General features: G+C 43.7%; 2 protein-coding genes, 1 long non-coding RNA gene and 2 pseudogenes across 10 annotated transcripts; 1 reads left to right on the top strand and 4 right to left on the bottom strand.

The window, feature by feature from the left end:
- Positions 1-30,290: 30,290 nt before the first annotated feature.
- LOC134760911 (uncharacterized) lies at positions 30,291-33,970 on the bottom strand. Its single transcript, XR_010139020.1, has 3 exons — positions 33,889-33,970; positions 31,288-31,455; positions 30,291-30,443 (listed from the first exon to the last, which is right to left on the bottom strand). It is a non-coding gene; the product is annotated as an uncharacterized LOC134760911 (long non-coding RNA).
- Positions 33,971-48,934: 14,964 nt separating this feature from the next.
- LOC112131239 (small nucleolar RNA U3) lies at positions 48,935-49,048 on the bottom strand (annotated as a pseudogene).
- A 3,343-nt stretch (positions 49,049-52,391) lies between these two features.
- CD99L2 (CD99 molecule like 2) lies at positions 52,392-183,062 on the top strand. 6 transcript variants are annotated; one of them, XM_024240271.3, is made up of 10 exons: positions 52,395-52,696; positions 119,219-119,281; positions 133,332-133,403; positions 153,949-154,017; positions 154,146-154,229; positions 155,675-155,740; positions 171,897-171,935; positions 173,094-173,213; positions 179,012-179,077; positions 180,314-183,062. In XM_024240271.3, exons 1-10 carry the CDS (start codon positions 52,630-52,632, stop codon positions 180,376-180,378), a joined length of 711 nt encoding a protein of 236 aa, XP_024096039.1. In that variant the 5' UTR covers positions 52,395-52,629; the 3' UTR covers positions 180,379-183,062.
- Positions 138,033-138,143, bottom strand: LOC112131237 (small nucleolar RNA U3; annotated as a pseudogene).
- A 1,284-nt stretch (positions 183,063-184,346) lies between the features above and the next one.
- On the bottom strand, positions 184,347-257,907 carry MTMR1 (myotubularin related protein 1). Of its 3 annotated transcripts, none has more exons than XM_009235368.4 (16): positions 257,607-257,907; positions 251,904-252,009; positions 236,693-236,716; positions 230,382-230,457; positions 222,543-222,637; positions 222,061-222,168; positions 219,241-219,342; positions 218,843-218,926; positions 217,829-217,978; positions 216,717-216,905; positions 212,680-212,865; positions 211,896-212,102; positions 204,936-205,028; positions 198,518-198,631; positions 193,528-193,704; positions 184,347-186,843 (listed from the first exon to the last, which is right to left on the bottom strand). In XM_009235368.4, the coding sequence occupies exons 1-16, from the start codon at positions 257,759-257,761 to the stop codon at positions 186,679-186,681; spliced, it is 2,031 nt and encodes a 676-aa protein (XP_009233643.1). In that variant the 5' UTR covers positions 257,762-257,907; the 3' UTR covers positions 184,347-186,678. The 3 variants fall into 3 exon arrangements, with proteins under 3 accessions (XP_009233643.1, XP_054401171.1, XP_009233644.1); XM_054545196.2 differs by lacking the exon at positions 236,693-236,716 and adding an exon at positions 234,540-234,590; XM_009235369.4 differs by lacking the exon at positions 236,693-236,716 and having other exon boundaries at positions 257,607-257,906.
- Positions 257,908-273,666: the final 15,759 nt, after the last annotated feature.

The raw sequence follows: 273,666 nt of genomic DNA, 5'->3' as shown, positions 1-273,666 counted from the left end.
AGGCATGAGCCACTGCGCCCGGCCTTACAAAAACATTTTTAAAAATAATAAATATATAAAATTAGCTGGGCATCGTGGTATGTGCCTGTAGTCCCAGCTACTCTGGAGGCTGAGGTGGGAGGATCACTGTAGCCCAAGAGTTTGAGGCTGCAATGAGCTGTGATCATGCCACTGCACTCCAGCTTAGGCAACAGAGGGAGGCCCTGTCTCAACAAAAGAGCAGAAGAAGAAGAATGAAGTACCAACTCATGCTACAACATGGATAGGCCTTGAAAACATTACACTAAGTGAAAGAAGCCACACAAAAGGACAAATACGGTCTGATTCCATTTCTACGAAATGTACAGAATGGGAAATCCATAGAGATGGAAAGTAGATGAATGGGTGCCAGGGACTGGGATAGTGAGAATAGGAAGTGACTGCTTTATGGGTACAGGGTCTCTTTTTGGGATAATGGAAAAGTTCTGGAACTAGATAGAGGTGATGATTGCACAACATTGTAACTATACTAAATATCATTGAATTTTACACTTTGAAATGCTAAATTTCTTGTTATGTGTATCTTACCACTAAAAAAAAAAAAAAAAAAAAAAAAAAGCCAGCATTCGTTCCCTTTTGTCCTTGGTCATTCTACACTCTTACTCTGCCTTCACAGTCCAGCTCCAGTCTTAGTGCCGCTCCTGCAACCTTGTCTCCTGTCCCCACAAGGCCAGGCTTGGTTTCCTCTGCTCCCCTCTATCCTCTGCCCTTCCATCCTGCTCTTAGGGGCCCGAGGGCGTGGTCCAGTTTCTTTCTGCATCCCCAGTGCCTGAAATAGACCTGAAATACAGCAGGTGCTTAGTGCCCATTTGGCCCAAAAGTGAATGAACAAATAAGTCATGTCCTAACCCTTCGTGTTCAGATGGGGAAAGTGAGGGCCAGCGGAGGGGAAGTGACTTACCCAAGGTCGCAGGCTGGCCAGTGGTAGAGTGGAGACTAGAAGCCTTGGCCCCAGCCACTCCACAGGAGCCTTTTCTATCCTAACATATCCCTGCCTGCTCACCCTTCAGCATCTTTTCCAGCCTGCTTGCCCTCAGGGGTTCCCATCTCTTGTCCCTGGCTGCTTCTGGGGCCTTGAACCAAATGAGCTCTGGGGGCTTGGCACTCTGGAAACCCTGAAGTCAGTGCTCCCTCCTCACATCGACCCCACTTGCTTCTGGTGATTGCACACAAAGGAAATCTGCAGGACCCAAAGGCACCTGGGGAATAGCCCCTGGCACCAGTAAAGCCAAGCCATTCCTGAGACAGTGCTCCCTCCATGGGAAAACTGCCGGAAACAGGTGGAAAGGGAAGCCTGACAGTGTCTGCCATCCATTTGGCTCTTAAGGACTGAGTGACCTGTCTCTGCCCAATGCTTTTAGCATCACTCATGCTGCTGCAGGCATGCTCCATTCTGTCCCCAGTGGGAGGAGGCTAGCAGGCGAAACACTGCCTGATGTCTCTGAAGTTCACACAGCACAATTGTGCACCAGCACCACTGTGCTCTATTCTTCCCTGGTTTGCAGAAACCACACAGGTATTGAAACTCACAGAGAGGTCCCAGGAGCAGGCTGGAGGATGAGGACTTCTAAGGGCAAACAGGAACAGGTCCTGGCAGGGCCAGAAGCCAGAGCTCAACCCGAGGATAGGTAGAAGGCCAGCCTGGACTTCTCAGGCCATCTGGTTCTCCGTAGGAGACAGCAAGGTGGGAACAATAAAGAAAACAGGAATTCTGGGGCTGGGCGCAGTAGCTCATGCCTTTGATCCCGGGATTTTTGGAGGTTGAGGTGGAGGATTGCTTGAGCTCAGGAGACCAGCCTGGGCAACATGGGGAAACCCTGTTTCTACAAAAAAAGAAAAAGAAAAAGAAAAAGAAAAAAAAATTGCCGGACATGGTGATGCATGCCTGTAGTCGCAGCTACTCGGGAGGGTGAGGTGACAGGATCACCTGAGGCTAGGAGCTTGAGGCTGCGCTGAGCTGTGATCACGCCACTACACTCCACCCTGGGTGACAGAGGGAGACCCCATCTCAAAAAAAAAAAAGAAAAAGAAAAAGAAAAACCCAGGAATTCCAGGAGGTGCCAAAGAGCCAATCTCATGTCACTTTGCAAAACTATCTGACTTTACCGCTGCATTTCTTCTTCTCCAGGGCCACTGCGCCCCAGGTATGCTCAGTCCCTGAGGAAGGAGCCCTGGCCCAGGAGTCCGTGGGCAGCCCCTCCTCGTCTCTGTGCCAAGATGGAGTGGCATGGCTTTCTGTGCTTCGCCTCACATGTGGGGAAGCAGAGGGAAGGCCAGCAACAGGTCAGAGCTGTGGCTGTGTATCCAAGGAAGCCCCCCACTCTAGCCCCTCTACTCAGGGCGGCAGGAGAGCTCCGAAGGGCCATGCCTGAAGTGCTAGGGCCACTATACTGACAGCTAGAGGAGTTCACAGGGCTTGAAAGGCTCCTGCAGTTCTCCTACAAACCTAAATTCCACTATTACAGATGTGGTCCTTTGAGTTGAACGTTGCCCTCTTTCCTTTGGGTTTTGTTTTGTTTTTTGTTTGTTTGTGACAGGGTCTCACTCTGTCACACAAACTGGAGTGCAGAGACATGATCTAGGTTCACTGTAACCTCTGCCTCCTGAGCTCGAGAGATCCTCCCACCTCAGCCTCCCGAGTGGCTGGGACTACAGGTGCACACCACCGTGCCCAGCTGATTTTTATATCTTTTTTGGTAGAGATGGGGTATCACCATGTTGCCCAGGCTGGTCTCAAACTCCTGGGTTCAAGTAATCCACCCACCTTGGTCTCCCAAAGTGCCAGGATTACAGGCAGGAGCCACTGCACCTGGCCCCTTCCTCCTTTTAAGCTCTATAGTAATATTTCTAATAATGTTTGGCATTTGTGCAATATTAGACATCCTTCCTTCACGCTGTCATTGCTCTAGTATCTGGAGGCAGGCAGGGCAGGGATTATGAATCTGATTTTAGAGAAACTGAGGTCCAGGGAGGGCGATGGACTTGCACTAAGGGACCCAGCTAGCCCAGTACTCTTGACCTTGGACTTATCTGTCTCTACCCCTGCAGTCCACAACTGATCGTAACATCTTCTTTCCCCAATACAGGAACAAGTACACAACTAACTCCAAAACAAACCCTTTCTTGGTGGCCTAGAATCCACATGGAGGCTACTGGGTTTAGAGTTTAGAGTCCAAACTACAATTCATTCGGCTAGCCTACAAACATCTTCTGGAATACCTCTTGTGAGCTGGGTCCCAGGCTAGGTACTTGAGGGCTGTGGGGTGGCTAATAGTGGCTTCTAATCCCTGAATCCTGTGAATGCTAGTTTATGTAACAAAAAGGTCACTGTGGATGTGGTTAAAGACCTTGATATGGGGAGATTGTCTTGGATTATCTAAGTGGGCCCTAGATGCTATCATATGTATCCCCATAAACAGGGAGATTTGATGACACATACACACACAGAGGAGAGGAACATGTGAAGATGGAGGCAGAGATTGGAGTGATGTGGCCACAAGCCAAGGAATGCATGGAGCCACCAAAGCTGGGAGAGGCGGGAAGGAGTCACTACTAAAGGCTCCAGAGGAAATGAGGTCCTCCAACACCTTGATTTTGGACTTCTGCCCCCAGAACTAGGAGAGAATAAATTTCTGTCATTTTTCGGCACTAAGTTTGTGGTAATTTGTCACAGTAGCTACAAGAACAAGGACCAGACTCTGCCCTTGAGGAACACCTAGTGAGTTAATCTGATAAATGCCACATCAGGGGCATGAATGCCCGAACGTAGTCCCTCTTTCATGATCCAGGAATACTATCCTGGGACCAGGGGGCTTCTGAGAGGACAGCATCTGCTTTTAACACATGAGAAACCCAAAGCTGACTCTCCCTCGGGTGGAGATCTGGATTTCCTGTAACAGAGCTTCTAGCCCTGCCCCCTACCTCCCACGCAGGTTTCAAGATCACAGGTGAGTATAAAGAATGGATTAATTACCCTTCCCAGGGGCATTTGCCGGTTAATAGGTGCTAAAGTCTCAGGTCAGAGAACTGAGCCTAATGGAGAAAATTCAGGTCCCTGAAATTCTCTCATCATCAACGTAGCTGAGATGGACCATAGTCAAGAGCGATGAGGTAAGGGATTCACTCCCCACTCCATTCTTCCATGGGTTGTCCAGTGTTGCTTGGGATGGAGAGAGGCAGGCTGGATGTGGTGGTTCATGCCTGTAATATGAGCACTTTGTGAAGCCAAGGTGGCAGGATCACTTGAGCACAGGAGTTCCAAACCAGCCTGGGCTCCAGGTGTGCCAGCACCTCCCCACTGGCCAATTCCTGGTCACCCTGAACACACACACACACACACACACACACACACCCTGGCTTGTGTACCCCAGGGGCTCTTCCCTTTAGCTCCATGAAGCCTGCCACCTTTGAACTGGAGGAAGGGAAAGAAGGGAGCCTAGGTGAAAGCCAGACAGCTTTGGGGGTGATGGAGGTAAAAGTGGGGCCTTGAGCTCTTTTCTCAGTTCCCTTCCAGGAAAAAGGGGATTACTGTGGCAGGGTCCAAAGCTACGATAGCCAGAAGCTTCTAAGAGGTCTATGGAGCCAGCCTCCTGTGCAGCCTAGCAGCCGTGGCAGAGGCTACTGGTCGAGTAATAATCAGAACAATGGTTCCCAGTTACCTGTTCCTCACTATGTACCCATTAATGTACTGAGCAGTTAGCAAGTGTTTTGTTTTTTTTTTTTAATTTAATTTAATTTTTTTTTTTAAGACAAGGTCTCATTCATTGCCCAGGCTGGAGTGCAGTGGCGCGATCCTGGCTCATTGCAACCTCTGCCTCCCCAGTTCAAGCGATTCTCCTGCCTCAGCCTCCCCAGTAGCTGAGATTACAGGCATCTGCTACCATGCACCGTTAGTTTTTGTATTTTTAGTAGAGATGGGGTTTCAACAAGTTGGCCAGGCTGGTCTCGAACTCCTGACCTCAGATGATCCACCCACCTTGGCCTCGCAAAGTGTTGGGATTACAGGGGTGAGCCACCATGCCGGGCCTGCAGGTGTTATTTCTTTGGTGATTTCTATTATCATCCCCATTTTACAGATGCAGAACCTGAGGCACAGAGAAGCTAGGTAACATCTCCAAGGTCATACAGGGGTAGGAGGCAGGGGTAGGAGGCTGCCAGCTCCAACCAGAAAGCTCCTCGAATAAGAAAGCTCCTAAAACTCCTAAAGCTCCAACCAGAAAACCAACAGGCCGGTAGACTAGCTAACCATCCTTCCGCCATCAAGACGTCACCAGCTGGAGTTGACTGGGGAGGTGGAAGTGAAGCAGAAGTCCCCATCCTCACAACTCTGTCCCTTTCCCTGAAGTGAAAGAACAGGCACCAGTCTCTCAGGAGCCCTTGCTGGTTTCAGAGAGTCTTTTCTCCTTCCTGCTGAGGGATATCTGGAAGCTGGGCAGAGGGGAAGGCCTCTGGGCTACAAGAACTGAGGGCAATAAAAAGGTCAGTAGTGGGCCGCCTGGCAGAAAGGAGACTGAGGGGCAAGGAGCCAAGTGCCGCGTACAGAGTGGGGTCTGGACGAAGGCGGGGTGGGAAGTAGGGAGAGAAGAAAGCCCAGAAGGACTTGTCTTGAAGATTTAAGTTTCTTACCAACCTGAGCTGCACTACCGCAGCAGTAGAGTCCAGACCAATGGCCAAAAACATGGGCTCTGGGGCCAGAGAGACTGACCCAGCTCCATCACTTACTAGCAATATGACCTTGGGCACGGCACTTCAACTCTCTAAGTTTGGTTCCTTGGCCATAAAACTGGGGTGCCCCTAAGATCTACTACGGGGGCTACAGTGAAAATCAGGGAGGGTGGATGTGACACCCTCAGGGCAGCGCCTGCCCCGTGCTAGATGCACCATTGAGATTAGCTGCTATTACTCTTTGGTCCTAACCTCAGTTGCTGTGGACAGCTGAATACTGTCTCCTAAAAGATGTCCGTGTCCCAATCCCCAGAACCCATGAATATCTATGTGATCTTATATGACAAAAAGGTCTGTGCAGATGTGATTAAGTTAAGGATCTTGACAAGTGGAGAGTGTCCTGTATTATCCAGGTGGGACCACACTAATCACAACGGACTTAGATAGGGAAGAGGGAGGCAGGAGGGTCAGAGAGAAGATGTGATGACACCAGCCAAGCAGAGTTCAAAGTGATGCAGCCAGGAACCAAAGAATGCAAGTGGCCTCTACAAGCTGGAAAGGCAAAGGAATAGATTCTTCCCTGGAGCCTCCAGAAGAAACACAGCCCTGCTGACTAACGCCTTGACTTTAGCTCAGTGAAACCCATTCAGACTTCTGACCTCCAGAGCTATAAGGTAATGTATGTGTGTGGCTTAAAGCCACTAAGTTTGCAGCGGTTTGTTCAACCAGTGATAGGAAGCTAATACAGTTGCTTTTCTATAGGTGCAAGCCTTTCCCAGCTGAGCCCATTACTTCCCCAAGCCTGATGTCCCCCTTCCCCTTGGGGTGCTTCCCTTCCTGTGCAGATTTCTGTCCCAAGGCCTGACAGTGTGGGGAGCTGATGAGGTATGGTTCCCAGACCGGCAGCATCAGCATCACGTGAGGACTTGTAAGAAACATGAATGGTCTGGCCCCATCCCAGACCTATTGAATCAGAAACTCTGGTCTGACACCCAGGAATCTGCATTTGAACAAGCCCTCTGTGGGATGTTGATGCACACTCAAGTTTGCCAACCACTGAGCTCATTTATTTGCATGTTTGCCTCCCTCTTTATAGAGCAGGCAGGGATTACTGCTGCCCAGGGTCACCCTTGGCCAGGAGAGGGACCTCCTACTATATGCCCACTGAGTACCTCTGTCCCAGCAGCTCTTGGGCCACGTTGTCATTCTCTGCTTGTATATCTTTCCCACTAGACTGTGAGTTCTGCCAGGGCAGAAGCTGTTTTTTTGTTGTTGTTGTTTTGTTTTGTTTTTGTTTTTGTTTTTTTGAGATGGAGTCTCGCTCTGTCGCCAGGCTGGAGTGCAGTCGTGCAATCTCGGCTCACTGCAACCTCTGCCTCCTGGGTTCAAGTGGTTCTCCTGCCTCAGCCTCCTGAGCAGCTGGGATTACAGGCACCAGCCACTATGCCCGGCTAATTTTTGTGTTTTTAGTAAAGATGAGGTTTCACCATGTTGGTCAGGCTGGTCTCGAACTCCTGACCTCGTGATCTGCCCACCTTGGCCTCCTAAAGTGCTGGGATTACAGGCATGAGCCACTGCGCCCAGCCTGAGGCTGTGTTTTCTTGTTCAAGGTTGTATGTATTCTTGGCATCTGAGTGCTTAGTAAATGCTCAGTCAATACTTAAGAGTATCTGACTGACAATGAATGAATGAAAGGTGTTCCCCTGCTGCTAGAGAGACACATATGCCTAGCTCCTGTATTTCCTGTCACCTAGCAGTGAGATTTAAAGGCTTGGTCAAAGGAGTGTGTATTTTTGAAACACTCTCTAGGTGTTTTGTTTTAAAAAAACAAACAACAACAACAACAACAAAACGAACTCCATCCTGTTCCCCTTTTAACTCAGGGACCAAGCTTTCTTCCTCATGGCTTTGTGAACACCGTATTCTTCACCCAGACCACTGCGTCTGCCTGCTTCCCAGCTTATGAGGACAGCCAGGTGGTCCAGCAAGGACAGCCACAGTGACTGTGGAGAGAAGCATAACTGGAATAGTGATCATGCCTCCAGGTTTCATACAAGACCAGAGCAACCACAGCACACGAAGGTCAGGGCCAGAGCTGCTGCTTCACCTTGTATCCCCGTGGCACCTGTCCAGGGGCTCTCACTGGGGGCCTGCTGGGAAATGTGCGTTGAATCAAATTGACAATAATTACCACTGGCTTCAGGATGGGCGCAGTGAGAGTTGCCCCTGTCTGCTGGGCCCTCCCCTGCAGCTCGCCTCAGGGCCTGGGAACACCCTGAGCTCCAGCCCTACGCTGTACAGATCAATGAATAGACTGCCCAAGTAAGCTAAGTGGGTTATGACATGGCTTTCAAAGTCAGCAACAAATAATCACTGACTGCTAACGGTCTATAAAGCACACACTTATGAAGAAGCCAGCCAGATGAATCCAACAGGACCCGAGGCAGCCTGTTGCTTCCAAGCCTGGCCTGTGATCTGTGTTGTGCTGGGTCCCCTGCCTTACTCCAGATGTGCTAGGTTAAGAGGCCTATGGTGCTTTGGGTGCTTCTGATGAGGAGCCTGGAGGATAGTGCCACGCGGGAGCCAGAAAGAGGATCAGGCTCTCGGGGCCAGCCCTCTGCTCAGGCTCCAGCCATGGCTGTCATGAGCACTCCAAGCAGGCAAGCAGACCTCTACCAGAGTTCTGGGCCTTCACAGGATGGCGGAGGCAGAGCAGTTAGGGGCCAGCTCCAGGCTCTAGACAGAGGAGGGAACGGGGTGGGAAGAGTAGCCAAGACACCAAGGCATACCAGGCTGGGTCAGGGCCTGCCACAGAGTGTCACATATGCTCATGGGTGACATGACTATTCTTGTTGCTGTCGACATACACTGTTACATTGCTTCTAGGAATGGCCTCATCTTCTCTTCACTGCCTAGGTAGGAGTTAAGATAGAGCGGCGTCATCAATAACTGATTCTGGGCCACCGTAGGGTGCTTCCTTTAGGAAAATTGGGACACGCACCACTGGGGTCCAGTGATACGAAAGTGGGTAATCCTGTTGAAATTGTCAATGGTAGAAAGGAAAGTTTGAGATGGGAGTTACATGCAACCCTTCAGGAACATCTGAATCCTCAGAGCTTCCTGCAAATCATGGCTGCCTGCCTGGAGGAGAGGGTGTTTAAAGACTGTTAGAGAAATCCATAGGGTTGAATAGGGCCCATATGGATGAGCAGGTGACCAGCTCAGGCTTCCTTCAGGTAGGGGAGGTTGGAGATGCTGGATGATCTCCCAGGTGATTCCAGCATTTGCTGGAGCTTACAGACAACAGTCAATCCAGCAATCCCAGCAGGTCACTGGCCGGGACCAGCCGTGGATCCTACTCTGCCAGGGTGAGCCGCTGTTCAGGACGTGCTCTTGCTTGTCTCGCCTCCTTCCTTCCCCCTCTTCCCTTTGCCTTCTGCCCTGGCTCTTCTTTTTCTGCCCCACACTCCCACCACCCCAACTGTCTAATACCCAGGTCTCCGCCAGGGGCCCCACATTCTCTGCCACTTGGAGAGCTCCCCGCTTCTCACCTTGATGAGTTTTCCCCCGTACAGTGCCTCTTCTGAATTCTGGACCTTTATCTACCCGGTGCAGAGGCTTCTCTTTGAGATCCCACTGTCACCTCCACACAAAAAACCCCTCCCTTCAGCTCCCTCTGCCTTCCCCCTCTCCCAGCAGCTCTCTCCCAGTCTCTCTCAGTCTCTGCCTGACGCCTCTCCATCCTGACTTCAGACAGTTGGTCTCTAAGTGCCACCGCATGGAGAGGTGTTCCCTGACCTTGGCCATCCTGTGGCTTGTTTCCTCTTCTGCCCCTGCCATAGTTCCTACACCCATTCCCCCTCCCTGGCCTCCTGCAACAGCCTCCTCCTAACCAGTCTCTGCCTCCGGTCTTTTCCCTCCTCTGTCTGCTCCCACCTCCCCATTGAACACTCACTTGATCACTAGAGCCGCTAAATCAAATGCGAATTTGATCTGCTCACTCCAGTTCACAGTCTTCATAGCTCCAGTCCCCACAGGGCCCGGTACTGATCCAGATTCCTTACTTCTCCAGGATCTGCTCAAGCCTCCCCCGTAGTCAGCAGCAGCCTCTGGGTGTCTGTGAGCCACAGTCTAAGAAGCACTGACCCAGTCCAAACTCCTCACTCTCCCGGGGGCGGGGGGTAGGGTGGAAACAAAGCCCAGGGCTCTCTCCTCATCTCATGTCACTTGCGACCCTTTCCTGACGCTATGGCCACACACACAGTGCTCTGCTCATTGCTCAGAAAAGGCACAAATTTCTCCTTGCCACTCCCTTTGCCTGGGCTAGACAGAGGGAGCTGGCCAAGGTTATGGAGCAGGGTGGTGTCGGGTTCAGGCAAACTCAACTGGCACAGCCAGCCTTTGGCAGTGCCAGGACAGGGTGCTTCAGCAGGTACAGCTGGCAGGTCCAATAGGGCCATAGCTGAGATGGCCTTTGTGACAAGGAGATTAGTGGCCATATGGGGAAATTGAGCAAAAAAATAAATATGTTGAGGATTATAAGAACCAGATCTCTTGGCAGGGGTCGGGAGGGAAGTGTAAATATGGAAGAGTGGCATGCGAGAATCAGCTTTGATTGTTGGATTCAAATGGCAAGAATCGGTGTGAATTCCCGGTTTTAGATAGATAGCTGTTTTTTCCCTGTGTCCTCACATTACGGAAGGGGTAAGGGAGCTCTCTGAGGCCTCTTCTTTTTTTTTCTTTTTTCTTTTTTCTTTTTTTTTTTTTTTTTTTTTTGAGACGGAGTCTCGCTCTGTCACCCAGGCTGGAGTGCAGTGGCATGATCTTGGCTCACTGCAACCTCTGCCTCCCGGGTTCAAGCAATTCCCCTGTCTCAGCCTCCCGAGTAGCTGGGATTACAGGCGCACACCACCATGCCCGGCTAATTTTTGTATTTTTAGTGGAGATGGCGTTTCACCAAGTTTGCCAGGCTGGTCTCGAACTCCTAACCTCATGATCCACCCACCTCAGCCTCCCAAAGTGCTGGGATTACAGGTGTGAGCCATGACACCTGTCCGGGGGGCCTCTTCTTATGTAGGCATGAATCCCATTCATGAGGGCCCCATCCTCATGACCTAATCACCTCCCCGAGGCCCCACCTCATAATACCATCACCTTGTGTGTGGCAATTTCAGCACAGGAATTTGGGAAAGGGACATACAGATTCAATCTATAGTAGTGTGTGTGCATGTGCATGATTATACATCCATCTGTTTCCCGGTTCTGTCCACTGAGAGGGCCTAGAAGCAATGACACCCTGGTGGCAATGAGCATACCCAGCACCCAGATCTTAGTTTCTGAGTAATATTGTCCACTGAAAGGAACCAGGTTTCTTAGAGGAATGGTTGATTCCCTGGGACAGTGAAGTTACAAGATGAACCTGAAACATCCTGTGCTGCCAAGAAAGTAAGGATGTGTTCAAAGAATGATGGGACCATGACGAAAGGGGCTGCCACTGACCAAGTCTGGGACGATATGCGCATCAAAATAAATAACGAATTGTATATAAACCATGGAATAGGAGTTCATGAGCCCATGCTGGTATAAACAAATGGGAGAGAAGGGAAGGCCCTTCCTAGAGCAGAATGCCAGCTAATAAATGTAGAAGGAACGATAGCATGAGAAAATCATAATTTGGCAACCATAATGATGATAACTAATTCAGGCAGGAATTATCAATAGATGCTAAAACTAGTGGGTGAAAATTTAATGAGGAACAGGTATTTATACAATCCCAAGATACCGCCCCCTGATACTTATTAATTATTTATAAATTAATAAGTACAAAAGCCCTGCTAATTCACGTTACAGTGGAAAGATCTGACAAATAACACTTTAATCAAGTGATCGAAGTTAATTTTATCAGTAATGATAGCATTATCATTACTCCGTATCATTACTCCGTATCATTACTCCATATTACATTAATCCATATTATATGCCACCTGATAGGGTGTACTGAGAACACATCACTCCCAAGGCATTCCAGAGGGAATATCAAGCAAACCCAAACTGAGGGACATTCTATATAATACTTGGCCTGTACTCTTCAAAAATGTCAAGGTCATAAAGAACAAGGAAAGACTGAGTATCCCAGATTGCAGTAGACCAAAGAGACAAGACAACTACATGCAACATATGGTCTGGGATTGGATCCTGGACCAGAAAGAAAACCAGGAAAAATAAAGTTGTTGTTGATGATGATAATGATGGTGTTGATGATGATGGCAAAGACTTTTGTTTGTTTGTTTGTTGTTTTCACTACAAAGGGCATTAATTATTTGGACAATCAGGGAAATTTAAGTAAAATCTACGGATTAGGTAATGTTAAATGCTAACTTCCTGATTCTCATTGGTGTACTATGGTTTTGTAGGAGAGTGTCTTTAATTTTAGAAAACACACACTCAACTATTTAGGGGTAATGGAGCGTCAGGTCAGCAACTTACTTTCAAATGATTTGGTAAAAATAACAGTGAGAGAGACAGAGCAGGAGAGAGAGAGCCATAAGACACACATGGTAAAATGTTAACAATTGGGAATCTACAGGAAGGTTAAAGAGGTAAAGAGTCCTTTTTGTTTTGTTTTGTTTTGCTTTGTTTTGAGACAGTGTCTCACACTGCCGCAGGCTGGGATGCAGTGGCTCAATCATAACTCACTGCAGCCTCTAACTCCTGGGCTCAAGCCATCCTTCCCACCTCAGCCTCCTGAGTAGCTGGGACTACAGGCACATGGCACCACAGCTGGCTAATTTTTATTTTATTTTATTTTTAGTAGAGATGTGGTCTCATTATGTTGCCTAGGCTGGTCTCAAACTCCTGGCCTCAAGTGATCCTCACACCTCAGCCTGCCAAACTGCTGGAATGGCAGGCATAAGCTACCACACCCTGTCAATAATGAGTTCTTTGTACTATTCTCACAACTTTTCTATAAGTTTAAAATCATTTCAAAATTAAAACTCGTTTTTAAAAAGTATGAACTCAGGTCTCCTGTACCACTTCCTTTCTTTTCCTTTCTTGTAAAACATACAAGAAATAGACTTGTATGTTTTATTTATCTATTTATAATGTGGGTCACATATGTAATTATTATTATTATTATTATTATTGTTACTATTATTATTTTAGAGCTGAAGTCACACCTGGCTGTCCAGGCTGGAGTACACTGTCTATTCACAGGTGCCATCATAATATACTATAGCCTCAAACTCCTGGGTTCAAGCCATTCTCCTGCTTCAGCCTCCCAAGTGGCTGGGAATGCAGGTGTGCGCCAGCACAACCTCATGTTTAGGTAACATTTGCAAGGCTACTTTTGGCTTTAGATGAACGAACCCCAGGCACACTGACTTACGGTCATACTTTGGTTGTCCTTCTAACTGCATATTATCCTTGATCCCTTAACTTATTCCTCAAACTTTACTTTCTAGTAATGAGAGCCATCCTTAATGCCAAAGCTCCTTTATCGTGGAGGCTGTCACAAGGCCAGGCCCCACTGCCTGGAGTGTTCTCACCTGCCCCACTTGGGTGGCACCCACAGGGCTGCCCAACTCAGGCCTTACATGGTGAAGAGAATAATGGCCCCCAAAGATGTCCTAATTCCTGGAACCTGTGAGTGTGTTACCTTAAATGGCAAAAGAGACCTAGCAGATGTGATTAAGTTAAGGATTTTACGATAAGAGAATCATCCTGGATTATTTGAGCCAGCCCCCTGTAATCACAAATGGTCCTTATAAGAGGGAGGCAGGAAGGTGAGAATCAGAGAAGAAGATGTGATGATGGAAGCAGAGGGAGAAGTGATGTGGCCACAAGCCAAGGGATGTAGGCAGCCTCTAGAAGGCATAAAAGGCAAGAAAACACATTCTCTCCTAGAGCCTCCAAAAGGAATGCAGCCCTGTCTTAACTTTAGTCCAGTGAGACCCATCCGAAACTCCTGACTTCTAGAACTGTAAGATAATAAATTGGTGGCCGGGCACAGTGACTCACACCTGTAATCCCAAAACTTTGGAAGGCCGAGGTAGGAGGACTGCTTGAGCCCAGGAGTTTGAGACCAGCCTGGACAACATAGCAAGGCCCTGGCCCTACAAAAATAAAAAAATAATTAGCTAGGCGTGGTGGCATGCACCTAGGTATGGTCCCAGCTACTTGGGAGGCTGAGGTGGGAGGATTGCTTGAGCTTGGGAGGTCGAGGCTGCAGTGAGCTGTGATGGCTCCAGTGCACTTTAGCCTGAAAGACAGAATGAGACCCTGTCTCAAAAAACAAACCAAAGAAAGTAATAAATTTGCATTGTCTTGAAACCACTAAACTTGTAGCAATTCCTTACAGCAGTGGCAGGAAACTAATGCACCTTGTTTCTTCCACTCTGGAGAATGTGGAGCTCCCCAAGGCCTGAACCATGTCTTGTCATGTCCCCATCCCTTGCAGGGCCTCCTCACCTGAACCTTGATCCCTAGTTGGCACTCAGGAAAAGTTTGTTTGAATTCACTCAGCCGGGAGAGGCATTGAGGGCAGGGGGCCATGACAAATGTGCAAGGCCTCTCGCCCCCCTCTGAAGGAGTTGGGTTTCCTATGGATGTTCACATTCTGTTCTGTCTGCCCAAGACTGGTCTTGCTTGGCTGTGGTCACACCACCAGCTGCGGGGATGGTAAATGTGTCTGCCGGGGGTTGGGGTGAGGGGCATTTTAATGCCTGGGAAAGGAATCCCAGACCCAAAGACTCTGCCCAGGAAGCATCTGGAAGCCTCCTTACCCTAGCTCCCAGTTGTGCAGGGAGAGATGCTCTTACAACGCCAGGAGGGCAGGGCAAAAGCTGAGAGCTCTGCGACCTGCAAGTCTAGAGCCCAACAACTGGGTCCAGCTGGTGTCTACACAGATGGCAGGACCCCAGGTCACTGAGCTTTTCACTTTCCAGAACTGGGGAGGGGAAGAAAGGGGACATCTTACATCCCTGTGTGCATCAGAATATGGGGTAAGGCATAGTTTAAAAGACATGCTTAGGGATGGAAATGTTCTGAGCAGTGATTGTGGTGATGATTGCACAACTCTATAAATTTTCTAAACATTACTGAGTTATACACCCACAATTTATGGTATCTACATTATACCTCAATAAATCTGTTAAAAAAAAAAAAACATTATAACATCTCTTTAGAAAACCCATAAAGAGAGCTGTATTTTCCCAGCGCAAACCCCTGGACGCAAAGTTTGCATTCATATTTTTGTCTGGTGAGGTGTGAGTTTAAAAAGGTGGGGCCCCTTGGCAGCCCACCAGGGACTCGCTGGGGCAGACACTCATGGAATTCATAGCTCCCCTTTGTCTACAGATACCGCCTTCCTGCCCTCAGGGAGCTCCCAGTCGGGACAGAGAGAAAGTGCAAACAGAAATATCTGAATGCCCGGGATGCCCAGGAGTGACAAGGATCAGTGTGACCAGGGGAAGCAGACCAGGTACCGGGGACTCCAGAGTGGGGAGAGGAACTGGCAGGAGATGGAGTTCCCGGACTTCAGCCTCTGTGCCCCACCCCCAACCAGGTCCCCACACCAACCCCCTCCTGCCAGCTGTCTCCCCCTGTGCCTTCCCTCTAGCCCTGCTTCAGCTCAATCCATTACCTTCTGTTTACAGCCTCTTCAGACAGTTTTCCTTGGCTTGATGCCAAGCCAATTTGAATTAATTTTCCAAGCATGACCCTGTGAGTCACTATATTAAATGCCTTCCACATAGTTCTCATTGCTACACACACACGGTGCATTGGCCAACCATCTGCAATCACAATGAGGTGCCCAGCCCCACAGAGTGGCGCCCAGCACGAGCAACAACATTCCCAAGAGTGGCCCTGGTACAGGCCAGGTGCAGAAGGATCCACAGCACACGTTCTTCCAGGGCTCCTTGGATATAAAGCAAGGTGGGGCAGCTAAGGAAGGACTGTCCAACAATCAGCTTTCTTTCATTTAAACAGCTTTACTGAAATATAATTCACATAGCACAGAGTCACCCATTTGAGGTGTACAATTTAATGGTTTGTAGTGTATTAAAGGAGCTGTGCAACCATCACCAGCCAATTTTAGATATTCTTGTCACTCCCCAAAGGAACCTCATACCCTTTAAACTATTTTCCTCCTACATCCCTCTCCCCCTGACCCTAAGCAGCCAGTAACCTACTTTCTGTCTCTATAGATTTTCCTAGTCTGGACTTTCATTTGAATGGAAGTATATGGTATGTGGACTTTATTGGTCAGCTTTTCAAAAGGAAAATCGCCAAAGGACTGTAGAGCAGCATTTTGGGGGTAGGTGGGTTCCTCCATATTGAGAGGAAGGTGGACAGAAAAGGGAGAGGCTCTCACTCCATCTTTGCAGGAGCATTTCCAGGTGGGATGTGAAGGGGGTAGCCCTCCACTCGATGTGAGCCAGTCCCACCCAGCCACAGCCTACCCTTGCCCTCCCACCCCGGGAAAGCCTCAAGTTCTTGTGCCCACAGAGACCTACCCTTTCTTATGCCTTTAACATATCCCCCAGGCTGGTCTCTCGTGGAGCTGCCATCCCAAAAGGAGAGGGAGAGAAGGAGAGCTGCCTGTTCAATTTTCAGGAGGAGCTAGAGGGAGCCCTGTTTTCTTTCACACCCCAGGAGGAGAGGTGCACACGCACACAGCACATACACAGGTGCGCGCACATGCAGGCAGCCAGCCTGCCAAAGAGCGGCTCCCCCACCTGCTTACACAGTCCGTTTCCTAAAGGGTGCCTGCCATCACAGGAATTTACTGTCGGCCTCTTCCTTTCTCCTTGCTGAAGCAAATTGGCCTTTCTCCAGTTCACAAGAGCATCACAGAGAATGCTGGCAGCCTCCCTGCAGAGTCATCACCTGACTCGCTGTGTAATCCACAAAACCCAAGCTTCTCAAGGTTGGAGGCTTGGAGGCTGTCTGGCCCAGACTGCTACACGCAGCATGACAACACCAAGGGCTCGTCCAGGCTCTGCTTGGACACCTCTCCTCTCCTCACCACCTCTTGAGGCAGCCCCTTGCCTCCTGGTAAAGCCCTGTAGGAAATTCCCTGCTACCTTGAGCCGAAGCCTGTTTCCCTGTAACAACCTTCTTTTGTTCCCATTTTTACGGCTCAGACTTGGAGAGAAAGTTGAATTCCTTCTCTCTTTTATAGCCCTTAATGAATTTCAGACAGATACTAGCCCACCTCAAGAGTTTTCTCTTGCCCAGCTGAGAATAGAAACCACACCACAACCATACTTATATGAGCAGTCTATATTTATTAAGTGCAACACACACACACACACACACACACACACACACGCACACACATAATATGGAAGAATCAGCCAAGAATCTCCTTGAGCTGCTGTCTGTGCAGGCTAGAGAACCGGGAAAGTCAATGATGTAATTCAGTGTGAGTCTGAAGGGCCAGGAACGAGGAGCACTGATGTCTGAAGACAGGTGAAGATGGATGTCCCAGCTCAAGCAGGGAGAGCAAATTCACCTTTCTTCTGCCTTTTTGTTCTCTTAGGGCCCTCCACAGACTGGCTGATGCCTACGCACAGCGGGGAGGGAGGCTTTTCTTTACTGAGTCTACCAAATCATATGCTAATCTCTTCTGGAAACATTCTCATAGGTAGAAATAATGTTTGACCAGATATCTGGGCATTGTTTAGCCCAGTCAAGTTGACACATACAATTAACCATTACAGTCACTTGTGCTTTTGGTGTCATATCTAAAAAACCATTGCCTAATTCAAGGTCATGAAGATTGACACCTACATTTTCTTCTAAGAATTTTAGCGTTTTAGCTCTTACATTAAGGTCTGTGATCCATCTTGAGTTAATGTTTGTATATGATGTGAAGGAGGAGGTCCAAATTCATTCTTTTGCATGTGAATGTCCAATTTTCCCAATACCATTTGCTGAAAAGACTATTCCTTCTCCCATTGAATTGTTGTGGCACACTTGTGGAAAAGCAATTGACCATAGCTGTGAGGTTTTGTTTCTGGAATCTCAATTCTACTCCATTGAATAGACATCCATTGACCTATATGTCTATCCTTATGCCAGAACCCTGCACATGCAATTTTTTATTCAGGGTTACAAAGACAATATAACTGCAAGGAAGTATTCTCCACAAGACATATTCTTTGAAGCAGAAATGTTTTTAATTTAATTTTATTTTTTTGAGACAGAATCTTGCTCTGTCACCCAGGCTGGAGTGCAGTGGTGCAATCTCGGCTCCCTGCAGCCTCCGCCTCCTAGGTTCAAGTGATTCTCCTGCCTCAGCCACCCGAATAGCTGGGGTTACAGGTGTGCGCCATCACATCCGGCTAATTTTTGTACTTTTAGTAGAGACAGGGTTTCACCATAATGGCCAGGCTGGTCTTGAACTTCTGACCTCAAGTGATCTACTCCTCTCAGCCTCCCAAAATGCTGGGATTACAGGTGTGAGCCACCGCACCCAGCCAGAAATGTTTTTAATTTTGATGAAGTTCAATTTATTTATTTTTTTCTTTGGTTGTTCGTATTTTTGTTCCCATATGAAGGAAACCATTGCCAAGGTCACAAAGATTTACCCCTATGTTTTCTTCTAAGAATTTTATAGTTTTGAAAGTTGTAGCTCTCATACTTAAGTCTTGGATCCATTTTGAGTTAATGGCAAGGATGGCTTCTTTGATTTACATTCTGTTGGGCTCAATGTCTCAATTCCCCAAAGGTTTCTGAAGAGGAAGTTCAGTCAGAGCTCCTTTTGCTACAACTTCATCAAGAGATTTGGGAAAACAACATTTCATTAGCAGGTCCTGAGGAGCCTCCTGCCCCACTCCCACACCTTTGGAGGGAGAGACTGAGCATTGGCAATTTTTTTTTTTTTTTTTTGAGACAGTGTCTTGCTCTGTCACCTAGACTGTAGTGCAGTGACACAATTATGGCTCACTGCAGTTTCAAACTCCTGGGATCAAACACTCCTCCAACAACAGCCTCCCAAGTAGCTAGGACTACAGGCACACACCACCATGCCTGGCTGTTTTATGTTTTTGTAGAAGCAGCATCTCACTATGCTGCCCAGGCTCGTCCCAAAGTGATCCTCTGGCCTCAGCCTCCCAAAGTGCTGGGATTACAGGCATGAGCCATCATACTTGGCTGAGCATAGGGATTTTTTTTTTTTGAGACAGTCTCACTCTGTTGCCCAGGCTGGAGTGCAGTGGCATGATCTCAGCTCACTGCAACCTCTGCATCCCAGGTTCAAGCGATTTTCATGCCTCAGCCTCCGGAATAGCTGAGATTACAGGTGTGTGCCACCACACCCAGCTGAATTTTTCTGTTTTTTAGTAGAGATGGGGTTTCGCTGTGTTGGCCAGGCTAGTCTCGAACTCCTAGCCTCAAGTGATCCACCCACCTCGGCCTCCCAAAGTGCTGGGATTACAGGTGTGAACCACTGCACCCAGCCAACACAGGGATTTTTAACCACTTCTCCCCCTTTCAAATGAAGAAACCTAGGTTCTGGAGGGGAGGTGGCTGGCCAAAGATCACACAGCCAGCAGGTTCACAGCTGAATTCCAATCCATGTTTTCTGATTCCAAATTTCATGTTCCTTCTATTCTGCCGCAATGCCTGCCTACAATGAAACAAGCAAAAATCAGCCGGGGACAGAAAGCCAGACCAGTGGGGAAAGAAGGAAAGACGGTGAGTTCACAGCAGATCACCCAATGAGTATCTGTTAGCGGTGAAGGATTGGACATAGGAGGATTTCTGGGTCTTTTAGAAGAACAGGAGTAACATTTGCTGCAGTGTGGGTAGTTTCTGTGAAAGAAGGCCCTGTGAAGAAAAATAAAGGAATTGAGATGATTTCACCTACTCCAAAGGCCTCAGAGTAAATTAATGGTGCTTTTCCAGGATATGGACGTTCTGTTCAGAAGCTATTGTACATTTCTTGTTTGCACTGAGACGCAAACAAGAGCAAATGACATGGCCTTCCATCATGGTAGGAGAGATTTAAATTAGCCCCCAAGAAGAGTGGAATTGTTAATTAAAAAGATTCTTTAGTGATGGCCTTGAAACAGTCCATCCACTGGGACCCTTTTAGACTGCCCTTCATCCTCTCCTGAGGCAGGGACCCAGTCAGCCTTGGGCCCATGGTTACTAAGCATGTTGGTTGTGCAAAGCAGTGCCCTGGGACTGGAAGTGGTGGAGAGGCTACATCACACAGGAAAGCAGATTTTTCCTTGTGGTATCTCCAAATGGGAGGATCCTCTACAGAAGACATAGAATAACTAGATTGTGAAGTCTCTTCTTTCATTTTTTTATTTGTACTTTTTTGAGAGAGGATTTCATTTCCGTCGCCTAAGATGGAGTGCAGTGGCGCAATCATGGCTCACTGCAGTCTCAACCTCCCGGGTTCAAATGACCCTTCCACCTCAGCCTCCTGAGTAGTTAGGACTATAGGCGCGTGCCACCATGCCTGGTTAATTTTTGTATTTATTGTATAGATGGGGTTTCGCCATGCTGCCCAGTCTGGTTTCAAACTCCTGGACTCAAGCCATCCTCCCACCTTGGCCTCCCAAAGTGCTGAGATTATAGGTGCCCAGACCTCTTCCTTCTCTTTTAGCTCTCAGTGGTAGTCTTCTGCGAGACTCTGTATTAAATATTATCTCTCCAAAGGAACTGTGGCTGGGCGCGGTGGCTCACGTCTGTAATCCCAGCACTTTGGGAGGCCGAGATGGGTGGATCACCTGACGTCAGGAGTTCGAGACCATCCTGGCCAACGTGGTGAAACCCCGTCTCTACTAAAAATACAAAACATTAGCCAGGCGTGGTGGCGGGTGCCTGTAGTCCCAGCTACTCAGGAGGCTGAGGCAGGAGAATCGCTTGAACCCGCCAGGTGGAGGTTGCAGTGAACTGAGAATGTACCATTGCATTCTAGCCTGGGCAACAAGAGCGAAACTTGGTCTCAAAAAAATAAAAATAAAAATAAAATAAATAAATAAAAAGGAAGTGCACTGTGGTAGGCTGGATAACAGCCCCCCAAGATGGCCTTGTCCTTATCCCTGAAACCTGTGAATATGTGACCTTACATGCTAAAAGGGGTAGATGTGATTAAGTTAATGATCTCAAGATGAGATTATTTTGGACTTTCCAGGTGGGCCCAATGTCATCACAAGGGTCCTTTGAAGAGGTGGGCAGGGGGGTCAGAGTCAGAGATTTGAAAATGTTGTGCTAGGCCGGGTGCAGTGGCTCACACCTGCAATCCCAGCACTTTGGGAAGCCGAGGCGGGCAGATCACGAGGTCAGGAGATCGAGACCATCCTGGCTAACACAGTGAAACCTTGTCTGTACTAAAAATACAAAAAATTAGCCGGGTGTGGTGGTGGGCGCCTGTAGTCTCAGCTACTCGGGAGGCTGAGGCAGGAGAATGGCGTGATCCCGGGAGGTGGAGCTTGCAGTGAGCCGAGATCGCGCCACTGCACTCCAGCCTGGGCGACAGAGCAAGACTCCGTCTCAAAAAAAAAAAAAAAAGAAAAGAAAATGTGCTGCTGGCTTTGAAGATGGAAGAAAGAGCCTCGAGCCAAGGAAGGCAGGTGGCCTCTGAAAGCTACAAAAAGGCAAGGAAATAGATTGTCCCCTAGGCCTCCAGCAGGAATGCAGCCTTGCTGACACCCTCATTTTAAGTTTTCTGGGCCGGGCGTGGTGGCTCACGCCTGTAATCCCAGCACTTTGGGAGGCGAGGCTGGTGGATCACGAGGTCAGGAGTTCAAGACCAGCCTGGCCGAGATGGTGAAACCCCATCTCTACTAAAAATACAAAATTAGCTGGACATGGTGGCAGGCGCCTGCAATCCCAGCTGCTCGGGGAGGCTGAGGCGGGAGAATGGCGTGAACCTGGGAGGCGGAGGTTGCAGTGAGCCGGGATTGCACCACTGCACTCCAGCCTGGGAGACAGGCTGGAGTCTAAAAAGCAAAAAATCTGATAGCCAGAATTGTAGGGCAATACATTTGTGTTGTTTGAAGTCACTAAGTTTGTGGTAATTAGCTACAGCAACAATAGGAAACTGATACATCCCTTAAGCTAAAGGCCAGTCTTAGCATTATAGAACAAAACAGACTATGGGTAAATACCAATTATCCTAAAGAACAAAGTACAGGTTATTTAGGAAACTTAGGTTTACTTGGAGACTTAGGTTTACTTATTGCATGTCAGTTGAATTCCAGTGATCATTCAAAACTATGGGTGGAACTAACCCAACGTAATTAAACAAAACAACCATGTAATAACAAGATAGCTGAGTGTGAGGCCCTCATATAAGTTTAGTAGAATAAGAACTATATATTATATGAGTATATAAGTAAGAATAGCATGAATCCATGACATATTTTTGGACACCTTTATTGAGATATAATTCACATTCCATACCATTCACCAATTTAAAGTAAGTAATTCAATGGTTTTGAGTATATTCACAGAGTTGTGCAACCATTACCACAGCCAATTTGATTTCATTTTATTATTACCTTTTTTCTAAAGTTAGGATCTTGCTCTGTCACCCAGGCTGGAGTGTAGTGGCTCAGTCATAGCTCATGGCAGCCCCAAATTCCTGGGCTCAAGCAATCCTCCCACCTCAGCCTCCTGAGTAGCTGAGACTACAGGCACATGACGCCGTGCCTGGCTAATTCTCCAAAATTTTTTGTAGGCATAGGGTCTTACTATGTTGCCCAGGCTGGTCTTGAACTCCTGGGGCCAAGCCATCCTCCTGCCTCGGCCTCCCAAAGGGCTGGGATTACAGGTGCGAGCCACTGCACCCAGCCCTGAAGATGTCTGCTTCTCATCCTGATGTCCTAGCTAAGAGAAGGAAAAGAAATACAATTGACCCTGGATGGGAGGGACTGTCAGCTTTGCTCCAAAGCTGCAAGATATTGCGAAGACTGGAAGGTGTTCTGGGTTGACTCAAATCCCCTAAAAAGAGATGGTAATGTCCTAACCCCTGGTGCCTGTCAATGTGCCCTTATTTGGAAATAGAGTCTTTACAGATATAATCAGGTTAAGGTAAGGTCATACTGGAGTAGGGTAGGCCCTAAATCCAATGTCTGGTGTCCTTGTGAAAAAGCCATGTAGCCGAGTGGCTCATGCCTGTAATCCCAACGCTTTGGGAGGCCAAGGCAGGAGGATTGCTTGAGCCCAGGAATTCAAGATCAGCCTGGGCAACATAGCAAGACTGTCTCTACCAAAAAAGAAAACTTTAAAGCCATGTAAAGACACAAGTACAGAGACACATGAGGAGAAGGCCACGTGAAGACAAAGACAGAGATTGAAGTGATACATCTACAAGTTAACGAATGCCAGGAATTGCCAGAAGCCACCAGAAGCTAGGAGAGAGGCCTGGAACAGATCTTTCCCTAGAACCTTTAGAGGGAGTACGGCCCTTGGTGACTGTTTGGTAAACTCATAAGCAAATACAGTCAGCCCTTCATATCCTTGGATTCTGCGTCTGTGGATTCAACCAACCTCAGTTTGAAAATACTTGGGGAGGCTGGGAGCAGTGGCTCATGCCTGTAATCCCAGCACTTCGGGAGGCCGAGGCAGGTGGATCACATGAGGTCAGGAGTTCAAGACCAGCCTGGCTAACCTGGTGAAACCCCGTCTCTACTAAAAATACAAAACATTAGCCGGGTGTGGTGGCAGACACCTGTAATCCCAGCTCTTCAGGGGGCTGAGGCAAGAGAATCGCTTGAACCCGGGAGGTGGAGGTTGCAGTGAACTGAAATCAAGCCATTGCACTGCAGCCTAGGCAACAAGAACAAAACTCCACCTCAAAAAAAAAAGAAAAGAAACTATTAGGGGGAAAAAAACAATGAAAAATAACAACACAACAGTAAAAATACTACAAATTTAAAAAACAATACAGTCTGACAGCTTTTTGCATAGCATTTATATTGCATTAGTTATTATATTTAGACATAATTTAAAGTATAAAGGAGGATGTTCATTGGCTACACACAAATATTACACCGGGCTGGGGATGGTGGCTCACACCTATAATTCTAACACTTTGGGAGGCTGGGGTGGGCAGATTGTTTGAGCCCAGGAGTTTGAGACCAGCCTAGGCAACATGGTGAAACCTCGTCTCTACAGAAATCAGCCAGGTGTGGTGGCATGCGCCTGAAGTCCCAGCTACGCAGGAGGCTGAAGTGGGAGGATCACTTGAGCCCAGGAGGCAGAGCTTGTAGTGAGCCGAGATCACACCACGGCACTCCAGCCTGAACAACAGAGCAATACTTTGCAAAAAACAAAAACAAAAAAACCCCACCATTTTATATAAGGGAATTGAGTATCGTTGGGTGCTGGCATCTGCAGGGGGATCCCAGAACCAATCCCCCGTGGATACAGAAAGATGACTGTATAGCTCAGACTTTAAGCCAAGCACAGTTGAGGGCACAGAGAGAGAAACTCATAAAGGCCTGATGATTGCTGGGCAAGCCAAAAGCTACCTGGGGAAGAGCCAGCAAGGCCTCTGCCAAGGTGAGATCACAAAGCAGGATGGGAAAATGTGTGTCTTCCTGGCCACAAGGCAGAATACCTAAGGCCCATAGGCCTTTGTTTCTTCCCTCCTCACTTTCTGATCCACTAGTAGCTCTCAGAGCCTGTAGATGGTCCAGACATGAAAAAGGTGAGAGCTAAGGGGTTCCCCTGGAATTCTTTTTATTTCTTGTGATTCCACTTCCCTTGAGGTCTCACTTTAATTTTTCACCCAACACTCCAAGGTTCCTCTAAATTAGCGGGACTTGTTTGAAAATAACTGAAGAACAGATAAGTACTTGAATTAAATCACTAAATCAGGACGTTTCAATCATTTCTTGGAGTAGACCCTACAGAGTAGATTTGTTAAGATAATGAACATATACCCCTTTTAACCATGTTGTGCCCTTTCAGATGCCCAGGCAGAGGCAAGCTCTGCCCACAGCTCTAGGCTAAGGGAGCAGGATCCTCTATACTGGGCAAACTGGTATGCCAGGACTGAACAGTGTGGCCGTCTGCATGCCTCCTATTATTCCATGGAACATTCTAGCAAGTTCCAGAGAAGGCAGGGCATTGCACATAACAGAGCTTAGTCAGACCAGTGGAGACTGTCTTTAGCAAGGAGCAAATGTACACCAAATGCCCTGTTCATGAGTGCATACCTCTGATTGCAGTGCCTTTTTGAAGCCAATCACATCAGGAATGTTTTATTTGTTCCCTACAGTTGTTATAACAAATTACTAACAATTTGGTGGCTTAAAAAAACACATATTTATTCTCTTACATTTCTGGAAGTCAGAAATCCAAATCAGTTTCACTGGCTCCAAACCAAGGTGTATGCTGGGCTGCCCACCCTCAGGAGGCTCTAGAGTATAATCCATTTTCCTGGTTTTTTCAGCATCTACGGCTGCATTCTTGGCATTCCTTGGCTCACGGGCCCTTCCTCCATCTTCAAAGCCAGCAGCAGAGCATCATGCTTCAGTGGTCACATGGCCCTTCTCCTCTGTGTGCAATGTCCCTCTGTCTCTCTCTCTCTCCTTTTTTTTGGGGGGGGGGTGGGGGGACGGAGTCTCACTCTGTTGCCCAGGCTGGAGTGCAGTGGCACGATCTCAGCTCACTGCAACCTCCGCCTCCCGAATTCAAGCGATTTTCATGCCTCAGCCTCCTGAGTAGCTGGGATTACAGGCATGCACCACCAAGCCTGGCTAATTTTTGTATTTTTAATAGAGACGGGGTTTCACCATGTTGGCCAGGCTGGTCTGGAACTCCTGACCTTGTGATCCACCCACCTCTGCCTCCCAAAGTGCTGGGATTACAGGCATGAGCCACAGAGTCTGGCCCCCCCGTCTCTCTCTTATGAGAACACTTGTGATTTTATTTAGGGCCCATCCAGATAATCCAAGATAATCTCCCCATGTCAAGATCCTTAACTAAATCCCATCTGCAAAGTCTTTTTTGCCATATAAGATCGCATTCACAAGCTCTGAGAATCAGGATGTGGCCATCTTTGCAGGCCATTATTCAACTTCTCACAGGAATAGAGGCGAAACTGTCTGCCTGTGGGTTTGGAATCTACATTGACCAACCCAAACCTTCTGTCCCAAATGGCAATGAGAGAGGCTTCAGGATCCCTCAAGAGACTCTTTTACTGCTGGTCTGAATTACAATGACACCAGTTCCCATTGTGCCGAGGTAAACAGGGAGCACCACTGCTGAGATCAACAGCAGCCACCAACCACTGGTCTTGTGGACACCTGGACCTCAGGTCAGCACCATATTCCCTGATTACTGCTTCTTGTTAATAGGTCACCTGCTTTTGCTTGCTGATGTATCATGGCACTTTCCAGCCTTCATATGTATGGTAGAGCCCATTACAGACACAGTAGAGTGAACCACATCCACTACCCCAAGGAATGCCCTGTCTCAATGCCTAAATTTCTTCCAAGGGCATAGTGGCACGCCAGCCTGCCAACTGGTCCCCCTGACAACCCTCCTGACCCCTCACTGCCCCAGAATGAACTTCCCAATGCCCATGTCTCCCTACATCACACCCTGATAAGCCCTTCAGTGGCTCCCCATGGCTGACAGCAGGATCAAGTTCTGTGGTCCCCACTTGGTTTCAAGGCATTCCATGATCAGGCCCCGTAGATGGGTCAGCCCCATCTTCAACAATACCTCCTTTCTCTACCTACAGCTTTTACTCCCTCCTCTCTGGACTACTTTTGTCTCCTGAAACAAACCATGCTACCTTGGTGCCTTGTTTGTTTGTTTGTTTGTTTGTTTTAAATAGAGAATGTGGTCTTGCCATGTTGCCTAGGCTGGTCTCAAACTCCTGGGCTTAGGCAATCTTCCTGCCTTTGCCTCCCAAAGTGCTGGGATAACAAGCATGAGCCACTGCGCCCGGCCTTTTGTGCCTTCATTGATGATAGTCTCTCAGCCTGGAATGCCTACATTCTCTTCTGAAATCCTCCAAATGCACTCAGCTTTCAAGGCTTCACTTATTCAAGAGCAGTGAGGAGACAGTTTGTGCCTGCTGGGCGTCAGGCTGGCTAAAGCACATACAGTATCTCCTTTAGTCATCACAACAGCCCTACAAAGTAGGAAAGGCTAGTCCTGTTTTCCTCCAGATATGAAAACTAAAGCACTGAGATGGAAGGAGATTTGTTCACAGCCACCTAGTGAATAAGTGATCAAGTCTGTGGTCAGCTCAATACTGATCCCCAAAGATGTCCAAGTCCTAAGCCCCAGAACCTGTAAGTGTTACCTTATATGCCAAAAGTAACTGTCAGATGTGATTGAGTTAAGGGTCTTGAGATGGGGAGAGTATCTTGGATTATCCAGGTCAACTCTAAATGCAATCACAAGTGTCCCTTTTAAAAGTGGGGCATAGAGAGATTAGACACAAAAGAGAAGATGTGAGACTAGAAGCAAGAGCTTGGAGTGCTGCAAGGAAGGGGCCATGAGCTAAGGAATGCAGCCAACCTCTAGAAGTTGGAAAAGGCACAGAAACAGATTCTCTCCTAGAGTCTCTAGGCAGCCTGCAGCCCTGCCCGTGCATTGACTTTAGCCCAGTGAGACCAATTTCGGGCTTCTAACTTTCAGAACTGGAAGAGAATAAATGTATGCTATCTTAGGCCACTATGTTTGTAGCAGTTTGTTACAATGGCCAAAGGAAACTAGTACCAAGAAAGAATGTGAGTTTAAATATCTCTGACACCAGAACTCACGTTCATTCTTCTCTCTGTGCAGCTTCCCAAGGGCCACTTCCTCTAGGACAATTTCCCTCACCACCCCCTCCAAAAGCAATTCTCTCCTTCTCTGTCCTTGCACTTCTGTGTATCTGTTATTCACTTTGAAGGCCTGCCTGACCCATGCCATTCCCTCAGGGTTGGGACTGGGTGGTGCATGCATCTATGACCCCAGCAACTGCACAGAGGTTTCAAATGCATGCATGAAGGAATTCATGTATGTATGGCTACATACAGCCCAAGGGGGCCATGGGGGTTGTTTGGGCCCTATGCCCTGACACCAAGGTTATTTAAGAGGTGTCTGTTCCTAACACACAGGGAAACCTCACATCAGGGTGCAGTATATATATGTATTTTTGAGACAAGATCTTGCTTTGTTGCCAAGGCTGGAGTGCAGTGGTGCCATCATTACTCACTGCAGCTTCTACCTCCCAGGCTTAAGCAATCCTCCACCCTCAGTCTCCCGAGTAGCTGGGACTACAGGTGTGTGCCACCATGCCCAGCTAATTTTTTGTAGAAGTAGGGTCTCGCTACGTTGCCCAGGCTGGTGTTGAACTCCTGAGCTCAAGTGATCCTCTTGCCTGGGCCTCTCAAAGTTCTGGGATTACAGGCATAAGCCCAGCCTGGATGCAATATATATATATATGTATGTATATATACGTGTATGTGTATATATATATGTGTGTGTGTGTGTGTATATATGTATATATATATATTTTTTTTTTTGAGACAGGGTCTCACTCTGTCACCCAGGCTGGAGTACAGTGGCATCACCATGCCTGGCTAATTTTTGTATTTTTTTTTTGTTGTTGTAGAGATGAGGTCTAACTACATTCCCCAGGCTGGCCTTGAACTCCTGAGCTTAAGCAATCTGCCCACCTCAGCCTCTCAAAGTGCTGTGATTACAGGCGTGAGCCATTGTGTCCAGCCAATCATTTTAAAATTGAGATAAAACTCACATAATATAAAATTTAACATTTTAATCCATTCTACAACATGAATGAACTTTGTTTTTTGTTTTTGTTTTTATTTTATTTTGTTTTTAAGACAGGGTCTTGGGGTCAGGTGCGGTGGCTCATGCCTGTAATCCCAGCACTGTGGGAGGCTGAGGCGGGCAGGTCTCGAGGTCAAGAGATCGAGAGCATCCTGGCCAACATGGTGAAACCCCGTCTCTACTAAAAATACAAAAATTAGCTGGGTGTGGTGGTGTGCACTTGTAGTCCCAGCTACTCGGGAGGCTGAGGCAGGAGAATCGCTTGAATCCAGGAGGCGGAGGTTGCAGTGAGCCGAGATCATGCCACTGCACTCCAACCTGGCGGCAGAGTGAGACTCCCTCTTTAAAAAAAAAAAAAAAAAAAAAAAGACAGGGGTCTTGCTCTGTCACCCATGCTGGAGTACAGTGGTGCCATCTCTGCTCACTGTAGCCTTGACGTCCCAGGTTCAAGCAATCCCCCCATCTCAGCCTCCCAAGTAAGTTGGACCACAGGGGCATGCCATCATACCCGGGTAATTTTTTGTCTATTTGTTTGTTTTTGTAGAGATGAGTTTTCGCCATATTGCCCAGTCTGGTCTCAAACTCCTGAGCTCAAGCGATCCACTTGCCTCAGCCTCCTAAAGTGCTGGGATTACAGGCGTGACCCACCACACTTGGCCGACAAATGAACTTTGAAAACATTATGCTAAGTGAAATAAACCAGACACAAAAGGCCAAATATTGTTTGATTCCACTTATATAAAGTACCTACAATAGTCAAAATCATTGAGAGAGCAAATAGATTAGAAATCTCCAGCGGGGTCTCGGGGTGGTGACTCACGCCTGTAATCCCAGCACTTTGGGAGGCCAAGGCGGGTGGCTCGCCTGAGGTCAGGAGTTAGAGACCAGCCTGGCCAACATGGCAAAACCCCATCTCTACTAAAAATACAAAAATTAGCTGGGTGTGATGGCACATACCTGTAATCCCAGCTACTCGGGAGGCTGAGGCAGGAGAATTGCTTGAACCCTGGAGGCAGAGGTTGCAGTGAGCTGAGATTGCACCGCTGCGCGCCAACCTGGGTGACAGACTGAGACGCCATCTCAAAACAAAACAAAACAAAACAAAACAAAACCAAAAAAAAAAAAAATCTCCAGGGGCTGGGGGAAGGGAGGGAGTAATAGCAAATATTTAATTGGTATGGAGTTGCAGTTTAGGATGATGAGAAAGTTCTGGAGATGGATGGTGGTGACGGTTGCACAATATTGTAAATGTACTTAATGTCAATGAATTGTATACTTAAAAATGGTCAAAATAATAACTTTTATGATATATATAGTGATAATAAAATGTTTAAAAAAGACATTTACCACTTAACCATTTTAAAATGTACTACCTGTGGTTTTTAGTACATTCACAGAGTTGGGCAATCACCATTATAAAATCAATTTTAGAATATTTTCTTCACCCTACAAGAAACCCTGCACCCATTAAGGAGTCATTCTTCATCCCTCTCCCCCAGCCCCTGGCAACCATTCATCTGCCTTCTGTCTCTGTGGATTTGCCCATTCTGTACATTTCATATCAATAGAATCATACAACATGTGTCTGATTATGTGTCCTATCTTCTGTGTCTGGCATTTTCCATTTAGCCTAATGTTTTCAAGGTCCATCCATGTTTGAGCACAGATCAGTATTTCATTTCTTTTAATGGCTGAATAATATTCCATTGTATGACTGGACCACATTTTGTTTATCCATCCATTGCTTGATGGACATTTGGTTTGCTCCCACTTTGGCTATTATGAATGATGCTGCTCTGATCATTTGTGTACAAGTATTCCCGTGAACATGAGTTTTTATTTCTCTTGGGTATATATCTAGAAATGGAATTTGCTGGCTCACATAGTAACTATGTTTATCAAGATGCAACTTGCAGTAGAATCCAGCGCATCAACTCTGAGTCTCTGAGCTGTTGGAGGACATAGACAGCCTAGAAAACAGAAGGGCAAAGGCAATTGAAAGAATCTCCTTTTTAGCTCATAATTCCATTTTTCTCCCACCCCAAAGTGGGTCTGTTATTGAGTCACAAAATTGACAAGTTTGAGTTTGAGCTCCCCTCCTGAGATGTGAAATCAACCCAAGAGTAGGGTTTCAGTTGGCAGGGGTCAATTGGTACATCTGGAGTTGACTTTGTCTATTATCTTTCTAATCATCCCTTTAGCCTAGAAAGCCTTTGCCTTTAGACCTGTTGGGCCAAAATCTAAAATCAGTTTGTGAAAGTGCTATCTCGCAGCCTCCTGGTATGTGAGAATTTGTCCATACTTGATACACAAATAACTATTTTGCTATTGACTGTTCCTCAGTCTGATCTATTCAAGTGAATCTCTTTGAAGACATGCCACCTACAGATCATGGTATTTCAACAACATTTGAACTCTTTCCAAGTATAATCTGTAACAATTTCTTCATTTTCACAATATTTGCCCTTTGAAACAGGCCCTGAGCTTGTGTGTTTAAAGGGGGGAGTGGGATTTAGAGAATGTCAAGCAAGCGAAATGGTTTAGGTTGGTTCGTTCTGTTCTGTGCCCATGAATAGCGCTTGATTCATGGACCGCAAGTGGAATGTTGAACAGGACAGGCTCGTCATGGGGTACAGCAGAATTAGACTCAGCATACTCTCCAGACTTTCTCTCTCTGACCAGATGGGCAAGCCAAACCTCAAATAAGCACAAATCCTCTGATAACAGTTTATACTTCCAAACAGCCCACAGGAAATGGGACCCTTGATAAGAGAAGCAGCTTCACTTGTAAATTACAAGCATTCACTTACTAACATTTAAACTGACAATTATCACAGCTTCAAATGCTGGGCTCCATTGGAAAGCAAGTCAAGTTGTTCATCTGTTGGGTTGGTGGCTGATCCCTTCTGTGGTTTGCTTACAAGTGAAAACCCTGCTGCTAGTTGGAACCCATTCTGCTTGATTTGGACTTGACAAAAGTACCTGGTACAAACGAAAAGACCTTTTAGCAGGGAGAACAGGGTGGCAGGTGCGGCCCCCAGGGGGCCACTGAAAAGCCACAGCAGGGTAAGTCACACTGCCTGCAACGCTGCAATGGCACTGAGTCCATGTGAAGGCAGGAGGCCTGGTTTATGTTGCCACTGCCTTCCTGTGTGACCTCGGACAAGTTGTTCCCCGTTTCTGGGCCTCAGTCCCTTCCTCTTTAAACATGGGGGCTGAAGCAGATGACACTGAGGGAGGCCCCTGCTCTATTGTGCTGTGCTTGGAAAGCCTGTCATGTAGCTCTCAATGCAGATCTGATGAAGAACCTGCAAGGACATGGATTACATTTCATTTTCTTTTTCTTTTTTCTTTTCATTTTTCTTTCTTTTCTTTTTTTTTCTTTGAGACAGAGTCTCGCTCTGTTGCCCAGGCTTGAGTACAGTGGTGCTATCTCAGCTCACTGCAACCTCCGCCTCCTGGGTTCAAGTGATTCTCTTGCCTCAGCCTCTTGAGTAGCTGGAATTACAGGTGCCCGCCACCAAGCCCGGCTAATTTTGTTTTGTATTTTTAGCAGAGAAGGGGTTTCCCCATGTTCGTCAGCCTGGTCTCGAACTCCTGACCTCGTGATCCGCCCACCTCAGCCTCCCAAAGTGCTGGGATTACAGGTGTGAACCACCATGGCCGGCAGCATTTCATTTGCAAGAGATGAAGGGGTGTGTTGAGAAATGCACTTTAGAATTGTGTTGTCTGGAAAGGATAGGCTAGGCCCCAGTTCAGCAGCTAGACCCTGGCCTTGATCTATATAGAATCTTAGAAATTGTTTCAGTGTGTATGCTTTCCCCATTCATCCTGTTTCTAAAGACATGATGACTTCTTTTTTTGACAACTAAAAGCTCCTGGCATAAGCTCTCTCAGTCTCACTCTCTGAGCTCTGGATCACAGGGTGAGTGTAGAAACGTGGGCAGAAAAATCTGTGTATGATTCCTTTCATCCATAGGTGGGACGTGGCAGAGCCTCAAAGGTGTGTCTCCAATTTGGGCTAACGAAAGGACCTGCCAAACCTCTTTTTGCTTTTCTCTAGCAGTTTTGGAATCCAGACTTTCCATATTATCCTGGCTCAAACCTCATGCGGGAGGAGAGTCATGGGGCCTCTAGGTTGAAAACGACCTCAAAGGGAGACTAGGCTGGATATCTTGAAGAATGGGAACTCCCCTCCTACAGATGCAGCTCCTCCATCTTGAGGTTGTTCTGCCCCTTAGGAAGTTCCTGAATCCAGCCAGGCAGGCATGGTGGCTCATGCCTGTAATCCCAGCACTTTGGAAGGCCAAGGCGGGGAGGATCACTTGAGGCCAGCAGTTAGAGACCAGCCTGGGCAACATAGTAAGACTCAGCTCTAGAAAAATAAAATTTAAAAAAATTAGCTGGGTGGGGTGGCATGTATCTATCATTCTAGCTACTTGGGGGGCTAAGGCAGGAGGATTACTTGAGTCCAAAAGTTTGTGTCTACAGTGAGCTATGATCATACCACTACACTCCAGCCTGGGTGACAGGGTGAGACTCTGTCTCTTTTAAAACAAGAAAGTTCCAGAGTCCATCACCCTGTAGCTTTTCCCCTTTATCCTTATTCTCATAAGTTGAGGCCACAGAATACGGATCAAACCCCCCAGGAGCTCCCTCCAGGAGTCTCCCTCATCACTCCTTTCCTTTTTACCCCTTAAAGTCATCTATTTCTCCGGTCCAAACACTCACCAAGATTATTCATTGTATGAAAATTCCAGCTTCCATAGGTTAGGTGCAGTGGCTCACACCTGTAATCCTAGCACTTTGGGAGGCCGAGGCGGGCAGATCGCTAGAGGGCAGGAGTTCAAGACCAGCCTGGCCAACATGATGAAACCACATCTCTACTAAAAACACAAAAATTAACTGGGCGTGGTGGTGCACGCCTGTAGTCCCAGCTACTCGGGAGGCTGAGGCAGAAGAATCGCTTGAACCTGGGAGGCGGAGGTTGCAGTGAGCCGAGATCACACCACTGCAGTCCAGCCTGGGTGACAGAGTGAGACTCTATCTCAAAAAAAAAAAAGAAAAAAGAAAAAGAAAAAGAAAAGAAAAGACAAGAAAATTCTAACTTCCCTTTAACATCCTGATCACTGGTTCCTGAAGCAAATCCAGCCTGTTAATGTCTCTCAGAGAGGCCACTGGTACCCAGAACATGACATGCATCCAGGCACTGTGAGCTGACCAGGAGATAGTAGGATATCACCTCTGTCTGTCTGGAGCAGAATAAGCTCCTCAGAGGGTATAGGGATAAAAGATGTCCAGAACTTTCTGTTGTGATTCAGGAAGCATCTCTAACTCTCTTAGCCTGTTTTCTGTTGTTTATAACAGAATACCCCAAATTGGGTAATTTATAAGGAAAAGGAATTTATTTCTTACAGTTGTGGAGGCTGAAATGTCCAAGGTTGAGGGGCTGCATCTGGTCAGGGCCTTCTTGCTAGTGGGGATTCTGCAGAGTACTGAGGTGGCAAAGGACATCACATGTCGAGGGGGCTGAGCGTGCTCACTCAGGTCTCTCTTCCTTTTCTTATAAAGCCACCAGTTCCACTCCTGTAATAACCCATTAATCCATTAAACCATGAATGGATTAGTCCACTCATGAGGGCAGAGCCCTCATGACACAATCATCTCTTAAAGGCCCCACCTCTCAATGCTGCCACACTGGGGATTATATTTCAACATGAGTTTTGGAGAGTAAAAGTCCTGAAACCATAGTAATAACCCAGATGTCTCTTATTGTGCCTCCTTCTCTTCCCACCTACTTAGCCAACATAATAACAGTTCAAACAAAACAATAAGAAAGGCTATCGCTTGTTGAGAGCTTACTATGTGCCAGGCACTATTCTGTGCACTTTCCATGTGTATCAATGTGTTTCCTCTACACAAAAGCCTTAAGATGTAAGTGCCATTATTTTGCTCATTTTGTAGATCAGGACACTGAGGACCAGAGAGGCAAGGTGACTTGCCCAACTTTAAACAGCCTGGCTGGCTCCAGAGTCCATGCTCTCTACATCTATGGCTGGATGACACCTTCTATATACTGAATGAATGACTGTGTGCCTGTAGTCTGTCATTAGCAATAAGCAATACCAGGCCCCAATATTGGCTTCAGGAACCCCCTTCCCTATGCCTTGGGTCCACAAATGCAAGGTCCTGTAATACATAGAAGCAGAGGTCCTGCCCTGGCATCAGGAAAGCTAAAAGTCAGGGATACTCATCCTGGCTCTCTACTGGTCCTCTTGAATGGAGCCCCAGAACAATAAGCAGCCCTGTTGGGTTGGCTTGTTCTACCAGCCTTGACTTCAAGGCTAAGGCAGGGAGGAGGACGCAAAATCCCACCCTGTAAAGATCCTCTGGATGAAGGCAGAAGACCCCCTTCCCACTGACCTGGCCATTGTATAAAGGATCTGGGGAGCTTTGCCTATTTATAGATATGGTAGAGACCTGGCGAATAGCTCCTTAGACACATTCTGCCAGGGCTCCCAAGGACAACGCAGCTGTTGGGAGTTGGGGACTCCTTGAACCCTTTTTCTGAAGCAGAGTGAATGAGGAACCCATTCTCCCTTTTCTGACTGTAAGCCCCGTGGCACACATCTGTCTACCTGAGAGGCAGTTAAGAACAGGGGTATGTAAGCCAGGCTTCCTGGGTTCACATCCTGGTGCTGCCACTCACTGGCTGAGTGACCTTGAGCAAGTTACTTAACTGTGCCTCAGTTTCCCCAGCTGTAAAATAGATATTAAAATAGCACCTATCTGTCTTAGTCAGCTAAGGCTGCTATAATAAGATATCATAGATTGGGTTGCTTAAACAACAGCGATCTCACACAGTTTTGGAGGCCGGAAAGTCCTAGATCAGGGTGGTGGCAGATTCGGTTTCTGGTGAGAGGTCTCTTTCTGGCTTGCAGATGGCCACCTTCTTGCTGTATCCTGACATGTCAGCAAGAGAGAGAGAACACTAGTGTTTTTTATTCTTACAAGGGCACCAGTCCCATCATGGGAGCCCCGCCTTCATGAACTAATTTCCTCTCAGAGGCCCCACCTCCTGATACCATCACATTGGGAGTTAGGGGTTTTTTGTTTTGTTTTGTTTTTAGTTTTTTGGTTTTTTTGAGATGGAGTCTCACTCTGTTGCCCAGGTTGGAGTGCAGTGGTGCGATCTTGGCTCACTGCAACATCTGCCTCCCGGGTTCAAGTGATTCTCCTGCCTCAGCCTCCTGGGTAGCTGGGATTACAGGCTTGCGCCACCACGCCCAGTTAATTTTTGTATTTTTAGTAGAGACGGGGTTTCACCATGTTGGTCAGGCTGGTCTCAAACTCCTGACCTCGTGACCCGCCCGACTCAGCCTCCCAAAGTGCTCGGATTACAGATGTGAGCCACCACGCCTGGTGGGGGTTAGGGTTTCAACATAGGAATTTGGTGGGGGGACACAAGCATTCAGTCCATAACACTATCTCATAGGGTTTTATGAGAATTGAGGAGTTAATGCCTGTAAAATACTTGCTCAGTGTCTGGTACTGAGCTTTATTGAGATATAATTCACATATCATATAATTCATTCACATATATATATATATATATATTTTTTTTTTTTTTGAGACAGGATCTCACTCTGTTGCCCAGGGTGCACTGCAGTAGTGTAATTATGGCTCACTGTAGCCTCAAACTCCTGGGCTCAAGCAATCCTCCCACCTCAGCTTCCTGAGTAGCTGGGACTATAGGCATGAGCCACCATGCCTGGCGAACTTTTAATTGTGTCTTTTGTACAGATGGGGGTCTCACTATGTTGCCCAGGCTGGTCTTGAACTCCTTAGCCTCAAGCAGGTCTCCTGCCTTGGCCTCCCAAAGTACTGGGATTACAGGTGTGTGCCACCATACCCGGCCATTCACTCTTTTAAAATATACAATTCAGTGGTTTTCAGTATATTTACATGGTTGTACAACCATCACCATCTAATTCCAAAACATTTTCTTCACTCACCAAAGAAATCCTGCTTCTCTTTGCCATCAACTAGCAACCCTAGGCAACCAACTTATCTACTTTCTGTCTCTATGGATTTGTCTCTTCCGGACATTTCGTATAAACAGAATCATATAATATGTGGTCTTTTCTGTCTGGCTTCTTTCACTTAGCATCATGTTTTCAGTGTTAATTGATTTTATAGCATGTATCCATACTTTATTATTTTACGGTTGAATAATACTGCATTTTATGAGTAGACCACATTTTGATTATTCATCCATTGATGGACATTTGAGTTATTTCCGCTTTGGCTATTAGGAATAAAGTTGCTGTGAACATTCATGTACAAGTCATTGTGTGGATATGTGCTTGCTTTTTTCTTTCTTTCTTTCCTTTTTTTTTTTTTAGACAGGGTTTTACTTTGTCACCCCTCACTGTAGCCTCAACCTCCCAGGCTCAGGTGATCCTCCTACCTCAGCCTCCCAAGTAGCTAGGCCCACAGGCGCGCACCACCACACTCAGCTAATTTTTCATATTTTTTGTAGAGATGGGATGTTGCCATGTTACCCAGGCTGGTCTTGAACTCCTAGGCTCAAGCAATCTACCTGCCTTGGCCTCTCAAAGTGCTAGGATTAGGCCGAGTGTGGTGACTCACACCTGTAATCCCAGCAGTTTGGGAGGCCAAGGTGGGCAGACCACTTGAGGTCAGAAGTTCAAGACCAGTCTGGCCAAAATGGCAAAACCCCTTCTCTACTAAAAATACAAAAAATTAGCTGGGCGTTGTGGTGCACGCTGTAATCCCAGCTACTCAGGAGGCTGAGGCTGGAGAATAGCTTGAACCCCGGAGGCCGAGGTTGCAGTGAGTCGAGATGGTGCCACTGCACTCCAGCTTGGGCAACAGAGCAAGACTCTGTCTCAAAAAAAAAAAAAAAAAAAAATAGTGCTAGGATTACAGGCATGAGCCACTGCACCCAGCCTGAACATGTGCTTTCAATTCTCTTGGGTATATACTTAGGCGTGGAATTGCTGAGTCATATGGTAACTCTGTAGTTAACTTGTTGAAGAACTCCCAAATTGTTTTCCATGGTAGCTGCACCATTTTACACTCCTATCAGCACTGTATGATTCTCCACATCCTCACCAATGCTGGTTAGTATCTGCCTTTTTGATCACAGCCTCCCTGGTGGCTGTGAAGTGGGATCTCATTGTGAACTAATTGCTTCACTTTAGAGAGTATTTATTGGTTTCATACTGGGGCTAGGTCCAAAAATGATAGACAGCTGGGGAGACAAGGCTTTGGAGAGGAGATAAATCTTTCAGGATTTGTCATGAGTGGTCAGAGATAGAGGCGGGGGAGATGTCCAGGAGGGGAGAATTGCCCAGACTGAGTGTTAGAGACATCGATGCACCCACTGCATTTTGGAAATGAACAAGTTTGTACCATAAATGCAGTATCAGAGGTGTAGGAGGCATGCCAAAGGCTGAGACTTGGGGTGCCTGGATGCCAACCCTCAGTAGCTTGGTTTTATTTTGAAGATGAGTTGCCATTTATGAGCTGGGGCGTGAAAAGAAGAAATCTATTTTAGGATGACCACTCTGATTGCCATGTGGAGCCTGGGTTGGTGGGTGCAGCAATGAAGGCAGTGAGACCAGGGAGCAGCTGGACAAGGGTCCAGTAATTCCCATTTGAGATGGAGACAGCAGGAGCCAGGTGGAGGTGCTGGCGGCAATGAAGCGGGGAGGGTCCAAAAAGACACAGTAAGCAGACAGTGAGCAGATCCCCAAGTGGAATATTTTCACTTAGTTCTCTCCCAATCTTTCACTGCAGAAAGATAGTCTTGGAAAAATTGAAAAGTCAGAGTTTCTAAAGGAAAATCCCCACAGGTGATGAGGACAGGGTGTGGGGGACAGGGCACTGCTCACTCCCCCTTACTCTGGGCCCAGGGCCACCCGGCATGCTGGACTCTGATGGAAAGAGTGGAGGTGACAGAGGAAAGAGAGATCCCTGTGCCAGGAGCACCAAATATTCTCCTCTCCACGAAGCCAACTTGGACAATGTTCATTTTGCACCAATCACATGCATGGCTCCCAGAGAGAAACGCAAGGTACGATGTGTCCCTGACTTCCAGAATCTTCCTCTTGAGATAAAATCAACATCAAGGTATATTTGAAAAATAATAGAAAATAGAAACGCTCACACAAGGGGATCACAGATGATTCCTTGCTACATTTGTCCTCCAAAGGCTTCAAGAAAGAGGTGCATCTTGATCCAGGGCTCAGGGGACATTCGCATTTGGGTGCCAGGATGCAAAGGCTTAAGAGAGAGTACAACAGGCAATGGAAACCACATAGCAAAGGCAAGAAGGCAGAAAGGCATGAAGCCCACTCAGAAAACAGTGAGGTCACCTATTAGGCCAGATGTACTGAGGTAGGAAAAGCTTGGCATTGAATGACAGGCCAAGGCATGTTGCCTGATCCTGTAGGCAATGGGGAGATAGGGGATATTATATCAAAAAAGGAAATGATCAAGGTGATGGACACTCTAAAGGGCGAGGTACCACTCAGCCAGCAGGGGAAATCAATCTGCCTTCTGATGACAGACACGCAAGTGAGCAATTCTGGGGCTCTAATAGAGACCAGCCACAGAGTGCACGAAGGTACAAGATGGCAAATGTCACCCTCAAGGCCTTGTTATATCTGGACGGGGGCCAAAAAGAAGTGTCAGGAAGTGGAGACCTGAGATCAGAAATGGGCTGGATATAGAGGACGACAGAGCTAGAAGATCCAGGCGTGGTGGCGCACGCCTTAGTCCCAGCTACTCAGGAGGCTTAGACATAAGGATAGCTTGAGCCTAGGAGTTTGAGGCTGCAGTGAGCTATGATCATGCCACTGCACTCCAGCCTGGATGACAGAGCAAGACTCTGTCTCTAAAAATAATAATAATAATAATAATAATAATAATAATAATAATAAATAGGCTGTTCATGGTAGCTCATGCCTGTAATCCCAGCACTTGGGGATGGCGAGGCAGGAGGATCACTTGAGCCCAAAAAAGTTTGAGACCAGCCTGGGCAACATAGCTGGGCTTGGTGGCGTGTGCCTCTAGTCCCAGCTACCCTAGAGGCTGAGGTAGGAAAATCAATTGAGCCCAGGAGGTCAAGGCTGCAGTGAGCCACGACCACACCACTGCACTCCAGCCTGGACCACAGCAAGATCCTGTCTCAATAAATAAACAAATGTATGAGTGAATGAATGAGAAGAAATAAACGGAGATGGACAGGTGTGTGGGAATCTCTTTCTTTTTAGGACTCTGCCTATGCATAAAGGAAAGTGTGAAAGCCAGATTCAAGGGAGACTGTGAAGAGAGGTTTCAGGGAGCCTGTCACCAGTGAGGCTGGCCCCCAAAGTCCTTCCAGTGCATTCCAGAGGCATTCACCAGAGGCAGAGTGAGGCACAGGAGATGTGCTACGGGCCAAGCAAGTGGTGAAAACTAAGAGTCTACCCAACTGCCCTGAATCTGGGGAGGGCAGCCTTCCATCTTCTTTTCTAAAATGCATTCCTTAGGAGGTAACATTTTTTAACAGTTTTTTTTTTAATGTGGTAAAATATACATAACATAATATTTATCATTTTAATCATCCATAAGTATACAGTTCAGTGCCATTAATTAAATCCTCAATGTTGTATACTCATAACCACTATCTTTATCCAAAACTTTTATTATCATCCCCAACATAAACCTTACATTCATTAAATAATATGTTCTTCCCCCTTCCTCCCATCTCACAGTAACCTTTATTCTACTTTCTGTCTCTAAGAATTTGCCCATTCTGAGTATCTCGTATAAGTGGAATCATACGATACTTGTCCTTAAGTGTCTGGCTTATTTCACTAAGCATGTTTTCAGGGTTCATTTATGTTGTAGCATATATCAAAATTTCTTTCCTTTTCATGGCTGAATAATATTTCATTGTGTGTATATACCACATTTTCTTTATCCATTCACCTGTCAATGGATGCTGGAGTTGTTTCCACCTTTTGGCTATTGTAAATAATGCTGCCATGAACATGCCCTGCTTTCAATTATTTTGGATATATACACAGAAGAGGTATTGCTAGTAATTGTTTAATTCTTTGATAAACCACCATATTGTTTTCTATAGCAACTGTACCACTTTACATTCCCACCAGAAATGCATGAGGGTTCAAACTCCTCCACATTCTTGCCAACTCTTGTTATTTTCCATTTCTTTTAAAATTATAGCTATCCCAAGGCCGGGCATGGTGGCTCACGCCTGTAATCCCAGAACTTTGGGAGGCCAAGGGGGTTTGGATCCCCTGAGGTCAGGGGTTCGAGACCAGCCTGACCAACATGGTGAAACCCCATTTCTACTTAAAAAAAAAAAAAAAGCTGGGCGTGATGGTGGGCTCCTATAATCCCAGCTACTCGGGAGGCTGAGGCAGGAGAATCTCTTGAACCCGGGAGGCGGACGTTGCAGTGAGCTGAGATCGTGCCACTACACTCCAGCCTGGGTGAGAACAGCAAGACTCTGTCTCAAAAAAATAATAAAAGAAAAAAAAATCATAGCCATTCCAGTAGGTGTGAAGTAGTATCTGATTGTGGTTTTGATTTGCACTTCCCTCATGATTAGTTATGTTGACCATCTTTTCACGTGCTTGTTGGCCATTTATATGTCTTCTTGGGAGAAATGTCTATTCCAGTCCTTTGTCCCTTTTTAAATTTTTTTGTGGAGACAGGGTCTCACTATGTTGCCCAGGCTGGTCTTAAACTCCTGGCCTCAAGTAATCCTCCCACTTTGGCCTCCCAAAGTGCTGAGATTACAGGCATGAGCCACTGTGCCCAGCCTGTCCATTTTTTAATTGGAATTTTTCATTGTTGAGTTATAGAAGTTCTTCATATTAATCCCTTATCAAATATATGATTTGCAAATATTTTCTCCCATTCTGTAGTTTGTTGCCTTTTCATTCTGTTGATAACATCCTTGATAGCATCCTTTTAAATTTAATTTAATTTAATTTAATTTTTATTTTTTAGAGGTAAAAAATAAAAACAGGGTCTCGCTTTGTTGCCCAGGCTGGATTGCAGTGGTGCAATCATGGCTCACTACAGCCTTGAACTCCTGGGCTCAGGCTATCCTCCCATCTCAGCCTCCTGAGTAGCTAGGTGATATGCTTTAGATGTTTGTTCCTTCCAAATCTCGTGTTGAAATGTGATGCCCAATGTTGAAGGTGGGTCCCGGTGGGAGGTGATTTGATCATGGGGACAGATCCTCATAGATGACTTAGCACCATCCCCTTGGTGATAAGTGAGTTCTTGCTCAGTTCACACAAAATCTGGTTGTTTAAAAGTCTGGTACCTCCCCCTCACCTCCTTCTCATCCTGTGAGATGCCTGCTCCTGCTTTGCCTTACGCCACGACTGTAAGCTTCCTGAGGCCCTCAGAAGAAGCCAAGCAGATGTTGGTGCCATGCTTGTATAGCCTGCAGAGCCATGAACCAATTAAAGTTCTTGTCTTTATAAATTACCCAGTCTCAGGTATTCCTTTATAGTAATACAAGAACAGCATAATACACTGAGACTACAGGTGCACACTGCAACACTCAACTAACTTTTTAAATTATTTTTAGGAATGGAGTCTTGCCATGTTGTCCAGGCTCATCTTGAACTTCTGGCCTCAAGCAATCCTCCTGCCTCAGCCTCTTAAGTAGCTGGGATTATAGGTACAAGCCACCACACCTAACAATAGTATCTTTGATGTACAAAAATTTTCAATTTTGATGAAATCTAATTTATCTCTTTTTTTCTTTTCTTGCTTGTACTTTTTTAGTGTCATATCCACAAGCATGTTGTTAAATCCAATGTCATAAAGATTTTCCTCAATATTTTATTCTAAGAGTTTTATGGTTTTAGCTCTTAAGTTCAGGTCTTTGATCTATTTTGAATTCCATTTTGTATACAGTGTAAGATAAGGTTCATGTGGGTTTTTTGTACATCCTCTTTTTTTTTCTGTCTTATGAAAAGTAAGGGGTTGAAATGATCCAGTACTAGGCATTGGTTCCAAAGTCACTAAAGAACTAGTTAAGGGGGGCACTAGTCTCATGGCATGAGAGTGGGCCTCAGCTTTTTCATCTGTAGACTGGGAATAGTATTGCCCCCTGGAGTGGGTTGAATAGTGTCCCCTAAAATTCATGTCCATCAGGAACCTCAGAATGTGACCTTATTTGGAGACAGGATCTTTGCTGATGTAATTAAAAATCTTGAAATGAGATCATACTCGATTTAGCATGGGTCCTGGTGACTTTATAAGAAGGCCAAGTGAAGACAGAGGCAGAGATTAGAGTGATGCAGCTACAAGGGTAGACATGCCAAGGATTGCCTGACAGCAGAAGCTGGAGGAGGCAAGGAAGGATTCTACCCTAGAGGAAGCATGGTCCTGGTAACACTTTGATTTTGGACTTTCAGCCTCCAAAACTGTGAGAGAATAAATTTCTGTTGTTTTAAGCTTCCACATTTGTGGTAATTTGTTGCAGCAACCATAGGAAACTAATATACACCCTCATGAAATATTGAAATTATTATTATTATTAGTTTTGAGACAGAGTCTCACTCTGTCGCCCAGGCTGGAATGCAATGGTGCGATCTAGGCTCACTGCAACCTCCGCCTCCTGGGTTCAAGCAATTCTCCTGCCTCAGCCTCCCGAGTAATTGCGATTACAGGTGCCCACCACCATGCCTGGCTAATTTTTGTATTATTAGTAGAGACAGGGTTTCGCCATGTTGGTCAGGCTGGTCTCGAACTCCTGACCTCAGATGATCCACCCACCTCGGCCGCCCAAAATACTGGGATTACAGGCGTAAGCCACTATGCCTGGCCGAAGTATTGAAATTATTAAGTATGAGATTTGTCAAGTGTTTATCACAGTGTCGGGCACATTGCCCACCAGGGCTTCTCGGGTCTCACTCACTGCTGCCTACATCCATGACACAAAGCAGACCCAGCCATCACCTGCCAGTGTGCCCTCCCCAGCCCCACAAGTTCTCTGAGGTCTTGTCGGCTTAAACAGCAGGTGCCTGGCACATCTGTCTTTCTATTAGAGAGAGTGGGGTTGGCTGGACATTAGTTTGAGCCCAGGGTTGGCCGCTGACTTGCCAGGTGACCTGGCTAAAGTCAGTTTCCTCCTCTGAATATTACTGCATCTGTAAGATTGCAATAATGATAGAAATGGTGCCATCCTCCGTGGGTTGCCAGGAGGATTTGACAAGGTAATGCAGGTGACAGTGCTTGATACTGTGATCATCAGAGAGCTTGAAACCTTAGAGATAGTCTTATCCAACCAACTCAGTTTACACAATTTAAAAAAAAACAAGGCCCAGGGAAGAAGAGTGACTTGCCCACAGCCACGAAGTGATCTACTAATACTTCCCCTGCCCCACTGACATCCAAATGAGAGAGGGAAAGTGCCTTAGCTGCTGAACACGGGAACCCACAGATCCACCCCCAGTAGTACTTCCCCAAGCTCCAGAGAGGCAGCCCTAGAAAAGAGTGGGTTTCCAGTAGTCAAGTTGAAGAAAGTATTTCAGGCAGTAGAGAGTGATCAACCACGCCCACCATTGCTGAAAGATCTAGTAACAAGAGGACTGAGAGTGGACAAAGGTAGGGGCCAGCAAACTTTTTCTGTAAAGGACCAGATAGTCAATATTCAGCTTTGAGGGCCATACAATCTGTTGCCTCTCTTCGACTCTGACCTGGTAGCACACAAGCAGTTATAGACAGTATGTAAACGAGTGGGTGTGACTGTGTGCCAATAACACTCTATGGATACTGAAACTTTTTTGTTTTGTTTTGTTTTGTTTTGTTTTGTTTTTTGGATACAGGGTCTCACTCTGCTGTCCAGCCTGGAGTGTAGTGGCGTGATCATGGCTCACTGCAGTCTTGACCTCCGGGGCTCAAGTCATTCTCCTGCCTCAGCCTCCCAAGTAGCTGGGACTACAGGTGCACGCCACCATGCCTGGCTAACTTTTTATTTTTTGTAGAGATGAGATCTTGCTATGTTGCCTAGGCTGGTGTGGAATTCTTGGGCTCAAGTGATCCTCCCACTTTGGCCTCTCAACTTAAATACTAAAAAGTAAATATCACATCATTTTCATGTGTCACAAAATATTCATCGTTTTTATTTTTCTCAACCATTCTTTGTTTAGGGGTCACATGAAAACAGGCAGTGGGTGGGACTTGGCCCACTGGCCTTAGTTTGCCCAGCCACAGTCTCAGCTTTTAGATGGATAGGAATGCCTTATCCTACCCCAGGCCAAGTACATTGAAAACTTGGAGAGTAGAGCCCTGGCAAACGCAGTTTTCAAAGCTTGCCTGATACCCAGCAATTCATGTGTATACCCAAGAGAAATAAAAACACATGTCCACCAAAAAGCTTGTATGTACATCCATGTTCACAGCAGCATTACTCACAATAGCCCCAAATTGGAAACAACCCAAATATCTGTCTATTGATGAATGGATCAACAAAATGTGGTATTGTTATACAATTGAATAGTATTCAGCCATAAAAGACATGAAATTCTGATACACGGTAGAACATGAACGAGCCTCAAAAACGTTACGCTCAGCGAAAGAAGCCAGACACAAAAGGCCACATAGTGTATGGTTCCATTTATACAAAATGTCCACAATAGGCAAAATCCATAAAGACAGAAAGATTAGTGGTTGCCCGGGGCTAGGGGAGGGCTAATGGGGAGTGACTGCTTAATGCGTCTGGGATTTCCTTTTGGGGTGATGGGAATGTTCCAGAACTAGATGGAGGTGATAGTTGCACAATATTGCAAATGTAGTAAATGCCACTAAATTGTACACATTTAAAGGGTTAATTTTATGTTATATGAATTTTACCTCAATTTAAATGAAAAAAAAAAAACCTTCCTCAAAGATTCTGTCATGCTGCTAGGGTTGAGAAACAGGACCAGTGTGAGGAGACAGCAAATTGCAAAGCAAGTTGAACTCACGTCTGGATTCAAAGCTCAGTGTTAAGGTGGACTCAGCATAGGGTCTGTGAGGGTAGAAGGGATGGGTCCTGAGTCTTTCCTAGGCTGGGAACCGTATGTTCTTTTATGGCATGAGGAATAAAATGGGGCCGGCCAGGTGAAGGAAGGAAGGGAAGTTATTCCAGACAGGTGGAATGGTGGGGTCAGGGAGGTGACGGTTGGGGGGCGGGAGGCAGTGTAGAAGGGAAGCTGGAATGAGTTGAGGAATTAAATAGGGAGGCAGGGGCCTGATCAGATCATGTGGGGCTGTGTAGACCATGAACAGAAATTTGGATTTACTGTGAGTGAGATGGAAGGCCTGGGACATGACACTGGAGGGTTTTAAGCAAGGGAACAACATGATCTGATTTACTTTTTAAGAAGCTTCCTGTGGTTGCTGGGTAAAAAAATGGGCTGGAGGAGGCTGTTGTGCAGTTATTCAGGGCAGGGATGAGTATACACATTCAAGACTTTAGGAGACAGAGTTCTCAGGATTTGGTAATGGAGTGGGTGAGACCAGAGGAGGGGGGCAATTCTGCCTCCCAGGTTTGGGGCCTTAGCAACTGGGAGATTGGTGGTGCCATTTACTAAGATAGGAGAACACTTGTGGGAGGAGCAGAGCGGTTTGGGGGCCGGCAATGGGCAGTTCTGTTTTGGACATCGCAATATGTCTGCAAAAGTTATTTTTGAACAAAATGTTATTGCTGTTAATTGGATGCCCCATTCCACATTTGCGTTCTGAAACATTTTCTGGGAGGTTTCTTGGGCTGCTTCAATTATAGGAAAAGACTTAATTCAAACAGACCAAATGTTGGTTTCTGTGGTTTGAGTCCCCTGAGTGCTTAGGGGAGACTTCACTGGGTAAGTTAAATACAGCCCTACTCTGCATTTGGGAGGCAAATGTTAAGTCCTGTTCCTACAGAGGTCAGGGTTTGGAGGGGAAAATACTGCCTCGGAAATATTCCAGAGACATACGTTATTTCTTGCCAAATGCTTATGCAAATTCCATATTAACTCGACTGAGCACTAGAAAGAAATTTACAGAGCAGTCTCTCACATTAGGAAAACATGCAGGTATAAGGTTTTGCCCTGCCTGACTTGGCACGCACAGGCTTCCTGAAGATGGCTGGGTGTTCTGCATTTAGATTTCCAAGGAAGAGGACACCTTCCCATGATAATGAGCCTTGAAACGAAGTCGTGACCCACCGGCCTTCGGCATCGTCTTCTTTTCTTTTGGGATCACAGTCACCATGGCCGTAATTGCCAATATCATCACTATCGTGTGGTCGTTGGTGTGTTAAGAAAATTCCTCAAACCACCAATGGGAATCCTAACAGGAATCAAAAAAGATGAGATGAGTCCTATCTCATTGAAATTTGTTGCATTACATTACAGAGGGTCCCCTTTGGGAGTGAGCAACTCTGCTGCATGTAAGACAGGAGTGATTGGTGGTGGTGGTGGTGGTAGGGGGGTGCTGCTCTGCAGAAACACGGCAATGGAAGATGACCCTGCTGTCTGTGAAGCCGCTGCTCCTGACCCACCACACTGGGCTGTTTCTGGGACAAGCAGGCAGAGCAGGAGAGTCTCCATGCCACCTCGCCCTTCCTCCTGAGCCAAGCCAAAGCATTCCCGGGACTTCTGCACTGCCTCCTCCCTCTCCTCCCCCACCCCTGTCTCTTCTCCACTCTCCCCAGCTTTTCACTCTAATGGCTGCTGTCACCTAGAGCAGCATTTTCTGGGTTCTGTACAAGAGTCCTGAGACTCCACGGATAAATGAAATCATGGAATGTCAATCTGATCTTATCACCCGGCAGCACCACCCCATCCCCACTTATCACTCCTGGGGGTTCATGGTTGCCTTTGAGTACAGTCCAATCTTCACCCGGTCTGCAAGTCCTGTGTGACCTGGTTCCAGCCAATTCGATTCTACGTGTTGCACTTCCTCTCATTTCAGTGGTTCTCTCAGAACACCCTGCCGTCTGCAGGCCAAACCATTACTTCTTTGAGTCAGCTCTACGCTGACCATGCACTGGGAGAGGGGCTGCACCTCCGTGTTCCCATCACACTGTGTGCTCAACTCTTTAACCACCTACATCACACAGAGTAATAATTGCCTATCATCTGTCTCCACCCTCGGACTTCCTTTTCTTCCCAGCCCTGAGAATTGGGCCAGGCCTACACACCCAGCCCCTCTTTTCTATGGCAATTGCTACCTCCACCACGTCCACACCAGGAATCCAAACTCCTCTCTCCAGCCCCACAGTCCCCCGCCTCTCTCCCTACATGATGCCAGTAGCACTCCTGTAGACCAGTTCCCTGTCGCTGCTGTTTCATGCTTAAAAGCCTTCAGTGGCTCCTCCTCTGTTTTCAGACCCAAATCTCTGCTCATTAGCATGGCATTCAAAGCCCTGCCTGTCCTTGCCATACTGTAAAATCCAAGAGAGGAGAGAATAAGAAGGCTGTGGAGAGGCGGAGGAGACTAATGGATAATGTGCTTACAACTCAAAAAATATCAGAGGAAACATTGTTTTAGAATGCATTTTCAGGGCTTCTGTTTACATATGGGGTGTGTTCCAAAAATTCCTATGTATCTGGGCCTGGGTGGGCTGAATATTGTTGGGATAGCCAGTGGTTCCCAGACTTGTGAACTTCACCAATGAGTAGATTCCTTTTCTTTTTTTTTTCTTTTTTCAGTTTGGGGACGGGTAGGGTTGCCAACTTCTTATTTTGCAAAGTAAGCATATTAAACAAAACACTACCATCTTTTCATAAAATAAAAGGACTTTTGTATACCGAAACAAGTTCACGATTTCAAGATAAAGGTCAATACTCTAGCTTTATGGGGGGAAACTTGCCACGACAACCTCATTTTTTTGTATTTCTCCTGGGACTGGTGAAACTTGACTGTGAAGTCAGGCATTTGGGAAAATTGCTGTAGAGCCCGGTGCGCCCCTCCCCCCAGCCAGCCAGGGCTGTTTGCAGGCCCATTGAGATGCAAGTGAGTCTTTGTCTCTTAATTGCCCTGCACGGTGGGGAGTGAGGTGGGAAGGGAGGGTGTGCTGTCCCTTTGTACCCAGCCAGGGCCCTCCAACAGGTTTGGTTAGAGGGATTAAGGTCCAAGGCTGTGGGAGGGTAGAGGAAGCCCTGAGCACCAGCGGAGCTGCTTTGGGTCCCAGGGCACAGAGAGTGACCTTGAGTTGGGGCAAAGCCTTTGTCCCTGCCCTCATTCCCATGCGTACTCCCTCTCGGCTCTGGTCCCTAAGGATCAGTGGCGGGGTGGGTATTCAGGAAGGGGTGCTGTCAGCATGGACGGTAATGCTCTCCTGATGGGCATCTTCAGCAGCGGTGGGGGTGGTGGCAAGGCCCTTCCACAGCTGATTTTGATCATGGGTGAGGGAGGCCACCCAGGGACTCAGATAGCTGATTTGGAATTTATTATTATTTTGTATTTTTCTGTGCTCTACACATTCAGAGAACATTCTGTAGTAATGTACTACAGAAACAATTCCTGAAAGTATAGTCTTTGTCCCCAAAGTATATACGATGTGTGGGGGCGGGGAGCACGGATAATGGCTTTGAAAAAATTTTTTTTAATAAAAATATTTTTTTTCTCCTGGGAAATACACTTCCAAACTAAGTTGGGGAGGTGCTCCCAGATCATGGTTTTTAAGTGTCCAATTTCCTGTATGTAAACCCATGACCCATGGATACCTAGCTGGCCCACATAATCCTATTTACCTGAGATTGGTGTAAACCCACCCAGCCCTATATGTGTGCCTCTCCTGTTCTCCCAGGCCACCCTGTGGCTGTTTATCCACACCACACTGGCCACGGCTGGGGAAAGGTGGACACTTTTAGGAGAGAATCTTGTCAGGCCAAATGGTTTTCCAATTGGTGGCAGTTTTCAGGGTATGAGAAGTTCAGGGAGGAACTAGGTGTAGCAAGAGGGTGGGAACAAGGGAGTGGTGTGTAGATGAGGCAGGCTTGGGCAAGAGTGGGTCCCCGAACCCATGTGCATTGGCAGTGGCGAGTATATACGAAGTGCGGGGGCGGGGAGCACAGAAAATGGCTTTGAAAAAATTTTTTTTAATCATAATTTTTTTTTCTCCTGGGAAATACACTTCCAAACTAAGTTGGGGAGGTGCTCCCAGATCATAGTTTTTAAGTGTACAATTTCCTGTATGTATATGTAAATCAACTGCATGTTCAATTGCAATTCAGCAGGATAGCAGTACCTGACTGACAGGCTCACTAAGTTCCCAGCAGGTCTTCAGTCTGGCAGGCAAATCAGCCCTCTCTAACTCACATTAACCTAACTTACAAGAGACTGAGAGACAAACCAGGACCAAGATAAGTTATTTTACAAAGGGAGAGGTATCTGGTAGGATAATCCATCTCGGACATTTGCAATATTTTGATTAAGGAACTATTTGTGAGTATCTTTTGGCCACAATGATAAACTTTGTTCTTTTCTTTTGGTTCTTATTCCTGTGTCAGAGCAGGTCATCTATGTTCATTTTGCGCTTTAGAGGAGCACAATCTTAAGGTCCCGTATCATCACCTGCTAATGTTCATCTTTGCCATGGTTCAATCTGCTAGAACGGAGGTCAGTAAACTTTTTCTATAAGGGTTAGACAGTAAATATTTTAGGCTTTGTGTGCCCCATGGTCTCTATCACAACTGTTCAACTCCACTGTGGCAGCACAAAAGCCACCACAGGGAATACAGAAATCAATGGGCATGGCTGTGTTCTCATAAACTTCATGAACCCTGAAATTTGAATTTTGTATCACTTTCTCATGTCATAACATTCTTTTGATTTTTTTCGACCATTTAAAAATGCAACCACTACTTTTAGCTGGAAGGCTGAACAAACAAGTGGCAGTAGGATTTAGCCCATGGGGTGTCGTTTGAGAACTACTCTTGAGCTAGAAGATAGTCTTATTGCATATGGCATTGTAGCACCTTTAGCAGCTAGAGCTCCGGTTGAGTGTGACTGTCCACTGCATATTGATTGACATGGCCTCAAACTTAGAGGTTACAGCTTCTCACCTCCTCAGTGTAGATGAGTGTGTATGTATCAGGGTTTACCCATCAGATCCTGGAATACTCCTAAAGACCAGAAAGTCTAGTGCCCTCCTGGTACAGATGGTACCACCAGGGCCTATGGAATGGCTCAGGGCACTTAGTAGCAAAGGTGGGGGCATGTCCACAGCCTGGAATAGACAGTAACCTCCTGACCTCACAGTGGCCACTATTTCCTTAGCCCTTACTAGATTAACCAGTAATGGTCCCTGCCCTCTGTCACTGTGTGCAGGCTGTCCATTTTTTACCATCTCATTTAATCCTTAGCACAACCTTGTTGGGTTTAGCCAGGATTTGCACCCAGTCTGGCTCTACAGCACACATTCTTAGCCATTCACCAGCTGGGGTTCCTAGTGGTACCCTCCCCCTTTGACACGAGACTAGACCTGGCTAACTCCCCAACCTCAAGGAACCTCCATTTTGCTGCTTCTCCCTCGATAATAGGTGATGATACATAAGGCATTGTGCTTCTCCCTCGATAATAGGTGATGATACATAAGGCATTGTGAGGAATAAAAATTAAGGGTAAAATGCCTGGAAAATGCCATGTGTATAGTGTGTGTTCAATAACTACCGGCTATTTCTGTTAATTCTACAGCTAGAATGGAATAATGTTCCATTCATAGAGTAATTAATGCCCTGAACCTGGGAAGATCCACTCCTCATATGCTGTTTTGTTTCTGCAGCCCTAAGATTCAGGGAAATGGATGTAAGCCACACGGGAGATTTCGGCTCCATCTCAGGGAGACCCCACACCCCACTGTTCCTTAGGGGTGGTGGGAGCCACTGAGGGGTGTGCCTATGGCAGCGAGGGCTGGGTTGGGGGCACAGGAAAGCTGCCGAATGGATATTGAGGGGAGGTGGTAGTAGCCGCCCTCTAAGGAGGATGTGGCCCTGGGCAGCCGGCGCCGCATAATGGCAGGGACAGGCTCACGCTGCCACTCCGGAGAGCAGTAGCGCTTCCTCTGTCTTTGTCGAGAGCCGGTTGCAGCTGGGGCTCTTCCAGGGAGCGTTCCCATCAACTGCTGCAGCGGGCATTTTGCTGGTCGGCACAGTATCGGAATCTGATTTCTTCAGGTCTGGGAGACGGACTCCGTTTGCGGGGGTTCATGGGAAAGGACTGCAGCGCGTTTGTCGGTCATTAAGCACGTTTTTGAGATCGACTCTGCAGATATGAACTTGCACTTTCAGAGCATTCATCAAAGCCTCGGGAGAGCTGACCCAGTCCCTACTCCCAGTCTCCCGAGCCCGCGGCGCTTCGGCTCCGGGACGCCCCCCATCCTCCCCTCTCGCCCACCCGGGCGCCCCCGGCCTCGTTTTCTCGAGACGTGTCACTGCTTGTCGACCGCAGCCAGTCACGAAAACGGTCCTTTTCTTCAGTCTCCGGCCAGGGTTTCACTCCTGCAGGGAACAGCGGGTGGGGACAGAGTGTGGGGCTCCGTGCTGGACGGTGTCTGGAGGGGCCCCAAGGGAACAACCCTTCACCGAGAGAACACCAAGGCCAGAAGGGGAAGAGCCCTTCTCAAGGTCACCCGGGAGGAAATCGGCGCCCACCGGCGCTGCCGCCTCCCGCTCCCCGGCACTGGCGACTCACTGCTCCAGGTCTGCGGGGCCACCTCCGAGACTTCGGTCTCGAGGACCGAGGTGGGACAGGGTCTGCGGACCGCACGCTGCCGCTGGACCCAGCCCAACCCAACCCAACCCAGACGTCCCCACCCACCGGGTGCCCGCAGGCCACGCCCCTCGCCCGGAGCCCCGCCTCCAGAACGCGGCCCCGCCCCCGATACTGCAGCCTCGCCCCGCCCCCCCAGGCCTAACCTCAGCCCAGGCGCCATCAGGCGCCGGCTCTCTAGCGCGCCCGACCTCCACCCTCCCGGGGCCGCGCCGCGCGCGCGCGCGCCGGCTTTGGGCGGGACCCTGCAGAGGCGGCGGGGCTCCTGCTCCCGCTCCTCCTCGGCCTCCCCTTCGGGCGCTCTCGAGCTAACTGTGCTCCTCCGGGGCCCTCCGCCTGCTCCCAGCCATGGTGGCCTGGCGCTCGGCGTTCCTTGTCTGCCTCGCTTTCTCCTTGGCCACCCTGGTCCAGCGAGGTAAGGCGGGCGGGGGGCGCGCGGGGACCCCGCCCTGTGGGCCCAGGGGTCGCTCTGCGCATGAGCGGCACGGTCCCCGCCTCGCGGGCCTGCGGTGGCTGCCACCGGCCGGCCCGGCTGTGCGAGGCGGAGCGGCGGGGGTCCGAGCCCCGGGCCCGTGGGGGTTGACTCCGCCGCGGTCGGAGTAGCCGGAGAGGAGGGGTGGGACCCCTCCTGACGCTGGGCTGGAAACAGCGGGATGGGCCCCCTAAAATCCTGAACGAGCAGGTGTCACCACTGGTGACAACAGCTGTCTCCAAGAGTTTACCTTTGAGAAAACCTTGAAGAGAGCAGTCATTTTCGAAATTTGCTGCGAGGCAACCGACAGCAGAAGCACCTGGGGAACTTCCTAGGTGGATTCCTAGACCCTTATGTCGGGATCACAGCGGGCATGGGCTGTGGGAAAGGGGGGGTCAGCGAGGCGTAGGTCTAACCAGCTCTCTAGGTGCTTCTGCCGTCCGCTTCAGTTTTTGAGACTTTGGTCATGTTTTGCCAAGGAGCAGGAGAGAGAAATCCCGCTGAATCAAGGAAGCACGTTTCTTAGACCCTCCGCTACTCAAAATGTGGTCCAGGGCCCAGCCGCATAGGCATCACCTGGGAGCTTGTAAGAACTGCAGCATCTCACGCCCCGCCCCCGACCTACTGAGTCTGATTCTGCATTTCAACTAGATCCGCGGGTGATTCTCTGGCACACTGAAGTTTGAGAAGCATCTTATTAGAACAGATGCAGTCTGTGGTTAAAAATAGGGTCTTAAACATGTACCAACAGAATCTTCTTACACTTATTTATATCCTATGTCCCCATCAGAAAAAGGGATTAAGGGAAACACTGTAATTGAACGTGAATTATGCTCCAAGCTTCCTGACAATAGAAGCGAACCCAGCTGGTGGAAAATATGTGAGCTCAGGAAACACACACACACACACACACACACTTTGTCCTAGTACTGAGTTCTAGTAAGATTTATGTCACATAAAGGAACACTGGAAAACAGTGGATGGTACTACCCAAGCCACTTTTGCAAAAGATGCAGAAATGTTTTTCATGTTGGCAACCCACCTGGAGTTGATTCACGAAGAGCCATTTAACATTCTACAGAGGTGTCAGGCTCTGTTCTAGGAACTGATGATGCGGTAGTGAACAAAACTGAGACTGTCTTCATGGAGCTTACATCCTGGTCTGGGCAGAAAACAAGCCCAACATTGAAATCTATATATATTGTCAGTGCTATGGAGAAAAATAAAGGAAGTTATAGGGGTAAAGAGTTGTTGAATTTTCTTTTTCATTTTCCCTTTGGGATAAAATTTTCATTTTGTTTACAATGCATTTGTAGGAAAATGTATGATCATTTGATTGACTTGCATCTAATGACATGGAAATCTTGAAAGTAGAAGCACAAAAAAAGTGAGAAAAATGATACTCCCTTCAAAGCTGTCTTCTGAAAGTCTTCAACATGGTGTGCCCGTTGAGAAGGTGGGGAATAGAAATGATTGGGTCTTAGATTTGCACGTTACAATTGTTGATTTAAGAGGTGGTAGAGGAGACAGAACCAGTACATCTGTTTTATAGATGAGGAAACAGAGGCACAGAGAGGTGAAGTAACTTGCCTTAGGTCACACAGCGATTGCCAGAATTATGATTTGATGCAAGGCTTGTCTGACTGTGCAGTCACTGCCTTTAAGCCCTAGGCATATGCCCTTGCACCTGGAGGTACCCCACTTCGACCACTTAGGGACCATGGGAAAATGAGTTCCCCGAACCTGTTTGGTCATCCATATGATGCCTGACAATCACAAAGGTGTTTTGAGGGGACCAGGCTGAGATCTGCAGCCTTACTACCAGCTACCATCTCCTGAGTGCTTCCTGTGTGCCAGGCATTTCACATATATTGCTTTAAATTGCCTCGACAATTTTGTAGGCTAGATATTATCACTGGCTTTCAGATGAGGGGGCCCTGGTCATATAGCTCAGAAGACATAGAGCCAGGATTCAACCCAGATGAGACTGCTACCCAGCTATCTTTTATGGTTTAAATTATTATTAATTAATTAATTAATTTTTTTGAGACAGAGTCTAGCTCTGTTGCTCAGGTTGGAGTGCAATGGCCTGATCTCGGCTCACCGCAACCTTCACCTCCTGGGTTCAAGCAATTCTCCTGCCTCAGCCTCCCAAGTAGCTGGGACTACAGGCATGCGCCACCATGCCCGGCTAATTTTTGTATTTTTAGTAGAGACGGGGTTTCACTGTGTTGGCCAGGCTGGTCTCTAACTCCTGACCTCGTGATCCGCCCGCCTCAGCCTCCCAAAGTTCTGGGATTACAGGCGTGAGCCACCACGCCCAGCTTATTGTTTAAATTAAATAAGCGAAACCAGAAGCAGCTTTGGTTTCAAGATAAGGGCCCAGTTTTCTGGATTTTTTTTTTTTTTGGACACAGAGTCTCGCTATGTCGCCCAGACTAGAGTGCAGTGGTGCGATCTCGGCTTACTGCAAGCTCCACCTCCCGGGTTCACGCCATTCTCCTGCCTCAACCTCCTGAGTAGCTGGGACTACAGGCGCCCGCCACCACACCGGCTAACTTTTTGTATTTTTAGTACAGACAGAGTTTCACCATGTTAGCCAGGATGGTCTCTGTCTCATGACCTCATGATCCACCTGCCTCGGCCTCCCAAAGTGCTGGGATTACAGGTGTGAGCCACCGTGCCCGGCCAACAGTTTTCTGGATCTTTTGTCCAAAATAAGATAACACGATTTTTGCATTGGCGGTCTTCTCCGGGATCCTGGTAGTCTCAGAGCTGCTGCGTCAAAATGACAAACACAAAGCAAGTGCCTCAGTTAGGCACCAGTTGGCTCTTCTTGAGCCCCGGAGTGGCATTTTGGGTAGGCCTGCTGAGAGCCACTTTATTCTTGGTCCTGGTCCTCAGTAGTGGGATGTGGCTGAGAAACCCTGGCAGACCTCAGAAAGCATGCAGAAGCAGCTCTGCATAATCTGAGAAATCCTTCCAGGCTCTAGCAAGTAGCAAGTAGAGGCTGGCTTTAGGCTCCCAGGAGTTTAAAGGGCGGTTAACAAATTATCTTTGTTCTAATTAGAGAGGGCTTTTCAGTCTGCTGTGTATTTTACTAGTTCCAAAAAATCCTCTGAGGACAGGTATGCTGCCTGTATGTGCCTCCAGAAATGGGAAGCTGTTCTTTTGAGCAGCAAGGAGAAGACTGTCAGTGATGTGGATGGGTAATAATCTTAACAGGAGCTTCATTTCTGGAACACCTATACGCCAGGCCCTCTGCCTCGCCACATTACCCTGACCTGTTGACACTGTGACCCATATCACCTCCTGATGTCCAGAGTGGCCCTTTTACATAGAGTCTTACAGGTAACTGGTTGGTAACCCACTTCTCAGATGAAAAATATGGGGCCCAGAGAGGTTTAGGAACTTAAGATAACGCTTAGCTGAATTGGATTTGAACTCAGGTTTATCTCTATAACCAGAGCAGAAGGCGTGAACACAGATACCTTCAGGGATCACGCAGGTAATAGGAATGTGAGAAGTGGTCAAGAATAAGCACGATGAGGGGGCCGGGCGCAGTGGCTCATGCCTGTAATCTCAGCACTTTGGGAGGCTGAGGTGGCCAGATTACTTGAGCTCAGGAGTTCGAGACCAGCCTGGGTAACATAACAAGAGCCCCATCTCTACAAAAAATACAAAAATTAGCCAGGCGTGGTGGCATGCTCCTGTAGTCCCAGCTACTCAGGAGGCTGAGGTGGGAGGATTGCTTGAGCCTGCGAGGCAGAGGTTGCAATGAGCCAAGATCGCACCACTGCACTTCAGCCTGGGTGACTGAATGAGACCCTGTCTTAAAAACACACACACACACACACCAAACACAAAAGAATAAAAGAATAAACTTGATGAGCATGTTGGCAAGCCACCAAGTGCCTACTCCCTTAAAGAGAGGTCCAGCTTACACATGGAGTGTAGGCTTTAAAGCGTACCTGCCCAGTGCTGCTATGACTGTGTCCCATTTGCCTAACTGCTCAGTGCTACGGTTTCCTCATGTGTGAAATAGGGATAACAACACTATCTACCTCATGGGGTGGTTATTAGGGTTAAATGAGTAGAAACGTATAAAGCATTTAGCATGGCACCTGGCTCCAAGTGAGCAAGACATTCCAAGCCACATTTTAAAAATAGGTGATGCAAACCTTGAAAGGCATCATTTATACGAAATGTCCAGAGTTGGCAAATCCATAGAGACAGAAAGTAGATTAGTGGTTGCCAGCAGCTGGGATGAAGGGGGATGGGGAGTGTCTGCTTAATGGGCAAGGGGTTTCTGTTTGGGATGATGACAATGTTCTGGAACTAGATAGAGTTTATGATTGCAAAATATGTGAATGTACTAAAAACCATGAATTATACACTTTAAAAAGGCTGAATTGTGGCCAGGCGCAGTGGCTCATGCCTATAAACCCAGCTCGTTGGGAGGCTGAGGCGGGTGGATCAGCTGAGGTCAGGAGTTTGATACCAGCCTGGCCAACATGGCGAAACCCTGTCTCTACTAAAAATATAAAAATTAGCCGGGCATGGTGGTACACGCTTGTAGTCCCAGCTACTCGGGAGGCTAAAGCATGAGAATCGCTTGAATCCGGGAGGCAGAGGTTGCAGTAAGCTTAGATCATGCCACTGCACTCCAGTCTGGGCGACAGAGCGAGACTCTGTCTCAAAACAAAAAAAAGGGCTGAGTTGTATGGGAACTGTATCTTCATTTAAAAATTCACTGTGTACTGACTTGTACACTTTAAAAGGGTGAATTGTATAGGAATTACATTGCCATTAAAAAAAATTCACTGTATAGTCCAAGCAGAATAAGTGTGAGAAGTGGCAACATGTTACCCCTGGGTTGGGGTTGTTTTCAAGGTCCTTGAACTTGGTTCAGGGGGCGTAAGAGCAGAGTGGGCCCCGTGTGCTGGCAGTGCTGAGATGCCAGGCTGGGTTCCAGGCAGAAGCCTCATGGGCTGACTTGGGGTATTGGGCTGAGCCAGATGGGCCACAGAGCATCCGCAGAGTTGGCCCAGAGATGCTTAACCCTGCCTGCCCGAGTTCAGGAATGGTCCCTGGAACAGTGGCATGATAGGGAGAGGGAGAACTTTTCTTTCCTAGATGGCTCCGGGGTCGCCCTTATGGGCACTGGTCAGTTGCTGCACTCGTCTGGCAGAAAGTCTGGGGACTCTGCCTGTAAGTCTTACCTGCTTTGACTGGTTTTCAGCCTTTTCCTTGCTGTCATAGGTCACATCCCTATCCCTTCCATTATTTTGGACACAGAGTATCTCAAATGTGTTGTTTGTTTCTTTGTTTTTTTTTGAGATGGAGTCTTGCTCTGTTGCCCAGGCTGCAGTGCAATAGTGCGATCTCACTGCAACCTCCAACTCCCAGGTTCAAGCGATTCTCCTGCCTCAGCCTACTGAGTAGCTGGGATTACAGGAGTCCGCCATCACACCCGGCTAATTTTTTTGTATTTTTACTAGAAACGGGTTTCGCCGTGTTGGCCATGTTGGCCAGGCTGGTCTCAAACTCCTGACCTCAGGTGTTCCACCTGCCTTGGCCTCCCAAAGTGCTGGGATTACAGGCGTGAACCACCGTGCCCAGCCCGTGTTAGTTTTTAAACACGTGCACAGAAACCATCCAGGAGTCAGCATCAGTAGGCATTGAGGAAGGGCCTGAAGTTGCCTTCAGTGGAGATGATGCTGATTAGGCCCATTTTGGCTGCTCAGAAGGGAGTGTTGGGAGGAGCTGGGTTTCGTTCTTGTGAGTTCAGGAGAGATACCTTCCAGATACATCGACTTTCCTGTTCTGTTCTTTTCCCCACCTGGTGTTTTGCTTTTTCTGCTGTGTGTTCACTCTTAGGTGGGGGTTTTTTTTTTTCCCTTTGACATGGAGTTTCAGTCTTGTTGCCCAGGCTGGAGTGCAATGGCGCCATCTTGGCTCACTGCAACCTCTGCCTCCTGGGTTCAAGCAATTCTCCTGCCTCAGCCTCCCGAGTAGCTGGAACTACAGGCATGCGCCACCACACCCGGCTAATTTTGTATTTTTAGTGGAGACGGGGTTTCTCCATGTTGGTCAGGCTGGTCTCCAACTCTCGACCTCAGGTGATCCACCTGCCTCAGCCTCCCAAAGTGCTGGGATTACAGGTGTGAGCCACCACGCCTGGCTCACTCTTAGGTTTTGTACTTTGCATGTTATTCCTCTTCTGCTCTTGGGTGCCTGGGAGGACTGGCTCAAGGGGTTCCTGTCCCCCAATCCAGACTGGGCCCTCCCTGAGGCTAGGTCCACTGACTAGTGAATGTTGGTTTGCATGCAAAAGCTTAACGTCATCATAGACACCTATCAAGAACGGGCCGGAAAATCTTTCATGTAGGCACGTGTTCCACATGGACTGGGGTGGGAAGCTGCGGTAGAAAGAATAATAATGAGCCCCCAAAGACATCCACGTCCTGATCTCTGGAACCTGTGAATATGTTAGGCTCCATGGCAAGGGAAATTCAGTAAGGTAGCAGATGGAATTCAGGCTGCCAATCGGCTGACCTTAAAATAATATTATCCTGGATTATCCAGGTGGGCCCAGTGTAATCGCCCGGGTCCTTTAAATACAGAAGAGGGAGGTAGAAGAGTCGGGGATTAGAGCCATGTCATATGCGAAGGACTCGCCTGGCCATTGCTGGCTTTGAAGATGGAGCAAGGGACCAGGAGCCAAGGACTGCACAGCCTCTAGAAGCTGGAAAAGACAGAACAGATTTTTCTCTAAAGCCTTCAGAAGGAACACAGCGCTGCCCACACCTTGAGTTTAGCCCAATGAGACCTGGGTTGGACTTTTATCTCTAGAACTGTGAGATAATAAATGGGTATTGTTTTAAACTGTTGAATACAGTATATTTTGTTACAGCCAAAACAGGATGCTAGTAAGAAGCTAAGAGTTAGATACTAGCATCCTCTTCCTTCTTTGGAAAACTAGTATGTGATATTTTCTTACATTGTTTCAGTTTTACCATTTTTAAATCAATCCCTAGAATGCTCTAAGTTCAGCATTTTAAAATAAATGTGCAGAAAATTGGGTTGTAGTGATGTTTTTGGTGCAGCAATGAATGTTTAGAAGCATATCTGAGGGCCCAGGAAGGTAGCTGGATTTCTGGCGCTTGCGTTTGATTCCAGCCTGCTTTACAAGGGGATGGGAGCCTGCACTTCTGCTTTGGAGCATGGCCCATGCTGCAGGCCACCTGCAGTGGGGGCCACTGGCTGTCTCCAGAGGCCTTTCCCACCCTTCTCCTCCAGTCCCGATGGCTGCACTTGAAGCAGAATGCAGCCTGGGGCCAGCAGACAGAGGGTTTCTGATTTGTGCAGGCCGCACTTGCCCCTTCGCTGAGGACGAGGAGGAGTGTGCTGCCAGCCTGCCTTTCTCCTGGCTGCCCTTACCAGTGCTGTGGTTTCAGCTAATCGTGTCCATTCCCTCTCTCTCAAGGTGGGGGCGGGGGTGGGGGTGTGGGGAGAGGACCAGACAGGAATGGGTGCACCTGAATCCCCCACTCCCACTTCAACCAGTGTTGTTTTTTGTTTGTTGGTTTGTTTTTTGAAAGCAAGTTTATTTTTATTTTATTTATATTATTATTATTTTTTGAGACAGAGTTTTGCTCGTCATCCAGGCTGGAGTGCAATGGTGCAATCTCGGCTCACTGCAACCTCCGCCTCTCGGGTTCAAGTGATTCTCCTGCCTCAGCCTCCTGAGGAGCTGGGATTACAGGTGCCCACCACCTCGCCCAGCTAATTTTTGTATTTTCAGTAGAGACGGGGTTTCACCATGTTGGCCAGGCCGGTCTTGAACTCCTGATCTCAGGTGATCCACCTGCCATGGCCTCACAAAGTGCTGGGATTACAGGCGTGAGCCACTGTGCCTGGCCTGAAAGCAAGTTTATTAAGAAAAGTAAAAGAATGAAAGAATGGCTACTCCATAGGCAGAACAACTCCACTTCAACCAGTTTTGAGCTTTGTTTTTATTAGTTTTCTACCTCGGGCTTCTCACAAGATGTCAGAACGTTCTGCTGCTTTACAGCAGAAATATCTTTGAAAACTGCTGTAGTTGAATCCTACAGATGTGACACCCCTGTTCAGTGAACATCTGTGTAGAGGAGAGGCTAGAAAACATCTAGCTGTCATTGTTAGGTGGTTGTATTTGGGATTATTTTCTAAATTAGAGGTGATACTCTCCACAGGAAGTATTACTGCAGTGTGGAATTTATTTCCACCAAAATAGTGCCCAGGCACAGCCGGGGCTCATTTTGACATTCTACTTTTGTTTTGTTTTTTTTATTGCTGCTTCAACTAGCCTGGGATGGTGGAACCATATTTGGTATTTCTTTCAGCCTAAGGGCAATGTAGGGGAAAAAAAAACTGAGATGTGAATGGCACTTGAGATACTAAGGAAACCCATGGGCTGACCCCAAGGAGGCCAGAGGACAAGGAAGCCCTTTGATGAAACTCATACCAGTCAGTGACCTGGGGCACAGAGAGTGGATCTGAAGGGCAGATGGCAGGCAGCAGGCCTTATCCTGAATGAGCAGCCAGGACCCGTGTGGGGGCACTGTGGGTGAAACAGAGCAGGGTAAAACATGCACCTGCCCTCAAGGAGATTAAAGCCCAGACAGACCTGGAAGCAACTATAGATTGTCACGTGTATCTTAAAAGATACACAAGGATTCCATTATTGCTGTAGTGCTATCTGCCAAGAGGACACTTGCCCGCTTTCTCCCAGGTTGAAAGCCGTTGCTGTCGCCTGTTGCTGCATAATGAACCTCCACACATTAGTGGCTTGAAACAACTGTTTTACTATGCTCTTAGACTCCATAGGTTGGGAATTAGGATAATGCAGCAAGGATGGCTGTCTCTGCTCTACTGTATCTAGGACCTCAGCTAGGAGGACTCAAATGGCTGGGGGCTAGAATCATCTGGAGGTTTTTTTTACTCACATGTCTTAAAGGATGGGCTTAGCTGGGGCTGTCCACTGGAACACCCACATGTGGCCTCTCTGGTTTGAGCTTCCTTATAGCAAGGCAACTGTATTTGAACTTCTTACGTAGCCCCTTCAGGTTCTAAGCATGAATATCCAGTGGACAAGGTAGAAGACAGATGGGCCTAGAAACCTTTTAAAAATGGTGGTAAAATACACATAACATTTACCATTTTAACCATTTTAAGGCACACAGTTCAGTGGCATTAAATACATTTTTTTGTGTGATCATCACCATTCCCCCTCCCCTAACCCCTGGCACCCACTCATCTGCTTCCTGTCTGGATTTGCCCATTCCGGACATTTCATAGCAACGGAATCAGATAGTATTTGTCCTTTTGTGACTGGCTTATTTCACTTAGCATGAAATTTTCTGGGTTCCTGCCTGTTGTAGCGTGGATCAGTACTCCATTTCTTCTTATGGTTGAATAGTATTCTATTGTACGGGTAGACCGTGTTTTGCTTGTCCAGCCATCAGCTGATGGACATTTGGGTTGTTTCCACCCTTTGGCTATTGTGAGTAGTGCTGCTGTGGACATTTGTGCACAAGTCTTTGTTTGAACAACTGTTTTCAATTCTTTGGGATATATGCCTAGATCATGGTCTTTTATGACTTGGCCTCAGAAGTCACCAGCATGACTTTCATTGAATTCTATAGGTTATGAGTCAGTTGAGGGTAGTCTAGATTCAAAGTGAGAACATATATCCTACCTCTTAAGGGAAGAGTGCCAAAGAATTCTTAGCCATCATTTAAAACTGCCGCACAAATCTCAGATTTCTGGGTCCTGCTGAAATATTGCTCCCTCCCTGGAGCGTATCCCAGTTTTCCTAGTTGGGAGTAACTACTTGTAGCTCTATTGTGATGGCGACTTCTCTCATCTCTCTAGTTCTTTATGAAATAATCACCATGAGGTATATTTGTTAGTGTCCAGTTAGCAGCCTAGCTCCGTGTGTGCCTCTTCATTTTCTGTTCCTTCCCGTGATGCCATGCTGCTGTCGTCAGCAGTCGGGTTCTCTCTCTCTGAGCGGGGGATGGATCAGCTGATTCTGAGAGCCCTTCAGCACTGATGTTCTGTGGGCTCCAAGTGATCTTATTTGTACAGGCTTTCTCCATGAGGGAGGCCTCCTTCTGACAGCACAGTGCCTACTGTGTAGCCTTGGAGGAGCTTGCTGAGTGTAGGTCTCAAGGAGTTTGGATTAACCTTCAAGGTGGGGCAGCCTGGGGATTTGCCCTTCTTCACCTCGAAGAAGAGTCCCTGAGGGTTGAGCTTTATTTTTTTATTTTATTTATTTATTTATTTATTTTTGGAGATGGAGTTTTGCTTTTGTCGCCGAGGCTGAAGTGCAATGGCACACTCTCAGCTCGCTGCAACCTCCGCCTCCTGGGCTCAAGCGATTCTCCTGCCTCAGCCTCCTGAGTAGCTGCGATTACAGGCATGCGCCACCATGCCTGGCTAATTTTTGTATTAATGGTAGAGACACGGTTTCACCATATTGGCCAGGCTGATGTCCAACTCCTGACCTCAGTTGATCCACCCACCTTGGCCTCCCAAAGTGCTGGGATCACAGGCGTGAGCCACCACACCTGGCCTTTTTTTTTTTTTTTTTTTTTTTTTTTTTGAGACAGGGTCTCACTCTGTCACCTAAGTTAGAGTGTGGTGGTACCATCATGGCTCAATGCTGCCTCAAGCCCTGGGCTCAGGGGATCCTCCCACCTCAGCCTCCCACATAGCTGGGACCACAAACATGTGATACCATGCCCAACTAATTTTTTTATTTATTTGTAGAGACATAATCTCAAACTCCTGGGCTCAAGTGATCCTCCCGCCTCAGCCTCTCAAAGTGTTGGGATTACAAGCGTGAGCCATGGTGCTTGGCCTGAGCACTCTCCTAGATAGAGACTATTAGAGCAGAGTTTCTCAACCATGGCACTGTTGACCTTTGGACCAGATAATTTTTCTGCAAGGGATAAGGTGGGTGGGTGTCCTGTGTGTTGGAGGATGTTTAGCAGCATCCTTGGCTTCGGCCCACTAGATGCGGGTAGTACACCCCTCCCTAGTCTTGTCAACCAAAAATAACTCCAGACATTGCCCAGTGTCCCCTAGGGGATGGGGGGTGGCGAATCACCCCTTGTTGAGAACCACGACTGTAAAGACAGATACAGCCATGCCTTGCTTAACAATGGAGAGATGTTCTGAGAAATGTCATGTGATCTCATTGTGTGAACGTCAGGGAGTGTACTTATATAAGCATAGATGGTATAGCCTACTACATGCCCCTAGGCTACAAACCTGTACAGCAATGTGACTGTACTGAATATTGTAGGCAGTTATAATACAAAGGCAAGCATTCATGCATCTAAACATAGAAAAGGTAATGTGTTGTGCTAACATGTTATGATGGCTACCATGTCACTAAGCGATAAGAATAACTGGGGTCCCAGTTATAATCTTATGGGACCACCATCGTATATGCAGCCCATCATTTGGCTGAAATATATTGCTATGTGGCCACATGACTATATATTCTTTGTAATATCGCTCTGTTTTTAGTATTGTTCGTGAGTCACTAAAGTTTTCTGCCATCGTCACATTGCCCAGGACAGACATGTTGGAATAAATCAGGTCTCAGCCAGTCTTGTGCATTGGTATCAGCTCAGACAGTTCTATTTTTCTCTTTCTTCTCTACAGGGCAAGTTCTAAGCTCAGGCAACTCTGGGAACATACCTTAGACTCCTTGATGAGCTTTCAGGTCACCCTAGTGAGACCATATGCATCACCAATCTGTGTAGTCAGTTATTTTCTGCATAGATTTCCACAGAGGGCGCTTCTCATCTCTTTTATGTTCACCCTTATTAGTTGCCATTTTAGATGGCGATCTTGTCTTTTTTAATGCATTTAATGATTTTCTGCGAACCAGTGAAAAAGAATAAACAGCAAAATGAGCCAAAAATTTGACCAGGCAATTTATATAGGTAGAAATCAAATTGGACAATAAACATATAAAAAGATGATCAGCCTCATTAGTAATCGGAGAGATGCAAATTAAACTACAATAAGATAACATTACATACCCTCTGATAGACTAAAAATTGTAATAAAGTCTGACATACCAAATGTGTACACAATTACAAGAGTAATACGTACTCTTTGTAGTAAACGTGGGAAATGTGGAGAAGTGCAGAGAAAACACAAACCTCGTTACCTAGGGATAACCACTGTTAGCATGTTAGAATACAGTATGCCAATGATTTTTTCTGTGCTGAAATATGTATTTCACATTATTGGCATCAAACTGTATATAGTTTTCACCTGTATTGTGAAATATAACAGGTATAGAAAAACATGAAAAGCCTATATGTACAGTTAAGTTTTTTTTTTTTTTTTTTTTTTTTTTTGAAGTGGAGTCTCACTGTGTTTCCCAGGCTTGTCTGAATCCCTGGCCTCAAACAATATTCCTTTCTCAGCCATATATGTACAGTTTAACAAAAATGTATAAAATGAAAACCTGTGTCACCACCGACCAGGTGGAGAAATAGAATGTTGACAACACTTGTACAGACCCCCGTGTGCCCCTCCCAGTCACAGCCCCCTCCCTCCCTGTAGAGGTAGCCATTACTGACTTTTGTGTGGTCATTTTCTCCCTTTACTTTATACTCTGCCACCTACGTATGCAGCCATAAATCATATAGTTTTGTTTTACCTGTCTTCTAACCTTGTAGAAATGGGATTACACCATGTGTAATCTGTTTTGTCTTTCCCCCAACATTATTGTCGATCTGTTGTGTGTCGCTGTAGTTCATTTGTTTTCGTTGCTATATGTTATTCCACTGTTTGACTATATCACAAGTTGTTTTTTAATCCATTCTCTTATTAATGAACATTTGGATAATTTCCAGTTTGGGGCCATTTTAAGTAGTGCTGCCAGGAGCATTCTCAGGCAGATGTGCAAAAGTTTCTCTAGGGCAGAGGTTCTCACACTGTGCTCTGAGGACCCTTGTGGGGGCCTATGAGACTTCTTCAGGGGTTCTACAAGGTCCACCTACATTTATTGATTGATTAATTGGTTGATTGAGATGGGATCTCACTCTGCTGCCCAGACTGGAGTGCAGTGGTGCATTCTCAGCTCACTGCAACCTCCACCTCCCGGGCTCAAGTGATTGATCCTCCCCCCTCAGCCTCCCCAGTCGCTGGGACCACAGGTGCATGCCAGCATGCCTGGCTAATTTTTTGTATTTTTGACAGAGATGGGGTTACACCATGTTACCCAGGCTAGTCTTGAACTCCAAGCTCAAGCAATCCACCCACCTCAGCTTCCCAAACTGCGGGGATTACAGGTGTGAGACACTGTGCCCAGCCCAACTACTTATATATTAATACTAGGATGTTAACTGCCTTTTCCATTCTCCTCTCACGAGTATGCAGTGGCATTTTTTAGAGGCTATGTGACATGCAGTATCATCACCCTGATGGCTAATGGAATGTGTGCTTGTGTCTTATGGTTTGAAAATGCCTGTTTTAATTTCTAATATGACAAATATCAATAGCAGTCACGGATATAAATAAAGGCTCTTTGAGGTCCTCAATAATTTTGAGTATATTTAAAATCTTTCAGGCCAAAAAGTTTGAAAATTGCTTCTCTAGGGTTATACCTAGAAGTGAATTTCCTGAGTTATGCAGTATTTGGAACTTGAGTTTTATGAGGTGGTACTAAACTGTCTGTCAAAATGGTTGTACCAATTTATATTCCTACCAGCAGTGTAAAAAAGTTGCTGTTGTGCCAGCCTCACCAACGCTTGGTATTGTCAGACTTGACTATGATATTTAGCCTACTGGGGCTTTTTATATTATTGTAATGGTTTCGTTTGCATCTTTCTGGTTACTAATGAGGTTGAACATCTTTTCCTATGTTTATCTTCCAGTTTGGTTTCCTCTTTTATGAATTGCCTGGTTGTCTTTGGCTCATTTTCCTGTTTATTCTTTTTCTACTGATACTCACTCATGATTCTTTATTTCCTCGTGTGCTTGGTGGTTTACTTATTTATTTATTTTTTTTGGCTGTGTACTGCTTATTGTAAATGAAATATATATCTGGGGAATCTTTGAAGTCTAGGGTAAATTTGCCTTCTTCCAGAGAAGAATTTACGTTTGGTTTTTGTCAGGTGCCTTGTGTGATTAGTCTGGGACTACCTTAAACAAAGTTTCTACCATTTTCACTTTGTTTTGCCATCATCAAGGCAGCCTTTCTTGCAGTCCTCTGGAGGTGGAATTTGGGAGGGGCATATTTGTTTCTGAGTCGCCCTTGCCCTGAGGGTGTAACACGTTGGGGTCCCAGCTTAATATGAGAAGAATTTTCTGTTACATTCCTTTAATGGTCATGGGCCTGCTCTTCAGTCCCCTTTGCCTGCCTTGGAAGATTGTCAAAACCAAAGTCGAAATTTGTCCAGATTGGCAGATGCCCTCAGAGCCTGTGGCTGCATGTGCATGGACTCCTATCTCCCTGGATTTCCCACTGTCTTTTAGGGGTTGTCATGTTTTTGTTTGTTTGTTTGTTTTGTTTTTGTTTTTGAGATGGAGTTTTGCTCTTGTTGCCCAGGCTGGAGTGCAATGGCGTGATCTTGGCTCACTGCAACCTCCACCTCCCGGCTTCAAGCGATTCTCCCGGCTTCAAGTGATTCTCCTGCCTCAGCCTCCCGAGTAGCTGGGATTACAGGCATGCACTACCACGCCCAGCTAATTTTGTATTTTTAGTAGAGACGGGGTTTCTCCATGTTGGTCAGGCTGGTCTCGAACTCCCGACCTCAAGTGATCCGCCTGCCTCGGCCTCCCAAAGTGCTAGGATTACAGGCATGAGCCACCATGCCCGGCCTGTCACGGTTGTTTTTTTACCAACTTGTCAGTTCTTCAACACTTCTAAACGTTTTAAAATAATATTTTAGAATCAACCATTTTAGTTGTTTGTGATGGGAAGACTGGTCCAAATAATCTATTTTGCCATTACTAGAAACACAAATTGATATATCTTTATTTTGTTTATATAACCTTATATTGTGAGTATCTTATGTATTATAGTTAAAACATGTTTTGAATATAATCTTTTTTTTATTTTTTGAGATGGAGTCTGGCTCTGTTGCCCAGGCTGGAGTGCAGTGCCACAGTTTTGGCTGACTGCAACTTCCGCCTCCCGGGTTCAAGTGATTTCTGGCTAATTTTTAGTATTTTTAATAGAGACGGGGTTTCACCATGTTGGCCAGGCTGGTCTGGAACTCCTGACCTCAAGTGATCAGCCTGCCTCGGCCTCCCAAAGTGCTAGGATTACAGGCGTGAGCCACTGTGTCCAGCTTGAATATAATTTTTGATGAATACTTAGGTTGACTCTAGGTCTTTGCTGTTATAAATGACATTTCATTAAATATCTTTGTACATAATATTTGGATGAACATTATTTCTAGTTACAGGGTGGGAGGGAGAGGCAGGAGAGAGAGGGTCTAAACCTTAGTGCTCAGTTAATGTTAACTTTTGTCACTCTTATTACACGTACACATGGGATGGCTGAAGGGCACGTGGAGCCATCCTGCCTAATGGCCTTGGTCTTTTCCCTGGAGGAGGAGACAAGGTCTTGTGCTGAGTATATGAGGAGCCAGGTAGAGAGTTAAGATTGGAAAGAGTAGGCCGGGCGCGGTGGCTCACGCCTGTAATCCCAGCACTTTGGGAGGCCGAGGTGGGCGGATCACAAGGTCAAGAGATCGAGACCATCCTGGCCAACATGGTGAAACCCCGTCTCTATTAAAAGTATAAAAATTATCTGGGCATGGTGGTGGGCGCCTGTAGTCCCAGCTACTCGGGAGGCTGAGGCAGGAGAATCGCTTGAACCCGGGAGGTGGAGGTTGCAGTGAGCCGAGATCACGCCATTGCACTGCAGCCTGGACGACAGAGTGAGATGCTGTCTCAAAAAAAAAAAAAAGATTGGAAAGAGTACTGTCAGGGACAAAGGGAGCCAATTAAGGAAATATGGATTGCCAAGGTACCCCAAGGGCCTGGCTTGACTCAACACCCTGAGCTGGCACCTGTGCCGGTGCTAATCAGGACAGTGATACAAGACTTTCTCCTGCAATGTGGCACCACCCCAGAATACAGCAAGGCTGGCTGATGGCGAGATCACCATTCCTGGTCAGTTCCCCCCAAGAACTGTTAATTGAGTGCTGTGTATGCACCAGGCATCTTGCTTGGTGCTGGACCAATGGTGATGCAGGCACTGGCTGTGTTTCAAGGAGCTCCTGGTCCAGTGGGGTTGGGGGAGTGGGTTGTCTTTTCAAAGTTGAGGATTGGCAGGGCAGGGGCAGAGCATTGTGACAGGTATTGCTGGCTCTGGCTACAATCTCTGCGATGACCTAGCTGGGACTGTGCCAGGTGGCAAAGGAGGTAGAGCCCATTGAAGATTCGAGGAGGACCAGAAAGGATTGCTGAGGGTGGCCTGGCAGGCTCTGCAGGCCTGCTGGGGTATAGGTTGGGCCACGATTGGGAAGATAGAGCCAAGGCCACAGACTGGGATTTCCAGGCGGGGCAGTTTCTTGTCCAGTGTGGGATGAAGTGAAATGAGAACATGAAGGACACTGGAGAGGAGGAAGGAGGTCAAGGGACCAAGGGCAGGATGACTTGGGGTGGAGAGAGAACCCAGCCACAGCCAGGCAGCTCCCTCTCACTCGCTCTAGCTCCCTCTCGCTAGGAGGAAGGGTACTGGAAGTCAGCAGAGGACAGCCTCAGGAAGCAGGTCAACAGCCAGGTGACTGCAGCCCTCAAGCATTGAAGTACTGACAAGATTCTAAGAACAACCATGACAGAACCTAGGAGAGGGGAAATTCAGAGAGGTAACTAGAGAGTGAGGGTGGGTTTCTTGGAAGGCCCCAGTCTTCTCTCTAGAAGAGAAAATAGTGGTAGAAAGTCACAAAGAGACTTGCCCCAAGTCACAGATGTGTCCTTTCTATCCACTGCCTCTAAACTACAGAAGGCTTTTTTTGTGTAGAGGATTAATTGCCTTTCTCCTCCCACATGTTAAAACAGTTCCATTTTCTTTCACACACCATACGATTTACCTGTTAAAATACACAACTCAGTGGTTTCTAGTATATTCAAAGCTGTGCAACCATCACTGTCATTATCTAATTTTAGAACATTTTATTACCCTAAAAAGAAACCCCTTACCAGCCCCTCCCATTCCCCACCTTCCCCCTGGCCCTCAGCAGCTACTAATCTGCTTTCGGCCTCTATGGATTTCCCTGTTCTGGGTATTCATATAAATGGAATGATATAATATCTGGCCTTTTGTGTCTGGCTTCTTTTACTTAGCATGATATTGTCAAGGTCCATCCACGTTGTAGCATGGATCAGATATTCATTCCTTTTTATGGTCAAGTAGTATTCCATTTTATGGGTAGACCACATGGTGTTTATCTGTTTCCCAGCTGATGGACATTCAGGTTGTTTCTACTTTGCAGCTGCTGTGAATAGTGCTGCTGTGAACAGTTATGTACAGGTGTTTGTGTGGATTTAGGTTTTTAATTCTCTTGGGTGGAGTTGTGAAGTCATATGGTAATGCTATGTTTAACTTTGTAAGGAACTGTCAGACTATTTTACAAAGTTGCTGTGTCATTTTACAATCCCACCAGCAGTGTAGGAAGGTTCCAGTTTCTCTATGTCCTTGCCAACACTTGTTATTTTCTGTTTCATTTTTATTTTAGTCATCCTGGTAGGTGTGAAGTGGTAACTCATGATGGGTTTGGGTTTGATTTGCATTTCCCTAGTGACTAATGAAGTTGGGTGTCTTTTTTTTTTTTTTTGGAGACAGGGTGTTGCTCTGTCACCGAGGCTGGAGTGCAGTGGCGCCATCAAGGCTCACTGCAGCCTCTGCCTCCCAGGCTCAACCAATCTTCTCACCTTAGCCTCCTGAGTAGCTGGGGCTGCAGGTGTGTACCACCATGCCCAGCTTTTTTTTTTTTAGTTTTTGTAGAGACAGGGTTTCGCCATGTTGCCCAGGCTGGTCATGGAACTCCTGGGCTCAACTGATCCTTCTGCCTTGGCCTCCCAAAGTGCTGGGATTACAAGTGTGAGCCACCACACCTGGCTTGGGCATCCTTTTATGTGCTCATTAGATCATGTGTTCTGGAGTAAAATTCTGTTTAAGGCAAAGGGCACTAAACCGGGAACCAGGAGGCCCTGGCCCTACCCTGAATCACAGTGAGTCCTTCATGTTTCTTGTTAGATTTATCTGTTGCCGGGTGCTTTATGATATATCATTCCTTTATAAATGCATCTTACCATTCTCATCTTCCTACTTGAGAGCAGGGACCTTATTGATCAAATTCAACACTTCTGCTCTATGTTTTCAATTGCTACCTTCTCCCTTTTCTTAATTCTTTCCACTCACCTAAAAAGCTAAAGTTTTCCTTCATCCTGCAACATCTCTCTTTCCTCTGCCTCCCTTTTTTAATAAGCTAGTATCTTATCTCCTTTCTCCTTTAGGTCTCCACTCCCTCCCTTTCTACCTCATCTGCCTTCAATTCTCAAACTGCAGTGTGACTTCTGTCATCTGCCCCTCTTGTCTACTGAAAGGTTTCTCTAAGGCCACCAGGGTACCTGTATTTTTTAGGTTGATTATTGAAGTAGCAGGCCCCAAATCATTGATACCAGTGATCTCTCTGATGAGTGGAATTGGAAGGAAGGGGTGACCTCACTTCTTGCTGTAGAGTTGTTATTTGGGAGGATGTATATAAGAAAGTCCTTGAATTAGCTTGGTAGAGAGCAGGCAATGGTAGCAGTGTGGCATAGAACTGCTTATTTAGAGTTGGTAGCAGGAAATGTCTACATTAGTGATATCCAAATAATGGACCCCAATGACCTTTGAATTGACATTGGGTTCAAGCATTGTATGTAAACAGTCAATGATGTAGCTGGGTCATATGTGTACTGCAATTTAAAAAATGTATTTAAATGTTGCTGTGATTAATAAATTGCATAAATTTTAGAATCTGATAGGGGCAGGCCTTTAAAAAATTACTCTGGTTTGGAATTTATTTTCCCATGCATTTTATTCACATATACTTTAGGGTCAAGTTTTTAAAAAAAGTCCATTGGGATTTTGATTGGAGTTGCATTGACTAGGTGAGAGTTTTAGGAAAATCAACATTTTTTTCCTTTTTTTTTTCTTTTCTTTCTTTCTTTCTTTCTTTTTTTTTCTTTTTAATAGTATTAAGTTTTCCTATTCAAATTCAAGGTCTCTATTTAGTTCTGTTGTCTTTGTGTTTTATGACTTTTTTCAAGTTTATTTTTCACATTGCTTGTTAGACTTATTCTCAAGTGCTCTATAGTATATATTCCTGTTGTGAATGGGACATTTTTCCCCCACGATGTTTTCCTTCCCTCTTTTTTTTTTTTTTTAGACAGAGTTTTGCCCTTGTTGCCCAGGCTGGAGTGCGGTGGTATGATCTTGGCTCACTGCAACCTCTGCCTCCCAGGTTCAAGTGATTATCCTGTCTCAGCCTCCTGAGTAACTGAGATTACAGGCACGTGCCACCATGCCCAGCTAATTTTTGTATTTTTAGTAGAGATGGGGTTTCACCATGTTGGCCAGGCTGGTCTTGAACTCCTGACCTCAGGTGATCCGCCCACCTTGGCCTCCCAAAGTGCTGGGATTACAAGCATGAGCCACTGCGCCTGGCCCCGTACTGTGTTTTCTAAGTGATGATTGTTGGTGTCTGAGAAAGCTACTGGTGTGTGTGTGTGTGTGTGTGTGTGTGTGTGTGTGTGTGTGTATGTGTTTGAGATAAGGTCTTACTCTGTTGCCCAGGCTGGAGTGCCTAGCATTCTTGGTTAGCCACTTTACCTAACAATCTTTTTATTTTTATTTCTCCTAGTTTTATTGTTTTGTATATTTTTAGTGTTGTTTTCTTTTTTTGAGACATGGAATCACTGTTGCCCAGGCTGGAATGCAGTGGTGCGATCACAGCTCACTGCAGCCTCAAACTCCTGGCCTCCAGCAGTTCTCCTGCCGTAGCCTCCTGAGTAGCTGGGATTACAGGCGCATGCCACCACACTTGGCTAATTTTTAAATTTTATGTAGAAACGGGCTCTTGTTATGCCCAGGCTGGTCTTGAACTCCTGGCCTCAAGTGATCCTCCTGCCTCAGTCTTTCTAAGTGCTGGGATTACAGGTATGAGCCACCATGCCTGGCCTTTCCTAGTTTTGCTCTTGATTCTGTTGGCATTTCCAGGTATATAACCATATTATCTGCAAATAGTGATGACTTTGCCTCTTCCAATATTTTTCCCTTTATAATCTCTTCTCTGGTTCTCTTATCTGATTCTACTGGCTATTAAATAATAGTGGTGCTAATAGTCTCTTTGCTTGTTCTTGACTTTGGTTTGTGATATGTATTTTTATCACATTAAGGATAAATTCTGACTCCTATTTTTACTAAGGATTTGTCTTTTTAAAAAATCAGAATTGGATGCCAAATTTTATCAAGTGGTCCTTTGGTGTTTCCCAAGGTCTGCCTGCTTCTATTTAACTGTTAATGTAGTAAATACTATCAATAGTTTTTCTGTATATTTATGACTTTTTTTTTTTTTTTTTTTTTAAGAGACAGGGTCTCACTATGTTGTCCAGGCTGGTTTCGATCACCTGGGCTCAAGCAATCCTCCTGCATTGGCCTCCCAAAGTACTGGGAATATAGGCGTGAGCCACCATGCCTGACCTAGATATGATTTTTATATCAGTATTTAAAAGTGAGATTAGACTGTAGTATAGTTTTTCTGTACTATCTTTTCCAGCTGTTACTAAAAGAAATGGGCAGTTTTTCTTATTTCTCTGCTCTGGAAAATTGGAACAGGAGAGAGATTATCTGTCTTTTGAGGACTGGCATAATTCTTTTGTGGACTGAGCCTAGGTTGATTCTTTTAGAGGGGTAATTCAAGACAACATTCCTGTTCTTCCCCGTGGCATTTTCTCTGTTTAGATTTTTGTCTTTCTTCTTAACTAAATTTTGAAAATGTATATATTTCTATGATGATAACCATTTCATCTAGTTGAATATAAGTTCCATAAAGGCAGGATTTAAAAAGCTGTTTTGTTCACTGTTGTATTCCCAGGACCTACAACAGGATAAGGCACATGCTAGGTGTTGGTAAATATTTGTCAAATGAATGAAAGAGGTAATCAATGAATAAAGCTAGATTTTTCCCATTCATGAGCATGGAGCTATATAAAGCTTTGTCTTACCATTATTTTGATTTGCTTTGTATTAGTAGTTACTATTTTCTCATTCCTAATTTTTCCTTGATTAGGTTAGTGAGGTGATCTCTTTTGGTGAACATTTTTAAAAGAAGCTAGGCAGAAGGAGCAAGTCACCTATTAGAAGAAAAGAACTCAGGTTCACTTCACCCTTCTTCATGACAATATTTGATGCCAGAAGAAATTGGGGTAATGCCTCTACTAACTTAGAGGGCAAAAGTGTGTGATCTAAGTTGTCATTCTCATGGAGAGGCAACACAAAAGCATTCTGAAAAATGTAAGGCTTCCTGTACACACATGTTCATAACAGCTTTATTCCTAATTGCCAAACACTGGAATCAGCCCACATGTCTCATACCATGGAATACAACTCAGTAATAAAAAAGAACAAACTATTGACACCACAACAACCTGGATGGATCTCAAGTGCATCATGCCACATGAACAAAGGCAGTCTTAGAAGAATTCTATATTAGTCTGTTTTCATGCTGCTGATAAAGACATACCTGAGACTGGGCAATTTACAAAAGAAAGAGGTTTAATGGACTTATAATTCCACGTGGCTGGGGAGGCCTCACAATCATGGCAGAAGGCAAGGAGGAGCAAGACACATCTTACATGGATGGTGGCAGGCAAAGAGAGAGCTTGTGCAGGGAAACTCTTTCTCATAAAACTGTCAGATCTTGTGAGACTTATTCACCATCATGAGAACAGCACAGAAAAGACCTGCCCCAATGATTCAGTTACCTCCCACCGGGTCCCTCACACATCACATGGGAATTCAAGATGAGATTTGGGTGGGGACACAGCCAAACCATATCAAACACGTACTGCATGATTCTAATGTGACATTCTTGGAGTAACACTATTATAGAGATGGAGAACAAGAGTAGTGGTTGTCAGGGGTTAGGGACAGGTGTAGGGGAAAGAGGAGGTGGGAGAGAGGTAGGTACTCTTATAAAAGGGCAGTACAAGGGATCCTTGTGGGGATGAAACTGTTCTTTATCTTGACTGTGGTGGTGGTTACATGACCCACTCATGTGATAAAGCTGTATAGAACTTAATGAACACGCACAAATGAATGCAAGTAAAACTGGGGAAATTCTGAATAAGATGTGTGGTTATATCAATGTCAGCATCCTGATTGTGATAGTGTACTATAATTTTGCATAGTGTGATATTTGGGTAAAGTAAACTGAGCTAAGTGTACAAGGGATTTCTTTGTATTATTTCTTATACCTGTCTGTGAATCTGTAATTATCTCAATAAAAATTTCAATTAAATAATGTAATGCTTTAGGAATTACATGTCACTCAGCAACCCTCCTGGAGACATCTACTTAATAGTATAAAATAGCCAAGCAAGAGGGTTGTACTCAGAAAAGGGGAGGCCAAGGGAGGAAAGAGGTGACAGTAAACACTGAAGTATTTAAACAGATCTCAAGGTAATTGAGCAGATAGAGAGAGATGCCTGGCAGGAAGGCCTGGGTTCAGAGCTTGGGAGCCACTCTGAGTGTGGGGACCTAGTTTGTGGAGGGGAGCTAAAATAAAAACTAAAATCATAGGAACAGGTAGAATCACTCTGGGAGGATGGGGGAACATGAAAGATTTCTGTCTTTCTGGGGAACACCGAAATTGAAGAGCTGGACAGAGCCAGATCAGTGAAGGCCACCAAGTAGGAGCGATGAGTGAGATAGGACAAGATTCAGAGGAGGAAAATGTTGCAGAGGTTCAGGACAAAGTGTTTCAAGGAAGGTTGCCCAGTGACATCAAAGCCAGTAGAGGAGTCAGAAGAATGAGGCCTTAAGCCTGCCAGGTGCAAACCTGGGTGTGTGGCATTTCCCCTGAAGACTCCCTGTCCTGCGATACTCCCCCCACCCCCCGCCCCCCATTCGGTGGATGGCGCCATCCTTTTAGCCTGTATACTAGGGGACACATGTAGGTCATCTCACAACCCTCTCACTCCTGCAGCCCCTCTGAACTCTTCCCACTGGCCTTTCTCACCTGCCTTCCTCTTTTCCTGTGGCCGTTCCTTGCCACACAGTCTGTTCCCACTCTCCCAATTTCTTCTTCCTCACTAGCATCTTCCTGTTCCGAGAATGATGGGCTACTAAACCACTAAGACCTGACTCAGGAGGTTTCCTCTGCCTGAAGGCCATCTCCGTCTGCTCCCAGAGAATGGCTGCTCACGTCTCTGAGCCTAGCTCCAATGCTACCTACTCCCTAAAAGCCTGCAGGCGAGCTAGTGGCTGCTGCTGGCATCGGGTAGCACCTCACGTATGAGGCTCTCACAGCCCCATTTGTTTAAGTGTCTCTGCCACTAGACCGAGGCCAAGAACTCTGGTTTTCTAATCTTTCTGTTTCCTCTAGTACCTGGTACTCCATAGGTCTTTGGTTTATGGTGACTGAATGGTCCCATGCTAACTTCCTGGTTCTATAATCCTATGAAAAGCGTTCACTGCAGGATTTCCTTTGAAATGAAAGCTCCTTAGGTCTTTGGAAATAGGATTGAATTTGTAGAAACTTGAATCACAGCAGCAGGTTCAGAACTTGTGTTCAAGCAGGGCACCCTGGTCCCTGGAAGGTACATCCTGTTTCATGTTTGGGTAGTCAGGCTCAGGCCCTGGTTGGAGGCCAGGTGTATTTATAGTGAGCCAGGCGTGTGACTCATCTCTTCCCCATCTCATGCTCTGGGTGCTTGGCTCCTTCTCATTCCTCTTCTCCCTTCCTGTTATGCAGACCAGCCTCAGTTTTAGATGGTAGACTCCAACCCGATTCCCTGCAGTGTCTCACTAGAATCATCTTTATGCTACGTTCCCTGTGAACGTAGGATCCTGAAATGGACTTTTCATTTTTTATGGCTTTAAAAAAATTGAGATATAATTCACATCCCATACAATTTACCATTTTAAAGTGTGCAATTCAATGGCATTTAGTGCATTCACAAGGCTGTGCGTCTCTCACCAGCTCTGAAACACTTTCATCACTGCAAAAAGAGACCCTGTATCTATTAAGCAGTCACTCCATATTTGTCCCACCTCACAACCCTGGGCAACCACGAATTTACTTCTAGTCTGTATGGATTTGCCTATTCTGGACATTTCGTGTAAATGGACTCATACCGTATGTGGCTTTTTGCAACTGACTCGTTTCACTTAGCATCATGTTTTCAAGGCTTATCTAGGTTGTAGCATGGATCAATGTCTCTTTGTTCCTTTTTTGTGGCTGGATTATATTCCACTGCATGGATGTAGCTCTCCTACTAGAACTCTGCTCTGTGAGGTCGTCAGCTGCAGCCACCTTGTTCCAGGATGTTTCTCAGGGCTGAGATCAGAGCTGGGCATCTGTTCATGCTCGTCGGTAACCAGCTGTTGGATAAATGAATGGAGGCTGCTGTTTTTTTCCCAGTGTCTGGTAATGCTCGGTGATATTCCTCAATGGAAAGCTGGCTGGGAAGATGGGAGTGGACACAGGTGGAGGTGGAAGGCTGCATGCTGGAGCTGTAGGTGGTGAGTGACCAGGTTGGGGCCAACTGAACAGGGACCGCTTCTTGGTGCCAGGCCTGCTCAGGCCACTGGCCCATCCTCTACTGCTTGCTGAGCTTTGCTCCTTCCCATACTTTTTCTTGTTACTGTTTGCATTTTAAACACTGTCCTATTTAGAAATTAACAGAGGGAGAATTGATGTCTTTTTGATATCGGGTCCCCTTATCCTCAACCTAGTGTGTCTTTTCATTTGCTCAGGTCTTCTTTTGTGTTCTTCAGTAGTGGGGGATTTTTTTTTTTTTAACTGCTCCTTGCAGAGCAGGGCTGCCTCATAGGCAGTGTGCCCAGAGTTGCCTTCAGTAGTGTTTTAAATATTTTTCCACTCATATCTAGTATAGTTCTTAAGTTTTTTTTTTTTCATATATTGAGGTATAATTTACACACAGGAAAACTTTCTGATATTAAGATCTTCAGTAGTCATCTTTGGTAGTGTTGTAAAATTTTGTTTGCTCAGTTCTGGTATGTTTCATAAACATTTTTTTAATGAGGTATAATTCACATACAGTAAAATGCTGACATATTAAGATCTTTAAGTTCAGTCAGTTTCAATGAGTGCATATCAAGACAGAACATTTTCTGTCACCCCCAGAATGTTCCCTCATAGCACTTCCCCACCTTGCCCCCAGCAACCACTGATCTGTTTATGAGTGTTTTTTTGTTTGTTTTTGTTTGAGACAGGGTCTCACTCTGTCACCCAGGCTGGAGTACAGTGGCACAATCACAGCTCACTGCAGCCTTGACCTCCCGGGCTCCAGCAATCCTTCTACCTCAGCCTCCCAAGTAGCTGGGACCATAGGCGTGTACCACCATGACTGGCTGATTTTTAACTTTTTTTGTAGAGACAGGGTCTCCCTACATTGCCCAGGCTTGTCTTGAACTCCTGGGCTCAAGTGATTCTCCTATCTCGGCCTCCTAAAGTGCTGGGATGACAGGTGAGCCGTTGTGCGCAGCCTGATCTGATTTTTATACCATAGGTTAATTTTATATCTTCTAGAATTTCATAGAATTGAAACTATAGATTATTTCCTTTTTTGTTTCTAGCTCTTTCATGCAGCATAATGTTTTCAAGATTCAGCCGTACTGTATGTATCAGCATTCCTTTTCACTGCTGAACAGTTTTCCATTATGTGCATCTATTCTATTTAGCTATTCTCTTATTGATGGACACTTGGGTTATTTTCACTTTAGAGCTATTACAAATCAAGTTGCTGTGAATATTTGTGTCCAGGGCTTTTTGGGGATATGTTCTCATTTCTCTTGGATGGAACCTAGGAGTGAGATTGCTGACTCATGGGGTGTGAATATGTTTAACTTTTTCTAAGGAACAGTTAAGAGTTTTCCAAAGTGGTTGTACCATTTTCTACTCCTACCAGCAGTATATGAGTTCCAGTTCCTCTGCATCGTATCCAATATTTGCTGGTGTTCAGCTCCTCCGGCTTTGATTTTTCTGTCATTCCAATCTTATCAACCTTCAGTCTGAATCTGTGGATGCCCTCCCTACCTGCCTGCTGTTTCTAGTGCTTTCATGAATATATTCACTTGTAGGCTGCTTTTCTGATATTTTCCAGGGGTTTTGAGAGATAGAGGATATAAATATGAGTGCTTGAGCAAGAGGTCAGAGCCTATTTTTAGTTATGTGAGTAATCTCTGGTGTGGGGTTACAGCTTGAAGTTGAACGTAAAAAAAGGACCAACTATTCCCCTGTCTTGTCATTTTCCTCCTTTCTGCATTTTCAAAGCAGCAAATAGCAAAAATGATTTCTGTGTCTTCTCAGCCTTCTGATAAAGGAATATTAACCTTTTGGCCCAAGCCTTACTTCACATCCAAGAATAAGTTATTTAAAAGGAAATGGGACTGTTGACATTTCCCACAATTTTAAATGTTAAAAATCCTTTTGTGTGTGGGAGGCATAGGGATTGTTTCGCTGGTTCCCGTAGATGCTCAGCCCTCAGCCAGCATGCCAGATGGGTGCGAGTGCTACCATCACTCCTTGCATTCCCCCTCTTCTCAGGAGTGTGTGTGCACAGTTCTGCTTGTCCCTTATTCAGGAAAATAACTGCTTGCTGCCTTTTCTGCCCTCCTGGAGCAAGGCGGGCTCTCCCAAGAGAGTTAGGGATTCTGGGGCTGCTAGGATGGGGGGTGCAGTGCGGTGGGGTGAGACAGTGGCTCTGGCTGTCACAGCCCCTGTTAAAGGAGGGGTGTAGGAGGTGGAGCCTTTCTGGTGGCAGCAGTTCCTGAGCCTGGGAGGAGGGAGGAATATGTGATGAGGACATCCTTTGTGACCAGGCATTAAAACATTGAATATGAAACCTGTAGTTCTGGGGTTTGATGTGTTGATTAGTATGATACCTCCACAGAGCAGGATGACAAATTTGCAACCTCTGCCTCACTGGCTAAGCGATTCTTCTGCTTCAGCCTCCTGAGAAGCTGGGATTACAGGCACATGCCACCATGCCCGGCTCATTTTTGTACAAACTGCTTCCTGGCAGTTTAGTACCATGAAGGCATTGCAACTTGTTTGCTCCAGCCTCTGGAAGTACGACTCAAAATCTGTGCACTCTGTAATTCGTCTGCCTGTCTTTGGCTGTCTGTTAGTCCATCAGAGCTGTGTTGCATGGAACATAAACATGCTTTCACAGAGGAACATGCCAGCCTGGGAGGGAAGCCCAGGCAGTAGGCTTGCTGACTTTGAACATCTCCTTTAAGCAGAACTTAGCATAGCCAGAGAGGGTGGGGTTGGGGTGGGCAGAGCAGGGAAGAAACCTAATTATGCAAATTTTGATCTTAAAGCTTTATTCGTATGTTTCCTGGCAGGCTGTTCTTTAATCTCAAGAGCAAGATTGCTCAGAATTACCATATATTCTAGTTAATTGCATTAAAATTATAGCAAAGATTGTTTTTGCTATAATCAAGAGTGATTCTGATTAATACTTATGAAATCAAATGCCTCACCAGCGGTGGGGATGAGAACAACCTTGCCAGTCAGCTATTCCCTCCCCGTCTTCCCTCCCCAGTCTCCCCTCCCCATCTTCCTCCAAAAGGCCAAAGATACAAACATGTTTGGAAGAGTTTTTTTTAAAACTACTTGCTTATATGGATGGTCATTTTCCAAGAACACTTCTCAAAGAGGGAGTCTGATTATTTTCTTCTCTCTTTAGTACAAAGGTTGTGAAATAGCTCTTTGTTGAGGAAGGCAAAGAGAGGGCCTGAGCAGACGCCTTGGCTGGCAACAGTGACACAAGCACATGCCGTCCTCTCCTGACTGGCTAGCTGTGGACTGGCAGCCATTCAGGGCACTCTGAAGGGTGTTTTCTGTCAGATCAGTAGAGCACCTTGGGAAGATCCAGAAGAAATCTGGAGAAGACACAATCACACATATACAGAAAACATTAGAATTACTTACAAATATGAGATAGAAACAAAGTAGAAATGAACTAGAGAGTAAGGTATGTCCAAAGTGCTTAGGGGAGGGACCAGGGTGATGGCAGTGGGCCTGAAGGAAATGACTGGATGCAAGAGGGATTTGTTAGGTCGAATTGACTGGCCTCATTGATGGGTTGGATGTGGGTGGTGAGGGGAAGGAGTTGTCATGGGTAATGCCCAAGTTTCTGGCTTGAGGAGCAGTGGTGCCATTTCCTCAGATGGCAATGGTTTGTACAGGTCTCCCTGCACACGTGGGAGTTAGATGCTGAGAAGTGAACTTAGAAGGTGAGATTTCCAGGAGGTTCCTTTGGAGGTTCTTAGGCTGGATACAGAACCTAGACATTCCTATTAGTGATGAGAGAACAGACTCACATGGAGAGGCATTTCACAGGGACCATCATCGGGACAAGCTCATTTTCAGAAAATACTAAACTTATTATCCACCAAAGTCTCATTCACTTGCCTTGACCATGAGAGAAACTATTGAAGAGCAGAGAATTTGGCAGATTGCAAAAGAGAACATCACAGAAATCTGATTCAGCATCATAGTCATCTTTGTTTATTGATTCTGATGTGTGTAACTCAGTTTTAATCATCTTCTGCCACGAGGCCATCACAAGTATGCTTCCATGGATTCTGTTCAAAGGATTGGAGTCTTCACAGGAAACCACCTACATCCCTGAGCCTCTGTCCTCTTAAAACCCAGGCTGACAGCAACAGAAAGTTAAACACCACATGTTCTCACTCATATATGCAAGCTAAATAAAGTTAATCTCATAGAAGTAAAAAGTGGATTCGAGGATACTAGAGGCTGGGAAGGGTAGGGGGAAGGGGGCAGTTAGGAAGAGATTTGTTAAAGGGTACAAAATTACAGCTAGATAGGAAGAATAAGTCTAGTGTTCTATACTATGTTAGGATGACTGCAGTTAACAAGAATATATGCTTCTTGTGTATGTGTGTGACAAGAGTCTCACTCTGTCGCCCAGGCTGGAGTGCAGAGATCTTGACTCACCGCAACCTCTGCCTCCCAGGCTAAGCGATTCTTCTGCTTCAACCTCCCAAGTAGCTGGGATTACAGGCATGTGCCACCATGCCCGGCTAATTTTTGTGGTTTTAGTAGAGATGGGGTTTCACCATGTTGGCCAGGCTGGTCTCGAGCTCCTGATCTCAAGTGATCTGCCCGCCTTGGCCTCTCAAACTGTTGGGATTATAGGCGTGAGCGACTGTACCCAGCCAAGAATATATGGTTTTAAATAGCTAGAAGGAGGATATTGAATGTTACCAACATGAAGAAATGATAAATGTTTGAGATGATGGATACGCTAATTATCACTAATGTGGGCACCATACAATATATTATTATTATTATTATTATTATTATTATTATTATTATTTTTGAGATGGAGTCTCGCTCTGTCGCCTAGGCTGGAGTGCAATGGCACGATCTCTGCTGACTGCAAGCTCCGCCTCCCGGGCTCAAGCTATTTTCCTGCCTCAGCCTCCCAAGTAGCTGGGATCACAGGCATGTGCTTACCACGCCCAGCTAATTTTTGTAGGTTTTTTTTTTTTTTTTTTTTTTTTTGAGACGGAGTCTCACTCTGTCGCCCAGGCTGGAGTGCAGTGGCACAATCTCTGCTCACTACAACCTCCACCTCCCGAGTTCAAGCGATTCTCCTTCCTCAGCCTCCCGAGTAGCTGGGATTATAGGCGCATGCCACCACGCCCAGCTAATTTTTTGTATTTTTAGTACAGATGGGGTTTCACCGTGTTAGCCAGGATGGTCTTGATCTCCTGACCTTGTGATCCGCCCATCTCAGCCTCCCAAAGTGCTGGGATTAAAGGCGTGAGCCACTGTGCCCGGCCATGTCGTTTTAGTAGAGACAGGGTTTCACCATGTTGGCCAGGCTGGTCTTGAACTCCTGACCTCAGGTGATCTGCCCGCCTTGGCCTCCCAAAGTGCTGGGATTACAGTCGTGAGCCACCGCACCCGGCCCACATTATGTTATTATATGTATCAGCACATTACTATATGCCCCATGAATATGTACTACAGTTAATTATTTTGAGACAAGGTCTTAGTCTGCTGCCCAAGCTGGAGCGCAGTGGGGAGATCTCAGCTCACTACAACCTTTGCTTCCCAAGCTCAAGTGATCCTCCTGCTTCAGCCTCCCAAGTAGCTGAAACTACAGGCATGTCCCACCACACCTGGCTAATTTTTGTATTTTTGGTACAGACAGGGTTTTGCCACGTAGCCCAGGCTGGTTTTGAACTCCTGGACTCGAGTGATCTGCCTGCCCCATCCTCCCAAAGTGCTGGAATTACAGGTGTGAGCCACCACCTCCAGCCATGTACGACTATTATTTGTCACTTAAAGAATAAAAGTAAAAAAGGAATGTCTTCAGTAAACATACAGTAATTAGGAAAGTGTTTTTGCACATTTAGAAAAACCAGAAAACAAAAAAAATAGGCTGATGAGTAGGATGAAATAGGTCCCAGGAGCTACCTGTTTTTTTTCTTTTGATTTTTAAATTTTAGAACGTTTTGGATTTATAGAAAAATTGTGAAAATAGCAGAGTGTTCTCATGTGCTACACACCCAGTTTCCCCTGTTCAAAAACCTTTATAAAAATTGATGTATCATTGTACATATTGTAGGGGTACCTGTGATACTCTGATATATATCGTGTAATGATCAAATCAAGGTAATTAGAATAGCCACCACCTCATACATTTATCATTTCTTTGTGTTGAATACATTATAATTCTTCTCATCTAGCTATTTTGAAATATACCATAAATTCTTGTTAACTAGAGTCACTCTACTGTGTTGTATAATACTAGAACTTAATCTTTCTAACTATATTTTTGCACCCATTTAAAAGTTTACTTTTTTTTTTAATAGAGACAGGGTCTTGTTATTTTGCTTAGGCTGTTCTTGAACTCCTGTCCTCAAGCAATCCTTCTGCCTTGGCCTCCCAAAGCATTGAGATTACAGGCATGTGCCACTGCACCCAGCGTTTTTGTACCCATTATCTGACCTCTTTATCCCTCTCTTATTATTGACATTGCAAATTAGTATACTACATTTATCACAATCAATAAACCAGTATTGATACACTGTTATTAAAGTCCATGTTTTATTCAGAATTCCTTAGTGTTTTCCTGATGTGTTTTTTTTTGTTGTTGTTGTTCCAGGATCCCATCCCCTACCTGAGCATTTTGCATCTGAGAATTGCTGGGCTGAATGGTCAAGAATTCCAAGAGCACAGTTTCCCATGTCTTTGGGTTCTCTGCAGGCTGATAGTTGAAGGATTCCTAAAATTGGTTTTTTATTTTGTTTTGTTTTTTGAGACAGGGTCTCACTCTGTTGCCCAGGCTGGAGTGCAGTGGCACAATCACGGCTCACCACAGCCTCCACCACCCCTGGGCTTAAGCGATTCTCCCACTTCAGCCTCCAGAGTAGCACGGACTACAGGAGTGCATCACCACACCCAGCCAATTTTTGTATTTATTGTAGAGATGGGTTTTCACTACGTTGGCCAGGCTGGTCTCGAACTTCCGGGCTCAAGCAATCCTCCCATCTTGGCCTCCCAAAGTGTTGGGATGACAGGTGTGACCCACCACACCTGGCCCCCTAAATTAGGTTTTTAAAAATACCACTACCCAAACTTCAGTATAGTTTTCATCTTCTTTTTCCTGTTGCTATTGCGTCTGATGGAGTTTGAGATGACTCAATGATTCCATTTCCAAGTAGGTCCATGGAAAAGTGTGTTGTTGCAGGGGATGGGGAGAGTCACCATTTCCTGAAGGCCTCCCGTGCAGTCACTGTGATGGGCCAGGCCTTGTTTGGCGTCCTAGTCTAACCCTCTTGGCTCTCTGATGCAGAAAGTGGAGTTCATCTCACATCTCAGGTCACCATGGAAGGTGTGCAAGACCCCTGTCTTATTTTAAACATTATTTATTTATCTATGTATTTATCCATCTATGTAGTCTATCTAATTTGTCAGTCAATCAATCATAGCTCACTGCAGCCTTGAACTCCTGGGCTCAAGCAGTCCTCTTGTCTGAGCCTCTCGAGTAGCTAGAATTACAGGCATACCCCACCCTACCATGCCTGGCTAATTTTTAAATTTTTATAGAGATGGAATCTCACTATGTTGCCCAGGCTGGTCTCAAACTCTTGGCCTCAAGAGATCCTCCCTCCTGGGCCTCCCAAAGTGTTATGATTATAGACATGTACCACCATGCCTGGCCTTACTTTGGCTTGTATTAGTTTATATTCCCCTTTATCCTCCATCTATACATCCCCCCGCCCCGCTCCTCATTAAGCACCACTCTTTTTTTCCTCCCAATTTTTTCCTGTGGTGAAATACACATAGGTAAAATTTACTATTTTTTTTTTTTTTTTTTTTTTTTTGAGACAGGGTCTCACTCTATCTCCCAGGCTGGAAGTATAGTAGCATGATCTTGACCAAATACAGCCTCTGCCTCCTGGGCTCAAGCGATTCTCCTGCCTCTGCTTTTCAAGTAGTTGGGACCACAGGTGTGCACCACCACATCCAGCTAATTTTTATATTTTTTATAGGGATGGGGTTTCATGTTGCCCAGGCAGGTAAATTTACTATCTTAACAGTTTTTAAGTCTACAATTCCATGGTATTAAGTACATTCACATGGTTGTGAAGCACCCGTTCTTTATATGTCATTAAATATGCACATATCCTTGTGAAATATGTAGCGTGCGTGTGTGCTTTTTATGGATAGTATTGTGCTGATCTGTTTCCTACTGTCTGCACTCAGAACCATGTTTCCAAGATCTCTTCATGTTGCTGTATCTGCTTTGTTGCTTCCAATTGTCCTAGGGTGTGACACCCAAGGTGTCTCCAGTTCCCTGTTCCACAGTCAGTGCAGCAGCAAGCATCCTTCTCCATGTGCCCAGGAGCAGAATATCACATCATGGGGCACACCCCAAGTGCTGCCAGGTGGCTTCTAGGATGACTGCTGCTTCATACTCCCACCAGTAGGGCCCATGGGCTTCCATATTTCCACATCCTTCCCCAATCCATTCATCTTTTGAATTTTTGCCTTCATGGTAGATGTGAAAAGGTATCTCATGCTAAGCAGCTGTGATAAAGGTTGCACATCTGCAGTGTCATACATGGTGCTTTGTGCATGTGTGGATGCCTTGTTATCTTCTGGCCTGGGAGGGAATCTTTAGTTTGGTCAGATGAAGATGTCATTTGTTACCTGTCATCCTCCTTCCCAAGTTGTGTTCTTCCTCCTTTAAGAACCTTCTCTCAAGCTCCTAGCTTCCAGGAAGCCTGTCAGATTAACTTACCTACTCTACTCCTTACTCTTGATTATTCCAGAACACTTAGATAATGTGTGCTTGTACAGCTTTCCTAGGGCTGCTGTAACAAAGTATCACAAACTGAGTGGCTGAAAACAACAGAAATGTATTGTCTCCCAACTCTGGAGGCTAGAAGTCTGAGATCAAGGTGTTGGGAGGGCCATTCTCTCCCTGAAGCCTCTAAGTAGAAGAATCTTGTCTCTCCCTGCTGCTGCTGGTGGCTGTCAGTCCCTGGCATCCCTCAGCTTGCAGCTGCATCACTGTAACCTCTGTGTCTCCATCTTCACATGGAATTCTCTCCTGAGTCTGTTTCCAAGTTTGTGTCTTCTTATAAGAACACCTCTTGTTGGATTAGGGCCCACTTTTATCCATTATAACCTCAGCTTAACTTGACTATATCTGCAAAGACCATTCGTCCAAATAAGATCACGTTCATAGGTTTTGGTTGGGTATGAATTTGGGAGGACACTATTCAACCCAGTACAGTGATACAGGCAGATTTCACTGCAGCAAATAGAAGCATACAAACAAACAAACAAACAAAAAACACCAAAAGAAAGGCTGCTCGTGCCCCAATCATGAGCCAGCCTGGAAGTTCATGTGGCTGCTCCTCTTGGAGCCATTGCTACAAGATCCACATGGAAAGTGTAACAGATGGCAAATGCATTCTTGCTCCTTGAGTTGCTGCCTTTGATTGCTTTGTGCTTTAGTCTTCTCATCTGAAAATAGGAGTGTGATCATCCTACCTTTACATGACTAGTGCAATCATTTACAAGAGTAGCAAATGAAGTTCCTTGTGGACAGAGTTGATCCCTACTGGAAGCCCCTCCCTATGGTTTGGGTTCCAGTGACCAAAAGGTGTTTTCCTCAGGTAAATAAAAGGCTCTGGTGGTTGGACTGCCATCGTTTGTCACCTTACCTCACACAAATGCCCTGCAAGAACAATAAGAACAGAACCATGGTGTAATGTTCGTAAATGCCAACTTGTAGCAAAGGCATAATAACATACTAAGGTGTGAATTGTGGGCCATAATTAAGGCCTTTGTCTGTCATATTGCCCAATTAGAATATACATAATTGTAAGTAGGGTCACTCTTTTAAGAATAAGTGATTGTTGAAAGTGTGACGTTAAAGGTTTAGCAGAACAGGATGTAGAATGAATTCCAAATGGATACTGCAAATCTGTTAAGAACAAAGTTGGGCACCTGGTTGGTGGATTTCTTTCTTTCCTTTCTTAATTTCTTTCTCTTTCTTTCTTTCTCTCTCTCTCTTTCTTTTTCTTTCTTTCTTTCTTTCTGTCACACCTGGTTTCTTTTAAATAGATGACAACTGCTCTGTCCATTTCTCTGGGGCAGGGGATGTAATGTTCATGCTATTCCCCAGGCCCAGGATGGTGGCTCGCATATAGTAGAGCTCAGCAAAGGCTTGTTGACAGAACAGATTAACACATACATAGAAGAAAGGGACCAACAGTCTCCTAGGGCTGCTATAACAAATCACATAGAGGCTTAAAGCAACACCCATACATTCCCTTGCATTCTGGAGGTTAGAAGGCTGACAAGGGTCTCACTGGCTAAACTCAAAGTGTCAGCATGGCTGTGCTCCTTTTGGAGGCTCTGAGAGTGAATCCATTCCTTGCATTTTCCAGTGTCTGGAGACCTGGAGACTGCCTGCGTTCCTTGGCTTGGACCCACATTACTCTGATGACACTGACTCTGGCCCTCCCTCATCCCTGTTTTACTTATAGGGACCCTCGTGATTACCTTGGGCCCACCCAGGTAATCCAGAGTAATCTCTCCATCTCAGGATCCTTAATCACATCTGGCAGTCACTTTTGCCACATAAAGTGACAAGAGTCACAGGCTCTGGGGGTTAGAATGAGAATGTCCTTGAGAAATTCTGCCTACCACAGGGGTATTGGATGCTATTACCTTTGTATTATATCACAGTGCTTTTTAAAGATAGTTTTATTACTTTTAAATATAAACATAATAAGTTCTCAGGAAATAAGAAAATAGACCTCATCTATGGACAACTACCATTATTGCTCAATTTCAGAACTTGTTATTGGGATTCAACTTCTTCCTGGTTTAGTCTTAGGAGGGTGTATGTGTCCAGGAATTTATCTATTTCTTCTAGATTTTCTAGTTTATTTGCATAGAGGTGTTTATAGTGCTCTCTCTCTCTCTTTTTTTTTTTTTTTTTTTTTTGAGAAAGAGTCTCGCTCTGTTGCCCAGGCTGGAGTACAGTGGAGTGATCTCAGCTCACTGAAACCTCTGCGTCCCAGGTTCAAGCTATTCTCCTGCCTCAGCCTCCCGAGTAACTGAGATTACAGGCGCCCGCCACTACGCCCAGCTAATTTTTTGTATTTTTTTTTTTAGTAGAGACGGGGTTTCACCACGTTGGCCAGGCTGGTCTCGAACTCCTGACCTTGTGATTCGCCTGCCTCAGCCTCCCAAAGTGCTGGGATTACAGGCGTGAGACACTGCACCCAGCTGGGTGTTTATAGTATTCTCTGATGGTAGTTTGTATTTCTGTGAGATCAGTGGTGATATCTCCTTTATCATTTTTTATTACCCAGCACCATTTATTAAAGAGACTATCCTTTCCCCAGTCCATGTTCTTGGTGCCTTCATCAAAAATCAGTTGGCTGTAAATATGTGGATTTATTTCTGTGTATCTATTCTGTTCCATTGGTCTGTGTGTCTGTTTTTACACCAATACCATGCTGTTTTGGTTACCATAGACTTGTAATATATTTTGAAGTCAGATAGTGTAATACCTCCAGCTTTATTCTTTTTGCTCAGGATTGCTTTGGCTATTTGGGCTCCTTGTTGGTTTCATACAAATTTTGGGATTGTTTTTTCTATTTCTGTGAAAAATGGCATTGGTATTTTGATAGCAATTACATTGAATCTGTATATTGCTTTAGGCAGTATGGTCATCTTAATGTCTTAATGATACTCTTTTTTTTTTTTTTGAGACAGAGTCTCGCTCTGTCACCCAGGCTGGAATGCAGTGGTGCGATCTCGGCTCACTGCAAGCTCCGCCTCCTGAGTTCATGCCATTCTCCTGCCTCAGCCTCCCGAGTAGCTGGGACTACAGGCACCTGCCACCACACCCGGCTAATTTTTTGTGTTTTTAGTAGAGACAGGGTTTCACCATGTTGGCCAGGCTGGTCTTGATTTCCTGACCTCGTGATCCACCCACCTCGGCCTCCCAAAGTGCTGGGATTACAGGCCTGAGCCACCGCGCCTGGCCAATGATACTCATTTTTTCAGTCCATGAGCATGGAATGTCTTTCCATTTGTTTGTGTACTCTTCAATTTCTTTCATCAGTGTTTTGTAGTTTTTCTTTTAGAGATCTTTCACCTCCTTGGTTAAATTTATTTTACTTTTTTTGGCAACTATTGCAAATAGAATTACCTTCTTGATTTCTTTTTTGGTTGTTTCATTATTTGTGTATAGAAATGCTACTGATTTTTATGTGTTGATTTTTGTATCTTGAGACTTTACTGAATATATCAGCTTTAAAAGTTGTTTTGGTGAAGTTTTTCAGTGTTTCTAAATGTAAGATACGTCATCTGCAAAGAGGAACAATTTGGCTTTCTCTTTTCCAATATAGATGCCTTTTATTTTTTTCTGTAGCCTGATTTTTCTGACTAGAACTTCCAGTACTATGTTGAATGGAAGTGGTAAAAGTGGCTACCTTTGTCTTGTTCCAGTTCTTAGAGGAAATGCTTTCAGCCTTTCCTCATTCAATATGATGTTAGCTGTGGGTTTGTCAATATGGCTGTTAGTATTTTGACGTATGTTTCTTCTATGCCTAGTTTGAGTTTTTACCATGAAGGGATATTACATTTTATTAAATGCTTTTTCTATGTCTGTTGAGATGATCGTGTGGTTTTTGTTCTTCATCCTGTTGATGTATCACATTTATTGACTTATGTGTGTTAAACAATCCTTGTGTCCCTGGTATAAATTCCACTTGATCGTGGTGTATCGTTTTTTTGATGTGCTATTGAATTCAGTTTGCTATTATTTTGTTGAAGATTTTGTATCTTTGTTCATCAGGGATATTGGCCTGTAGTTTTCTTTTTGAATTGTGTCCTTTATTGATTTTGGTATCAGGGTAGAGCTGGCCTCACAGAATAAGTTAGGGAGAATTTCCTTCTCCTCAATTTTTTGGAATAGTTTGAGGAGGATTACTATTAGTTCTTTTTTATATGTCTTTTAGAATTCTGTAGTGAATCTATCCTGTCCTGGGCTTTTCTCTGTTGGGAGACTTTTTATTATTTTTATTATTATTATTTAAGACAGAGTTTTGGTGCAGGCACGGTGGCTCACACCTGTAATTCCAGCACTTTGGGAGGCTGAGGCAGGTGGATCACCTGAGGTCAGGAGTTTAAGACCAGCCTGGCCAACGTGGTGAAACCTCGTCTCTACTAAAAATACAAAAAATTAGCCAGGCGTGGTGGCAGGTGCCTGTAATCCCAGCTACTTGGGAGGCTGAGGCAGGAGAATAGCCTAAACCTGGAAGGCGGAGATTGTAGTGAGCTGAGATCACGTCACTGCATTCCAGCCTGGGCAACAAGAGCGAAACTCCATCTCAAAAAAAAAAAAAAAAAAAAAAAAAAAAAAGACGGAGTTTCGCTGTTGTTGCCTGAGCTGGAGTGCAATGGCGTGATCTCGGCTCACTGCAATCTCCGCCTCTCGGGTTCGAGCGATTCCCCTGCCTCAGCCTCCCGAGTAGTTGGGATTACAGCTGCGTGCCACCATGCCTGGCTAATTTTTATATTTTTAGTAGAGACGGGGTTTCACCATCTTGGCCAGGCTGGTCTCGAACTCCTGACCTCGTGATCCACCCGCCTCAGCCTCCCAAAGTGCTGGGATTACAGGCGTGAGCCACTGCGCCTGGCTGAGACTTTTTATTATTGATTCACTCTCATTACTCGTTATTGATCTGTTCAGATTTTCTGTTTCTTCTTGATTCAATCTTGGTAGGTTGTATGTTTCTAGAAATTTATCCATTTCCTCTAGGTTTTCCAGTTTGTTGGTGTATAGTTGTTCATAATAGTCTCTGATAATCTTTTGTATTTCTGTGGCATCAATTGTAATGTCCCCCTTTTCAGTTCTGATTTTGTTTACTTGGGTCTTCTCTCTTCTTCTTGGTTAGCCTAGCAAAATTGTAAGGAACCAACTTTTTGTTTCATTGATCCTTTGTATTTTAATCTCTGTTTCATTTAGTTCTGCTCTGAACTTTCTTTCTTTCCGCTAATTTTGGGTTTGGATTATTTTTTTCTAGTTCCTTGAGGTGTATTGTTAGACTAGTTATTTGAAATCTTTCTACTTTTTGATGTAGGTGTTTATTGCCATAAATGTCCCTTTTAGTACTGCTTTTGCTGTATTCCACAGGTTTTGGTATGTTGTATTTCAATTTTCATTTGTTTCAAGAGTTTTTTGATTTCTCTCTTAACTTCTTCATTGACCCATTGGTTACTCAGGAGCATATTGTTTAATTTGCATGCATTGGCCTAGTTTCCGAAGTTCTTCTTGTTATTGATTTCTAGTTTTATTCCATTGTGGTCTGAGAAGATATTTGATATGATTTAATTTTTAAAAAATTCACTGACTTGTTTTGTGGCCTAACATATGGTCTGCCTTGCAGAATGTTCCACATGCTGATGAGAAGAATGTGCATTCTGCTGTTGTTAGATAAAGTCTTCTGTAAATGTCTATTAGGTCCATCTGATCTAAAGTCCAGTTTAAATCCAATTTTTATTTTGTTGATTTTCTGTCTAGATGATCTAACACTGAGAGTGGAGTGTTGAAGTCCTCCACCATTATTGTATTTGAGTCTCTCTCTGTCTATCCCTCTCTTTAGAGCTAGTAATATTTGCTTTTTGAATCTGGATGCTCCAGTGTTATGTGCATATATATTTAGAATTGTTATTTCTTCATGCTGAATTAATGCCTTTATCATTATACAATGACCTTCTTTGTCTTTTTAAAATTATTTTTGCCTTAAAGTCCATTTAACTGATATAAGTTTACCTCATGTAAGTATAGCTACTTCTGCTCACTTTTGGATTCCATTTGCATGGAATATCTTTTTCCACCCCTTTACTTTCAGTCTGTATGTGTCTTTACAGGTAAAGTGCACTTCTTATAGGCAGCACATAGTTGGATCATGTTTTTTAATCCATCAGCCAGTCTATATTTTTTAAAGTGGAGAATTTAATCCATTTACATTCAAGGTTATTACTGATATCTGAGGTTTCATCTCTGTCAGATTTTTAATTGTTTTCTAGTTGTTTTGTATGTTGTTTGTCCCTTTCTTCTCATTGTTTGCCGTTGTGGTTTGGTGGCTATCTGTAGTGGTACCATTTGAGTCCTTTGTCTTTCTCATTTGTGTGTTTGCTTTACCATTGAGTTTTCTACTTTTGTACGTTTTCATGATTGTAAATGTTGTCCTTTCACTTTCAGGTTTAGGACTCCCTTGAGCATTTCTTATTAGACCAGTCTCGTGTCAATGAATACCCTCTGCTTTTGCTTCTCTGGGAAGGACTTTATTTCTCCTTCATTTTATGAAGAATGATTTTTATGGATAGTATCCTTGGATGGCAGATTTTTTTTTTTCTTTCAGCATTTTGAACACATCATGCCATTCTCTCCTTGCCTGTAATTTTACTGCTGTTAGTCTGATGGGGGTTCCTTTATAGGTGATTAGATGCTTTTCTCTTGCCGTTTTTGTGGGTTGCTCTTTAAATTTGACCTCAGACATTCTGATTATAATGTGCCATTGAAAAGACCTTTTTCCATCATATTTGTTTGGGGATCACTGGACCTCCTGGATCTGGATGTCTGTATTCCCTGCTAGGCATGGAAAGTTTTCATCTATTATTTTATTAGTTTTTCAACCCCTTTCATTCTCTCTTCGCCTTTGGGGATAATGATAATTTGTAAATTTGGTCACTTTATGATTTCCCATATATTATAAAGGCTTTGCTCATTCTTTTTTTCAATCTTTTTTCTTTATTTTTGTCCAACTGGGTTATCTCAAAAGACCTGTCTTCAAGTTCTAAGATTCTTTCTTCTGTTTGAGCTAGTCTATTGTTGAAGCTTTTGAATGTATTATGTCATTCTTTCAATGAATTCTTCACTTCCAGAATTTCTGTTCAGTTCATTTTTATATTTGTCTCTGTGGTAAATTTCTCATTCATATCCTGAATTGTTTTACTGATTTCTTTGTATTGATTTTTGGAATTATTTTGTATCTTACTGAACTTCTTTAGAATGAATAATTTGAATTCTTTTTCTGGGATTTCATGAATTTCTTTTTTATTGGGGTTTCTTTTTGGAGAATTATGATATTCCTTTGGAGTGTCATACTTCCTTGCATTTTCATGTTTTCTGTGTCTTTACATTGGTGTCTGATCTGTTTTCTCTCACTATGGTTTGTTTTCCAGAGTTTTGTAGAAATGGGATCACACAGCATGTACTCTTTATTATTATTATTATTATTATTATTATTATTATTATTATTTTGGCCTGGCTTCTGTCACTCAGCATAATTATTCTGAGATTCATTCATGTCATTGTGTATGTCCATCATTCATTTCTTTTCCTCTCAGATGAGGAAAGCCTCCTCTGGAACATTTTGGTGTTATTGAAAAATGCTGGGCCAGGTGACTTCATGTAACAAGCATGCTGAGTGCCCAGTCGGCATGTGGTACACCTGGCCTTGCCTTAGGTGCTGTGGCCTCAAGCCTCTCAGACCTCCGTTCTGTAGACAAGTTAGCCATGAATGGAAGTTAGAATATTCTGTTTGCCAAGAACCACCACAGGAATGTGGTGTGATACACAGGAGGAAATTGTCCTCTGTCTCGTGGGGTGGGCTGAGGCTTCCTAGAGGATATGATGTTCAATTTAGGCAATAACTATCCTTGGGCATAAAATACAAAGAAGGACGCTTCAGACCCAGGAAATGGCAGGTGCCAAAGTGTGGGCAAGGTTTGTCCTTCAGGGAATCACCACAGCCAGGGCATACAGAATGTGCGCAGTGAGGAATGATAGGGAAGAATTTAAAAGTGGCAGACTGGGGAGGGACTTATGTGCCAGGCCCATGAATTTGGATTTAAGTGACTGTATGAGTTTCCTGGGGCTGCCATTACAATGTACCACAAATGGTGCGATTCAAAACAACAAAGATGTATTCTCCTACATTTCTGGAGCCTAGAATTCAGAGATCAAGGTGTTAGCAGGGCACAATCCCTCTGATAGCTGTGTGGGAGGGTCCTTTCTTGTCCCCGCTAGCTGCTGGTAGTAATCCTTGGTGTTCCTTGGACTGCAGCTACATCACTTCAGTCTCTGTCTCCATGTTCTCATGGAGTTCTCCCTTGTGTGCCTCTATCTTTTGCTCTTCTTATAAGGACACCAGTGATATGGTTTGAATTTGTGTCCTCAGTCAAATCTCATGTCTCATTGTAATCCTCAGCGTTGGAGGAGGGACCTGGTAAGAGGTGATTTGATCATGGGGACGGATTTCCCCCTCGTTGTTCTCATGACAGTGAGTGAGTTATCACGAGATCTCATGGTTTAAAAGTGTGTAGTACTTCCCCCCTCACTCTCTCTCTCCTGCTCCACCATGTGAAGATGTGCCTGCTTCCCCTTCACCTTCCACCATGACTGTAAGTTTCCTGAGGCCTCCCCAGCCATGCTTCCTGCATAGCCTATGGAACTGTGAATCAATTTAACCTCTTTTCTTCATAAATTATGTAGTCTCAGGTAGTTCTTTATAGCAAGGCAAGAATGGACTAATACAACCAGCCACACTGGATATGGGACCCACTCCACTCCAGTATGACCTCACCTTAACTCATTACATCTGCAGTGACCCTATTTCCAAATAAAGTCACATTCACAGGTACCAGGTGTTCAGATTTGAACATTTCCTTCTAGGAGACACAGTACAAACCGCAGCAATAACCAGTCATGCACCAGTCAGTAGCGATTGTACATGGCAGCAGGTGTTACTTCCATCTTACATATGGAGAGCACAGAGCAGCAAAGTCACTTCCTCACGATTGCTCAGGGTCCTGGCAGAGAGGCAGATGTCTTCTTTAGGCCATCTGTCTTTTTCCATGGGTCCCCTTTCCTCCCTTATTGTACCAGCTGCAGTGAACCACCAGGGGGAGGGGGGGTAGCAGGCAGCCACAGGGAGCCATGAAGGCTGTGTTAGTTTCCTAGAGCTACTGTCATGAAATGCCACATAATTGGGGGCCTCTGCAGCAGGTATGTATAATCTCATGATTCTGGAGGCTGGAAATCTGAGTCAAGGTGTTGGCAGGGTTGGTTCCTTCTGAGGGTTGTGAGACAGAATCTGTTCCAGGCCGCTCTTCTGAGCTTATCAGTATCCATCTTCTCTCTGTGTCTCTTCACATTGTCTTCTCTCTGTGTGCGTCTGTGTTCAAATGCCCCCTTTTTATGAAGATAGCAGTCATAATGAATTAGAGCCCACCCTAATGACTTCATTTTAACTTGATTACCTCTGTTAAGACCCTCTCTCCAAATATGGTCATATTCTAAGTTAATAGGAGTTAGGATTTCAATGTATGAATTGGGAGGGGGCACAATTCAGCCCATAACAAAAAGTATAAGGCATCATTCTTTGCCTATGCTAAGGAAAGACTTTGTGGATCAGCTGCCAACAAGTCCCCAGCCAACCAGCACCCAGGAAATTCCTAAGCAGTTTTGCATCTTGTTATGGGTAGCAATAATTAAATGACCCAAAATGGAGGCAGAGAGTAGGCAGGTAAAACAGACAGGATAATTTCAGATTAAATTATTTCAAGACTGGCTTGCTATTGGGAAAAGCACTTGGTGGGCCGCTTGTTTTACGAGTAGAGCGAAAGTTCAAGTGTGCATTCTCTGGGCCCAGGCTCTGGGCTCAGGACTAGGACAAGAAAGAGGACTGGTCTCCTCACTGCCCCATGGGCTCCTGTTATGTGGGGGTCGCAAGAGCCAAGCTGATGATATTACACCTGGTGTTTTGATGGTGTGGAGGGGACACATCAGAGAAGGGCTCCCAAAGGAGGTGCATCTTGCCTATCTGACTGTAACTTCATAGCTCATTAGCCATTCTCTGCTACTTGGATTTTTCTCCTCCTTTTTTGTCATATCATACTGGAACATCTCTCAGGCATATCCTTCTCAGGTATGTCTCTGAGATTGCACCTTCATGGTAATAGCAGTGATTGCCAGATGGGGGACTGAACACAGATTTGTTATTACTCTTGAATGGTTTGAACATGGTGCACTGGATTGTTTCAGCTAAGTGGGGCTTGCATTGCTGCTTGTGCTGTAGAAAAGGCTTATCACTTCTGAAGTTCATCTTCCCAAGGGAGTTTCGTTGTGCTTTTATATCATTAAAGAGATTATAGCCCCAGACCTGTGCCAACCAGCTGAGTGACCTTGAGAAGACCTCTTCTTGCTAGGTCTATTTTGGCAGAGCTGTAAACTAGGAGAACTGACTGGCCTTGACTGCTGGAGCCCCTTGAAGCTCCTAGGGGAAGGGGAGGACTGTGCACACTTATCAAACACTGTGCTTTACCTGTGCCAGCTCACTGAGTCCTCACAAGAGCCTGATGCAGCAGGGACTGTTTTATCATTTTCATTTTACAGGCAAGGAAACTGAGGTGCCCAGCAGTGAAGTGGGTGGGTGGGGGGTTTGAGGCAGGACTGTCACCCAGATGATCTGATTTTAGCACGTGTGCTCTTTGCTGCCCCACCACCACACAGCATGGATGTCAGACCAGGTTACAGTGTTCAGAGCTCTTCTTCCTAAATAATTTCCAAATCCGTGTGGGTAAAACTTTTCCATTTCTTGGCTTCATCCTATCCACATATCATTTCACTTTTACTGGAGTATGTCTAGGTGTACTTACGTGTGTTCTTGTGTCTGTCTGAAGGTGCAACTCTGGGTGACATGGCCTAAAGTGGCTGTGAATGGTGGGGTAGTAGTCCCCTGTACACCTCCCTGAGGACTGGGAGTCAAGAGGAGTCAGTGATAAGCAGCAGGAACGTGCAGCATGAATGGATTTCAGAAACTACCGTGGTGATTGCTTATTGTATTTTACTGTCAAAGTAGTCATTCCACTCCTACATATAGACCCAAGAAAACTGAAAACCCATCTGTACATGTTCACAGAGCACTACTTATAATTATAGCAAAAAGTGAAAGAAAACCCCAAATGACCATCAACTGATGAATGGATGAACAAGATATAGTCTACTCACTCAGTGGACTTTTATTCAGCCATAAGAAGGAAGGAAATTTGGATCTGTGCTCCAACATGGATGAAGCTTGAAGACATGCTGAGTGAAAGAAGCCAATCATGAAGGACCATGTACTGGATCATTCCATTCACCTGAGGTGTCCAGAGCAGGCAAATCTATAGAGACAGAAAGGAGATTAGTGGTTGCTGGGGGCTGGGGGAGGGATGAGGAGGAGGATGGACTGCTTAATGAGTCCGGGTTTTCCCTTTGCGGTGATGGAAATGTTGTGGAAAATGATAGGTGATGGTTACACAACATTGTGAATATACTAGAAATCACTGAATTTCACACTTTCAACAAAGCTGTTCAAAAAGGAGTCTGAGGTGCCCAAGCAGAATTTAGTGAAGGGAAGAGATGGGAGGAGTCTTCCAGGCAGAGGGACCCCCGAGGGCCCTGAGGTGGGATAGAGCCTGCTGAGGTTTAGCAACCAAGTGAAGTCCAGAGGTCCGGGGTGTGATGGGGAGCTGTCATCCTGTGCCGAGCCATTGTCCTTACAGGTTTGGAAAACAACCACAGCTCCCCAACTGGCCTCCTACAAACAAGTCTCCACACAACAGAGCGAACTTCTAAAAATGTCGTTTTGGCCAAATGCGCTTCCGCAACTCCAGAGTTGGCCCCTTTTAGTGTAAGTTCACCACCCTGGCACACCTTCCTTAACTACCCAGCATAAAGTGGATTTTCACTCTGGAGTAATGACATGGAGAAGAGTTCTTTCGTTCAAGCAGTAGTGAACAATTTAAATGCTTGAAACAGTAAAACAGATGATGGTTATTGGCTGTTGTGGTCAGTAGACTAATGTTCCCTCCCTGCTCAGAGGTCCACATCCTAATCTCTGGGACCTGTGAATATGTGATGTTACATGGCAAAAGGGACTTTCAAATAGGGCTAAGTTATGGATCTTAAGATGGGAAATTGTCCTGGATTATCCAAGTGGGCCCAATGTGATCAAAGGGGGCCTGATATGTCAAAGAGGGAGGCAGACGTGATGATAGAAGCAGGGTTTGGAGTGATGTACTTTGAAAATGGAGAAAGAGCCATGAGCTAAGTAAGGAATGCAGGTGACCTCCAGAAGCTGGCAAAGGCAAGGAAATGGATTGGAAGCTTCAGAAGGAACACAGCCTGCTGGTGCCCCGGTTTTAGCCCAGGGCCACCCATTTTAGACTTCTGATCTCTGGAACTGCAAGGTAATGAAATTGTCCTGTTTTGAGCCACTATGTGGGAATTTGTTATAGCACCAATAGAAAATACAGCTGTCTCATCACAGCACTTTACTTTTAGAGCACCTTAGGGGCAGGCATGTGTGGTGGAATGAGACCTGTCCAGCTGCATGACCCCGTGCTGCTGCATCTATCTGAGCCTCAGCTCCTCATTGGTGAAAGAGGCTGCTCATCAGCACCATGCCAGCTCACAAACCACTAAAATGTTGATGCCATACGTCTGACATGGCAGCTGCTCCTTGCTAGGTCCTCAATAAGTGGATGTTGTCCTATATTATCTAATCCCATCCCTTCCTTCTCCAGAATGGGAAAATGGAGGAAGAAGATGGGAGCAACTTGCCCAAGTTCCAAGACACAGAATCAAGTGAAGAATTCAGATGTCTTGACTTGGAGGGGAGGGCTTTCACATTTGGTTAGAAAATACTCATGGTAGGCTGGGTGCGGTGGCTCACACCTATAATCCTAGCACTTTGGGAGGCCAAGGCAGGCAGATTACCTGAGGTCAGGAGTTCAAGACTAGCCTGGCCAACATGGTGAAACCCTGTCTTTACTAAAAATACAAAAAATTAGCCTCATACAGTGGCACGTGCCTGTAATCCCAGCTTGGGAGGCTGAGGCAGGAGAATCGCTTGAACCCGGGAGGCGGAGGTTGCGGTGAGCTGAGATCTCGCCACTGCACTCCTGTCTGGGTGACAGACTGAGACTTCATCTCAAAAAAAGAAAAAAAAAAAAAAAAAAGAAAAAGAAAAGAAAGTACTCCTGGTTAGAGAGTTTCTTCAGTCCTGGATTGGCTGTGATACGAGAAACACCTCACTTCTTAGGCAGCATCTGTACAATGTTGTTGCACCTGGGGCTCAACCCATCAGTGGCCTGTGCAAGTAGTTGAGTTGCAACTGTCATGTTTAATGAGATAAAATGGAATAGGAAATATTAGTCCTTCACACAAATAAGATCATCCTTTGTTGCAACATTTGTTTCTATGGAGTATCACTTTGTTGTAATGTGTTTCTATCACTTTGTTGCAACATTTATCTCTGTGAGAATCACTTTGTTGCAACATGAGTAGCCCTCTGGTGTAATGTTTGTTTCTATGTGCACGTCCCCTGGTGCCTACATGTTCTAGGTGGGGATGGGAAATTTGGGATGCCTGTCAGGGGCATGTGTTCTGTGAAACTGGGGGATAAACGTGGTCTACTAAGTTGCTGGGCTCTGAGTGGTGAGCATGGCCACTGCTGAGCTGGCCTTAATGGTGAGGTGTCTGCTGCCAAGCCTGGCTTGGTTCATGTCTTAAGGGACACATGTGGGCTGGAATGTGGCTTAGAAAGTGGGCAAGCTAGATTCCACTTTAGGACATACAGGAGACTTTCTTTGGGCTCCTCCTGCTTCCCTCTTCAACCTGATCAGGCATGTTCAACAATCTAGACTTGCAGGATATTTGTCATTTCTAGTTTTTTGTTTTGTTTTGTTTTGTTGTTTTAATTGGCTTGTTGTATCCTCAGAACATCTATATTCTTGGCATACTTTCCCCACTGGGCTTGTAAACAGGCACAAATACAGAGTGGAAAAGGGGAAAGGTCAACTGAATAGCTGTAATTTTATTTTGCGTAGTATTAAATGCTTATTTAATTTATATTATATAGAACTGGCTTAGGGATTTAGTTGGCCAAATCAAGCAGATGTGGGCCTAGTAATGTTCCTTGAAGTTTTCTTACATCCTATCTCCCATTTTCTACAGACGCAGGAATCAGTGGGTTCTTACTCACTTGGAAGATTTGTGGTGTGGGATGAGCCAGACTGATTACCTGCTTCCATGACAAGCTGGCTTCAGAAGGTTATGGAGCAGGATGTACTGATATACAAGGGCTAGCTCATTCTGTGTTTTGTTTTGTATAGTTTTAATTTGAGACAGAGTCTACCTCTGTCTCCCAGGCTGGAGCGCAATGGTGCAGTCATGGCTCACTGCAGCCTCAACCTCCTGGGCTCAAGCAATCCTCCCACCTCAGCCTCCTGAGTAGCTGGGACTACAGGTGTATGCCACCACACCTGGCTAGTTTTAAAAAACTTTTTGTAGAGATGGAGTCTCACCCCTGTCACCCTGGCTGGCTCAAGTAATCCTCCTGCCTTAGCCTCCCAAGTAGCTGGGACTACAGGCATGTACTACCACACCCAGCTAATTTTTAATTTTTTAAAAATTTTTATAGGGACAGGATCTCACCGTGTTGCTCAGGCTGGTCTCAAACTCCTGGGCTCAAGCAATCATCCTGCCTTGGCCTCCCAATGTGCTGAGATTACAGTCATGAGCCACCGTGCCTAGCCTCATTCTGTTTTTGATGCTGCTCACCAGATTGCTTAGTCAGTGTTTACAAAGCACCACAGAAGTGCCAACGGCTGTTGGGGCTTCATCGCCTAACTGTGTACACAGGTGTTGAATTTGAGTGTGATTGTTGATAGAGGCCACAGTCTGCCATTAGGTATATTTGGGAAGGGAATTTGAGCAAGCTGTTTCCTGGCAGTATGACGCACATGGACAAGTTCATGGAGAAAAGTTGCACAAGTCAAAGGGAGGAAGTGGTTGAAGTGGAGGTTGTGGCGGGCAGACAAGATCTCCTGGTGCGGGTAGCCAGTGACCCTTAGCACAGGGTTCACATGTCTAAAGGATCATACGACAACAGGGGACAAACTTAATCTTTGTAGTGCCAGGGTAATCTGCTGGCCAGTTTTGGGGTCAACACAAAAAAACTTTCCAAAAATGTGACTCTTCCAATGAATGAATGTACTTCCAAAGCACATGCCTGGGTCCCCAGCCCAGTGAATTCTGAGGGGGAGGAGGTTTCTGAGGTTGGTCAGCTCATCCTCCCTGGCTGAGAACCTCTATTATACACTGGAGATTACTTTGCTGCATTTTAGGGATGGTCAATTAGATGATATTTCAGATTCTGTCCAAAGTTAACATGCCTTGAGATAATTGGCTTTGTCTTTCGGAACTTTGATTTTTAAAAAGCATCATTTACTGTTTGTTTGTTTTTTTAATTGTGGAAAAAGAACCCACATAATACTTACCATCTTTGATGATTTCTAAGTGTGTGGTTAGTGGTGTTAAGGGTATTCACATTGTTGTACAACCAATCTCCATAACCTTTTTATCTTGCAAAACTGAACCTCTAATCATTAAGCAATTTCCCATCTCCCACTCTCCCCAGCCCCTGGCAGTCATCACTCTACCATCTATCTCTGTGAATTTGACTATTCTAGGGACCTCATAAAATGGGAATATAGTATTTGCCTTCTTGTGATTGACTTATTACACTTAGCGTAATGTTTTCAAGGTTCACCCATATTGTTAACCACTTGCTGTTATTTTATTTCTTCTTTTCTGCATTTTCTAAGATTTTCACAGTGGACACACATTATTTGAAAACAAATACTATAATTTATGTAATACTGTGAGAGGTATGGTACAAGAGGGGGCCTGCAGGCCATAGTTAGGCATATGGAGCTTATATTCAGTGTAGTGAGGAGGTCTTTGGGAGTTTTGAGCAGGGAACTGATGTGCCTTGAAGTTTGTTTAAGAAGGAAAAAGGAGGACTCCCTGCCTGCTGTGTGGAGAATGGATTGGATGGCGTATAGACCTGGAAGGAGCAGGAGGATGGTGCTTGTGGTTGTCCAGGGCAAAGATGATCGCTGCCGGGCTTGGTAGTGGCAGTGGAAAAGTGGTGGGCTTTGTGCATGTGGTGGGGGTGGAATTGACAGTTCTTGGTGACAGGGTGGCTATGGAGAATGAAGGAGAAGATGTCAGGACAGTGTACAGCTTTCTGGCTTGGACAATGCAGTGGGTGGCTGTGCCATTCAGTGAAACAAACAGGGAACTCAGGAAAAGGGTCTAGGTTGGAGAGGCAGGGCTTGGCATTTGGTTTTGTGGATTCTGAGTGGGAGCTGGCTGTGAGATATTGAGGAGTGATTTGAGAGGGAGCAAGCAGATACAGCAAGGATAGATAGTCATTTTATGAGTTTGGTTATGAAGGGGTGGGAGAGAAAGCAGTATCAAGTTGGGGATGTACAGTCAAAAGAGGGTTTTCTAGTTAAAATGGGAGAGATTTGAGCATGTTTAAAAATAGATGGAATGATACTTCCCAAATTGAACTACAGATTCAACACAATCCCTATCAGAATCCCAGCTGTCTTTTTGCAGAAATTGACAAGCTGATTCTAAAATTCATACAGAAATCCAAGGGACCCAAAATAGCCAAACAAGCTTGAAAAACAAGCACAAAGTTGGTAGACTCACACTTCCCAATTTCAAAACTTACTACAACACAACAGTAGTTAAGACTGGGTATTACTAGCACAAGGATAGCTGGACCAGGATTACTAGCACAAGGGAAGACAGAGTCCAATTCAGGACATGCTTCCTTGGAGGTGCTGTGGAAATCTCCCCTGGGTAACAGGACCTGCAGGATTGGAATTGAGGCCAAAGGCCTGGGTTGGGGATACAGGGGAGGAGGTGCCTCGTGCTCAGTACCTTTCTCCCTCTGCATTGGCCTGGCCAGATGGCAAGGCTGAAAATCTTGATGATTTCTGAGGTCCTGTTCCACTCTGCCTGGCTCTGATTTGGAAATGTTCATACATGCAACACCAACTAGACATAGATTCTTACCTGACTTAAGAAAGCACACAGGATCCATTGGTGTTTATGCTGCCTTCAGGGGAAGGAAATACCATGTGCATTTGTTATTGGTCAACAGACTGATTTGGGGTGGCCTTGTCCAAATCACTTACATTCTTGTGCCTCAGTTTCCCAAACTTATGTCGCATCAGTAGACTCTAAAGGCTTATCAAACACTGGGTGAGTTTAGAGTGTGGCTTTGTTCTCTCTTCATCCATTACGCTTTTGAACATTTTAATGATTCTCTTATAAGCCATTTACTCATGCATATTTATTGAAGGCCCTCTACTTACTAGTAGATTCTACTTAATACCAAATTTAATAATAATATTAGCTAACATTTGAGGGATTCCTATGTCACATATTGTGCTAAATGCTTTATATATAATGATTATTTAATCCTCACATTAACTCACTGCAGTAGGGTCTCTTGTTATCTCCATTTTATAGATGAGGAAACTGAGGTATAGCTCTGTTAAGCCCCTTGCGCAAGGTGTCTCTCCTGCTAAGTGGCAGAGCTGGTGTCTGCATCCTGCCTGTTTGGCTCTGAAGCTGGTCACCAGCGCTGATATCCTCATGTGTTGCCCTGGAACAGCCTTTGACCAGAGTTTGGAAACCTTGGCCCCGATTTTGTGTGTGACACCAGCAGTGTCACCTTTGACAAACATGTAGTATCTTTCATTTTTATTTTTAAGTTATTTTTATTATTTTTTATTTTTTGAGATGGAGTCTCACACTGTCGCCTAGGCTGGAGTGCAGTGGCACAATCTTGGCTCACTGCAACCCCCGCCTTCTGGGTTCAAGCGATTCTCTTGCCTTAGCCTCCCAAGTAGCTGGGATTACAGGCACATGCCACCATGCCTGGCTCATTTTTTGTATTTTTAGTAGAGATGGGGTTTCGCCATGTTGCCCAGGCTGGTCTCGAACTCCTGAGCTCAGGTAATCTGCCTGCCTCAGTCTCCCAAAGTGCTAGGATTACCGGCGTGAGCCACTGCACCCAGCTAACAAAGCACTTAGTATCTTGCACTGCTTCACAGACACTGTGGCCCTGAGAGAAATGTGCCACTTGTCATAGGGTTATCATGGGACCCTAAGCCTCGTGACACATCATGACAGCACCTTATTTGTCTTTGCTAGTTTTATTTCTATCATGCCATCCACCTTATACCATGCGAGGAGGAGTAATCAGGTATGACACTTTGATTTTACACATGGGGAACAGGTCACTCCTATGGGATCAAGTGATTGCTCTAGGACCCCCAGTCAGTGAGTGGCAGTCTGGGACAAGACCTTGCATCTTCTGGCTTCGGGGCAATTTCTGTGTCTGCTACCTAATGATTAACCGCTGTGGCTCTTGGGCTCCCACCCATAAAAAGGATATCTGATCTCTGAGGTCCCAGGGCACTCCCCCACAGAGTGGAATGCCAGGGACAGTATATGGAGACACACTAACACCATTTTTAAAAAATCGAGGCATCATTCACAAAACATAAAATTCACCATTTTAAAGCCCACGACTCTGTGTTTAATATACTCATTATGTTGTGCAACTATCACCACTATCTAGTTCTAGAAAACATTTCACAACCTGAAAAAGAAACCCCATGCCCTTTAGCCTCTAGCAGTCAGTCTTCATTCCCTTCACTCCCTAGCCCCTGGCGCCCACTCCATCTTTCTTTTGCTCAGTAGTTCCCTAGCTCTCAGCTCTGACTTCTTGGAAAAGGTCATCCTTGCAGGCATCTGAAGCACATTTGAGATTTCCTTGTGAACAACCGTTGTAGACATTTACGTTTCTGTGTGAAAAGGAAGACTGAAATTGGCCTTTCAATTACAAACTCATCAACGAAGTGACTTATACAATTTGTTAAAAAAGAAAAAAAATCCTTTCCCTGCATTTAAATTAAGCAACCTGCTACATAGGGACACTTAGATACTTCCCGGGAATATGTAAAAGCACTTTAAGACTTTTAGACATGGCGCTTGCATCTCAGTGACCCCTTATTTATCATGTTTTCCTTTCCATAGTGGGTAACTGGAAGAGGCGTGCCCTGTCGGTGACCAGGTCAGACTTCTTATGGCCACTGCAGGTGGATCGGTGGCTGTGGCTGTTGTGGGCTGAAATGCTTCATGTCATTGTTGTCCTCTCTGGGAGTGATTTAAATTTATTCATGAAATTATTTGGAGCTCAGGTGGCAATAGCTAAATCCATTTAGTAATCAGAATAAGAGGAAAGCCATTTTCATGTTCACTTGCAATGCTGCAGTGCTTAGCAAACCCAGAGGATATTAATTACTCAGCATGCTTTGAGGTGTGGAAGCATAAATTCATCAATACAAATGTGTTCAAATCTAGACTGAGGTAACAAGAGTTAAAATGGTGCAAACATTCAGGGAAACTGGGGACTAACAACTAGCATTTTTGGTTTGCCCCCACCCTCTCTAGCACAAGGTGGGAGAGGATATCTACTTGTTTGTGTTAAGGGGGAGAAGTTGTTTTCACCAAAGAGACATTTGTAAAATTGGCCATACATCCCAGTGAGTTTGTCGCATAGATTTCCCACAAGCAGTGTCCAGGAATGTTTCCATGGTAGACAGGGAGGTGTGAAGTTGTTTTTCTGACCTGCAGGCTTTCCTTTGATTAATCACCCCCTTGCCAGAGGGCAGGGGAAAGGCAAGGCTTTGCAAGCAGCTGCATCAGGTGAGGTCTTTATCATATGATGGTGAAACATTCTTATTAAATGGCTCATTTCAAGTTGAATCAAGCTATGCTCCCCACCCGTCCATTAGCAGACTCAATCTACTGGGACTGATCTGAGTGTTATTCCTTGAACCCAAGTGATCTAGAGGCTTGTGCCACTGTCACATTTGCTGGGTCACGATTCAATCCCTCAGGTCCAACTTTGATTCTGGTCCATGTTATAGTGGGCCTTGTTTGCATTTGTAAATGGTCTCACCGTTGACAAAGTTGGTTTCCTTTTTGATAAATAGCTCTGTTCCCTTGAATTTGTGGTGTAGATGCAGGCACTAAGCCCAGATGACAGGCAGGTGAGTGGCGTCCTGGCTTTCCTGGACAAACGTAGGGATAGTGTGAGTACTTAGCCTCCATTAAAGCAGAGAAATGGAAAATCCTGAGATGATACATCTAGGATTTACCAGACTAAGATGTCCCTGGTATGCTTTCTTATTCATCTACAGAAAAGGGTCAGGATTTTATTATTTATTTTACTATTATTATTTTGAGACAGAGTCTCGCTGCATTGTCAAGGCTGGAGTGCAGTGGCATGATCTTGGCTCACTGCAACCTCTGCCTCCTGGGTTCAAGCGATTCTCCTGCCTCAGCCTCCCAAGTAGCTGGGACTACAGGCGCCCGCCACCATGCCTAGCTAATTTTTTTGTATTTTTAGTAGAGACGGGGTTTCACTGTGTTGGCCAGGCTGGTCTTATAACTCCTGACCTCGTGATCCGTCCGTCTCAGCCTCCCAAAGTGCTGGGATTACAGGCGTGAGCCACTGTGCCCAGCCCAGAAAAGGGTCAGGATTTTAAAATTTAAAAACCGATGCAGTTTAGGTGAGTACTCATTCACTTAGGATTTATACTGGCCCATCTTCCCCCCGAATTTTAAACTGCTTACATGTACAAAGGAAGAAGGTAGAATAGAAACCATCCTTAGAGAGCAGGGGAAATAAATGTAACTGGCCACTTGAGAGGTGCCAATCTCCCTGCTAGAATCCCTACTTTGCGTCTGAAATCTTTGGCAGCCAGGGGTCCCAGCTGCCTCTGCAGTTACTAATCCAGCAGCAGGCAGCAGACACGTTCCTCTGCAGAGATGCTTGCTCTTGGCATGAAATCCAAATGGATTTTGTCACAAAGTAATATCAGGTACCATCTACTGGTGACAGAGTTTTGGTAATCAAAATGAACACACCTTTAGGAAATGCTTTCTTGCTGCCAGGTCTGTGTGTGGTGTTGGCATGGAGATTACCAAGTGCCAGTCCCTGCTTAAGGCAGCTCACTGTCTAGAGCAGCACTGTCCTATGGAACTTTCTGTGATGATGGAAATGTTCTCTGTGTGTGCTGTCAAACACAGTAGTTACCTGCTGCATGTGGCTATCAAGCATTGAAATATGGTTAGTGCAATAAAGAAGCAGAATTTAAAAAAATTATCGAATGCTAATTTTAATTTAAACGGCCACATGTGGCTAGTGGCTACCATGTTAAGTGGGGCGAGTCTAGAGAGAGGACACACAAAAACACTTAACTGGAATGGCTGTACTTTCAGGATGAACTGAGTGGAGTGGATAGCAACAACAGAGGAGGGAATGAATAATTAATCAAATCCAAATGAAAGGCTACTTAAGGGGCCCATCAAATGGTCTCTCTCAAGGATCAGACGTTTCAATCAGGCATTGGCAGGTGCTGGATCACAGCCAGTTCAGGGTGGAAATTCTCTAACAAGGGCAGCTGTGCCTTGTTTTACAGCCTTTATTGAAGTGCACCCTTAGCCTTAGCTTTAGATGCCAGTCCTGTTGGGTCAAGTTGCAACATGAGGTCAAGCTTGTGTTCCTTCCCAAAGGGACAAAATCTACTCCAGGACAGACACTGGCTGTTGGAGTGTCTGCGGGTGGAAACAGCACATTTCTTATGAAATTACTCTTCTCAAGGACACGCACAAGTCCATGGGCAACGTTTCCAAAGGACATTTTCAGAGAAGTATTATCAGCTGATTTTTACATTAAAAGGAATTCTTGGTGGCCCTCCACGGTGGAAGTAGTTTTCTGCTGAATACTTGAATACTGGCTGCCCAGATACAGGGATTGGGGGTTGTGAATTGAGCCTATGGTGAATCAGCGGTTTTCTAATGCGTGTTGGTGCCAGAGGGTTAGTCTGTGTCACTAACACAGAGGACTGTGGTCTGCCTGCATCCAAAACTGAGTTTAGTTCATAGCTTGCATAGAAGGGGTATAGAACATGACCCTATTTTGCACCTTTTGAGGTGCATTGTATCTCCTGAGAATATTTCTTCTGAACTTGATTTTAGCAACTGTGCTTGCTTGTGGGCTTTGAAGACATCTTAATAGCTCAGGATCTAGATTGAAACTGAATGGTTTTATCCACAGATAGTTTGAGTCTGTTGAATCCAAGGTCAACAAGGGATGGGTACATAGCACAACATTGTGTTATGTTCCTCTTAACATATTTACCCGATGACATGTAGCAGGATATATCAGCAAGCAGTAGGGGGAATGGCTGAGGCTAAAAACATCTTATTGTGTAAGATGTCATTTCAGAGAACCTACTTTTGCAATTCTTGGGTGAGGAAGCAGAGATAGAGATTTGAAGGAAGACCCATTGAGATGGTAGGCTTATGGCTTTGGAGGGATTGATGCAGAACTTTTAGGAGAAATACACGTACATGGATTGAAAACAAAAAGGCAGAGAAGAGTTTAAATTAATGTAAAATGCTCCCTCTCCCTTCCCCTGACCGTTATTCTCATTCCCTAAATGTAACTGCTGTTACCAGTTTCCCCGTGTAAACTTCCAGAAGATGTTTATGGATATAGATATGGATACACACACGCAAATGGAAAAATACTTCTCTGCACTTTGCTTTATTTATTAGTGTATTGTGGAGATCTCTTGCATGCCACTATTATAGGCTTATCCCATTCTTTTTAACAGCTACACAATAATTAATTGTATGGAAGGGCCATATTTCATTTCACCAGTCATCTTTGCTGAACACTTGGACTGTTTCCATTTCTTTTTCCTGTTGTAAGCATCCTTGTCCATACTTCTTTGGGTACATGTTTCTAGTATTTGTCTGTAACAGGTACCTAGAAATTGAATTGCTGGGTTGAAGTATTTGCATATTTTAATTTTTTAATGTTGAAATAATTATAAACTTTCAGAAAATTGGCAAGTACAGTGCAAGGAACTTTTTTTTTCCCCCACCAAACCACTTGAGAGTAAATTGGTTACCTAATGCCTAGTCACCCCCACCCCCAATATATTAGAGTGCATTTCCTACAAATAAGGACATCTTCTTACATATCTACCATGCAACCATCTGAATCAGGACACTAACGTTGATACATTATTACCACTAAATCCTCAGACCCCATCCAAGTTTTAACAATTGTCCCAATAATGTCTATTATTAATACAAAGAGTTCTTGACTAGGCACAGTGGCTCATGCCTGTAATCCCAGCACTTTGGGAGGCTGAGGCAGGCAGATTGCTTGAGCTCAGAAGTTTGAGACCAGCTTGGGCAACATAGTGAGACCCCATCTCTACAAAAAATACAAAAAAGTTAGGCATGGTGGCATGTGCCTGTGTTCCTAGCTACTTGGGAGGCTGAGGTGGGAAGATCACTTGAACCCAGGAGGTTGAGGCTGCAGGAGCCATGATTGCACCACTGCAATCCAACCTGGGTGACAGAGCCAGACCCTGTCTCAAAAAAAAAAAAAGTTGATATATGTTGTTCACCTAAATTTTCCAGATTTATCACATTTTCTGTATATGTATGTGTTCTTCCCACCCCACGTGCGTGTGTGTGTGTAGGAATTTCCTGAACCATTTCAGAATTAGTTGCAAACATTAGATCCATTACCTTTTTTTCTTTCTTTTTTCTTTTTTTTCTTTCTTTCTTTTTTCTTTTTTTTTTTTGAGATAGGGTCTCCCTCTGGCACCCAGGATGGAGTGCAATGGCATTGTCCAGGCTCAGTGCTGCCTCAACCTCTCAGGCTCAAGTGATCCCCCCAGCCTCAGCCTCCAAAGTAGCTGGGAGTACAAGCATGTGCCTCCATGCCCAGCTAATTTTTTTTTTTTTTCGAGATGGAGTCTTACTCTGTTGCCCAGGCTTGAGTGCAGTAGTATGATCATAGCTCACTGAAGCTTCAACCTCCTGAGCTCAAGTGATCCTCCTGCCCTAGCCTCCCAAGTAGCTGGGACTACAGGCATGCACCATCACACCCAGCTAGTTTTTTTTTTATTCTTAGTAGAGATGAGGTCTCACTATGTGGCCTTGGCTGGTCTTGAACTCCTGGGCTCAAGGAGTCCTCCCACCTCAGCCTCTCAAAGTGCTGGGGTTATAGGCATGAGATACCATACCTGGTCTCCCAACCCCAGGCTAATTTTTAAATTTTTGTTGTTGTTGTTGTGGTTGTTGAGATGGAGTCTCCCTATGTTACCCAGGCTGGTCTTGAACTCCTGGGCTCAAGCAGTTCTCCCGCTTCAGCCTCCCAAAGTGCTGGGATTACAGGCATGAGCTACTGTACCAAGCCTATACCTATTACCTCTTGATACTTCAGTATGCGGTTTCTAAAAACAAGGATACTCTCCTTCTGACTATAGTATTTCCATCAAGACCAGAAATTGACAGTGATCAGTATTATCATCTATCTGGTCTACAGACCTAATTTAACTTTGTTGATTGTCCCAATAATGGCCTTTATAGGTTCAGGATCCAATCCAAGATCACCTGTTGGATTTAGCTGTTATAATTTCCCTAATCTCAAGGATTGCAGGCTCTCACTACTTTCTTGTTCAGTGCTGCTTTTGCCTCATGGGTTTTGTTCATTTTATGATTTACAGTGGAAAGGCGGGTCTGTCTGATCCCAGTTATTCTCTCATAGCAAGAAGCAAAAGTCTACCTTAGAATTTTGGAAGCTAGGTTATTAAGTGCCATAACTTTTATTTACTGGTATATTATATGCTTTATTTCCATAAAATATTGCTCTTTTCCTACTTTGAGCTTTGGATCTTGAATTTTATCTTATATTAATATCATATCTGTTTCCTTCCTGTTAGTGTTTGCCTGGTATATATTTCTTCATTCTCTACATTTTTTTGCCATTTTGTTTTAAATGTACATTTTATCAATAGCGTATAGTTAGATATCTTTTAATCTCATTTGTCTTTTAATGGGAGATTTAGCCTATTTACACCCCCCCCCTTTTTTTTTTTTTTTTTTTTTTTTTTACTGATATGATTATACGTATTCCTATGTTAAAGTTCATGTTTTCTGCTGGGCGTGGTGGCTCATACCTGTAGTCCCAACACTTTGGAAGGCCAAGGCGGGAGGATTGCTTGAGACTAGGAGTTGGAGACCAGCCTAGGCAACATAGTGAGACCCCATCTCTACAAAAAAAAACCCAAAAAGTTTGTTTTCTATTTAACATAGTTCTTTTTTTTTTTTTTTTACCTCTGGTGACTTTTGTTGGGTTGACTGAGTTTTGGTTGTTGCTATTGTCCTTTTATTTTTTCCCCTTAAATGGGTTTTGAGGTTGTATATCCTATATCTCTTCATTTAGCAGTTGTCCCTAATTGGTTTTGCTGTAAGAAATTGATTTTTTAAAATAAGTTTTATTTTTGAACAGTTAGATATACAGAAAAATTGCAAAGCTAGGACAGAGTTCCCATATGCTTCATATCCAGTTTTCCCTATTAACATTTTATATTAGCATGATGCATTTGTCACAGTTAATGAACCAATATAGATATACTATTATTAACTAAAGTCTATACTTTATTCAGATTTTCTCAGTTTTTATCTAAAGCCCTCTTCTGTTCCAGAATCCAATCCAGGATCCAATCTAATCCATGTGACTGTCAGTCCTTATGTCTTCTTAAGCTTCTCAGACTATGCCGGTTTCTCAAACTCTTTGGTTTTAATGACCTTGGTGATTTTGAAGATTGGTCAGGTATTTTATACAGCACCCCCTAGTCAGGATTTATTTGATGTTTTTCTCATGATTAGACTGGAGTTACGGGGTTTTGAAAGAAAGACCACAGAGGCAAAGTGCCATGCGCATCACATCCTGTCACATTATATCAAGGGAACATACTGTCAACAGGACTCATCATTGTACATGTTGACCTTGGTCACCTGGCTTAGGTAGTGTTTGTCAGGTTTCTCCTCTGTAAAGAGTAAAGTTTTTCTATTTCCCCTTTATCATACTGTAATCTTTGGAAGGAAGTTACTATGTGTGGCTAATACGTAGGGAGTGGTGAATTGTGCTTCACCGCCATGAGAGACAGATAGCTACAGAAATGAATTTGCATTATTCTGTTTGTCTATTCTCTCTCTTTTGTTTATTTATGTAATCACTTGTTCATTCAGCATGGACTCGTGGATACTTATGTTATACTTGGGGTTATAACCCAATACTACTTTATTTTGTTCTTCAAATTGTTCCAGCTATATCCGCCCTGAAAAAAGTCTTTAAAAATTTATTCCAGCCATAGCCACTGAGAGCTCTTTCAGTTGGTTCCCGTGCCCCTTTGACAGATACCAAGTGATGTGATTTTTAAAAATACTTGCAGGCCGGATGCAGTGGCTCACGCCTGTAATCCCAGCACTTTGGGAGGCCAAGGTGGGCGGCACTAGAAATCAGGAGTTCGAGACCAGCCTGGCCAACATAGTGAAACCCTGTCTCTACTAAAAATACAAAAATCAGCCAAGTGTGGTGGCGGGCGCCTGTAATCCCAGCTACTCAGGAGGCTGAGACAGGAGAATTGCTTGAATCTGGGTGGCGGAGGTTGCAGTGAGCCAAGATTGTGCCATTGCACTCTAGCCTGGCTGACAAGAAAAAAACTCCGTCTCAAAAAAATAATAATAATAATACTTTCTTACTTCCTGGCACCTCAAGATGCTTCAAGATTCAAGCTCATCTTACATATTTTCTGTCCCAGTCAAATCAGCCAAGGAGCCCTGGTTCCCTTTTTGGAGACTAGGATTAGAGACAAAGACCTGGGTGCTAGATGTGCTCATTGCTACGGAGTGTTGTTGCTTCCAGCCCCTCTCAGTTGACAGAGCAAGGGAATATATGTCTTTATACTAACCCATATATATACTCATGGCTATAAATATTTCTCTATATAGCTATCTGTATATAGTCACGTGCTACATGGTGATATTTTGGTTGACAGGCCACATATACGATGTTGGGCTCATAAGATTATAATACTTTATTTTTACTGTGCCTTTTCTGTGTTTAGATACACAAATACCATGGTGTTATAGTTGCCTACAGTATTCAGTACAGTCACATGCTGTACAGGTTTGTAGGCTAGGAGAAATAGGCTCTACCATACAGCCTAGGTGTGTAGTAGGCTACACCATCTAGATTTGTGTAAGGACACCCTATGATGTTTGCATAACGAAATGGTAAAAGTGTAACAAACACATCTCAGAACGTATCCTCGTTGCTAAGCAACACATGACTATGTTAATATTAAGCTAGGCCGGGTGCAGTGGCTCACACCTGTAATCCCAGCACTTTGGGAGGCCAAGGCGGGCAGATCACCTGAAGTTGGGAGTTCGAGACCAGCCTGACCAACATGGAAAAACCCCATCTCTACCAAAAATACAAAATTAGCTGGGCGTGGTGGCGGATGCCTGTAATCCCAGCTACTTGGGGGGCTGAGGCAGGAGAATCGCTTGAACCTGGTGAGCTGAGATTGCGCTATTGCACTCCAGCCTTGGCAACAAGAGCGAAACTCCATCTCAGAAAAAAAGAAAATTAAGCTAAATATGATTTCATACTTAGCTTAAAGTCTCCTACTCTAATCCATTTTTATATGGGTCATTTTAGCCTGCCCCTCTTATCTGTAACCTCTCTCTCTGATAGTGAGAAACCTGGCTCCCACCATCCCCTATCCATTTAGTTAGGTCAATTCCAGGATGCATGCATGATGGTTTGCTTGAGAACTGATAAGCTATACACCCTTATGACAAACTACGTGCCCATCTAGAGGAAACAGTAGCTATCAAGTTCAGTAGGACGCTAGGTTGGGCAGATGGGTCCACTTGTGAGGACAAATTCTGTTGTGAAAAACTTCTCCCCAGAGCTTTTTCAGTTATGTGTGATTAGCCAGAGCCTCTAGTCTAGGTGGGGTACTGGGCATCGGAGAGAAGGTACCCTGGATTGACAAAATATAGAGTAGCCTTTGTGAGACCTGGGGTGGGGTGGGGTGGAAGAACTTGGCCCCTCATCAGTGGAGCTGTGGGCTCCAACGACCCCTCTTACTTCTCTATGGAGAAGGTTTTCTGTGAGATAGTACTTCATGTTCGAAACACCTGAGCCTTCAACATTCTAGTGGACTGAAACTTGGGGTTTTGTTTTGTTTTTATTTTTTAATTTTTATTTTTGGTGGGGATAGATAGGTTGTTTGAGGAAGGCTATCAGCTCAGTATATCTTTGGGTGGCTTTGACAGATTTCCCTTTTGTGGAGTTACATTCATGACACTGTCTAAAGGGCCATGACCATTTCAGGAGAGAATTTCAGTATTATTTTGTTTCATACAAAGACAGTTAAATTTTAAAATCTTTGTTTTGTTATCATTGCTTTTTACAGACAGGGCCTCACTCTGTCGCCCATGCTAGAGAGCAATACACACTCACTGTAACCTCAAACTCCTAGCCTCCAGCGATCCTCCTTCCTCAGCCTTCCAAGCAATTGGGACTACAGGCGTGCACCACCATGCCTGGCTAATAAAAATAATTTTTAACATTTATTTTTAATTGACAAATAATCTTTGTATATATTTATAGGGTACAATGTGATGTTTTGGTCTGTGTATGCATTGTAGTAAGATTCATTCAAGCTAATTAACATATCCATTATCTCACAAACTTATTTTGTTGTAGTGAGAATTGTAAAAGTCTATTAGCAATTTTAAAATATACAATACATGATTATTAATTGTGGTTACCACGCAGTGCAGTAGGTTGCTAAAACAATTCCTCCTGTCTAACTGAAACTTTGTATTCTTTAATCAACACTTTCCCTTCCCCCATACCTCTCCCTCCCCTCAGCCTCTGGTTAGCTACCTTCCTACTATTTCTGTCAGATCAACTTTTTTAGATTCCACATCTAAGTGACATCATACAATATTTGTATTTCTGTGCGTGGCTTATTTCACTTAGCATAATGTCCTTCAGTTCCATCCACATTGTCATGAATGACAGAATTTCCTTTTTAAAGGATGTATAGTACTCCATTTATATATGTACCACATTTTCTTTATCCATTCATTTGTTGATGGACACTTAGGTTGCTTCCATACCTTTGATAGTGTAAGTAAAACCAAAATGAACATGGGAGTACAGATATCTCTTCAAAATAGTGATTTCAATTCCTTTGGATATTAATACATACACAGAACTGGGACTGATTTCTGAATAATATGATAATTTCATTTTTTGTTTTTTTGAGGAACCTCCAAACCATTCTCCAAAATGGCTATACTAATTTATATTCCTAACAACTTGTGCAAGTGTTCCCTTTTCTCCATATCCTCACCAACAAATATCATTTGTCTTCTTCATAACAGCCATTCTAACAGATGTAAGATGACATCACATTTTTGTTTGTGTTTGTTTTTGTTTTTGTTTTGTTTTGTTTTGAGATGGTGTCTTGCTCTGTCACCAGGCTGGAGTGCAGTGGCGTGATCTCAGCTCGCTGCAACCTCTGCATCTCTGCTTCGAGAGATTCTCCTGCCTCAGCCTCCCGAGTAGCTGAGACTACAGGCGCATGCCACCGCACCCAGCTAATTTTTGTATTTTTAGTAGAGACGGGGTTTCACCATGTTGGCCAGGATGGTCTCAATCTCTTGACCTCGTGATCTGCCTGCCTCGGCCTCCCAAAGTGCTGGGATTACAAGCATGAGCCACTGTGCCCAGCCCACATTTTGGTTTTAATTTGTGTTTCCCTGATGATTAGAGATATTGAGCATTTTTTCATAAACCCGTTGGCCATTTGTATCTCTTCTTTTGAGAAGCTCCTTTGCCTTTGCCCATTTTTAACTGGGTTATTTGTTTTCTTGCTATTGAGTTGAGTTCCTTATATATTTTGGATATTAACCCCTTTTCAGATGTATGGTTTGCAAATATTTTCTCCTAAACCATGGGTTGTCTTTTTACTCTGTTGTTTCCTTTGCCGTGTGGAAACTTTTTAGTTTTATTCAGTCTCATTTGTCTACTTTCACTTTTGTTGCCTGTGCTTTTGGCGTCTTATCTAGGAAATGGTTGCCTAGACTAATGTTGTGCAACTTTTTCCCTGTGTTTTTTTCTAGTAGCTTTGCAGTTTCAGGTCTTGCATTTAAGTCTTTTATTCATTTTGAGTTAATTTTTGTATATGGTATGAGATAGGGGTCCAGTTTCATTCTTCCACATGTAGATATCCAGTTTCTCTACATCATTTACTGAAGAAACTGTCCTTGTTGGAGATCAATTAACTGTAAATATTTGAGTTTATTTTGGTGCTTTCTATCCTGTTCCATTAGTTCATGTGTCTGTTTTTATGCCAGTACCATGCTGTTTTGATTACAATAGCTTTATAATATATTTTGAAATCAAGAAGTGTGATGCCTCCAGTTTTGTGCATTTTGCTCAAGATTGCTTTGGCTATTGGGGGTCATTTCTGGTTCCATACAAATTTTAGGATTTTTTTTTTCCATTTCTGTGAAAAATGACATTGGAATTTTGATAAAAATTACATTGTATCTGTAGATCACTTTGGTCAGTATAGACATTTTAACAGTATTCTTCTAATACATGAACATGGGATATATTTTCATTTGTGTTTTTAATTTTTCATCATTGTTTTATGGTTTTCAAGGTACAGGTTAGGAGGTACGGGTCTTTTACCTCCTTGGTTAAGTTTGCTACTCAGTATTTTATTTTTTGATGTTATTATAAATGGGATTGTTTTCTTTTTTTCAGACAGTTCATTGTTCAAATATAGAAATGCTATTGATATTTGTATGTTGATTTTGTAACCTGCTACTTTACTAAATTTGTTTATCAGTTCTTATAGTTTTCTGGTGGAATCTTTTTTTTTTTTTTTTTTTGAGACAGAGTCTCGCCCTGTCACCCAGGCTGGAGTGCAGTGGCACGATCTCGGCTCACTGCAAGCACTGCCTCCTGGGTTCATGCCATTCTCCTGCCTCAGCCTCCTGAGCAGCTGGAACTACAGGTGCCCGCCACCATGCCCAGCTAATTTTTGTTTTTGTATTTTTAGTAGAGACGGGTTTTCACCGTGTTAGCCAGGATGGTCTCGATCTCCTGACCTCGTGATCCACCCGCCTCGGCCTCCCAAAGTGCTGGGATTACAGGCGTGAGCCACCACGCCCGGCCCTGGTGGAGTCTTTAGGTTTTTCTACACATAAGATCATGTCATTTGCAAACAGAGACAATTTACCTTCTTCCTTTCCTACAGAGAGGCCTTTTATTTCTTGTTCTTGCCTAACTGCTCTGGATATAACTTATTCTGTTGAATAGAAGTAGTGAGAGTGGGCATTGTTGTCTTGTTCCTGATCTTACAGGAAAAGCTTTTAACTCTTCACTATTGAATGAATCAAATGTTTTTTTGCTGCATCTATTGAGATGAATAGCTGGGGTTACAGGCATGCACCACCACACCCAGCTAATTTTTGTATTTTTTGGTAGAGACAGAGTTTCACCATGTTGGCCAGGCTGGTACCAAACTCCTGACCTCAAGTGATCTACCCACCTTGGCCTCCCACAGTGCTAGGATAACAGGCGTGAGCCACTGCACCTGGCCGTCTCAAGATATTTTTTAATTTTCCTTTTAATTTCTTCTTTGACCTGTTGATTGTTTAATTTCCACATATTTGTGAGTTTTCCAAGATTTCTCCTGTTGTTTATTTCTAGTTTCCGGCCATTTTGGTCAGAAAAGATACTTGATATGATTTCAGTCTTCTTAGATTTGTAAAGACTTGTTTTGTGGCCTAACATATGATCTATCCTGGAGAATGTTTCGTGTGCACTTGAGAAGAGTGTGTATTTTGTTGCTGTTGGTTGGAATGTTCTGTAAATATCTGTTAGGTTCATTTGGTCTAAAGTATAGTTCAAGTCCAATGTTTCCTTATTGATTTTCTGTCTAGATGATCTGTTCAATGTTGAAAGTAAGGTATTGAAGTGTTCTACTATTATTGCATTGCAGTCTCTCTCTCTCTTTAGATTTATTAATATTTGCTCTATATATTTAGGTGCTTCAATGTTGGGTGTGCATATATTTACAATTGTTATACTTTCTTAATGAATTGACCCCTTTAGCATATAATGACCTTCTTTGTCTCTTTTTACAGTTTTTGACTTTAAAAGTCTATTTTTTTTTTTTTTTTTTACTTTTATTTTCAGCTCAGGGATACATGTGCAGGTTTGTTATATAGGTAAACTTGTATCATGGGGGTTTGTTGTACAGATTACTTCCTCACCTAGGTAATAAGCCTAGCACCCATTGGTTATTTTTCGTGATCCTCTCCCTCCTCCCACCCTCCACTCTCCAATAGGCCCCAGTGTGTGTTGTTCCCCTCTATGTGTTCATGTGTTCTCATCATTTAGTCCCACTTATAAGTGAGAACATGTGGTACTTGGTTTTCTGTTCCTATAGTAGTTTGCTAACAATACTGGCCTCTATTTTGTCTGATACAAGTATGGCTACCACCACTCACTTTTGGTTTCTATTTGCATGGAATACCTTTTGTTATTCCTTCACTTTCTAAAGGGAAATGACCATTTCTAGAGGATATTTCATTATTACTTTGTTTTATGCAAAGATAGTTTAATTTTTTTTTTTTTTTAATTTTTAGGATCTGGGGACTTTGATGATTTTAACCTGAAGGATGCAGTGAAAGAAACTTCCTCAGTAAAGCGTGAGTAGTAAATCAAATAAACTATTAAAAACAAACAATAGTGATTAATGTGTATCATCCACTCAGAATATATACGCAAGAAAAACAATATATTTTACTTGATCAGATGAAATATGGATAGTGCCCGGGCATGGTGGCTCACGCCTGTAATCCCAGCAATTTGGGAGGCCAAGGTGGGAGGATCACTTGAGGTCAGGAGTTCGAGACCAGCCTGGCCAACATGGTGAAACCCCATCTCTACTAAAAATACAAAAATTAGCTGGGTGTGGTGGTGCATGCCTATAATACCAGCTACTCGGGAGGCTGAGGCAGGAGAATTGCTTGAACCCGGGAGGTGGAGGTTGCAGTGAGCCAAGATCGCACCATTGCACTCCAGCTTGGGTGATGAAGCAAGATCTCCGTCTCAAAAAAAAAAAGAAAAGAAAAGAAAAGAAATGGTTATATTATTTAAAATAAAATTTGAATATTTAAATCCTTTGTTAAGAATACCTAACAATGTGTGATAACTGATATATCATTTTCTGTAGCTCAAGTCATAGCCCCTACTGGTGTGACATATCAGCAGTGGCCTCCAAGGGCTGTCTTCCTTAACTCAGAAAAGAAGGCACTTTGAAGTGAATAAAAGATTTGTTTCTCCTTTTAGATTGATTTTATAATGGCTTTTTTTTTTTTTTTTGACACAGGATCTTACTCTATTGCCCAAGCTGGAGTACAGTGGCACCATCTTAGCTTTACTGTAGCCATAAACTCCTAGGCTCAAGTGACCCTTCCATCCCAGCCTTCCAAGTAGCTGGAACTATAGGTGTGTGCTACCACACCTGGCTAATTTTTAAATTTTTTTCTGGAGACAGAATCTCACTGTTTTGTCCAAGCTGGTCTTGAACTCCTGGCCTTAAGTGATTCTCCCATTTTGCCCTCCCAAAATACTGAGATTATGAGCATTAGCCACCACACCTAGTCATGGCTTTTCTTAAAATGGAGTCTGTGTAGTTTCTCAAATGCTAAGCTTTGTTATCAATTTTCCTTTTTTTTTTTCATTTTTTAGCTTTATTTATTTGTTTATTTATTTATTTTGGAGACAGAGTCTCGCTCTGTCACCCAGGCTGGAGTGCAGTGGCGCAGTCTCGGCTCACTGCAACCTCCCCCTCCTAGGTTCAAGCAATTCTCCTGCCTCAGCCTCCCAAGTAGCTGGGACTACAGGTGCATACCACCACGCCCAACTAATTTTTTGTATTTTAGTAGAGGGGATTTCACCGTGTTGCCCAGGCTGGTCTCAAACTCCTGAGCTCAGGCAATCCGCCCGCCTCAGCCTCCCAAAGTGCTGAGATTACAGGTGTGAGCCACCACGCCTCGCCTCCTTAAACCATTCTTTTAAAAAATGATAACTGCTTATAAAGTAAAGCCAAGGTTTCCCTTGACCCTTCTCCCTTCCAACTGACGTGAGAACTACTGTAGCCAGTTTGGGGCATGTTGATCCCGATTAGTTTTCAATGCTGTTAGATGCATCTATAGATAGAAACTGTTTGGTGTTTTTTTTGTTTTTTTTAATGTTAACAGGTGTGAGGCTCTTTCATTTAATGTGTATTGAAGTCCTTAGAGAACATGTCTATGTTGGTTTTTTCCAGCTGCCTTAGGAATGTACCACAAACTGGATGGCTTAAAACAACAGAACTTTATTCTCTCACAGTTCTGGATGCTAGAAGTTCTATATCAAGGTGTTGATTGGGCCACATTCTCTCTGAAGGGTCTAGGGAAGAATCTTTCCTTGACTTTCCCCACTTCTGGTGGCTCTAGGTGTTCCTTGGTTTGTGGTTGCATCACTCCAATCTCTGCCTCTGTTGTCACGTGGTGTTCCCCTTTCTGTGTCTCTCTCCTTTCTCTTACAAAGATGCTTGTTAGTGGGTTTAAGGCCCACCTGGATAATCCAGGATGATCTCCTCTTGAGATCTTTCACTTAATTACATCTGCAGAGATCCTTTTTCCAAATAAGGAAATATATATTTATAGATATATAATATATATACGCATACATATATGTGCGCATATATATACACACACATCCCTTATTCGTTTTAACCACTGCACGGTATACCATAGTATGCATTCAGTAAATGTCTGAACGCCAGCTGTGTATCAGTTACTGTTTTAGGCTTTGGGGCTACAGCCATGAACAAATCACACATAAACCTGTGCCTTGTGGAGCCAGCGTTCCAGTAGTGTGGATTTGGCCATGACCCGTATTGCCATTTCCTTACTGGCAGACACGTGGTTTATTTCCGTTTTATGCAATTACAAATAGGGCTACAGTGGACATTCTTGTCCATGTCCTTTGTGCCTAAGTGCAGTGTGACTGCTAGGATGAAAGATGTGTGTTTTTTATATTATAAAAAACTCTGCCAAATTGTTTTCCAAAGTGGATTTGCCATTATGCACTGTCACTGATGTTGTTATAATAGTACCTGTTTTCCCAGACCCACGCCAACGCTGAATTTTATCAATAAAAATATTTTACCAATATGATGGACAAAATAATATCTCATTGCCTATTATGCATTCCCCTGATTGGAGTCAAATGGAGCATCATATATTTACTGACTATTTGCATTTGCCTCTTTGGTAAATTGTTCACATTCTTCCCCCATTTTTCTGCCAGATTGCTTGCCTTTTAAAAATGGGTTTATTAAGATCTCTTTGTATTATATATTGAGTTGAGAAAGTCAAAGGCTTTGGAGTCAGACTTCTTGGGTCTAAACTCTACCTCTGCCACTTCTGAACTGTCACCTTGGGTAAGTCACCTGACTTGTCTGCACCTCAGTTTCCTTATCTCTTACATGAAGATAATAAGAAGCCCTACCTCCTAGGATCACTGTAAGGATGACATGGGAGGAGCCATGTGAAGCACTCAGCACGTGAGTGCTCAGTAAGCATTAGCCTTACTGTTGTTCTTTGACTGACTTGATTGGAAGGACTGACTGTGGCTGGGCCTGTGGTGTAAGAGTCAAGCAGACCTAAATCGAGTGACAAACTCAACACAGTTCCTGACAAAATCCCAGTTGGATTTTTTGCAGAAGTGGATAAGCGGACCCTAAAATTCATATGGAAATTCAAAGGACTCAGAATAGCCAAACAATCTTGAAAAACAAGAAAACGATGGAGAACTTATCAATTGTAGCACTGACTATAGACCTACAGTAATCAAGATAGTAGGCTACTGGCTAGAGATCAATGGAATAGAACTGAGAGTCTAGAAATAAACCCTTAGATCTATGGTCAGTTGATTTTTGACAAAGACGCCAAGACCTATTCAAAGTGAAAAGAACAGTCAATCTTCAACAAACAGTGCTTAGGACCATAGGATATCTACATGCAAAAGAATGAAGTTGGACCGTTACCTCACACCATACACAAAAATTAACTCCAAATTGATCATAAACCTAGAAGTATAAGTCTCTTAGAAGTTAATTTTTGTGTACAGTGTGAGGTGAGCGGTTTGGGCGTTCTCAGGTCTTTCCTGGATATTCATGCTGTCCTCTGCATGCAGGTGGCCTCTTAGATCCCCAGGAAAATAAATACACTTAATTTATTAGCAATGATGGTTTTAATGAAATCATTTAACATCTCCAAAACAAACAGGACCAAAACAAACTTGGTCCTGTTTGTTTTGGAGATTAGTGGACTTTCAATAAATTTGAATATAAGTAGACTTTCAGTAAATTTGTCAACTTCTTGATGGGAACTTTTTAAATCTCAGCATATCATACCTCCAATCGACAGGGACTTTTTAATATATAAAATCCCTTTTTGAGTCTTGTGCTGGCCCATCTGATCTTCCTCATCAGCACCCATCAGCCAGTGTGTCTGGGAACCCCTAGAACCACCTGTATGTGATGTACGTGTTTGAATGACAGCCCACAAGACCACATCATGCTGCCACCCTTTTTTCTATCTTAGCTTATGTTTCTCGTAACTGAGGTTTCAAAGAGATAGGCCTCTCCACCTCACCTTGGTCCAGATACTTATCTTGCAGAGAATGTTCTTCTCTGCACGTTGTGCATTCTTCTGCTTGTTTTAAAAACCCCTGAACCACTTAGGCCAGAGATTGTATCGTAAATGACCTTTATTTATTTATTCACCAATGTTTTTTGAGTGCCGGCTTGCTGCTAGGTGCTAGGCCTAACAATGTGGAAGAGGTCACTGCCCTTATGAATTGTTTTCTCTGGAAGGAGACATACAGTACCTAAAATATTTTCAGATATTGCTGAGTACTCTCAACCAAATTCAAGAGGGTGATGGGATAGCAACGGCCCAAGATTAGGGGCAGCTACTTTAAATTAAGTGGTGAAGGCATCTCTGAGGAGAGGTAATGTACAAGGAAGTGAGGAAGGAGTCTTCGAGGCCAAGAGATCAGCTGTAAGAATTCTGAGTCAGAGAAGAGCCAGGCTTACTCTGTGGCCCGGAAGGCAGCCTGTGTGGCTGGAGTTTGGAGAATGTTGGAGAAAAGGCAGAGAAGTTGTCAGGGGACAGATCATGCAGGATCTTACTAGTATATTCACAAGGTTGCACAACCATCACTACAGTCTGTTTTAGAACACTTTTATCACTTCAAAAAGAAACATTGTATCCTTTACCTGTCACTTCCCAATCCCCCAATTCTTCTTGTTTCCACCCCTCACCCCCAAGCAACCACTAATCTCTTTCTGTCTCCATGGACTTCCCTATTCTGAATATTTCATATCAATGGAATCATTCAATATGTGGACTTTATGTTTGGCTGCTTTCACTTAGTGTAATGTTTTCAAGGCTCATCCATGTTGCTTTCAGAGTCCTCCACCACTCTCACCATCTCTTCCTTTCTCTGTGTGTGTGTAATCATCTCATGGGGGAACACACTTCTGATTCTGCCAAATAAAGCTTCTTATGAATGTCCCCATTCCCTGGGAATACCATGGGCCCTGTATTAGTCCATTTGTGCTGCCATAACAAAATGCCTTTGACTAGATACTTTATAAATAACAGAAATATATTGCTCACAGCTCTGGAGGCTGGGAAGTCCAAGATCAAAGTGCTGGCATATTCAGTGTCTGGTGAGGGCTGCTCTGTGCTTCATAAATGGTGCCTTCTAGCTGTGTTCTCACATGGCAGAAGGGGCAAAAGGGCTGCCTCAAGCCTCTTTTATCAGGGCACTAATCCCATTTGTGAGGACGGTGTCCTTTGTGACCTAATCACCTCCCCAAAGTCCTCACCTTTTAATACCATCAGGATGGGGGTTAAGTTTCAACATGAATTTGGGGCTGGGTGGGGGGGACATATACATTCAGACCAAGCAGTTACCATTATTAAGCCACACCTGGGGGAACCCACCCTGTTTTGTTTACTGTTTTGGTTCAGCACAATATTACAGAGAATCACTCCTGGTCAGAGTGCCATATTGTGGGAAGCATTTGCTGAGCAGCTAAGAATTTTTTCTGAGTTTGTCATTTTGAGAAAGGCTTCACAGAAATGGGTCTCTTTATTTTAGGAGCTAAGTGTTTTTGATGAAGTTGACCTACTATTCTTAGTCCTTGATAAGTAGACTCTTCTCATCTCAATTACGAATAAGAAACCCCATTTAAAGACTTACAACACGAAAATCTGTAGTTAATAGTTTCTAAAAATGTGCATAAATTGAAGCTCTTGTTCTACATCAATGCAAGCTTGGGCTCTGACAGAACAACTGATTCCACATGCATGTAGGGACTGCTGTCTCTTGAATGGCACCTGCAGATCTTCAGAGAAACGAGACGTTTCCAGAACTGGAATTGCAGGGCACAACTGCACAAGTAATCAAGACTGTGTGGAACTATGTGGTACCGTAATTAAGACTGTGTGGTACTGGCATCACATAGGTCAATGGAACAGAATTGAGAGTCTGAAAATAAACCTTTATATTTATGGTCAGTTAATTTTCTTTAAGACAGATAAACAAATACTTTTACACAAGAGTTGTTTGAGTCATGCAAAATTTAAGCTAATATTTACATAAGTGGCAATTGCTTTTCTGGAACTTGTTCAAATAATGGTTTCAGTAATTCCTCTTTTTTACCTGTCTATATCATAATATAATTATACATAAACTCATTTAGACAAGTTGTACTCTTGCATTTTACTGGTACAACATCAAATGGAAATTAGAGACAAAATTATCTCTAAACTGATGATGAGATAGATTAAATATATACATACATACACACACATAATGACTACAGGTTATCACATGTGGTTCTCTTACCGTAAATATCCATTCACTGGGGTGTGGTCTTCACAGTGAGGTATGAGTTAGGGTACCCAAAATCTTCCTAAGGAGTAGTGTACAAACATTATCATTTTAAGGGAAAGACTTCCCATATTCTCAACTAAAACAGAACTGCAATAACCCCCTTGCTATGGTTTGGAAGTTTTTCCCCTCCAAAATTCATGTTGAAATTTAATTCCCAATGTGGCAGTATTGACAGGCAAGGTCTTCTTCTTCTTCTTCTTCTTCCTCCTCTTCCTCTTCCTCTTCCTCCTCCTCCTCTTCCTCCTCCTCCTCTTCCTCCTCCTCCTCTTCCTCCTCCTCCTCTTCCTCCTCCTCCTCTTCCTCCTCCTCCTTCTTCTTTCTTCTTCTTCCTTCTTCTTCCTTCTTCTTCCTTCTTCTTCCTCTTCTTCTTCCTCCTCTTCCTCCTCCTCTTCCTCCTCCTTTCTTTCTTCTTCTTTCTTCTTCTTCTTATTCTGTCTTCTTTCTTCTCCTCCTCCTTCTCCTCCTTCTCCTCCTTCTCCTTCTTCTCCTTCTTCTCCTTCTCCTCCTTCTTCTTTCTTCTTCTTCTTCTTTTCTTCTTCTTCTTCCTTTCTTCTTCTTCTTTCTTCTTCTTTCTTCTTTCTTCTTTCTTCTTCTTCTTTCTTCTTTCTTCTTCTCTTCCTCTTCCTCTTCTTCTTCTTCTTTCTTCTTCTTCTTCTTTCTTCTTCTTCATCTTCTTTTTTTTTTCTACAAATGAGACAGGGTCTCGCTATGTTGCCTAGGCTAGACTTGAACTCCTAGGCTCAAGTGGTCCTCCCACCTCAGCCTCCTGAGTAAGAGGTGATTGGGTCATGAGGGTTCTGCCCTCATGAATGAATTAACCCATTCATGGATTAATAGGTGAATGGATTAGTAGGTTATCATGGGAGTGGGACTAGTGGCTTTATAAGAAGGGAAAGAGAGACCTGAGCTAGCAACCAGCCCCACTTGGCATTTGATGTCCTGTGCCACCTTGAGACTCTGCAGAGAGTCCCCACCTGCAAGAAGGCCCTCACTCACAAAATGCAGCACCTCAACCTTGGACTTCTCAGCCTCTATGACTGTAAGAAATAAGTTCCTCTTTTTTTATAAATCACCCAGTTTCAGCTGGGCGTGGTGGCTCACGCCTGTAATCCCAGCACTTTGGGAGGGTGAGGCAGGCAGATCACTTGGGGTCAGGAGTTTGAGACCAGCCTGGCCAACATGGTGGAACCCCATCTCTACTAAAAATACAAAAATTAGCTGGGCGTGGTGGCACATGTCTGTAATCCCAGCTACTTGGGAGGCTGAGGCAGGAGAATCACTTGAACCTGGGAGACGGAGTTTGCAGTGAGCCAAGATTGCACCACTGCACTCCAGCCTGAGCGACAGTGAGAGTCCGCCTCAAAAATAAATAAATAAATAAATAACCAACCAACCAACCAACCCAGTTTCAGGTATTCTGTTATAAGCAGCAGAAAAAAGACTAAGACATTGCGTTAGTCCATTCTCATGCTACTAATAAAGACGTACCTGAGACTGGGTACTTTATAAAGGAAAGAGTTAATTGACTCATAGTTCAGCATGGCTGTGGAGGCCTCAGGAAACTTACAATCATGGTGGAAGGAGAAGCAAACATGTCCTTCACATGGAAGCAGCAAGGAGAAGTGCAGAGTGAAGGGGGAGAAAAGCTCCTTATAAAACCATCCAATCTTGTGAGAACTCGCTATCACAAGAACAGCATGAGGGTAACCTCCCCAGTGATTCAATTACCTCCCACTGGGTCTCTCCCATGACACGTGGGGATTATGAGAACTACAATTCAAGATGAGATTTGGGTGAGAACACAGCCAAACCATATCAGACATCCTTCTTTAAAAAAATAATTTATTGAGGTAAAATCATACAATGTAAAATTAACCATTTTATTTTTAAAATTTATTGTGTATATTTGAGGTATATAACATGATATTATGAGATACATATACAACTTGGTAAATAGTTACTCTAGTGAAGCAAGTTAATATATCCATCATTTCACATAATTACCCATTTTTTTGTTTGACAAGAACAGCAATATTTCATTTAGCAAAAATTCCAAATACAATACAATGTTATTAGCTATAGTCCTCATGTTTTACATTGGATTGCTAGACTTTTCATCTTATATATCTGCTACTTTGTATCTTTTACCCTTCATTTAAAAGTGAGCAATTAAGTGGCATTTTAGGATATTCTTAATGTTGTACAACCACCTCCTCTATCCAGTTCCAAAACATTTCCATCACTTCACAGCAAAAATCCCTTACCTATCGAGCAGTTTCTCTCTGTTCTTTTATCCTCCCAACCCCAAATAACCACCAACCTACTTTCTGTATCTGTGAATTTATCCTGGATATTTTATATAAATGGAACTGGACAGCATGTAGCCTTTTGTGCCTGGCTTCTTTTGTGTAGCATAATGTTTTGGAGGCACTTCCATGTTGTAGTGTGTATAAGTACTTCATTCCTTTTTATGGCTAAGTAATACTCCATTGTGTAGACATACCACAATTTTGTTTATCCACTCATCAGTTGATGGACATTTGTTTGTTTCCACCTCTTAGCTTGTGAATAATGTTACTATGAACATACTATATACACGTACTTATTTGAATACCTATTAAATTCTTTTCAATATATACCTAGGAGTAGAATTTCTGGTTACTATGGTCATTCTGTTTAACTTTTTGAGGAATGGCCAAATTGTTTTCCACAGTGGCTGAAGCATTTTACATTCCCATCAGTAATGTATGAGGGTTCCAATTTATCTGCATCCTTGCCAACTTGTTTATTTATTTTTTTTAATGAAAGCCATCCTAGTGGCTGTGAGGTGGGACCTCACTGTGGTTTTCATTTGCGTTTCCCTAAAGACTAATGACTAATGATCTCTTTATACATTTATCATATATATGATTTGCAAATTTTCTCCCATTTTGTAGGTTGTCTTTTCACTTTCTTGATAATGTCCTTAGATGCACAAAAATTTTAAATTTTGATTAATGTGTAATTTATGTGTTTTTTCTTTTGTTGCCCATGCTTTGCATGTCATTGCTAAGTATCCATTGCCAAATCAGAGGTCATGAAGATTTACCCATATGTTTTCTTCTAAGAGTGGTTTTAGTTCTTATATTTAGATGTTTGGTCCATTTGAGTTAATTTTTATATATGGTGAGAAGTAGTGGTCCAGTTTCGTTAGCATATGGTTATCCAGCTGTCTGAGCACCATTTGTTGAAAAGACTGTCCTTTCTCCATTGAATGGTGTTGGCATCCTGTTGAAAATCAATTGACCATAAATATGAAGGTTTACTTCTAGACTCTCAATCCTATAACATTGATCTATATGTGTATTCTTAAGCTAGTTCCACACTATTTTGGTTACTGCAGCTTTGTAGTCAGTTTTGAAATTGAGAGGTGTGAATCCTTCTATTTTGCTCTTTTTTTAAAGATTGATGTGGCTATTTAGGGTCCCATGCAATTCCATATGGATATTAGGATTAGCTTGTCCATTTCTGCACAAAAGGCAATTGGTATTTTGATGGAGATTGCACAGGATCTGCAGATTAATTTGGGAAATATTGCCATTTTAACAGTATTGAGTCTTGTAATCTATGGACGTAGGATTTCATTCCGTTAATTTAGGTCTTTAATTCTTTAACAGTGTGTTGTAACTTTTAGTGTACATGTCTTTATACTTCCTTGGTTAAATTTATTTCTAACAGTTTTATTCTTTTTATTGCTATTATAAATGAAATTATTTTCTTCTTTTGCTCTTTGTAGTGATCATTGCTAGTGTATAGAAATACAGCTGATTTTCATGTTGATCTTATATCTTGCAACTTTGCTGAACTCATTAGCTTTAATTGTTTTTTTTTATTGGTGTGGATTCTTTAGGGTTTTCTATATATAAAATCACAGCATCTGTGAATAGAGATAGTTGAACTTCTTCCATTCTAATCTCAAAGAGTTTCTTTCTTTTTCTTGACTAATTGCTCTAGTTAGAACTTCCATTACAATGTTGAATAAGAGTGGTAAGAGTGGACATCCTTGTCTTGTTGCTGATTCTAGGAAAAAAGCTTTTAGTCGTTCACCTTTAAGTATGCTGTCAATTGCAGATTTTTCACAGATGCCCTTTATCAGGTTGAGGAAATTCTCTTTTATTTCTAGGAAGTTAACAGATGAGGCCAAAATAAACCATCTAAATGCTTTTAAAAATCCAATAGAGTAAGCCTAATTATCATTAAAAAGCACATAGAGAGTAGACTCTGATGAAGTAAGCAGAACAAAATGGGAAATTCTCTTCTATTCCTAATTTATTGAGTGTTTTTATCATGAAATGGTGGTTGACTTTTGTTAAATGCCTTTTCTGCATCTATGGAGGTAATCTTGTTTTTTTTTTTTTTTTTTTTTTTTTCTCCTTCCATTCTGTTAATATGGGATAGTACATTGATTGATTTTACTGTGTTGAACTACTCTTACATTCCTGAGATAAACCCCTCTTGGTCATGGTCAGTCCTAATATGGTGCTGGATTTGGTTTGCTAGTATTTTATTGAGGATTTTTGCCTCTACATTCATAAGAGGATTTTTACCTCTATATTCATAACTACATTCTGTAGTTTTTATGTGTATTTGTCTGACTTCAGTATTAACATACTACTGGCCTCATAGAATGAGTTAGGAAGTGTTCTCTTCTCTTGGTTTGTTTGTTTATTTACTTAATTGAAGAGTTTGAGATTAATTGGTGTTGGTTCTTTTTTAAATGTTTGGTAGAATTCAGCAATGAAGACTTCTGGTTCCAGAATTTTATTTGTGGGAAGTTTTTGGTTACTGACTCAATCTCTTGCTATAAGTCTAGTCAGATTTTCTATTTCTTCTCGAGTCAGTTTAGGTAGTTGTGTTTTAATAAGAAGTTATCTGTTTCATCTAGGTTATTGAATTTATTTGGATTATAATTGTTCAAGATATTCCTTTATAATTTTTTATTTCTCTAAGGTTGGTAGTAATGTCCTCTCATTCCTGAAATTAGCAATTTGGGTCTTCTCTCTATCTTGGTAAGTCTGCTACAGTTTATCAATTTTGTTGATCTTAAGAGATCTTTCCTCTTTTGTTCTTTATTTTTCTCTTCTCTCTTTCATTTTATTTCTGCTATAATCTTTGGTGTTTTCTTCCTCTACCTGCTTTAGGTTTAGTTTGCTCTTCTTTTTCTAGTTACTCTTTAAAATTGTTATGTAGGTTTTATTTTATAATAATGAACTTAACTCTGCAATCCAGCTAGACGTGGAAGGGAATAAGGAAAATATGGAACCCAAAGAGCTTCAGTGAGTGCACAAAGATTATAGGATATTGAGAGCAAATGGGATTGAGGGGTGCTCTCTTGAGCTACAGAAAAAATAGTCTCGTGGTTAAGATAAAACAGGTCAAATTTATTAGAGTTGTCCATATTTGGCAATGGTGATCTTCTTGCTGGTCTTGCCATTCCTGGACCCAAAGTGCTCCATGGCTTCTGTGGCATTCATGGCCTCTTTGACCTTGCCAAAGACCACATACCTGCCGTTCAACCACTCAGTATTGGCAGTGGAGATGAAAAACTGGGAACCATTTGTATTCAGTCTACCATTTGCTGTGGGCAAGATGCCAGGACTTGTATGCTTCAGGTTGAAGTTCTCATCATCAAGTTTCTCCTGGTAGTTAGATTTGCCACCATTACTATTATGGCATGTGAAGTCCCCACCCTAGCACATAAACCCTGGAATAATTCTAGGAAAGTAAGAACCCTTATAACCAAATACTTTCTCTCCAGTGCTCAGAGCATGAAAGTTTCCTGCTGTCTTTGGAACTTGTCTGCAAACAGTTTGAAGGAGACCTGGCCCAAGGACTCACCTTAGACAGCGACGGTTTCAAAGAACACAGTGGGCTTGACCGGGGTTGACAATGGCAGTGTCTGCAAAGCCTTCTTTTTCTAGTTTATTAATGTGAAAGTTTAGGTTATCGATTTGAGATCTTTCTCTTTTTTTAATGTAGGCATTTACAGCTATAAATTTCCCTCTGAGCACTGCTTTCAGCGTAACACATAAGTTTTGGTATGTTGTGTTTTCATTTTCATAGATCTCAAAGTATTTCATAATTTCCCTTGTGGTTTTTTTTTGACCTATTGGTTGTTTAGGAGTGTGCGCTTTAATTCCATATAATTGTGAATTTTCCAAATACCCTTCTGAAACTGATCTCTACTTTCATTCTCTTGTGCTGAAGAACATAATTTGTTTGTGCTGAAGAGCATAATTTGTATGGCTTCAGTCTTTTTAAGTTTATTGAGATTTATTTTGTAACCTACATATGGTCTACCTTGAAGAATGTTTCACATGCACTTGAGTAGAATGTGTATTTTGCTATTGGGTGGTATGTTCTATAGGTGTCTGTTAGGTCTAGTTGGTTTATAAAGTTGTTCAAGTCATATATATATATATAATATATATCTGCCTAATTGTTTCTTCTGTGATTGAAAAGAAGATATTGAAATTTCCAACTATTTTTGTTAAATCATCTGTTCTCTTCAATTTTGTAATTTTTTGCTTCATGTATTTTGGGGCTGTGTTGTTAGGTGCATATATATTTAAAATTATAATGTCTTCCTCTTGGATTGATCCTTTCATCATTATAAATAAATTGTCACTCTTTGACTCCATTAACAATTTTTGTTATAATGTAAATCTTATCTGATATTAGTATAGCTACTCCAGCTCTCTTATGGTTATTGTTTGCATAGTATATCTTCTTCCATTCTTTTACTTTCAACTTATGTTTTTTAGAGATGGGGTCTTGCTTTGTTGCCTAGGCTGGAGTGCAGTGGCTATTCACAGGCATGATCATAGTGCACTATATCCTCAAACTTATGGGCTTAAGCAATTCTCTTCCCTGATATTCCCAAGTAGCTAGGACTACAGGCACGTGACACTACACCTGACCTCAACTTATTTCTATTTTTGCTGTTTGTTTTCTGAAGAGTCAATAATTATTGAATACTTGCTATATTCAAAGCTAAACCTGTTTCACCTTTGCCTTTCCCATTCCTTAAATCTTTTTCTCTGATATTTTCAATAGTGAGAATATGTGCAACATAGTCTTGATGTTTATGAAAAGAAACTATTGGAAAAACTTCATGCATATTGTGTAATTCTTGTGAAAGTTATCTACAATTTTAAAGGAATATGGTTGAACTCAAAAGACCTAATATTTCCAATAGTAACCACACTTATATAAAATATTGTGTGCGTGTGTTGTAACCACTTTCAGTTTATGAAATACTCCCATATTCCACTAGGAATGTAACCTCAGTCTATCCCTCAGCAGGATTATCTATGTTTAAAGTGCCAGGTTAATAGTTGTGGAACCAAGCCTTGGAGCCCTCAAGGATCATGCTCAGGCTGTGGAACTCCCTGGACCATGTGTCATCTCCAGCAGATCTGGGCACAAGCCCAGGTTCACTAATCACCAGGTCACGTGTGAGACCATGTCCACCTCACCACCCTCAGCCTCCAAAGAAAAGTGAGCAGAACTCATTTAAACCTGTATCATTTTGTCATCCTTTTCAGTGTGATTCTCTGGAGCTCCTAGCTAGAGGGGCCTCAAGGACCAAGACAAGGATATTCTACTCACAGTGTGACTTCCCGAAGTCATAAAGCAGCTGCTGTGTTTTGTTACTAAACATGCTCCCTTTGCTGTCCTCCCTCTCCCTTTTAGAGCCATGGGACCACACCACCACCACCACAACCAATAGGCCAGGAACCACCAGAGCTCCGGCAAAACCTCCAGGTAATGTGGCTGCCTTAAGGAGGGCAGTGAGGAAGGGCCCTCTGGAGTTCCCTCTGGGGTAGCATGCAAGTGAACTACCTGTAGTTTTAAGCCCCATGTGTGCAGAAACAATCAAGGCGTCCATGTGAACACTGAGTTTAACTTAACAGAGTGCATACCTGGCTGATCACTATGCCTTCTGTGTTTTTTATGAAAAGTCCTGCCTGGGAAAATTTCAAGAGGAAAATGCATTTGGACTTCTTCCCCTTTTTAGCCATTTCATTTTTCTAAAATCAGGGAAAATGTAATTGTTTAGGTTTTATGAAGCTGATCAAGCATTTTCTTTAGGCAGATGGAACATTTTGGAATGGCATTTATTTTACAGTGTCATCTTTCAGTAAAGGATTTTGGGACTTTGTTCTTCTTAACAACTCTTTCCTGTTGTCACTTGACCCTTTCTTCAGATGGGCCGCTTTACCATTTAGACATCTTCACTGATGTAAAGAAAAATGTGACTGTGTGGCTGGGATCCCAGTCATTACTCCCATCCAGCAACTTGTTACCAGTAGTTGGGGGCATGATAATACGTTCTGTGCAGTAGAGAGCTACCTTTCTTCCGAAGAGACACTGATGATGCAAGAAAATCACTGCTGCTTTATGACTGGCCCTCATTTCTTCACATTTCCACATTCAAAGGGGTGCTTCATGACCACATGACCTCTCCCTTTTGGTTGTCCTCTTTATGGACTCTGTGTGCCTGGTTTTGAATTTTGGGTTAATACCTACAGTCAGTGAGTATATTGTTAAAATGGTCCGACTGCTAGCCTAAGCAGAAAATACCTAGGAATATAAATTAATTGAAAAACTGGTGGTATACTGCAAAGTCAGAAGGTAGTAACTTTCTATCCTGCAGATATTTTCATTATCAATGTCTGTACACAGAATCGGATTCCAATATAAGTCTCTTTGTCTTAACCCATTGTTGGTACTGATCAGTTGAACCCATGGGCATTTTGCTTATTTTGGAATCTTATACCCAGTTGTTAATCAGTTGGCTGTTTCCTTTATGTTTTGGGGCCCACTGAAGGTAGTGGATTGGACTTGGCTGATGCTTTGGATGATCAAGATGATGGCCGCAGGAAACCGGGTATAGGAGGAAGAGATAAGTCCTTGCTGGTTGAAACTACTACAGGATTCTCTCTCATTAATTACAACATCAACATCCCACAGAGCCAGAGTCAGTCTGGGCTTGGCAGAGGTGGGGACACTTCAAGCCAGTGGAGAACCCTGTAACGGTAGTTCTCAAACCTTTTTTGTCTCAGGACTCCCCAAATCATTGAGATCTCAAGAGATTTTTGTTTATGTGGGTCACGTTTACCAATGCTCATCATCTTAGAATTTAAAACTGAAAGACTTTATTAATCTAAAATGAACAACACTAAAGCCATACATTTAACATAAATAACATTTTTATGAGAAATAACTATGCTTGGCAAGACAAAAACTTGTATTGAGGAGAGCGGCATGCTGTTACATTTTTGCAGATTTCTCTCATGTCTGGCTGGATGGAAGCAGCTGGATTCTCACAGGCACTTTATTCCATCGTGAGATGTTGTTTTGGTTGAAGTATATGAAGGAAATCTGGCCTCACACCCATACGCAGTGGGGAAAGGGAGGAATATTTTCACAGACTTTTCAGATCCTTGTGGATAATCTTCTAGGATAGGACACCAAAACTTGGCCCCAACAAAAGCGGTTGTTTCTTACAGGTTAAGCGTAGTGTGGAGTGTGAAACTCTATCAGTGAACTTTCCACACTTGGTTCCGTGGGACTGTCTTGTCCTTTCAATGGATCTTTTACCCATTCATGGTTTTGTAACATTGCATGTTGGTCATTTGGAAAATATTAGTGCCTTGAGGTTTTTTGAGCTTCCAAGTAATGCCATGCGTCATTGTGTAAAACTGAAAGTCATATTTGTTCATATCATCACCCATCTCATTTGAAAAAAATATGCATTGGGGAAACTGTTAAACTCACAGTGGTAGAAAAAGATGTTTTTGAAGTTCTAACTTTTCCTTGAAATCTTATCATTGCCAACAAATACCATGAGTGGGTTTCTTTAAATTGACAGGCTCATTCATTTTCAAGAAAACATCTAACAGATATTAAAGTTGGCAAAACCATAGTTGGTTTTAAAAAATCTTTAAATATTGATTAATTACTCTTCAATTCACTTTTTCAAGGAAAAAATCTTCTTTGAGAGGAATGGCTCATACTGCTCAGAATGGAAATAATCACATAAAGTTGTTTTTTTTATGTAAACTTTTGTATTTCCATGTGCCACATAAATGCTTGAAATGTACTTCCTGTTTTGTTAGGAAATATTAAAAGGTCATGCTCTAATACAATTAAAACATTTTCAACTTCCTCATGTCAGTTTTCCAGTGCTGCTGAACATACTCTCATAAACTTAGTAGCTTAAAACCATGTTCAGTTATTTTCTAGGTTTCCCTGCGCTGCTGAAGTTCAGCCATTTAAGTGTCAAAACTTTTTTGACAAAATGACCCTTGATTCTCAACTTTCTCTTTACCTACTTTTTAAAAATTAAACTTTCATTTTTAGATAATCATAGATTCATGTGTAGTTGTAAGAAATAATAGAGAAGGACCCTTTGTACCCTTCACCCAGTTTCCCCTAATAGCAACATCTTGAAGATTGTACTCTACTATCATAGCCATATATTGACATAGATATACTCTATGCATTTATTCAAATTTCCTAGTTTTGTTTACACTCACGTGTGTGTGTCTTCTCTGCAATTTTATCACGTGTGTAGGTTTGTGTATCTGTCATCACAGTCAGATACAAACAGTTCCATCGCCATAAGTATCCCATGGTTACATTTTATAATCACACCCACCTTCCTACAGTTCTATTCCCCCTTCCCCATCCCTTTCCTAACCCCTGGCAACCATTGATCTGTTTTCCATTCGTAAAATGTTGTCATTTCATGACATTCAGTTTTGGGGGAGGCAAAAAAAAAAGTTGTATTTCAAAAATGTTATGTAAATGTAATTATAAAGTAGATAACCCTTTGGAATTGGCCTTTTTCCATTTATAATTCAGTTGGCATCCATTCATGTTGTTGGGTGTATCAATTGCTCATTCATTCTTATTGCCAGGGAGTATTCCATGGGATGGATGTACCGCAGTTTGTTTACTTGATGTATTGAACCCAGTTTTTGGCTATTATGAACAAGGCTGCTGTAAACTGTCATGTATAGTATTTTTGTGTGAACATAAATTTTTCTTTCTTTATGAATAAATGCCCAAGAGTGCAGTGACTGGATCACATGGTAGTTACATGTTTAGTTTTATAAGAAATGATCAATTTTCCATGAAGATTGTAATATTTTGCAATCCCTAATGCATTGTGTCAGTGCCATTTTCTCTGTATCTTCACCAGTATTTGGTGCTATCACTATTTCCATTTTAGCCATTTTATAAGTGTGTGGTAATATCTTATTGTGGTTTAGTTTGCATTTCACTGGCTAATGATATTGAACGCCTTTTCATGTATTTGTTTGCCATCTGTATATCCTATTCAGTGGAATGTCTGTTCATGTTTTTGGTCCATTTTCTAATTAGATTTTTTGTTTTTCTTACTATTGAGTTTGAGAGTTCCTTAAATATTGTAGACATTTGTCCTTAGTCAGATATATGGTTTGCAAGTATTTTCTTCCATTCTGTAGCTTGTCTTTTTATCCTCTTAACAGAGTCCTTTGCAGAAGTTTTAGATTTTGATGATGTTCAGTTTGTCAATTTTTCCTTTTATTGATCATACTTTTTTTTTTTTTTTTTTTTTTTTGTCCAAGACAGGGTCTCACTCTGTTGTCCAGGCTGCAGTGCAGTGGCATGATCATGTTTCACCGCAGCCTTGACCTCCCGGGCTCAAGTGATCCTCCCACCTCAGCTTCCCAAGTAGCTTGGACTATAGTTGCGCACCACCACACTTGGCTAATTTTTGTATTTTTTGCAGAGATAGGGTCTCACTATGTTGCCCAGGCTGGTCTTGAACTCTGGACTCAAGCCATCTACCCACCTTAGCCTCCCAAAGTGCTAGGATTACAGGCATGAGCCACTGCACTTGGCCTGGATCATGCTTTTGATGCCAAGTCTAAGAACTCTTTGCCTATACCTAGGTTTTATAGATTTTTCTCCTATGTTTTTTTTCCCTGAAACTTCACTTGCTTGCCTGTGAATGTCTAATTGTTCTAGGACCATTTGTTAAAAAGACTATCTGCCCTTTGAATTGTTTTTGAGCCTTAAAAAAATCATTTGGAATATAACTGTTTTTGTTGCACTTGGTATCCTTATATTTTGTTGAGGATTTTTGCATCTATATTACTAACAGAAATAGGTTTGTAGTTTTTCTTGTGATGTCTTTGTCTGGTTTTGATATCAATGCACTACTGATTTCATTGGATTATTTAGGTAGTGTTGTCTCCTCTTATTTTCTGGAAGAGTTACTGAAGAATTGCTGTTAATTATTTAAATATTTTATAGAATTTATCAGTGAAGGCATTTGACTCTGGGCTTTTCTTTTGGGGAAGTTTTTTGTATTATTAATTCTATCTATTATAGGTCTATTCAGATTTTCTATTTCCTTTTTAAAATTTTATTTTATTTTTGATGCTCTACACCTTCAGAGAATCTTCTCTAATAACAAACTATAGAAATGACCCCTGAAAGTAGAGTCTTAAGTCTCTTCTATTGCAGTCATCTTCGTGGGTGTGAAGTGGTGTCTTATTGTCTTATTGTAGTTTTGATGTACATTTCCCTAATGCTAATGAAATCAAGCATCTTTTCATGTGCTTTATTGAATATTGTTTATGTTTTTTGGAGAAATGTCTATTCAAATCCTTTGTCCATTTTAAATTGAGTTATTGTGTTTTTATTGGTGAGTTTCATTTTTATTTTTATTTTGTTTAATTTAATAGAGACAGGGTCTCCACCATGTTGCCTAGGCTGGTATCGAACTCCTGCGCTCAGGTGATCCTCCTGCCTCGGCCTCCCAAAGTGCTGGGATTACAGGCATGAGCCACCACGCCTGGCCAGATTTTCTATTTCTTCTTGAGTCAGCTTCAGTAGTTTGTATCTTTCTAGGAGTTTGTCCATTTCATCTAGGCTGCCCAATTTATTGGCATACTTTTGTCAATGATATTCCCTTAAAATCCTTTTTATTTCTATTAGGTCATTAGTGATATCCTCTCTTTCATTTCTCATTTCAGTAATGAGTCTTCTCTCCTTTTCTTTGTCAGTCTTGCTAAAGGTTTGTCAATTTTGTTGATCTTTTCAAAAACCATCTTTTGCTTTTAGACTTTATTGTTCTTCTGTTATTTATTTCATTTTTTCTACTTTCATATATTTTTCTTCTACTCTCATCTTTTTTTCTTCCTTCAGTCTGCTTGCTCTGTGTTTGGTTTCCATTTTCTGGTTTCTGAGGTGAAAGTTTAGGCTACTGATTACAAATCTTTCTCCTTTTTTAATATAGGCCTTTACAGTAGTAAATTTGCTTCTAAACATGGCTGTTGCTGTATGTCATAAGTTTTTGTGGATTGTGTTTTTGTTTACATTCTTCTCAAAGTTAAAATTTCCCTTCTGATTTCTTATTTGACCTATTGGTTATTTTGGTGTGTGTTGTTTAGTTTCCACATATTTGTGAATTTCCCTAATTTATTTCTGTCATTGATTTCCTATGATTGGAGAGCATAATTTCTTTGATTTTAATTCTTTTAAATCTATTAAGGCTTGTTTTGTGGAATACCAGAAGGTCTGTCCAGGAGAATGTTCCCAGTGCATTTGAGTGGAATGCAAATTCTGCTGTTGTTGGGTGGAATGTTCTCTATATGTCACTTCGATTTCGATAGTTATTGTATTGGTCAGTTGTACATCTTTGCTGAATTTTTTGTCCACTAATCCAATTATTGATGGCAATAGGGTGTTGAATTTCCCCAACAATAATTATGGATTTGTTTCTCCCTTCAGCTCTATCAACTTTTGTTTCGTATGTTTTGAGTCTCTGTTTTTTGATACATCCAAATTTAGGATCATTATGTCTTCCTAGTAGATTGATTCTTTTATCATTGTGTTATGTTACTCTTTTTGTCTAAAATATTTTCCTAGCTATGACATCTCATTTATCTGATATTAATATAACCACTCCCACTTTCTTTTTTTTTATTAATGTTCAAATGCACATTTAGACATCAAAATTGGAAAGTTATTGTTTAAGGTTAAGTAACATCAGTGACCTTTCCCTATTCATTACTATTGAACCCCATTGGACTATTTTATCTTATGAATGGATCTTTTGTCCATTCACCATTTTGTAACATCCTGTACAGGTTGTTTGGAAAATATTGATGCCCTGAGTGAGTTGTGTTGTTTCTGAATGATGACACTTTTCCTTATCCAATACTCAAAACTCATGTTTGCTAATATCACCACCAGTCTCATGGTTGAGCTCTAATAAAATTATTTTTCTGCTCTTTGATATTTATTTCGTATTGCTTTATAACATGTTACCATAAAATTAGCAAGTTAAAATAGTATTCATTCACTCTCATAATTTCCCTGGGTCAGGAGTATGGGTCCTATGTAGCTGGGTCCTCTGCTCAGTGTCTTATACAAGGTTGCAATTCAGATGTCATCTGGGGCTAGGGGTCTTGTCTGAAGTTTGATATTATATTACTTCATATTGGTTTTGTAATGAGTTACCATGAACTTGATTGCTTAAACAACACAAACTTGTTATTTTATAATCATTGAGGTCAGAAATCCAAAATTGGGTCTTCCTGGGCTAAAATCAAAGTGCTAGCCGGGCTCCATTCCTTTTGGAGACTCTAGGGGAGAATTTATTTCCTTGCCTTTTCCTGATTATAAAGGCCACCTGCATTTCTTGGCTTGTGGTTACTTCCTTCATCTTCAAAGTCAGCAGTATGGCATCTTCAAATCTCTCTCTGACTCTTACCTTTGCTTCCATCATCATATCTCCTTCTCTGACTCTCCTGCTCTTCCTTTCCCTTATAAGGACTCTTATGATTTTGCTGGCCCCACCCAGATAATTCAGGATAATCATAGAACTCGTGGCTGCTTCCTTCTTTACGATTGGCAAGAGTAAGAAAATTTCTGCTGCCTGTAGTGTCATCTCAGGGAAGGCGTAAAACCCCCCTTTTCAAGGCTGTACCTGGTTATGTTAGAATCACCCAGAATAATCTCCCTTTTGAGTAATTCAGAGTCCCATCAAAGACATCTTAAGTACATCTGCAAAATCCATTTACCTCTGCTATGTCATAATCTGATCACAGCAGTTATATCCAGCCTATTCATGGGTCCCTCCCATGCTCGTGAGTGAGGATTATACAGGGTGTATACATTGGGGGTGGGAATTTTGCCAGCCATCTTAGAATTCTGTCTACCATGTTTATCTAGGACATGCTTAAGTAAGACTGGCATTCTCTTTCAACTGCCATTGTATACTGGTGAAGAATCTGATGACTCCTAGTACCATTTGGTGCCACTGCCTCGGTTCATGCTAAGGGCCAGCAGGTTTACTCATTGTTGGTTTTGCACCACAGTGCAAGTGCCAACCCCATAAAAGCATGATTATGAAAATTGTTTTTCATAATCTATGGAGCCCAGGAGTCCTTGAAACACTCTTTGAGAACAACCATTTGTGGAGATGACCTTACACAGTCGTGTGGCATCAGTATGTTTTCATTCAGGTCAGTGATGTCTTCGATATCAGTGTACAGCAATCATGTATTGTGGTGCTGCAGCAGGCAGGAAGGTTGCTTTAGATGTCTTTTGTTGTATCAAGGTACACCTTTTCAGTTTTACTTCTGTAGAAAGTAATATAAATTAATTCAGCCTTTTGAGAGGGCAGTTTAGTAAAATATTTGAATGAGCAGTTCTACTTCAAAGCATTTTCTCTCTAGGTATACGTATGCATGTGTGCAGTGGTACATTTTAAATGATGTTTGTGATTTCTTGTGTTTTGTACCAGCCAAAAATTAAACACCCTTAAATCCCACTAGTGAAATACACAAATTCTAAACCATTCATACTCTGAAGTCATTACAAAAAATAAGGTAGAGCTCTGGAACTGACATGAAAAAGGCAAGTCACAGAACAGGATGTATGTAGTATGAATCAATTTCTATCAAATATAAGTGGATGTGAGCACACACACACAGGCCTGCAGGCAGATCTGAAAAGGTACAGAGCAGCCCCCTCTTGGGATAGATTTGAGGCTGGCTTTTTTTCTTATAATCTACACCACTGGGTATTTTTTATATTGAGCAAGTATTACCTTTATAATAAACCTTAAAAATTAAAGTGATCTTTACTAATGAGGAAGAACTCTAGATTAGAACTGGAGAACTGGAGAGGCTTTCCCCTCATTGTTTGGATGAGAGGGACTTGTTTAAGGTCGTGCTGCAAGCCAGCAGCACAACTGGCCTGAAGTGCAGGGATCCTGGCTTTACCTTGGGGGCCTTTTCTTCTACAACATGTTGCCATGAGAAGTGTCTGCATAGAGAAGGTACTGATGACCCAAAAGACGAGTTTAGGGTCAATTGGTGTGCTTTGGCCAAAGAAACCCTGGAAAATCCTCTATTCATTAACAGGTCAACCTGCCCCAAAGAGTTGTTGGAATACCTCAAAATCAAAAGTACAAGCTTTGATATATAGTGCCTGCTGGTCTGCTTGGCAGCTCTCCTACTGAATGGAAGATTAGATTCAAAAATCTAGAAAGCTAAAAAAGGGACTTCTCTTTAAGAGGTAAGCACTGTGCAATAACAGAAAAGTTGTAACTTCAGGGCCCCAAGAAAGGTGGTATTCTGTATACTCATGTCAAAGTGACAGAACTGTATTATTTGCTCTGTAAAGATTTGCTATTGCTCTGTAAAGATTTGCTATCTGGAAGGTTATCAGTGTTACACAAACCATTGGCCATAGGAAGGAACAAGCTTTAGTTCTCTGGAAAGTTGCCTGTGTATACCATCTCATTCCTAGATGTTCTTATCCAGTGTCATTTTTTTTTTTTTTTTTTTTTTTTGGAGGTGCAGTTTTGCTCTTGTTGCCCAGGCTGCAGTGCAATGGCGTGGTCTCGGCGCATAGCAACCTCTGCCTCCAGGGTTCAAGCAATTCTCCTGCCTCAGCCTCCCAAGTAGCTGGGATTACAGGCTCCCACCACCACACCCGGCTAATTTTTGTGTTTTTAGTAGAGACGGGTTTTCACCATGTTGGCCAGGCTGGTCTTGAACTCCTGACATCAGGTGATCTGCCTGCCTCGGCCTCCCAAAGTGCTGGGATTACAGGCTTGAGCCTTCACGCCCGGCCTTCTACTGCCATTTTTCCGAAGTCAAGTCTACATGATTTGTTGTTTTATTTTTAGTGTCAATAATAGACATTCCTGAGTCTCTGCAGACCAGCCATTTGCATGTCAGACCTTTTTTTGCATCAGAAATTACCTTGATAAGCCTGGACAACTTAGCAAGACCCCGTCTCTACAAAAGATGAAAAAATTAGCTGGGCATTGTGGTGCATACCTGTAGTCCCAGCTGCTCAGCAGGCTGAGGTGGGAGAATCACTTGAGCCTGGGAGTTCTACGCTGTAGTGAGCTATGATCCTGCCACTGCACTGCAGCCTGGGTGACAGAGTGAAACCCAGTCTCAAAAAACACGAAATTACCTTGATGCTCAAATCATGGTAATTTGACTTGTAATTTTGAGGTAATTGTAAATTCACATAAAGTTGTAAGAAATAATACAGAGAGATCCTATGCACCCCATACGCAGTTTCCCCCAGTGGGGGAAAACTATAGTATAAGATCACAACCAAGATATTGACATTGATATATAGTATAAGTGATCTATAGTATATGTGATCTATAGTATAAGATCACAACCAAGATATTGACATTGATATAGTCTGGTGATCTTATTCAGATTTCCTCCGTTTTACTTCTACTGAGTGTGTGTGTGTTTACTTCTATGCAGTTTTATCACTTGTGTGGGTATGTGTATCTACCATGACAGTCTAGACAGAACTATTTCATCACCACAGAGATCCCTCTTGTTGCCCTTTTATAAACACAAACACCCCCTCTTGCCACCCACTCCTTGCCTGTCTCTAACCCCTGACAACCATTAATTTGTTCTCCATCTGTAGCATTTGGCAATTTCAAAAATGGAATCATAGAGTATATACTGTTTTGGGACTGGCTTTTTTCACTCAACATAATTCCCTTGAGATCCTTCCGAGTCATGGCATGTATCAATAATTTGTTGCTTTTCCTCGCTGAACAGTATTTCATGGCGTGGACGTACCATAGTTTGTTTAACCATTTGCTTTTTGAAGGTCATCTGGGTTGCTCCCAGTTTTTGACTATTATAAGCACTTACATACACGTTCCTATGTGAATATGACTCTTCATTTCTGTGGGATAAATGCTAAGTTGCGTGAGTGCTGGGTTGTGTGGTTGTTATAGGTTTAGTTTGTTAAGACATTACCAACATATTTTTTGTGGTGAGAACATTCAAGATCTACTCTCTTGGCAATTTTTGAGTATATAATATATTATTATTAACTGTAGTCACCCTGCTCTATAATAAATCTCCAGAATTTATTCCTCCTAACTGAAACTTTGCACCCTTTGACTAGCATCTCCCTACTCCCCACCCCAGCCCCTGGCCACCAATATTCTGCTCTATGCTTCTATGAGTTCAGTTTTTTTTTTTTTCTAGTTTTCTTTGAGTTGTAAAGCTAGGTTGTTTATTTGAGATCTTTGTGTTTGTTTGTTTGTTTGTTTGTTTGTTTTGAGTCAGAGTCTTGCTCTGTCACCCAGGCTGGAGTGCAATGGCGCCATCTTGGGTCACTGCAACCTCCGCCTCCTGGGATTACAGGCATCTGCCACCACACTTGGCTAATTTTTGTATTTTTAGTAGAGTTTCAGTTTTATTTTTATTTTGTTTTATTTAATTTAATAGAGACAAGGTCTCACCATGTTGCCTAGGCTGGTATGGAACTCCTGTGCTCAGGTGATCCTCCTGCCTTGGCTTCCCAAAGTGCTGGGATTACAGGCATGAGCCACCACGCCTGGCCAGATTTTCTGTTTCTTCTTGGGTCAGCTTCAGTAGTTTACATCTTTCTAGGAGTTTGTCCATTTCATCTAGGCTGCCCAATTTATTGGCATACTTTTGTCAATGATATTCCCTTAAAATCCTTTTTATTTCTATTAAGTCATTAGTGATATCCTCTCTTTCATTTCTCATTTCAGTAATGAGTCCTCTCTCTTTTTCTTTGTCAGTCTTGCTAAAGGTTTGTCAATTTTGTTGATCTTTTCAAAAACCATCTTTTGTTTTTATAGACTTTATTTTTCTTTTGTTACTTATTTCATTTGTTACTACTAGAGATGGGGTTTCACCATGTTGGCCAGGCTGGTCTCTTGGCCAGGCTGTTCTCGAATTCCTGACCTCGTGATCTGCCCACCATGGTCTCCCAAAGTGCTGGGATTACAGGCATGAGCCACCGTGCCTGGCAAGATCTTTGTTTTTTGTTTAGGTTGGCATTTATTGCTATAAAGTTCTCTCTCAGGACTGCTTTTGCTGCATCTCATAAGTTTTGGTATGTTGTGTTTCTATTTTTATTTGTCTCAAGAATTTTTTTGATTTCCCTTTTGATTTCTTCTTTGACCCATTGGTTGTTCAGGAGAATGTGGTTCAATTTCCACACATTTGTGAATTTTCCAATTCTTTGTTCAAACTTCTAGTTTTGTACCATTGTGGGTGGAAAAGACACTTGATATGATTTCAGTCTTGTTAAATTTATTAAGACCTTTTCTGTGACCTAACATGTGACCTATCCTGGAGAATGTTCCATGTGTGCTTGAAAAGAATGTGAATTCTGCTGCTGTTGGATAGAATGTTTTGTGTATGTCTGTTAGGTCCATTTGGTCTAGAGTGTTGTCCTGGCCCACTGTTTCCTTATTGATTTTTCTGTCTGGATGACCTGTCCATTGTTGAAAATGGAATATTTTCATCTTCTTAACCAGGTCTTTTACAGAGGAAATGTTTAAATTTTCACAAGGTGGATGTATCAATTTTTCTTTTTATGAAACGTGGCTTTGTTGTCAATTGTGTGAACTCTTTACCAAGCTCTCAGTCCCAAAATTTTTTTTTATGTTTTCTTTTGAAGTTTCATAACTTTATATTTAAGTAAAGATGATCATCCATTTTGAGCTCATTTTTAATAAGGTTGAGATTCATTGTTTTTACCTATTGATGCCCAGTTACTCCAGCACCATTTGTTCAAAAGACTATGCTTTATCAAATTGCTTTTGTACCTTTATCAAGAATCACTTGAGTGTATTTGGGGTCTTTTTGGGCTCTTCATTCTGTTTGATTGATCTGTCTGTCTGTCCCTCTGCCACAGTCCTGATTACTATAACTATAAATTCAGCTTTAATATTGGTTAGAGTGATTTGTTCCACTTTATTCTGCTTTGTCAAGTTCTTTTAAGGTTCTTCTAGGGCCTGTGCCTTTTCATATAATTTTAGATTAAGTTTGTCTTTGCCTATTCTAGAAAAAAACTTACTGGGATTATGATAGGACGTGTATTAAACATAGATCTATTTTGGGACAGTTGACATTTTTACTTTGTGGAGTCTTCTAATCCATGAATACAGTATGTCTCTCAATTGATTTATGTCTTCTTTGATGTCTTTTCTTGAGAACACTGTAATTTTTGGTATAGAGGATCCTGTACATGTTTAAATGTATGTTTAAATATTTTCTTTTCTAGACAGGCATGGTGGCTCACGCCTGTAATCCCAGCACTTTGGGAGGCCGAGGCGGGCAGATCACGAGGTCAGGGGTTCGAGACCAGCCTGACCAACATGGTGAAATGCCGTCTCTAATAAAAATACAAAAATTAGTGGGGTGTAGTGGCATGCATCTGTAATCCCAGCTACTCAGGAGGCTGAGGCAGGAGAATTGCTTGAACCCGGGAGGTGGAGTTTGCGGTGAGCTGAGATCCACTATTGCACTCCAGCCTGGGCGACAAAGTGAGACTCTGTCTCAGAAAAAAAAAAAAAAAAAAAAGGCTGGGCACGGTGGCTCACGCCTGTAATCCCAGCACTTTGGGAGGCCGAGGCGGGCGGATCACGAGGTCAGGAGATCGACACCATCCTGGCTAACACAGTGAAACCCCGTCTCTACTAAAAATACAAAAAATTAGCTGGGCGTGGTGGCGGGCACCTGTAGTCCCAGTGACTCGGGAGGCTGAGGCAGGAGAATGGCGTGAACCTGGGAGGCAGAGCTTTCAGTGAGCCAAGATCATGCCATTGCACTCCAGCCTGGGCGACAGAGCGAGACTGTCTCAAAACAAAAAAAAATTGTCTTTTCTTTTTTTTGAGCCTGAGTCTCGCTCTGCTGCCCAGACTGGAGTGCAGTGGTGTGATCTTGGCTCACTGCAGCCTCCACCTCCCTGGCTCAAGCAAGATTCTCCCACCTCAGCCTCCCAAGTAGCTGGGACTACAGGCACATACCACCACACCTGGCTAATTTTTGTATTTTTAGTAAAGATGGGATTTCACCATGTTGCCCAGGCTGGTCTCAAACTCCTGAGCTCAGGTGATCTGCCCACTTTGGCCTTTCAAAGTGCTGGCATTGTAGGCGTGAGCCACCGTCCCATCCTAAATATTTTCTTTGGAGCAATTGTGAATGGCAGTGACTTTTTAATTTTGGGTTTGATATGTTCACTGCTATTATATGTGATCAATATTGTTGAACTTGTATCCTGAGGCCTTGCTGAACTCACTTATTAGTTCTAGAAATTTTTTGTAGATTTCTTGGAATTTTCTATGTACACGATCATGTCATCTGCAAATAGAAACATATATAGTTCTTCCTTTCCAATCTGTATATATTTTTTCATATTGCAATGCTAGACATTTCAGTATCATGTTAAATAAGAGTGGTAAGAGTGATGTCCTTGCTGTTTCAGACCTTAAAGAAAGAGCATTCAGTCTTTCACCATTAAGTCTGACGATAGCTATAGGTGTTTTCTAGATGTTCTTTATGAAGTTGAGATAGTTCCCCTTTATTTCTAATTTGCTGAAAGTATTTTTTTCCATAAATGGGTGTTAGATTTTTTCATGTCCATTGATATGTGATTTGTTTTCTTTGGCCTGTTGACAGGGTAGATTACATTGATTGATTTTCAAGTATTGATCCAACTTGCCTGACTGGAATAAATTCCATTTTTCATGCTGTTTAATTCTCTTTATACATCCTATTCTGTTTGCTAATATTTTGTTGAAGATTTGGCATGTAAATTGATGAGAGACATTAGTCTGTATGTTTTTTTTTTTTTAATAAGGTCTTGACCTGGTTTGGCTCTGTGTCCCCACCCAAATCTCATCTCGAATTGTAATCCCCAGGTGTCTAGGGAGGGACCTGGTGGAAGGTGATTGGATCATAGGGATGGTTCCCCATGCTCTTCTCACGATAGTGAGTGAGTTCTCACGAGAGCTGATGATTTTTAAAGTGTTTGGCAGTTCCCGCTTTGCTCCTCTCTCCTGCCACCTTGTGAAAAAGATGCCTGTCTCCCTTTTGCCTTCCGCTATGATTGTAAGTTTTCTGAGGCCTCCCCAGCCATGAGGAACTGTAAGTCAATTAAACCTCTTTTCTTTATAAATTACCCTGTCTCAGGCAGTATCTTTATATCAGTGTGAAAATGAACTAATACAGGTCTTTATCTGTGTTTGTTACCAGGGTAATACTGGCCTTACAAAATGAATGGGGAAGTATTTCCTCTTGTCTCCTTTCTGGAAGAGATTGTATACAATTGGTGATAATTCGTTTTTAAATGTTTGGTAGAACTCTCCAGGTAAATCACCAAGTCCTGGAGGTTGAGGTTTTGTTTTTTTGTTTTTTTGTTTTTTTGGTTTTTTTTTGTGACGAAGTTTCACTTTTGTTGCCCAAGCTGGAGTGCAATGGCGTGATCTTGGCTCACTGCAACCTCAGCCTCCCAGGTTCAAGTGAATCTCCTGTCTCAGCCTCCCGAGTAGCCGGGATTATAGGCATGCACCACCACACCCGGCTAATTTTATATTTTTAGTAGAGACAGGGTTTCTCCGTGTTGTTCAGGCTGATCTCGTACTCCTGACTCAGGTGATCCACCCACCTCGGCCTCCCAAAGTGCTGGGATTACAGGTGTGAGCCACCGCGCCCAGCTGAGTTTTTTATTATTGTGGTAAGCATACGTATAAAATTTACTGTTTTAACCATTTTTAAGTGTATTATTCAGTGGTACTTAGTAGACATTTGTCCCTCCTTTGGTATTTGCTGGGCATTGGTTCTGGGACCCCCTGCAAATACCAAAATCCTTTGATGTTCAATTCTCTGATATGAAATGGCATAGTATTTGCATGTAACCTACACATATCCTCCCATATAGTTTAAATCATTTCCAGATTACTTATAATACCTAATACAATATAATGCTATGTAAATAGTTATTATACTGTATTTTAAAAATTTATATTATTTTTATAGTTGTATTATTTTTTGTTTTTTGTTCTTTGAATATTTTGATCCATGGTTGGTCAAACACATGATTCTGGATGCGGAACCTATGGATATGGAGGATCATCGGTATTCACAATGTTATGCAGCTGTTACCATGATCATTTCCAAAAGTTTTTCATCAGCCCAGTTAGAAACCCTATACCCATACAACAGTAACTCCTCATTTCTCCTTACTCCTAGCCCCTGGTAACCTCTGTTATACTTTCTGTCTCTAAGAATTTGCCCATTCTAGGTACCTCTTAGAATTGCACAATATTTGTTCTTTTGTGTCTGGTTTATTTCACTTAATGTAATGTTTTCCAGGTTTATCCATGTTGCAGCATGTACCAGAGTTTCTTTCTTTTAAGGCTGAATAATATTGCATTATATGTATATACCATATTTTGCTTATGCATTTATATGTTGATGGCCATTTGTGTTGTTTCCACCTTTTGGCTGTTGTGCATAATGCTGTTAGGAACATTGGCGTACAGATATCTGTTAGAGTCTCTGCTTTCAATTCATTTGGGTATGGACCTAGAAGTGGAATTGCCGGATCATATGGTAGCTCTGTGTCACATTTTGAGGAAGTACCAAACTGTTTTCCACAGCAGCTGCACCATTTTACATTCTCACCAGCAATATACCAGGGTTCCAATTTCTTCATGTCCTCACCAATACCTGTAATTTTTCATTTTCCTTTTAATAATAGCCATCCTAATGGGTGCAAACTGGTATCTCATTGCAGTTTTTATTTGCCTATCCCTAATGACTAGTGACACTGAGCAGCTTTTCATGTGCTTATTGGTCATTTGTATATCTTCTTTGAAGATATGTCTGTTCAAGTCCTTTGCCCATTTTAAAACCACTTTTTTGGTTTTTTTCCTTTTTTTTTTTTGAGACAAGGTCTTGCTTTGTCACCCAGTCTGGAGTGCAGTGGTATGATCTCTGCTTACTGCAACCTCCATCTCCGGGCTCAAGCAGTCCTCCTACTTCAGCCTCCTGAGGAGGTGGGACTACAGGTGTGCCACCACACCTGTCTAATTTTTGTGGTTTTGTTTTTTTTTTTTTTGGTAGAGACAGGGTTTCACCATGTTGTCCAGGCTGGTCTTGAACTTCTGGACTCAAGTAATCCACCTGCCTCAGCCTCCCAAAGTTCTGGGATTACAAGCATGAGTCACTGTGCCTAGCCTTAAAATCAGGGTTTTTGTTGTTGTTGACTTGTATAAGTTCTTTATATAGTGTGGATATTAATCCCTTATTGGATGTAAGATTTGTAAATATTTTCTCCCATTCTTGTGAGTTATCTTTTTACTCTCTTGATGTTGTCCTTTGATGCACAAAAGTTTTTAATTTTAGGCTGGGCATGGTGCACATGCCTATAATCCCAGCACTTTGGGATGCCAAGGCAAGTGGATGGCTTAAGTCCAGGAGTTTGAGACCAGCTTTGCCAACATGGGGCAACCCTGTCTGTACAAAAAATGCAAAAATTAGCTGGGCATGGTGGTGCACGCCTGTAGTCCCAGCTACTCAGAAGGCTAAGATAAGAGGATCACTTGAGTCTGGAAGGCGGAGGTTGCAGTGAGTGGCATGATTGTGCCACTGTGCTCCAGCCAGCCTGGGTGACAGAGTGAGACCCTGTCTCAAAAAAAGTTTTAAATTTTGATGAAGATCAATTTATTTATTTTGTTTTTGTTGTTGATGTTGCCTGTGCTTTTGGTGTCATATCCAGGAAATCATCATCAAATCCAATATCATGAAACTTTTTCATAATATTTTCTCCTGAGAGTTTTATAGTTTTAGCTTTTATATTTAGGTCTTTGAACGATTTCTTTTTTTCATGCCACCATGTCTAAGAATCTTCTATCTATTTTGAGTTAATTTTTGTATATAGTATAGATCAGGGTCCGAAGTCATTCCTTTGCATGTGGATATCCAATTTTCCCAGCACCATTTGTTGAAAAGACTGTCCTTTCCCCGATTGAATGGTCTTGACATACTGTTGAGAATCTAGTGACCATATATGCAAGGGTTTATATCTGGGCTTGCTTTCTTCCTTCCTTCCTCCTTTCCTTTCCCTTTTCCTTTCCTTTCTCCCCTTTCTCTTCCTTCCCTTCTTCCCTCCCTTTGTTCTCCCACCCTCCCTCCCTTCCTTCCTTCCTTCCTTCCTTCCTTCCTTCCTTCCTTCCTTCCTTCCTTCCTTTCCTCCCTCCCTCCCTCCCTTCCTTCCTTCCTTTCCTCCCTCCCTCCCTCCCTCCCTCCCTTCCTTCCTTCCTTCCTTCCTTTCCTCCCTCCTTCCCTCCCTTCCTCTCTTCTGTCCTCCTTCTCCTCCTTCTCCTCCTCCTTCTTTTTTTTTGACAGGGTCTCATTCTGTCGTCTATGCTGGAGTATAGTGGTGTGGTCACGGCTCACTGCAGCCTCCACCTGGGCTCAAGCAATCTTTCCATCTCAGCCTCTCAAGTAGCTGGAACCACAGGCACATGCCACCACACCTGGCTAATTTTTTGTATTTTTTGTAGAGATGGGATTTCACAATGTTGCCAGGCTGGCCTTGAACTCCTGGGCTCAAGCAGTCCACCTGCCTCAGCCTCCCAAAGTGTTGAGATTACAGGCGTGAGCCACTGCACCCGGCCTATTTCTGGGCTTCCTATTATATTTTATTGGTTTGTATGTCTGTTCCTGATGTCAGTACCACACGTGTTGTGATATTTGTAGTTTTGTAGTAAGTTTTAAAATCAGGAAGTGTGACTCTTCTATGTTCTTTTTCTAGATTGTTTTGGCTATTTGAGATTCCTTGAAATTCCATGTGAATTTTAGGATGAATTTGTCTATTTCTGCAACAAATGTCATTGGGATTTTGGTAGGGATTCCAATGAATCTGTAGATTGCTTTAGATAGTATGCATTGCCATTTTAACAATTTAGTGTCTTCTAATCCATGAACACAGGATTAGGTTGTATTTTGATAGTTGGTGGTTTTTGAGAAATTGGTCCATTTCTTCTAAGTTGTCAAATATGTGAGCTAAAAAATGTTCATATTATTCCATTATTATTCTTTTAATGGTTACAAGATCTACAGTGTCCCATTTCAGTCCTTTTATTGGCATATCATCTTTTTTAACTTTTATGTTTGTTAGTAAGGCTAGAGGTTTATCCCTTTTTACTATATAAATAAGCTTTTGGTTTTATTGATTTTTTTTTTTTTTTAGTATTGCATTCTTATTTTCAGTTTCATGGATCTCTGCTCTTGTGTTTATTATTTCCATCTGCTTGCTTTGGTTTTGTTTTTCTAGTATCTAGCTAGCTTCTTTTTCTAGCATCTTGAATTAGTAACTTAGATTATTGATTTGAGGCTCTTCTTCATTTCTAACTTATGCATTGAGTGCTATAAACTTCTCTCTGCACTGCTTTAGATCCCACATATTTTGCTATGTTGTGTTTTCATTTTCACACAGTTCTATGTATTTTTTAAAATTTCCTTTGAAACTTTTTCTTTGACCCTTGTTTTATTTAGAAATATGTTGTTTAATATCCAAATGTTTAGAGATTTTCTTGTTTTCTATTGTTTCTTCTCTGTTTCTAATTTGAATTAAGTATAATCAATGATACCTCTCTGTATAATTTCAATACTTTTAAATTTGTTGAAGTTTATTTCCTGGTTCAGAATATGATCTCAGGTGAATATTCTGTGAGTGCTTAAACAATTGTTTACTCTGCTGTAATTGGCTGGTGTGTCCTGTTGTGCCAGTTAAATCCCATTGGTTGATTATTGTTCACTTCTTCAATATCCTTGTAGATTTTCTGTCTAGTAGTTCTACCAATTGCTGAGAGTGGAGTGTTGAAGTCCCCAACTATAAATGTGCATTTGCTTATTTCTCTTTTTAGCTCTATCAGGTTTTACTTAATGTGTCTAGACACTCTGTTGTTAGGTGCACACACATTCAGGATTGTTACGTCTTCCTGGTGGATTGATCCTTTTATGATTTTATAATATCCCTCTTCATTCCATCTGAGAACTGTTGGGTCATGACTTGACTTACTGTATTGTTTTTGTATTTTCTTTGTAGAAGATTCAGACCTACATTTCTTTGATCCACAGGCAACACCGAAGGTCTATCGAAAAATGATAGGCAATACATTTTAAATGTCCCTAGGCAGTTTGGATATCACATTATTGCTCTGTAAAACTCATTTAGGTTTTTTCCCCACATACATCGCTGTTTCTCTCCCGGGTGCTTGCTGTATATAGCACTGTCTCTGTCTTTTCCCTCTATTAACTTCAATAGTGGGAACAGTTACAGCACAGTCTTCTGAAGTTCAAGAAAAGAATTATTTGGAAAATTCATGAATGCCATCTGTGTAATTAGTGTGAAAGAAGTCCATATTTGAAAGGAATCTGGTTGAGCCCAGATACCTGATGTTTATAATAGTAACCACAGTTATATAAAATTATATATATGTGTGTTGTAACCACTTTCCGTGTATAGGATACTACCACAGTCCACTGGGAATGCAACCTCAATCTGTCCATCCCTGGGCAGGATTAGCTATAGTTCAAGTGCCAGGTTGACAGTGGTGGAACCAAGGCTTGGAGCTCTCAAGCACTCATGCTCAAGCTCTAGAACTCCTCGGTCCATGTGGTCATCTCCCGCAGATCCGGGCTCAAGTCCCAGCTTTACCACTTACCTGGCCACATGTGGGACTATGTCTGCCTCATAACCCCCATCCCCTGAAGAAGAGTCAACAGAACCCACCTCATTTAAGCCTTTTATATCTCTTTGTCGTCCATCTCAAAGTGATTCTGTAGAGGTCCTATAGGAGCCTCAAGGACCAAGATAAGAATATTCATGATGTGACTTCCCTGAGCCATGAATGGCTGCTGCGTTTTGTTCCTAAATGTGCTCCCTTTGCTGTCCTCCCTTCCCCTTTTAGAGAGATGGAACCATGTAACCACCACGACCAAGAGGCCAGTAACCACCAGAGCTCCAGCAAATACTTTAGGTAAGGTGGCCGCTCTGAGGAGAGTAGTAAGGCAAGGATCCCATGGGGCTCCCTCTGAGACAGGATCCAAATGAGCTACCCATAGATGAACTAATTGAGTATTTCTTTTATTTTGGGATCCCATGAAGGAAATGATTTTGACTTGGCTGATGCCCTGGATGATCGAAATGATCGAGATGATGGCCGCAGGAAACCGATTGCTGGAGGAGGAGGTGAGTCCCACCTGGTCTGGTTCTGTCTCATTAATTAAATCATCCCACAGAGCCAGAGCCAGCCTGGGCCTGGCAGAGCTAGAGGCACTTCAAGCCACTGGAGAACCCTATAATGGTGGTACTCAAACTTTTTTGGTCTCGGGACTCCCGAAATCATCGAGATCTCAAGAGAGATTTTGCTTATGTGGGTCACGTTTATCAATACTCATCATCTTAGAATTTAAAACTGAAAGACTTTATTAATCAATCTAAAATGAACAACATTAAACCCATACATTTAACATAAATAATATTTTTATGAGAAACAACTATGTTTGGCAAGACAAAAACTTGTATTGAGGAGAGCGGCATGCTGTTACATTTTTGCAGATTTCTCTCATGTCTGGCTGGATGGAAGCAGCTGGATTCTCACAGGCACTTTATTCCATCGTGAGATGTTGTTTTGGTTGAAGTATATGAAGGAAATCTGGCCTCACACCCATAGGCAGTGGGGACAGGGAGGAATACTTTCACAGACTTTTCAGATCCTTGTGGATAATCTTCTAGGATAGGACACCAAAACTTGGCCCCAACAAAAGCGGTCGTTTCTTACAGGTTAAGCGTAGTGTGGAGTGTGAAACTCTATCAGTGAACTTTCCACACTTGGTTCCGTGGGACTGTCTTGTCCTTTCGGTGGACCTTTTACCCGTTCATAAATTTTCTGCTTCCTTGTGTCAGTTTCCTTGCTGCATAACAAAAATCAGAAACTCTGAGTTAAGACAACACCCATTTATTATCCCACTGTTTCCTTTGGTCTGGAGTTGAGGAACAGCTAAGCTGAGTTTTCTGCTCAGGAGCTCATATAGCTGCAGTCAAGGTGTTGGTGAGGGCTGGGGTCTCGTCTGAGGTTGGGTTCCCTTCCAAGCTCAATTGGTTGTTGACAGTACATTCCCTTGCAGCTATAGAAATAATGACTGCTTGCTGCTTCAAGACCAGCAGGAGAATGACCAACAGAGGGGTTGGTAGGGGGAGAAAGGAGGAGAGACCGACCGACTCTGTTGCTTCTCATGTCTGAGCTCAGAGAAGGCCTGAACCTGCTTTTGAGGATATCACCTGATTAAGTCATGCCCATCTAGGATAATCTCCTTTTTGATGAATGCAAAGTCAAATTGATTTGGTACCTTAATCACCTCTGCAAAATCCCTTCACCTTTGGCATGTAATCTAACCTAATCACGGGAGTGATAGCCCTCCTATCCATGGTTCCACTCACACTCAGAGTGGTGGGACGTTATGTGGGACATGTACACCAGTGGGAGGGGGTCTGGGGGGACCTCTTAGAATTTCATCAAGGGCATTCTTAAGTGGAACTGGCAATCATTTTCTGAATCTTGGGCAACATTAGCACAAGTTTCTTGTTGCTGATTTTTTTTCTTGTTGTTGAAATGTATGTTTTATTTTCTCCAGGTTTTTCAGACAAGGATCTTGAAGACATAGTAGGGGGTGGAGAATACAAACCTGACAAGGGTAAAGGTAGGAGCATTGATTTGTGCCAACACAACCCTTATTCTGGTGAAAAAGGTGATTATGCAGCAACCAGGTTAATTGAGCCTCTGGGAAATGAGTGGTAGTTCCCAGACATCCCAGCCTGCCAATTGGGGTTCATTTGGAATGATGTGAGCCATGCAGTTCAAGGGGGGGATTTATAAGCCATCTTAGAAAAGCTCCACATTTCCCCTGATGTTCCTTAAGCAGCAGTGCTGATAGGTTAACGTTTCATGCTGGCTGAAGCCTATTTGCCAAGGCAACACCACCAATGATAATAACTGGGGGCCAGTGGACTCTGAAAACAGCCCTCTCAACCTCAAGAGACTTACTCACTCTTGGGATGGGAGGAGCAAAGTCATCATGACAAGCATCTTTTTTAAGAGACCCATAGCAAGTCAGATATCTTTTAAAATACCTTTCTATTTTGAAATGGTTCTCACAAGAAGTTGTAAAAATAGTTCAAGAGAGTTCATGTGTACACTTCACCTAGCTTCTCCTTATATAACCATAGTCAATGTCAAAACCAGGAAGTCAACATTAGTCCAGTACTGTTAAGTCAGCTACAGACCTTGTTCAGATTTCATCAGATTTTGCACGCATTCAGATATGCGTGTGTGAGCGAGTATGGGTAGGTCTATAAAATGTTATGTGTGTAGATTTGAGTAACCATTACCATAATTAGCAGGCAGAACTGTTCCATCGCCACAAAGAAGTTCCCTCATGTTACCCCAGAATAGTCATGTCCTCCCCACGGCCAGATAGTGTTAATTCCCCAAACTACCAAAGATTTCAATCTTTTATCATAGTATACATCAAGTCTGGAGGGAATATTAGCCAGATTTGTTGATGTGGCAAGGCAAGCTAGTGATTGTAACTTGTGGTTGTAACCTGTTGTGATTGTAACTTGTGATTGTAATCTGTTGTGATAGCAACATGTTATGATGGTAAGTTGTGGTAACTCCGATTGTAACCTGTTGCAATGGCAAATTGCTGTTACACCCGGTTATAAGTGTGACAAGTTATGGGTGTATCTGGTTGTAACTCTGATACACTCCCCACAGTCTTGGCTGTGGTTACTAGTGTTTGCTCTTTTCTTGCAAGAACGGTGTGCCTTTCGTATGGGAATAGTGTTCTCTTCCGATTAAAGGATACCATAGTTAAATTTATCCTTCGAAACACCTTTCCAGACAGAGTCATCTCTACTAAAAAGCACAAAAAGCCTCTAAATGAAACCCACAGGTGTCAGGAGAACATGGAACATTTAAAGGGCAAATCCAGCAAATTAGCCAATTACTTTTGGGTGATAAGTGGTATTTCCAGATGGTGAAATGAGAGCAGTAGGCACACGTGTAAGCACACACATGAATGAAAGTCTGAATGGCATGTCAGGGGCTTTTCCTTATTAAAAGTGCATGTTTTAGCAAGGAAGAAGTGTTCAGGAATTCTTTAATTAGGCTCATATTTGAACTTCTCTTGTAAAGAATAATCAACTGTTAGCTTAAGTTATACCCTCTGCCATTATAGGTGTCAGGAAAAGAAGATAAAGGGGGTCACGGAAAAAAGGACAAGTGTGAAACTGAAACATGGTTATGATAAGCACACCATGGAATTCTCAGACACTGTCCTTTACACAAAAATATGCTAATGCTGTGAGCAAAGGTAAAACATCACATTTCAATAAATTATGATCTTCAGCATGAAAAGAATCCTAATTAATGCATTTTTCAGGCTTGGGTCTTAGGCACATAGATTCAGCTATATTTTAGAGTGTATTTTTGAAACAATACATTATTTGTTACGGATTTTTTTCTCAGGAAGACCTCTTACCCTGTAGAAGCCCCCCATTTTGCCTATAGGTAACGATGACAGTCTTTTGTCAACAGGTCCTATTGCCTTTCTCTAAGAAGGTGATGGCCTATAAGCCCTCCTCCTCTGCCCTTATTTCCTTCCTGCCCAACCTGGGCAGGACTCTGATCGTCCCCCATTTCTGCCAACAGACTGCTTTCCATAGCACTTTGAGAAATTCGAGGCCAATGTTTCAACTCCTCACGGCCCCCCTGCCATGTATACCCCAGAGTATGCAAGCCCCTACTCCCACTGTGATTCCCAGCGGCTTCCTGATGGCCACAGCCCTCTGTCCTGTGTGGCCGCTGTAGCATTGGACTTTGATGATCACCTTCTCCTTAACATTCTTTCCTCCTGGGCCCTTTCTCACTCATTGACTGGTCTCATTCATGAGTCTCATTCACTGCTTCTTTCTGAACACTGCTGCCTCTTGGATTTATTTCCTTGGTGTCCAGTTCTGTATGTCATTCTCTTTCACTGGGAAAGAGAATGGTATTAGAAACCAAGATCTGAGTATTCATTGCTTAGTGGTATATCGCTACTTCTAGACTGTCTAAGCAGACAGAGATAGGAAATAGGAAATATATGTATATATACTAACCCATGTGTCTTACTTCAGGCTGCTATAACAAATTACCACAGACTGGGTGATAATTAAGCAACAGACATTTGTTTCTCACAGTTCTAGAGGCTGGGAAGTCCAAGATCAAGTCATGGATAGATACAGTATCTAGTGAGGATCTGCATCCTGTTTTGGAGATGGCTATCTTCTTGTTGTGTCCCTGATTGGTGGAGAGGACAGAGTGGGGAGAAAGCTCTGGTGTCTCTTCTTATAAGGGTTCTAATCCTATCATGAGGGGTAGACTTTCATGACCTAATTAACTCCCAAAGACCCCACCTCCTAATATCATCACATTGGAGGTTAGGACTTCAACATATGACCTTGAGAGACGGGATACAAATGTTCAATACATAACACCATGTATATACACATATCCAAAATAATTTCTTTTAACCGTCAGCAGGTATATAACCTAAACATGACTTCATACTTATATCTCCAACTGTAATCCAGTGCCAGAAGGATTATTTTGATCTTCCTTTCTTGCCTACCTATAACCTTCCTCTCTGACAGTGAGACACCTAGCTCCTACTACCTGTCATTCATTTACTGTCTTACTCAATTCAGGTATACACGTATAGAGCATCAGAATTGCTAACTCATACCCCCAGGAGAAACAACTTTACCAACTAGAGTCCAGTGTCTATGTTCAGTTTCTTTTGTCTTTACCTCACAGTTTCCAGTCAAAATACTGTTTTTCAAAGTTACTTAGGTCGGTTCCTTTACCTTCCTCATCCATTCAGTACAGTAATGCCACCCATTTATAATGGAGTTAGATTCATTTGTCATAGTCTGCATTCCATCCTGGGAGTCCCCTACCCACCTGGTTGATGTTTTGTTCTTTTGCTTGTAGGCATTAAAGTTCACTCTTTGTAACATATAGTTCTATGGGTTTTGGCAAATGCATAGAGTCACATGTCCACCAGCCAAGTACCATACAGAACAGTTTCCTCACCATGCAAGGACTTCTGTACATGCCCTTATAGTCAGCCACTCCCCCTTCCCTCAACCCTAATCTATTTTCTATTAGTGCAACCACTGATTTGCTTACTTCTCTATAGTTTTACCTTATCCAGGATGCCATATAATTGGAGCCATACAGTATATAGGCTTTTCAGACTAGCTGCTTTCACTTAGCAATATGCATTTAAAGTTTTTTCATGTTTTTTCATAGCTTGGTAGTTTGTTCTTTTTAGCATTGAACAATATCCCATTGTATGGATGTACCACTTTGTTTATCCATTCACCTGCTGAAGGACATCTTGGTTGCTTCCAGTCTGGAGTGAATATGAATAAAACTGCTATAAATATTTTTTTTGAGATAGGATCTCACTCTGTTGCCTAGCCTGGAGTGCAGTAATGCAAACACAGTTCACTGAAGCATTGACCTCCTGAGCTCAAGCAATCCTCCCACCTCGGCCTCCTGAGTATCTGGGACCATAGATACGCACCACCATACTTGACTAACTTAAAATTTTTGTAGGGATGGGGTCTTGCTATGTTGCCCAGGGTGGTCTCGAGCTCCTGGGCTCAGGTGATTCTCCTGCCTTGGCCTCCCAATATGCTGGGATGCAGGTGTGAGCCATTGCGCCCAGCTATAAACATTTTTAAACATTACATACAGGTTTCTGTGTAGACATACACATAATACTTTATACTTTTGTTCTATGAACAACACTATGAAGAAAAGAAAAAGACAAGCCACAGATTTGGAGAAAATATTTGCAAAATCATATACCTGATAAAAGACCTGTATTCAGATGATATAAAGAATTCATAGGCCGGGTGTAGTGGCTCACGCCTGTAATCCCAGCACTTCTGGAGGGTGACGCGGGTGGATCACGAGTTCAGGAGATCGAGACCATCCTGGCTAACATGGTGAAACCCTGTCTCTACTAAAAATACAAAAAATTAGCTGGGTGTGGTAGCACGTGCCTGTAGTCCCAGCTACTCGGGAGACTGAGGCAGGAGAATCACTTGAACCTGGGAGGTGGAAGTTGCAGTGAGCCGAGATCACACCACTGCACTTCACCCTGGGCGACAGAGCGAGACTCTGTCTCAAAAAAAAAAAAAAGAATTCATAAAAGTCAACAATAAGAACTCAACCCCAATTTTAAAATGGGTAAAAAATATGAAGAGACTTCACCAAAGAAGAATATAAAATAGGAAAATAAGATATTCAACGTCATTTCTCACTAGGGAAATACAAATGAAAACAGGATACCACTATGCACCTGTTAGAATGTCTAAAATCCAAAAAGCTGATAATATCAATTGCTGATGAGGATGCAGAGCAACAAGAACGCTCATTCATTGTTTGTGAGAATGCACAATGGTACGGCCACTTTGGAAGACAGCTTGACAGTTTATTATAAAGTTCAACATAGACTTGCCATATGACCTAGCAGTCATACACTATTGCTGGTTTTTGCTCCGGTTGAACAGTCTGCCGACAGACTTAGGGAAGGGAAAAATGAGAGCAGCCTTGGGCAAAAATGCCATGGACTCAAGCTGTTTTTACTGAAATCAAATAACTTTCCTGAAATGACTAACTTTTTGTCCAGGTTTATAGTTGCTTTTTGAGGAGAGGATTTGTTGATCTCCTCACTGTCTCATGCCAGAAGTCTTTTCCCTGGTATCTTTTGAATCTAGATTATTCTTTCTCTTTATCGCCCCTCAAGCCCAGGCCATCTTCACCCTCCCTTGGGACGACCAGCTAAGCGGTTAAGAGTGTTGACCTTAACCGCTTAACTGGTATCTTTGCTCCAGCTTGTCCTCCTTGTAGCTGCAAGAGAGAACCATCAAGAACATGAATCTGAGCCTGTCGTTCCTCTGTTTAAAAAATACTGTGTAACAATGAAAAGACAAACAGTCCAATTAAAAAATGAGCATAGGATTTGAACAGACACATCACAAAGGAAGTTACATGATGTTCAAAATAATTTATGTGTGTTGAACCAATCTTGCATCCTAGGGATAAAGTCTACTTGATCGTGTTGGATTAGCTTTTTGATGTGCTGCTGGATTCAATTTGCTGGTATTTTGTTGAGGATTTTTGCATCTATGTTCATCAATGTTATCGGCCTGACGTTTTCTTTTTGTATTGTGTCCTGCTACAGTAACCAAAACAGCATGGTACTGGTACAAAAACAGACACATAGACCAGTGGAACAGAATAGAGAGCATACAAAAAATGCCTCAGACCTACAGCCATCTGATCTTCAACAAAATTGACAAAACAAGCAGTGAGGAAAGGACTCTTTTTTTTTTTTTAATATTTTAAGTTCTAGGGTACATGTACACAACGTGCAGGTTTGTTTCATATGTATACATGTGCCATGTTGGTTTGCTGTACCCATTAACTCGTCATTTACATTAGGTATATCTCCTAGTGCTATCCCTTCCTCCCTCCCCCCATCCCATGACAGGTCCCAGTGTGTGATATTCCCCACCCTGTGTCCAAGTGTTCTCATTGTTCAGTTCCCACCTATGAGTGAGAACATGCGGTGTTTGGTTTTCTGTCTTTGTGATAGTTTGCTCAGAATGATGGTTTCCAGCTTTATCCGTGTCCCTACAAAGGACATGAACTCATCCTTTTTTATGGCTGCATAGTATTCCATGGTGTATATGTGCCACATTTTCTTAATCCAGTCTATCATTGATGGACATTTGGGTTGGTTAGGACTCTTTATTCAATAAATGGTGCTGGGATAACTGGCTGGCCATATGCAGAAGATTGAAGCTGGACCCCTACCTTTTTGCCATATGCAAAAATCAACTCAAGATAGATTAAAGACTTAAATGTAAAACCCAAATCTATGAAAACCCTGAAGACAAGCTAGGCAATACTATTCTGGACATAGGACCTTTGTCAGAAGGCAAAGTCTTCATGACAAAGACACCAAAAGCAATTGCAACAAAAACAAAAATCGACACATGGGACCTCATCAAACTAAAGAGCTTCTGCACAGCAAAAGAAACTATCAACAGAGTAAACAGACAACCTATAGAATGTGAGAAAATATTTGCAAACTGCATCCAACAAAGGTCTAATATCCAGAATCTATAAGGAACTTAAACAAATTTACTAGCCAAAAACAAAACATCCCATTAAAAAGTGGGCAAAAGACATGAACAGACAGTTCTCAAAAGAAGACATACATGTGGCCAACAAGCATACGAAAAAAAGCTTAACATCACTAATCATTAGAGAAATGCAAATCAAAACCACAATGAGATACCTTCTCACACCAGTCAGAATGGCTGTTATCAAAAAGTCAAAAAATAAATGCTGACGAGGTTGTGGAGAAAGGGGAACACTTATGCACCGCTGATGGGAATGTAAATTAGTTCAGCCAGTGTTGAAAAAACTTTGGTGATTTCTCAAAGAACTTAAAACAGAATTACCATTTGACCCAGCAATGCCATTATTTAGTATATACCCAAACACAAATTGCTCTATCATAAAGACACGTGCATGTGTATGTTCATTGCAGCACTATTCACAGTAGCAAAGACACGGAATCAGCCTAAGTGCCCATCAACAGAGGACTAGATGAAGAAAATGTGGTACATATATACCAGGAAATACTACACAGCCTTAAAAAAATGAGATCACGTCCTTTGCAACAACATAGATGGAGCTGGAGGCCATTGTCCTAAGCAAACTAACTCAGGAACAGAAAACCAGATACCACATGTTCTCACTTATAAGTGGGAGCTAAATGATGAGAACACATAGACACATAGAGGGGAACAGCACACACTGGGGCCTATCAAGGGGTGGAGGGTGGGAGGAGGGAAGGGATCGGGAAAAATAACTAATGAATACTAGGCTTAATACCTAGGCGATGAAATAATCTGTACAACAAATCGCCATGACACAAAATTTACCTGTATAGCAAACCTGCACATGTACCCCTGAATCTAAAATTTTTTTTTAAAAAAAACCAAAATCATTATTCTTTGGGGAAATACAAATCAAACCACAATGAGATACCACAACACATCCTCCAGAATAACTAAAATTTAAAAGGAAGTATCAAATGTTGATGAAGATGTGGAGTGACTGCAGTTATCATACATCATTGGTAGGGATGTCAAGTTTCTTCTAAAACTGAACATAGACCTCCCTAGCGACCCAGCAATTTCATTCCCTATTCAAGAGAAATGAGAGCTATGTTCTGCCCCCTTCCAACAACAAAACAAAAGACTTATAAAAGAATGCTCATTGCTTGATCTACGATAGCAGAAAACAAAAACAAAACTTGGAAACACCCAGGTATCAATAGGAGAATTGATTGACAAACTGTGATACATTTATATGTTTATACAATGGGATGAGTTACTGATACGACAGCATGGATAAATGTCAAAAACAATATGCTGAGTAAAAGAGGCCAATGATAAAAGAGTACGTATTATTTGAGCCCAATTATATGAAGTTCCACTGCAGCCAAAACTAAGCTATAATGATAGAGAGGAGATCTGTGGCTGCGCGGGTTAGGTGTGTGAATAAGATCAACTGGGCGTCACTTTCTGGGATGATGGTTATGCTCTGTGTCTTGATGGGGTCTCGGTTTCATAGTTGTGTGCATCTGTCAAAAGTTATCCACTGGTACGTGGAAGATTTATGTGTTTCACTATATGTAAATTTTACCTTAAAAAAGGAATCGTAAGCAAACGTAAAATGCTAGGTAACCATAGGTTGAAGTACACTGATGTCTGTAACTTTGACATGTGTCACAAAAATAAGATCGATTGACAAGAGGGATGGCAGACGTGATAAAGTGAATGATGCAAAATGTTAATTACAGGTCTGCGTGCTGGGAATTTGGGTGTTCACTGCAAGGAGTTTTAAACTTTTTTGTATGTTTGAAATTTTTCTTAATTAGATGTTGGTGAAAAAAATTAAAGAAGCAGGAACAACAACAAAAGCCTCTTTAGTGGTTCCCCACTGCTTACGAGATAAATTCAAGCCCTTTAGTCTGGTGACATGTTCTTTCTGCCCTAGACCGCCGGGTTCCTGTGATCTGCAAACATGGAGAAAGGCCAGTAGGTACATATGCCAGTGCCTGCAGATGACATTCCTCGGTCTAAACTGCTTGCCTTCCACCATGTAAATTCCCAGTCATCCTCGAGCAAGTGCTAAGTTACTCATGCTGGAGATCCCCTCCTCTCAGGAGGCTGCCCCCATCTGTGGTCCTGTCTCCCTGCTCACTCTCGGCCCTGCAGCACAGCTTCCATCTCCTGCCCCTGGGCTCTCCTAGAGCTTCTGTCACTCCGCTGGTACAGGATAGCACGTGTCATTCTGAACCACAGCGGGTGGTGTTTATCTTTTTTGCTTCTGCTAGACTGGGCTTCCTGTGTATCCCTGACACCTCCATGCAGGTTTGCTGGCATGAGGACTATGGAGCAAACACCCAGCTTTGCTCTCTGCCTTCTCTGTCACATCTCCCTGTGAAGGCTGGAGTGATACTTTTGATTGGCGAAGCCAGGGTGAGCCTGCTGATCCTCTGGGCCACGTTACTGGTGGGATCGTGGCATGACCTGTTGCTTTCTCCTGGAACCCCAAAGGAGTGCGAGAGCCAGGGCCCACCACGTCGCTAGCTGGGGAAGTGTGCACTCTCATAGTAGGTGAACCCTGTGTCTGCTCTATAAGCCCAGCTTTCCCCCACATGAGCTCTGGGATGATTTTTGTGAGAAGGGAAAAGGGAGAGAAGTAACACGTAGCTTCCGTGTGGCCTCAGGCCGTGTCCTCTAACTAGTATACAGAAGCCCTGCTCTTGAGTGTGCTGCTGTACTTTAGCCTCTTCATCAAGCAGAAGCCTTACCTTTGATCTTTCTCTGGCTCCTTACATCTGTTCTCAGTTGGTAAAGAACCCGGATGGGAGGAGGAGCAGGGAGGGGTGTTATTAGCACTCCCGGATCACCCTCACTGGCCTGTTGGTCAGAAAACTCTCGATAAATTAACACAAGGAACCAAATGGGGGCAAGGGCACTGCTGGCTGGGGAAAGAGGCCATTTGCTGCTTTCTTTTCTCCCTATCCCCAGAAGGAGAGTCTTCCTTCTGTGCTCCTTAAGGATCCCCTAGGCAGTGTCTACTCCATTGCTCGGGCGAGGTGTTTTACCCTCTCCTTCGTTATCTGCAGACCTTTCCCAAACTTCTGAGTCTGCTCAAAGCTAGAGTTTTCGTGACAGCTCTTTCAAGGGTGCTACTTGGAGCCTTGGGTGGTACGAAATGGATGTCTTCACGGTGAGCCTTGTGTGTGCTCCAAGTGCAAACTCTCCATGCACTGCAGAGAACACTAGAAGGAGAGGAGCACTACCTGAACTTCTCCTTCAGGGTCTAAAGGTGAAACTTGCTTTGCAGCACCCAGCATTTCACTGTACTGATTCCTTTCTTTGGATCACCACCTCCTGGGTTTAGCAGCCCATATGCTGGGCTCACTCAGCTATACACTGCTTGTTCATAACTACTGTGGGTTCACAGGGCTGAAACACTGCCTCATTTTTCTTAATCAGAAAAAAATTATTTTGAAAATGTTAGAATCAAATTGGGCACATTTTTACACCAAGATGGCATTTTTTTTAAGGCCAAAGCATGCAGTTCTTAAACACTGAGCCGAGACTAAAAACCCCTCCTTCTAAAGACATGCAGACATTCTGTTACCGATGTGTCTGGGTTGCATACATAGGCTATGTGGAGATGTCCCCAAGTGTGAAGTGTGAACGCCCTCACTTGTAGTTCACAGGGTTAAAGGAGACGGTACTGACTATGGTCATTTGGTTGACTGTAACTTTGAGTATTAGTTCCCTCCAAATATAGCCTGTTGATCCCGGTTTTATATATAGAGAGAGATATACTTTAAGTTCTGGGATACATGCGCAGAACGCGCAGGTTTGTTACGTAGGTATACACGTGCCATGGTGGTTTGCTGCACCCATCAACCCGTCATCTACATTAGGTATTTCTCCTAATGCTATCCCTCCTCTAGCCTCCCACCCCCCGACAGGCCCCGGTGTGTGATGTTCCCCTCCCTGTGTCCATGTGTTCTCATTGTTCAGCACAGTGTCAAAGTTCATCTATGTTGTAGCACGCACCAGCATGTCCTTCCTTTTTATGGCTGAATATTCCATTGTGTGGCTAGACCGCATTTTATCTATCCATTTACCCTCTTGGGTTTTGAAGAAAACATTTCTCTCCAATTTTCACTGTGTTTACAGTCATTGTCTTCAAGTATCTGGGCCCTCTCATGATCCCTTTGTGTTATGGACTAAATGTTTGCGTCTCCTGAAAATTCATGTGTTGAAACCCTAACCCCCAATAGGATGTTATTTGGAGGGTAGGGCCTTTGGGCGACTTGAGGTCTTGAAGGTGGGGTCTTTGTGATGGGATTAGTTCTAAGAAGAGATACCTGAGAGTTCTCTTCTTTGGACCTATTTCCACATTCATTTCAGCTTTCATAACATGTAAAGAAATAGGATGTTTCAGATGTGAGAAATAGCTCCCCGGCTCTGGTGTTCTGTGATGTGAAGAGACCCACTTGCTCCCTCAGAATCCCCTTCCCCAAACACGTACCTGGGAACGCGGCGGGAACATGGCTTTTGTCCCAGATGACAACCTTGCTGGTATCTCGGGAGCTTGACATAAGACAAGGAGAGTTTTAAGGGTCTGTATCAGATTGGAAGGGGATACCCATTATATTACCTAGAGGGAGGGCATTCTTATCCCTGTGGTGGGGGATGGATAAAATCTGGGCCTTGGAGACTCCTGGAACAGTGAAGAGTACCCTCCCCAGTGGCTAGCATAGGCAGCCATGTTTTGGTAGATTTTTCAGTTCAGTTTGACTTGGTAACTGTGTGGGGTATTTGAAACAAGATTTTCTTCTCTTTGTTTATTCATTTTTTTTAAAGTTGTTTTTGTTTTGCACTTTGGCCATCTTTTTAGATAATGAAAATACGTTTCTAAAATATCTAAAAGCCCTAGCTGTGTCTATTAGAAGAGTCTAGAACACTTATAGATGTCTTTAAATACTTGAACATCTACCCCAGCAGTTATAATCTTCCTTCCATTACGTTACTCTCCATGCCCTTGGCAACCAGGTGGGTCAGGCACTCACTGTGAGCCCAGGTTGTGCTGCTGTCAGAGAAGGGCAGCTCCGTGTGGTGCATCCCTGCCTCCCCCAGATGTATGGCTGTGTAGGAATCAAGGCTGCCATGTATGCGTATAGCATTGTCTTTTGTCTCTGAGATGCTGAGGGTCTGACACTTCCTTTGATTGCAGGGCTTATTCACAACTTTCTCACTGAGGTCATGCCTCCTTTCTACAGGGCCTCTGTAGCTATGGTGGTTGCTGTAGCTAGAGAGGTTCCTATAGCTATGAGACCTGCTATGGCGGTGGTCACTATTGCTACAGTGACGGTCCCTATTGCTATGGTGTGGCTATAGCAACGGCAGCAGTCCCTAGAGTTATGACAGTCCATACAGCTACCTGTATGCATAGGTGTCTATACTCAAAGCAAATTGCAGCATATGATACACTGTGCAGGGAGATTTCTGGTGTACTAGGAAGCTGCTGTAGTCCCTTTGGCATATAATTGTGAACTCAGAAGGCAGGTGGGAATACAAAACATACTGAAACTGAAAAGTCCGCCAATGACCTGTGAAATTGCCTCTTTGAGCTCTCTCTCCAGCTGTGGGAAAGAGGGGTGGATAGATCTGCATGGGGCTTGCAGAGTTAAAACTTCTTACAAATTACGTGAAAAAGACTTGTTTGTTGTTTCATGATCCAGAAAGAATCACTAGTAATATTTGTGACTGCATGCTTGGAGTACTTTTTCTATGCATAAGTATATATTTGTAAATACTTGTGATTTTTTAAAAAATAAAAATGGGATCATGCTATCCTGAAACCACTTTTTTCATTCACTAATACACTGAATATCATTCTCTGTCATTAAAGGGTATTCTAAAATATCCTATCAGTGGTTACATTATATTATGATATACCATAATTTATTTAACCAGGACCCTATTTTTGTACAGAGATTCCCGCAGCTTTTGCTGCTCTACACAGTGCTGTGATGAACATTGTCTTAGCCAAATGTGCACAACTCTAGTCAGATAACTTCCCAGAAGTCAAATGGCTGGCTGGGTCACAGAAAGCAGACACTTTTAAAGATGCGACGCTTTGAGTGGTACTGCTGAATGATATTCCATTAAGGTTGTGCCAACCTCCATTTCCACCACTAGTAAGTAAACAGGTGCTTGTTTTCTCAAATTATCACCTCCACTGGGCATTATAGTTATGTTATCTTTGCAGATTTGTTCAGAGCAAAATGCTATCCTGTTTAAATGTGCATTTCTTTGAATCTAAAAGGAGGTGAAACACTTTTTCAATGTCTTATTAGACACTCTTAAAATATTTTGTGAATTGCCTGTTTGTGTTCTTTGCCCACTTTTTTTTTTTACTGGGGTCTGCATATTTTCTCATTTCTGCATATTTCTGCATATTTTCTCATATATTTTAAGGACTCCTTTTACATTAGAGATTAGGAAGCCCTTATATATTCCATAAACATTGTATTTATTCATTCATCAGTTGATGAACCTTTGGGTTGTTTATAGCTTTTATGAATACTGCGACGAACATGTGTGTGCACATTTTTATGTGGACATATGTTTTCAGTTACCTCGGGTATATATCTAGAAGTGGAATTGTTAGTCATGTTGTAACTCCGTGTTTAACTTCTTAAGGAGCGATCAAACTGTTTTCCATAGCAGCTGCACCATTTTACATGCCCGCTAGCAATGTTTAGGGGTTCCAGTTTCTTCACATCCTTACCAACACTTCTTCCTTTCTCCCCCTCTCTCCCTTCCCCTTGTCTTCTTTCCTTTTTCTTTTTTTGGATTATAGTTATCCTAGTGGATATGAGATGGTGTCTCATTATGGTTTTGGTTTGCATTTCCCCAGTGACCAACAGTGTTGAGCATCTTTTCATGTGTTTATTGGCCATTTGTATGTCTCTTTGGAGAAACATCTATTCACGTCCTTTGCCCATTTTTAGATTGAATGATTTGCCTTTTTATTATTGAGCTGAAGGGGTCCTTTATATATTCTCAATACTAGCTCCTTATCAGGTACATATTTTGCAAATATGTTCTCCTATTCTGTGGGTTGTCATTCTACTTTCTTGATGATGTCCTTTGAAGCACACAAGTTTTTAATTTTGACAAAGCCCAATTTAGTTTTTCTTTCGTTGCTTGCACTTTTAGTACTGAAGTTTTTACTACGATCTGATCTTTTCCATTTTCAGTTTCTGGCTTTAGGATCATATTTAGAAAGTCGTTTTTTACCCCAAGCTAATAGAAATTCCTTACTCCTAAATTTTTCTGTAGTGCTTTTACGCCTTCATCCACTTTATTTTTACTAGGAACTGATCTTCATGGATGGTATTGGGTTGGGTAATTTTATTTTATGCCCGTGACTCATCACCAATACCATCTTTTGCACACGGTGCATTTTGTAAAGTAACAGGGTTCAGCCTGTGCCTAGAGGAAGTAAGCAGAGCTCAGTAGCCCAGCGTGGCTCAAAGCCGTGACCTCGGCTTGGTTAACTCCAGTGGCCTGTGTGGCTGTCTTCAGGTTCATGCAGTGAGAAAGGACAGAAGGATCTAAGATGACTGGCTGTTTTTTCTTCCAGATGTTTCTTAGCCTCACAGTAGTTTCAGTTCACATGCCCATCTGAGAAGACCTGCCCACAGGATGGGATCACTTTTTTTGAGGAGGAAGAGAAGCACATTTTTGTCATCTTTTTAGGACAAGACCTCCTGTAATCACAAATGGTCAGATAGTTAGGAATTGCTGGAGCTGTGAACTACTGAGCTTTGAGTCTTTTTGAAAGGCTGGGAGAGTCAGCCCTTCTGTCCATTTGTCCCTGGGGGGAAATTAGGAAGGGGCTCGACCTGTTGATGTTTCTTATCACAGCCTGTTGCTCAGCAGTCTCGTGATGTCAAAGTTGCTGGGAATCCTTGTGGCCAAGTACTCCTAAGGGAAAGGAGACCTGAGAACACTCAGTTTCCTTCTGCCTTGAGGTGAAAGAATAGGTTGAATTACTCAGAGTCCAGAAAAATGGAAGTCTAGTGACATGAATACATTAGCAGAGGATGCCATCACGACAGCCACCTCCAGCACAGCAGAGGGGACCTCTCTGTTGATCTGGCTACACACAGTGACCCCCATCTTCCTGTGTGTTATGCTTTCTCCAACAGCAATGATTGTGTGCGTGTATTTTTTTTGTTTGTTTGTTTTTGGTTTTTAATGCTGGTGTTCTTTGTTAATAACAATTCATATCCAATCAGGGATCTTTATACAATGCGTAGAGCTCAAGGATTCAGCCTTAGGTGGGAACATAACAAACCTCATTTTTCCCCAAGAATCTTTTATATATATATATATATTTTTTTTATTATACTTTAAGTTGTAGGGTACATGTCCCTAATGTAAATGATGAGTTAATGGGTGCAGCACACCAACATGAATCTTTTTTTTTTAATAGGCTTTGTTTTTTAGAGCAGTTTCAGTTTCACAGAAAAATAGAGAGGAAGGTACAGAGAGTTCTCCTATTTCCCCCACCCCCACATGTGCACAGCCTCCCCAACTATCAACACCCCCCCACCCTGCCAGAGTGGTAGATTTTTACAACCCATGAACCTCCATTCCTCCTGACTCTTTGATTGGTGAAGGAAATGTTGGAGCTCATTTGCCTTCAATATCCCAGGGCGGTTTCCCCTGAGAACCCCGGGCTCTGGGAACACAGTCTCCCTCCATTAATGAGTGTTCAGCCCTGAGAAGAGGGTGGCATGAACGGTGAACTCAACGCTAATTAAGGTACTGAAATGGCACCAGTGGCTTGTCAGGGAGTAGCTGTCTGTGGAAGGGGTGCGTGCGTGCGTGTGTGCATGTGTGCATTTAACTCTCTGCAGTACTATCCGTGTGTGATTTGTGTGACCGCTACCATAGTCAATATACAGAACAGTCTGTCACCATAGGCTCATTTGTGAGACTGTTGCTCATTTATAATCATAGCCAACTCCCTCCCTCCCAACTCTCACCAGCCCCTGCCAGCATTCATCTGTTCTCCATCTCTGTGATACTTCAGATCCTTTTGAATTTCAAAATAGTGGATAAGGGATCGTGAGCCTACATTTGTTTATGTTCCAAGAGTGACTTCAGCTATAGTTGAGGCAGTGGCTACGTCAGAGACCCGTGGTGGTGGCATTCAGAGTAGGGCTTTCCCGGCACAGCACCCCACCCCCCCACTTATGGTGAGGCTGCTACGTGCAGCTGCACCGCTGGTAGCAAAGAGGTGAAATAGAATACTGTGTGTAAAGAGCCCGGCATGTGAGGCATGCTCAGGGCAAGGTGGCTGCCATTTTAATAATAAAAAGTTCCACCTGGTGGCCTGGGCTTTGCAGGTGGTAGGCATAAGAAAGCAGGCCTCACTGCAGTCCAGTAGAAGCCTACGGGTGATCCACTGGTTGGGGTCTTGTCGCATAGGTGGGATTGGAAGGGCCAGCACTGCCATCCATCTCGCGGAGGCCTGAGCTCGAACCTGAGCTCGAACCTGAGCTGGCTGGTCGCTGGCACTAAGTGCTTTTGTCTTTTCTTCAGGTGATGGCCGGTACGGCAGCAATGATGACCCTGGATCTGGTGGGTTTCTGAATCCTGAGGCTCCTGTTGGCCATGTGAAAGGAAAATGAATCTCAGGACCCCAAAATCACTAAGCCAAGGGAAAAGTCAAGCTAGAAACTGCATCAGGCAAACGTGCCTCCCATTCTATTCCTAAATAAGATAGCTACAAAGATGGAAAAGGCTGCACACCTCCCTCACAATTTGCCTACAAAGAAATTGCTTATGGGCCTCAATATCTTTACCCTAAAACAGTTCTGTGAATTTCACCCTGTCAATATAAACTGATAGCTGATCTTTACAGAGGGAGAGAGAGCCGTCCCTCTGCTCCCCTGATACAAATGCATCTCTGATTGCTTCCTCTGCCCAATTGCTTATGTAAAAATGCAGATTCACTGAGCCAGACGAAATTGTGTATTCAGTGAAAGGCTGGTCAAGGACTCAAAAGAATGCAACCTTTTGTCTCTTTCTCTTACCTCCCTATGACCTGGAAGCACCCCACCTCTACCCCTGCTTTGAGTTGTCCCACCTTTCTGGACCAAACCAATGTACGTCTTACACATATTGATTGATGTCTCATGTCTCCCGAAATGTATAAAACCAGCTGTGCCCCCGCCACCTTGGCGCATGTCATCAGGACCTCCTGAGGCTGTGTCATGGGTGTGTCCTTAACCTTGGCAAAATAAACTTTCTAAATTGATTGAGGCCCGTCTCAGATATTTCACAGCAACTACAAGGAGACATAGTGCTGGCCCACTCTGGTCTCAGAGTTGGCCTTCCCCTGAACGTTTCCAATAGATAATCATGAGGCCAATAGAGGGGTGTAGCCATTTGAAGGAAGGAAGCATGAAGATTGGGGTGCCGGGGGAAGTAGCCCAGTGGGAAGCCTGCAGGGCCTCAGTCACAGAGAGCTCTGCACCATTTCCATGTCTCCCTTTCAAGCTCCTCAAAAGTGAAGTCCTTACAGAAAACGAGAAGTCCTAGGCAAATCCAAGGGGGCACCATGTCTTTGTAACGCCTTAGATCTGTGTGGCATGGCCCTCTCCTGCTGGCTTGGGGGTTGGGGGCATCTGAATGAGCTTAGGTTGGTGCTAGAGGAGAAGCAGGCTCCCAGGCTGCTCCCTGTGGTGCTTTGGCTCTGACCTCACCTGTCCTCATTTCTCCCCCTTCTTCACGCAGGCATGGTGGCAGAGACCGGCACCATTGCCGGGGTGGCCAGCGCCCTGGCCATGGCCCTCATCGGTGCCGTCTCCAGCTACATCTCCTACCAGCAGAAGAAGTTCTGCTTCAGCATTCAGCGTAAGTGCAGCCACCCATTCATGGCTGGGAACCAGCTGGCAAGGTCTTCGGAGGGAAAGGGGCCAGGACAGATCCAGATCCCTCCACAGCCAGCCTGAGACCCACTCCCAAGCAGACTTCCTGGGACGGGGGTGGAGGCTACAGTTTTGGAAATCCCTGGGGACAGATCTAGGCTGAATTAAAGTGTAAACCAGCCCGCAAGAGCGCATGGGGCTGGCCCTGATGACCTGCACCTTCCAGGGCCCCAGCTCCCAGGGGTATTTCTGTGGGGACAGAGCTCAGTGACCATTGTGATGTTTCCTTCACGTAGAATGGGAGGGACCCTGGACTGCACCCATAGCTTCAGACCTCAGCCAAGGGGATGAGGGCCTTCGGAGGCCTGCGTCTCCAGCTCCCTCCCGTGCTGCTGGCTCCCTCAGGAGCAGAGGGCAGCAGTTCCTGGGGGTTTGCAAAGCACGGCCCTTATTGCTCTGGCAGTGCCCCCGTCACATCCTGGGAAGTCACTGCCTGGTGCTCTTCTTCCCACGAGCCACAAACTATATGGAATCATTAATTGCTCCAAAGAGGTAGGAATGTGAGAGAAAGAATGGTGTGGTTCCCCCCCCACCCACCACCCTTTACTAGGTTTTTAAAAGACAGTTTTCATCTCATGCTGTAGCTGTGAGTCTTGGAAGTCATGGATTAATGGAATAGTTACAAATGGAATCCTGTCTTCACCCATCGGCGCCCCACATCAGGGAGCCCTGTGGGGATGCTGTTGAGGGGACAAGAAGACCTTGCATGTCCCTTTTATAAGCACAGATGGATGCTGTGTCACTGTTTGCTGAGTGGAGCGTGTCTCCAGTTCAAGGCTGGCAATTTTCAGTTCAAGTGACAGAATGTGACTCGGCTGTAGCTTGTCTCTTTCCACTCCTTCCTCGGCCCCTTTGATGCAATGGGAAGCTTAGAAACAACCCACCTGGGTCTTTCCCTGCCCTTGCTTTGGTCCTCTGCCCTTAAGTCTAGCCCGAGCTGAGCTTCCCAGAAAACTAACCTGGGTCCCAAGATGCTTTACTGAAGTGTCCAACTCTTTATTCATCTGACCATCATATTTGTTTACTTCACTCTTGTAGAACATTCTTGACCAGGGCGACACGCCCAGCAGGCACAGCAGTACTGCAGGAGCACGTTGACATGTCAGTGCACAGCCTGCAAAACTGTTCATGGCCACCCTGCTTGAGATCCCACTGACCCACCGTGGATCCGGAAGCTTGACTGTAGAGTGGCGTGAGCAGGGAATGGGTCAGACAGAGTCCAGGGCTGGGGACTGGATTGTTTTTAGAGTTACCCTTTTCCCTCAAATCAAAAGTCAAGGAATCCTCTAACTGGTGAAAAAGATGGGAATTCAACCTAATTGCTTGGACACTGATATTTAGAAGGAGACATTGGGTGACAGGGTCGAGTTGCACTTAGTGCGGTGGGGGCAGTTTTGCATCAGCCTCCTGGGCTGTGCCTGGAACAAGGAGCCCAGGGCAACCAGGTACATAGTCACAGCCCTCGATCTCTGACCGTGTTCTTATTGCATTTGGCAAAAAAGTAGAAGCCGCCTAATACAGGGGGTTTCTGTCCAAGAGGCCCCAAGGCTGTCGTCCGTGGGCTCTCCCTCCGGCAGGTGGATTGGAATGAGATGGGGATTCTGGGACACAGCTCAATCCACATGGCCTTCCCCATGGCCAGGGATCCTTATTTGAAACTGCTCTTTGGGCTGGGAACTCTCCATACTCGTCTCCCCTCCCTGCTTTAGAGGGGAGGGAGCAAGGACCTGGCCAGGGACACTTTGGGAGAACAACTCAGAGCATCCCGCTTGCCAGGAGAGGACTGAAGATTTTGGATAAGCGTCCAGGTTCTCAAGGTGGCCTCTTGGGAAAAGATAAAAGCCCAGATTTAGATTAAACCAGGCCTGTAGGACAAAGTTAGAACTGACTGACAGAAAAATATCTTTCCTGTATGACTGATTAAACTAGTTGGTAACTAAAATGTCATTGAACAAATATTTATTATTAAAAAAAATCCTACACCCAGAGATGTCCTCAAAATGGAGGCCACAGTGGCAGGGGAGGTCCTGGTGGCTGGCTAGAGGGCTTCTCCTGTTTGGACCTTTGCTGGAGAGTTTATTTGGCTGGAAGCACCATGTCAGGTACATTTTGGCCTTGATTTTCTGATGATTTCCCCTTCTAGGTGGCTGGGGTGGCAAGGAGGTTTGCTTCGTAGCAACAAAGTAGTTGTGAGCTCTTTGAACAAAAAGGCTAATGCCCTGGGAGCCAAAAGGTCTCACTGGTGAGGTTTGCCAAAGCTGTATGAGTTCACTGGGGCTGCCAGAACAAAGAGTCACAAACTGAGTGGCTCAAAACAACAGAAGCTGATTCTCTTCCAGTTCCAGGGGACTCGGGAGGTTCCTTGGCTTGTGGCCGTATTATTCCAATCTCGGTTTATATCCTAAATCCAGAATGACCTCATCTTAACGTCCTTAACTTAATTACACCTGCAAAGACCCTGTTCCTGAATAAGGCCACGTTCACAGGTTCCAGGGATGAGGACACACGCAGATCTTTTTTGGCATGGGGCGGGGCATCCTTCACTAGAGCATCATTAGCCTAATGGTGAGATGCAACAGTCCGCAGTTTTCAAATCCATGCCCATTACAAAACTGGGTGAGATGGCCAGGCCAAAGGATGGCTTTGAGACTTTAAAAAGCATGCTGGGTAAAAGAAACTATTTAAACTACAGGTCTGTAGTTCCTAGTAACAGCAGCGTCCCGGGCATCGTGCGCTTGCCACCTACCTGCCATTGCCTCTCTGCCGGGCTCTGCACGGGGGTGAAAAGCCAGCCCTGTAACTCGGCCTGGCAAGGGCAGGGCCATGGATGGGGAGAGTTCTTGGGCTGAGCAGACAGGGTGGCCGGCTTGGGCCCTCTCCTGCTGGGCCCTCAGTTTCCCCATCAAGGGTATCTCGACTTCCTTCTGCTCTGGAATTAAAAAGTCAGAGGCTGGCTTGAGGCTGCTCAGGTGTCAGTAGGAACAGAGAGAGAAAAATAGGTTGATTTCCAAAGCACAAAGTGAACATCTTGATTGTATCTGTCTCTGTGGGACATTAAAATGAAAGGAAAATACATTATTTTCACGCTTATTTCCTAAAACGGGCCAGTGTGAGGTTTTGCAAATTGCATCAGCAGGCAAAGCGGGGCAGCTCCCAGGAACCCCGTCGGCCCAGTGTGTCCATCTTGGATTTCACTGCCCTTCCCCTCCAACCTTCCTTCTCCCACGGTGCCTTCCTGTGTGGCTGTCTCCCCAGGCTAGAGGCTGGGAGTCCTCCTGTCCCCCACCTCGTGTCAGTGCATTCCCCAGTCCTGGGATTTGTGCCACCTGCGTAGGTCTCCTCTTGAGCCACACCTCCCTATCACCATTGCCATGGCCCCTGCCAGTCCAGAGCCAAGGTCTTCTCCTCATCTTCCATCCGGAAGGTTCCATAGACCTTTTTGCCTGTCCAGTCTCCTCCACACCTCACGCTCCTCCGGGGGGACCTGTTTTAAAATGCCTGGATCCCCCTTATGCTTCCTGCTGCCCTCAAGGTCCTGGCTGAGCCCCTGAGTTTGGCATTGGAAGCCCTTCATGGTTTGGTCCCAACCACATCCTTTCCCCTCCATAGGCCTCCCAGAGGCCTTTCACTTCCCCAGGGCGCCACGTGCTCTCCATCCCCATCCCGGGCCTCTGGCCTCTGCTGTTCCCTGTCCTGACATAGCTCCGCAGGCTTGGAGCAGCCTCTCCCAGCCTGTGGTCCCACAGCGCCCCCTGCTGACCTCACCTGGTGCTCAAGGGGTGGGATTGGGCCGGTTGGTTTCTGTGTCTGCGACTCCCAGCTCGCCTTGCCCCCTCAGTGATCAGGAGTCTCTGGACCGTCCATTCCGTGGCGGGGCTGCGTGTACATCATGTCCCTGGCACCTGGCCTTGGCCAGAATCAGGAGGGGTCCCGCAGACGTTTGTGGGGTGGCTGAACACACTGAGAAGCTGGGGGTTGGGCCTCCTGTCCCCACTCTTTCCCCTGAGTCTCAGCCACTGCCACATGGAGACGGTGGTAGAGGGGGCCGGGTGCAAAACACCAAGCCCTGGGGAGACAGCAGGAGGTGGCTGCGAGGAAGGCCTGTCCCCACCACTGTGGCCCTCAGGTGCTCTTGGCCTCTGCTGCTGCCAAAAGGCCCATGCTGGGGACCCTTGGCTTCCCTTGCCTTTGCCCTCAGTGTGGAAAGCCCGCATGTTTGCTGTCGGGAGCGCTCTTACTCCAGGGATTCTAAGCTTTGTGTCTTGCCTTCAGATGCCGCAGAAGGTCAAGGTAACGCTGCTTTGCCTTCCTCACTTTCCTTTTGCTTCAGCCTTGATGCTTCCTCATTCGCCCCCTGCTCTGGCGCTTCCTTGCCGCTCTTCTCCCTCCTGCTTCCCTGGCACTCACCGACATGGCTATAACCGGGACCATCTTTAGCTTGCCCTGATGCGTGTGAGAGGGTGCCACCTGCCAGACACTGTCCCCAGGCTGGATGTGGCAGGGGCGGGGGGAGAGTTGAGGTGCCATGGTGAGGACTCAGGTGCCCACTGGTGGTCGTGCCTGGGGAGCACATAGAGGGCCACCCACAGGAAGGAGACGACCCAGCGCCCACTGGGTTGGCAGCTAGCAGTGATCACGAGGCTCAGGGTGTGTCTCCTGGCCTCCACCTGTCAGCTGGGAAGGTGCACCTGGGGCAGCTTCCACTGTACTCATCACCTGCCCCACTCTGCGTGGGGCCGGCCACACCTGCCAAAGAGCAACGCCCGCATTTGCCACAGGCCCATTTGGCTCCCACCTCAAGCCCAGCAGCCACCGGGGCAGGCAGGTGGTGGGCATTCTTGTTTAGGCAAGGAGCCTGTAGCCCAGGATGATGGCTTGACTTGCACTGGTGCCCGGTCGGTCGGTCGGTCGGTCGGTCGGAACCATGCCCCAGTTTTCCCACAGACCCGGGGCTGAAGGGTTCCAGTCCCTGTGCTACGCAGGGATGAGACGCAGACTCTTGACTCTCTGCAAGCAGCAGCAGGGGTGGGGTCCGCTCTAAGAACTTGAACACTGGCCCTTGCTGGCAGGAGGGGATGCTTGGTACAGTCCCCAAATCCCTCTTGTAAATAGGTGTGGAGAAAGCCTAGATAACTAACTAGACTGAAGCAGCTGTTGGTGGGCTGGCCCCTCCAAGCTCAGGTGGACACAGCGGTTATTCCTGCTGCTGGGGGGAGCAGTTGGCCTCCGCGCAGGTGTTGCTGGGAGGCTGCATGTGGGCAGGAGGCTTTGCTGCATCTACGTGGTGAGCCCCACTCAGCCGTCTGCCCCTCCCTGCCCTGCATCCATCAGTCACTCATAGCAATTGGCTCCCTGGCCCTCAGGCCGCACACGGACCTGTGGATGGTGCTGAGAGCCCTGCCATCGGGCGCCCCCTCCACTGGGCGGAGCTGCCATCTTGACGTGGTGGCAGCTGCCCTGTGGGGATGGAGTGCCGGAAGCCTTCGCTGCATGTCATTGATATTTCTGAGAACGATGATGAGAACTCCTGGGCAGTGAATTCTGGGACGAACAGTCTTCATCCGGATAAGGATGTTGAGGTGGCTCAGGGTGCGGGGTTTTGAGCTCCCTAGGGGAGCTGTGCTGCTTTTTTAGCTGCAGAGGACTTGGTCAGGAGTTCTCAGTCACAATTGGGGACCCCTGGGTCCCGTGCGCATCACTAACTCTGCCCTTTTCCCTTTGCAGAGGGTCTCAACGCAGACTACGTGAAGGGAGAGAACCTGGAAGCTGTGGTGTGTGAGGAACCCCAAGGTGAGGACTTTGTACTCACTGTCCCTTGCTGACGCTTTCCTAGTTGGTCCCAGCACTGAGCAGAACTGTGCTAGAGAAGCAGGGAAGCACAGAGGCGTCTGCTTCTAAAACGTCTGGCCAGAGCAAAAGCCTGCCGTGATCAGCCTGCCTCCCGGTTTCATGAGCCCAAAGATGCTGGGGTGACAGCCAGGGCCATCTGCTGCCATGCCCGTGACTTCTGGGCATTGCCGCTGCTCAGCCCCTGCCCTTGATGCATCTGAGCCAGAGCCCCAGGCACCTCTGCTCCCCATCAGCGAAAACAATTACCTCCTGAACAGAGCCGTGGAGAGGCTTTTCACCAGACCTAGAACTTTGCCCTTTGCAAATCGCCACAGGCAAGAGGGAACTGGGTTAAAACCCAGACCCTATGGTCAACACCTGTGCCCCTCCCGCCCCCTTCTGTGGTCATCAAGCACTTTCTGGATTCAGGAGCTGTTGGCAATTTGAGGTCGCATAAGTTCAGGCCACAGGCCTAGAGTGCCCAACTGCTCGAGGCAGATATGACCTGTGCCCACGGGATGGCAATGAGGAGGTCCGGAAAGGCTTGCTGAGGTCGGGGAGCAGGCCGGCTTCCCAGCAGCCGAGGCCTGGTGGCGCAGGCAGGGAGACTAGGACAGCTCAGGCGAGTGTTGCCACTGGAACTGCAGTGCAGCAGCCGTGGGGACTGGGCCTGGGAGACCAGGAGGGGCTCAGCCTGTGCGGTGTGTACTGGGAGCCAGGTGCCCTACGATGCTGCTGAAGATGGGTGGCAGTGCTGCACCAAATGAACTAAAATAGGCCTGGGTTCAGATGTGGAAAAATGGATTCCACTGTCGCATCCACTGTCGTGAGCTTTGCCACAGTTAGCCACCATGAGGCCAGCATCTGTGTGGGCAGGTACTAGGTTGAGCACTTTATTTAAAATAATCCTTCCAGCAGTGCTGGCAGGAACATGCTCATTTTTTAGGTGAGGAGATGGAGGCTGAGCTGTTTCCAATCTCCCCTTGACCCGCCCAGAACCGCTCCCAGGCTCAGGATAGTCCTGACTGGGGACAGGGAGTGGGTCCCAGAGGGAAGGTGGCACAGGCAGGGCTAAGCGGTCCCCCACGGGATACAAAGGGAAACCCAGTTCTGTTCCCAGCACGGGCTTGCTGCTGTATCTGCTGCTTCTGTGCAAGACAGAGCAGAATTCCTTCTGACGGCCTCTTCTTCCCCTAGTGAAATACTCCGCGTTGCACACGCAGTCTGCAGAGCCGCCGCCGTCCGAACCAGCCCGGATCTGAGGGCCCTGTCCAGCTGCAGGCATGCACAATGGTGCCACCGCTTGTCACCCAGCTCCCCCCTACCCCTTCATTTGGACCCGCAGCTGCTGTGCTGCTCTGTGTCATCGGCTCCTTGTCGGTCTGAGTTTTCCGGATGAGCTCTGGGTGTTTGTGAGTTTGGTTTCTCTGCCCTGCCCCAAGTGTGCTGAGACTTGGTGCCGAAATTCAAGAGCCAGCTCTGATAGAAAGCCAGCACCAGCCTCGGGAGCTGCTGAGCCACCGACTCCCAAAGCCAGCCTGCCTCCAGCTTTACCGAGCACAGGATGCGGGGGCCAAGATGACGCTGGGGCCTGATGACATTTATGCTTAGGGGACAAGAGTTTGAACTCAAGGGACTGTGACCCCTCTGCACACTGGAGTGGCTCATTGTGGCAGGTTTCTGCCAATAGACAGCCCCTGACAGTGGCCTCAAGGAGCTGCAGGTGGGGGGCTCAGCCTGCACCCACTTCACTTGGAGCCCCTGCAAGGAGCGAACCGGTCAGCACCAAGTAACACCACACACACACAGCACCCAGGATGATGGTTTCACTTCAGTCTTCCCCATCCCAGGTTTTATGTTGCTGGGTCCAAGCGGAGGCTTTCAGTGATTTAAGTGCAAACATGCATCTCATGATAGTCCTGCCCTGAGAGTTTAGGAATCTTCTGGATAAGTATGAAGCAATTCGTAGGCCTGTTTCCCATCTGATTCCACAGGGGGCTGGGTGTGGCCTTCGGGTTAACATGAGAAAGGTCTTTAGCAATCATTTCTGCATTGGAGATGAGTTTTATCCTGTGTTGGGGAGAGGTGCTCACCCTCCACCCTGTATCTATTCCTATTTTGGTAGCAAGAGCGGCCGATGTCAAGAACGAGCATCAAAGCCAGAATCATGCTTGTTGTTTGCTTAAAAATGTAATTGGGGGCAGCGGGGGAGGAGAGGGGAAAGAGACATTCGCTTGGTTTAGTGAAACGCACGTGACTTTGTAGCTCTGTGGTCAGCCTACTTGTCTGTTCTGAGGGAGAGTGCGTGGGGACCCATGCTCTCCGTGGCAAACACAGGAACCCCATGACTAGCCCCTCACCTGGCATGGAGCTGCCTGGTTTGGGCTGGAGCGGAGCTGGTTTCCTGGAATGTTCCTTTGGCCCACATGTGGTTCTGTCCCGGTGAGCTCTGTTGTCAGAGGCTCATGGGACAGAACCACATGCTAGGGTCTAGGGCCCCTGTCTACTGACAATCAGTTTGCCGTGTCAGAAAGCGCTTCCGAAAGCAGATATGAGTTACCAGACAGGCAGGATCTTACAAAACTCACGGGCCTCTTTGGTCTGCATGATGTCCCCACGCGTTCCACCGAGCGGGACTGTCCGCTGAGCGGGATGAGCCAACTCCAGTTTCGTAAGGAAACCACTGGAATCTGCAGCCCCCACATGCATCTGTCTAACGCGTGCCTCGTGTTCCTTTTGCAAACATGCCTGTGGTGGAGGGTAGTCAGTTGTAGCACTGTGTGTCTCAAGGCTGCCTTGTGAGGCCATTCCCAGTGCGTGCCCGTGAGCTCCTTACCACCCCTTTTCCTGCTCGGCCCTTGAATCCCTGACAGACCTGGACCATGTAGCTGAAGGGGGACCCGCAGCGCTGCAGAAATGCCTCTGTGTGGTGCTATGAAGGAAAGAAACCTTGGCCTGGTCTCGAGAAGCTTCCCAGGCTTCAGGAAGTTAGTAAGGGTGGGGTGGCTTGCCGGATTGGCCTGTTTCCAGGGCCTCCCGCACTCATTGGCCAGATTGTGAACTTTGTCAGGCTTGTCCCTCCCTGATACCAAGTACGGGGAGAGCTGATGGCCCCACCCTCTGGCTGGTGCTGGGCCGGAGGTGGCTATGGAGGATTTTGGCATGCGTGGCCTGTCGCCACCTGGACAGTGTGACCTCAGGGGTTGTCCACTTTACCTTTATGGTGAGGCCTATCGGATGGCTAAGTCCTTGAAACCCTAGAGCTGTGACGTAGAATATGTACTGTCTGTGAAACCGTGTTCGCAGTAGCACTGACTGCAGTTGAGAGAGACCCATTTTGCTCTCCCTTATCTCCCCCGCCGGGTGCTTTCTGCACAAAGCCTAGAGCCTGGCACTCAAGCCCACCGGTGGCAGCTCCTAGTGACTGGACATGCCTGCAAGACCCCTCAGCCTTCTGTTTGCAGAACGTTCATTTCAGGAGCTTCTCCCTCCCACAGACATCTTACACTTGCTCGACACTGCCACCTGCAGAAGCCTAGCGGGCTCTAGTCACCATGTGTCTATCTGAAGGTTGCACTGGCCAGCATGGGCCTGTCCCAAGCGAGAGGGGAGACACAGCGGACTGAAAGGACTGGTTGAAAGTGGCCAATCTCTGTCAGCTTAATTTGGCAGAGAAAATTTGTAACAACTCTGAGCACGTGCTGGGTGAAGTCACAGCTCAAGGAAAGATACAGATGGGCAGAAGGAGGTGTGCGTGGCTTCTGGGGTGGGACCCAGAGGGGAGGCTCTGGGACAGGGGCTGGGGTTCAGTGCCGGGGCCCTGAGGAAGAAATGGGGACTGATCTCAAAATTCCAGAATTCCCTGTACATCTGTTCATGTGCTTGTGTCCAGGTGTGAGTTGTAAACTGTCTAGTGTTTGCATTAAATAAAATGGCACCGAGCAGATCCTTGTCTTCTGATGGTGTTAAGGCACGCCCTTGGTCAAGTGTTGCCACTTTTCCCGAAAGTAATTTATGATGCAGAGCTGACCTCCTCCCCCTCCCCCCGCCCCGCCCCCAGCTGAAGGTATTTCTCTAGAAGCTTAGAATTCTTGCACTTACCCCTCAGTGACTAGCTCAGTGTCGTCAGGACTTCCAAGGGTGACCCCTCACCGTACAAGCAGCTAAGGCCAGGGGATGTGGAGCGACCAATGTCCTGGGGTTAGAGAGGGCAGAGGCAGGAGCAGAGTGCTGCGGGGCCGCTCCCGGGCTACGTGGGTTGCCCAGTCCGGGGCTGCCCAGTTGGGGTCTGGAAGCAGCAGAGTCCCAGGCTCACAAATCCCAAGTCAAGTCGACTGCTCTGCCGCCTTCAAAGCAGGCTGGTAACCAGTGGAGGTTCCAGTTACGTGCAGCAGTTGTTTTTCAAGCAGAAAGCTGAGTGAGAAAGGAGCCCTGCACTTCGTCACTTGTTGCAGCCTCATGGAGAGTGGCCCGTTTGGGATAAAAAGTATGTCCTTCTCATCAGCTCGCATGTTGGCTTCAAATTGAGAAGACGACAGTTCAGTTCAGGGCATTTCAGCATGAAAACAACAAGATGCAGTGGAGCCTGGGTTTTAACATGGAGGTCGGTTGTTTTTTCATTTTGTTTTGCCAACCTCGGCTTCTAGTGAAATAACATCAGGTCCTCTCAAACCCGAGACCACCATATGCCTGTCTCGTGCAGGAGTTCTGCATGGCTAGCAGGGGCCTTGCTTGCTGCTCTGGTCTCACTGCTGGGGAAGGCTGGCTGGCAAGCAGTCCCCTGGGCATCCTCTGTGCCTGATAAATACCGGGCTCTCTGGCTCACTCAGTAGTAACGTGTGTGGACAGGGACCCCACACCCTTAACACACAGGGCACAGGGGGTGGTGCGATTTCATCCAGGCCTTCCTAGCCCGGAAAAGGTGAACACCCCTTTGGGGTGGGGGCAGTTTGAGGCCTTAGAGAGCGCTGCACTTGCATGCGAAGGACTCATCGCCCTGACTGACTCTCAGGTGTCTCCAGACCTTTCCCCAAGTCAAGTCAAGTCGTCCACGTTTTCTCAAGGTTAGAGCTGAGGGCGTTTCTGACTTTACAATCAATCAATCAGTATTTCCTGTTTGTTTCAGCAAACATACTCAAGACTCATGATACATTTACGATTTAGTGAATGAATTAAATCACATAAAGGTACTTCTTTACATATATTAACTGTGCTTGACACACAGTAAACATTCAATCCATGTTATTTTATTACCGATTTTCCTCAAAGGAAAAATCTACTGAGATACTTAAAAAAGACCAGGGAGCAAACATATGATCATTTTCATTACATTTTGAAATACAGTGCAACAGATGAGACAAATACAATACTGTACCAGTTTTTAAAAACCTGAACCGTAAAGGTTTCGCATTCTAGTACACTTACTTAAAACAAAAATTGCTTAGATAACAAAACTATACTTCAAGTTGTTTTAGAAACAGTTCTGCACTAGGAACATACAGAGGAAAATGACCCGTTGTGCTTCTTTAAAATCGAATGAGCGTCTCTAGGGTCCTGCTGACGGAGCCCCCCCCCCACCACCACCAAGCCTCCGCCAGGTGAGGTTCCCAGGGCCCACTCCGGGCACCAGCTCCCCCCAGCTTGGCTTCTCTGGTTTGTCGACGGCATCATCCAGTCCACACTATGTTTAATAGTCCTAGTCAGCCAGGGGATTACATATTTCTGGGAAGAAAATGGCAAATGTCCCCATTAAAAAAAAATCAGTATATATCAATAACCCAGTATATCCATTCATAAATAAGCTTTCAGCTATGTTAGGAACGTAAAAGCTAATGTCGAACATGATTTAGCAACAAATCCCACATGTGATAAAAATGGAGAATTGATTTTAGGTTATCAAATTACCTTGAATAACTCTCTCTGGTATCTTATAGAAGGATAATTTTCCGTAAGAATCAGGAGGTTCCCAGTTAAAAAAAAAAAAAAATCCATTCTCTATGAAAAAACCCTTAACATATTTTCAAAAATAAGGTCAATCTGTAGGACTTTGCCTGGAATCCAGTAATTTGAAACCAACCAGCTAACACTGCTATGCAGTCACACGGGGGTTTGTTTGACCTTAGGAGCCGCTGCAGCCGCCTCTGCCTCTAAAGGCTGAATTCCTGCAGCCCGTGGCGGGGTGGGGTGGGGTGGAGGGGGGGCAGTTGCAGCAACGGGCACGGCACATGGGAGGGGCATGGCCTGCTGGGGCAGGACCCAGGTGTGCAATAGTCATCTGTGGCATGTCACACAGAGGAGCTCAGAGCTATGGCGCTCAAGTGGATTGAACCAATTGGTGGTAAATTAATTCCTGCGAGAACCGATGGGGTCACAGAGCTCAAAGTCAGTAAGTAAAGGTTCAGGAGCGGGAAGAGAGGGCTGACCAGCTGCGGTCGGCTCTGGGAAGGGAAAACCAAGGGAAGTGCGTGCTATGCTTTTCCAAACCAAAGCCACAGCACGGTGGCTGCTTTCAAATATGAACAGGCAGCCATGTGAGTAAGCTGAGTTGAAGGAATTGTGATAAAATGAGAAATGATTTCATACAGGCAAATAACATAAGAACAGACTTGCTTTGATCCCAGCAGCTGGCTGCGGTAAAGTGGGGGTAGGAAACATGGCCAGACAGCCCAGGAGCGAGTGACAGGCAGTGCTCCTTGAAGGAGCCAGAGGCCAGCACCTGTGCACAGCTGCCAGAGGCCTCGGTTTACCCTCAGCGGGGCTGGAAGACTGAGCATGGCCGCTTGGTGCCATCCCCATGAATGGGCTGAGCCGCCCCAAGAGGCGAGTACCAGAGTGAGGTGAGGACAGAACACGTTGCCCTTGAAATGACCATGTTCAAATCCCATTTCAAATGCACCACAGAAAAATGAGCATGAGGTTTGTTGGAAAAGAATTTCTCCCACAGTACAGTTGAGCTGATCCCTCCTCAGGTGACTATCCTAAACGTAAAAAAGGACATAGGAAAATAAAGGCCTGTTTCTCTTCTCTAAAAATACCTTATATGTACACAACAGTAATTGTTAGAGGAGGACCCCGTGCATGAAGAAAACTGTGGAACAGAGGGCAGTGGCCTGTCTTCTCCCCAAGTACTTCATTCAAAACAGTTTTCAAGTTGTGGCCAAGAGCTGAGGGAAGCCACGGGGCTGGCAATGCGTCTTGAAGTGAATGGTGTTTGTTGTTACTGAAGGATTTAAGTTGAAAAGAAAAGGCGTACAGCTTTCTTGAAGCTCAGTACTGCATTCCGTTCACTTAGTTTCTCCCAGGCTGCCTGAATGCTAGAAGTTGCTTCACAGGGTGGACGTGACAGACGGCTCCCCTGTGAAACCGCTGACAGGAGGGTAACGGGCTGTTCACAAAACGAAAAGCACTTGCCAACAGTGGGAGCTGTCACCTAGCCACAGCTAGGTGACACAGCTGGGCCTAATCCTAAAAGACAAGATCACAAGCTACAGCCATAACAGTGGTCGCCAGGTCCCCTTCCTGAGCCACCGGGAGACAGTGGAGCAGCAGGCTGGCCTCGCCCGTCAGACCGAGGTGTGGACGGAGGTGGCGGAGTGGGAGGGCGAGGAGCCCCGCTCAGATGAGGATGAGACGGCGCGCGTGGCCACCTCCCGCTGTAGGCCCTCCACACGCTTCTGCAGCTCCGCCCTGACGGCCAGCAGCTCCTTGAGATTCTGGTGAATGGGCATCTGGAGGGAGCAGAGACAAAGCTGCATTATCAGGCCATCCTCCTATCACAGCGTTTCCACATGGAGATGCTGTTGGCTTCAGGAGCTTTTCACCGTCCGGACTCCTGGAGTGGCCAAAGTCTCCTGAGGCGTTGATCGATCTCGCGTCAGGTGGACAATGGGACCCCATCCCATGAGCTTTGGCCGCCACTGAGGCTGCCCTGCAGCTCCGGGGGCCGAGCCGCTGAGCCGGGATGAAAAGGCACCATGGGGAGGTTCCCACAGTTTCTCAGAAGACAAGCAGGCGCGGGGACACTGCGCACCATGGATCAACCGAGGGCGCCGTGTGCAGACTCGGCACGAGCAGTGTCCTAAAGACTGTGCGTCAGAAATGTTTCCACGCAGACCCCTTTCCAGCATCTCCATTATCTCTGTATTTTTGCATTTTTATAAATAGCTCTGCTGACTGAAAAATCCTTCTGTTAAATCAGCACTTTTTACAACTTGAAGCTGTGTTTTCATCAACCAGAGCAGGATCTGCCAGAAGCCCCCTGGAGCGGGCAGTGCCGGCAGCGGGTTGGGGAGCCTCCCCAAGGGACCAACCCCTCCCTCCTTGCTCAGCATCACCGCAATGCCTCACCTTAATTAGCTTTTCTCTTTTAAACCCATCAACTGTGGGGTGGGGGTGAATATAAACAAGAAAGATTTTCCTGGGGCATATGGGACATCCAGTCCTGCTATTTTATAGTCATAGCACCCAACCCACTCGCCTAACAAGCTGTCCCCAGCAGCTACTAGGACGCCAGACATCCAAGACCCAGCTTTTCTCGCCTGGAGCTCTGGCTGGGGGCAAGGCTGACCAGAGTGAGAGGTCACCGACTGGGGCTGAGGGAGAAACAGGGTGGGGTCTGGGGAGCTCCCTAGCCTTCCCTTGTCTCTGATCCCGTGTGTAAACAGCAGCCACAGGGCTGGCTCCTAAGCCTCAGCCAGGCCATGTGACTGGCCACTTAACACCTTCCAGGGACTTCTTCCCCCTGCCCTGAGAGGGGCCTCGAGGCCCTGTGCAGTCTGGCCCCAGCCTGGCCCTCTGGCTCACCTTTCACCAGGTCCTGCCCCGACTCCCTCAAAGGCCGAGCTGCTCCACCCTGTGTGCCAATGGTGATTAGCCCTCCTGGAGGGAGGGGGGACAGAAGGTGGATGAGAGCGAGACCGCAAAAGGGCAGCCAGGTCCCTCTAATAACAAGGTGCTCAGTAACCAGCACCCAGTGGGCTGAGAAGAAATGACCCCCTTGGGCAGGCCACAGGAAGAAGAGAGGGGACAGGAGTGGAGTGTGATGGCAAAGGCAGATCCCAGAGGCCTCTGGGAGGTAGCACCAGCTCCTCTCTTACCCTTAGGACCCATCTGGTGTGTGTTTTCCTGTCTGTAGGATCATTTAATTCTGATCAGACAAGGGACGCCTTGCAATCAAGTTCCCATTATCCATCTACAGGCATGTGGCCTCAGCAAGAAGCAAGACACGCAGGGAAATACACCACTGACACACACCCAGGGCAGAGACCCAGCACAGCTCAAACGCACCACTATCATCTCTTCACCAGCTGTTTGCATCTTTTCTCACATATTTCTTTTTTTTTTGAGGTGGAATGCAGTCTCACTCTCTCTCCCAGGCTGGAGCGCAGTGGCCCGATCTCAGCTCACTGCAACCTCCACCTCCCGAATTCAAGCGATTCTCCTGCCTCAGCCTCCTGAGCAGCTGGGATTACAGATGCCCGCCACCACTGTGTCTGGCTAATTTTTGTATTTTTAATAGAGATGGGGTTTCACTATGTTGGCCAGGCTAGTCTCGAACTCCTGATCTCAAGTGATCTGCCCGCCTCGGCCTCCCAAACTGCTGGGATTACAGGCGTGAGCCACCACGCCCGGCCTACTCACATATTTTCATTTGCAACAAATCAAGGGCATGCCTGAAGGAATAGAAAACTTGGAGGCTTAAACAGAGGATTGTGTTAGAGAAAATTCCCGTCTAAGGGCCAGTCATGTTTGCCGCATGGGTGCTAGCATCACAAGACATACGGCAAGACAGTCCCAAAGGAAACAGGACGCCCCTGGGCCTTCCACACCCAGCCATCCTCTGATGGGTGCCCAAAGAACCCCTTTCTCGGCAGCCAATCGAGCCACTGCCTTCTCAGAGAAAAGAGGCCCAACAGGCTTGCATCTCCCCTGTTGTTTACCCTCCTGTACTCCCTCCCCTCCCCTCTCTGCCTCACCTGGCCCCTCAGGCCCTGTCACTGGACACCCACACCAGCCGCTGATCTCTGCCTGTCTTCAGTGCACTCCCCCACCCCCATTCCCACACCTAGGAGGTGTCCGACACATGCCTGTTGCATACAGGGTAACAAGCTGTGGCCCATGTACTCTTTTTCGGTTCTCTCTTCTGTGTAGCACAGTGGAGGGAGAATGCAAAAAGCAGGACCACCCACCTACTACCCTCCGAGCACAGTGCACTTGGAATGGATTCAATTCCTGCTCAGCAACCCCCTGTGAAGTCCCCGTGAGGCTCAGGACCCTGCTGCAGATCAGGCGGTGAGTCGCTGCCAGAGACGGGATCTGCCCCTGTCGGGGGCATCCTTCCACAACTACACGCACTGGGCAGCAAGATTTCAACCAAGTCACTGCTTCTCTGACCCTTCCCTCATTCTCTACATCGTGGAATTGCTGGGAGCGTTAACTGGGGTCATGTGTGTACAGAACCCGCTGGCACACAAGAGGACTGCAGGTTACAGGTGCTGTCGCTGTGGTTTCCATCATCACCACGATGTTGCAGGTGACTTCGCTTACACGTGTGAGAATCTGACCACATCTGGGAACAGATCTGTCACGCAGTTTGTAGGTTTTAGGAAAGATCTGTTCCCTGCCTCACATGGCGGGCAAGAATCTGAGCCTGGGTGCGCCCCTGTGGGACACCACTCTAACCCTCTCTGCTGCTCAGCATTTCTTCACCTCTGCAACCTGCTGCACAAGGGGTAACGTGGTGGGGGTACGGGGGTCTCCTGCAGTAATCGAGAGGCTCTGTTCAGCCAAAGGCACTTCAGATCAGGCATAGTTCTGTTGGATTTTCTGCTAATGTTAATGACATTCCACCAACCACCTGGTCCTTTGAGTCACCAAGAATATTACCTGGTAACCCTATGTGATTTAAATAACATAGTGACTTCTGACACTCTGTAGCCCATCTTCCCTGTTGCCAAAACAGATGAAATAGAAGCCACCCAGGACAGAATAACTCAGCAAGATGCCTAAGTAGAAATACACATCAGTGAAGAGGAAGGTGCTGGAAGGGGGATGTAGGCTTTGGTTCCCAAGTTGACCACTGACTGGAAAGAAGTGCTTGATGGGCCCCTGTGTTTAGCATCTCAAATAATGCACCTGAAGTCAGAAAGGAGGGCAGTGCCGGACCTAGACTCCAGTGACAGGGCAGCAGGTCACCCTGCACGTAGACTTCTTGGGCTGAAAGCCAGGAAAGAAGATGCTAATGGGACCAGCAACCTCTCACGCTCACTCATAGTTCCTGGGCACATGGGCCGTTTCAAAGACAGCTCGCCTTCAAACTCAGTTCTCATCTGGGGAAGGATTCAATCTAGTGACAAGCAGTTATGAGATTAATAACTTAAAGATCAATTAATAACAAGCAGGGACTAGTCTTGCAGAGCACAAAGTCTAAAGGGAGAGATAAATGTGATTTTTTTTTTTTTTTTTTTTTTGAGACAGAGTCTCACTCTGTCGCCCAGGCTGGAATGCAGTGGCACAATCTCATCTCAGCTCACTGCAACCTCCGCCTCCCAGGTTCAAGCGATTCTTGTGTCTCAGCCTCCTGAGTAGCTGGGATTATAGGCGCGCACCACCACACCTGGCTAATTTTTGTATTTTTAGTAGAGACGGGGTTTCGCCATGTTGGTCAGGCTGGTCTCAAACTTCTGACCTCGTGATCTGCCCGCCTCGGCCTCCCAAAGTGCTAGGATTACAGGCGTAAGTTACTGTGCCCGGCCAGAAATGTAAATTTTTTTAAAAAGAGGAAGAAGGAAGAAGGAAGCTAAGTTGATGCCAGGAGCTCAGATGGTGGCCAAGTGGCAGAGGGTGTGGGGAGCTGGAGCCATCGGGCAGTCACAGAAGGTGATGTCTGGGCTGTTAGGCAGGAGCAAAAAAGGCCTCTCCGGAGGAAGGTGGAGCGTGGACACAAGGCAGACTGAGGCAGGGAGAGTAGGTAGAAAGCTGTCCCAATATCCCAGAGGACTGGGTGTGGAGGGGAGACCTGAGGGAGAGGCCAGTGGGGACAGGACAGGTTTAGGGTGGGCAGGTGTGAGTCCTCTGTAGGCTGAGGGGCAAGAGCCACCACAGGTAGAAGGAATAAATGCAGGTTCAAGGGGCTGGAGAGAGCAGATGTGCAGGAGGAACTGGCCTGCAGCAGAGGGGTGCACCTCTTCATTCACTCACACGTTCACTCAGTCACATCTGTCGAGTCTCTGTTAGTTGCCAAACACCATGCTAGATCCTGAGGGCCATGTGGTTTCAAAGCCTGTGGTCTGTAGGGGCAGCAGGCAGGCAAACAGGCCGGTGCAGTGTCGAGTGCTTTGGGGAATTCTACAGACCGATTATTAGCAGCACCTCCGCTCTCTTTCTCAAAGTACGCTAGTTTGGGCAATAAACATAGGGCCACCAGAGCACTAGGTGAACAGGGAAGAGGGCGCTCAACGGGAAAGGCTCCAGGGCAGCACAAGTCCCAGCAGTGCCCTGGCTAGTGGGAGAGGGACACAGATGCAAGTCTCTTCTATCCAAGGAAGACTCCGGGAAGAGCTGAAAGAGGTGGTCAAACACTAGTTGTTTTCATACATGTGAAGACACAAAGGGCGGCTCATTCACACGGGGGATCTGCTTCAAGCAGGGGCAGGGCGTGTACAGGGGAGATGTGGCTAAGGGCACCCTGGGATGCAGGAGCACCCCCACAGCCAGGACTCCTTCCCACCTCCCCAGGCCCAGCGTACAAGTACTGGGCTGAGTGGGCACCCATCACAGTGTTCTGGAAAACACTCCTGAGGTCGTAAGGGTGGCAGGGCCAACTCAGAGGGTCCAGAGGAGAAAAGCATTTGCAGCGGAAGCTTTGTGGAACAAAACAGAAAGCCATCTAGGAAAGAAGAGGCAAGTGATGACCAGCCTGGTCTGTGGTAGAGGGCAAAGGATCCAGTGAGGAGTGGCCAAGCAGCGGCCTGGGGCAGCGGGGCGCACCCAGCAGATGGAGCATGGAGCTAAGGCCACCAGTGAGGGAGCTTTCCAGCTGGCAGGCCAGGGTACTATAGTGACGTATCCTTGAGGTTCCAGGGCCAGGCAGCTGGAAAGGAACATGAGCAGTTCAGACTCTGCCCCATGGCTAGTGGAGCGTGGAGACGATCTAGAGATCATGAAGACCCCAGGTGAGAGGGATGGGGGAGCAGGAGGGTGGAGAGGAAAGGCAGATTTCTGTATCATTGGCTGACAGAGCAATGCTATTAAACAATGCCCTGGGTACACGCTCCTGATAGACTGCAGTTAAACTCTGAGAGTATTCAACTCAAAAGAAAAATCTCAGGCCTGGCGCGGTGGTGCACGCCCATAATCCCAGCACTTTGAGAGGCTGAGGCGGGCGGATCACTTGAGGTCAGGAGTTTGAGACCAGCTGGGCCAACATGGCGAAACCCCGTCTCTACTAAAAATACAAAAATTAGCCAGGCATGGTGCTGTACACCTGTAATCCCAGCTACTTGGGAGGCCAGAGCAGGAGAATCACTTGAGCCTGGGAGGCAGGGGTTGCAGTGAGCCAAGCTCATGCCACTGCACTCCAGCCTGGGTGACGAGCAAGACTCTGTTTCAAAAAATAAATAAATAAAAAAGAAAAAAGTCTCAGCAGACAGTTGTCTGTCCATGGAGGTACAGGCTGCCTCTATCTGTCTTCTTCACCACCCAGAACCAACCATGCCCTGGCCACCCATGTGGAGACTGGGGGTGCGGGGCAGGACTGAATCCAAACCACGACACAGTGGAGGATGTGGGAAGCCCTTCGGGAACCCGCAGCCAGAGCTCAGCCACTGAACACAAAGAGAGGACACAGGCTTGACGGACTGGCCCCTGTAGTGCACCATTCTCTAATTTTGTTCAATCTCAGAAAATATTACAGTGAAAAAGTGTGGTGGGGAGGGGCAAACTCTCCCCCTTCTTCAAAGGGGCACCTGTTCTGTGATTCAAGCACCTGCCTTCCTACTGCTGGACTAACAGGGCCTATACACTGTAACCCTGATGCATTTTCCACACGCCTTTCTACCACCTCTACGTGGAAACAGGGAAAAGGGCTGACACCCCAACCCCCATATCTGCAGGTAAAGTAGTTTATAAGATGAAGGGCCAAGCACTGGAGCACATAGCATTTTATGTACCTCATCAGTACGAGACAGAAGTGCTAAGACTTTTTAACTTTAACCCAGCAAACATCATCAGAGTTGGTGTATGGGTGGAAACTCCTGGAACATGAATGCAAAGGATTGAACCCTGACAGGAGAGGGCAGAAGACGGTCAGTATGGTAAGTTAATATCTACCATTAACACAGTTTCATACCACCATCTTTACTTGGAAAAAAAGGCAAACTCTCTCATTCATGAAAAGAAAAACAAAAAGATACCTGAGGTCTCATCCGTGGATTCCATCGCACATAATAGTTTACCCACAATTCCAAATGACTCAGACTGGCAACAGGATATAACACGTGGTTTTCGTAATTCACAAAGAAGGGATTAGAAAACTCGTCTAGCTGGCTATTGATATACGACCATAAAGATATCGTCTTTGTATATACATCCTGAAAAACAAAAAAGGACATTGGAAATAAACTTTTCTTCATATCATCAAGAATTAGTATTACACCGAGAAAAGGACTTGAATAATGAAGTGAATTCAAATGCTGAAAAATTCATGAACATTTACTAGGTCCCAGCCCCACCTTCTTCCCACTCATGGCGGGATGAAATGAAAACACACTGCTTGCTGTCTTGCAAAAACAGATTGCTGAAGTTAGGTAGCATCCGACAACTGTGTCTATGGAAAGGCAGAGTGAGAACCTTCTAACAACCACGGGATGATAGGACCCACCAATAACAAATATGATTTTAAATTCTGGTGTAAGGTTTGCTTTTGTAGGCTGGGCACAGTAGCTCAAGCCTATAAGGCCAGCACTTTGGGAGGCCACATTGCGAGGACTGCTTGAGGCAGGAGTTTGAGACTAGCCTGGGCAACACAGTGAGACTTTGTCTCTACAAAAAAAATAAATTTAAAGATTAGCCAAGTATAGTCCCAGCTCCTCAGGAGGCTGACGTGGCAGAATTGCTTGAGGCCAGGAGTTTGAGGCTGTAGTGAGCTATGATTGTGCCGCTGTACTCCAGCCTGGGCAATAGAGCAAGACCCTGCCTCTAAAAGAAAATAGAGCTTTTGTGACTCCTTTTTTTTTTTTTTTTTTTTTTTTTGAGATGGAGTCTCACTCTGTCACCCAGGCTGGAGTGCAGTGGCATGATCTCAGCTCACTGCAATGTCTGCCTCCCGGGTTCAAGCAATTTTCCTGCCTCAGCCTCCCGAGTAGCTGGGGACTACAGGCGCACGCCACCATGCCCGGCTAATTTTTGTATTTTTTGGTGGAGATGGGGATTCACTGTGTTGCCCAGGCTGGTTTCGAACTCTTGACCTCAAGTGATCCTCCCACCTTGGCCTCCCAGAGTGCTAGGATTACAGGCGTGAGCCACCACACCACCTGGCTGTGACTCTTAATATTGAGAAATGAGAACAGATTTTACAGTTAAGATTCCTTGTGCTGGAAAATCATAGCTATCTGGAGGAAAATGTGCTGTGGTGCAGGCTGGAGAAGCTTTATAAAGACAAGTAAATATATCACTAAGCTATCTCTTCTTCCCCTAATTTTGTAGTACACTATTCAGAAACACTGCACCTACTTGCATTGCTCATCTGAACAAAAACACCCAAATGTGCAGGCATGGTGAGGCAGGTAAATATTAAACAATGGATCAAGCACAATGACAAAGTCAAATGAGAAAATGGCAAGGCCAACAGCATTTTCTCCCATTCTGCTGCTGACTTCCCATGAGCTAGCTAAATACAGGAACGTTCAATTAGGACCATTTCAATTTTTATACATTTATTTATTTATAAGAGAAACACCAACAAAAATTCAAAGGATCTGGAATAGCTAAAATAATCCTGAAAAAGAACAAAGTAGGACTCATACTTCCCATTTTCAAAACTTACCACAAAGCTACAGTAATCAATGCCAGCGGTGCTGGCGTAAGGACAGACATGCAGATCAATGGAACAGAATAGAAAGCACAGAAATGAACTCTCTGACATTTACGGTCAACTGATCTTCAACAAGGTTGGCGAGAAAATTGAATGAGGGAAAGAAAATCTTTCCAACAAATGGTGCTGGGACAGCTAGATAGCCAACACACAAAAGAATGAAGTTGGATCCTTAATTCACACTGTATACAAACGTTACCTCAAAACAGATCACAGACCTAAATGTAAGACCTAAAAGTATAAAGCTCTTAGAAGAAAACAGGAGCAAATCTTCATGACTTTGGGTTAAGCAATGGTTTCTTAGATGATACCAAAAGTGTAAGCAGCAAGAGAAAAAATAGATAAATTGCACTTCATCAAAATTAAAAACTTTTGTGCTTCAAAGAACACCATGAAGAAAGTAAAAAAAACAACCCATAGAGTGGGATAAAATTTTTGCAAATCATGTATCTTATAAGGGACTTGAATATATAAACAATGTATAAGGAACTCTTACAACTCCATAATAAAAAGGACAAACACCACAATTTTAAAATGAACTAAGGAGCTGAATACACATTCTCCACAGAAGACATGCAAATGGCCAATAAGCACATGGAGATATGCTCAACATCATTAGTCGCTGGGGAAATGCAAATCTAAAACCACAACATACCACTTCCCACTTACTAGGATGGCTATAATTTTTTTAAAAAGGAAAATAGTAAGCGTTGGTGAAATGTGGAGAAATTGGAAGCCTCAGACATTGCTCGTGTGTGCAACTGCTTTGGAAAACAATCTGGCGGTTCCTCAATAGGTTAAACATAGTTGCCACATGACCCGGCAATTCCACTCGTAGGTATAAATGAATGAAGGCGTATGTCCACATAAAAACTTGCACATGAATAGTTATAGTAGCATTATTCCTAAAAACCAAAATGTGGAAACAACCCAAATTTCTATCAACCAATGAATGGATAAACAAAATGTGGTCTATCCATATAATGGAATATTGCTCAGCCATAAAAAGGATGTATTGGTGCATAGATGAACCTTGAAAACATTATGCTAAGCAAAGGAAGACAGTCATATAAGTTCACCTATTGTATAATTCCATTTCTATGAAATGTCCAGAATAGGCAAATCCGTAGAGACAGAAAGCAGATTGATGGTTGCTAGGGGATAGGGGTGGGGGAAATGGGAAGTGACTGCTACCGAGTATGCCATTTCTTTTGGGGGTGACAGAAATTTTATAAACTTAGGCCAGGCACAGTGGCTTACACCTATAATCCCAGCACTTTGGGAGGCCGAGGCAGGAGCATCACTTGAGGCCAGGAGTTTGAGACCAGCCTGGGCAACATAGCAAGACCCCACTCGCTAAAAAAATAGAAATAAAGAAATTTTATGAAATTAAATATTGATGATGGCTGCACAATATGTGAATATGCTAGAACCATGAAATTGTACACTTTAGATGGGTGAATTTTATGGTAAATTATGTATCAAGAGAGCTCATTTTTATAAGAATGAATTTTGCACTCCCCCTCTCAAAAAAAAAAAAAACAAGATAAAACCATGGTTAAAATTCTACATATGAACTTCATTCTTCTGCTTCTGATTTTATTTGTTTTAAATAGCTCTGAGATATAATTCACGTAACATAAAACTCACTCTTTTAAAAACTGTTTTTCTTTTTATTAGGAGGTTAACAAGTCCCCATCACACTGGGCCCGCAGGAGTGTGGATTTTACTCTAACTGCAGTGGGAAGCAGGGGAGAGGCACATGATCAGATTTCAGTTACTGAATGCTCACTCTGCTTGCTATGTTTAGAATGGACTACTGAAGGTCAGAAAGAGAATGAGGGAAGCCCATTCCTGGGTTTCTGCCTTAGTCCAGATGTGACACAGTAGGAGCGTGAGACAGTAAGGGCTTGAGCTAGGCTTATAGCTGTAAGGCAGTTAAGAAGTGGCAGATTAAGAATATACTTTGGGCCAATAATCCTAGCACTTTGGGAGGCTGAGACGGGAAGATCACCTGAGGTCAGGAGTTTGAGACCAGCCTGCCCAACATGGTGAAACCCTGTCTCTACTAAACATACAAAAAATTAGCCAGGCGTGGTGGCGGGTGCCTATAATCCCAGCTACTCGGGAGGCTGCGGCAGGAGAATGGCTTGAATGTGGTAGGCGGAGCTTGCAGTGAGCTGAGATCGCGCCACTGCACTACATCCCGGGCAACAAGAGCAAAACGCCGTCAAAAAGAAAAAAAAAAGAAAGAAAGAAAGAAAAAGAATATACTTTGGGACAAGGCCAGCAGCATTCACCAGGGGACTGGATGTGGTAGCTAGGGTGAGGGTGAGGGAGGGGTGAAAGGTGACTCCCGTGTATTTGGCCTCGGCATCTGGATGGCCAGTGGTGCTGTGTACTGAGATGCAAAAGAGCAGGGGAGGAGCAGGAAAAGGCATTTAGGTCCCTGAGGCGAGACAAAGTCACTTAGAAAGACAGAACAAGAATCGAGGAGAGAAGAGGACCTGGGACTGGGCCCAGGTGACTCCAACTTTAGAGACTGGTTAAAATGGCAGCCAGTCAAGGAGACCGAGCAGGGGAGGCCGACGAGGCAGGACCAGGTGGGGTCACAGAATGAGGGCGCTGTCAACTGTGGGGAGGCTGCTGAGAGAGGGGGAGGCAGGCGTTACTGACAGACTGTTTTCTCCTGAATTCTATACTGTCCTAACATACTCGGCTCACAGGCAGTGGTCCTTGTCTATTAACAGGACCATATACTCCTTAAGCTGCCTTTTTCCAATGCCTTCTCACTTTTGACCACGTCTCTCTTTTATCCCACACTGAGGAAAAAAGAAAGAAATGATATGTAACTCTGAGAAGTTTGGTAACTGCTTCTTTACTACTTTGATGTAAAAAAGTGTTAGCTTGCTACCTAAAGTGGGCCTTTTGGCTAATCAGCAGACTCCATTTCCAAGGCCTTCAAGTACCATCTGGCTACCACCACAGAGGATGAAAAGCAGAATCCCACGGTTTTGGAGTTGGTGCAGCGGAGACTACATGAACTCAGAGTCAGGAGGTCCAGGGTCTAGCACTCATCTACTCTTGAGAGAGCCACAGGCTCGCTGGGTCCCAGCCCCCCATGCCTAGAAAGGAAGGAGTTTGTGTTAGACACATGCGGTGGGGCTGGCCAGAACCCTGGGAGGGCATTTACAGTCAGCAAAAGCACCAGAGCGCAGTCCTCCCTCCCCTCAGCCCTCCTACAGTGGCACTTCCGAGGAGAGGTGCCTGAACCACAGGGAAAGCAACAGACAAGGATGCAGCATACTCACCTCTTTGAATCGCTGCTGTTCACAGTTGCACAAAAAGGTCCCAAAAAGACAGCTATAAAGGTGATCCAAAATTGTAATCAAGAATAGCTCATTAAACTCGAATGCTGAAGGAAACTTAAATGAAGAGAAAAATAAGGTTTAGTCATAGAGTCCAATTTCTAAAAGTAATATTACTTTTTTATGAAAGACAGCGAAACTACAACTTGGAATATAGTCAAAGATTTAAAGGAAGACTGAGCCCATGTAAAGTTCAACTACCTACAGTTTTAGGTCCAAACTTATAGATCTGGCTGAGAAACAACCAGCAGCAACTAAATTTATTGTACTCAATGCCCAGAAAAGCTTATGTAGCTTCCACTTCTCACCATGGCAGTAGGACAGAGCCCAGACTCACCCTTCTGCCAGAAACATCTAGCAAGCTGGATACAATATAAGAAATGACTGTTTTCAGACACTGGCAACAGGCAGTACTGGACCGTGACCCTGAGAGAAGGGAAACAAATGAGGGGAGCCCTCTATTGTGCCAGCTTCCCCGCTGCAGCCACATCCCAGGTCAGGGGTAAGGGGAGCAGTAGATCCAGTTATAACATGTACCCAAAGTGACTCAAGAAGAATAGAAAATCCGAATAGCTCTGCATCTATTAAACAACTCCTAGTTAAGAACCTTCCTACAAAGACAACTCCATGACCATACACCCCTGAATTCTTTTTTTTTTTTTTTTTTTTTGAGACGGAGTCTCTCTCTGTTCCCCCAGGCTGGAGTGCAATAGCGCCATGGCGCCATCTCGGCTCACTGCAACCTCCGCCTCCCAGGTTCAAGTGATTCTCCTGCCTCAGCCTCCTGAGCAGCTGGGATTACAGGTGCGCACCACCACGCCTAATTTTTGTATTTTTAGTAGAGACGGGGTTTCACCATGTTGGCCAGGCTGGTCTCGAACTCCTGACCTCGTGATCCACTCGCCTCAGCCTCCCAAAGTGCTGGGATTCCAGCACGCCTGACTTCTTACTAGTGTAAATGAGCAAGCTGAACCTGGCAATATATTTTAGAAAGGTAATACAACATGACCAAGTGGGGGTTTACTTTACGAATGTAAGCCTGGCTTAACATATGAAAATATATGTTACAAAACAAATCAATTACTGTAATTCACCATATTGGCAGAGTGAGGAAGCAAAACCACAGATCGTCTTGATTGTTTTAGGTAATTCTTGATGGGGTTTTGCAGAATTCCAATGAAGACTATTACTATTGCCAGCAGGTTCTAGCCAGTAGCTGGCGTGTTGTGGCCATGAGATGATCTGGAAGTGATAATAATTACCCTAACAGCAGGCATGTGCTGAGTGCCTACCATGTGCCAGAACTCTAATGTAAAAACACAGTAAAATATTCATCACCTACTCAATGAAGCAAAGCCAAATACCCAGCATACTTGTATTTAAGTCGGTTTACTTAAAAACCTATTCTTCAATCAGGGTGCTGTGTGCACACTATCATGACAAATCTTCACGTCTCCAGAATGATCACATCAGGATCACTGGTAGACAAGTTTATTTTTTAGTTTAGCTTTACTACTAGACTAGCACCAGGCTTTTCAATTAGAACAATGGTCAATCCAGGACTGTCCAAACTCCACCTGAAAACTGTTTTCTTCACCGGGCTATTACATTAGCTGACTTAAGGAATTATGCTCAGATACCGTGGAGTAAGATTTGCTTCTCTCTCCATCTTAAGGATTGCTCTCAGAAACACACAACTCTCTTCTAAGGAATCCCATCAGAATATTACTGCTTCAGAAACCTCTGGAAACTAATTCTGGTGGTTCTTACTGGCATCGTTGTTCTTAGATGAACTAAATCAATGATGTGATGTCTCTGGCTGAAATGCTAACAATATCTACTGGTTAATCCTTTCTTGGAGCCTTTAAGATTGCCCCTTGCAACTCTGACGGTGGCCTCACATTTCAAACGGCTATCTTTCTCTATTTCTCTCTCTCTCTCTCTCTCTCTCATTCATGCATTTATTTATTTAGATAGGGTCCCACTTTGTTGCCCAGGCTGGAGTGCAGTGGTGCGACTGTGGTTCACTGCAGCCTCAACGTCCCAGGCTCAAGTGATCCCTCCCACTTCAGCCTGCCAAGTAGCTGGGACTACTGCCACAACCCAGCTAGTTTTTTTTTTTGTTTTTTTTTTCGTAGAGACAAGGTCTCCCTATGTTACCTAGGCTGGTCTTGAGCTCCTGATCTCAAGTGATCCTCCCATCTCGGCCTCCTAAAGTGCTGGGATTATAGGCATGAGCTACCGTGCCCGGCTCAAATAGCTATGTTTTAACAGGCCAGGCACACTATGTCCAGTTTTCCCAGGACTTCTCTATGCTGCTTAGTTATGCCCTATTCATAAATTATTGGCACCACAGAAGTTGTGAATTATAAGCAAATATATGACATTTTTGTGTACTGAAGCCTTATTAAATCAAGGACAGGAATGAAAGATCCAGGGTTTTGTCCTATATTTTATAATTCTCAAACTTTTAAAAATAAATGTTTACTAAAAGATAGCAAATTATTGACATATTTTCAAGCCATATAAGTGCTATGAACTGAATATCTGTATCCCCCCAAAATTTCTATGTTGAAATTCTAATCCCCAAGGTGTAGTACGAGGAAGTGGGGCCTTTGGGAAGTGATCAGGTCACGAGGGTAGAGCTCTCGTGAATGGGATTAGTGCTCTTCTAAAAGAAGCCCAAGAGAGTTCTCTTGTCGCTTCCATGATGTCAGGTTACAATGAAAAGACAGCTAATCTATGAACCAGGAAGCAAGCCCTCACCAGACACTGAATCTGCTGGGGCCTTGATGTTAGATTTCCCAACCTCCAAAACTGTGAGAAAGAAGTTTCTGTTGTTTATAAACCACCTCATTTATGATATTTTGTTACAGCAGCCCAAACAGACTATGACAATGAGTCTTCATTCCTTGCCCCTGAGCCTGCATTGTAGATCTGGGAGCTTGGAAAGGTGTGTTCTAGAGTCAGTGACAACAAGCCTTATTCTGGTCACTGGGTACCAGATATGGGAGGTCAAAGTGGGCAGGGCTCAGTCCAAGCCCATTGGCACCCATGAAAACTGGAAAACAAAGGCTCCACCTACTCATGTTGGGTCAAGACTGCCATTTATACTCAGGGGCTGTCATGGCATTAAGCTCAACTCAAAAAACAGCTCATTGGGGGAAACAGTAGCAAGTGGAGTAATACAAACGAAAGATTAGGTCGCTGCAATTCATAGTTTGTTTTGGCCTCTTCTCCTGGAAACTGTACCTTTTACCTAAAAGTATGATTTCCGAAAATACATAGCACAGTAATCTATAATAAAATTCTGCACCTCTTTTTTGTTTTAGAGACAGGGTCTCACTCTGTCACCCAGGCTGGAGTGCAGTGGTACAATCATAGTTCACTGTAACCTTGAACTCCTGGACTCAAGCAATCCTCCTGCCTCAGCCGCCCGAGTAACTGGGACTACAGGTGCACACCACCATGCCTGGCTAATTTTTTAATTTTTTTTTTTTGAAGAGATGGGCAGGGGGGTCTCACTATGTTGCCCAGGCTGGTCTTGAATTCCTGGCCTCAAGCGATCCTTCCACCTCAGCCTCCTGAGTCGCTGAGATTATAGGCGTGAGCCACCACACCTGGCCCCAATTCTGCACCTCTTGAGGAACAAAAATATCAATGACTATTAAACCTATCCAGACGAGTAAGGATTGTATTAAACTATGGATATTATAGAGTGTCTTTGGGACTCTAAAGAGTCCTTCAATTATTTTTCCCTTAGTTTCTTTGTTCACATACAGACTAGTTCATTTTATTCTGATATTTCTGACAATTTTATGCTGCATAGCTTACTTAACAGTAGGCAACCCAAAAATAATCTTTCATATGACTGCATCTTATACCTGCTATATATCTCATTCATTTGTTAATGAACTGATAAAGACTAGTCATTGATGTCTGTGCTAATGCATTAACAATGTAATTTTAAAAGAAATTAATTATACACACATTTCACAGACAGAATCTTAGAGCTGTGAGAGGCATCTGAAATCTTCTAATTTAAACCCCTTATTTTCTTAAAATCCAATAAAAGCACAAAAATGACATGGCTTAGATATGAAAACAGGCACTAAGCAGTATAAAGAATGGAGGTCAGTTTGAAGATGTTAAAAAATCCACATTTGGGAGGAATAAGCTATTTCACATCCACAAAAATGGTGCTTATCCCTTTAGAAGCACTGCAATTATTTTTTTGTGTTCAACCTTTTTATGGAATTTTTCTAAAATGTGTTTCATACTTTCTTGTCCTAACCTGAACATGACAATCATTTAACTTTGTTATTGGCTCAGCATCAACACAAATAGCAACAGTGCCTGGCTCTATAAAACAGTAAGGCTTCAGGCCAGTCTTCGTGCTTCTGGAGTGTGTTTGCTGCTACCTTTCACCTGCACCATCAGCACACCTACCTCTGGGACCAGCCCCTCTTACCCGGGCCAGCTCTCTAACAGGCTATCTTTAATCACCTGTGACCTGGCCATCAGCTCATGTGAGACCCCAATCAGTTTGTTGAAGCTGGGTGTAAAAGTCAGTGTTAATTTCTAAGTGAGGGCCTGAGGACTCCATGAAATCTACTTTGGCTATTGAGACTCCCTCCCCTTTGTTCCTTATTTCTAAAGGTATGTCTCTGTGCTCCCTTGTCACTGAAAATGTGATCTGTGACCCGCTGGCATCACCTGAGAGCTTATCAGAAATGTGGCATCTCAGGCTCTGCCTCAGCCCCACTGAATCAGAATCTGCATTTCAATAAGAGTCCCAGGGGATTTGTGTGCTCATTAAGGTTTGAGCAGTGTTGGTCTACAGCAATGGTCTCAGAGTTGAGCATCTATCAGCCCCCAGAAGGGCTTGTGGAACCAGAGGGCTGGGCCCCACACCCAGAGCACTGGCAGGTCGTCAGTGAGGCCGAAGATTGGTGTCTCTAACAAGTTCTCCGGACCACATTTGGAGCACTAAGCTAGATCACTGGTTGTCAAACTCATTTGCACATCTGAATCACCTGGGGAACTTTTACACACACCTGAGCCTGTCTCCAGGCTCACAGGAAGAAGGTTCCCAGGGGCTGGCTGTGCGCACTCAAGGTGGAGAGCCATCTTCTGAGTTCTCCAGGTCCTCCTCAGGGCAGAGCTGCTGGGGAGCGGGACAGCACAGGCAGCATCGTGACCATCAACCTTCTTTCTGCCCCAACACACACTGCCATCAGTAACAGTAGCTCTCAGTGGGGAAACAGGCCTAGTATTTCACAGACTTTCTGCAGTAGGGAGGCAGATGTCCTCTGAAAAGGCCCTGGGCTGATGGTGATAAGGCTGCGGGAGGATCAATCAAGAGCAGCAGGGCTGTTGGTAGAATCCCTGCAGATCACCGGCAGTGTCCTGGCTGCTTCCCTTCCCCATGACTGAAGCAGCCAAGGCCAGAGCTCTTGGTGAATGACTAGCAAGAGAAGGCTCAGACCCCGGATCTCAGCCCCCTAACTTGTTCTGTACCCCATAGCCCCACCCTCAGCCAGGCTGTGCAGCAGGCACTGGGGAAACTACTCTCTTTTGCCTCTCTCTCTCTCTGGTTCCAGGTCCATTGCCCTGGCACTGTCTCTTATCATAAGGATAGGAGACCAAACTCAGGTTTAGATGTTGGAGATGAGGGGGAAAACAACAACAACAACAACAACAACAAAACAGTGCAGGAACTATGGCCTTATGGCCTACTTTGAACTGAAGCCAAAGGGCCTGACCAGCTCAAGGGAAGGGGATCCCTAGATGGCTCCCTTGTTTACCAGGGCCCCGCGTGTTGGGGTTTGGGAACTACGCACCAGCTAATAGCAAAATGCTATGCAGCTTCCTCTATGCCATTGGTTCTTGGACACTCATTTCCCTCAGTGACCTTGGGGGTGGGAGAGGCTCTGGACTGGGGCAGAGTGTGGAGATTCCTGGATTGCCTGGTCTAATCCCATGTACTAGCAGTTCATTCCCATCCTCATTTCTAACATCTGGCCAAATCTTAGATGAACTGCTCAGCAGGAGACTGTACTTCCTTAACCTTTTGAAGGGGAGCAAAAGCAGCAGAATCTATAGAGGAGTAGGGCCTTGGTTTGGACCTAGTGGACAAGATGATTGATAAAAACCATTTGCAAAGACAAGTAACTTTTGGTGTGAAATTGGTTGTTTCTAATGTTCTGCTTATATTTCTAAGTGAATTAGAATCAAATTGTGTTAAATAATGGGGTCATATTTTACACAAATTCATCTTGAATGAAACAGCAATAATAGTTTAATCTTTAAGATATATTTAAAGCAAAGACTACATAGAAATATACTTGAAATCTCTCACCTGTCTTGTCATTTGCCAAACACAATCAATAAACTGCAGAAATATAGGAGATCGGTCAGCATCCGCATGGTTGTCATTACCATGGCCCAGTCGCTGAACAGAAACAGAAGGTTAAACGTTTTAACGTATGTTACAGTCCTCTTGAAAGTCACTGTAAGTTGTCCAGTGGTAAGAATCACATCTCATCGGGCCTAATAGAATTCCTGGCACATAACAGGCACTCAAAAATGTCTATCAAATCGAAATGACTTCCATTAGTTTTAGAAAACAAAATTCCAGTTTACAGTATTTTTACATGTTGTTTTATAATTTCTCTTTAATATAGTTGATATCAAGAAAGTATAAGCAACTAGCTAGCAAACTTTTCAGTTAAAATGGTAGGGTCAAGACCAGCCACCACACTAAGTGTACAGTGTCAACGTAGGATGCCAATTAGCAGTTCATAAAGCACATTATGAATGCCATTTTCTCTACAAGTATAAAAACATTTTTTCCATTTTTCAGAAATGTCAGGAAGTCTGAGAATCAAAATAATGATTAGCAATCTACAACTTTTAACCAATTCTTCATGACTCAGAGAATCCCAACAACTCAATCTTGAAATGGTAAAGGTGGGGTCCTTGCTTAAGGCAGTCCAGTATTGTATTTCATATCTTTTGATACTTTATATCAATAGATTCATACCAAAAGGTAAGAGATAGTATTCTCAAATACATAAATAGGATTGCCAAAAAACTGAAAATGCCACAAGTAAAAAGACAGCTGAAGGGTGAGGATTCTAAGAGAAGCTTCAAATAATTTGACTATGAGCAAAAGGATGTGGGGGGAAAACTCATTACGAAAATACAAAGCAATCACTTAGAAAGAGCAAAAATACTCTATGAAATTGCCACCTGGAAAGATATGAAAACAAAGAAATGACAAAATCAATATTAACATCTCAGAGTAACAGTGTATTACCTTCTTTTATAACAAAAATTTTAATTGTGGTGAAATACACATGACATATAATTTATCACTTGAACCATTATTTTTATTTTTATTTTTTAGAGACAGGGGCTCACTCTGTGACCCAGGCTGGAGTGCAGTGACACGAGCATAGCCTGCTGCAGCCTCTAACTCCTGGGCTCAAGTGATTCTCCCACTTCAGCCTCCAGAGTGGCTGGGACTATAGGTGTGAGCCACCATGCCCAGCTAATTCTTTATTTTGTAGAGATGGGGGTCTCACTATACTGCCCAGGCTGGTCTTGAACTCCTGACCGCAAGAGATCCTCCCACCTCAGCCTCCCAAAATGCTAAGAATTACAAGCATGAGCCACTGCATCCAATCTCATCTTAATCATTTTTAAGTGTCCAGTTCAGTGGCATCAAGCATACTCATGTTATTATGCAACCATCACCATTTCTAGAACTTGTTAATCTTTCCAAACAGAAACTCTATACCCATTAATCACTAACTCCCCATTCCCCAGCTCCTAGCCCCTGGCAATGGCCATTTTACTTTTTGTCTCTATGAATTTGATTATTCTAGCTTCTTCATATAAGTGGAAACATAAATATTTGTCCTTTTGTGGCTAGCTTATTTTGCTGAGCATGTTTTCTTTTTTTTTTTGAGACGGAGTCTCACTCTGTCGCCCAGGCTGGAGTGCAGTGACGCAATCTTGGCTCACTGCAAGCTCTGCCTCTCAGATTCACGCCATTCTCCTGCCTCAGCCTCCCGAGTAGCTGGGACTACAGGCGCCCGCACCACGCCCGGCTAATTTTTTTGTATTTTTAGTAGAGACGGGGTTTCACCGTGTTAGTCAGGATGGTCTCGATCTCCTGACCTCGTGACCCGCCCATCTCGGCCTCCCAAAGTGCTGGGATTACAGGCGTGAGCCACCGCACCTGGCCTGCTGAGCATGTTTTCAAGGTTCATCCATGTTATAGCACATGTCAGAATTTCCTTTTTTAAGACTAACATTGCACTGTATAATCATGTGCCACATAATGACGTTTCAGTCAATGATGACTGCATATCCAATGGTGGTCCCATAAGGCTATAATATCATATTTTTACTGTACCTTTTCTACGTTTAGATACAGAAACACTTACCATGGTATTACAGTTGCCTACGGTATTCAGTATAGTCACATTGCCACACAGGTTTGTAGCCTAGGAGTAACAGGCTGTACCAGATAGCCTAGATGTTAGCAGGTTATCCATCTAGGTTTCTGTAAGGTACAGTCTATGATGTCCACACAATTACAAAATCACCTAATGATGCATTTCTCAGAATGTATCCTCATCATCACACACCACATGACTGTATATAAAGACCACATTTTGTTTATCCATTCGTCTGCTGATGGACACTGGGGTTGCTTCCACCTTTGGGCTACTGTGAATAAAGCTACTATGGACACCGATGTACAAATATCGGTTTGGGCCCCTGCTTTCCCTTCTTTGGGGTATATACCCATCAGCGGAATTGTCAGATCATGTGGTAGTTCCACGTTTAATTTTGTGAGTATCCGCCATTCTGTTCTCCATAGTAGCTCCATGCATTGCTCCACTATAAAATCACTTGTAGGACCTGCTGTTCAGTATTTAAGGCACCTAGGGAACTGTTTTACACTGACAGTTCACAATTTAGGATCTTCTTTCAACAGATAGCCATGGAACTCCCATGGCGTGTGCAAGGCATCATGCCTGGCCCTCAGAATGTCAGGCATTGTCATGGTGTCTGGTAGAGGCCCGGTCCTTGGCTAGGCCCCTAGGAGACCAAAGCAAATGAGACGCTGTACTTGTGCTTGATGAATAAGTCATTTGTGGTCTAGTCAAGGGACAAAGATGTATAAATCATAAGGGCAATAAGGTGTTCCAAGGGCTTCCAAGTATGCAGTGGGTATGGTGGGAGCACAAGGGAATGAGTGAGCCATCCTAGGATGGGGTAGGGGAAGGAACAGGGAGGGACAGTCATGCGAGTCATAGTCATGAAGGACATTTCATTTGAGATAAACCTTGAAGGACAGGGAGATGCCTGCTTCCTAGGTAGCCAGGAATTGATAACCGGTGGGAATGTGGTGGGGAACACTAAGGAAGCCACAAGTAGCTGGGCACAGCTGAGGCTTAGATGGGGCAAGGGAAAGAAGATGAGAGATGAGGCTGGAGATGTAGCTAGGGCCAGATTACCAAGGGCTTTGAGTGCACACTGAGGAGTTTGCTCATAAACCTGTGAGCTACAGGAAGGTGCTGAGGGACTCACACTGTGGAGTGGCAGCATCCAATCTGTTGTTTGGAATGCTCCATCTGGCTCCAGTGGGGACGACAGATTAGACAGAGCTAGGTTGCAGAAAGGCTACTGCTATTGTTGGGATGTTTGTCCTCCTAAACCTCGTGTTGAAATTTGATCCCCAATGTTGGAGGTGGAGCCTAATGGGAGGTGTTGGGTCATGGGGGTGGATCCCTCATAAATAAATTAATCCCTCCTTGGATGGGGGAGTGTGTGAGTGAGTTCTCTATTAGTTCCCGAGAGAGTTGGTTGTTACAAAGGGCCTGGCACCCTCTCCCCTCTCTCTTGCTTCCTCTCTCACCATGTGATCTCTACACACTGGCTCCCCTTTACCTTCCACCATGAGTGGAAGCAGCCTGAGGCCCTCACCAGAAGCAGATGCCGGCACCATGCTTCTTGTACAGCCTGCAGAATCGTGAGCCAAATAAATTTCTTTTCTTCTTTCTAAATTACCCAGCCTCAGGTATTCCATTGTAAAAACACAAACAGACTAGGACAGCCACCTAGGAGACTGCCTAAGGGGGTTGATAAGGCCTCAGTTACAGGAGCATCAGGGGCAATGGAGATGAGATCACAGATTCGCTATCCATATATTCAAAGTTATGGGACTGGCTGAGATCACTAACAGGTTAACCACAAAGAGAAGAAAAATGATCCAAGGACTCATCCCTGGAACACCCCAACATTAAGAGGTTGGGAAGATGAGGGAAGACCTGAAAGTTGGAGGAAATTCAAAAGGTCATAGAAACCTAGAAGCCGAATGAAGAAAGTGTTTGGAAGAAAGGAAGAATCAACAGCATCGAATGCTTAGGCCAAATAAAACAAGTGATGACTGTGACAAGACCAGATTGAGGGGGGCATTGTGAGAAGGAACCCTAGCTGAAGTGCTTTCAAGACAGTCTGGAAGGAGAGAAATAGTGATAGTGAGTACAGACAACAGTTTTGAGGAGATTGTTGTAAAGAAGAGCAGAGAATCAGGGTGACAGCTGAGGAGGGCTGTGGGGTCAAGAGGGTTTTTGTTTTAGGATATAACAGAATGTCTCTACACCAATGGGAATGATCTAGGGAAGAGGGGGGAATGGAGGCAGGATAAAGGGAAGAACAATTAGAAAGTTCCATGATGGAGGCAAGCAGGCAAGGGCAGGATCAGCCTCAGCTGGAAGCCCTAATGGCTCAATCACAGAACTCCAGGTAAAGTAGAGTACACAGATCCAGAGGGTGGGTGGTTGCAGGCTTGAAATCACTGTTTAAAGACTGGCTCCACCCTAACTAGCTGTTTGACTTTAGGCAGATAACACACACTCTTGAAACCTCAGTTTCCCCATCTGTCAATGAGAGTACTATCAGGATTAAACAAGATGCTGCACGTTAACAGTGTCAAACACATAGTGGTGGCTTAGTAAATTGAGGCCATTAGGAATCTGATAGTCCTATTGGCTTCACTGTGGCCATGGTGCAGTGAGCCCCAGCATTAGCAAGTAGGGATGGGAGCAGGGCACTGTAGGCACACCCTGATGCATGCACCTCTGCTCAGTCCCAGTACATGCTGCCATCGCTGGCATCTCGCTAGACAGCCTTCACCACTACCCCTCTGGCAAAGCACCCATTCAAGCTTTCTCTCCCCTAGGACATACAGTTTGGGGAGGAAGGTAGAAGGCAGTGGCCTCTGAGTCTTCTGAGATGGCCCAGTACAAACATCTGGGAAGATTCCACACACTCTCTCTTCCTTACCGAGACCAGCCTTTGCTGAGGGGGTAAGAAACAAAGGAATTGGTGATGTTGTTTAAAACTTCCCTGGCACTTAGCATGGGCCAAGCACTGCCCTAAACATTTGACACGTATAAATTCATTTCTCCCACACAATGCCCCATTTCAGAGAGGAGGGAATCAAGGTAAGAGAGGGGAAGGAACATGTCCAGGGATCTGCCAGTAGCTCCCAAAGGGCATGCAGCTCAGAGACTGTGGACTTGTCCCTTCTCTCTGGGAGGTCCTCTTGCAGGCGCTCCACCCCAGGAGTGCAGGGACAGCTGGAAGCTTGGCACACTCACACCAAAGCCAATGAAATCCTTGCATTACCCATCTTCCTGCTTTCCATAGCAAGTCTAATGGCGACTTCAGGAGTATTCCCATTCAATGCACAGTTCAGATAGATCCCTAACAGCTCAATGGCCTAGACAGACCAGAAGTAGCTGCCAGTTGGACTAAAACACAAATGGCAGCCCAAGAATGCCCTACCAGATGACCTCGCAATTTCACTCCTAGGTATATAACCCCCTAGATTGTAAGCAAGTTGTTATAGGCTGAATTGTGATCCCCAAAATTGAGGCCTGAACATTCGGTAGCTCAGGAATGTGTCCATATTTGGAGACAGGGCCTTTAAAGAGGTGATGAAGTTCAAATGAGGGCACTGAAGTGGGCCCTAAGCCAGTCTCACTGGTATCCTTATGAGATGAGGACATTTGGCCACCCAGAGAGACAGCAGGGGTGTCCAGTAGCTCCCAAAGGGAAGAAAGACCTTGTGAAGAGGTAGCCAGAGGGTGGCCATATGCAAGAAAAGAAGGGAGACCTCAAGAGAAATCAATCCTGCTGGGACCTTGATTTTGGACTTCCAGCCTCCAGAATTAGGAGAAAATTAATTTCTGTTGTTTCAACCATGCAGTCTGTGGCACCTTGTTATGGCAAAAACTTATATACTAACATTCACGCAGTATTCTTCACAATAGCAAAGGTGGCAACAACCCAAGCATCCATCAGCAGATGAACAGATAAACAACAAGTGGTTATACACACAAGGGAATACTATTCAGCTATAAAAAATAATGAAAATTTGATATTTGTCACAACATGGATGAACCTTGAAAATATTATACTTAGTGAAGTAACTCAGTCATGGGAGGACAAATACTGTAGGATTCCACTTACATGAAGTACTTAGAAAAGGCAAATGTATATGAAGACAGAAATATTAGTGGTTGTCAGGGGCTGGGGGAAGTGAGGAATGACTGTTTAATGTGTACAGCATTTCCTTTTGAGGTGAAGAGTATGGTTTTTGTTTTGTTTTGTTTTTTTGAGACGGAGTTTTGCTCTGTTGCCCGGGCTGGAGTGCAGTGGCATGACCTCGGCTCACTGCAACCTCTGCCTCCCGGGTTCAAGCAATTATCCTGCCTCAGCCTACTGAGTAGCTGGGACTACAGGCGCCCGCTAACACATCTGGCTAATTTTTGTATTTTTAGTAGAGACGGGGTTTCACCATGTTGGCCAGGCTAGTCTCGAACTCCTGACCTCAGGTGATCCGCCTGTCTGGGCCTCCCAAAGAGCTGGGATTACAGGCATGAGCCACTGCGCCTGGCCAGAGTATGTTTTGAAACTAGAGGTGATGGTTACATAATACTGTGAATCTACTAAAGGACACCAAATTGAGCATTTTAAATGGTTAATTCTATGTTATATGAATTTTACCTCAATTTTTTAAAAAGGCATAACTACACTAAAATAAAAACGCCCTATGAGGAACATACAATGCCTGAGGTCCATGTATTTTATTATGGCAATTCAGGTCTGATATGATACAGAGGAGAAAGCCTGCACGTGTGTGTGTGTATGCGCTTATATGTGTCACACATGACGTTTACATCCATATGATACAGCAAAACAGTCCAGCATAAACCTCACTGTCTGAACTTACCAGTGCAAACCTGTGTCCAAAGCTTATCCACTCCTTTTCTACGAGAGTTTCAAATCCTTTAATGGTCCTGTAGTAACTGTCCAACATTAGCATAGCCAGAGATGTGAGCTGGGCTGTTCGGTCCCAACCGTCGCTGCAATGCACCACCACAGATGTTTTCCCAGATTCTATTTTATCAGCAATTCTTACTGCCCCAGCAAGCAGCATCTTCAGAAAAAAAAAAAAAAAAAAAAAAAGGCACATTAGACCAGGCTACATTGAATTTCAATTAAATGTAAAACAATGTAAAATAATTCTGGGGAGAGCTTTGGAAGTTCTGGTCAATACACCAAACAAGAATGGCATGCAATCAGCTGAGAATCACTAGGAAATATTAGCATCACATTAAAAAAATAAAAAGAAAAGAAAAAAATCTTATACTGGAGAAAAGCTACAGGAGTAAATATGGTTCCTTATTAAAGGGCCACAAAGTTCTTTAAAAGCCTGACCTAAGGCAAGCATTTTCCCCTTTTCACTATGTCACAAAAGCCCTCCACAAAGACCCCAGTCTGATGCTGTCCCTGGAAACTGCGATGGCACATGTATACATATGTAACTAACCTGCACATTGCACACATGTACCATAAAACCTAAAGTATAATTAAAAAAAAAAAATCAAAAAAAAAAAAAAAAAAAAAAGAAAGTTCATGCACACAGCCAAGAAGCACTTGGAGATATATGTATTTATGGCACAGGCACAAAGAAGTCTTAACTGGAAAGCATATAAAGTACTGGATCTCTTTACCCTTATATATTCCAGCCAATGTGTCCCATCCACATTGGAGAGCCACCGTGCCTCATCGATCGAAGGGTACACAATCTCTTTTAATTTGCGTAGTGACTCTCGCATGACATGAATGTTGTGGATTTCCAAGAACACAAGTTCTGCGTTTGGGTAAGCACTTTCACTTTCATATCCTCCACCCTTTGTCTATGAAAAACAAAAGAAATACATCACATTATCTGGAATTAACTTTTCTATTCTTTCTAGTGCTATGAGATACAGACCACTAAAGAAGCAACAAACTCATCTGCAAATAAACCTCCTATATCCTTGTATGAGTTTCCTAGGGCTGCTGGAAAAAGAACCACAAACTCAGTGGCTTAAAACAACAGAAGTTTATTCTCTCCTGGTTCTGGAGGCTGGAAGTCTGAATTCAAGCAGTGCCATGCTTCCTCCGAACACTCTAGGGAAGGATCCTTCCTCGGCTCTCCCAGGTTCCGATAGCCCCAGGTGTTCTTGGCTTATACACACATCATTCTGATCGCTGCCTCCATTTCCACCTGACCTTCTTTCCTTTGTCTGTGTCTGTCTCTTCTCCTCTTCTTCTAAGGACACAGTCATCTGGCTTAACCCCCACCCCCAATTCAATATGACCACATCCTAACTTAATTACATTTACAAAGACCCTATTGTGAAATAAGGCCACATTTATAGGTACTTGGAGTTAGGACTGCAACATATCTGAGCTAACACTGGGATGTGCTTAAGGAACTGAAAAGAACCTCACATAGCTGAGACATGGACCTGGAAGATGTGACGAGACAGGAAGGAAAGGACCCGTGGGTGGAGGGCTTTGGAGACCCTGTTCAGGAACCTGAATATCACTGTCTTGCGGCTCTGAGGGATGTGCACAGAGTTGTCCACTGAGAAAATCACTCTGTACAACATGGTGACTACAGTCAATAACAATGTAGTCTGTATTTGAAAATTGCTGAGAGAGTAGATTTTAAGTGTTCTCACCACAAAAAATGGTGTGTTAATTAGCTTGATTTAGCCATTCCACAATGTGTACACAATCAAAATACCACGTTGTACACCATAAATATATACAATTCATTTATCAATTGAAATAGTAACAAGTTTTTTTTTTTAAAAAAAGATCACTCTGGTCATAATGTGGAGATGAGATTGCAGGGTGTGAGGCAGAAGTCCAATTTCAAGGTTCCTGCTGTAGGTGAGGTAAGAGATGATGGGTCGTCCAAAAACTAGAAGAGGGGGGCATACTTCCTAGTTCATTCCATGAGGCTAGCTGTATCCTGATACCAAAGCTAGACAAAGACATCACAAGAAGAGAAAACCACAGATTAACATCCCTTATGAAAATACATGCAAATATCCTCAACAAAATACTAGCAAACCCAATCCAAGAGTATATGAAGGGGACTGATTACATACCATGAACTGGTGGGATTTATTCCAGGAACGTAAGGAGGTTTTATTAGCTTCCTAAGGGTGCTATCACAAACTGGGGGACTTAAAACAACATAAAATTTATTCTCTCACAGTTCTGGAGGCTGAAAGTCTGAGATCAGGGTGCTGGCAGAGTTGGTTCCTTTAGGAGGGTATAGGGAAGAATCTGTTCCATGTCTCTCTCTTAGCTTCTGGTGGTTGCTGGAAGTCCTTGGCACTCCTCAGCTTCTAGCTGCATCATTTAAATCTCTGCCTCTATTGCCACATCACCATCTTCCTTCTGTGTGTGCCTGTGTCTCTACATGGCTTCCTTATACGGACACTAGGCACTGGATTTAGGGCCAACCCTACTCCAAGATGACTTCATCATAATTAATACATCTGCAAAGATCCTATTTCTAAATAAGGTCACATTCTGAGGTTCCAGTTGGACAAACTTTTGGGAGACATTTTTCAATCCACTACAGTGGTTCAACATATAAAAATCAAGCAATGTAATACCAATGCAAGAAGATGATATGAAAGGCAGCCAGACTGGAAAGGAAGAAGTCACATTATCTCGATTTGCATATGACATAATCTTATATATAAAGAACCAATGGAGACCTAGAAAATACTCTGTTTCCTAGACACATATACTGCCATAGTTAAAATTATTCTAGATATACAATTTAGTGTCCTGTCTCTATCTCTCCTGCATGGGATAAAACACAATGAACTGCCCTCACCCTGTTGGCTAGTCTGAAGATGGCCTCCATCGATATGGCTTTTCTCACATATTGTAATTCCTTGGGATATGGTGGTGACAGGTAGGAGGCAGAGATGTAGAAAGACTGATGCAGCTAATGATCCAGATGTGGGGAGCAAGGGGGCCTCACTGAGGGATGCCTCCCTGTGGTAGGCTGAAAAGTGGCCCTGCCAAAGACATCCACATCGAATCCCTGGCAATGGTGAATGTGACCTTATTTGAAGAGAAGGTCTGTGCAGATGTTTAAGGATCCTGAGATTTGCAGATGTGTTTAAGGATTCCAAGATTAACTGAAAAGAGGGTCTTTGCAGATGTGTTTAAGGATCCAGGATTATTTCAGGTGGAACCTAAATGTCACCACAAGTGTCATTAGAAGAGAAAGGAGGAGACACAGAAACCCAGAGCAAGAGAGGGTCATGTAATGACGGAAGAAGAGATTGGAGTGATGTGGCTGCAAGCACAGGAAGGCTGGGGCAGCCACCCCATGCTGGAAGAGGCAAGGAACAGATTCTCCCCTGGAACCTTCAGAGGGAGCAGAATTGGCCTCCAGAATTGTGATCAATACATTTCTGGTGCTGTAAGCCGCCAAGGTGGTAGTAATTTGTATGACAGCCTCAGAAAACTAATACTTCCCCATCTTCCTCCCTGCCCTGTTCCTCTCCCAGTCTTCCCCATCTCAGTAACAGACACCACTATTCACCCTCCAGTCAGACACCTGGGCAGCCCCCTTGACTACAGGGGTGGCGAGCTTATCAGCATCATGTACTGTGCCCTGAGGATGCACTCACCACTGTGCTAAGTCATTTACATGCATTCTTCTCACTGAATTTTAATCCTCACACAACCCATGACATGAGACACTGACATTATCTCCTGTTTTACAGAAGAGGAACCTGAGGCACAGAGAGAGGTTAAGTAACCAGCTCGGGATTCTAGAGCACCAAGTGGCAGAACCTGGAGGAAAACCCAGGTGTGACTGATTCCAAAGCCAAGGGGTCTCACCAACTTGCCATCCTGCCTCTCAGGCCAGTTGGAATATATGGAGGGTTTGTGGTCTGGGAAACAGCCAAGCAGAGATGTCAACCATACAATGGGATAGAAATCCAGTCTCAACCTTAGGAGGGATCAGGACAGGAGAGAAACTGCAGTGTCAAGCTCAAGTTGAACTCAGCATACAGTGTTTAAAGCCGTGCCATCAGAGATGGCCCCAGGAGTCTGTGTAGAGCAAAGAGGACCCCAGACCAAGTTCGAGGAGCAATGCCATTTGAAGACTGGGAAGAGAAATCAGTGAAGGAGATGGAGAAGGCCAGGCTGAAGAGCGAGAGAAACTCAGGGTGTGATATTATGAAAGTCATGGGAACGGAGGTGTTTTTAACCATGTCTCACTGCCACCCGAGGTACACTACACAGGTGCTCCATGAGATTTGTGGAAACTTTGTACATTTACACATTTCACATGGCTGATTCCATTCTAAAAGAAATTCAGACCAGACATGAGTTAATCAACTAACCACTATATTTCTTAAACGGACTTCCAAGGACCTCACGATCATTTTATTAAAATGCTAAATCCTTTAGATGATAATTGTCTTTCTAGGTCTTTGCTTAATTGATTTAGCAGACAGGATATTGTAGAGAGGCAATGAAACAGACAAGATCCCAACCCATGTGAGACACCAAACACAGCCCAAGGAGCATACACCAGGGAGGAATAGCTATGGACTCCAAATGATTCTAACTTCAGGTGGTGAGGAAATCAATGAGTTATTCCAACTGCATAATGATTTACAGACAGGACATGAAAATATCCAGTGTTTCTGCAATGCTATTAAGAATATACCTTGTTGGTATCAGCGACACTGTTTTGTCGAGCATCAAAGATGATAAGCTTGTGTGACTGTGCGTTAGCATCCATTATTGTTTGCAAGTATTTTTCATCCTCTTTGCAGCGCTTATCATTGGGACCCACAAGTGGCTGGCTGCAACGGGTAATCGTTGCTTGACTTTCCGGATGAATCCATGACAACACCTAGTGTTTTTAAGCAACAAATATTAGTACAGTTCCTAAAGCAATGTATGCTCTAATTACCTGCTAGGAAAAACAAGTTCCCTTCTCAAGCACGGTCTCTTATACATATTTTCTTCAAAAGTGAGAGTGGGCAGGCCAATCGCAGCATTGTAGTGGCCATCAGACTCCATGTTTTGGTCAGGATGAAACAATTCTGACTACATGAGCTCTAAAAATCCCCTTCCACCCCCAAAATTCTATGATTCTAAGAAAAACAAATCCTAAATCAAACTATTACTAAAATCTAGCCCCATTCCAATTTGATTGACTAATTTTACCTTGTCTCCTAATTTTAAAAACATCTTTGTATCTCAACAATAATATACGTGGCAGGGTAAGGACAAAGTGAATATACAGTCTCTTATAAAATCTGACACTCTGCCACCCCACCTCTCCTTTTCCTCCAGTGGCCAAGTGACTCAGGATTACACCAGATGCAAACTCTGGGCTCAAACCATTACTCCCAGCTGTCTGCTACTACTTCTGTAATGATGTCCCTCCCACGCAGCTATGGCATCATGCTCAGTATCTAAGAAAGAAGCATTTTCTCTAGGATGATTCAGTGAAAACAGCAATGCCAATTGGTAATACAATAGCATGCTAACTTGTTGTTGCTACTCCTTTGTCATTCTCTACTACTTTTTGAGGGTATGACTGAAGTTACCCTTATACTTAGTTATAGGAAATCGTAAAAGAGGGAGTCATAGCAAACAGATTGTTTATATAATTAGGTATTTGTTGAGAATCAAAGGTATGTTCAGGTTTATAAGCTTATTTTTCTGCTTTCCATTTTTGTTCACTAGATTCTTTTTTGTCTTAAATCTCTCCATGTTAGATCTAACGCAATATATATTCCTATATAAATGACAATGTTTATTACTTACAGGGACTCTGCCTTTTGCTCGAAAAGCTGCCACTTTTGAAAGGTCATCATCTTTTACACTAGTTGGCACAACAATGATGGCAGGGTAGGTGTCACAGAACTCATAATTACTGTTTATTTTGGATATTTTCCAACTCTCATTTGGCAAGCCCTGTAAGGTGTTGGAGAAAGAAGAAGAGGGGGAAATGCATGACTTTACACTTTGAAAAAGTACTACGCATGAAGTACATCCATTTTGTATTTGCAACTAAAATCCATTTATAATTTGTTGTTTATTGTAACTTAAAAGTCAATATATATATTTATTTGGTAAAACCCATTTCCTAGATATTTCTAAAAATCTAAAGAAGCATAAGAATATCCAAACCATACTAAAACATGAAAATTATACACTAGAATCACATTTCTATATATTTCTTGTCCTATTTTCTATAAATAATGAGCTCAGTGTTATTTTTGAGAATATACTCAAAAGTCCTTTAGAAACACAGATACTTCTTACAAATGTCTAAAATAAGTAACGTAAAACATTATACCAAATATAAGGTAGAGACAACGTCATGAAACAAACGTCATGAAAATACGATCTTAGTGGAATAATTTGAAGCTGACAATGCACTGAAGAGTTCCCAGACCCGGGAACACTGGATCAGACAGATGTAGTCACACCACAGGCTTCGAATCTAACTGTAGTCAGTGGTTTGGATCCTTACTCATCAATTCTTTACCAGAACATCTAATAAAAACCATCTGGCAAATTTGGTTTTTAAACCCGTCCTTGTCCTTGAGTCCCACTCACCCTCTGGAAACAGGGTGAACAAACAATGACAAAGTCTAAGGTTTGGCACAGGGAAAAGAGAGAATCAAGGAAAGATGGAGAACCTATAAGCTAGCAGTTAAACCTGTGCATAACTTGTTTGAAAAAGTTTCTTCTCCACCACATCATTTCTAACCTTTTAGAAGAGAAAAAGATGCTCAACCTATTATTTTCAGTTTGATAAGCAATATACTTTACCTGTCTCTTATATTCAGATACTGGATCATAAACTTTCCAGCCATTAATTGGAAATTTTTCTTTATAGCTGAATGCAAATAGTGCCTGGATACAAAAACCACAAAACACATATGTTACTATTTCTTTTTATATCATATACCCAATATTAAAGCTTTTCATTCTAATACGAGCTGAGTGTACTAAGATTCCTATTTTAGTCTGTAAATTGTACAGCAACAAAGTAGCAGCTTTTCTTAAGCATTACCCAGAACTGACAAATTTCAAATATTCTAATATTAGTCACCAACAGAGGAAAAAAGAGAGGGAAAAAAAAACCCTCTGGAAAAAGGAATAATTAAACATAGGATATTTGGACCCCCACAAATGCATGCAGAAAAGGTTTACTTTGGTGTATTTACCTGTCCGTTAGAAAGAGGAAATGCATGTTTATTGAGGTTTTCAAATATCCCTAGTTTACTCTGTTCTTCCTGTTTATAAGCAAGCCGCAAGTTCCTCATATCCTGTTAAACAATTAGCAAAACTCGGTTATTCAACATACATCAGGCACCTATAAGCCAGATACCGTGCCATAAATAAGGAAATTAATTTTTTTTATTCATTTCTCCTTTTATACTTTATCTTGCTCCAACGGCACAGTCTCCACTCATTGCAACCTCCGCCTCCCTGGTTCAAGCGATTCTCCTGCCGCAGGCTCCCGAGTAGCTGGGATTACAGGCACCCACCACCACTACCAGCTAATTTTTGCATTTTTAGTAGAGACAAGATTTCACTACATTGGTCAGGCTGGTCTCAAACTCCTGACCTCAGGTAATCCAACTGCCTCAGCCTTCCAAAGTGCTGGGATTACAGGCATGAGCTACTGCGCCTGGCCCCACTTATGTTGTCAAAGAAGGACTATACATACATTCTCATGTGCATAGGCTATCTGTAGAGGGTTACATTAGAAATCGGTCACAGTGGGTGCCTGAAATGAGTGGAACAGGGTGGCAGGGTGGTGGGTGGAAGGAGACTGATTTTTTACTATATACAGCTTTTGTATCTTTTGAATTGTATATCACCTGTTAAAAAATAAACCCCACACCTTGTAAGGCTCTTAGGCATGATCTGAGAAGGCTGGGAGCATGACCTTAGTAATTCTAGGTTAGAGAACATTTAAAGCAGTTGTTAGCAAATGCTCACCCCAGCCATAAAAATATCTTAGTAAAAGAGCCCCAGGACGCCTTCCTGAGCAACATAATTTCCTGCCATGCCTTCTCTCTAAGCTACATGGCTACACACACACCTTGGTGGTTGACTGAGCTGACTTGCTATTTAAGATTGCTTACAAGCTAAGGAAAGAGCACGTGCAAAGATTCTGGGATGGGGGTGTGTGTGTGATGGGTGTGTGTGGGTGTGTGTGTGTGTGATGGGTGTGTGTGTGATGGGTATGTGTGTGTGATGGGTGTGTGATGGGTGTGTGTGCGTGTGTGTGATGGGTGTGTGTGGGTGTGTGTGTGATGGGTGTGTGTGTGTGTCATGGGTGTGTGTGTGTGTGTGAGATGGGTGTGTGTGTGGGTGTGTGTGTGTGAGATGGGTGTGTGTGTGGGTGTGTGTGTGTGCGTGTGTGTGTGTGAGATGGGTGTGTGTGGGGGTGTGTGGGGGTGTGTGTGTGTGATGGGCATGTGTGTGTCATGGGTGTGTGTGTGTGTGTGTGTGTGAGGTGTGTGTGTGTGATGGGTGTGTGTGTGTGTGTGAGAGATGGGTGTGTGTGTGTGGGTGTGTGTGGGTGTGGGTGTGTGTGTGATGGGTGTGTGTGTGTGTGTGTGTCAAGTATGAACCACCAAAGGAAAGCCCATGTGACTGGGATGGCCAGAATGAGAGGAGGGCAGTTCGAGACGAAGCTGCAGAGGAAAGTGGGTCAGGCAGAGCAGTCTTGTAAGGAGAGTTTTTCCTCTAGTCTAAGGATAATGGGAAGATACTCAAGCGTCATGAGAAAGGGGACGACATGTTTCAAAATTGCAGAACCGATCAAGTCACCCCTCTGCTTGCCATCGTTCCATATGGGGAACCCTGCCTGAGAAGGACAGTTGTCAGGTAGTGCCTAAAGTGAGTTTAGTAAGCCAACAGATTCATGATCTGGAAGAGTAAAGCGTTCTTTGGAAAAAAAAAAATGGTTTTGAACACAGTCTAGGACCAACCAGAGGGAGCTATCCTCAGAGATTGAATCAAAACAAATAGATTGTAAGGAATCCTAACCCAAAATTTGGAAGGGGCGCTGATCATCCTGCAGGCAGGATCTCTTTTCTGGTACTTCAGGTAGGGTTTTTGGTAAACATTACCAAAGTCAAGTCACTGGGAATAAAATACATCAATTAAGAGTGGGTCCTACATGACTTCATGATTAAAGTTATCACACACATTTCTACTTAAATTATTAGAAGGGTACAAAATAAACAAATAAGCCCAGCTCAACATAAAAATTCCAACATAGCCAAGAAATTTAATCTCATTTTTAATCACAGAATTTATGGACCACTGCTCTCCCTTCAGAAAGTCTCTGACCATCCACATTGTTCTAAACGTAGTCTTAAAACAACAAACTGGGAAAATGTATTGATCTCTGCTTTTCACTTGATTTCTCTGAGATGTGACAAACAATCACTTAGGTTATAGGTCCACGTTAATTAGAAATACAGTCGGCCCTTCCTATCCATGGGTTCCACATCGGAGGATTCGAACAACTGCAGATAGAAAATATTTTTTAAAAGGATGGTTGCATTTGTGCTGAACATGCACAGACATTTTTTCTTGTCACTATTCCCTAAACAATACAGTATAACAACTATTTACATAGTGTTTACACTGTATTAGTTATTATAAGCAATATAGAGATGATTTAAAGTATACAGGAGAATGTTCTTAGGTTATATGCAAATACTACATCATTTGATATAAAGGACTTGGACATCCATGGATTTTGGTATCTGAGGCAGAGGTCCTGGAATCAATCCCCCACCGATACCAAGGGACAATTGTACTTCAATAGAAAAGGTTTACTTCAAAGGGTTACATAATAGTTTAAATTCGATAGGAGATTTGAAGAGGTTGCTATCCCGAAAACATTTGAGTTACTAGCAGTACAAATTATTCTACTGTCCAAAGACCATGAAGAGACTGAGGGAGAAAAAGTTCAGAGCTGATTGCCCTCTTTTAGTTTTCACTTGGCGTTTCTATTATACCTTGCACACTATCTCTATACCACAGGAATTGTCTCCGTGGCTCTGTGCTCCAATCTTCTCAACTCTGCTGATCACTCCAAGGGGAACATCAAGGATAAAATGCGGGTCCTAGGTTCAAAAATTAAGAAGAATGCCTATTAGTGTCAGTCAACAGTTTTCATATTTTAAGTCTTTGCTGGGTTACAAAACATGTTTGTTTACTTCGCATTTCCTCTTTGTCCCAGCTAAACTGAAGTCTGATTGATAGCATTCCTTATGAAATATATATTGAGACAACAATGGAATTTCCCCTCCAGGTTTAAGTGGTACTTTAACAGCCTTTGTTTTCAAGATACAAACATCTGTTTGCAAAAGTGTACATCTCAAAACCCAACCTGTGGTTATCTCAGGGTAATGGGATTGCAGGGGACTTTTTACTTTCTTCTTTTAGTGTTCTTTTAAAAGTGTTTCTTTTAAAATAAAACACACTTTAAAAAACTCACCCTCTCGACATTTTTGAAGTACAGCTTAAAGTCCGTCACTGTCAGCGTTCCACTCACTGCTCCCATAAATGGGCAGATATACATGACATCTTTCACTGAAAGAAAAAGGCCAAAGTAGCAACTACTGCCATAGACTTGTGCTTCCATAAAACTTAACACGAGTTTTCCAAATATATATTTGTGATTCCAGTTTTCTAGGAATTTTGTATTTTATAGGATTATATCAATTATGACTTTCAATATAGAAAGATACATAGTCTTCTAATAAATTTCAATTTTTTAAAACAAAATTCTGATTTGCTACTTAATGAGGTTTTAAGTAAAGGCCCTCATAATAAGTTATATTCTGTCATTTTTCCTAGGTAGTTAACATTTTCCCTGGGTGATAAATTAATCATATTCAAAACATTAATTAAACTCTGAAAACCCTGGGCTACCATTTCATGAATTACTGCTACTTAAAACTAATGAAAACTAAAGACTGTCTCCTAATGCATCTCCAAAGGAAACTCTTTTTACAGAAGACAAAACCTAGAACCACATCAATGAAGTGGAAAAAGACTTATTTCAAATTCCTTATCAGCTTATCAGTTTTAATTTTTTGTTAATATCTATTAAGTGCATGACATATTTAATTCCCATTAGTGTTAAGAAGCTCACTTCTATCACAAAGATACCACATCTTCATGTTTTCCCAGAGTGCCATTCCACTAGAATGACAAGAATATACATAGCTATACATGAGTCCAAGTGAGACAACAAAAGGCATTAACGTCATTGAACCAAATTCTCAAAATACTTCCATTTAACTTTTCTATACTCCTTATGTACTGAGAGCCTTCTATTGCTGGGATTCTGGGTATAATTGGAAACAGTTCCTGTCCATGAGCAGCCCATGACCTGTGAGAGATACCACACAGAAAAATCGCCATTATACTAGAGCAGAGGTCCCCAGCATTTTCGGCACCAGGGACTGGTTTCATGGAAGACAATCGTTCCATGGACCAGGGCAGAGGTAGGGGGATGGTTTCAGGATGAAACTGTTTCACCTCAGATTATCAGGCATTAGACCCTCATAAGGAGCATACAACCTAGATTCCTCACATGCCCAATTCACAATAGGGTTCACGCTCCTGTGAGAATCTAACGCCACCGCTGATCTGACAGTCTGACAGGAGACGGAGCTCAGGCGGTAATGCTCGCTAGCCCGCTGCTCACCTCCTGCTGTGCAGCCCCGTTCCTAACAGGCCATGGACCAGTGCTGATCCATGGCCCATGGGTTGGGGATCCCTGTGCTAGAGGCTGACAAAAGCTAAAATAACAATGTGAACACAAAGTATTACAATGGAAGTTCAGAAAAGGATCAACTTAACTCAATAAGAAAGTGGGTAGGGGGAGTAAGAGAAGGAAGGGAGGAAGGGCACAGTGATAAGTTGTTAGAGGTTAGTATGCCTGGATCAATGGGTGCAGTGAGGAGAGTGGAACATGAGGCCAGATAAGTTGGCAGGGAGCGGATTGGCAAGTGTTTCTGTAGGAGACTAAGGCATTATTATCATTATCCTTAAAAGATAACTGTTTAAACAAAAACAAAAACAATATATTATAGGGTTTATAACATATGTAAAAATAAAATGGATGACAACAACAGCATAAAGGGTAGGAGGGGACAAATGGGAGTATACTACTATAAGGTTCTTATCCTGTACAAGAAGCAGCATACAATCATTTGAAGGTAGACATAAAGATGTAAAATAACTAGTTATATAACAAAACAAACAATTACAGCTAATATGCAATCACAGGACATAAAATAGAATTCTAAAAAGTAAAAATCCCATAGTCTCAACCCAAAAGCTCCTTCAGCTGATAAACAACTTTGATAAAGTTTCAGGATACAAAATCAGCATACAAAAATCACTAGCATTCCTATACACCAACAACAGCCAGGCCAAGAGCCAAATCAGGAATGCAATCCCATTCACAATAGCCACAAAAAGAATAAAATACCTAGGAATATGGCTACCCAGGGAGGTGAAAGATCTGTACAATGAGAATTACAAAATACTGCTCGAAGAAATTAGAGATGACATAAACAAATGGAAACACATTCCATGCTCATGGATAGGAACAATCAATATCGTGAAAATGGCCATACTGCCCAAAGCAATTTATAGATTCAATGCTATTCCTATCAAACTACCAATGACATTCCCAGAACTAGAAAAAAACTATTTAAAAATTCATATGGAACCAAAAAGAATAGCCAAGGCAATCCTAAGCAAAAAGAACAAAGCTGGAGGCATCATGTTACCAGACTTCAAACTATACTACAGGCCCACAGTAACCAAAACAGCATGGTACTGGTACAAAAACAGACACACATAGACAAGTGGAACAGAATAGAGCGCCCAGAAATAAGGGTGCACACCTACAACCCTCTGATCTTCAACAAAAGCAAGCAATAGGGAAAGAATTCCTTATTCAACAAATGGTGCTGGGATAATTAGCTAGCTATATGCAGATGACTGAAACTGGATCCCTTCCTTACACCATGTACAAAAATCAATTCAAGATGGATTAGAGACTTAAATGTAAAACCCAAATCTATAAAAACCCTGGAAGACAACCTAGGCAGTACCATTCTGGACATAGGAACTGGCAAAGATTTCATGATAAAGATGCCAAAAGCAATCACAATAAAAGCAAAAGTTGACAAATGAAATCTAATGAAACTAAAGAGCTTCCGCACAGCAAAAGAAACTATCAACAAAGTAAACAGCCTACAGAATGGGAGAAAATATTTGCAAACTATGCATCTGACAAAGGTCTAATATCCAGCATCTATAAGGAATTTAACAAATTTACAAGAAAAAAAACAACCCCATTAAAAAGTGGGCAAAGGACAAGAATAGATACTTTTCAAAAGAAGACATACATGCAGCCAATAAGCATATGAAAAAAAAGCTCAGTATCACTAAACATTAGAGAAATGAAAATCAAAACCACAATGAGATACCATCTCACACCAGTCAGAATGGCTATTATCATATTAAAAAGTAAAAAAATAAATAAATAAATAAGAGATGATGAGGTTGCAGAAAAAAGGGAACACTTACACACTGTTGGTAAGAGTGTAAATTAGTTCAACCGTTGTGGAAAGCAGTGTGGTGATGCCTCAAGGAGCTAAAAATAGAACTACCATTTGACCCAGCAATCCCATTACTAGGTACATGCCCAAAGGAATATAAATTATTCTACCATAAAGACACACTCACGTGTACGTCCGCTGCAGCACTATTCACAATAGCAAAGTCATGGAATCAATCTAAATGCCCATCAATGCCAGATTGGATAAATAAAATATGGTACATATACACCACGGAATTTTGCAGCCATAAAAAAGGATGAGATCATGTCCTCCGCAGGAACATGGATGGAGCTGGAGGCCATCATCCTTAGCAAACTAACACAGGAACAGAAAACCAAATACTGTAGGTTCTCACTTATAAGTGGGAGCTAAATGATGAGAACAGACACAGACACGAAGAAGGGAACAACAGACATTGGGGCCTACTTGAAGGTGAAGGTTGAGAGGAGGGAGAGGATCAGAAAAAAATATCTACTAGGTTCTAGGCCTAGTATCTGGGTAATAAAATAATCTGTACAACAAATTACCATGACACAAGTTTAACTATATGCACATGTACCTAAAATAAAAGTTTAAAACAAAAGTACTCAATTCAACCATAAAAAGAGGAAAAAAAGAACAAAGAATAAATGAGACTAATAAAAACCAATTATCAAGATAGTGGATTTAAACCTAATTATATTAATAATTATATAAAATGTAAATGATCTAAACACCCCAATTAGAAGGCAGAGATTGTCAGTTTGGAGACAAAAGAAAGAACCAACTATATGTGGCCTAAAAGAAACTCACTTAAAATATAAAGACACAAATAGTTTGAAATTCAAAGGATGAAAATAGGTATATCATGTTAGTAAAATTTTTAAAAAGCTATAATGTCTATAATAATATCAGACAAAGTAGATTTCAGAGCAAAGAATATTACCAAGAATAAAGAAGGTCATTTCATGATAATAACGAGGTCAATTCGTCAGGAGGACGTAAGAATCCTAAACATGTGTGTATCTGATAACAGCTTCAAAATACATAAAGCAAAACTGACAGAACTGCAAGGAGAAACTGACCCATCCACCATTATGGTCAGAGATTTCAAAACCTCTCTCTCTACAATTGGTAGAAATAGACAGAAAATGGCTAAGAACACAGATCGACAAAATCTAATTGACATTTATAGAACAGTCTACTCAACAACAGCAGAAAACACATTCTTTTCAACTGCACATAGAACATTTACCAAGACAGAGCATATTCCGGGACATAATATGAGCCTTGATGAACATAAAAATATTCAAGTTATAAAAAGTATGTTTTCTTAACACAAAGGAATGAAGGTAGAACTCAATAATAGAAGAAAATTTGGGAAATTCACAAATATATGGAAATTAAACGACATACTCCTAAATAACTCAAGGGTCAAAGAAGAAATCAAAAGGGGAATTCAAAAGCATTTTGATCTGAATGAAAATAAAAACACAAGGTCATAATTGATGAAATGCTGCTAAAGTAGCAGTGGGAGGAAAATCGAAATGCCTATACTAGAAAATAACAAAAATCTCAAATAAATGACCACAGTTTCCACCTCAAAAGCTACAAAAAGAGTGAATTAAACCCAAAGTAAGCAGAAGAAAGGAAATAATAAAGATCAGAGTGGAAATCAATGAAACAGAAAACAAAGAAAATAATAAAACCAAAAGCTGACTCTTTGAGAAGATCAATAAAATTAATAAACCTCTAGCCAGACAGATGAGAAAAACAAAAAAGAGAAAACATGCATATTAATAATATCAGAAATGAGAAAGATGTCACTGCAAATTCTACAGATATTAAAGAGTAAGGAAATATGATAAATGACTTTATGACAATAATTTGACAACTTGGATTAAATGGACAAAATCCTGGAAAGACATGAACTACCAAAGCTTACCCAAAAGAAAACCACAGTCTGAACAGTCATATAGCTACTAAATAAATTAAATTTGTAGTTAAAAACCTTCGCACAAAAGAAACGCAAAGTCCAAGCAGCTTCACTGGTAAACTCTACCAGGTATTTAAGTAAGAAATAAGCTATCCCGGAAAACTAAGGAAGAGAGAATAATTCTCAATTCATTCTATGAAGCCAGCTTTACTCTGATACCAAAACCTGAAAAAGCAATTACAAGAAAATTACAGACCAATATCTTTCATAAATGAATATTGACGTAAAACTTCTAAACAAACTTTTAATAAACCAAATCCAACAATTTATAAAATGGATACTACATAATAAGCAAGCTGAGTTTATCCTGGGAATGCGAGGTTGATTTAACAATCAAAAATTAATTGATGTAACCCAGGATATTATAGGTTAAAGAAGAAAAATTATGGTTACATCAATTGATGCAGAAAGAGCATTTGAGAAAATCTAACATCAATTCCTGATGAAAACTCACAGCAAACTAGGAATAGAAAGGAACTCCCTCAACATGATAAAGGGCATCCACAGTAAAAACCTGCAGCTAACATTATACTTCATGGTGAAAGACTGAAAGCTTTCCCAAGATCAGAAAGAAGACAAGAATGTCCACTCTCACTTCTTCTCTTTAACATTATACTGGAGGTTCAGTCAAGAGTAATAGGGTAAGAAAAAGAAATAAAAGGCATTCAAATTGGAAGGGAAAAACTGGAATGCTCATATACGGCTACTAGAAATGTATACTGGTACAACCACTTGGAAAACACATTAGCAGTTTTTTAAAGAAACTGTATAGCTATCATATGATCTAGACACTTATCTATTAGGTATTTACTCAGGAGAAAAGAAAAGATACGTTCATACAGACTTGTACATTAGTGTTCACAGCAGCTTTATTTGTAATAGCCAAACAGTAGAAACAACCCAAATATCCACCAACAGATGAATGGATAAGCAAACTGTCATGTAGCCATATAATGGAATTCTGTCTAGCAATAAAAAAGAATGACTGTTAACTCATGCCACAATATGGATATCAAAATAATTATTTGATTTGAAGAAGCTAGACAAAAAAAGAACATACTCGATGACTGTATTTCCATAAAACACTAGAAAATATAAGCTAGCCTATAGTGCTTGGGGATGGCAGAGAAGGCAGAGGAAGTAGGGATTATAAAGGGGCATAAGGAAACGAAAACTTCTGGGAGGTGATGGGTATGTTTGTTACCTTGACTGCGATGATGGTTTCTCAGGTGTGCACTGTGTCAAAACTCTTCACATTCTGACAATGACAAACTGAAGTCATACTCTAGACGGAGTCCTTTACTTCACAATGACCTATTTTAATAGTTTGCCTCCAGGAATATATTTTATTAAAAAGTAGAGGGTCAATTTACTTACCCTTTGCAAGCCACCAGAGGAGCATAAAGCATACTTACATCACTTAAGGATTTGCAGATGTCCTTAAGATCTAACTCTAAGATATTTCCAATAATTCGTATTGGAGTGGGGCCAGGCAGGAGTTTCTCTCTCTCTCTCTGAGCTCTGTTTCCAGAGTAAAAGGAAAAGAAAATGGGAGAGAAAGAGCACCAGGACCGCAGCTAAATCCACTGAAGCCTTCTTTTCTTACTACAACTGTGAGCTTGCAATCTAAGCTTTTATAACGCTCCCTGCTCATTCAAAATATGTATCTGATGTGCAAAGTTGTCAATCACCTACATGAGCTCTAATCTTTTCTGAGCTCACTTTGACTCACTGACAAATTATACAACTAAAGTGAAAAACGACCTCTTCACATTTTACATTTTACACCTGTGTTGTTTACTGTCTGAAGAAGCAGCAGGGGCATGACGTAATTACCTCTGCATTTTAAACAGATCATTAAGAAAACAGTATGAGGGCAGAGCTAGAAGAACGCTCAGAGAAGGAACAAAGAGGCTACAGGACTGCCAGGATAGAATGAAGTCCTAGAACCCAAGGAAATAAAGAATTTCAAAACCAAGGACAAGATAAGCATGGTCCACAGACACAGACTAGGATATTGAGCAGCAATAATTGATTGGAGGATCTGGTGGGAGAGCCCCGCTACTCAAATATTCTTGAAGCCATGATGGAAGAAGGAAACAGTCTAGAAAACCAGACTGTCCAACCCAACCAAGTGATGAGATGAATGGGTCGCATCCAGCTGCCTCTCCCATCCACCCACGGCACAATCAACTACTCTCTGAAAGGCCTGGCAGTACACCATGGAGGGATATGGGAGCCCTCATGCCATCACCTTTAAAAGCCAGGACGGCAACACAAGCCCTTGCCATGCACCAAAATTGTACTTTTTGGAATCTGATAAACCACTAAAATTTCTTTGCTGAGTTCTCAAAACTGTTATTAAAACATGATATAGATCTCCTATTGATAAATTTTCCTTATACTAAAGGATTCCAACAAAGCAGTGAACTGACATTACACTGAGTGTCTAATCAGCTTTCAGTTCACCAGGAAAAGTCAGGCCCCTCTTCTGTTGGGAACGCCATCAAATACTCAATTGGCACTTAACGGGATCCTCTGCAGTATTCTATCCTTAGGTCACGATGACACTAATGAGGATGAATAGATCTAGTCCATTTGTCCCCTAATTAAGTTGGTCTGGCTGATCTCCAGCACACACATCACCTCCACTTGCAAATTAAGTGCCATTTCATTTTATGGATCTCAACAAGCAAAGTGTACACACTAAACTTACCAATGGCTTTAATTGATTCTCCTGGGAAAAGTGGAGCCTCTTCCATCTGTGCCAGCTTATTTCCATCCCTTAGAGCCTGGCAAAAAAAAAAAAAAAAAAAAAAAAAAAAACACCAAACGGGAGTAAATCTCACTTTCTGTATACCTGTGAAGAATTTTGGTGTTCTGTGATGTCACTATAAGGCTACAGAAGCGTGCAAAATAAGCACCCAACCCCCTCAAAGACAATTTAAAAGCTTAGCATCACAAGACACCATGCTGCATATTCTAGTAAATTGTTACAACATATTTAAATTTCACAGTTAGGAAGCATTAATACAGAAATGGCTTGACATGACAGAAAGATACTGTAATCACTACACAGATAGCTATTAAAAGGTGTCTCTAGAATTTGCAAATAAGGCCAGAAAAAGGTTACCTTCTGAGCATGAAACTAATACAAATGAAAGCAACATGAGCTATAGCTGCTTAGCTAACTGTAGAAATGACCCAGCCTAAGAGAAAGTTTGGGAAAGCCAGAAGTCTAATGAAAATAACCAGAGAATAGTCTCGGTACAGTACACAACTAAGGAAAGGCCTAGGCTTTGCTACTGCAGCCCAGCTATGTGTGTGTGTGTGTCTGTGTGTGCTTGTGCACACGGACATGCATGCACAAAGCGTATGACCAGGGACATGAAGAGTGAAGTTGTCAGTGTTCACCCAGTCCAGGCCATGAGAGAGTGTGCTCTCATCTGGCAGGCAACAGTATTCCAATCCCTGCTGTGGAGCAGGGTGTTTTCATCAGGCATGTCTCAAGACAATTCACTTTGCAGTAATTTCATACTCACCAAGAAAACTGTTAATGATTTACTAGGTTTCCTGGCTACAATGATGCTGGGAAAAGGATACCTTAGATGGCCAGAAAAATACATGCCCACGTTTTTAAATTAGCAGATTGGCACTGCAGCCCAGTAGCCAGTCCCTTGTGAGCTTGGTTGGATAGTGCCAGATAATTGAGGGGAGGTGAGAAAATGGTGTTCTTGAACTACAAAGCTAGGGACCAAAACCTGAACTCAGGGCCTAATCCAAGGTACCGCCACCCTGTGAGACGCTGCCAAGGAAATCAGTCACTTTCTCCTTGGCATCTCTGACATAACGTGTCATGAATAAGAATAAGGTGATCAAAACCCCCAGCAATTCCAAAACTGTATTTCATAGAGCATTACTTTCCCAAGAGATGTGAATAGGTCTTAAAAAATAAACAAATAAGTAAAAGTTTGGGAAATGCTGGGTTAAGCAAAACAAGTTCAGCTGCTTTTTTTTTTTTCCTTTTTTTTTTTTTTTTTTTTTTTTTTGAGATGGAGTCTCGCTCTGTCGCCAGGCTAGAGTGCAGTGGCACAATCTCAGCTCACTGCAACCTCTGCCTCCCGGGTTCAAGCAATTCTCCTGCCTCAGCCTCCCGAGTAGCTGGGACTACAGGCGCACACCACCACGCCTGGCTAATTTTTGTACTTTTAGTAGAGATGGGGGTTTCACATTGTTGGCCAGGATGGTCTCCATCTCTTGACCTCGTGATCCGCCCACCTCAGCCTCCCAAAGTGCTGGGATTACAGGCGTGAGCCACCGCGCCCAGCCTCATCTGCTTTTCTTAGTGAGACATCTTTAGTGTGTTAAAGCACACCGAATCCGCAAGAGGGCGCTACAGTATAATGCATTTCTCATACCTATTTGATCGGGACTGCTTTTTCCACCTGTTAACATCGGAGGCCACTAGTGTTCAGTGGAAAATAGGTCAAATAATACTACGTTTTCAGCATAATTTTGTAAAGCAAAATATTTTTAAATGGATGTCTTTTATAATTCTAAATTATTGAAAATTCAAAATAGTAATTATTTTCATAGTTACAAGAATATTTCACTATGTTTTATTAAAGGACTTAAAGGTCAATTTAGAAATACTACACATAGTAGTTTCATCAAATTTTATAAAAGGAAGAAAGCCAAACTATAAATAACAACTTCAATGTTAAATGTTGGTCAGGACTATGTTAGTTCTACTGGGAGACCACAAAATGACATGGTCCATCCTCCTCCTTATCGAAAGATGCATGGTTAAAATAATACAGATTAGGAATCATCGTTACCCCCAAACAGTTAATTCAATTCAAATTTTTAGCCCAGACTGGTTTTTAAAGACATTTTCAGTCAAAATTTTTTGGAAGTTAACACATTAAGGGTAGGTGTGGAGAACGATTAATGGATTCATTTTTATACTCACATCTGTTTTGGAAATATATTTTATGCAATAAAGCATAAACTAACAGGTATACTTATAAATGTCTGGTTTTAGAAACATTAAAAGATCTCCAATCTTAGAAGCCTTAATTTGAAAATCTGCTTTATTGCCTGAACTAGTGACTAACTGTATAGCATCATCTCACGAAGTGAGAAAGCTATTTTAATCAATATCAGAGTTTTAAATTACTTCAAATGTAACATTGTTAAAGCCTATTTTAATGGCTAAATATTATGTATTATACAGACTTAAGTTTCTTATATGTTAAAAATAAGTGAAAATAGATTATTTTGAAATATAATTACTAAAGCAAGCTGCTTTAATCAACTGAATCTGGAGGAGCTTAGGAAAGGAATGACTCTCTCTATTTAGAGTAAGCCACATCAAACATTTTAAAGTCCTCAATCCAGGAGTAGCTAATAAAATGTTGCATATAGGAGACAGAGGTGATTAGGACCATTTTAAGAATACACAATGCTCTCAAGATAGAAGTTGAAAATCAAGCATTTCTCTTCTCTTCCCATAGTCAAGTTTGGCTTGAAACTTCTGTGCATTTATATGTCAGTGAGACATAGTAAGGCAAACCTCTCACTAATTGATAAATCTGGGACATGCTTTTTAAATGGCAAAAAAGAACAACTATTGGAATAAAACAAAGAAGTGACCCAATTGCTTCAGATTTCCCCACAGGAGATTCCTTTTGTAAAAGAAACACATTTAGCTTTAGCATAGAAATTCAAGAGGAGAAGAGTTTTAAAAGCTTGGAGGTTTTTTGTTTGCTTTGGTGAGTATAGTAGATTCCCTTTATGAAGCTGCTGTTAGGAGAAGGGACTCACACTTGTGCTACATTAAGCTTTTACTGCAACTACAAGGTTGCACAGGACATGATTTGACCCTTGATTTATCCAACCCATGTTCAGCACAATCAAAGGATGGAATATTCTTATGAACTAAATTTGATTTCATAAACACACCCACTCCTCTTGGTGCCATGGCTCAAAGTGTTGCCCAGCTGGGGAATTCCCTCTGATGACCTCATCCCAACTTTGTTCCAGTGACCCTGAAGGTCTAGCTGAAGTCTGCCAGCTCCCTGAATTTGTTCCTGAGGGCTCCAGCCCACCCAACAACCCTGGCCTCTCCACTACTTTTCTCTTCAGCCTGAATCCAAGCCGCCAGGTGGATAGTTTATATAATGGTTGCATGCCAAAAGCAGTGGCTTTCAAACTGGGCTCTTCAAGTTGCTTCCAGGGTCACCAAAGGAGAGTGGGGCTGGAAGATGGTGGACAATGGTGCAGCTGAGCACCTGGGGCATGCCACGCATCCCTGGAGCTGCTCTTCTCTTTGTTTCACATAAGCATTGGGGAAAGTACTGCAGCTTTAAAAGACTCCAGAGAGGGTCTAGAGGTACTGAGCAGAGTAAGCACTCAAGAATACTCTATGAATAATTTTGTATTCTGATTAATATATGTACCAATTCCACAAATATCTACATGGTACCAGGTACTGTGTTGGGCATAGATCATGCATATTTGAAGAAAACAAAGTGTGCACCCTCAAGGAGCACCCTTAGCATATGTATCTGTCCCCTCTATGTCTATGTAAAGGCACTGCAGAATCCTACCGTGATGGATGGTCATTAACCCCATCAATAACCCTATCTGGGCAAACCAAGAAACACAGACAAACAAATTTCTAGTTGACAAAATGTTGGATAAACCAATTTTTGCAAATAATGTCATATGGAATCTACCAAATTTGGACAGGAGGGCACTACTATTGTGGTAGAGGCATCTGGAAAGCTTTATTATCTAGAAGTCTAGAATGAAATGGCTTCTAAATACACAATCTGTAGCTACAAACAGATGAACACGTAGAACTTGCCACCTGATCAGCTTCAGCTTCAGAAGGGTAGCCATTGTGTTCTTCCTGAATCTCCTGCACAGCACCAGGTGCATGGACAAGAAAAGGCAAAGAGGAGAAAGAGAAACACGTGCAAACAGACAGGTGAAAGGACAGAATTTCTTTTTTAAGGAGACAGTAAGCATGTAAAAGTCGACACACCTTTCATGACTTTGCAAATCACAACATTTTCCCCCTTGGAGTTAAGGAAATAACAAGTAGGCCATCTATAGCATCCTCAGCCTAAAATGGAGTATCTATTCTGTGTTTGTGTTGGGGTAGAAAAATGAAAAGCAAACAAACATCACGGATTTCAAAGAATGTACTATCTTTTCAAAACCAAGCAATAGACAGCATATAGCAAAGAAACAAAATAACAGGCACATAATGTGCTCACAGAAAATAAAGCATACCACAGAAACCTGGTAAAGGGCAAAGTCAAGCCAAAATACAAAGGCAGTTTATAGACATGTATTTCAAACACAGTAAGTTTCATATTACATTGCTCAGGGATCAATTCCACTGCACACATGCATATATCACATGCTGGAGATTATATATATATGTGTGTGTGTGTGTGTGTGTGTATACACACATATATATACATGTCTGTTTCTTATTGCTTATTGCTAATTAAATTCTGTGATTTATAACTCAATATCACATTAAATATTTCTAATTACAGTATCAACGCACTTCCAAGAAACAGCTAAAAGGCCACACATCTTTAATTTTTTCCAATCCCTTTAAAGGTGTACTGTTCTTAATTTCTTTATAGGATCTATTATTTTTTGAAACTTTAAAAATTGGGGTTTTTATTCAGCAGGTGGTAAAAAGAATATGAATACTGAAGATGACAAGATTGTAATCTCTTTTTAAAATTCTATCAAGTCTCTGAGGCTAAAAATATTAAAATTTAGCCTATATATATTTTTGCTTCATGAAACTTTGGTTGCAATGACTATCGTCTTTACAAAGGCAACCAGTGAAGAACTAGTAAAGCTTTAAAAGAATTTACTATTTCCCACCTTCCATTTTTGTCAATAAAGTACAATAACTCCTTAATGTACTTTTATATTTTATCATCAGATTGACTTTAGTACACAGTTGGTATAGTTTAGCACACTTCAAGGCAGTGTAATTTTTCAGTGCAGCCAGTTTTTTGAAATTTCCATTTTTTAAATATAAAGAAAATCGAATAATTAAGTTTTTAGAAACAGAAAACTCGATGAACAAAAAATACAACATTTCAAAGTTCATGCAAGTGTAAAGCCAAGCACTAATATTTAACAATGTGAATCCATGAAAGAAAATGATTCCCACAAGCAAAAGAAAACATGATGAAAACAAGACTAAACAAAGGAAAACCAGCTAGAATAACAAGACTTAACTTGCTTATTTTTGTACTACTTCATTGGCTTCAATAAGATTAAAACTTTTAAACTGAAGTTATTATACTATCAAAATCCACATTGTTTTGCTTGAATAGAAATAGGTTAATTTTCAATGTCTGTTAAATGCATGCACATTACCAATCTTTGTCTTGCTTTATGAATGTTCTGAAATAAAGGGAAGGAAAATCATGAGGAAAATATAAGCTGTAACCCACTATATCTGTATTTTAAAAAATACTAACTGGGATTGATTTTGTTAAATTTAGCTTCAAGATTAGCACTTCTGCTTTTTTGGATTCAACATGCAAACACAAACATGACTTGAAATCTTACTTAGATAGGACAGCCAACTAATCTTTTTTTTTTTTTTAGTTGCTAAATTCTGTAGCATGAATTACACAATAAACAAGATTAAGAGACCTCAGTAGCCCCAGCCTTATAACCCCAGTCATGAATATCCATTTGGTCATAATTCATGTAGTACAACAAAAGTCAGTATTGCACACTGGTAACAATTTTAGCATCCTGCCCTCACACACATTGGCTTTTATTGCACATAAAAACATTGTAACAAATAAAGCATTTCTAGTGAACACTGAAAGCTATAACACAGCAGAGCAAATTGATCTGAGTGATTCATAAAAACCAGTGAGAAGGTAAAGAACACTAAATAGACTAAGTGTTCGATAAAGCACAGACACACACAAGTAGGAGGCCCATCCGCTGAAAGCCAAATATCCTTACCCTTATATCAGGCCTCCTGAAAACCTGTTAGTTAAAATACAGAATATCATCATCATGGACATGTTACCATTGACCTGTGAAAGATGCCATTAAGTTCAACAGCCCATTCCCTAAGAAACATCATAATCCTCTAAGTAAAGCCAACAAGATCAATCATAACACATTTGCCCTCTAAGTTTCATTCAATATCAGATCAATCCTAACACATTTGTCCTATAATTTTCAGGGAAGTCTATGATTTGGAGAAACATGTTGCCCTTAGGCTAAGACTAACTACATTACCTTAAACGCAAATCCCTTCTGTCAAGTGCTATTACAAGTTATTGTGAACAGGCTGTGTTCAAAAAGTTCATTAGTTTCCATTTGGAATACTGAATGCATTTTCCCCAAAAAACCAATGATAAAAAAAAAAAAAAAAAAAAAAAAGGCAGTTATATGCCCAAACCAGCCCAGGAAAACAAAACCAAAAAACCACAGAAATCCCCACCTTGGACCCAGAGCACGCACAGCTCAGCTATATTGCATTAATGGTATCATAAAGCTGAGTTAACTGCAAAGCTTAACCTGCTTTCTATTGAAATTACATTTCCAATTCATACTTGGGACTCCGATGTGGCCACTACTGAGAGGAGGGTGCCCGCTCCCCGCCCCAGCACCAGCTGCATGGCCAAAGGGGGGCTCCACGCGGGAAGAGGTAAGTGGCTGTTGCCGGAGGGGAGGGAAAGCCCAGCTTTATTCAGCAGGGACACTGATTTTAGCAACAATATTCTTGTTGTGCCTGAGGCCTGTGAATCCTAATTGAACATGCAGCATACACATTCAGAAAGCCCTGGTCAGAGGGAATGGCCAGAATTTTTAAAAAGCAAATAGTTGTAATAGCCTGGGAAGATTTTAACCATCTCTGTTCCCCATTTCAAAGTCTGAAATCCTATCTTCTGACCACTGAATGTCCTATGAAAACAAATCATCAGAAAAGAATCACTGGAGGTTCTTACTAGCTTTATGGTTTCACTCAGGATGCATAAGATCACATGATACAGATTCAAAAAAATCACTGTATTATCATTAAAATAATCTTTGAAGTCATTAAAAGGTATCTGAATTAAGTGATGATATAGCTAAAAGACAAAGTCTATACATAAGTTACTAAACACAGACTATTCAGACTGAGAAGCTTAAATCTGTCTTTTTTTGGGAGGATGGATATGTTTACCTTAATTGTGGCGATGGCTTTAAATGTGTGTATTTATGTCAAAGCTTATCAAATTGCATATTTTAAATATTTGAGGTTTATCATTTGTTAACTACACATCAAGAAATTTGATAATAAATAAAAGTAGTATATGTTTATGGTAATAAAAAACTCAAAATAGTAAGTCTCCCAGAGCTTCATTCCCCAGTAATAACCACACTTAACTAGATCTATTTTTAATTCGGAGAATTGCTTCCATCGTGATAGTTATGCTTCCACTTCTTGATTTGTCAACTTTAAAGTGTCTATTAACCTCCCATTTTAAAAGATGAGAAAATTAACTCTCAAACTACTACCTCCCTCTTCCCAATCTCTGCTGATTGAAATGCTAATTTTGAGTTCTTTTGTTTTCCTTCAGCAGCTGCTGCATCATAAAAAACACTCATGATTTTTATGTTTCAGATACTCTTCTAAGCACTGTATTAACTCATTTTATTCTCAGAACAACCTTATAAGATAAAAACTATTATGGCCGGGCGCAGTGGCTCACGCCTGTAATCCCAGCACTTTGGGAGGCCGAGGCAAGTGGATCACTTGAGGTCAGAAGTTCAAGACCAGCCTGACCAACACGGTGAAACCCGTCTCTACTAAAAATACAAAACATTAGCCGGGCTTGGTGGCAAGAGCCTGTAATCCCACCTACTTGGGAGGCTGAGGCAGGAAAATCACTTGAACTTGGGAGGCAGAGGTTGCAGTGAGCCGAGATCACACACTGCACTTCAGCCTGGGCGAGAGCCACACTCGGTCTCAAAAAAACAAAACAACAACAACAGAAAAAACACCTATAACTGGCCCCATGTTTTGATGAGAAAACCAAGGCACAGTTTAAGTAGTCTGGCTGAGTTCAAGGTGGCAGAGCAAGTAGTTAAACCCTGGAAGTCCGGCTCTAGATTTGTGCCCATAACAACTCTGCTATACTGCCTCAGCATGGCGCCTCTATCATTAAACCGTTTAAACTACAGCCCTAAACCTATTTTGACCCCTCAAATGTTAAATATCTCTTAACTCCCTTCAGGTTTTTTGAAGAAATCAATACCACTAACCCTTCCTCCACCTCTCTACCTCCCAACCTCCATTCTGTAACTACAATTAATGTTTGGATGCTTTGTCTATAAATTGATAGTAAAAACTGAAAACTAAAAGCATTCACAATAAAATCTTTATGAAAATATTGTCCACTGCAGAACCAAATTGTGCAATTGAACCTTGATATAGTTTGGACGTTGTCCCCTCTAAATCTCATGTTGGATTCTAATCCCCAGTGTTGGAGGTAGGGCTTGGTGGGAGGTGTTTGGGTCATGGGGGTGGATCTCTCACGGCTGGGCGCTGTCTTCGAGCTAGTGAATTAATTCTTTCGAGAGCTGGTTATTTAACAGTAAGGCACCTCCCGCTGCCTTGCTCCCACTCTAGCCATGTGAGACGTCAGCATCTCCTTTGCTTTCCACCATGATTGTTAGCTTCCTGAGGCCTCCCCAGAAGCCACACAGATCCCAGCACCATGCTTCCTGTTAAACCTGCAGAACTGTGAGCCCAGTAAACCTCTTTTCTTTACAAATTACGCAGTCTCAGGTATTTCTTTATAGCAACGTGAGAACAGCCTAACACAAACCTCATATATGGGAGTTATAACTCCTTGTCAATAGGCCTTTGCCACTAGAACGAGAAACTAACTTGAAAAAGGGTGCAAAGGGGTGAGATGATAATCTGCTTTTAAACTCACATAATTCTTTACTTACTGCCATGAAATCCTCAGTGTTCCTGGTATGGGGGTGGAGGGGAGAAGGTCAATGGAGGCTTACCCAAAAGTCTCTAAGTTGATACCTATTGTGTTTTCTCTGGTTCACCATGTCCCTCTCCTGAAATAAGCCATTTCAGACACATGCACAGAGCTTCATTTTCTTCTTAAATGTGATTCTGATGGAAGCCGCAGGAGAATAGGTTGTAAGCCAGGAGGCCTGGAAGCCAGCTCTTGCTGATGATACAGAGCTTCCTAATGCCTGCATTCTGGGCCTCAGTTTCGACACATAAAATGAGGGGAGTCTATGGGATGACTGCCAGGACCCTACCAGTTCCCAACTCCGAAGGATTCGGGGTATCTAGGCCTCATTAGAAGACTTAAGAAAAGATCTGCCAAACTGAGGCTGAGGGAGGTAAGTCGGCATAGTGGTTAAAAGAACACACTCCAGAGTGAAATCCCAGCTCCAGCACCTACTTACTGGCCACAGGACCTCAGGTGAACCACACACCCACCTTGGAATCTTAGTCTCCTCTTCTCTAAATGGGAGATGTCGAGTGCACCTCCCTTGCAGATTGTTGGCAGGGTTAAATCAATTAAGATAATTGTACCTGGGGTGGATAAGTAACCTTTTTCAGTTGATGAGTCTCAGCTGCCCCAACTTGTGCCACAACTATTTTCACACACCCCACATCCCCTCCCTCAACTCCTAAACATGTCAAGAACCTATGAGAAGGTGCAAAAAAAGTTGATAGTGATCTTAATCTATTTAAGCAAGCAAGCATACTGCATCAAAGTTAATGTTACTGGCCCCTGTCATGCTCTAAATGGCTTTCACTAAATCAAGAAAAAGCAACAAAATTTAAATTTGTGTGAAAGTTTGTGTTGGGAGTAAAACTCCATTCCTCTGTCCTTCAGAGCACTCCCAAGCAGTGAGGTGAGGGCTTCTGTTCACCACTTGCTTTGGGTGGACTTGGGTAAGGCAGCCAGTATACTTTGCCCTTCTAGGATCTGCCTGCCAGAGAGACCCTGAGAGTACAGCCTGGTCTTCCCAGCCTGTGGAGAGTTCACCTACGTGGGCCCTGCCCGGAGAGATTGGCCGCAGTTGTCCAGGGATACCTTTGGGTGCACATGTTTAATTCTAGAATGATGAACGAGGCAGCCCACCTAAATCAGCCCCTCCCAGCCAACTTTTGTCAATGAATAAAGCTGATACTTTGGTCTAAACTGTTTGGCTCCTGTTTTAATTCTTGATAAGATAACAGCTGACATCCCGAAATCCCCAAAATGTGAAAGTATTTCAGAAAGTTTCCAAATGCAGCCAGTACTAGTACTACAAATAATAACAAGCAGTTGCTGAAGGCTTACTATTACACCAGGTACAGTACCAAATGCTTTATGAGTTAGCTCAACCCTCCCAGCCACCCATATGACAAACAAGGGAACTGAGGCAGTGAGAGGCATGGTAACTTGCCCTAGGCCATACAGCCAGCCGCAGCAGAGCAGGGATTCACACCAAAGCTGGCTGGCTTTAGCAAGCATGCTCCTGACCCCAGTACAGCCCCACCTAAATCTGTTTCCCTTTTTGAGGGGGCTGACAAAGACCCTTAAGTCTTAACTCCCAGAATGCCCTACTCTGCCCTGCTTTCTCCTCCCACCACAGCTTGTTTACACGTCTATTTTAACACTTACCACAGGCCAACTTGTACTGTAATTTTCTGTGTCTCTGCCTGACTATGAACTCCATGCAGCCCAGCCCCTTGCACATAATAGGTACTCACATCATGTTTCCGGAAGTGGAGTAGTGTTCAGCAATGGCAACACACTCCTCTTGTATTTGTTCTTACACATTATATTTTTGTAGAGTAATAGCGTACAGTAAATGAGCATTTGTGTTCCATCCATATGTCGCCTCATTTAATATATTCAATCTCTGTTTTAATACCCATTATACAGATGAAGACACTGAGACTCAACAAGGTCAAGTAACTTGTTAGGCAGCTAGTTAGTTACGGGGCTGGGATTCAAGGTAAAGTGTTCTGATTCCAGATTTTATCTTTTGGATAAACCACATGAGAAAATTTTAAGTGAAATAAATATCAGTTTTTTATAAATGAGTTGTCTTTGAACTTATGCCCCTAAGAGGCTTCTTCTCAATAAAAGATTGTAATATTGGAGTAAAAACTCCACTATTTTCTGCCTTAGGTATAAAGTTTATAAATATTTTTGCTGTAGCAATCAGATTGCTACAAAATAAGTTTTTTTAAAAAAGATTTTGCTCTGCTAAAAAGTTGGAACTGTCAGTCAGGAGATGGTTCTTGCTCTAGTAAAACTGAGCATGTTTGTTGGAGCCTCAATAACCAGAAGTCTATGCAGGCCAATAAAAATCTAAAATAGTCAATCTTCCCGATACATTTTTTAACAAGGTCATCAAAATACAACCCTGGGGCCAGGTGCAGTGGCTCACACCTTGGCTTCCCAGTACTTTGGGAGGCCAAGGCAGAAGGACTGCTTGAGTCCAGGAGTCCGAGACCAGCCCAGGTAACATAAGGAGACCCCATCTCTACAAAAAATAAAAAATTAGCTGGGTGTGGTGATGCATGCCTGTAGTCCCAGCTACTCAGGAGGCTGAGGCGGGAGGATCACTTGAGCCTAGGAGGTCAAAGCTGTAGTGAGCCTTGATGGTTCCATTCCACTCCAACCTGGGCAACAGAGCAAGACCCTGTCACCAAAAAAAAAAAAAAAAAAAAAAAAAAAAAAAATACAACCCTGGTTTTTGGGAAATTAGTCACACCTAAACCTTATCTGATACCTTTGTCAAACCTTGACTGAAACAATCACTCTTAAGGCCCACCATGAAATGTGGCAAATGAGCTGTTCGTTTCTATCCTAGCTGAAGTATGCTGGCCCAATTTCCATTTACAAAAGTAATGAGTATATTTTTAATTGACTAGTAGAAAGATAACTGTTGATATTCTTGTCGTTAACTAAATTTATTATAAGAAACATAATAGTTAACTTCTAACATCTTTTTTAGTATAACTATATTTTTCAGTTGTTATATAGTTATATATATAACTGAAATATAACTATATATTTCAGTTGTTATATAAATCTAACATAAGAAACACAATAGTTAACTTCTAACATCTTTTTTAGCATAACTGTATTTTTCAGTTGTTATAAATACAATGATACAAATTTTTACATGTAATATAGAATCATTCAGCAGTCTAAAAATCTTGACTTTTAAAATTAAACTTTAAATTTTGGGATAATTGTAGAACCACATGCAGTTGTGAGAAATAATACAGATTCCATGTACCAGTGACCCAATTTCCTCAATCGTAGCATATTACAAAATTATAGTACAATATCAGAACCAGGATATTGGCATTGATTACAATCAAGATGCAGAAAAATTTCATCACTACAATGAACTCTACTGTTGACCTTTTATAGCCACATCTTACTCCCCTCCCTGCTTTCCTCTCTTCTTGGCCCCTGGCAATCACTCATCTATCTTTATTTCTATCATTTTGCCATTTGAAGAATGTCATATAAATGAAGTCATACAGTATGTAACCTTTTGGTACTGCCATTTTTTTACTCACGTAATTCCTTTAAGATTCATCCAAGTTGCTTGTGTATATCATTATTTCTTTTTATTGTTGAGTAATATAGTCCATAGCATGGATGTACTACAATTTGTTTAACAATATACCTGATGAAGAACATCTGGGTGGGTTCCAGTTTTCGGTGATTATGAATAAAACTGTTAAAAACATTCATGTACAGGTTTTTATGCAAATATAAGATTTAATTTCTCTTGGACAAATGCCCAGGAGTACAATTGTTTGGTCATATGGCAGGTGCACATTTCGTTTTTAAGAAACTGCCAGACTGTGTTTCCAGAGTGGCTGTACCATTTTACATTCCCATCAGCAATCAGTGAATAATCTGGTTCTCCACATTTGGTGTCACTTTTTAAAAATTTCTAACCATTCCAATAGGATATAGTGATATCTCACTGTGACTTTAATTTATATTCCCCTATTGAGAAATGATGTTGAACGTCTTTTCACGTGCTTGCCTGCCATGTGTATATCTTCTTTGTTGAGATGCCTCATGTTTTTTGCTGATTTTCTAATTGGATGGTTTGATGTTTTTACTGTCGAGTTTCAAATATTCCTTATACATTCTAAATACTAGTCATCTGTCAGATACGAGGTGTGCAAATATTGTCTTCCACTCTGTAGCTTGTCTTTTCATCTTCACAGAGTCTTTCACAGAGCAAAAGATTTTAAATTTTGATCAATTTTTTCCTTTTATGGATTGTGCTTTTGGTGTAAAGTTTAAGAATGATTTACCTAGCCCCAGATCCTTAAGATTTTCTTTTTTCTGTAAAAGTTTTATATTTTTAAGTTTGTGATTCATTTTGAGTTAATTTTTGTATAAGACGTGACACTTAGATCAAGGTTTTGTTTTGTTTTGTTTGTCTATAGATGTCCAATTACTCCAGCAGCATTTGTTGAAAAGCCTATCTTTCAACCATTAAATTGTTTTCATGTCTTGGTGGAAAAAAAAAATCGGTTGAGCATATTTCTGTGGGATGACTTCTAGGTTCTCTGCTCTGTTCCACTGATCTATGTGTCTGTACCTCTGCCATAGTCTTGATTACTGTAGCTATACAACATGTCTTGAAGTCATTTAGACTGATTCTTCCCACTTTATTCTTCAAAATTGTTTCAGCTACTTCAGTTCCTTTGCCTTTCCATAAGTTTTAAATCTATTATCTACAAAAAATCTTTCTGGGATTTTGATAGGAATTGTGCTAAATGTGTATATCAATTAGGGGAGAAGTGACATCTTCCCTATATTGAATCATCCAAATACATGAACAACACTGTGTGTCTCCATTAATTTAGATTTTCTTTGATTTCTTTAATCAATATTTGATAGTTTTCAGCTTATGAGTCCTGTTCACGTCTTATTAGATTTATACTTGCTATGGTTGGAATATATCCCCAAAATTTCATAAGAAAATATTTGCAAATCACATCTCTGGCAAGGTATTAATACCCAGAACATATAAAAAAAACTCCTACATCTCAACAGCAACAACAAAAACCACAAACATCACAAATAACAACTGTTGGCAAGAACATCAAGAAATTAGAACCTTTGTGTACTGTCGGAGGGAATGTAAAATGGTACAGCCACTGTAGGGGTTTGAACATGTCCCCTAAATTTCATGTATTGGAAACTGAATCCCCAAATTCATGTTGACTGAAGGTAGGGCCTTTGGAAAGTAATTGGGATTAGATATGGTCATCAGGGTAGGGCTTCCATGATGGGACTGGTGACTTTATAAGAAGACAGATCTGAGCTAGCAGGTTTGCTCTATCTTGCCATGTGATGTCTCCTGCCATGTCATGATGCAGCAGGAAGGCCCTGACCAGATGCTCACCCCTCAAACTTGGACCTCCCAGCCTCTAGAACTGAAAGTAAAAAATTTATTTTCTTTATAAATTACCCAGTCTGTGGCATTCTGTTACAGCAGTAGAAAATGGACTAAGACAATACCTAAGTATTTCATTGTTATAATACTACTGTAAATGGCACTGTGTTTTTAATTTTGGTCCCCACGTGCTGCTAGTACATAGAAATACAGCTCACTTTTGTATATTAATCTTATATCTATATTGTCTTGTATCCTGTGACCACGCTAAACTCACTTATTAGATTTAGGAGGTTTTTTTGCTTACTGTGTTCTTTCTTCCTTCCTGGGGTCTCAGGATTCCTCCTTTTATTGCTTCCTTTCTGTTCAGAGAACTTTCTTTAGCCATTCTTTTAGGACAGGTATGCTAGTGACAACCTCTCTTCCAGTTTTCCTTCATCTGAAAATGTCTTGATTTCCTCTTCATTCCTGTAGCATATTTTTACACGGTTGATTTTTTTCTTTGAGCACTTGAAAAATGTTGTGCCACTTCCTTCTGACCTTCATGGTTTCTGAAGAGAAATCCACTGTCATTAGAATTAATTTTCCTTGCAGGTAAAGTGTTATTTCTCTTACTACTTTCAATATTTTTTTCTTTGTTTTCAGTTTTCAGAAATTTGACTATAATGTGTCTTTGTGTGAATTTGAAGGGATTTCTCTCATTTGGGATTCACTCAGCTTCTTGCATCTGTAGGCTTATGTGTTTTGCCAAATTTGGGGAGCTTCCAGCCATTACTTCTTCAGGTGCTTTTTCAGCCCCATCCCCTCTCTCTCCTTTGGGACTTTGATGACATCAGTGTTAGATCTTTTGTTATACTCCCACAATTCCCTGAGGCTCTGTTCATTTATCTCTGTTATTCAAATTGGGTCATTTCTATTGTTCAGTTTTCAAGTTCACAGATTCTTTTTGTCTGTCCTCTCTATTATGTGTTGAACCTATCCTTTGAGTTTATTTCATTTATTGTATTTTCTAGTTTTAAAATTTCCATCTGGTTCTTCTTTGTCTCTTACATTTCTTTGTGGAAACTTCTCTATTTTTTTTTTTCATTGTTTGTTTCAAGCATATCTGTAATTGCTTATTGAAGCAATTTTATGATGACTTCTTTAAAATCTAACATCTCTATCATCTCAGTTTTGACATCTGTTGATTCTCTTTTTTCATTCAGTTTGAGATCTTCCTCATTCTTAGTATAACAAGTGATTTTTCATTAAAATCTGCACATTTGGGGCATTATGTTTTAAGACTCTGGATCTTATTCAAACCCTCTGTTTAAGCTGGCTTTCTCTGACACTGCTCCAACAGAAGAGGGGCACTACTTCATTACTTCTAGGTAGGGGTAGGAGTCCAGGTTCCGTACTCAGCCTCCACTGACACTGCAGAGTGGAGGGCTCCTCGTTACTGCTGAGCAGGGGTGAGAGTTCTAGCTCCCAGCTAGGCTTCCACAGAAACCTCCCTGGCTGAGAGAAAAAGGGGTGCCTCATTGCTGCCCTTGATATGGCCTCTACTGACACCACAGTAGAAGGGGCAACCTGCCTACCCATTGATGACAGTGAAAGTCATGACTCTTCACTAGGTCTCCCCTGACACCGCCACCACTGCAGGGAGTTGGGATGCCTCATTATAGCCCGGCAAGGGTGGAAACCAGGCTCTCCCAACTGGCTTTGTTGGTGGGGTGGGTGTGGGGTCATAATTTTTTCTGCGGTGTTTGGCTGGAGTAGAGTAGTTAGTGTGTTTTCTTTTTGCTAGGTGCCCCTTTCCTGGTCCTCTGGCTAGACAGAGTAGGCTTTTCTTATCTGCGCCTGTTGGCATTTCTGACTCACTGGTTTCTTCGGCAATGAGTCTGGGACGTACGTGGCTAAAACAAACCCAGGAAACTCACAACCATGTCATTCCTTGGGTCTTGAGGTCCCTAGCTAGTCTGCCTTTTCTACCTTTCAGAGTATTCTTATGTTTATTTTGTAGATAATGTCCAAGGTTTTTAGTTGTACTTAGTATGAAGAATAAGAGAAAATATATTTGCTCCATTTTTTCCAGAAACAGAAGTCTAAATCTTAACATTTTTAAGAAATAATTATTTCCCACAAAAACCATGATAGGATAGCACTCTTCTGCCTATTACAGTGGTTACAAAACTGGAGGCCTATGGTTTTTAAAAAAAATTTAATTGCTGTTAGGTGGGCATTCTGTACTCTCCAGTTCTCTACAGCACTCCTCCATGTCTGCCTAGATTTGTGAATTGTTCCATGAAGGCATCTGAGTTTGCAACCTCTGATTTATAAGTCACAAGGCCAGGCTATAGATTACAGAAGTAGATTTTGAAGGTTCATGCTAAAGCTTCCCTTTTCATAGACTAGGGCCCAATTTAAGAAATGTTAACCAAGACCTAGCTCAAGCATAATGAAGTCTTTCCTATACTCTGCCTTTGACTTCCCTCCAAATTTAATTACTGTACTATCCCATCCAATGATTAAACTTAGTATAAGGCCATCTCCATTTTCTCATTTTTCTTCAGAATGTTTAGAGAAGAGATATAGCTACTGTGTGTGTGTGGGTGAGGGAAGGAGAACAGAGAAGAGCTGATGATAATGATGAAGCAAGAGGAAGGAAGATGATCACATTAAAACTATAGTGTCCTAATTTTCATAAAGCTGGCCCAGATCAAATTCTTTTCAACACAATTGAATAATGTTCTAGCAAGAAAGGCATTTAGAGGTGAATAATCTAATCCAAGCCCCTTTATCCTTCCAGAAAAGGAAACTGAGCCTCAGAGACTATACAAGGTCACAAGCTAACCAATATTGTTTGTACTACTCCATCATGTTCTCTTTTCATAGCCTAGTCCTACTTTCCAAACAATGGAAGCTGTGATCAACGATGTCACTTCTACTAATAGTTCCTAAAAATGTTTCCATTTGTAACTGTATTATTTCATCTAATCTACAGAAGATTACATTCAAATTTTGTTCTTAAAATTTCTGACAAATTCAAGAGAGATTTTTTACCATTTGTTAGCCTAGTAAAAATGAAAGCAATTGAGTTGGTAGTGGAGGGGGGACAAGCAAAACAAATATTTTATTACATTTTGTCTAATAGTCTTAATTAACAGGCCAATCTTCAGGATGACTCGGTATTAAATCAGGCATTTATTAATTTAGCTGCCACACAATTCAGTATAATAGCTATCTACTCTTTCAGCTGGGACAATGCTTGCTGAACTTGCCATTTCACATACCACCTCAACAAGTTTGGCTTGCTGTATCTGCAAACTGCCCATACTAATTTTATATTTATCTTTATATTGATTTAAAATCCATTCCTTTTTAATACTTTGCCTGCTCTAAGCCATAACATCCACTAAATCACAAGCCTGATGTGCTGATTTTTCTAATACACAAGAAAATAATTACATAGCTACTAAAATACGCCCATGGACATACCATCTAAACTCATGTCATGTGATACCAGCGATATTCTTACTGTACTTTAGATGAGCTGACCCTGGGCTGACTGACAATTTATGATATGAGTAAATAATAACATAATTATTCTCCAATATCTGAGTTGCTAATTATTCAGATTCTTAGTAATATACCAGAAATGCAGGGTCCCATCACCAATTTCAACAGATAGAAACTCAGGAAGCCTAGGTTTTCAGATTTTATCATGCATAAGAAATATATGAGACACTTGTTTCCCTCCCTCAGAGACTCTGATTCAGTAAATCTGGGATGGAGCCCGGGAAGCTGCATTTTTACAGGTGCTCCAGAGAATGCTGTCTTGGGAAGACCCAAGGGTCACATTTTCAAAAACAGTGGATGAGGCTGGGTGTGGTGGCTCACACCTGTAATCCCAGCACTTTGGGAGGCCGAGATGGGAGGATCGCTTGAGCCCAGGAGTTCAAGACCAGCCTGGGCAACATAGTAAGACCCCATCTCTATTAAAAAAAAAAAAAGAAGAAGAAGAAGAAAAAAAAAAAAGAAAAGCAGTGGATGGGAATGGAGGTGGGACAAAATCTTAAAATCACTCTAGCTTTTCAATAGGATGACTTGAGTTCAAATCCCAAGTCTAACTGTATGACCCTAAGCAAGTCATTTCATCTCTCTAGGCCTCGGTTTCCTCATCCATTAAATGATGATTGTAATAATAGCTACCTCAATGGACTTTTTTAAAGAAGCAAGATCTCTTTATGTTGTCTAGGCTAGAGTGCATTGGCTTTTCACAAGTGTGATCACAGCACACTGCAGCCTTGAACTCCTGGACTCAAGTGACCCTCCCATCTTAGCCTTCCAAGTAGCTGAGACTACAGGCCACCACACCCAGGTTCACTAGGTTGTTTTAAGGCTTAAATGGATGACATGTCAAAAAGCATTACAAAACCACAGAGCCTATATGTGTTAGAGGGTTGATGATGATGATGATGATGACATAGAACCATTCTCGACAGCCTGTTACAACTCAGAAGACAATCAGCATTTCAAATAAGATGCCAAGTGCTCTGCTCCATATAAACATCTGCTCCCATTTAATTACTGATGTTGAGTTTAATCTATAATAAATTAGCCCCCAAATTAAGTGTGTATTTCAAATAAGACATTTACACAACAGATAATTTCAAATATCAACTGATGACTGCAACTTAAATCCTCAAGGAACTTTATCTGGATCTTCAGGGTCAACCCCATGCAATAGCTCCCATGCCAGAGGGGTCCCAAAGGCCCATTTTGGTTACCCTGATTTTAAGAACTACTTTATAGGGAGCATGTACAATTATCCTTGTGGTTTAGAAATATTTTATGTATTTATTATGTAAAAAAAAAACTCTCCTTGAAAGTGTAACAACCCCTGAATTATAAATTTAACACCAACTTTTCAGATTTGGCTACAGGGCAAATATAACAAAGACAATTATAAAACATGCTCCCTTACAATAATTCATCAAAGACTTTAGCTATGATCTGATGTAGGAACTTACAATTTAGTTTCCAAAAGAAAGAAAGCCTTATTTTTTCTGAATACCATCTGTTCAACCATTCCAACATGAGCCAATTCTGCTACACAAAATTTGTAAATAGACTAAGATTGAAAAAACTTAGTTGCTTCATGTTAAAGTACAGATTCAGTCTGATCTATTCATGCAATGTTAGAAAGCTATGCACACAGTCGACATTCAATCTTTTATAGGACACACACAACACTAACAACTATTCAACCTTAATGAAAACATTACAGTTAACTCATAATTGTCCATAAAGAAAATCACCCCGAAGTGTGAGAGCTATTCTCTGCTAAAATGGGTTCTGAAGTCTCTCTACTCAGCAGGCAGTTTCTCAGCTAAGGTGCAGGCAATAGGGCAACTGGAACTGATGCGATCCGCAGCTGCTCAGTGACCAGCCATTCATGCATCAGTGATGCAGCAAATGCTTCTCCCACCTGGAGACAGCGTGTTTGCCCGACCAGGTTTTAAGGTCCAGGAGCCCCAGCTGCTCTTTTATGGGCAAACATGAACACCAGATAGCAGGAAAAATGATTAAGAAATACACTGTCGCTCTTCTAGCTGGGCAGATTATCCAATTTCTGCTAATCCACAGCTATGCCTTCCTTTGGTAGGCATAATCAACAGCATCTGCCAGTTTGGATGAGGCAAGAGACAGCACCATAGCCAAATCTCAATTAGTTGGCCTCCTGAGCCTGTTTCTGCACTTGTTATTACCCTATGAGCTCTAAAGAGGAACTGAAGATAAAGCTCCTAAACAAGGAGTACCTATTAAGAATTAATTAGGATCTTTACTGTAATTCTTGATATTTGTAAGATTTGATGTCTGGCAAGGACCATGATATTGAGAGACTATTAACTAATGGTAGTCTGGGATACCAAATGCATTTTACACACACTTGTGAAAATCAATCATCTCTTACTAGCAGGCAAAAATGACTACTAATAAACAGAAACCTCAATTTAGGCAAACATTACTACTGAAATATAAATGTGATTTCATTTAATGTACCTATTAATAGTTTATTGACATTAAAATGAAGTTAGTCTTTAGCCTTAACAAAGATGGAACAAGCGATTTTTTTGATTTGTTAATTGATTCAATATTTATTGAGCAACTGTTATGCTCCAGGATTGTGCCTGGGAAGCCAGTGGTGAGTAAAACTGCCCTAGTCTCTGCTGACAAGGAGCTTATCACTTAAATTTAGAATAAGCAGGGAATCTAACTTTTAAAACAAACAAAAAGAGATTTTCACTTCAGTAAGGACTGAAAAATGAGGCTGCCCATACAATACTCTTTTGAGATTCTGGAAGGATTTTTATACATTCTAGTATCACATGTTAATGCTGAATACTCACAGATAATACATAAATTAAAAAAAGTATGAAGTTAGGGAAGTATTGTACATCAAGATATTTTCTGAAACTCACAATACTAACAAAGAAGCTATATGCATTTATTATTATAAAACGGAACTTGATTTTTAAAAGAATCATCGTCATCTAAAGACAGCTTCTCCTCTCAATTACAAAACTATGACTACATGTACTGGATACTGGTAAAATTTCTCTTCTACATTTCAGATCTAACAACAGAGAACCTTTCATCCTTATTCTCGAGCAAATGGCCGTGTTGCATCAAACGGCCAACAGCTCACTTGAATTAAAACTGCAAAGCTTCCTGGCTACTTAGCATACTGAAAATGAATTAAACACTCAATGTTGCTTACCTTGTAATCTCTGGATACATTTTCTGATGTCACTGAACCTGAAATCTGACTAGAAATTGTAGCAGCTATAAGCTGTTTACACCATTCAACATGTGATCCTGTGGGACTAAAAAAATAGCATGGATTACAAAACGTTATATCATAGGATCTCAGTGAAAAAATTAGCACTGAATAGGAATATGATAACACTTCTTTTTTTAGATGAACTAACTAGACTCTTTCGTTACCTTTACATTTAATGTAAGAACTGAAATAGCGACTGACAACTAGGAAATAAGATTAGGTTCCAGGTTAATTTTAAATGAATCACCCAATTTTCTCAAAAAAAGTTGAAGATTCTAGGTGTTAGTTAAGCTTACTATTCTCTACCATTTAATGGAATTTTACTCCATTAAAATTATATGGAAGAAATACTTCTTTTTTTTTTTTTTTTTTGAGACGGGGTCTCACTCTGTCACCCAGACTGGAGTGCAGTGGCGCAATCTCAGCTCACTGCAACCTCCCAGGTTCAAGTGATCCTCCCACCTCAGCCTCCTATGTAGCTGGGACTACAGGCACATGCCACCAGGCTCGGCGTGTGTGTGTGTGTGTGTGTGTGTGTGTGTGCGCGCGCGTGCGTGTAGACAGGGTTTTGCCATGTTTCCCAGGCACATGCCACCAGGCTCGGCGTGTGTGTGTGTGTGTGTGTGTGTGCGCGCACACGCGCGTGTAGACGGGGTTTTGCCATGTTTCCCAGGCTAGTCTCGAATTCCTGGGCTCAAGTGATCCACCCACCTTAGCCTCCCAAAGTGCTAGGATTACAGGCATGAGCCACCACACCCAGCCAGGAGAAATATGTGAAATATTTATCTTACAGCATAGGCTTCTCAAACGTTCAATCAATTTCATGTTGGTAGTTTTAAATCTAGAAAATAGTGTACTTTTGAGTGAAGCAAAGTGACTCAGAAAAGTAAAGCTGGTCATGAGATTTATAAATTACAGCCTAGAAAAATGATGTTCTCTGTGTAGTACTAACAATACCTTACACTTCTATAAGTGCTCTGACAACTTACACATGGTTTTTATTTATTATTATTATTTTTTTTTTGAGACAGAGTCTTGTTCTGTCACCCAGGCTGGAGTGCAGTGGCGCAATCTCGGCTCACTGCAACCTTTGCCCTTCTGGGTTCAAGCAATTCTCCTGCCTCAGCCTCCCTAGTAGCTAGGCGTGTGCCACCATGCCTGGCTAATTTTTGTATTTTTAGTAGAGACGGGTTTTCACCATGTTGGCCAGGCTGGTCTCAAACTCCTGACCTCAGGTGATCCGCCCGCCTTGGCCTCCCAAAGTGCTGGGATTACAGGCACCAATGGTTTTTATTATATCAGAGCCTCACAACCATGGTGTGATGAGAAGGCAGAACAGGGACTAGCCAACTTGTCTTTGAGGAGAGAAAATCGAGGCACAGAGGTGACATGCCCTGTGAGAAAGTGGCTGTCCTCAACAGGACATGGAACAACCAATAGCGACTGACTCACTGCACTGAAACCAGCAGCACAGATGCGAGCCAACCGCGTTATATGAAAACACAGCAATGCAAAGAAAATGTCATCTTTCACTCCCACAGAGCTCTGAGGCATCAAAGCATTTTCACACATGTAGCCTTGCCCAGCCTCACAGTGACCCATTTTACAGATGAAAAAATTAAGGTCCAGTTTTGCCCAAGGTCACACGACTGGCAAGTGGTCGGGCTGTACTCACCTGACCTAAAAGACCACGTAAGCCAACTAGCGCAGTGAGAGATTTAACAATTGCCCCCAGAGGCCAGGTTCCTCTCACAATTTGGCAAAACACTAGGAAATCAAACTAGAGGGCTAAAAACACTGACAAAAGTTTACCTTGCAGGTAGCTTTCACTGTAAAGAATGTTTCAGGCCTTTAAAAAAAAAAATCATATCACTCATTAAACCCACACTCACGTATCTGAAGGACAGAAACACCTGGAATCCCCAGGCAATATGGAAAATGACCCAAATAGTAAAAGAAAGAAAACTGAAGTTCTATGCTAGTGATCCAAATTGCAGTCTCTGATCAAAACAGACCAGAGGTTATCTGTATGGTTGAAAATACCGAATGAGCAGAAACTCCTATCACATGCCAGGAATCTATATACCACAATTTCCACCTGAGGGGGAGAAGGAGGGAAAAGGGAGAAATTTGTTTCCTTTTTAAAGGTTAAGTCACTTTCATTCCCGCGTATATCATACTTTTCTTGTCATAATGCCTTTTTCTGTCAGCACCCACCAGTTGCAAATACAGGAAGAAACTGCAGAAACCCAACTGTTGAGCAAGAGTGTGACCTGTTATTACTACCTGCCTGCCCAGCATGCCTTCCCCCTTCTTCTGATAAAGAACCTCCCCTTTACTTTGGGAACTGCCCTTCCCCACAACACAGGCTTCTGTGGGGGAAAGCGGAGAAGAAGGTTGACCCCTTCCTCCACCTGCTCCCACTTGTAGGTGAGCTACCTAGGACCAGCCAATCCCAGACTTTCCTCTTGGATCCTGAAATACATGGATCTGTATCCAGAGCTGCTGGAAGCCACTCCCCACCCCACCCCACCCCTACCATCTTAAGGAACTCACAGTGATTAAAAAGTAAGGGAAAAAAAAAAAGAGAGAGGGAGAGAGAGATGGGGAGTCCCGACAACACTGTTTGCAATCCCGGCCTCAACTGTGCCTGTGGCCATCTCTCCTCCTGTCTGGAGCAGTTCTGTGAGCCAGGGCATCTCATTTGCCTTAAGCTAGATTGAACTGTGGTTTCTGTCACCTGCAACCAGAAGCATCTTGGCCAATGTAGTTACACACAGTGAAACATAGTGGGTTAGCAGACAGGAGGCCTGGACATGAGTCCTGCTTCTGTCACCAGCTAACTCCATGATCTTTGGCAAGACACATCCTCTTACAGGACCACAGCTTCCTCATTATTAATTACAGTATTCAGAAGAGAAGTGAAGGCCCTATAGTCCCAGGGACATGGCCAAGTCCCACCTATAGAGCCAGGTTCCATTCTAGAGGTCACTCTTCAAAGAAAAGTGTGAATCTGAGCTTGTTGAGCTGACAGAACTGAGAAAGGAGGCCATGATTCCTTCCCCATCCCTTCTCTGTAGTCTGTGCAATTGCCCTCTATACTTCTGGTGTCAATAACTACTTACAGGCTGGAGGCTTCCAGCTCTGTTTCTCCAACCTGGACTCTCTTGATCTCAGTGCTGATGTTGCTACAAGACATGTCCACTACTCTGGCCCAGAGACCCTGCCAATTCAACCTGTCTAAACCAGCAATCAGCCGCTCAGCCCCGCAACCTACTCCGCTCCTGTGTTTCCTAACTCAGGGTGCAGCACAGCCAGTTATCCGGCCCCCACACCCTAGAAAGCTGAGGTTTGCCTTGGAGTCCACCCAGCACTCCCCCCTCACATCTGAATGCTCACCACGTCGGGTCACTCTTACCTGGTAAGTATCTTGAAAATCCACCCAGCCCTATTCCTAGCCCAGTTCCCTTTTCCAGACCCCCATCATCCTTCTGTGAACTGCACCTGCCTCATGAATTTAAGCCTCATCTGTAAGTCCATGACTCCCCAGTTTAAATCTCCAGCCCAGACAACCCTGAACTCCAGGCTCAGATAGACCAACTGTATCTTTGACATCTATTGTGGGACATATAATTGGCATCTCAAAATTGATATGTCCAGAGCGAAGAGCCTGCTATTTTCTAACCCTGCTCCACCTTAGAAAGACTTCTCCATCTCAGCAACACAATTTTCCCACAAGCTAAAATTTTGGAATTCTCCCAGATTCTTCTCTCATACCAAACAACCAATCTTCAGCAAACCCCATCGGCTCTACCCTGCAGGTCTTCAAATTACATCTAGAATCTGACCACTTCTCCCCTCCTCTGCTCCACTCTGGCCTGAGCCACCATCTCACTTGGCTTACTACAATAGCCTCCTACTGCCAGTCTCTGCTTCAACTCCTTCGCCTTTCACTCTATTGTCCACATAGCACCATGGAGAGCCTACTGAAATCTACAACAGATGATGTCACTCCTCTGCACAAAGTCCCCAGTGGCTCCCCATGGCGTCTGAGGCTCTCCACCATCTGGCTCTGAGACTTCTCTAACGTCATCCCTTGTCTCTCCCTAGCTCCCTCCCTGCTAGTGACACCTAGTCTCCTCGCTGATCTAGGAACACTTGGCTCACATTCACCTCAGGGGCTTTGCACAGGCCTCTGACTAGAATACTATCACCCCCAGGTATCTGTATGGCTGGATCCCTCGCCTCTTTGGGGGCATTACTCAAATGTCACCTTTCTCAGGCTTTCCCTGATCATCAAAATCTCTGAAGGAAACCAGAAGATGAGGCATATTTGGGGGTGACACATTCTGGTCTCCTTTGGCTTCTTAAATGATTCTGATGCATGCCCATCCTGAGTACTTCTGTGTTCGCCTCTACCACCTATCTCATTTATCACATTCGATTTCCACTGCTGGTTGGTTTGTATTCTCCACTAGATGGTAAGCCTAGCAAAATGGTAAGGCAGCAAAAGCCCTGTTGTGCTATTCTCTGAATCGCCCAGACCTCGTGTGTGGTTGAATATTTGCAGATGAGTGAAGTCCTCATCATTTCAAGTGCTGTCTTAGCTGTGACTGGTTTTCAGTGACACTAACCACTTGGGTGATTAATTTATTAAAATATACTGTAATTACACTGAGGTAGAAACAAAAGTGAAGGGAATGTTTCTTGTTTCTGTGCTTTTGGAAACTCCCAAAAGTTTGGCACAATGGTATGACCAAGACAGGCAGGAATGGACACGTAAAACTGACTGAGCTACATTCCAACAATGCATGCTGCCTGAGTGCACTCTGGTGTCAGAGAAATGGCCAAGTTGTGGGAAAACTGGATGTTCCGGGTTACAGGATAGGCCATCTCTTGTCGTCGGAGGATGGGGTGGCCCCTCCCAGTTCGACACGGTCACTTTATGTTTCTAACTGATTTCTCTTAGTTCTGCAGCTGCCTCAGAAGCAGTAGGCTTGCTTGTGTGTTCATGAAAATAATAAACTGGTTCCCTCAAAGTGTGAAGAACTGAAAGTAAATGGTTCTGTTTTCTTGCCTCCTGAGCAGTTTGGACGTTTTCCATCTCAGATTTTTGCCTCGATCTGCACCAGCTCCCACGCCCGCGGGGTCCCGTCTCCCCGTCCTCACTCCCAACCCCCCATCAAAGACCCTAAGCAGCCACAGCAGAACTGGGGTCTTAAAACCACACGAGGCAAGGTGATGCTAAAAGAGGAGAGCCCGGGTGGGATCTCCCTCCCAAGAGGATTGGTGGCCTGGGCAGGGACAGCCAAGCGGTCGCCAAGGGCAGCAGGTGGCGGCGCGGGAAGTGGTTTGACAGCTGCGAAGCCCCTCCCGGGGTTCCAGGAGCTGGGGCTCTCGGGGCGGAAGTGAGCCAGGTGCGCGGCCCGCAGCAGGTCCGAGGGCAGCAGCCCCCGGATGGGGCGCTGAGGTTTCCGGGGGTGGGGGGAAGGAGGGGCCAGAGGGGATGAAGAGGGGCCGCCCACCCCGCCACGGCCAGGCCGTGCCCTGCGCGGCGCGCGGGGAGGGGGCGGGCGGGCCTCGCGCGGGGCCCTCGGGAGTCGGGGCGCGGGAGGCCGGGGCAGCCCGGGCCCCGCTTACCTGTCCAGGGTCTCCACGCTGGGCTGCCGGGAGCCGGCGGTGGCGCCCCCCGCGGCCCGAGGAGGCCTCCTGCCGCCCGCCGGCCCCGGGTTCGGGCCCCCGCCGCCCTCGCAGCCCGCCGCCGCCACTGCCGCCGCCGCCGCCGGCCTGTCCATGGCGCGCCGAGTCCTGCCGCCTTGGGGAAGCCGCCGTCGGGACGGGAGCGGCGGCCGGGAAGGTTTCGCCGCTCGCCTCCTGCCGCCCGCTCTACCGCCCGCCCGCCTCAGGCGGCCGCCGCCATTAGCTGTCACCTGGCGGCCCCGCGTTACCCACAAGGCCGCGCGCGCGGGGGTCGGGGGGCGGGAGCGGGGGCGGGGAGGGCGGCGCGCGGGGCCGGCGCCGGGAACCCCCACCTCGCCCAGCCCCACCTGGGCGCTCGCCCACGGAGACTTGGAGCGGGGATCTGGGACCTCCGGCTCCAGCGACCTGGGTGCGTACAGAGGCACTGGGGTTCGGAATCCCCAAACGGATTATGCGTAGCGTGCTTCACTCTATAGTCACACCGGGTTGACTGCAGAGACGTGGGGTGTAAAAAGAAGTTTGAAGACATTTAAGCATCAAAAATTATTTCCCCCGTCAGTTGTCCTTCCCGGAAAAGGTATAGGACAGCTCAAGCTCCCTCGGTCTTGACATCTTGAAGCAGGAGCAATTCCGTGCATTTTAGCAATTCCTCCCCACCCCATTCTTCCCTCCACTCTCCCCCTCCATACGCACCCCCCCGCCCCGCCACAAACCCACCCCCTTGCCATCTGTAGGGCAACCAAGTGTTCTGATGCCGCCCTCGGAGCTTCCGCCCATGGTTTATGTTAAGAGTAACATTTAACTTCTGTTGATTAAAAAATCACTGCTATGAAAATCAAGCCAATATCTTGGTGAGGCATTTAGGACATTTGCTTTCTGGGCTAGATTTATTTCCTTGCTCATTTTGTTTGGGTTCGAATATCCAACAGCTCATCCCCTCTCACCTCACCCCTGATTAAGTTGGGAGTGGGTGTGTGGCTCATGATTAAGCCTCTTTGCCTGTGATTGCTCTGGGTGTAGACAGGAGTCCTACGACCCAGGTCTGGCAAAGAAGATATAAAGGGAACAATTTGCTCACTGTTAAAAGGCAGACCTGCAGACAGGGAGTTACTCATGCCCATCCCAGACCCATCCTGCCCCACCAGCTTAATAACTTCAAACTGAACTTTGAGGATATGATGTCTGAAGCCCCGACAGCCATCTTACACACAAGAGGAGGTGAGCCTGGGGTAAGAAGATGACAGAGTGAGGAGGGCTAGGAGGAAGGAAAGGAAGATCCGCAGACAATAATAGCTCCTATTTCACACTGGAGAATCACCAACTGCAGGTTGCTGGCTTTCTAAAATTATTAAATCAAATGGTTAACCCACTGTTATGGACTGAATGTTTTCATCCCCCTGAAGTCCATACAACATATGGCTTCAACAAAGCCCTAATTCCCTGTGTGATGGTATTTGGAGATGGGGTCTTTGAGAGGCAATTAGGTCATGAGGGCCAAGCTCTAGTCTGATGGAACTGGTGCTTTTTAAGAAGGGTCACCAGAGAGCTTGATCTCATGCACCCACATGCACACACTGAGAAAAGGCCGTGTGAGTACACAGCAAGAAGGTGGCCATCTGCAAGCCAGGAACAGAGCCCTTACTAGGTCCCTGCTGGACGCTTACTTAATCTTGGACTTTCCAGCCTCCAGAGTTGTGAGAAAATAAATTTCTGTTGTTTAAGCCACCCAGTCTATGGTATTTTGTTTTGGCAGCCTAAGCACACTAAGACACACACTTTTAGTTGGGTATTTTGTTACAAGTAGCTGCAAGCATCTTAGCTGTGCTGAGAATTGTCAGAAAGAAAACAGTGCAACTTTAAGCATATTTTAAGTACCATATTCTTCAAGAAACATTAGGCCAAAGAGGAATTCACTGTGACACTGTCATACTTCCAATTCAGTTAAGTACACTTAGGATTTAGTGGACAGAGATGAATCTGACATATCCCTGCCTAAGATGTTCACAATCCAGTGAAGGGGACAGACAAATTAACAATGACATTACAAGTTGGTAAGTGCTATAATGGGGACAATTGCACAGGATGTGGAACACCTACCCCAATCCATAGGAGAAGAGGAGGTCAGGAAAACTTCCCCAAAAAGATGACATAAAACTGAATCTTTAAAGATGAGTAAATCCTTGATGAGGCAAAGGAGTCAAGTTATTCCAGGCAGAAGGCACAGTTACGGGCAAAGGTGTGGATTAGTAGGTATATTAATCTGTTTTGCTTTGCTGTAAAGGAATACCAGAGACCTGGTAATTTATAAAGAAAAGAAGTTGATTTTGGCTCACAGTTCTGCAGACCGTACAAGAAGCATTGTGCTGGCATCTGCTTCTGGTAAGGGCCTCAGCAAGCTTACAATCATGGTGGAAGGCGAAGAGGAAACAGGCATGTCAAATGGTGAGAGAAGGAGCAAGTGAAAGGTGAGGGAGGCACCAGACTCTTTTAAACGACCAGCTCTTGCATGAACTCATAGAACGAGGATTCACTCATTACCACGGGGAGGGCACAAAGCCTTTCCTGAGGGGTCCACCTTCAGGATGTTCACAATCCAGTTCGCAACCCAGACACCTCTTACTCAGCCCCAACTCCAACATTAGGGCTCACATTTCAACATGAGATTTGGACGGCACAAACATCCAAACTCTATCTGTAGGTTAAATAGCTTATTATGTGCAAGAGAATGCCAAGAAATTGAGTGTTACTGGAGCATAAAGTCAGACAAGGTAAGTGAGGATCTGGACTGGTGGTAGGCCAAGAAGTTTGGCCTTTGTTCTGCAGCTCACCAGATCTCAAATGTTAGTGTGCAAGAATCAGCCCGAGTCTGCATTTTCAGCAAATGCTCCCATGATTCTGACGCAGGGCTCGCTGCACTTGGAGAAATACTATTGTATAGTCCCCCATCTACGTCCATTAGACTGCTGCAATAATATCCCCCATCCCACACACTCTTTTGCAAGGTGACCTTACCACTCATACATCAAGAGGTGGATTCTGTTTACCTTCTCCTTGAATGTGGACTCGCCCTGTAACCCCTTTGACCAATACAATGTAGCAGAGGTGATGCTGTATAATTTCCAAGGCTAACCCTTAAGGGATTTGCAACTTCCAGTTTGGTTTCTGTGCATACTCCTTCTTGGAAGTCAGCTGCCATACTCTGAGGAAGCCCAAGCAGCCACAGGGAGAGGCCCATATGGAAGAGAACCAAAGCTCTCAGCCAACAGCCCTAGCTGAGTTCCCCAGGCAGCACGGCCAGAAGCCAGCACTAACTGCCAGCTATGTGAGTGAGGCCATTTCAAGCCTTTCAGTCATTCTGGTGGCCTAGCCAACACCACATGAAGCTGGTGAATCATACAATTGACTCACAGATTTTTGAAAACTAATAAATTATGGTTTTAAGCCACTAGGTTTTGGGGTGATTTTTTGTGCAGCAATAGAGCACCCAAGCATTGCTCTTGATGAATGATCCAGAGAAGTAATCCCCTACCTGCTCAGCTCCCTTCCCCATTCAGCTATAGGAATCCATGCACAAATCATAGCCACACTCCAAGGAGGGTACTCCACAGTAGTAGGTCAGAAGCTGTTATAATCTAAGATTTTACCCTACTAGGAAGCTGAAAATTTAGTTGATCACCACACTCTAACACTCTGAGAGAAAATATAAAGCCTCTGGGTCCGAAACAAAGACAGTTTATTATTCACAGCAAAATCAGCAGCCACAGCAATATCTTGGATCTGCATCCTGAACCCCAGTCTCCACAGGGTGGCATGCTGTTCTGCAGTGCAACCTTGCCACTCTTACATTAAGAGGTGGTATCGGCTGGGCGTGGTGGCTCACACCTGTAATCCTAGCACTTTGGGGGGCCAAGGTGGGCAGATCACCTGAGGTCAGGAGTTCAAGACCAGCCTGGCCAACGTGGCGAAAGCCCATCTCTACTAAAAATACAAAAATTAGCCGGGCGTGGTGGCACATGCCTACAATCCCAGCTACTTGGGAGGCCGAGGTAGGAGAATCGCTTGAACCCAGGAGGCAGAGGTTGCAGTGAGCTGAGATAGTGCCACTGCACTCCAGCCTGGGCGACAGTGCGAGACTCCCTCTCAAACAAAACAAAACATAACAAAAACAGGTGGTACCTATTTCCCCTCCTTTTGAATGGGGGCTGGCCTGTAACTGCCTTTGACCAATAGGAGGCTAGATAGTATCTGCACATGTAATGGGATACACCACAGGAGAGAAAACCCCAACGCAGAAAACTCTGGCTGCTAGTGACCTACCCATTCTTCCCTGCAGGGAGAGAGATTACTCGTTACCTTGGAGTGAGTGATCAGATGTAAACAAATGTCCTTTGTGGAGATTTACATTTACTACCCTGGATTGGAATGTCTCCTCATACCAACTTTATTGACTTGGCTGTAAATGTATTTCCTCAGAGAACCCTGACCATGCTGAAATCTGAGATAGTCATGGTGAATTGTCTCCAAACACACACAGGCCCTACCACCCCCTTCTGCCCACATGGGGGTCTAGTCATAGTTGCTGGGTTGACTATATTGCATTCCTAGAAATCACTCTAAGAGGACAGGCACATGGTTTTGGTATGCCACCTGGAGCTGGAGTTGTGTGGTGGGAGGCAAGGTGAAGAGTGACTTCTCAGGCCCATGGTGATGCTCACCAGGAAACAGGAAAGGCCTCCTTTGAATGCCCAGCTGCACTCTGCAGTTCCTGCTGGGGAAGTGGGAAATGTATATGAGTATGCTGCATGTTTGTGACATGTTTATGCATGTTTATGACATGTTTATGTAGAAAGTAGTAGTTTTCAAAATTACACGCATGAAAATGACTTGGGACATCAATTAATGTGCAGATTCATGAGCTTCACCACAGAGAATCTGAAAATCTAGTAGTTAGCTAGGGTGGGTGCTAAGAATCCACATTTGATAAAGCACCTCAAGTGATTCTGATATACATGGTTTGAGGACCACACTTTGAGAAACCCTGTTAGAGGTGACAAGGAGCCACAGCAAGATCTTGGAAAGGGGTGAACTGATCATATTTCCACTCCAGAAAGATCACTAGGATTGCATGATGGAGGATGGATCAGAGGGGCAAGAGTGGCTGTGGGAAGGTCAGTTAAGAAGTTGTTGTCATAATCAAGGAAGAGCTGATGCATGAACCCTAACATTGGACAGGACTCAGTGACTGATGGAATGTTGGACATGAAGTGAGGAGGGAAGGAGACGCCAACATGGGCCAAGCCTGGCACTGAGGTTTCAGACTTGGAAAACTGGGTAAAGGAGATATCAGCCGCTGATATAAGGAATCCAAGATGACAAGCAGGTGGGAGAGGTCAGTGACCAGGATGAATTCATTCTAGACATGTTGAGCTTGACCCACCCTAAGTCCAAGCCCATAAGTTGCCTTTGTGTGTATTAGAAAAAAGAAAACCCTTCCTTACAACACTGGACTTCTGTTAGTCATAAAATTGTCATAGTATACCAATTTTGTTAAAGCTCAACCTTTGGCTGCCTTATGCCAAGAGACTGCCATAATAGACCTAGAAATCTATGTGGACCTCATTCTGAAGTATCCTTGTCTTAGTCTGTTTGTGCTGCTACAACAAAATACCACAGACTGGGTAATTTAGAAACAATAGATATTTATTTCTCACAAGTTCTGGAGGCTGGGATGTGAAACATCAAAACTCTCGCTGGTCTGGGCCTGGTCTCTCTGCTTCCAAAATGATGCCTTTGTTGCTACATTCTTCAGAGAGGAGAAATGCTGTGTCCTCACATGGCAGAAGGTAAAAGGGTGAACACCTTCTGTTAAGCCCTTTTATAAGGGCACTGAATCTCATTCATGAGGACAAGCCCTCATGACTTAATCACCTCCCAGCAGGCCCCAACTCTTAACACCACTACCATGGGGATTAAGTTTCAACAAGTGAATACTGGGGACATTCAGACCATAGCAGTCCCCCTTAGATGTGACCCCCTTGTGCACTTCACAACCTGTGCAACAATGCATAGCAGTCTTGGGAGGTACCTATGGGTATCCAAGTGGAGATGTCCAGTAGACAGTTGGAAAGGAACTCAGGAGAGGTAATAAGAAGTTGGCTAATTTTCATAAAATTTGAGGACAGAGGGAACTCTTTGTAATTTAACCTTCAGCTTCACGATTTGGAAACTATGGTTGGGATCATCACGTTAATTTCTTGAAAATAAATTAAGCAAATGAAAGTGGACCTGATCATCCCTTGTAAAATAAATTTCTCAAAAACATAATTTCGCTAGGACTGAGCAAAACTAATCCTCAATGGAATTAACATGTGACTGCACTGCAGAGAAATGTTCCCATCATTTGGAGGGTTTGTAATGTCAGCTCAAAAGAGCAGGCCTTCTGCCCTTATGAATGGGTTAGTGGGTTATCATGGGAGTGGAATTGGTGGCTTTACAAGAAGAGGAAGAGAGGCCTGAGCAAGTGCGCCTGGCTTCCTCCCCATATGAGGCCCTGCGCTGCCTCGGGCTGCAACAGTGTTCCCACCAGGAAGAAGGCTCTCACCAGATATGGCCCCCTGACCTTTGACTTCCCAGCCTCCAGAATTGTAAGAACAAATTTATTTTCTTTAGAAATTATCTAGTTTTAGGTCTTCTGTTATAAGCAACAGAAAATGGACTAAAACAATAAACTACAGAAAAAACACCACAGATGACTTAACTTTGCCTTTAGAAGTTATCTGGAAGGTTCTCAGCCACAAGTTCAATTATTGGCAAGGCTAAAGGGTGCCTCGGGAGGCTTTTGCCTTCACCACCCCCATCATCTCCACCATTCTTTGATGTTGAAATTCCTGTATCCTCAGTCTTATGACAGGTGCTCTACGGTGCAGTGTCGAGCTCGCCTTCACACAGAAACTGCGGTCCAGAGACCTCATACTCTCAAAGCTCCAGAGACTCCACTTGCCTCAACCTGGCAAGCATATTTCAGAGACACACTTTTTGCCCCACTCGGTAAACACATAAATTTCTCCAAGATAAATTCCCTTAAGGCAGCCACATTTAAGCAAGCAGCTGAGATGTAGTGGTCTGCAAAGGAGGGAGAAGAGTCCGAAATAGGAGGAGGTCCAGGAGATGAGATTGTCAATGAAGTCAAAGGAAGAACATTGTCTTCAGAATAAATCTTGACCTTGGGTGCCTGGGTGGAAAGTGATGCCCATCCCTGAGATTAAAAAATAAAAATAAAAAATAAAGAAAGAAAGAGAAGCTATTTGAAGTGGAAGAGCCTGTAACATGTCCAGGAGTGATTGGATAGATGGGTCTGGTGCCCAGGAGAAAGGCCAGGCTACAGATTTCAGCCTAAAGGTGTAAAACCTTGAGAGGCAGAACTGGCTAGCTGTGTAATGTGTAGGGCCCAGTGCAAAATGAAAAATGCAGGGTACCTTTTTCAAAAGTGTTACGAATTTCCAGATGGTGATAGGAAAGCATTGAATCAGGAATGGGGCCTTTCTAAGCATGGGGCCCTGTGTGAGTGCACAGGCCAAACACCCATGAAGTTGGCCCTGATGAGAATGTGTAAATCTGCCTGGGGAAAACATGTAAAATGAGAAGACAAGTGAGCCAAGGAGACATACTAGATCATTGGCACTGACAGGGCAGGTGAAAGAAGAGCAGCCCGGGAAGAGCTCGAGGGGTTGCCAGAGACAAGCAAAGGGTCAGGGCAGAGGGGGCATGGGAGTCAAGAAAGTCAAGAGTTCTAAGATGGAAAGAGTGATCCAGAGTGTCAAGTGTTGCTGGGACATCTGGTAAGACAAAGAAGTGTTCCCTGGGTTTAACTGTAAGGAGGTGGTGTGGACTCTGCTGAGAGCCACTCCCAAGGGACAGAAATGACTGGGAGGGCAAAAAGAGAAACAGTGAGTTCAGACCACCTAGTCACAGATTTTGAGTTGCATGGACCAATAAAATGAAAACAAAACCAAGACCCACTGTTGTTGTTGTTGTTGTTGCCGTTGTTCTTGTTGCCATTGTTGTGTGCCAGGACGATAACATATGACTGCCAAGTAAGGACTGTGTACATGAGACTCCATCTTTGAGAACCAATGTTGAAGCCTTCCATTGCCTGGCTTGCCAAGTAGATGTCAGCCGGAGTTAGGGGGATCCTTTTCATCCGGAGCACCACCGCATGGGGCTCACCAAAAGTGGGGAGAAAAGCACACAGTCTCTTTGCCACCTATGCAGACAGCCGTCAACTCAGTCTGGCCTCGGGCAGTGATGCTTTGCAGCCCTAGGGTGGACTGGGCAGCAGGAGACCTGGACTCCAAAGCTGGACTGCTTTGTAAGGCCTTCAGCGCAGAGTTTTAACTCTCTTGTTTGAATGTTAGAGATTTTTCAAACGCTAGAGATATTCACATTCAAATATAAGTTAAAACATCAGATATTATATATGGATTATCCATTTCTCTAAGTCTGAAATAGCATAGTAATTGACTTGATGTAATTAGAGGCTGAAATTTATAGACAGTAACCATCAGGTCTTAGGAGAGGTGTGCAGATGTGTTTATTTAGGAATGAGAAAGATAAGTGCTTTTCTTGGATGAGATTTTGATTCCATTGGAGAAGGAGGAGCATGGACTATATCTTCCATTCTTTATTTTCAATCTTTGTGTATCTTTGTAGGTGAAGTGTGTTTCTTATAAGCAATAGTTTTTTGTAGGCTCTTGTTTTTTCATCCATTCCATCACTCTGTGTCTTTTGATTACAGAGTTTAGTCCATTTGCATTCAATGTTATTATCGACAAGTGAGGACTACTCCTGTCATTTTGTAATTTGTTTGCTGTTTGTTTTGTGGTGTTTTCTTCCTTCTTTCCTGTCTTTCTTCCTTCTTTCCTTTAAGTGAAGGTGATTTTCTCTGGTGGTATGATTTAATTTCTTGCTTTTTACATTTTGTGTATTTGTTGTATATTTTTACATTTAAGGTTACCATGAGGCTTGCAAATACTATCTGATAATCCATTATTTTAAGCTGATGAGAACTTAGCACTGATTGTATAAACAAATAAATAAATAAGCAAAAAGAGAACTAATAAAAACTCTACATTTTAACTTTATCTGCCTGTTTTTAAGCTTTCTATTGTTTCTCTTTGCCTTATTGTATTGGCTATGTCTTGAAAAGTTGCAGTTATTATTTTTGATTCATTCATTGTTTAGTCTTTCTACTAAAGAGTGTTTTACACACCACACAGTCTTATAATATTCTGTTTTTCTTTGTGCTATTACCAGTGAGTTTTGTACCTTTAGATAATCCCTTATTGCTCATTAATATCCTTTTCTCTCAGATTGAAGAACTGGCTTTAGCATTTCTTATAGGACAGGTCTGGTGTTCATGAAATCCCTCAGCTTTTGTTTGTCTGGGAAGATCTATATTTCTCCTTCATGCTTAAAGGATATTTTCGCTGGATATTCTATTCTAGCATAAAAGTTGTATTCCTTTAGCACTTTAAATACGCTATGCCACGCTCTCCTGGCCTGTAAGGTTTGCACTGAAGAGTCTGCTGCTGGACTTATTTGGGCTCCACTGTATGTTATTTGTTTCTATTCTCTTACTGCTTTTAGGATTCTTTCTTAATGTTTGATCTTTGGGCATTCGATTATTAAATGCTTTGACGCAGTTTTCTTTGGGATAATACATGCATGGGCCTAGCACAAAAGAAAGCATGTGCATTGGAGCCCAGCAACAGAGAAAGAAAGCTGTGCTCTGGAGGAGGCAAAAAGATGAGGCACCCCAGAATCTGGAAGATAAAACTTTTTTCTCCTCTGGTCTCTCTCTAGCACCCTCTACTGACAAGGATTTACATTATGCCAGCTGGTAAGAAATATTTACAAAGCCCATCTCCATTATCACAGAGCAGTTAAAGGAGGATGGCTTTGGAGCTGAGAATGCATTGATAAGTGGCGTAGAGACTCACGGACTTACTGGGTTGAAAGAAACGCTAATCTAATGTCTTCCTATTTCCAATCCACATCCCACTTGATGATTGAATTCCTCCTACAAAATCCTACCAGGCAGTGCTTCTACAGGTGTAGGGCCAAAGAAAGAAATCCCTACATTTAAAGCCTATTTCTGTCCAAAGTATCAATCAATACAACAAACCTTTCCAAAAGGAGCTAACTCTGTAATCAGTGATTAATTCTTTCAATGACATCTATTTAAGGATGCAGTTTGACCAATATGTAGGTATTGCCTGAAATAGTCAGTTCTAAACACTTGGCACTGGGCCAGCTGCACAAAATTACCTGGGGTGCCTTTAAAAAAAATTAATAGACCTTTCTTTATGTAGTTTTAGGTTTCAGAAAAATTGAGTGGAAATTATAGAGAATTCCCATATACCCTCTCACAGTACGCCCCACCCCCCATCCCAGTTTCCTTATTATCAACATCTTGCATTAGTGTGGTACACAAGTTACAATTGGTGACCCAATACTGACACATTATTATTAAGTCCACCGTTTACATTAGGGTTCATTCTTTGTGTTGTACATTCTATGGGTTTTGACAAATACATGGTAATGTCATGTATCCACCATTACAGTATCATAAACAATGGTTTCTGGTTTCAGTGCTCTAAAAATCCCCTGTGCTCCACATACTCATCCCTCCCTCTTTTCCTCCCTCCGCCTCCCTGAACCCCTGGCAACCACTGGCCTTTTTACTGTCTCTACAGTTTTGCCTTTTCCAGAATGTCACATAGTTGGAATCATACAGTATATAGCCCTTTCAGATTGGCTTCTTTCTCTTAGCAATATGCGCTTAAGTTTCCTCCATGTGTTTGAATGGCTTGATAGGCTCATTTCTTTTTAGTGCTGAATAACATTTCATTGTCTGAATGTACCACGGTTTTGTTTACCCATTCACCTATTGAAGAACATTTTCACTGCTACCAACTTGTGGCAACTATGTGACAAACATGGGGCAACTGCTGGAAACGTTTGTGTGAAGGATTTGCCTGGACATAAGTTTTCAATTCATTTGGATAAATGCCAAGGAGGTTGCTGGGTCATATGGTAAGACTATGTCTAGCTTTGTAAGAAACTAAACTGTCTTCCAAAGTGTCTGTGCCATTTTGCATTCCCACCAGCAATGAATGGGAGTTTCTGTTGCTCCACATTCTCTTTTTTTTTTTTTTTTTGAGACGGAGTCTCGCTCTGTCGCCCAGGCTGGAGTGCAGTAGCGCGATCTCGGCTCACGGCAAGCTCCACCTCCCGGGTTCACGCCATTCTCCTGCCTCAGCCTCCCCAGTAGCTGGGACTACAGGCACCCGCCACCATGCCCGGCTAATTTTTTTGTATTTTTATTAGAGACAGGGTTTCACCGTGTTAGCCAGGATGGTCTCGATCTCCTGACCTCGTGATCCGCCCGCCTCGGCCTCCCAAAGTGCTCGGATTACAGGCGTGAGCCACCGCGCCCGGCCCTGTTGCTCCACATTCTCACCAGTATTTCGTGTCGTTGGTGCTTTGGATTTGGCCATTCTAATAGGTGTGTAGTGGTATCTTATTGCTGTCTTAATTTGCATTTCCCTGATGACATACGATGTGAAGCATGTTGTCATATGTTTATTTGCCATCTGTAGATCTTCCTTGGTGAGGTGTCTGTCAGTCTTTTGGCCATTTTTAAATTGTGTTGTGTTTATTGTTGAGTTTTAAGAGTTCTTTTTATATTTTGGATAACAGTCCTTATCGAATATGTGTTTTGCAAAGATTTCTTCCCAATCTGCAGCTTGTCTTGTCATTCTCTTAAGTGTTTTTCACGGAAGTTTTAAATTTTAATGTGGCCCATTTTGTTAATTTTTTCTTTCAGAGATTGTGTTTGAGCTTTATATCTAAACACTCATTGTCAAACTCAAGATCACCTAGATTTTATTTCTTTAAAGATAATTTTCATATTCATTTTTATAACCTGCCTCCAGCAATGTTCTAGTACATTTTTAATTATCAGCTCTCTGAAGAAAGACAAAGCCTTCATTTGTAGCATTTGCTCATTTCTGTGGTGTAGCTCTTCCCAGCTTGGCCAGTTTCAAAGTACCACCTTGACATCACTGAATACAGAATTAGGAAGAGATGCTCACAGTTGTCTCTGACAAACCTATATAAGCCAACTCCAGCAGAATGACTGCTTGTGTCTGATAATTTGAATAATCTGAAGTCTTACAAGTCTTTTTCTGCTCTTTTGTTTCTATTGATGTTCGCTGAGGGCTTTCTGTCTGCTATTTTTCACTGAGAGATGTTTATTTTCTTTGAAAAATGATTTGCGAGAATTCTTAGAGGCTGCGATAAAGGTGTGTTCCTCCATAGAGCATTTGCTTCCACCAGGCACCTGGGGGCACCACAAGACTGGTGCCTGAGGATTTTTGAACTACTGAGGTGAAGTGAATTTGAACTGTACTGGAAAGCCTGCTAGTGAGCACCACTTCTCGGGGACATTTGAATCTTCTTCCCTCTCCTCTGCTCTGGGCCAAGCAATTTTCCTTACAGGCCTCTGCTATCGTGGGTATAGTGGGAGTGTGTAAGAACATCGAGGTAATCAGGCATGAACTCCCTCAAATTCCCTATCCCACTTGTATTCATACCCTATGGTTGCCGTAACAGATTACCCAAGCTTAGTGGCTTAAACAACATACATTTATTATCTCACTAATTATTATTAATATTATATTAATCATTTATTATTTCTGGGGATGAAAGTCCAACCCAGGTCTCACTGGGCTAAACTCACGGTGTGGGCAGGGCTGTGTTCCTTCTGGAGGCTTTAGAGAAAAATCTGTTCCCTGTCTTTTCCGGCTTCTAGAGGCTGTGGTCCTTGGCTCCTGGCCCCTTGCTCCATCTTCAAAGCCAGCATGGCCAGTCGTCTTTCTCTCATGGCATGGCTATGACTCTGATGTCTCTTCTGCCTCCAGCTTCCACTTTTAAAGAGCCTTGTAACGACATTGGGTTCACCTCAATAATCCAGATGATCTCCTCATAGAAGGGTCAGTTAGTATCACAACCTTAATTCTATCTGCTACCTTAATTCCCCTTTGCTATGTAACCTCACATGTTCACAGGTTCTGGAGATTAGGACATGGACATCTTTGAGGAACCATTATTCCCTCCATCAGTGTTTCTTCATCTGCACCCACCCTCCTCTTCTCTAGTTGCTGAGGAAGAGGAGTCCTTTCTGTTGTGCAAAGCAAATCCTCCTCTGTGTCCTTGGGTTCATCCCCACTCTGAGGCCTTGTTCAATCAGGTAACAGCTCCCTCTTCTCTATGCAATCTCTCATTCGCCACTGGCTTCTTCCTCCCGATGTATGATCCCATGAAAGTCTCTTCCTTTCAAAAGCCCGTTCTGTCTGTCTTATTTCTCAACAGTTAGTATCCAATCTCTCACCTTTTTTTTTTTTTTTTACTGTCAATCTTTTTTTATTATTTATTTATTTATTTTTAATTTTATTATTGTACTTTAAGTTTTGGGGTACATGTGCACAACGTGCAGGTTTGTTACGTATGTATACATGTGCCATGTTGGTATGCTACACCCATTAACTCATCATTTAGCATTAGGTATATCTCCTAATGCTATCCCTCCCCCCTCCCCCCACTCTCGCCTTTCTTTATAGCAAACCCACTAGAAAAAGAATCCCACTCTTGTGTACCCTTCATTCATTCACTCACTAATTCATGCATTCAAATAAATATATATATTTTGCACCTACCATGTGCCAGGCAGCCTATTGGGCATTGTAGCTAAAAACAAGGCAGCTTAGAGTGCAGTGAAAAAGAAAGACATTAATTTCAACAAAGTATGGCAAGTGCAATAGTAGGAGAGGTGTAAGGCCCTGAGGGAGCATAGAGCGCTGGGACCTAAGATAGTACTGAGGGGAGGGGCACTGGGGAAGAGTGCCATAATCAAGTCGCGTTTAAACTGATAGAGCTCACAGGTACTTGTTGAATAAGTGACTGCAGGAGGTGGGGCTATTCCTCTTCAGTTTCTTTTTTCTCTTCACTGTTACACGGCCCTTGCTCTAGGACCTAGAACACAGGCCATCACATCTTTTTGTAGCTTAGTGGTGCTAAAGCAGACCCTGGTGCCAAAATAATAGTTTCTCAAACTGGGTGCGCTTCCAGCCTTTTGCACCCCTTAGCTGCTTGAGCTAGAATCCTGGCTGGTGACTTTTAACTCGCTGTTCTTTGACTTCTGCCTCAATGAAACAGCTCTTGCGAATGTCCTCCAGGGACGTCTTACTTTCCAAATTGACTGGACATTTTTTTTTTTTAAATCCTTGATTCACCAGATCTCCCATGCTAAGCACTCACTCCTTGAAATTATCCTGTCTTTTACCTTCAATGATGCAACTGTTTGCTTCTGCACTTATCTGACCTTCCTTCTCCATCTCATCCCAAGTCTCCTCTTCCTCTGTCTGTCCCGTACAATCTGGAGTCGGGGCGTGCCACTTTTCCCCATTTACTTGCATGGGCAATGTCATCTACTTCCATAGTTTTATCCCCAAATCTGTGTTTCCGACTTCTTTTGTGAGCTTCAGAACTAAACTTAACCACATCTTGGACACCTGTTCTCACATTCAGCATATCCCAAACTGGCCTCAGCATCACTCTAGACTCGATCCTCTCCTGATATTCTCTATTTCTGAAAATTATACCACTTGCCAACCAATTGCAGCCACCAACAACTTCAGTACCATCTTTGACTTCTTTCTTGTCTCTTTTTTTCAGTCACAAACTTAAAAAAAATTTTTTTTTTCAATCTCCATCTCTACTTGTCTCTATTCCAGGCTCAGTTCTCCCCATCTGGTCAACTACATCAGCCTCAAACTTGCCTTTCTGTCCCCAGCCTTGCCACCCTAAAATCCATCTCCCACCCATGACCCCTAAGGCACTCCATGACTTGCCCCTGCCTGTGTCTCAGTCATCTTCTGCCAGGCCCGTTCACATTATGACTCAGGAATACCTGCTTGCTTTGAGTTCCACTAATGCTGCATCCTACTTAATGCACCATTTGCTTCTGCTCATAGTGCTCCCTTCCGTGGTGATGGTCTCTGTGCTTTTCTTTGCTGTTTGACCACACATGCATCCCAAAACATGCATTTAGTTGCTTTTTGAACTTATAGGAATGGAATAATATCGTATACAGTGGTTCCCCCCTTACCTGAGGTTTCTCTTTCCATGGTTTCAGTTACCCATGATGAACAATGGTCTGAAAATATTACAGTATTTCAAGAGGGGGAGAGTGGGAGAGAAAGGGAGAGAACACAGTTACGTAACTTTTATCACAGCATATTGTTATAATTGTTCTAGTTTGTTATTAACTATTGTTAATCTCTTACTGTGTCTAATTTATAAATTAAACTTTATCATAGTTATGTGTGTATAGGAAAGAAACAGTATATACAGGGTTTGGTACTCTCTGTGGTTTCAAGCATCCACTAGGTGTGTTGGAACATATCCCCCGTGTATAAGGGGGAGCTACTTTGTATTCTTTTGTACCTGGCATCTTTTAGTTAACATGCTTATGAGATTCAGCTGTGTTGCATGTAGCTGTGGTTTGATCATTTATCATGGGCGTGTAGTATTCCATTATGGTAGGGATAGTGTTGAATCTGTATATTGCCTTGGGTAGTATGAGCCTTTTTAATAATATTAATTCTTTCAATCCATGAGCATGGGATATCTTTCCATTTATTTGTGCCTTCTTCAATTTCTTTTTATTAGAGTTTTACAGTTTTCAGTGTTCAGAGCTTTCATCTTCTTGGCAAAATTTGTTCCTAAGCATTCTATTCTTTTTGATGCCATTGTAAATGGGATTCTTCCCTTGATCTCTTTTTTGGATAGGTTGTTATTTGTGTACAGAAATGCAACCAGTTTTTGTACATTGATTTTTCTATCCTGAAACTTCACTAAATTCATCTATTAGTTCTAA

This window comes from Pongo abelii, chromosome X (genome assembly GCF_028885655.2).
Source record: "Pongo abelii isolate AG06213 chromosome X, NHGRI_mPonAbe1-v2.0_pri, whole genome shotgun sequence".
Classification (NCBI taxonomy): Eukaryota; Metazoa; Chordata; class Mammalia; order Primates; family Hominidae; genus Pongo; species Pongo abelii.
Note: the sequence above shows the minus strand (reverse complement) of the source record. Positions and strands in the feature narration are given on the sequence as shown.

What these genes read in the sequence shown, in the direction of transcription:
- CD99L2 (XM_024240271.3), top strand. Translation starts at nt 52,630, where the DNA reads ATGGTGGCCTGGCGCTCGGCGTTCCTTGTCTGCCTCGCTTTCTCCTTG. An exon ending in AGCTCCGGCAAAACCTCCAG is followed by an intron (nt 133,404 to 153,948) that starts GTAATGTGGCTG and finishes TTCCCCTTTTAG; the next exon opens with AGAGATGGAACCATGTAACC. An exon ending in GGTGTGTGAGGAACCCCAAG is followed by an intron (nt 179,078 to 180,313) that starts GTGAGGACTTTG and finishes TTCTTCCCCTAG; the next exon opens with TGAAATACTCCGCGTTGCAC.
- MTMR1 (XM_054545196.2), bottom strand. Translation starts at nt 257,761, where the DNA reads ATGGACAGGCCGGCGGCGGCGGCGGCAGTGGCGGCGGCGGGCTGCGAG. An exon ending in GAGCAAAAGGCAGAGTCCCT is followed by an intron (nt 216,906 to 217,828) that starts GTAAGTAATAAA and finishes TAAAAACACTAG; the next exon opens with GTGTTGTCATGGATTCATCC. An exon ending in AACAGCAGCGATTCAAAGAG is followed by an intron (nt 193,705 to 198,517) that starts GTGAGTATGCTG and finishes TTTGTTTTTCAG; the next exon opens with GATGTATATACAAAGACGAT.